Here is a 288,358-nt window from a genome sequence, read left to right as displayed (position 1 = left end):
TGTTAAAAGCCCATTACAGGATGAATCGGACATGGAGTGCACAGATGCACAGCCACAGCTTGATTATTATGCTGTTCCATTGACTCAGATCACTACTTTGCCCTCACAGTGTACTGAGCCCGAATCTGACCCTGATGAGACTATGGTGCCCAGTCCCAAATGCTATATCACCTTACACGGTGACACAGAGGACGGAGCACATGACATTGAAGAGGAGGTGATAGATGACCCAGTTGTTGACCCAGATTGGCAGCCATTGGGGGAAGAGAGTGCCGCTGCCTGTAGCTCAGAAGCGGAGGAGGATGATCAGCAGCAGCCATCTACATCGCAAAAGCTGTCATCTGGCAGGCCCGCATCAGGCCCAAAACGTGTGTCAAAAAGCACAACAGGTGTAGGACAGCGTTGCAATCCAGTGACAGTAGCACGACGGGCAAAGCCTGAAAAGGTATTCCATAGTAGGACGAGTGCAGTGTGGCAATTTTTTAATCAAGATCCGAATGATCAGTCCAAAGTTATATGTAAGAAATGCTCCAAGACCTTTAGCAGAGGGAAGAATCTACAAAGTTTAAATTCAACATGCATGCGTAGACATCTAACCAGCAGGCACTTGGAAGCATGGACTTACTACCAAACTTCCCGTACCGTTGATGCTCCTGGTCATATTGAAGTTAGTCAGCAACACAACATTGCTTCCCTCACTGGAAGCCCTCCGGTTATGACACCACCAGTAACAAATGTGGAGGTATTGTCGCAGGTCATTCCCCTTTGATTACTGGGCATCTGAACTAGACACCTGGCCTAAATTGGCAGAATATGCATTACAGGAGCTCGCTTGCCCAGCTGCTAGTGTGCTTTCAGAAAGAGTCTTCAGTGCTGCTGGTTCAATACTGACCGAAAAAAGGACACGTCTGGCTCCACGAAATGTTGATGATCTAACCTTCATTAAAATGAACCAATCATGGATTTCAAATTATTTTGCCTCACCTTCCCCTGCTGAGACGTAGCTTGCCTGAAAAATGTCTTGCTTTTGCCGTCCTCTTACTGACTTCTCCAATTCCTCCATTTGCAGCTGTTGAATGTCTATCATAGGCCATTTTTATGCCTCCCTAAATGGGCTGACTCCCCCCACAGGGCCGTGGTCACCATCTGGTGCAAGCACCCGTGCGAGTGTCGTTTGGCTGGACAGGTGGGTGTGCCCACTCTTGGCCGACGGCACTGGCACAGGGTGCCACATAGTACAATGAAGTGTCTCTGACGGTGGTGGTGCACAATCAACGTCAGACACACCGTCGTAATATGAGGGGCCCTGTGCCAGTACCGCCGCCCACGAGAGAGTGTTCCCCCCCAGCTCAAACTGTGCTCTACCACTTGCAAAACTTACCTCTCCCTGCCCCACCACTGTGTAGTCTGTGCTGTTAAATCCTTAAATGGCACTGCCATTACAAATTTGTTGCAATGAGAGATGATCGTAAAAATATAGGGGCCCTGGCCTCCATTTACACCCCTTAATACTTTGCGCCAACTACCCCTGTCTGCAACTCTGCAGAGGAGCCCACCCCTGTACCTTGCTATGCCACCAGTTTATTTATGACCAATTCCTTGGCTAATATTTAGCCCACTTTAGTATTTTGGCCTACTAACTGTGTCAGCCACTTCTAACAATTGTCCTCCGCTGAACAAAGCTATGCCACCTGTGTACTCCTCTTACAAATTTTGAACTGCAATTAGCCACCTTTTTTTATGTTAGGCCCCTGTCTGTCTGTCTGTGCTACACATTACAACTGCCCCCCTCCCCCCAAAACAAGATAGGTCGCCTGGTTAGTCCTGCTAGCAGTTTTCAACTGCAATTAGCCACGTTTTTTTAGGTTAGGCCTCTGTCTGTCTGTCTGTCTGTGCCACACATTACAACTGTCCCCCCCTGAAACAAGCGAGGCCGCCTGGTTAGTCCTGATAGCAGTTTTGAACTGCATTTAGCCACTTTTTTTAGGTTACGCCTCTGTCTGTCTGTCTGCCTGTCAGCCTGTCTGAGCCACTTATTACAGTAGTCCTCCGCTGAACCAAGCTATGCCGCCTGTGTACTCCCCTTAGCAATCTAGAAAAGCATTTAGCCAACTTAGTTATTTTGGCCTAGTAACTGTGTCAGACTCTCACAAGAGTTGTCCCCCACCGCTAAACCCAGCAAGGCCGCCTGTGTACTCCTCTTACCAAGTGTGAACTGAATATAGCCTTCTTTTTTATTTTAGGCCTACCCAGTGTGTCAGAGCCCCTAATTACACTTGTCCTCCTCCGCTGAACCACGCTATGCCGCCCGTGTACTCCTCTTACAAATTTTGAACGGCAATTAGACACCCTTTTTAATTGTAGGCCTACTCTGTCTGTCTGAGCCACATATTACAGTTGACCTCCGCTGAACACAGCTATGCCGCCTGTGTACTCCACTAACCAATTTTAAACTGCATTTTGCCTACTTTCTTATTTATGCCTACTAACTGTGTCTGCCTCCCATTACGGTTGTCCTTCACTGAACAAAGCTGAGCCTCAGTTTTCATCCGATGTCAGATATTAGACTGCATTTGGGCTACTTGTTTGGTTGGGCCTACTAACGGTGTCTGGCGCTGCTTGGTGTTCTCCTCCACTTTACAAATCTGAGCTTCAATCTTCAGGCTTTCGGCCAATATCAGATATTAAACTGCATTTGGGCTACTTGTTTTGTTGGACCTACTAACGGTGTCTTCAGCTGCTTGCTTTTCTCAACTGAACAAAGCTGAGCTTCAATCTTCAGGCTTTCGGCCTATATCAGATATTAAACTGCATTTCGGCTACTGGTTTGGTTGGGCGTACTAACGGTGTCTGCCGCTGCTTGTTGTTTGCCTTCACTGAGCAAAGACAAGCTTCAATCTTCAGGCTTTCGGGCTATATCAGATATTAAACTGCATTTGGGCTACTGGTTTGGTTGGGCGCACTAACGGTGTCTGCCGCTGCTTGGTGTTCTCCTCCACAGAAAAAATCTGAGCTTCAATCTTCAGGCTTTTGGGCTATATTAGATATTAAACTGCATTTGGGCTACTTGTTTGGTTGGGCCTACTAACGGTGTCTGCCGCTGCTTGGTATTCTCCTCCACTTTACAAATTTGAGCTTCAATCTTCAGGCTTTCGGCCTATATCAGATATTAAACTGCATTTGGGCTATTAGTTTGGTTGGGCGTACTAACGGTGTCTGCCGCTGCTTGATGTTATCCTCCACTTTACAAATCTGACCTTCAATCTTCAGGCTTTCGGCCTATATCAGATATTAAACTGCATTTTGGCTACTGGTTTGGTTGGGCGTACTAACGGTGTCTGCCACTGATTGTTGCTTGCTTTCACTGAGCAAAGACGAGCTTCAATCTTCAGGCTTTCGACCTATACCAGAGATTAAACTGCATTTGGCCTACTGGTTTGGTTGGGCCTACTAACGGGTGTCTGCCGCAGCTTAGTGTTCTCCTCCACACAACAAATCTGAACTTCAATCCTCAGGCTTTCGGGCTATATCAGATATTAAACTGCATTTGGGCTACTGGTTTGGTTGGGCATACTAACGGTATCTTCAGCTGCTTGCTTTTCTCAACTGAACAAAGCTGAGCTTCAATCTTCAGGCTTTCGGCCTATATCAGATATTAAACTGCATTTCGGCCACTGGTTTGGTTGGGGATACTAACAGTGTCTGCCGCTGCTTGGTGTTCTCCTCCACTTTAATATCTGATATAGGCCGAAAGCCTGAAGATTGAAGCTCAGATTTGTAAACTGCATTTGGGCTACTGGATTGGTTGGGCGTACTAACGGTCGGTGTCTGCCGCTGCTTGGTGTTCTCCTCCACTTTACAAATCTGAGCTTCAATCTTCAGGCTTTTGGCCTATATCAGATATTAAACTGCATTTCGGCTACTGGTTTGGTTGGGCGTACTAACGGTGTCTGCCGCTGCTTGGTGTTCTCCTCCACAGAACAAATCTGAGCTTCAATCTTCAGGCTTTCGGCCTATATCAGATATTAAACTGCATTTCGGTTACTGGTTTGGTTGGGCGTACTAACGGTGTCTGCCGCTGCTTGGTGTTCTCCACTTTACAAATCTGAGCTTCAATCTTCAGGCTTTTGGCCTATATCAGATATTAAACTGCATTTCGGCTACTGGTTTGGTTGGGCGTACTAACGGTGTCTGCCACTGCTTGGTGTTCTCCTCCACAGAACAAATCTGAGCTTCAATCTTCAGGCTTTCGGGCTTTATCAGATATTAAACTGCATTTTGGCTACTGGTTTGGTTGGGCGTACTAACAGTGTCTGCCGCTGCTTGGTGTTCTCCTCCACTTTACAAATCTGAGCTTCAATCTTCAGGCTTTCAGCCTATATCAGATATTAAACTGCATTTGGGTTACTTGTTTGGTTGGGCCTACTAACGGTGTCTGCCGCTGCTTGGTGTTCTCCACTTTACAAATCTGAGCTTCAATCTTCAGGCTTTTGGCCTATATCAGATATTAAACTGCATTTCGGCTACTGGTTTGGTTGGACGTACTAACGGTGTCTGCTGCTGCTTGGTGTTCTCTTCCATTTTACAAATCTGAGCTTCAATCTTCAGGCTTTCGGCCAATATCAGATATTAAACTGCATTTGGGCTACTATTTTGGTTGGGCCTACTAACGGTGCCTGCCGCTGCTTGGTGTTCTCCACTTTACAAATCTGAGCTTCAATCTTCTGGCTTTCGGCTTATATCAGATATTAAACTGCATTTCGGCTACTGGTTTGGTTGGGCGTACTAACGGTGTCTGCCGCTGCTTGGTGTTTGCCTTCACTGAGCAAAGATGAGCTTCAATCTTCAGGCTTTCGGGCTATATCAGCTATTAAACTGCATTTGGGCTACTGGTTTGGTTGGGTCTACTAAGGGTGTCTGCCGCTGCTTGGTGATCTCCTCCAGTGCCAGTGAACAAAGCAGTGCCGCATGTTTACTCCTGTTACCAATTTTGAACTTCATTTGGCCCACTTCATTACTTGGGCCTGCTAACTGTGTCTGCCACTCATTACAGTTTTCCTCCACTGAACAAAGCTATGCCACCTATTTAGTCCTGTTACCAATTTTGAACTGCATTTAGCCTACTTTATTCTTTCAAACAACGCGGTTATAGTGGCCGGTCCATAAAAAAGGGGTACATAAGGGCAAAAAAGTCACATAGGAGTGATCTTTTGGCAGAGAGGGGTCGAACTAAATCTAAAACTTGGGATAATCAACCAAGATTTATTTCGACATATAACCACAGGTGGGAGGAAATGAGACGGGTGCTTAAGAAACACTGGCCTGTCCTGGCCACTGACCCTCTGTTGAAGCGATGCCTATCGGACCAACCTCTTATGACAGCGAGAAGGTGTAGTAACATCAAAGACATATTAGTCCACAGTCACTACGTGGCAAAGATACCAGACCCCTTCAAGGTAGGGGGTCCCAAAAATGGGTTCTTTCCATGTGGTGACTGTATGGCCTGCAGGAATCTTGTCAGGGCTACTACTTTCACATCATCTGATGGAAAACGTGAATTTGCGATCAAAGACCACATCACATGCAGCTCTACCCACGTTGTATATTATGCCATCTGTACATGTCATCTAGTGTACATTGGCCTTACGTCGAGGGAGTTGCGTGTTCGCGTTCGCGAACATATACGTGACATTAGAGCTGCATGTGATGTGGCTGATGAAGGAAATTTAAAACCAATCCCTAAACATTTTCGCAAATATCATAAATGCAATCCTAAAGATTTAAAAATTTGGGGAATTGACAGGATTAGGGTGGGCATAAGGGGCGGTGATGCTAAACAAAAACTGGCTCAAAGAGAATGCCGCTGGATTACAGTTTTAAACACACTTGCGCCAGCGGGTCTCAATGAGCAGCTGAGTTTCAGTTCCTTTTTATAATTTATTCTTCCGGATCTATTTTATTCTTTTGGTTGTTGCTGTGTTTTTATTTGATTGGTTATGTGTTTTTATTCATTTTTGTTTTTCTTGTCTATTTAGTTCTAATATCGGTACCTTCTGTATGAGTAATTTTTCATCTTTCATGGCTTGGTCCCCCTCTTGGATGAAACGTGTGTGGGTGGCTCGTATATCTTCGTGGAACCGGCGCAATGTGTGTCCATCGGATTTCCTCACCTTCACATTCATCATTTAACATCACCTGTGGACATTAATAGAATCAAATGAACATATGATTCACCGTTTCTATATATATTTTGTTTATATTTATTCATATTGAATATATGTATATTATATTTTTGGTTGTGATGGTCTCATAATCTTTTTTGTAAAATTGATGCGGACATGCATGTCCTCATGACACATGAGTATATTATTTTCATCACGGTTGGTTCATCACCTTTTTGCCCCATTGTTTCTTTTTCCTTCCCTCGTCCGTCTCTCCCCTTTCTTTCCCCCTTTTCCTCTTCCCCTTTCCAGGTTTTCTTTATTTATCATTATTATTTTTGTTACAGTAGTCACAAGTTACTGCTTCATTATCCGGCAGTGGTGCCGGCACACTAAGGGTTCGTATAGGACACACACACTTGTTTTCCGGATTGTAACCCCACTGTGCGCATGTCTGTCGGCCGCGCAGCGTCTGGGGCATTGTGGGCGGCGCCGGGTGATGACGCGTGCGGTTCAGTGACGTCAATGCGACGGAACTGGCCGCGGCGCCGTCTTTGGTCGCCGCTCATGATGCAATTCCCGGCTGTGTGTGCGGGAACATGCGCCGCATCATGTGGCGCTCGTTTACAATCACTGGGGGGATCTTTAAATAGCAGCCGTAGTCATCTAGCAGCACCAGCCCCCTGACGAAGCAAACGCGAAACGCGCGTTGGGGCTACAGCGCGGTGTCTTCCTGGTGGCCATCTCTGCGGGGTAAGAAATGGAGGTTTATTTGTGACTCTTTTTTCATATTACGTAGTGGGGTGAGTCAGTGTACAGGGCTCAGTTACTGGTCTACATGGACATAACTAATGAAACATTTAAATGAAATACATTTAGCCTCCTCTCTTCTCCTTGGTATTTTTATAGCACTGTGCACTTTAAGGGAATAATTTTTTGGCACCAGTTTACCCCGCGCTGTCTTTTTCTGTGCTACCATCGCCATCCATCTGCTTACTATACTTTGTTTTTGTACTGATATTTATTGTGTTATTTATACGATGAATTATTGTTTAGTTTTTCAATAAAGTTGATTTTTTATGGACTTATACTCCAGTTTTTCTTGTCGGATATAATGCAGCTTTGGGAGTGTCCTATCATCTTATTATAGTGGTTTTTTTCTGGACTGTGCTCCCCTATTCAGGGTTGTGAGCATGGTGCAGAAGTTCCATATGATTTCTTTTTTTTGTTTGGGCTTATTATATACTTTATTCTTTGGGCCTATATCTGTGTTTCCTCATCATCCTGCCCATTGCCCAGCCACTGCTACATGAGTCTGCTGGTACATTGACCCAGACCACTACATTCCCCTTTCACTCTACACAGCCAGAATCTGACCCTGCTGAAAGTCAGGTTCCCCTTCCCGCATACTATACCACCTAACACGGGGACAAAGAGGAATGTGCAGATGAAAGTGCAGGTTCCTTTATCAGGTGGGGGGCATACTCGTTGGCGATGTCACTGGCACAGGGCCCCACATACTACGCAAAAGTGTCTCTGTCGGTGGGAGGCGCCCCGCCGTCAAACACACCGCCCTACTTTGAGGGGCCCTGTGCCAGTGCCAATGCGAACGAGTGGGCCCCCCCTGCTTGCTCGGGATCACAGCACTTGCAAAGTTTTAATACTTACCTCTCCCTGCTCCACCGCCTTGACGTAGTCTGCGTTTCCTGGGCCCACGAAAAACTTGAACCAGCCATACCCCCTCCACAACTTTAGCCAAATGACCCCCAATTTTCAATGCCTAACCATTATTACAAGGTAAATTAAGATTGACAAGCTTAAGTGACAAGAATTGATGTTTTTGACATTAAAATGGGCACTGTAGGTGTTTTCCTGTCCTCCACTCACTGCCGACTTTGATTCCCCATTGACTTGCATTGGGTTTTTTGTGTTTCGGTCGATCCCCGACTTTTCGCAATAATCGGCCGATTTCACCCGACCCGACATTTGACAGTCGGGTTTCGCGAAACCCGACTCGATCCTAAAAAAGTTAAAATCGTTCAACCCTAGTTCTCACCACACATTTAGATAAGTTCCTTATGGGGTCTAGTTTCCAAAATTGGGTCACTTGTTGGGGGGTATCTACTGTTTAGGTACATCAGGGGCTCTGCAAACGCAACATAACGCCTCCAGACAATTCTATCAAAGTCTGCATTCCAAAACGGCGCTCCTTCCCTTCCGAGCTCTGCCGTGCGCCCAAACAGTAGTTAACCCCCACATATGGGGTACCAGCATACTCAGGACAAATTGGACAACAACTTTTGGAGTCCAATTTCTCTTGTTACCCTTGTGAAAATAAAAACTTGGGGGCTAAAAAATCTTTTTTGCGGAAAAAAAAATATTTTTTATTTTCACGACTCTGCATTATAAACTTCTGTGAAGCACTTGGGCATTCAAAGTTCTCACCACACATCTAGATAAGTTCCATGGGGGGTCTAGTTTCCAAAATGGGGTCACTTGTGGGGGGTTTCTAGTGTTTAAGCACAAGAGGGGCTCTCCAAACGCGACACGGCGTTCGATCTCAATTCCAGTCAATTTTGCATTGAAAAGTCAAATGGCGCTCCTTCGCTTCCGAGCTCAGCCATGCGCCCAAACAGTGGTTTACCCCCACATATCGGGTATCAGCGTACTCAGGACAAATTGTACAACAACTTTTGGTGTCCATTTTCTCCTGTTACCCTTGGTAAAATAAAAATTTTGGGGCAAAAAGATAATTTTTGTAGAAAAAATGCGATTTTTTTTATTTTCACGGCTCTACGTTATACACTTCTGTGAAGCACTTGGGGGTTTAAAGTGCTCCGATCTCAATTCCAGCCAATTCTACATTGAAAACGTAAAACGACACTCCTTCTCTTCCAAGCTCTGCGGTGCGCCCAAACAGTGGTTTACCCCCACAAATGGGGTATTGACGTACTCAGGAGAAATTGCACAACAACCTTTGTGGTCTAATTTCTCCTGTTACTCCTGTGAAAATAAAAATTTGGGGGCAAAAATCATTTTGTAGAAAAAATGCGATTTTTTTATTTTCACGGCTCTACGTTATAAACTTCTGTGAAGCACTTGGGGGTTCAAAGTGCTCACCACACATCTAGATAAGTTCCTTAAGGGGTCTAGTTTCCAAAATGGTGTCACTTTTGGGGGGTTTCCACTGTTTAGGCACATCAGGGGCTCTCCAAACGCGACATGACGTCCGATCTCAATTCCAGCCAATTCTACATTGAAAAAGTAAAACGGCACTCCTTCTCTTCCAAGCTCTGCGGTGCACCCAAACAGTGGTTTACCCCCACATATGGGGTATCGGCGTATTCCGGAGAAATTGCCCAACAAAATTTATGGTTAAATTTCTGTTTTTACCCTTGTGAAACTAAAAAAATGGTTCTGAAGTAAATGTTTGCAAAAAAAAGTTAAATGTTCATTTTTTCCTTGGAAGAGAAGGAGTGTCGTTTTACTTTTTCAATGTAGAATTGGCTGGAATTGAGATCGGACGTCATGTCGCGTTTGGAGAGCCCCTGATGTACAGTGGAAACCCCCCACAAGTGACACTATTTTGGAAACTAGACCCCTTAAGGAACTTATCTAGATGTATGGTGAGCACTTTAAACCCCCAGGTGCTTCACAGAAGTGTATAACGTAGAGCCGTGAAAATAAAAAAAAAATCGCATTTTTTCTACAAAAATGATCTTTTTGCCCCCAAATTTTTATTTTACTATGGGTAACAGGAGAAAATGGACAACAAAAATTGTTGTACAATTTGTCCTGAGTACACCGATACCCGATATGTGGGGGTAAACCACTGTTTGGGCGCATGGCTGAGCTCGGAAGCGAAGGAGCGCCATTTGACTTTTCAATGCAAAATTGACTGGAATTGAGATCGAACGCCATGTCGCGTTTGGAGTGCCCCTGATGTGCCTAAACAGTAGAAACCCCCCACATGTGACCCCATTTTGGAAACTAGACCCCCATGGAACTTATCTAGATGTGTGGTGAGAACTTTGAATGCCCAAGTGCTTCACAGAAGTTTATAATGCAGAGTCGTGAAAATAAAAAATATTTTTTTTCCACAAAAAAGATTTTTTAGCCTCCAAGTTTTTATTTTCACAAGGGTAACAAGAGAAATTGGACCCCAAAAGTTGTTGTTCAATTTGCCCTGAGTATGCTAGTACCCCATATGTGGGGGTAAACCACTGTTTGGGCCCACAGCAGAGCTCGGAAGGGAAGGAGCGCCGTTTTGGAATGCAGACTTTGATAGAATGGTCTGCGGGTGTTATGTTGCGTTTGCAGACCCATGATGTACCTAAACAGTAGAAACCCCCCACAAGTGACCCCATTTTGGAAAATAGACCCCCCAAGGAACTTATCTAGATATGTGGTGAGAACTTTGAATGCCCAAGTGCTTCACAGAAGTTTATAATGCAGAGTAGTGAAAATAAAAAATAAAAATTTTTCCACAAAAAAGATTTTTTAGCCCCCAAGTTTTTATTTTCACAAGGGTAACAAAATAAATTGGACCCCAAAAGTTGTTGTTCAATTTGTGCTGAGTATGCTGGTACCCCATATGTGGGGGTAAACCACTGTTCGGGCCCACAGCAGAGCTCGGAAGGGAAGGAGCGCCGTTTTGGAATGCAGACTTTGATAGAATGGTCTTCAGGCATTATGTTGCGTTTGCAGAGCCCCTGATGTACCTAAACAGTAGAAACCCCCCACAAGTGACCCCATTTTGAAAACTAGACCCTGATGCTGGACAAGAGGGCCTGACTCACATTCTCCTTTCTTGTCCCACTTAAAGGTATTGTATAGGGTTGAGGTCAGGACTTTTTGCAGCCAATCAAGATGTTACACAACGAACTCATCCATCAGATGCCAGATAGTGTTCTGTCACGCCAGAAAACACTTTTCCACTGCTCTGAAGTCCAATGATGATTTACTTGACTCCATCCAATACTTGTCATTGTGCTTGGTGATGTAAGGCTTGCTTGAAGTTACACGGACAGATTAGATGAAGCTTCCAATGAGGGGAACAGTATCTGTGTTGATATTAAAGACAGAGTCGATCTGGACTCTGCAGTTATGGAGTCACAGAGCATTGGTGACTGTTATGTCCTCTGCTCTTCATCACTCGGTGACCCCACAATTTTCTGTAGTCCACACATTGTTGCTGTGGTTTCTAAATGTTTCCACTTTGCAATAATTCCACCAGTACTTGAATATAGAATATTTAGTTCATGAAATTTCTTCCCTCTTGATTTGTTACATTGGTGACGTCCTATTACAGGACCATGCTGTAAGCTCTTTACTAACATTTGTGAAAGATTGGCCGGTGGTAATGGCCGGCAGCATAGCGAGGAGCTGGAATTTATAGACAGGGGCAACAGTATTGAGCGAAAAAACCCAAATTTAATTATTAATGGGTGTGTTCAGAAACTTTGTCCATGCAGTGCGCGTGTAGTGCGATAGAAGCCTACAAGTGCACAGGCTCAGCAAAATGCTATAATATTTTTGCTTTGGAATCATGGTATTGTTCACATTTGAACATTAAATAGTTTCACAATTCTGAGAGGTGGCATTTTTAGTAAAACTGTCTTTTTTACTTTTGACATAGAGCTTTCTCCGCCAGTGCTAGAAAACAAGTCTGCTGCAGATTCCAACATTCCAAATGACGCTGTCTCCATCTAGTGGTCATTTAGGAGTATGCAACTACCACTGTATATACTCAACATTTTAATGGAATTTTCAAAGTAAATTAGAGAAATTTTTAAAACAGCAATTTCCTAAAATTAAACAATTAGCAAACAAGTATAGGAATGTAGTGAAGAAGCTGATTACTGAGATAAATGTGATAAATTTTCTCTGCAATCCGAGCGTGGCAGCTGCATAGAAATATATAAAGGTGTCATACACGGGTTGGGAGATCCGCAGACAGTTCGAGCGCTGCTGTCCAACCTCGATCCTATACAGCCACCTGACTGCGCTCTAACATTGGGTTTTCAGCTTCTTCCTTGATGTTTTCTTACCACATGCTTTATTATAAACCCACTTATGTCAATCATTTGTCTTCTTCCCAGCCTCTTTGAACCCTATTTTATTATTTATGTTTCACTGAAATAGTTGATGGAAAACACCTTTTTTTGCTCCATTTTGCCATTACTTTCTCTTACTGATATTCTGGGATTGTCTATATTATTATGACTTTTTTTTCTGTGTTTTAAGTTCTTCACCACACTTGACCTAAGATGTCATATCACTCCTATTTCTATCAGTGTATATATAAATATATATATAGGAATCCAAAAACAGGAGCAGTGAGAAAGAAAGAGCTGTTTTATTCTGCCCACGACAGCGACGTTTCAGTACAAACAAAGAAGCTTGAAAAAGGTTCACTTCTTTAGACCGAAACGTCGCTGTCATGGGCAGAATAAAACAGCTCTTTCTTTCTCAAGCAACGGTGCACTGCTCCTGTTTATGGATTCCTATATATATATTTTGTGAGAGGCACCTGTATATATGTATATATATATATATATATATATATATATATATATACACGCAGGTGCTTCTCACAAAATTAGAATATCACCAAAGAGTTAATTTATTTCAGTTTTTCAATATACAAGGTGAAAGACATATCTTATACTCCTATATATATATATATATATATATATATATATATATATACTCAGATATATAAAACCCGAAAGTCATTATCTCAGTAAATTAGAATACTTTATAACACCAGCTTTAAAAGTGATTTTAAAATCTGAAATGTTGGCCTACTGAAATGTATGTTCAGTAAATGCACTCAATACTTGGTCGAGGCTCCATTTGCATCAATTACTGCATCAATGCAGCGTGGCATGGAGGCGATCAGTCTGTGGTCCTGCTGAGGTGTTATGGAAGCCCAGGTTGCTTTGATAGCAGCCTTCAGCTCGTCTGTATTGTTGTGTCTGGTGTCTCTCATCTTCCTCTTGACAATACTCCATAGATTGTCTATGGCAGGAGTGGAGAATCTTTTTTCTGCCAAGGACCATTTGGATATTTATATCATCCTTCGGGGGCCGTACAAACTCCATCCACAAAGTACATTCTGACTCTGGAGAAATACCTGCATTTCTGCAGATGGACATCAGCATATCTGGATAAATTAGCTGTTAGACTGTTAATTCCTGATATTATGGGTCTGCCAGGAGGGTTGATTGTATTTTTATGTCGTTTGGGTATGTGATAAAAAATTGCTACACTAGGGTTTCTGTTCATAATGTAGCCAAATTCCTTTTTATTAATAATCCCTCCGGTTTTACCCTTTCCCTTAGGAAACTCAACCAAAGCAATTATAAATATGCAATGCACAATTTAACTCCACAAGAAAGAAAAGCAATTAAAGACCTACAATCTAATAATAACATTATTGTGCGACCTGCTGATAAAGGCGGGGGGATTGTGGTATTGAATCACACTATGTATCATCAGGAGTCCATGAGACTCTTGGGAGATCATATTACATACCAAAAATTAACTTATGACCTTACCAATCGTTTCATTGGGAAACTGAATATTCTGGCTCAAAAGGGTAAAACCGGAGTGATTATTAATAAAAAGGAATTTGGCTACATTATGAACAGAAACCCTAGTGTAGCGATTCCGGCCGGGACGTCTCTGGCGCTGCACGCAGCTCCACCTGTCCCCGCTCAGCGCCTGCCACTACGGGATTGGGACAAGTACGCTTACCCCCCACGAGTACAGGTAACACCGCTACCTGTGAGTATTCCATCACCGTGCACCTCCACCCATCGGGCAGGTAAGCACATTCATCACTAGCAGGCACTACTTAATGTCGCGATGTCTCAGCAGTCATTTGATTAGTAAATGTATATTGCAGGGAGGACAGAGTCTTGTTTTATTCTTCACATTGCTTATGGGGATAGCAGGCAGGAATTTTGCCTAATCTCTAGTATATAAGGAAGCTGTATTCCGGTCTTATTCATATACACTACTACGGTTTGGTTTTTAGGTTCCACTTCGGCCACTTGTAGCGCGGTATTTCTCCATTGTTTAATTGTTCTATTTCATTGACAGATTAGGTACAGTATCTGTCTGATATAACGGCAGCACTTGTGTAGCTTTCATTTATTCATTTGTGTTTGATATAGCGCCAGTGTATTTTATCATACATTCTGACTCTGGCACTGGCTTCAGGATGTAATCTTTCATTGCATGCCCTTCAGTGTTCAGTAGTGAACACTGCATGTGTGCTAACAGAGCAAGAAGAAATTAATGAGCTGGTTGTAATCAAAATACACCTCCCTGCCCAAGAATGCGGTCTCTGTGAATCTTCTCAGGGGCCTGATAAAAGGTCATCAAGGGCCGTAAATGGCCCTGGGGCCTAAGGTTCCCCACCCTTGTTCTATGGGGTTGAGGTCAGACGAGTTTGCTGCCAATCAAGCACAGTGATACTGTTGTTTATAAACCAGGTATTGGTACTTTTGGCAGTGTGGACAGGTCCTGCTGGAGAATGAAATTTCCATCTCCATAGAGCTTGTCAGCAGAGGGAAGCATGAAGTGCGCTAAAATCTCCTGGTAGACGGCTGCGTTGACTTTGGTCTTGATAAAACACAGTGGACCTACACCAGCAGATGACATGACTCCCCAAACCATCACTGATTGGGGAAACTTCACACTAGACCTCCAGCAGCTTGGATTGTGGCCTCTCCACTCTTCCTCCAGACTCTGGGACCTTGATTTCCAAATGAAAGGCAAAATTTACTTTAATCTGAAAACACCTTGGACCACTGAGCAACAGTCCAGTTTTTTTTCTCCTTGGCCCCAGGTAAGACGCTTCTGGCGTTGTCTATTGGTCATGAGTGGCTTCACACAAGGAATGTGACACTTGTAACCCATGTCCTGGATACATCTGTGTGTGGTGGCTCATGAAGCAATGAGTCCAGCAGCAGTCAGCTCCTTTGGAATCTCCCCCAAATTTTTGAATGGCCTTTTCTTAACAATCCTTTCAAGTCTGTGGTTATCCTGTTGCTTGTGCACCTTTTTCTACCACACTTTTTCTTTTCACTCAGCTTTCCTTGGATACAGCACTCTGTGTACAGCCAGCTTCTTTAGCAATGACCTTTTGTGGCTTACCCTCCTTGTGGAGTGTGTCAATGACTGCATCCTGGACATCTGTCAAGAAAACAGACTTCCCCATGATTGTGGAGCCTACTGAAACAGACTAACGCTTAGGAAGCCTTTGCAGGTGTGTTTTGTTAATTATTCTAATTTACTGAGATAATGACTTTTGGGTTTTCGTTGGCTGTAAGCCATAATCATCAACGTTAACAGAAATAAGCACTTGAAATAGATCACTCTGTATGTAATGACTCTATATAATATATGAATTTCACTTTTTGTATTGAAGAACTGAAATAAGTGATCTTTTTGGTGATATATATTCTATTTTCGTGAGAAGCACCTGTATATAGTATATGTATCTGTACCTCAGTATTCACAAGGCCTGATGGAAGCAGCTGTTCTATGCTGAAACATATAGCCTCAATAAAATGCCCGTACCTCTACATATGAGCCGTCATCTTTTCCAGCAGAGCCCAGTGGCTCCTTGTTTCTCCTCTATGCCCTACAGCCCATACTGCAGTTGCCGTCGTGCCATAACCGGCACCTGGAGGAGCAGCAGCTTTTCTTCTCTTTTCAAGTGTTAGGACAGCATTGTGCCAGTCAGCGCATCTCACTATGGTGAGCAATTCCGCTCATAAAGCTGTTACACTCAGATAGGGACATCCGATGGCCTGTCTGTGCAATGTGTTCTGATCTCGGTCGAATCGATATAGTCGTTGGACAGCACCCTTACGCTTAATCACCTTTTTTATCCAAAACCTCTACACTATGGAGCACCAAATTTTTCCTTTATACCCACTGAATTCTATGGTTCCTTGGAGCTCATTACCAGTTCTTCTTAATTCTCAGATACTTTGGGGGTCCCAGCTACCATTCTTCATTATGATTCAAATTAGCACTTAAAGGGGTATTCCAGGATATTCAAAAGGCTCCCAAGCAGCAGGATTTGATCAAAACTAAAATAACCATTAGTGTCCTGTTCAGTTATTAACTCCCAGTGCCACAACCAAGTGGCTTCGTCCTTAAGGGGTTCATTGAAACCAAACGGCCCCCATTATAGTTAAGCTGTTAGTTTCCAAGACCAATCTATATATGACATTTAAAATATAACAATATAACATCTCAATGATGAATGTCGCAATTTGTCCCTTGCATTGTGTATATGGTCCACAAGTAATGAATGATTCTATAGATAACATAAAAATTGCACTCCCTGTTAAGCCTCACCCTAAAGTACTGTAACAACTCTGCTGGCATCACAGCATGGCCTCACATCTCTCACACAATCTTACCCACTGCTCCAGGCCATGATGTGGTTTCTGTTTCATGCCAGCTCCATGTTCTGTGTCTCTGCTCTCTGCATGCCTCATGGCTGTGTGTATAGGGGGCCGGCGCCTGAACTCTCTGGTTCTTATAGGAATCAGGTGCATCTGTCTAATCAGTTCCTGACCAATTATCAAGAGGCCTCCTGTATATAGTGCAGCTGCACCCTGTGGTCTGGGCCTGTGCAATGTGTTAGCTCAGTTAGTGTTTAGCTGCTGAGTTTGCCTGGCCTTGCTCTGAGTTTCTCCCTCTCTGGAGGCTTTTCTCTGTGCTATTGCCTTGATCTTGTAGTCCGCCCTCCAGGAGGCAGAATATCCTGGTCCCTGTGTCTTTGTCCCTGTGTCTTGTTCCATTGCCTTGTCTGTACTTTGTCTTTTCTCGGTCTCCTTTTCTGTGGCTTCCTTCCCTGCTTTGTCTTTCCTTGTGTTCTCAGTCTGCTTACACTCCGCACTCTTGCGGCTCTGCACTCAGACCTTGCTTCGCACTCTCTGACTTTGCTCTGTGGCTCCGTTCTTTGCGGTTCTATCTGGCTCCGCTCTTTGCGGTTCTATCTGACTCCGCCTCCTGTGTTTCTACACTTGGCTCCGTCTCTGCTCTTGGCTCCGCCTCCAGCGTCTCCGCTCTTGGCGTTACCTCCAGCGTCTCCGCTTTTGGTTCCGCCTCCAGCGTCTCCGCTCTTAGCTCCGCCTCCAGCATCTCTGCTCTTGGCTCTGCCTCCAGGGTCTCCGCTCTTGGCTCTGCCTCCAGCGTCTCTGCTCTTGGCTCCGCCTCCAGCGTCTCCGCTCTTGGCTCCGCCTCCAGCGTCTCCGCTCTTGGCTCCGCCTCCAGCATCTCCGCTCTTGGCTCCGCCTCTAGCGTCTCCGCTCTTGGCTCCACCTCTAGCGTCTCCGCTCTTGGCTCCGCCTCTAGCGTCTCTGCTCTTGGCTCCGCCTCCAGCGGCTCCGCCTCCAGCGTCTCCGCCCTTGGCTCCGCCTCTTGCGGCTCCGCCCTTGGCTCTGCCTTCTCCTTCTCTTCTCTTAGTTCCACCTTCTACTTGTTACTTAGTCCTCCTGTCTGAACAGGTTCCAACCTGTTTCACATACCTGTCTGCAGACCGGTCCCTACCGGTTCTTCCTATGTTCCAGCCGTACCCGCCTGCCTACCAGAGAGCCAGCCGTGTCCGCCTGCCCGCCAGTGTCTCTGTTGTACCCGTCTGCCTGCCTGTGTCCCAGCCGTGCCCGCCTGTCAGCCAGAGTGCCAGCCGTGCCCGCTCCGTTCCTTAGTGGGATCAGCAGCCACAGCCAGACATCACCCTGGAGTGGCACCTGGTAGCTTCCTATTGCAGAAGTCTGACCTCACCATCAGAGGCTCCAGCGAACACCTAGGAAGCTACTTAATTATGCCCCTTCCAGGGAAGTTTGGTCTGTGGTCCAGTGGGGCCACACCCCCGTATGCCCGCGCCAACCAGTCTGGGCCCGTGCGTGACAGTTTGCACAGGCCATGGCCTCCGCTGTATCCCATGTACTACCGCTCTCAGAGCATGATGAACTTTCTCTCTACCAGTATGAGCAAACTGAAGAATTTGTTCCACCCTGTGTCGTTCCAATTAAGGAGACCTCGGGCCCAATCATAATTTCAAACGCTCTCTACAATCAACTTCGGGCCTATGAGGAAGAGCACAACCCAGCAGACCCGCCTAGGTTCTATGGGAATCCAGAAGAATGCCAAAGCTTCCTGGAACAGTGCTTGCGCTACATCCTGCAGAATGCAGCTTGTTTTCCCTCTGACCTGATTAAGGTGGGCTACATCATGTCCTACCTAGCAGGAGATGCTTTATTATGGATTTGTCCCCTCTGGGAAGCAGGGGATCCTATCGTCATGAGTCTTGGGGCCTTCCTGGTGGCCTTCCGTAAAGTCTTTGACAAGCCTCGTCCTGCTGCTCCTGTGAAGTCTTCCCCATCTAGATCTGAGAGGCGGTCCAGACGGGCGAAACCCGTGAAGAAATCGTCACGTCTGACCAAGTCCGTCCAAGACCCACCTGTTCCTCTACCTGTCCCAGCATCTACCCAAGCAAAACCCCAGAAGGCTGATAAAAGTGGGCTGGCAAAGCAGCAGCCCAAATCCAGCCGCAAGAAGGGAACGTGGTATCGCTGCGGTTGCAAGGAACATCCTGACGGTCTCTGCCCTGTAGATCTAAAACTCCAAAACCCTGGGCCAGCAGGAGAGGCTGCCCTAGGTGAGAGTTCTTCCTCTCCATTAAAATCAAAGACTGTGTCTCTGTTTTCCGGGAGCTTTGGTGTGGTAAAGTCACCAACCATTCGGAGTCGGTGTGTGGTCTCTGTCATACAGCTCCAGAACCCGGTAAGGGCGCTGTCTGAAGTTGGTCAAGCCCTACTCAAGAGCAGTCTAGTCCTGCAAGGACAACTACAGCTCCAAGTTGGAGCCTTATACACAAAGAAGTTTGTCTACCGTATGCTGTCTGTTATGCCCATGGGTCATTCTGAGCCAAGGACTCTACCACCCGCTCTGGTCAAGAGTTCCAGTAAAGTGCTTCGTTTGAACTTTCCCAGTCTTGAGAAGTGTCTGGTTCCCATGCGTCAAAGACACTCAGCAGTGTCATCTTCTTCAGCTGGTCTGCTAGTCATCGAGTCAAGGTGTGCTGATGTCACCGAAGATGGGGAAACGGTGACGATGTCTCCACACATCTCCAGCGACTATACCAGAAAACAGTTAGTCGTCGAGTCAAGGTGTGCTGATGTCACTGAAGATGGGGAAGCGGTGACTATCTCTCCACACATCTCCCACGATTATTCCTGTAATCCGTTCCTAGGAACATCCCCACCATTTGGACGATTTCTTCTGGATAACGGGCAGAAGATGGTTCCTATGTGGATACCTTCAGCGTCCTTGTGGCCGACTGGTGAAGATTTCAAAACAGAAGTTTGTTCACCTCAATTTTTCTCTGACCCGGTGGAGCTGTTGTTCTCCACTCTCATCTCTAATGACTTTTCTTGTGTTCCGTACCTAAGAACATCTCTGCTACCTGTCAGGCAAAAGTTGAATCCTAAGAGAAGGCTTCCAGTTTCCATGTGTCCGGCTGGTGAAGATGTTAAGACAGCAGCATTCAATTCCCTGTTACCTGTCTACCTGAAGGAGGTGGTCCAGCTCATTGTGGAAGCTGACCCTGTTGAGCACCAAGAGACTTTGTTTTATGAGATTCCTGGTGACCCGCCTGCCTTATTCTACCCTGAAGATGTCATGTTGGCCTGGACTATGTGTGCTCCTATCCTTCTTCTACAAGTTATTCTGGCGGGCATGAAGAAGAGGGGCCGTAAAGGGGGGGGGGGTACTGTAACAACTCTGCTGGCATCACAGCATGGCCTCACATCTCTCACACAATCTTACCCACTGCTCCAGGCCATGATGTGGTTTCTGTTTCATGCCAGTTCCATGTTCTGTGTCTCTGCTCTCTGCATGCCTCATGGCTGTGTGTATAGGGGGCCGGCGCCTGAACTCTCTGGTTCTTATAGGAATCAGGTGCATCTGTCTAATCAGTTCCTGACCAATTATCAAGAGGCCTCCTGTATAAAGTGCAGCTCCACCATGTGGTCTGGGCCTGTGCAATGTGTTAGCTCAGTTAGTGTTTAGCTGCTGAGTTTGCCTGGCCTTGCTCTGAGTTACTCCCTCTCTGGAGGCTTTTCTCTGTGCTATTGCCTTGATCTTGTAGTCCGCCCTCCAGGAGGCAGAATATCCTGGTCCCTGTGTCTTTGTCCCTGTGTCTTGTTCCATTGCCTTGTCTGTACTTTGTCTTTTCTCGGTCTCCTTGTCTGTGGCTTCCTTCCCTGCTTTGTCTTTCCTTGTGTTCTCAGTCTGCTTACACTCCACACTCTTGCGGCTCTGCACTCAGACCTTGCTTCGCACTCTCTGGCTTTGCTCTGTGGCTCCGCTCTTTGCGGTTCTATCTGGCTCCGCTCTTTGCGGTTCTATCTGGCTCCGCCTCCTGTGTTTCTACACTTGGCTCCGTCTCCGCTCTTGGCTCCGCCTCCAGCGTCTCCGCTCTTGGCGTTACCTCCAGCGTCTCCGCTTTTGGTTCCGCCTCCAGCGTCTCCGCTCTTGGCTCCGCCTCCAGCATCTCTGCTCTTGGCTCCGCCTCCAGCATCTCTGCTCTTGGCTCCGCCTCCAGCGTCTCTGCTCTTGGCTCCGCCTCCAGCGTCTCCGCTCTTGGCTCCGCCTCTAGCGTCTCAGCTCTTGGCTCCGCCTCCAGGGTCTCCGCTCATGGCTCCGCCTCCAGCGTCTCCGCTCTTGGCTCCGCCTCCAGCGTCTCCGCTCTTGGCTCCGCCTCCAGCGTCTCCGCCCTTGGCTCCGCCTCTTGCGGCTCCGCCCTTGGCTCTGCCTTCTCCTTCTCTTCTCTTAGTTCCACCTTCTACTTGTTACTTAGTCCTCCTGTCTGAACAGGTTCCAACCTGTTTCACATACCTGCCTGCAGACCGGTCCCTACCGGTTCTTCCTATGTTCCAGCCGTACCCGCCTGCCTACCAGAGAGCCAGCCGTGTCCGCCTGCCCACCAGTGTCTCTGTTGTACCCGTCTGCCTGCCTGTGTCCCAGCCGTGCCCGCCTGTCAGCCAGACTGCCAGCCGTGCCCGCTCCGTTCCTTAGTGGGAGCAGCAGCCACAGCCAGACATCACCCTGGAGTGGCACCTGGTAGCTCCTATTGCACAAGTCTGACCTCACCATCAGAGGCTCCAGCGAACACCTAGGAAGCTACATAGTTACGCCCCTTCCAGGGAAGTTTGGTCTGTGGTCCAGTGGGGCCACACCCCCCTTTGCCCGCGCCAACCAGTCTGGGCACGTGCGTGACAGGTACACCAAAATGTTTCACTTTTTCTGGTATTTTTGATGAGAAAGGTAACAAATGTAGTGGAAATGGTCATCAAAGCTTGTTACCTGACCGATCAGAGTGTTAGGTGCTGCGATAGGGGGTCCTGTTACCATAGTTTCTAACCGATTCCTTTGCTTTGGGGGGTGTACCTTTGCCTTCTCTGCCTAAGACACAAAAATAACTTGTCCCAGCCCTGATCATGATATTAATAAAAAAATACCAAAATGCAGGTCTGTATATGAGAAGAATCTAACCAAAAGCAACATAGATGTTTATATATTTATTTCTGCATAAAAGTTGTTAATATTATGCAGATATAAAAAAGAAAGTTTGTAGATACAGTGACTTTCTGTAGAAAGGAGCAGATGATGATGATTCCGCTCCTCGGGCCTTGGTTTGCACTTGTGCCGATTTTGGACATCCAGGTCTGGATCACACATGACACAGAGGAGAAGAGCAGGAATGTGTGACATGTGATCTGTGTAGTTGGAGTTTTCCTGGATTCCTACAGCATCGATCAACCATATGGCCTTCTGTCTGACCATGGGCAGGAAGGTGAAGGAGCAGCCGCTTCCTTCTGTCTGTCCATGGCCGGGTAGGTGAAGGAGCAGCCGCTTCCTTCTGTATGTACATGGCCACGTAGGAGAAGGAGCAGCCGCTTCCTTCTGTATGTACATGGCCAAGTAGGAGAAGGAGCATCCGCTTCCTTCTGTCTGTCCATATCTGGTAGGTGAAGGAGCAGCCGCTGCCTTCTGTCTGTCTTTGGCCATGTAGGAGAAGGAACAGCCGCTTCCTTCTGTATGTACATGGCAAAGTTGGAGAAGGAGCATCCGCTTTCTTCTTTGTGTCCATATCCGGTAGGTGAAGGAGCAGCCACTGCCTTCTTTGTGTCCATATCGGGTAGGTGAAGGAGCATCCGCTTCCTTCTGTCTGTCTATATCAGGTAGGTGAAGGAGCAGCCGCTGCCTTCTGTCTGTCCATGGCCACGTAGGAGAAGGAGCAGCCGCTTCCTTCTGTATGTACATGGCCAAGTAGGAGAAGGAGCATCCGCTTCCTTCTGTATGTACATGGCCATGTTGGAGAAGGAGCATCCGCTGCCTTCTTTGTGTCCATATCCGGTAGGTGAAGGAGCAGCCGCTGCCTTCTTTGTGTCCATATCGGGTAGGTGAAGGAGCATCCGCTTCCTTCTGTCTGTCCATATCGGGTAGGTGAAGGAGCATCCGCTTCCTTCTGTCTGTCCATATCAGGTAGGTGAAGGAGCAGCCGCTGCCTTCTTTATTTCCATATCGGGTAGGTGAAGGAGCATCCGCTTCCTTCTGTCTGTCCATGGCCACGTAGGATAAGGAGCAGCCGCTTCCTTCTGTATGTACATGGCCAAGTAGGAAAAGGAGCATCCGCTTCCTTCTGTATGTACATGGCCAAGTTGGAGAAGGAGCATCCGCTGCCATCTTTGTGTCCATATCCGGGAGGTGAAGGAGCAGCCAATGCCTTCTTTGTGTCCATGTCGGGTAGGTGAAGGAGCATCCGCTTCCTTCTGTCTGTCCATATCGGGTAGGTGAAGGAGCAGCCGCTTCCTTCTGTCTGTCCATGTTAGGTAGGTGAAGGAGCAGCCGCTGCCTTCTGTCTGTCCATGGCCACGTAGGAGAAGGAGCAGCCGCTTCCTTCTGTATGTACATGGCCAAGTAGGAGAAGGAGCATCCACTTCCTTCTGTATGTACATGGCCAAGTTGGAGAAGGAGCATCCGCTGCCTTCTTTGTGTCCATATCTGGTAGGTGAAGGAGCAGCAGCTGCCTTCTTTGTGTCCATATCCGGTAGGTGAAGGAGCAGCCGCTGCCTTCTTTGTGTTCATATCTGGTTGGTGAAGGAGCAGCCGCTGCCTTCTGTCTGTCCATATCTAGTAGTCTTCTCTTTACCACCACATTGTTGATGAGTCGTCCAGATGGTGACATAGCAAGTTTGGCTGGAAGAAGTCCTTCAATTTCAGCCTTTAATTACTTGCTATATTGATCCAGAGGAAGGCGAAAAATAACCCTGAGGACTCATTGTTGGATTATCCTCATATCAAGGGAAAAAAATTCCTTCCTGACCCCAAATATGGCGATCGGAATAAATCCCTGGATGTTTGGTGCTCAAATCTACGTGGATGTTATGTGGTGGAAGGTCGGTAGGTTTGTCACAGTCCGGTAAATGAGAAAGTCCAGTTTGTTGTCTTATCCGATTAATGTAAATCTTCGTTCCTTGATGTTACTGGAATGGGGCTGATTGTTATCAGCCTAATACTCCTGCTGTAAGAAGAGAAATATACACGTCTGAGAATCAGCTCCTCACATTCAGCATATACAGTGTACTGGGGGATATAACAATAAAGGGTATAGTGGGTAAGTGTGCTACTGGGTAGTGACAACATTATGGATGTCTGTATGTGTTGTACTTACATAGTAATATGGGAATGGTGGCTCGGATCTGCCGCACTCCACATCATTCCAGTCTATGGAGTGGAAGAACGGGTGGGATCTGATAGATGATTTTATGGCCAATCGGGCAGATGGAGTTTTGCAGAGAAGCTAAAAAATGAAAGAGACCATTAGTCATTATATCATATATTATTACTGATTAAGTCATTACACAATGTCTATAGACTGTCCACCTCTTATCTTCTATGTATTCTTGTAATCCCTCATCATCCTTATCCATCTGATCTTACTCACCCCTTTTATGATGGCCATGGTATTAATGCACATCCCTGGTGGAAAATAAGGTATGTCTTCATACAGAGACTGGTGGTATTCGTCCAGTGTGCCTCTGCTGTAAAATGGATAGTCCCCTACACTCATCATATATAGGATGACGCCAAAGGAAAAGGAGTCTGCCCGATGGTTGTATCCTTTATCGTCCATTATCTGTGGGGACATGAGATTGGAGAGAAGCTGAATATACCGGGAAGGGGAATTACACACAGAGACTATGAGGACCGGTCTGTGATTAGATGTGAGCAGGATAAATTGGGTTCAGATTATCCCTCAGTCCTACTATCGGCACCAATCACACAGGGATGTTCCTTACCTCAGGAGCTATGTAACCCATGGTGCCAACAAAGTACTCCAGTATTATGTCACGCTCAGACACATTAATGGCTGATAGGCCAAAGTCTGAGATTTTGATGTGTCCGGTGTCTTGGATGAGGATGTTCTCTGGCTTCAGGTCACTGCAGGGAGAAGGAGCAGACACTGATTGTGAGGATAATTCATGACAAGAACTTTCTACAATAGATATGTAAGGAGACAACAGAGAGTCACAGGTGACAGATTTATGGAGGTGAAATGATTACCTATGTATGACGCCGTGTTCATGCAGATATTGGAGTCCGCACACCATCTCTGCCGCAAAGAGTCTGTGGAGTAGAAAGTAAAGGGTGGATCAGTGGTTACATACACAATCATACAGAGAACATGAGGAGATCACACACGTGTCCTTTTCACGTCATTATTTGCTCTTGTTGTCACTGTCCATTGCTCTAGGACTACAATATGCGGACAGCGGATTATTAAGATTCAGTATAAGACATTTACCTTATTGTCTTTGAGTTAAACAGCATTGAATCTTTCATGTGGTGAAGCAGGTCTTCTCCGGCCATATAGTCCATGGCTATTGCATACTCCGTCGGTGTCTCCATAAACGCCCGCATGGACATTAGGTAGGGGCTCCCGTCAGCCATTCTCAGGACTTCTAGCTCTGTGGAGATGATGTCCTCACAAGAACTCTTGTCCATGAACTTCACGGCCAGCAGTCCTTCATTGACCGGATCTGATGCCAAGCTGACCTGGAGAAAAATCACAGCAGATCAGACCAAACTCCCATCTATTACTGTGTAATAGGTCACTAGTTTATCCCACGTATCATTACATATGAACATCCTGTAATGAATAAGTACATCCCTCCTGTGTATCTGTGCAGGATACATTGAGGAACATGGACAAATATAAATTGACACTTACTTTTCCATAGCTTCCTTTTCCAAGATCTTCCCAGAACTCAAGACTGTAAAGGTCCACAGGTGGGTCTGTGTAGACCAGTTCTCTTTGTGGAGAAAACTGTACACTGGCATCACCAAGGCCTTGTGCCGGCATGTCTGATGTGTCGTGGGGTGTCTTATCCATTCCATCTGCAGAGATAATACAAAATTTATTAACCCTTAGTGAACACATAATGGAAATGTTTATCATGTTGTGCAGCAAATGCATGGAGCGGGCTCAGGAGCTGAGCATGCACCATGCCAGGTATATGCCTGCTGTATTACATAGCGGCAGTCTGCCTATAACTGCAGCCACCAGAGCGTTCTCTGATTACTGCTGCTTAACCATTTCAATGCTGACAATGGTATTTAAATGAAGAGATTGCTGATTTGTGTGACCCAGCATGCAATTGGCCCCCAGGACATGACTGAAAGTAGACATTTGATTGAAATGACTACCTGGGCCTTCTGAAAGCCTCTGCCTTTTCCTCCTGTTAAGACCAGCCTGGCTTAACGTCATATTAATTTAGCTATATACAGTTCTATCACGATATATAGTGCAAGTGACTTTTTGACAAGTTTGATATATAAAAATATAACATTAATTAACCCAAGTAGTAAACGCTGAAATAAGAAAAAAAATTGAAACACCGGAATTGTGATTTTTTTTTTTTAAAGGCGCTGTACCCACCTAAAAAATTACAATGAAAAGATATCACAATGTCCTGTCTACGCAAGAGAGGTATCTACAAAAGCTACAACTCGACCCACAAAAAAAAGCCCTCAACAGCTCCATCCAGCTATCAAAATCAAAAAGATACAATATCTCACAATATGGGGACACAAACCATTTTTTTGCCAATTTTATAAAATTCCTAATTTTCCTTCACCACTTAAGTAAAAAGATACCCTCTGCATGTTCAGCATTACCGCAGTCGTAACAGACGTGGAGAAACATTTGTGAGGTCGTTTTTACCACTCAATGATCACAGTAAAAAAACAATGGAAGAATCACTTTATTTCCCACAATTTTACCACGCTTTGAATCTTTTCCCCCATTTTCCAGAACATTTAATGATAAAATAAATAGTGTTCAAACCTACAGCTCGGTTCACTAAAAATCAAGTCCACATACAGATACATTGGCAGAAAAACTAAACAATAGCTAGTTATGGGCTTTATAAGGAGTAAGGAAAAAAGGGACAGTTACCAGGTCAAAAAGGGTTAACAAATATAGCTCCAGAGCATATAATACAGGTTTAGGCAGAACTATGTAAATTAGCAGGAAATGTCTAATATTTGAACTCTCATTTATCAAAACTGTTCTATAGCAAAACTTCTCTGTTGCCCATAGCAACGAATCACAGCACAGATTCCATTTCTTCACATTCTATGGAACAATGAAAGCCGCATAGTGATTGGTTGCTAAGGACGACAAGGACAGTTTTTCTGCACTTTTGATAATTGTGGCAGTACATAATATTCTGAGTATAATCCCCCTCACCCCAGTCTTATTATACAGAGCAGTTTCCATCTTACCTGGTTCCTCTTTATCCAGTGGTGTATTTGGTGGAGAATCACTCAGCTGTTTGTTCTCTGGGATGGAGATGTTCTCAGCTGATGTCCTGGACCTCTGTAATGCATCATTCCCATTTATAATAGGTTTGGCATAGATGGGACGTGTGCTATGTTGGACAACCCAGTCTCTGCTGTTCCTGATCCTCTTCTGGGATGCCGCTCTTTGTAGGTTTGGTGTCTCCAGACGTTCAGATCTGGAGGATGTGACATGTCTCGGTGTTTCCTGGAGAACCTCGTCCAGCTCTAACTCTGAGCTGATGTTTCTCCGCTTATTGAGGACGGCATCTTTGTTCCTCCTCCGTATTTCAGGGACCAGATCTCCAATTTTTTTCAAGGAGATAAGAATGGCCCTCTGAAGCTCAGCGGAGGCTGCAGAGTGAGACTCCATGAGGTTCTCCATATTCCTTTTCTTTGTAAGGATCTCATGTCTTTTGGTTTTTCTCATTTTTTCCAGATTTTGATATTTGGACGCCATTTCTGAGGCGTCAGTGTCCATGTCCGGTAGAATAAAGTCTTTTCGCCCTAAAGCGAACAATAGTACCTGCTCTTCATTGATTCCTCTCCTCTCTCTCAGAACCCGATCTCTTTGTGCTCTTCTTCTCTCTTTATCCATTTTAAAATAAAAATGTTTGCTTCGCTTGTCACGAAAAACAAAAGGGGCTACCTCACCCTTGGGAGTCTGTAAGGCAGTGATTCCCTTAGTCTGTAACACTGGAATATAGAATGTGATGATGTCATCACATCAATTGCGATGTCTTATTATGATGTCACCGTGAGAGAGATGATAGAGATAGATAGATAGATAGATAGATAGATAGATAGATAATAGATAGATAGATAGATAGATAGATAATAGATAGATAGATATAAATGATAGCAAATTTGAAGGATGCAGGACCAAACTTTTGCGGATGTATACATGTACATATATACACTGTGTGCACAAGTTGTATTTTTAATGATTAATTTTATTATTGAACATCTACAGTGCTGCTGGTTAGTTCTGAAGTTTATTAAACCTGAACCCTGAACAATTGCAAAAATAAAAGTGATGTTGTGTCTTCCTTAGGCCTTGTTCACATGTTCAGTATTTGGTCAGTAATTTACATCAGTATTTGTTATCAGAAAAATGTATGGAGAATATCTCTGTGTGTATAATTATTTAGCAACCATTAGGCTTGAGCGAAACGGGTCGTTCATTTTCAAAAGTCGCCGACTTTTGGCAAAGTCGGGTTTCATGAAACCCGATCCGACCCCTGTGCGGGGTCGGCCATGCGGTACGCGACTTTCGCGCCAAAGTCGCGTTTCAATGACGCGAAAAGCGCCATTTCTCAGCCAATGAAGGTGAACGCAGAGTGTGGGCAGCGTGATGACATAGGTCCTGGTCCCCACCATCTTAGAGAAGGGCATTGCAGTGATTGGCTTGCTGTCTGCGGCGTCACAGGGGCTATAAAGGGGAGTTCCCGCCGACCGCCATGTTACTGCTGCTGATCTGAGCTTAGGGAGAGGTTGCTGCCGCTTCGTCAGAAGCAGGGATAGCGTTAGGCAGGGTCCATTAACCACAAAACCGCTTGTGCTGCAGCGATTTGCACTACCCAACACCACCTTCGGTGTGCAGGGACAGTGGAAGCTACATTTTTTTTTTTCCCTCAGCGCTGTAGCTCATTGGGCTGCCCTAGAAGGCTCCCTGATAGCTGCATTGCTGTGTGTACACCGCTGTGCAAACCAACTGCTTTTTTCAAAGCACAAATCCTCTTGTTCCTTCCTTTCTGCACAGCTATCTTGTTTGTCCACACTTTTTATTTAATTTGTGCATCAGTCCACTCCTTATTGCTGCCTGCCATACCTGGCTGAGATTACTGCAGGGAGATAGTAATTGAAGGACAGTTCCTTTTTTTTTTTTTTTTTTTGTGGGAGATTAAGATTGGCATTTCTGCTAGAGTGCCATCCCTGTCTGTGCCATCTCTCACTCAGTGGGCCATAGAAAGCCTATTTATTTTTTTGCTTGATTTGGGTTCCAAAATCTATCTGAAAAAATCACTACATCAATCAGTGGGAGAAAAATATTGGCCTCAGGGCTTGTGTGCCACTCCTGACTCCTGTGTGCATCATCACTCACTCAGTGGGCCATAGAAAGCCTATTTTTTTTTTTGCTTTATTTGGGTTCTAAATTCTACCTGAAAAAATCAATAAATCAATCAGTGGGAGATTAAAGGGAACCTGTCACCCCGTTTTTTGAGATTGAGATATAAATACTGTTAAATAGGGCCTGTGCTGTGCGTTACTATGGTGTATGTAGTGTACCCTGATTCCCCATGTATGCCGAGAAATACATTACCAAAGTCGGCGTTTTCGCCTGTCAATCAGGCTGGTCTGGTCAGGTGGGCGTGTTCACAGCGTTCTTTTCTTCCCCAGGTTTCCGTTGGTGGCGTAGTGGTGTGCGCATGTCCAAGGTCCGGATTCCCTGTGCCCACGTGAAGACACAGCGCGCGATCTGCGCTGTCATTCCTTTCATCGGTGCGGGCGGCCATCTTCCTGGGGCCGCGCGTGCGCAGATGTAGTGCTCTGCTGCACGGGGCTTCAGGAAAATGGCCGCGGGCAGCCGCGCGTGCGCATTAGAGATCGCGGCGGCCATTTTCCCAAAGCCGAGTTTGCATCTCGGCTTTGGGAAAATGGCCGCCGCGATCTCTTTTGCGCACGCGCGGCATCCCGCGGCCATTTTCCTGAAGCCCGATGCAGCAGAGCACTACATCTGCGCACGCGCGGCCCCAGGAAGATGGCCGCCCGCACCGATGAAAGGAATGACAGCGCAGATCGCGCGCTGTGTCTTCACGTGGGCACAGGGAATCCGGACCTTGGACATGCGCACACCACTACGCCACCAACGGAAACCTGGGGAAGAAAAGAACGCTGTGAACACGCCCACCTGACCAGACCAGCCTGATTGACAGGCGAAAACGCCGACTTTGGTAATGTATTTCTCGGCATACATGGGGAATCAGGGTACACTACATACACTATAGTAACGCACAGCGCAGGCCCTATTTAACAGTATTTATATCTCAATCTCAAAAAACGGGGTGACAGGTTCCCTTTAATATTGGCCTTTGGGCTTGTGTGCCAGTCCTAAGCGTGCCATCTCTCTCACAAATAGTGGGCCATAGAAAGCCTATTTATTTTTATTTTTTTGGTTTTATAAATTCTCCCTGAAAAAAAAAAGGGAGATTAATATTGGCCTTTGGGCTTGTGTGCCAGTCCTAAGCGTGCCATCTCTCTCTCTCAGATAGTGGGCCATAGAAAGCCTATTTATTATTTTTTTTATTGGGTTTATAAATTTTCCCTGAAAAAAAAAAAAAAAAAGTGGGAGATTAATATTGGCCTCTGGGCTTGTGTGCCAGTCCTGAGCATCTCTCTCACAAATAGTGGGCCATAGAAAGCCTATTTATTTATTTTTTTTTGGTTTTATAAATTCTCCCTGAAAAAAAAAAAGGAAGATTAATATTGGCCTTTGGGCTTGTGTGCCAGTCCTAAGCGTGCCATCTCTTTCTCTCAGATAGTGGGCCATAGAAAGCCTATTTATTATTTTTTTTATTGGGTTTATAAATTTTCCCTGAAAAAAAAAAAGTGGGAGATTAATATTGGCCTCTGGGCTTGTGTGCCAGTCCTGAGCGTGCCATCTCTCTCACAAATAGTGGGCCATAGAAAGCCTATTTATTTATTTTTTTTTGGTTTTATAAATTCTCCCTGAAAAAAAAAAAGGGAGATTAATATTGGCCTTTGGGCTTGTGTGCCAGTCCTAAGTGTGCCATCTCTTTCTCTCAGATAGTGGGCCATAGAAAGCCTATTTATTATTTTTTTTATTGGGTTTATAAATTTTCCCTGAAAAAAAAAAAAAGTGGGAGATTAATATTGGCCTCTGGGCTTGTGTGCCAGTCCTGAGCGTGCCATCTCTCTCACAAATAGTGGGCCATAGAAAGCCTATTTATTTATTTTTTTTTGTTTTATAAATTCTCCCTGAAAAAAAAAAGGGAGATTAATATTGGCCTTTGGGCTTGTGTGCCAGTCCTAAGCGTGCCATCTCTTTCTCTCAGATAGTGGGCCATAGAAAGCCTATTTATTATTTTTTTTATTGGGTTTATAAATTTTCCCTGAAAAAAAAAAAAAAGTGGGAGATTAATATTGGCCTCTGGGCTTGTGTGCCAGTCCTGAGTGTGCCATCTCTCTCACAAATAGTGGGCCATAGAAAGCCTATTTATTTTTTTATTTTTTGGTTTTATAAATTCTCCCTGAAAAAAAAAAGGGAGATTAATATTGGCCTTTGGGCTTGTGTGCCAGTCCTAAGCGTGCCATCTCTCTCTCTCAGATAGTGGGCCATAGAAAGCCTATTTATTATTTTTTTTATTGGGTTTATAAATTTTCCCTGAAAAAAAAAAAAAAAGTGGGAGATTAATATTGGCCTCTGGGCTTGTGTGCCAGTCCTGAGCGTGCCATCTCTCTCACAAATAGTGGGCCATAGAAAGCCTATTTATTTTTTTGGTTGATTTGGGTTCTAAATTCTACCTGAAAAAATCAATAAATCAATCAGTGGGAGATAAATATTGGCCTCTGGGCTTGTGTGCCACTCCTGACTCCTGTGTGCGTCATCTCTCACTCAGTGGGCCATAGAGAGCCTATTTTTTGTTTTATTTGTTTTCTAAATTCTCCCTGAAAAAATCATTTTATTTTATTTGGTTTCTAAATTCTTCCTGAAAAAATCATTTTTTTTAATTATTTTTTTTTTCTAAAGTCTCCCTGAAAAAAAGAAAATCAAATCAGTGGGAGATTAATATTGCCCTTTCTGCTTGTGTGCCAGTCTTGACTTCTGGGTGTGCCATCTCTCTCTCTCTCTCCAATTGTGGGCCATAGAAAGCCTATTATTTTTTTAGCTTGATTTGGGTTCCAAAATCTACCTGAAAAAATCACTACATCAATCATTGGGAGAACAATATTGGCCTCTGGGCTTGTGTGCCACTCCTGACTCCTGTGTGCATCATCTCTCACTCAGTGGGCCATAGAAAGCCTATTTTTTGTTTTATTTGTTTTCTAAATTCTCCCTGAAGAAATCATTTTATTTTATTTGGTTTCTAAATTCTTCCTGAAAAAATCATTTTATTCTATTATTTTTTTTTTTCTAAAGTCTCCCTGAAAAAAAAAAAAAAATCAGTGGGAGATTAATATTGCCCTTTCTGCTTGTGTGCCAGTCTTGACTCCTGGGTGTGCCATCTCTCCCTCTCTCTCCAATTGTGGGCGATAGAAAGCCTATTATTTTTTTTGCTTGATTTGGGTTCCAAAATCTACCTGAAAAAATCACTACATCAATCATTGGGAGAAAAATATTGGCCTCTGGGCTTGTGTGCCACTCCTGACTCCTGTGTGTGGCATCTCTCACTCAGTGGGGCATAGAAAGCCTTTTTTTTTTTTTTTTTTTTTGGTTTCTAAATTGTCATTGGAAAAATAATTTTATGTTATTTGGTTTCTAAATTCTTCCTGAAAAAATAATTTTATTTTATTTTGTTTTCTAAAGTCTCCCTGAAAAAAAAAAAAATAAATAAAAAAAAACAGTGGGAGATTAATATTTACATTTGTGCTTCAGTGACAGTCCTGCATGTGTGGCATCTCTCTCATTTGGTGCCACCAAAAACAGAGTGTGTAACATTGTGCCTGATTTTCGTTGTGGTCTCACCCACCTGTAAAGGGGTAGCTAAATCATACTGAAGTTATAGCTTACCGTGTAAGTTGTGTGACAGCAACAAATACCGTTAGTTTGGTTACGTTTTTAAAACAATGAGGAAGTCTGGTGGAAGAGGTCGTGGCCGGGGGCGTTCATTGTCAGCTGGTAATGAGGGTAGTGGTAGTGGTGGAGCATCAGGTGGTCGTGGGAAAAAAAAATATTGCACCTAAGTCTGGAGCTGTGGAGCCAGGATCGTCGTCTGGTTACACAAGGCCTCGAACGCTCCCTTTTCTGGGAGTAGGAAAACCGCTTTTAAAGCCGGAGCAGCAAGAGCAAGTTTTGGCTTATCTTGCTGACTCAGCCTCTAGCTCTTTTGCCTCCTCTCGTGAAACTGGTAAATGTCAAAGCAGCGCGTCGTTAGTGGATGTTCACGGTCAGGGACAAGTCGCTTCCTTGTCCTCTTCAGCAAAAACAACAACAGAGAAGAATGCAGCAGGCGACACAACGGGTTACTCCATGGAGCTCTTCACACATACCGTCCCTGGCTTAGAAAGTGAAGCAGTTAACAGTCCATGCCCATTACAAGTTGAATCTGACATGGAGTGCACTGATGCACAGCCACAGCCAGACTACTATGCTGGTCCTTTGACTCAGACCACAACATTGCCCTCGCAGGGTAATGATCAAGAATCAGACCCTGATGAGACTATGTTGCCCCATCACGAACGCTATACCACCGACCGACACGGTGACACAGACGAAGTTGCACACGAGCGAAGAAGAGGTAATAGATGACCCAGTTCTTGACCCCGATTGGCAGCCATTGGGGGAACAGGGTGCAGGCGGCAGCAGTTCTGAAGCGGAGGAGGAGGGGCCGCAGCAGGCATCAACATCGCAACAGGTTCCATCTGCCGGGCCCGTATCTTGCCCAAAACGCGTGGCAAAGCCAAAACCTGTTGGAGGACAGCGTGGCCATCCGGTTAAAGCTCAGTCTGCAATGCCTGAAAAGGTATCCGATGCTAGAAAGAGTGCAGTCTGGCATTTTTTTAAACAACATCCAATTGATCAGCGCAAAGTCATCTGTCAAAAATGTTCAACTACCTTAAGCAGAGGGCAGAATCTGAAAAGTCTCAATACAAGTTGCATGCATAGACATTTAACCACCATGCATTTGCAAGCTTGGACTAACTACCAAACGTCCCTTAAGGTTGTAGCACCCTCGGCCAATGAAGCTAGTCATCAACGCAACATCCCTTCCGGCAGTGTAGGGCCACCATTTTCCGCACCACCTGCAGTATCTGTGCAGGTTTCTTTGCCAGGCCAAAGCAGTCAGGGTCAGGGAATCACCAGTTTCGTAGTAGGAAACACTGCATCTAGGGCACCGGCGGCAACAATACCATCTCCCACCGTCTCTCAGTCTGCCATGTCCACCGGCACCCCCGCTAGTTCCACGATCTCCAGCTCTCCAGTCCAGCTCACCCTACATGAGACTATGGTTAGAAAAAGGAAGTACTTAGCCTCGCATCCGCGTACACAGGGTTTGAACGCCCACATAGCTAGACTAATCTCGTTAGAGATGATGCCCTACCGGTTAGTTGAAAGCGAAGCTTTCAAAGCCCTGATGGACTACGCTGTACCACGCTACGAGCTACCCAGTCGACACTTTTTTTTCCAGAAAAGCCATCCCAGCCCTCCACCAGCATGTTAAAGAGCGCATCGTCCATGCACTTAGGCAATCTGTGAGCACAAAGGTGCACCTGACAACAGATGCATGGACCAGTAGGCATGGCCAGGGACGTTACGTGTCCATCACGGCACACTGGGTGAATGTTGTGGATGCAGTGTCCACAGGGGACAGCAAGTTTGGGACAGTTCTGCCTAGCCCACGGTCTAGGAAACAGTTGGCTGTAGCCGTTCGCACCCCCTCCTCCTCCTCCTCATCCTCCTGCAGAAGCGAGAGCTCGTCCACAGACCACAGTCGCACAACCACTCCATCCGCAGCTGCCACTGTTGCACACCAGGTCTCCCATTATGGGGCAGCTACTGGCAAACGTCAGCAGGCTGTATTGGCTATGAAGTGTTTGGGCGACAACACACACACCGCGGAAGTTCTGTCCGAGTTCTTGCAGAAAGAAACGCAGTCGTGGCTGGGCACTGTAGATCTTGAGGCAGGCAAGGTAGTGAGTGATAACGGAAGGAATTTCATGGCTGCCAACTCCCTTTCCCAACTGAAACACATTCCTTGCCTGGCTCACACCGTAAACCTGGTGGTGCAGTGCTTCCTGAAAAGTTATCCGGGGTTATCCGACCTGCTCCTCAAAGTGCGTGGACTTTGCTCACATATCCGCCGTTCGACCGTACACTCCAGCCGTATGCAGACCTATCAGCGTTCTTTGAACCTTCCCCAGCATCGCCTAATCATAGACGTTGCAACAAGGTGGAACTCAACACTGCACATGCTTCAGAGACTGTGCGAACAGAGGCGGGCTGTTATATTTTTGTGGGAGGATACACATACACGGGCAGGCAGTAGGATGGCAGACATGGAGTTGTCAGGTGTGCAGTGGTCGAAGATTCAAGACATGTGTCAAGTCCTTCAGTGTTTTGAGGAATGCACACGGCTGGTTAGTGCAGACAACGCCATAATAAGCATGAGCATCCCCCTAATGCGTCTGCTGATGCAAAGTTTGACGCACATAAAGGATCAGGCGTCTGCAGCTGAGGAAGAGGAAAGCCTTGATGACAGTCAGCCATTGTCTGGCCAGGGCAGTGTACAGGACGAGGTAGCGGGCGAAGAGGAGGAGGAGGACGAGGAGGATGATGGGGATGGTTATATTTTTAATGAGGAAGCTTTTCCGGGGCCACTGGAAATTGTTGGCGCGGCAAGGCCGGGTTCTGGTTTTTGGAGGGACACAAGTGACGTGGATTTGCCTGAAACTGCCCCTCAACCAAGCACAACCGCAGATTTGAGAACTGGAACTTTGGCCCACATGGCGGATTATGCCTTACGTATCCTCAAAAGGGACACACGCATTACTAAAATGATGAACGATGACGATTACTGGTTGGCCTGCCTCCTTGATCCTCGCTATAAAGGCAAATTGCAAAATATAATGCCACATGACAACTTGGAAATAATATTAGCAACCAAACAATCAACTCTTGTTGACCGTTTGCTTCTGGCATTCCCTGCACACAGCGCCCGTGATCGTTCTCACACGAGCTGCAGGGGCCAGCAGACCAGAGGTGTTAGAGGGGCAGAAATCAGAAGTGGCGTTGGCCAGAGGGGTTTTCTGACCAGGTTGTGGAGTGATTTTGCTATGACCGCAGACAGGACAGGTACTGCAGCATCAATTCAAAGTGACAGGAGACAACATTTGTCCAGTATGGTTACAAACTATTTTTCATCCCTTATCAACGTTCTCCCTCAACCGTCATTCCCATTTGATTACTGGGCATCCAAATTAGACACCTGGCCAGAATTGGCAGAATATGCATTGCAGGAGCTTGCTTGCCCGGCAGCTAGTGTCCTATCAGAAAGAGTATTCAGTGCTGCAGGTTCAATACTAACAGAAAAAAGGACTCGTCTGGCTACCCAAAATGTAGATGATCTAACCTTCATTAAAATGAACCACAACTGGATTTCGAAATCTTTTGCCCCACCTTGCCCGGCTGACACCTAGCTTTCCTATGAAAAGGTCTTGCCTGTGGACTATTCTGAATGACTTTTCCAATCTCGTAATTTTCTGCACCTGATTGTCCAGCATACGACATGTTTACACCTCACTAAATGGCCAGACTCCCCACACGGGGCCGTGGTATCGCCACTTGGCGCCAGCACCCGTGAGAGTGCTGTTTGTGTGAAGAGGTGGGTGTGCCCACTTTTGGTCGACGGCACTGCCACTGGGTCCCTCATAGTACAATAAAGTGTCTCTGTTGGTGGTGGTGCGCACCCAACGTCAGACACACCGTTGTAATATGAGGGGCCCTGGGCCTGTACCGCCGGCCACAAGACAGTTCCCCCCCCCCAGTTCAAACAGTGCTCTACCACTTGCAAAATTATCTCTCACAGCTCCACCAATGTTTAGTCTATGCGCTGACATCCTTCAATGCCTGGCACTGACAATACCATTGTATTGACATTTTTGTTATGTTAGGCCTTCGAAGCCTGTCTGCGGTCCCTCCTTCCACTAGGCCTCCACTGACCATTGTACTGCTGCCCTTGTACCACTGGAACCAATTTTAAATTGCCAACAGCCCTATTTTTTTATGTTAGGCCTTCGAAGCCTGTCTGCGGTCCCTCCTTCCAAAAGGCCTCCACTGACCATTGTACTGCTGCCCGTGTACCCCTGGAACCAATTTTAAATTGCCAACAGCCCTATTTTGTTATGTTAGGCCTTCGAAGCCTGTCTGCGGTCCCTCCTTCCACTAGGCCTCCACTGACCACACCACTGCTGCCCGTGTACCCCTGGAACCAATTTAAAATTGCCTACAGCCATCTGTTATTATGTTAGGCCTTCGATGCCTGTCTGCGGTCACTCCTTCCACTAGGCCTCCACTGACCACACCACTGCTGCCCGTGTACCCCTGGAACCAATTTAAAATTGCCTACAGCCAGCCCAATTTTTTTATGTTAGGCCTTCGAAGCCTGTCTGCGGTCCGTTCTTTCTACTACTACTACACTGACCAGGCCACTGCTGCCCGTGTTCCCCTGGAACCAATTTAAAATTGCCTACAGCCATCTGTTATTATGTTAGGCCTTCGATACCTGTCTGCGGTCACTCCTTCCACTAGGCCTCCACTAACCACACCACTGCTGCCCGTGTACCCCTGGAACCAATTTAAAATTGCCTACAGCCATCTGTTATTATGTTAGGCCTTCGAAGCCTGTCTGCGGTCCTTCCTTCCAATAGTTCTCCACTGACCAGACCAATGCTGGCCGTGTACCCCTGGAACCCAGCTGAAAGTGCATGTAGCCTCCTTTTTTTCTTTGTTTTATATTTAGAAAGCCCAGATGAACTACGCTGTGCAACGGTTCAAGCTACCCAGTCGACATTTCTTTTGCGAGAAAAGCCATCCCAGCCCTCCAGCGGCATGAAAAAGTCTGCATTGTCATAGCACTCAGGCAATCAAACAGTAGAAAGGTGCACCTGACAAGAGACGCATGGACCAGTAGGCATGTCCACAAAAAGTTACGTGTCCATTACGGCGCACTGGGTTAATGTGTTGGATGCATGGTCCACAGGGGACAGCCTACAAAGTCTGTCTGCAGTCCCTAATTCCAATTTTCCTCCGCTGACCACACCACTGCTGCCCGTGTACCCCTGGAACCAATTTTACAGTGTCTGCAGCCTAATTTTGTTATGTTAGGCCTACTACGCCTGTCTGCGGTCCCTCCTTCCAATACTCGTCCACTGACCACACCACTGCTGCCCGTGGACCCATGGAACCTATTTTTAATTGCATAGAGCATCCTTTTTTTAATAGTAGGCGTACAAAGTCTGTCTGCGGTCCACTATTGAAATTGTCCTCCACTGCCCAGAGCACTGCTGCTTGTGTACCCCTGTAACTTTTTTAAGCTGCAGTGAGCCACATTTTTGGTTTAAGTCCTACTACCTGTGTCTGTCTGCGCCACTCAATTCAGCTGTGTTCCTTTGAAAAAAGCTGAGCGTCAATAGTCTTGTTTTCAGCCTCTAGGAATTTTAAAACTGCATTGGGGTACAATGTTGTGAGTTCTGTTTTTGGGCTCCCTCTGGTGGTTACTGATGGTACTGGGTGACTTGTGTTCTCTGCGGTCTCTGGTGTCCACCTGTTCCATCAGGTTATGGGAGTTTCCTATTTAACCTGGCTTTTTTGTCATTTCCTCGCCGGCTATCAATGTAATCAGCGTGTCTTTTTACCTCTGCTCCCTGCGTCTGTTATCTTCAGGACAAGCTAAGTTTTGATTTTCCTGTTCCAAGTTTTGCTTAATTTTTGTCTTAGTCCAGCTTGCAGAGATGTGATTCCTTGCTGCTGGTTGCTCTAGTGGGCTGAAATTACTCCTCATGTTCCATGAGTTGGCACATGAGTTCAAGTAATTTCAGGATGGTTTTTTGAAGGGTTTTTCGCTGACCGCGCAGTTCACTTTTGTATCCTCTGCTATCTAGCTTTAGCGGGCCTCATTTTTTCTGATTCTATTTTCATAACTACGTATGTGCTTTCCTCTCATTTCACCGTTATTACATGTGGGGGGCTGCTATTTCTGTGGGGTGTTTCTCTGGAGGCAAGTGAGGTCTGTGTTTCTTCTTATAGGGGAAGTTAATCCTTCGGCTGGCGCGAGACGTCTAGGAATCATCGTAGGCACGTTCCCCGGCTACTGCTAGTTGTGTGTTTAGGTTCAGGATCGCGGTCAGCTCAGGTTCCATCACCCTAGAGCTTGTTTTGTTTTTGTGCTTGTCCTTTTGTGATCCCCTGCCATTGGGATCATGACAGTATAGCCGGCCAAAAAAAATTGGTCATCGTTTTGGCTGAAGTAGGAGGAAAAGTAGTCTGAGGAAGTTTTTTTTTTTTTTTTTCCCCTCCTCAGTGTTTGCTGCCTAGCCTTAATTGCAGCTTGACTGCTTCTTTCCTCCTCTTAATCCTTGAATGGCTCTGACCTCAGCTGTTTATCATGGACGTCCAGAGTTTGGCTTCCAGCCTGAATAATCTTGCTGCTAAGGTTCAAAATATACAAGATTTTGTTGTACATACGCCTATGTCTGAACCTAGAATTCCTGTCCCAGAGTTTTTTTCTGGAGATAGATCTAGTTTTCTGAATTTTAGGAACAATTGCAAGTTGTTTCTTTCCTTGAAATCTCGCTCCTCTGGAGACCCTGCTCAGCAGGTCAAGATTGTTATATCTTTCCTGCGGGGTGACCCTCAGAATTGGGCATTTGCATTGGCACCAGGGGATCCTGCGTTGCTCAATGTGGATGCGTTTTTTCTGGCATTGGGTTTGCTCTATGAGGAACCTAACCTAGAGATTCAGGCTGAAAAAGCTTTATTGGCTCTCTCTCAGGGGCAAGATGAAGCAGAAATATATTGTCAGAAATTTCGGAAATGGTCGGTGCTTACTCAGTGGAATGAGTGCGCTCTGGCTGCAAAATTCAGAGATGGCCTTTCTGAGGCCATTAAAGATGTTATGGTGGGGTTCCCGGCGCCTACAGGTCTGAATGAGTCCATGACTATGGCTATTAAGATTGATCGGCGTTTACGGGAGCGCAAACCTGTGCACCATTTGGCGGTGTCTTCTGAACAGGCACCTGAGATAATGCAATGTGATAGAATTCAGTCCAGAAGTGAACGGCAAAATTATAGGCGGAAAAATGGATTGTGTTTTTATTGTGGTGATTCAGCTCATGTTATATCAGCATGCTCTAAACGCACAAAAAAGTTGATAAGTCTGTTGCCATTGGTACTTTACAGTCTAAGTTCATTCTGTCTGTGACGCTGATTTGTTCATTATCATCCATTTCCGTCGATGCCTATGTGGATTCAGGCGCTGCCCTGAGTCTTATGGATTGGTCATTTGCCAATCGCTGTGGGTTTAGTCTGGAACCTCTGAAAGTTCCTATTCCTTTGAAAGGAATTGACTCTACACCTTTGGCTATGAATAAACCTCAGTACTGGACACAAGTGACCATGCGTATGACTCCCGTTCATCAGGAGGTGATTCGCTTCCTGGTACTGTATAATTTACATGATGTCTTAGTGCTTGGTCTGCCATGGTTACAAACTCATAACCCAGTCCTGGACTGGAAAACAATGTCTGTGTTAAGCTGGGGATGTCAGGGGGTTCATGATGATGCATCTCCGATTTCTATCGCTTCTTCTACTCCTTCTGAGGTTCCGGTATTTTTGTCTGATTATCGGGAGGTTTTTGAGGAGCCTAAGCTCAGTTCGCTTCCTCCTCACAGGGATTGCGATTGTGCTATAGATTTGATTCCTGGCAGTAAATTCCCTAAAGGTCGTTTGTTCAATCTGTCAGTGCCAGAGCATACTGCTATGCGGAATTATGTTAAGGAGTCCTTGGAAAAGGGACATATCCGTCCATCTTCGTCCCCTTTGGGAGCAGGTTTTTTTTTTGTGGCCAAAAAAGATGGTTCCTTGAGGCCTTGCATAGATTATCGTCTTTTGAATAAGATTACAGTCAAATATCAGTATCCTTTGCCATTGTTGACTGATTTGTTCGCTCGCATTAAGGGGGCTAAATGGTTCACTAAGATTGATCTTCGGGGTGCGTATAATCTTGTGCGGATAAGGCAGGGTGATGAGTGGAAAACCGCATTTAATACGCCTGAGGGCCATTTCGAGTATTTGGTGATGCCTTTTGGACTTTCTAATGCTCCTTCTGTCTTCCAGTCTTTTATGCACGATATTTTCCGTGAATATCTGGATAAATTTATTATCGTGTATTTGGATGATGTTTTGGTTTTTTCTGATGACTGGGAGTCTCATGTTCAGCAGGTCAGGAAGGTGTTTCAGGTCCTGTGGGCCAATTCTTTGTTTGTAAAGGGTTCTAAATGTCTCTTTGGAGTCCAGAAGATTTCTTTTTTGGGGTATATTTTTTCCCCTTCTACTATTGAGATGGATCCCGTCAAGGTTCAGGCTATTTGTGACTGGACGCAGCCTACATCTCTTAAGAGTCTACAGAAGTTCTTGGGCTTTGCTAATTTTTATCGTCGCTTCATAACTAATTTTTCTAGTGTTGTTAAGCCTTTGACGGATTTGACTAAAAAGGGTGCTGATGTTACTGATTGGTCTCCTGCGGCTGTGGAGGCCTTTCAGGAACTTAAGCGCCGGTTTTCTTCTGCTCCTGTGTTGCGTCAGCCAGATACGTCGCTTCCTTTTCAGGTTGAGGTCGATGCTTCCGAGATCGGAGCGGGGGCGGTTTTGTCACAGAGAAGCTCCGATGGCTCAGTGATGAAGCCATGTGCGTTCTTTTCTAGAAAATTTTCGCCCGCTGAACGGAATTATGATGTTGGTAATCGGGAGCTTTTGGCCATGAAGTGGGCATTTGAGGAGTGGCGTCATTGGCTTGAGGGTGCTAGACATCGTGTGGTGGTCTTGACTGATCACAAAAATCTGATGTACCTTGAGTCTGCCAAGCGTCTGAATCCTAGACAGGCTCGTTGGTCACTGTTTTTCTCCCGTTTCAATTTTGTGGTTTCATACCTGCCAGGTTCAAATAATGTGAAGGCGGATGCTCTTTCTAGGAGTTTTGTGCCTGACTCCCCTGGAAATTCTGAGCCCACTGGTATCCTTAGGGATGGGGTGATTTTGTCGGCTGTCTCCCCAGACTTGCGACGTGCTTTGCAGGAGTTTCAGGCGGATAAACCTGATCGTTGTCCGCCGGAAAGACTGTTTGTTCCGGATAATTGGACCAGTAGAGTCATCTCCGAGGTCCATTCTTCTGTGTTGGCAGGTCATCCTGGAATATTTGGTACTAGAGACTTGGTGGCCAGGTCTTTTTGGTGGCCTTCCTTGTCGAGGGATGTGCGTTCTTTTGTGCAGTCTTGTGGAGTTTGCGCTCAGGCTAAGCCTTGCTGTTCTCGGGCCAGTGGATTGTTGTTACCTTTGCCTATCCCAAAGAGGCCTTGGACGCACATTTCCATGGACTTTATTTCGGATCTCCCTGTCTCTCAAAAAATGTCCGTCATATGGGTTGTGTGTGACCGCTTTTCTAAGATGGTTCATCTGGTACCCTTGCCTAAGTTACCTTCCTCCTCTGAGTTGGTCCCTCTGTTTTTTCAAAACGTGGTCCGTTTGCATGGCATTCCGGAGAACATCGTTTCTGACAGGGGATCCCAGTTTGTGTCTAGATTTTGGCGGACGTTCTGTGCTAAGATGGGCATTGATTTTTCCTTTTCGTCTGCATTCCATCCCCAGACGAATGGCCAGACGGAACGAACTAATCAGACTTTAGAAACTTATTTAAGGTGTTTTGTTTCTGCTGATCAAGATGACTGGGTTTCCTTTTTGCCGCTTGCCGAGTTTGCCCTTAATAATCGGGCTAGGTCTGCTACCTTGGTTTCTCCTTTCTTTTGTAATTCGGGGTTTCATCCTCGTTTTTCCTCTGGTCAGGTGGAGCCTTCTGATTGTCCTGGAGTGGACATGGTGGTGGATAGGTTGCATCGGATTTGGAGTCATGTGGTGGACAATTTGAAGTTGTCCCAGGAGAGGGCTCAGCAGTTTGCTAATCGCCGTCGCCGCGTGGGTCCTCGACTTCTTGTTGGGGACTTGGTGTGGTTGTCTTCTCGTTTTGTTCCTATGAAGGTCTCTTCTCCTAAGTTCAAGCCTCGGTTCATCGGTCCCTATAGGATCTTGGAAATTCTTAACCCTGTGTCGTTTCGTTTGGATCTCCCGGCATCGTTTGCTATTCATAATGTGTTCCATCAGTCGTTGTTGCGGAAGTATGAGGTACCTGTCGTTCCTTCGCTTGAGCCTCCTGCTCCGGTGCTGGTGGAGGGTGAATTGGAGTATGTTGTGGAGAAGATCTTGGATTCTCGTGTTTCCAGACGGAAACTCCAGTATTTGGTCAAGTGGAAGGGTTATGGTCAGGAGGATAATTCTTGGGTGATTGCCTCTGATGTTCATGCTGCCGATTTGGTCCGTACTTTTCATAGGGCTCATCCTGGTCACCCTGGTGGTTCTCGTGAGGGTTCGGTGACCCCTCCTCAAGGGGGGGGTACTGTTGTGAGTTCTGTTTTTGGGCTCCCTCTGGTGGTTACTGATGGTACTGGGTGACTTGTGTTCTCTGCGGTCTCTGGTGTCCACCTGTTCCATCAGGTTATGGGAGTTTCCTATTTAACCTGGCTTTTTTGTCATTTCCTCGCCGGCTATCAATGTAATCAGCGTGTCTTTTTACCTCTGCTCCCTGCGTCTGTTATCTTCAGGACAAGCTAAGTTTTGATTTTCCTGTTCCACGTTTTGCTTAATTTTTGTCTTAGTCCAGCTTGCAGAGATGTGATTCCTTGCTGCTGGTTGCTCTAGTGGGCTGAAATTACTCCTCATGTTCCATGAGTTGGCACATGAGTTCAAGTAATTTCAGGATGGTTTTTTGAAGGGTTTTTCGCTGACCGCGCAGTTCACTTTTGTATCCTCTGCTATCTAGCTTTAGCGGGCCTCATTTTTGCTGATTCTATTTTCATAACTACGTATGTGCTTTCCTCTCATTTCACCGTTATTACATGTGGGGGGCTGCTATTTCTGTGGGGTGTTTCTCTGGAGGCAAGTGAGGTCTGTGTTTCTTCTTATAGGGGAAGTTAATCCTTCGGCTGGCGCGAGACGTCTAGGAATCATCGTAGGCAAGTTCCCCGGCTACTGCTAGTTGTGTGTTTAGGTTCAGGATCGCGGTCAGCTCAGGTTCCATCACCCTAGAGCTTGTTTTGTTTTTGTGCTTGTCCTTTTGTGATCCCCTGCCATTGGGATCATGACAGTACAACTTTGGTAGGGCCTACTAACGGTGTCTGCCTCCCCAAGGTGTGCTCCAGGCTTCCTCGCCATTGCTTCGATCTTAATGCTCTCGTTTAGTAGTTGTTGGAAACTACACTGCATTAGGCCTACAAATTGGGTATGGGGTGTAGAGAGATGGTGTGTTCCACTCCAAGGTGTTCCCCAGGTTTCCTCTCCATTGCTTCGATCTTCATGCTCTCGTTTAGTAGTTGTTGGAAACTACACTGCATTAGGCCTACAAATTGGGTATGGGGTGTAGAGAGATGGTGTGTTCCACTCCAAGGTGTTCCCCAGGTTTCCTCGCCAATGCTTCGATCTTCATGCTCTCGTTTAGTAGTTGTTGGAAACTACGCTGCATTAGGCCTACAAATTGGGTATGGGGTGTAGAGAGATGGTGTGTTCCACTCCAAGGTGTTCCCCAGGTTTCCTCTCCATTGCTTCGATCTTCATGCTCTCGTTTAGTAGTTGTTGGAAACTACGCTGCATTAGGCCTACAAATTAGGTATGGGGTGTAGAGAGATGGTGTGTTCCACTCCAAGGTGTTCCCCAGGTTTCCTCGCCATTGCTTCGATCTTCATTCTCTCGTTTAGTAGTTGTTGGAAACTACACTGCATTAGGCCTACAAATTGGGTATGGGGTGTAGAGAGATGGTGTGTTCCACTCCAAGGTGTTCTCCAGGTTGCCTTTCCTGAGCTTCGATCTTCTGGCTCTCGTTTAGTAGTTGTTGGAAACTACACTGCATTAGGCCTACAAATTGGGTATGGGGTGTAGAGAGATGGTGTGTTTCACTCCAAGGTGTTCCCCAGGTTTCGTCCACATTGCTTCGGTCTTCCGACTCTCGTTTAGTGTGTTCCACTCCAAGGTGTTCTCCAGGTTGCCATTCCTGAGCTTCGATCTTCTGGCTCTCGTTTAGTAGTTGTTGGAAACTACACTGCATTAGGCCTACAAATTGGGTATGGGGTGTAGAGAGATGGTGTGTTCCACTCCAAGGTGTTCCCCAAATTTCCTCTCCATTGCTTCGATCTTCATGCTCTCGTTTAGTAGTTGTTGGAAACTACGCTGCATTAGGCCTACAAATTGGGTATGGGGTGTAGAGAGATGGTGTGTTCCACTCCAAGGTGTTCTCCAGGTTGCCTTTCCTGAGCTTCGATCTTCTGGCTCTCGTTTAGTAGTTGTTGGAAACTACGCTGCATTAGGCCTACAAATTGGGTATGGGGTGTAGAGAGATGGTGTGTTCCACTCCAAGGTGTTCCCCAGGTTTCCTCTCCATTGCTTCGATCTTCATGCTCTCGTTTAGTAGTTGTTGGAAACTACACTGCATTAGGCCTACAAATTGGGTATGGGGTGTAGAGAGATGGTGTGTTCCACTCCAAGGTGTTCCCCAGGTTTCGTCCACATTGCTTCGGTCTTCCGACTCTTGTTTAGTAGTTGTAGAAAACTACACTGCATTAGGCCTACAAATTGGGTATGGGGTGTAGAGAGATGGTGTGTTCCACTCCAAGGTGTTCCCTAGGTTTCCTCTCCATTGCTTCGATCTTCATGCTCTCGTTTAGTAGTTGTTGGAAACTACGCTGCATTAGGCCTACAAATTGGGTATGGGGTGTAGAGAGATGGTGTGTTCCACTCCAAGGTGTTCCCCAGGTTTCCTCTCCATTGCTTCGATCTTCATGCTCTCGTTTAGTAGTTGTTGGAAACTACACTGCATTAGGCCTACAAATTGGGTATGGGGTGTAGAGAGATGGTGTGTTCCACTCCAAGGTGTTCCCCAGGTTTCCTCTCCATTGCTTCGATCTTCATGCTCTCGTTTAGTAGATGTTGGAAACTACGCTGCATTAGGCCTACAAATTGGGTATGGGGTGTAGAGAGATGGTGTGTTCCACTCCAAGGTGTTCCCCAGGTTTCCTCTCCATTGCTTCGATCTTCATGCTCTCGTTTAGTAGTTGTTGGAAACTACACTGCATTAGGCCTACAAATTGGGTATGGGGTGTAGAGAGATGGTGTGTTCCACTCCAAGGTGTTCTCCAGGTTGCCTTTCCTGAGCTTCGATCTTCTGGCTCTCGTTTAGTAGTTGTTGGAAACTACACTGCATTAGGCCTACAAATTGGGTATGGGGTGTAGAGAGATGGTGTGTTTTACTCCAAGGTGTTCCCCAGGTTTCGTCCACATTGCTTCGGTCTTCCGACTCTAGTGTGTTCCACTCCAAGGTGTTCTCCAGGTTGCCTTTCCTGAGCTTCGATCTTCTGGCTCTCGTTTAGTAGTTGTTGGAAACTACACTGCATTAGGTCTACAAATTGGGTATGGGGTGTAGAGAGATGGTGTGTTCCACTCCAAGGTGTTCCCCAGGTTTCCTCTCCATTGCTTCGATCTTCATGCTCTCGTTTAGTAGTTGTTGGAAACTACGCTGCATTAGGCCTACAAATTGGGTATGGGGTGTAGAGAGATGGTGTGTTCCACTCCAAGGTGTTCTCCAGGTTGCCTTTCCTGAGCTTCGATCTTCTGGCTCTCGTTTAGTAGTTGTTGGAAACTACGCTGCATTAGGCCTACAAATTGGGTATGGGGTGTAGAGAGATGGTGTGTTCCACTCCAAGGTGTTCCCCAGGTTTCGTCCACATTGCTTCGGTCTTCCGACTCTTGTTTAGTAGTTGTAGAAAACTACACTGCATTAGGCCTACAAATTGGGTATGGGGTGTAGAGAGATGGTGTGTTCCACTCCAAGGTGTTCCCCAGGTTTCCTCTCCATTGCTTCGATCTTCATGCTCTCGTTTAGTAGTTGTTGGAAACTACACTGCATTAGGCCTACAAATTGGGTATGGGGTGTAGAGAGATGGTGTGTTCCACTCCAAGGTGTTCCCCAGGTTTCCTCTCCATTGCTTCGATCTTCATGCTCTCGTTTAGTAGTTGTTGGAAACTACACTGCGTTAGGCCTACAAATTGGGTATGGGGTGTAGAGAGATGGTGTGTTCCACTCCAAGGTGTTCTCCAGGTTGCCTTTCCTGAGCTTCGATCTTCTGGCTCTCGTTTAGTAGTTGTTGGAAACTACGCTGCATTAGGCCTACAAATTGGGTATGGGGTGTAGAGAGATGGTGTGTTCCACTCCAAGGTGTTCCCCAGGTTTCGTCCACATTGCTTCGGTCTTCCGACTCTTGTTTAGTAGTTGTAGAAAACTACACTGCATTAGGCCTACAAATTGGGTATGGGGTGTAGAGAGATGGTGTGTTCCACTCCAAGGTGTTCCCCAGGTTTCCTCTCCATTGCTTCGATCTTCATGCTCTCGTTTAGTAGTTGTTGGAAACTACGCTGCATTAGGCCTACAAATTGGGTATGGGGTGTAGAGAGATGGTGTGTTCCACTCCAAGGTGTTCCCCAGGTTTCCTCTCCATTGCTTCGATCTTCATGCTCTCGTTTAGTAGTTGTTGGAAACTACACTGCATTAGGCCTACAAATTGGGTATGGGGTGTAGAGAGATGGTGTGTTCCACTCCAAGGTGTTCCCCAGGTTTCCTCTCCATTGCTTCGATCTTCATGCTCTCGTTTAGTAGTTGTTGGAAACTACGCTGCATTAGGCCTACAAATTGGGTATGGGGTGTAGAGAGATGGTGTGTTCCACTCCAAGGTGTTCCCCAGGTTTCCTCTCCATTGCTTCGATCTTCATGCTCTCGTTTAGTAGTTGTTGGAAACTACACTGCATTAGGCCTACAAATTGGGTATGGGGTGTAGAGAGATGGTGTGTTCCACTCCAAGGTGTTCTCCAGATTGCCTTTCCTGAGCTTCGATCTTCATGCTCTCGTTTAGTAGTTTGTTGGAAACTACACTGCATTAGGCCTACAAATTGGGTATGGGGTGTAGAGAGATGGTGGGTTCCACTCCAAGGTGTTCCCCAGGTTTCGTCCACATTGCTTCGGTCTTCCGACTCTCGTTTAGTAGTTGTAGAAAACTACACTGCATTAGGCCTACAAATTGGGTATGGGGTGTAGAGAGATGGTGTGTTCCACTCCAAGGTGTTCCCCAGGTTTCCTCTCCATTGCTTCGATCTTCATGCTCTCGTTTAGTAGTTGTTGGAAACTACGCTGCATTAGGCCTACAAATTGGGTATGGGGTGTAGAGAGATGGTGTGTTCCACTCCAAGGTGTTCCCCAGGTTTCCTCGCCAATGCTTCGATCTTCATGCTCTCGTTTAGTAGTTGTTGGAAATTACGCTGCATTAGGCCTACAAATTGGGTATGGGGTGTAGAGAGATGGTGTGTTCCACTCCAAGGTGTTCCCCAGGTTTCCTCTCCATTGCTTCGATCTTCATGCTCTCGTTTAGTAGTTGTTGGAAACTACGCTGCATTAGGCCTACAAATTGGGTATGGGGTGTAGAGAGATGGTGTGTTCCACTCCAAGGTGTTCCCCAGGTTTCCTCTCCATTGCTTCGATCTTCATGCTCTCGTTTAGTAGTTGTTGGAAACTACACTGCATTAGGCCTACAAATTGGGTATGGGGTGTAGAGAGATGGTGTGTTCCACTCCAAGGTGTTCTCCAGGTTGCCTTTCCTGAGCTTCGATCTTCTGGCTCTCGTTTAGTAGTTGTTGGAAACTACACTGCATTAGGCTTACAAATTGGGTATGGGGTGTAGAGAGATGGTGTGTTCCACTCCAAGGTGTTCCCCAGGTTTCGTCCACATTGCTTCGGTCTTCCGACTCTCGTTTAGTAGTTGTAGAAAACTACACTGCATTAGGCCTACAAATTGGGTATGGGGTGTAGAGAGATGGTGTGTTCCACTCCAAGGTGTTCCCCAGGTTTCCTCTCCATTGCTTCGATCTTCATGCTCTCGTTTAGTAGTTGTTGGAAACTACGCTGCATTAGGCCTACAAATTGGGTATGGGGTGTAGAGAGATGGTTTGTTCCACTCCAAGGTGTTCTCCAGGTTGCCTTTCCTGAGCTTCGATCTTCTGGCTCTCGTTTAGTAGTTGTTGGAAACTACGCTGCATTAGGCCTACAAATTGGGTATGGGGTGTAGAGAGATGGTGTGTTCCACTCCAAGGTGTTCCCCAGGTTTCCTCTCCATTGCTTCGATCTTCATGCTCTCGTTTAGTAGTTGTTAAACTACACTGCATTAGGCCTACAAATTGGGTATGGGGTGTAGAGAGATGGTGTGTTCCACTCCAAGGTGTTCCCCAGGTTTCGTCCACATTGCTTCGGTCTTCCGACTCTTGTTTAGTAGTTGTAGAAAACTACACTGCATTAGGCCTACAAATTGGGTATGGGGTGTAGAGAGATGGTGTGTTCCACTCCAAGGTGTTCCCCAGGTTTCCTCTCCATTGCTTCGATCTTCATGCTCTCGTTTAGTAGTTGTTGGAAACTACGCTGCATTAGGCCTACAAATTGGGTATGGGGTGTAGAGAGATGGTGTGTTCCACTCCAAGGTGTTCCCCAGGTTTCCTCTCCATTGCTTCGATCTTCATGCTCTCGTTTAGTAGTTGTTGGAAACTACACTGCATTAGGCCTACAAATTGGGTATGGGGTGTAGAGAGATGGTGTGTTCCACTCCAAGGTGTTCCCCAGGTTTCCTCTCCATTGCTTCGATCTTCATGCTCTCGTTTAGTAGTTGTTGGAAACTACGCTGCATTAGGCCTACAAATTGGGTATGGGGTGTAGAGAGATGGTGTGTTCCACTCCAAGGTGTTCCCCAGGTTTCCTCTCCATTGCTTCGATCTTCATGCTCTCATTTAGTAGTTGTTGGAAGCTACACTGCATTAGGCCTACAAATTGGGTATGGGGTGTAGAGAGATGGTGTGTTCCACTCCAAGGTGTTCTCCAGGTTGCCTTTCCTGAGCTTCGATCTTCTGGCTCTCGTTTAGTAGTTGTTGGAAACTACACTGCATTAGGCCTACAAATTGGGTATGGGGTGTAGTGAGATGGTGTGTTCCACTCCAAGGTGTTCCCCAGGTTTCGTCCACATTGCTTCGGTCTTCCGACTCTCGTTTAGTAGTTGTAGAAAACTACACTGCATTAGGTCTACAAATTGGGTATGGGGTGTAGAGAGATGGTGTGTTCCACTCCAAGGTGTTCCCCAGGTTTCCTCGCCATTGCTTCGATCTTCATTCTCTCGTTTAGTAGTTGTTGGAAACTACACTGCATTAGGCCTACAAATTGGGTATGGGGTGTAGAGAGATGGTGTGTTCCACTCCAAGGTGTTCTCCAGGTTGCCTTTCCTGAGCTTCGATCTTCTGGCTCTCGTTTAGTAGTTGTTGGAAACTACACTGCATTAGGCCTACAAATTGGGTATGGGGTGTAGAGAGATGGTGTGTTTTACTCCAAGGTGTTCCCCAGGTTTCGTCCACATTGCTTCGGTCTTCCGACTCTCGTTTAGTGTGTTCCACTCCAAGGTGTTCTCCAGGTTGCCATTCCTGAGCTTCGATCTTCTGGCTCTCGTTTAGTAGTTGTTGGAAACTACACTGCATTAGGCCTACAAATTGGGTATGGGGTGTAGAGAGATGGTGTGTTCCACTCCAAGGTGTTCCCCAAATTTCCTCTCCATTGCTTCGATCTTCATGCTCTCGTTTAGTAGTTGTTGGAAACTACGCTGCATTAGGCCTACAAATTGGGTATGGGGTGTAGAGAGATGGTGTGTTCCACTCCAAGGTGTTCTCCAGGTTGCCTTTCCTGGGCTTCGATCTTCTGGCTCTCGTTTAGTAGTTGTTGGAAACTACGCTGCATTAGGCCTACAAATTGGGTATGGGGTGTAGAGAGATGGTGTGTTCCACTCCAAGGTGTTCCCCAGGTTTCCTCTCCATTGCTTCGATCTTCATGCTCTCGTTTAGTAGTTGTTGGAAACTACACTGCATTAGGCCTACAAATTGGGTATGGGGTGTAGAGAGATGGTGTGTTCCACTCCAAGGTGTTCCCCAGGTTTCGTCCACATTGCTTCGGTCTTCCGACTCTTGTTTAGTAGTTGTAGAAAACTACACTGCATTAGGCCTACAAATTGGGTATGGGGTGTAGAGAGATGGTGTGTTCCACTCCAAGGTGTTCCCTAGGTTTCCTCTCCATTGCTTCGATCTTCATGCTCTCGTTTAGTAGTTGTTGGAAACTACGCTGCATTAGGCCTACAAATTGGGTATGGGGTGTAGAGAGATGGTGTGTTCCACTCCAAGGTGTTCCCCAGGTTTCCTCTCCATTGCTTCGATCTTCATGCTCTCGTTTAGTAGTTGTTGGAAACTACACTGCATTAGGCCTACAAATTGGGTATGGGGTGTAGAGAGATGGTGTGTTCCACTCCAAGGTGTTCCCCAGGTTTCCTCTCCATTGCTTCGATCTTCATGCTCTCGTTTAGTAGATGTTGGAAACTACGCTGCATTAGGCCTACAAATTGGGTATGGGGTGTAGAGAGATGGTGTGTTCCACTCCAAGGTGTTCCCCAGGTTTCCTCTCCATTGCTTCGATCTTCATGCTCTCGTTTAGTAGTTGTTGGAAACTACACTGCATTAGGCCTACAAATTGGGTATGGGGTGTAGAGAGATGGTGTGTTCCACTCCAAGGTGTTCTCCAGGTTGCCTTTCCTGAGCTTCGATCTTCTGGCTCTCGTTTAGTAGTTGTTGGAAACTACACTGCATTAGGCCTACAAATTGGGTATGGGGTGTAGAGAGATGGTGTGTTTTACTCCAAGGTGTTCCCCAGGTTTCGTCCACATTGCTTCGGTCTTCCGACTCTAGTGTGTTCCACTCCAAGGTGTTCTCCAGGTTGCCTTTCCTGAGCTTCGATCTTCTGGCTCTCGTTTAGTAGTTGTTGGAAACTACACTGCATTAGGTCTACAAATTGGGTATGGGGTGTAGAGAGATGGTGTGTTCCACTCCAAGGTGTTCCCCAGGTTTCCTCTCCATTGCTTCGATCTTCATGCTCTCGTTTAGTAGTTGTTGGAAACTACGCTGCATTAGGCCTACAAATTGGGTATGGGGTGTAGAGAGATGGTGTGTTCCACTCCAAGGTGTTCTCCAGGTTGCCTTTCCTGAGCTTCGATCTTCTGGCTCTCGTTTAGTAGTTGTTGGAAACTACGCTGCATTAGGCCTACAAATTGGGTATGGGGTGTAGAGAGATGGTGTGTTCCACTCCAAGGTGTTCCCCAGGTTTCGTCCACATTGCTTCGGTCTTCCGACTCTTGTTTAGTAGTTGTAGAAAACTACACTGCATTAGGCCTACAAATTGGGTATGGGGTGTAGAGAGATGGTGTGTTCCACTCCAAGGTGTTCCCCAGGTTTCCTCTCCATTGCTTCGATCTTCATGCTCTCGTTTAGTAGTTGTTGGAAACTACACTGCATTAGGCCTACAAATTGGGTATGGGGTGTAGAGAGATGGTGTGTTCCACTCCAAGGTGTTCCCCAGGTTTCCTCTCCATTGCTTCGATCTTCATGCTCTCGTTTAGTAGTTGTTGGAAACTACACTGCGTTAGGCCTACAAATTGGGTATGGGGTGTAGAGAGATGGTGTGTTCCACTCCAAGGTGTTCTCCAGGTTGCCTTTCCTGAGCTTCGATCTTCTGGCTCTCGTTTAGTAGTTGTTGGAAACTACGCTGCATTAGGCCTACAAATTGGGTATGGGGTGTAGAGAGATGGTGTGTTCCACTCCAAGGTGTTCCCCAGGTTTCGTCCACATTGCTTCGGTCTTCCGACTCTTGTTTAGTAGTTGTAGAAAACTACACTGCATTAGGCCTACAAATTGGGTATGGGGTGTAGAGAGATGGTGTGTTCCACTCCAAGGTGTTCCCCAGGTTTCCTCTCCATTGCTTCGATCTTCATGCTCTCGTTTAGTAGTTGTTGGAAACTACGCTGCATTAGGCCTACAAATTGGGTATGGGGTGTAGAGAGATGGTGTGTTCCACTCCAAGGTGTTCCCCAGGTTTCCTCTCCATTGCTTCGATCTTCATGCTCTCGTTTAGTAGTTGTTGGAAACTACACTGCATTAGGCCTACAAATTGGGTATGGGGTGTAGAGAGATGGTGTGTTCCACTCCAAGGTGTTCCCCAGGTTTCCTCTCCATTGCTTCGATCTTCATGCTCTCGTTTAGTAGTTGTTGGAAACTACGCTGCATTAGGCCTACAAATTGGGTATGGGGTGTAGAGAGATGGTGTGTTCCACTCCAAGGTGTTCCCCAGGTTTCCTCTCCATTGCTTCGATCTTCATGCTCTCGTTTAGTAGTTGTTGGAAACTACACTGCATTAGGCCTACAAATTGGGTATGGGGTGTAGAGAGATGGTGTGTTCCACTCCAAGGTGTTCTCCAGATTGCCTTTCCTGAGCTTCGATCTTCTGGCTCTCGTTTAGTAGTTTGTTGGAAACTACACTGCATTAGGCCTACAAATTGGGTATGGGGTGTAGAGAGATGGTGGGTTCCACTCCAAGGTGTTCCCCAGGTTTCGTCCACATTGCTTCGGTCTTCCGACTCTCGTTTAGTAGTTGTAGAAAACTACACTGCATTAGGCCTACAAATTGGGTATGGGGTGTAGAGAGATGGTGTGTTCCACTCCAAGGTGTTCCCCAGGTTTCCTCTCCATTGCTTCGATCTTCATGCTCTCGTTTAGTAGTTGTTGGAAACTACGCTGCATTAGGCCTACAAATTGGGTATGGGGTGTAGAGAGATGGTGTGTTCCACTCCAAGGTGTTCCCCAGGTTTCCTCGCCAATGCTTCGATCTTCATGCTCTCGTTTAGTAGTTGTTGGAAATTACGCTGCATTAGGCCTACAAATTGGGTATGGGGTGTAGAGAGATGGTGTGTTCCACTCCAAGGTGTTCCCCAGGTTTCCTCTCCATTGCTTCGATCTTCATGCTCTCGTTTAGTAGTTGTTGGAAACTACGCTGCATTAGGCCTACAAATTGGGTATGGGGTGTAGAGAGATGGTGTGTTCCACTCCAAGGTGTTCCCCAGGTTTCCTCTCCATTGCTTCGATCTTCATGCTCTCGTTTAGTAGTTGTTGGAAACTACACTGCATTAGGCCTACAAATTGGGTATGGGGTGTAGAGAGATGGTGTGTTCCACTCCAAGGTGTTCTCCAGGTTGCCTTTCCTGAGCTTCGATCTTCTGGCTCTCGTTTAGTAGTTGTTGGAAACTACACTGCATTAGGCTTACAAATTGGGTATGGGGTGTAGAGAGATGGTGTGTTCCACTCCAAGGTGTTCCCCAGGTTTCGTCCACATTGCTTCGGTCTTCCGACTCTCGTTTAGTAGTTGTAGAAAACTACACTGCATTAGGCCTACAAATTGGGTATGGGGTGTAGAGAGATGGTGTGTTCCACTCCAAGGTGTTCCCCAGGTTTCCTCTCCATTGCTTCGATCTTCATGCTCTCGTTTAGTAGTTGTTGGAAACTACGCTGCATTAGGCCTACAAATTGGGTATGGGGTGTAGAGAGATGGTTTGTTCCACTCCAAGGTGTTCTCCAGGTTGCCTTTCCTGAGCTTCGATCTTCTGGCTCTCGTTTAGTAGTTGTTGGAAACTACGCTGCATTAGGCCTACAAATTGGGTATGGGGTGTAGAGAGATGGTGTGTTCCACTCCAAGGTGTTCCCCAGGTTTCCTCTCCATTGCTTCGATCTTCATGCTCTCGTTTAGTAGTTGTTAAACTACACTGCATTAGGCCTACAAATTGGGTATGGGGTGTAGAGAGATGGTGTGTTCCACTCCAAGGTGTTCCCCAGGTTTCGTCCACATTGCTTCGGTCTTCCGACTCTTGTTTAGTAGTTGTAGAAAACTACACTGCATTAGGCCTACAAATTGGGTATGGGGTGTAGAGAGATGGTGTGTTCCACTCCAAGGTGTTCCCCAGGTTTCCTCTCCATTGCTTCGATCTTCATGCTCTCGTTTAGTAGTTGTTGGAAACTACGCTGCATTAGGCCTACAAATTGGGTATGGGGTGTAGAGAGATGGTGTGTTCCACTCCAAGGTGTTCCCCAGGTTTCCTCTCCATTGCTTCGATCTTCATGCTCTCGTTTAGTAGTTGTTGGAAACTACACTGCATTAGGCCTACAAATTGGGTATGGGGTGTAGAGAGATGGTGTGTTCCACTCCAAGGTGTTCCCCAGGTTTCCTCTCCATTGCTTCGATCTTCATGCTCTCGTTTAGTAGTTGTTGGAAACTACGCTGCATTAGGCCTACAAATTGGGTATGGGGTGTAGAGAGATGGTGTGTTCCACTCCAAGGTGTTCCCCAGGTTTCCTCTCCATTGCTTCGATCTTCATGCTCTCATTTAGTAGTTGTTGGAAGCTACACTGCATTAGGCCTACAAATTGGGTATGGGGTGTAGAGAGATGGTGTGTTCCACTCCAAGGTGTTCTCCAGGTTGCCTTTCCTGAGCTTCGATCTTCTGGCTCTCGTTTAGTAGTTGTTGGAAACTACACTGCATTAGGCCTACAAATTGGGTATGGGGTGTAGTGAGATGGTGTGTTCCACTCCAAGGTGTTCCCCAGGTTTCGTCCACATTGCTTCGGTCTTCCGACTCTCGTTTAGTAGTTGTAGAAAACTACACTGCATTAGGTCTACAAATTGGGTATGGGGTGTAGAGAGATGGTGTGTTCCACTCCAAGGTGTTCCCCAGGTTTCCTCTCCATTGCTTCGATCTTCATGCTCTCGTTTAGTAGTTGTTGGAAACTACGCTGCATTAGGCCTACAAATTGGGTATGGGGTGTAGAGAGATGGTGTGTTCCACTCCAAGGTGTTCCCCAGGTTTCCTCTCCATTGCTTCGATCTTCATGCTCTCGTTTAGTAGTTGTTGGAAACTACACTGCATTAGGCCTACAAATTGGGTATGGGGTGTAGAGAGATGGTGTGTTCCACTCCAAGGTGTTCCCCAGGTTTCCTCTCCATTGCTTCGATCTTCATGCTCTCGTTTAGTAGTTGTTGGAAACTACGCTGCATTAGGCCTACAAATTGGGTATGGGGTGTAGAGAGATGGTGTGTTCCACTCCAAGGTGTTCCCCAGGTTTCCTCTCCATTGCTTCGATCTTCATGCTCTCGTTTAGTAGTTGTTGGAAACTACACTGCATTAGGCCTACAAATTGGGTATGGGGTGTAGAGAGATGGTGTGTTCCACTCCAAGGTGTTACCCAGGTTTCCTCTCCATTGCTTCGATCTTCATGCTCTCGTTTAGTAGTTGTTGGAAACTACACTGCATTAGGCCTACAAATTGGGTATGGGGTGTAGAGAGATGGTGTGTTCCACTCCAAGGTGTTCCCCAGGTTTCCTCTCCATTGCTTCGATCTTCATGCTCTTGTTTAGTAGTTGTTGGAAACTACACTGCATTAGGCCTACAAATTGGGTATGGGGTGTAGAGAGATGGTGTGTTCCACTCCAAGGTGTTCTCCAGGTTGCCTTTCCTGAGCTTCGATCTTCTGGCTCTCGTTTAGTAGTTGTTGGAAACTACACTGCATTAGGCCTACAAATTGGGTATGGGGTGTAGAGAGATGGTGTGTTCCACTCCAAGGTGTTCCCCAGGTTTCGTCCACATTGCTTCGGTCTTCCGACTCTCGTTTAGTAGTTGTAGAAAACTACACTGCATTAGGCCTACAAATTGGGTATGGGGTGTAGAGAGATGGTGTGTTCCACTCCAAGGTGTTCCCCAGGTTTCCTCTCCATTGCTTCGATCTTAATGCTCTCGTTTAGTAGTTGTTGGAAACTACGCTGCATTTAGGCCTACAAATTGGGTATGGGGTGTAGAGAGATGGTGTGTTTCACTCCAAGGTGTTCTCCAGGTTGCCTTTCCTGAGCTTCGATCTTCTGGCTCTCGTTTAGTAGTTGTTGGAAACTACGCTGCATTAGGCCTACAAATTGGGTATGGGGTGTAGAGAGATGGTGTGTTCCACTTCAAGGTGTTCCCCAGGTTTCCTCTCCATTGCTTCGATCTTCATGCTCTCGTTTAGTAGTTGTTGGAAACTACACTGCATTAGGCCTACAAATTGGGTATGGGGTGTAGAGAGATGGTGTGTTCCACTCCAAGGTGTTCCCCAGGTTTCCTCTCCATTGCTTCGATCTTCATGCTCTCGTTTAGTAGTTGTTGGAAACTACGCTGCATTAGGCCTACAAATTGGGTATGGGGTGTAGAGAGATGGTGTGTTCCACTCCAAGGTGTTCCCCAGGTTTCCTCTCCATTGCTTCGATCTTTATGCTCTCGTTTAGTAGTTGTTGGAAACTACACTGCATTAGGCCTACAAATTGGGTATGGGGTGTAGAGAGATGGTGTGTTCCACTCCAAGGTGTTCCCCAGGTTTCCTCGCCAATGCTTCGATCTTCATGCTCTCGTTTAGTAGTTGTTGGAAACTACACTGCATTAGGCCTACAAATTGGGTATGGGGTGTAGAGAGATGGTGTGTTCCACTCCAAGGTGTTCCCCAGGTTTCCTCGCCAATGCTTCGATCTTCATGCTCTCGTTTAGTAGTTGTTGGAAACTACACTGCATTAGGCCTACAAATTGGGTATGGGGTGTAGAGAGATGGTGTGTTCCACTCCAAGGTGTTCTCCAGGTTGCCTTTCCTGAGCTTCTATCTTCAGGCTCTCATTAAATTGTGGTTAAATGGAACAACTGCATTTGGCGTACTAGTTGGTTTGGGGCCTACTATCGGTGTCTGCCACTCCTTGCTGTTCTCCTCCACTGAACAAAGCTGTGCCGCCTGTTTACTACGGTTGCCAATTTTGAACTGCATTTCGACTACTTACTGATTTGGGCCTACTCTCTGTGTCAGCCTCTCATTCCAGTTGTCCTCCACTGCAATGCCCCCTGGTTAGTCCTGTGTTACCAATTTTGAACTGCATTTAGCCAACTTTATTCTTTGGGCCTATATCTGTGTTTCCTCCTCATCCTGCCCATTGCCCAGCCAGTGATAGATGAGTCTGCTGGTACATTGACCCATAACGCAAAATTCCCCGTGCACGCTACACAGCAAGATTGTGACCCTGCTGAAAGTCAGGTTCCTCTTCCCGCATACCATACCACCTTACACGGGGACAAAGAGGAAGGTGCAGATGAAAGTGCAGGTTCCTTCATCAGGTGAGGGGAGGAATACTAGTTGGCGACATCACTGGCACAGGGCCTCTCATAGTACGCAAAAGTGTTGCTGCCGGTGGGAGGCGCCCCCGCCGTGCAAACACAGCGCTGTACTTTGAGGGGCCCCCCCTGCTTGCTCAGGATCACAGCACTTGCAAAGTTGAAATACTTACCTTTCCCTGCTCCACTGCAGTGACGTGGTCCAGATTTACTGGGCCCACTAATTACTTGAACCAGCCCTACCCCCCACAACTTTAGCCAAATGACCCCCAATTTCAAATGCCTTCCAATTATTATAAGCTAAATTACGATTGACAAGCTTCTGTAACAAGAATGGATGTTTTTGCCATTAAAATGGGCAGTGTAGGTGTTTTCCTGGCCTCCACTCACTGCCGACTATGCTCCCCCATTGACTTGCATTGGGTTTTGTGTTTCGGGCGATACCCGACTTTTCGCGATAATCGGCCGATTCCACTCGACTCGACTTCTAAGATAGTCGGGTTTCGCAAAACACGGCTCGACTCTAAAAAGGTCAAGGTCGCTCAACCCTAGCAACCATTATTGTGCTAAATTATTATGTAACGTAAATTTACCCAGCTCAGTTTATTTTCCTTTGTTACAGGGAGAATAATAGTCAAGCAGCTGAAATGCTCAGATATTTTAGAAAATATAAGTGCCCAATATAGCAGCCCTTCTGTTCACTAACAGTCATAAGCAGCCCAATTTTTTGGGTAACACCAACCACAGCCCCCCCAGACCCCAGCATTGGATGCATTGATACATAATGTTTTAGAGGTTCACAATTGTATTCAGGTCTGGGCAGGAGCGGACACAGACCACCTGCTTTGGACGTGGTAGTGCCCCCCTTACCTCTTGGAACCATGTGTGGCTGCACAAGATGCACCAGTTCTGCATCTGGGTGTGGGGATCATGGACTCATCAATGCCGTCATCATCCAGTAACTGCCTACCAAGTCTGGTCACATGAGGTCGAGTATTGTCCTGCACTAGGAGGAACCCTGGGTCCGCTGCACCATGGTACAATCTGACAGTGGCCCTAAGGATTTTATTCTGGTAAGTAAAAGCCAGAGGTGTATCTAGAGCAGGCATGTCAAACATGCGTCCCGAGGGCCGCATGCGGCCCTTCACAGGCATATCTGCGGCCCTCACAAAAGTCTCAAACTTTGTCTCTAAACACAAAGTTTGAGACTTTTGTGCGGGCCACAGATGCTCAAAACTTCACGATCAGCACTTCCGGCTCTTCATTCATTGGCCCATATCCCTGCATATGACCTAGTACTAGGTCAACTCCGTCCGCCTCTACTCACCCTTCAGCCTACATCTGGCTGACATTAACATGCTAGTAATAACATGCTAGTAACCCGATGTTTACCCTGGTTACCCGGGGACTTCGGCATCGTTGGTCGCTGGAGAGAGCTGTCTGTGTGACAGCTCCCCAGCGACCACACAACGACTTACCAACGATCATGGCCAGGTCGTATCGCTGGTCGTGATCGTTGGTAAATCGTTTAGTGTAACGGTACCCTTACATATTACTACTTCATATCTTGTTTTCATGACTGCTGTTAAAATACGTGTGTGACATTAGCTGCTGTGTGCGGCCCTCGCAACAACCTCTTGTTACTCATGTGGCCCTTGGGGTAACCTGAGTTTGACATGCCTGATCTAGAGGATGACAAGTGGGGAATCTGCCCCAGGCGGTGCTGGCAGGGGAGCGCAGTCGGGCAGCCTAATGTGCTGGTCCGATGTGTCTCTCTTGGTGGCTGCATTTTTCCGTCCCCCGGACTGGGAGTTGACCATTGTCTGAGAATGTGCAGCCTGCCGGCTCCCTGTGGTGAATTGTTCTCGCGTCAGAAAGATGCAAGTACAATTGAAGCTCTGAAAGACGGATCAGAACGACATCAGCAGCATGAGCAGGTCATGTGATTGCTGCTCACGTCACTTGCCAGCACGCAGAAGCGTGTGAAGAGCACTCGTGGGAAGTGCTCCTGTGGAGCTGAACACATATATTAGGTTGAGGTTATGTGCACACTTTCAGGTTTTGCGGTAAAAACACTATAAAAACTCATTAAAAATGCATACATTATGCATCTTATCATTTAGAATGCATTCTGCGTGTTTTGTGCACATGATGCGTTTTTTTCCGTGAAAAAATACGCATCCCGGTAAAAAAGCAGCATGTTCATTAATTTTGAAGATTTTCTGCATTTTTTCTGTGCATTTGGGAAAAATGCACAAAAAATGCACAAAAAACGCACAAAAAACGCGTCAAAAACACGTCACAAACACATGAAAAAACATGAAAAAATTGCATGTGGATTTCTGACAGAAATGTCCGTTTTTTGTCAGGAAAATTTCTGCAAGAAATCCTGATGTGTGCACATACCCTTAATGGGTAGATTTAGTGTGGGGATAGGAGTATTTAACATTTAGGGGTATTTCATGTACATGGAGATTTAGGCTGGGGGTATTTATTGTGGGGAGATTTAGGCTGGGGGTATCTAGCTGTGGAGAGATTTAGAATTTAGTGTAGTGAGATTTGGGATGGGGTTATTTAGTGTGTGGGAGAAAGTTAGGTAAGGGTATTTAGTGTGTGGGAGAGATTTAGGATGTACAGTACAGAGCAAAAGTTTGGACACACCTTCTCATTTAAAGATTTTTCTGTATTTTCATGACTATGAAAATTGTACATTCACACTGAAGGCATCAAAACTATGAATTAACACATGTGGAATTATATACTTAACAAAAAAGTGTGAAACAACTGAAAATATGTCATATTCTAGGTTCTTCAAAGTATCCACCTTTTGCTTTGATGACTGCTTTGCACACTCTTAGCATTCTCTTGATGAGCTTCAAGAGGTAGTCACAGGAAATGGTTTTCACTTCACAGGTGTGCCGTGTCAGGTTTAATAAGTGGGATTTCTTGTCTTATAAATGGGGTAGGGATCATCAGTTGTGTTGAGCAGAAGTCTGGTGGATACACAGCTGATAGTCCTACTGAATAGACTGTTAGAATTTGTATTATGGCAAGAAAAAAGGAGATAAGTAAAGAAAAACTAGTGGCCATCATTACTTTAAGAAATGAAGGTCAGTCTGTCCAAAAAATTGGGAAAACTTTGAAAGTGTCCCCAAGTGCAGTTGCAAAAACCATCAAGCGCTACAAAGAAACTGGCTCACATGAGGACCGCCCAAGGAAAGGAAAACCAAGAGTCACCTCTGCTTCTGAGGATAAGTTTATCCGAGTCACCAGCCTCAGAAATCGCAGGTTAACAGCAGCTCAGATTAGAGACTAGGTCAATGCCACACAGAGTTCTAGCAGCAGACAAATCTCTACAACAACTGTTAAGAGGAGACTTTGTGCAGCAGGCCTTCATGGTAAAATAGCTGCTAGGAAACCACTGCTAAGGACAGGCAACAAGCAGAAGAGACTTGCTTGGGCTAAAGAACACAAGGAATGGACATTAGACCAGTGGAAATTTGTGCTTTGGTCTGATGAGTCCAAATTTGAGATCTTTGGTTCCAACCACCGTGTCTTTGTGCGATGCAGAAAAGGTGAACAGATGGTTCCCACCGTGAAGTATGGAGGAGGTGTGATGGTGTGGGGGTGCTTTGCTGGTGACACTGTTGGGGATTTATTCAAAATTGAAGGCATACTGAACCAGCATGGCTACCACAGCATCTTGCAGCGGCATGCTATTCCATCCGGTTTGCGTTTAGTTGGACCATCATTTATTTTTCAACAGGACAATGACCCCAAACACACCTCCAGGCTGTGTAAGGGCTATTTCACCAAGAAGGAGAGTGATGGGGTACTACGCTAGATGACCTGGCCTCCACAGTCACCAGACTTGAACCCAATCAAGATGGTTTGGGGTGAGCTGGACCGCAGAATGAAGGCAAAAGGGCCAACAAGTGCTAAGCATCTCTGGGAACTCCTTCAAGATTGTTGGAAGACCATTCCTGGTGACTACCTCTTGAAGCTCATCAAGAGAATGCCAAGAGTGTGCAAAGCAGTCATCAAAGCAAAAGGTGGCTACTTTGAAGAACCTAGAATATAAGACATATTTTCAGTTGTTTCACACTTTTTTGTTAAGTATTAGTGATGAGCGAACGTGCTCGCCACTACTCGTTACTCGCCCAAGTATCACTATGCTCAGTGTACTCGGCGAGGAGCGAGCATTTCCGGGATTATTCGGCGGTAACTGGTGTCTCCACCCAGCGTTTTTGGCGGACTTTAGAGACCCAATAACGGTGCAGGGATTGTCTGCCAGGCCATGAAACGCCGCAGCCATCTTTGTTGTGGTCGTGCAGTGATTGGCTTGGCTGTACAGCATCATGCCGAGTATAAGAGACCTGCTCGCCGTTTTTTGTTCCTGTTTCAGTGAGAGTAGGGAGAGCTGGTGCCGAAATAGGGTCAGAATCGTGGTTTTTAGAGGTAGTGTAGGTTTGCTACTCTTAAATCCACAGCTCCTGAGAAACCAACAGTTCTTTTTAGGGCTAATTCGTGGGTCCCGATATTGCAGCGCTAGGAAGGCAGGGCACAGCATATCCACATCAGTGCAAGGCCTGCAGGCACTGTATGTGCGTCCATTGCTCCCACTGCATCCCTCCCAAAACTGCATAACTGTCTGCTACTGCTGCAGCTTCTTTACTATATACCTAGTTGGATTTTTTTCGTCCAAAAATTCACAACCCCCCCTCCCAAAAAACAAAACAAGAGACAAACCTTCTGTCAGACTGACGCCCGTTGAAAAATCATAGTTTGTCAGGCATATGTAGCATCGTTGAGTGTGCTGGCCTTGTGCCACATTTTTTTATTTTTGTATTTTAAATTCAACGAAAAAGGCCTCATATATCTGCGTGCTCCAACTTTGGTCATTGTAGGCCGGAGGACCCCTTTTTTGCTGCCTGCTACTGAAATTATATGCAGCACTATTTAGTATAAAAAAAATTAAAAGGCCACATATTTGCAAGTGTGGTATTTCCGTGAGAGCCCTCATATATCTCTGTCCTCTAAGTTTGGTCATTGTAGGCCGGAGGACCACTTTTTTTGCTGTCTGTTATTGAAATCCTATACAGCACTATTTAGTATAAAAAAAGGCCACATATTTGCCAATGTGGTATTTCCTTGAGAGCCCTCATTAGTGTTGAACGATACCTTCCGATATCAAGAAGTATCGGATTGAATCGGCCGATATCCAAAAAATATCGGATATCACCGATACCCGATACCAATGCAAGTCAATGGGACACAAATATCGGAATGTAAATAAGCCCTTTCTGTCCTTCAACATCCTGTTCCGGAGGGGGGAAGAGTGTGGGCGGTGCGTGCGCGGACACTGTGCGTGTCTGTGTGCGGTGTCTGTGTGGGCCTGCCGGGGATCTGTATGGGCATCTCAGGGGTCTGTGCGGGCTGCCGGGGCTCTGTGCGTGCCTGCCGGGGCTCTGTGCAGCATGCCGGGGTTCCGTGTGGGCTGCCGGGGGTCTGTGCAGGCATCGTCCCATCGGACGATGCCTGTGACAGTGATTGACACATTTACCAATGATGGGACAAGGGACAGTAGTAGTCCCATCATCCGGCTAATGTGTTGAATGTAAAAAAACAAACAAACAAAAAAAAACATACATACAACATACATACTACATACATTACATTCATACATTACATACAATACATACATACAGTGCATATGCTCTGTGTTAATAGAGTACATACTCACATTACTTGTCATTTTGATCCCCGAAGCCAGTGTCACCTGTAAAAAATATTAAAATAACAAACAACCATACTCCCTGTCCGCAGAAATCCACGAGTGTCCCACGACGATCTCCCGTGGAAAACGGCAGCATCAGCTGATGCGACCGCTCTCTAGGGGCTCCAGGAACACAATGACGGGAGGAAGGTATCCTTCCGCACTGTATTCCTCCACCGCTGTAAAGAAATAGTCCCTAGTCTCACTTTTGGCATTGCTGTATAAGAAATTTTCCCACACAGCAATTGCCATAAAGTGAGACTTTGTCCTAAGGTAACCTCTCAGTGATGCACTGCAGGAGCCATTGTCTCCTGTCAGTGTGTCACTGAGGGTCCTATAGAGCAGTGACATCACCCAATGTCACTGTTCTATAGGGGATATCATCGTGGGACACTCATTATTAATTGGACTATGGCGGACAGGTAGTATATGGTTTATTATTTTACGTTTTTTGCAGGCGCTGTAGTATGGTAATTATGGTTAAATGAAGAATATTAAAATACTTTTTTCCTAATGTGTGCGTGTTTTATTAACCCTTTCCTACTATTGGATTAATAATGGATAGGCGTCTTATTGACGCCTCTCCGTTATTAACCCGGCTTAAGGTCACCTTACAATAGCAAGGTGACATTAACCCCTTATTACCCCATATCCCACCGCTACACGGGAGTGGGAAGAAAGGGGCTAAGTCCCGGAATTGGCGCATCTTACAGATGCGCCATTTCTGGGGCGGCTGCGGACTGGTATTTGTAGCCGGGGGGGCCAATATCCATGGCCCCTCTCTAAGCTATGAATATCAGCCCGCAGCTGTCTGCATAGCCTTTCTGGTTATAAAATATAGGGGGACCCCACGACATTTTTTTGGGGGGTCCCCCTATTTTAATAGCCAGTAAAGGCTACGCAGACAGCTGCGGGCTGATATTCATAGCAGGCTACAAATATTGGCCCCCGGCCGTCGGCTTCCCCCTCTGGCGCAGAAAATTGCGCAGGAGCCCACATCGTTTTTTTCCGCTTTTTTTTTTTAAAAATTAAACACTCATTAAGGAATCTTCCACACTTGCGTCGGTATGGGTCCGTCGCTATGCGTCGGGCCGACGTACCGACGCACATTGTGAAATTTGTGCACGACGTGGGCAGCAGATGCAGTTTTTCAACGCATCCGCTGCTCATTCTGAAGTCCAGGGAGGAGGGGGCGGAGTTTCGGCCGCACATGCGTTGTAGAAAATGGTGGATGCGACGGGCAAAAAAACGTTCACTTGAACTTTTTTCGTGCCGACGGTCCGCTAAAACACGACAGATCCATTGCACGATGGACGCGACGTGTGGCCATCTGCCGCGATCCATCGCTAATACAAGCCTATGGGTAAAAAATGCATCCTGCGAGCACATTTGCAGGATCCGTTTTTTTTCCCAAAACGACAGATTGCTAAAAACGCAAGTGTGAAAGTATCCTTAGAAGCATCAGCCTTTCTATTATATACTGTATCTATGGATACAGTTAGGGCCAGAAATATTTGGACAGTGACACAAGTTTTGTTATTTTAGCTGTTTACAAAAACATGTTCAGAAATACAATTATATATATAATATGGGCTGAAAGTGCACACTCCCAGCTGCAATATGATAGTTTCCACATCCAAATCGGAGAAAGGGTTTAGGAATCATAGCTCTGTAATGCATAGCGTCCTCTTTTTCAAGGGACCAAAAGTAATTGGACAATGGACTCTAAGGGCTGCAATTAACTCTGAAGGCGTCTCCCTAGTTAACCTGTAATCAATGAAGTAGTTAAAAGGTCAGGGGTGGATTCCAGGTGTGTGGTTTTGCATTTGGAAGCTGTTGCTGTGAGCAGACAACATGCGGTCAAAGGAACTCTCAATTGAGGTGAAGCAGAACATCCTGAGGCTGAAAAAAAAGAAAATATCCATCAGAGAGATAGCAGACATGCTTGGAGTAGCAAAATCAACAGTTGGGTACATTCTGAGAAAAAAGGAATTGACTGGTGAGCTTGGGAACTCAAAAAGGCCTGGGCGTCCACGGATGACAACAGTGGTGGATGATCGCCGCATACTTAATTTGGTGAAGAAGAACCCGTTCACAATATCAACTGAAGTCCAGAACACTCTCAGTGAAGTAGGTGTATCTGTCTCTAAGTCAACAGTAAAGAGAAAACTCCATGACAGTAAATACAAAGTGTTCACATCTAGATGCAAACCATTCATCAATAACAAAAATAGACAGGCCAGAGTTAAATTTGCAGAAAAACACCTCAAGAAGCCAGCTCAGTTCTGGAAAAGTATTCTATGGACAGATGAGACAAAGATCAACCTGTACCAGAATGATGGGAAGAAAAAAGTTTGGAGAAGAAAGGGAACGGCACATGATCCAAGGCACACCACATCCTCTGTAAAACATGGTGGAGGCAACGTGATGGCATGGGCATGCATGGCTTTCAATGGCACTGGTTCACTTGTGTTTATTGATGACATAAGAGCAGACAAGAGTAGCCGGATGAATTCTGAAGTGTACCGGGATATACTTTCAGCCCAGATTCAGCCAAATGCTGCAAAGTTGATTGGACGGCGCTTCATAGTACAGATGGACAATGACCCCAAGCATACAGCCAAAGCTACCCAGGAGTTCATGAGTGCCAAAAAGTGGAACATTCTGCAATGGCCAAGTCAATCTCCAGATCTAAACCCAATTAGGCATGCATTTCACTTGCTCAAATCCAGACTTAAGACGGAAAGACCCACAAACAAGCAAGACCTGAAGGCTGCGGCTGTAAAGGCCTGGCAAAGCATTAAGAAGGAGGAAACCCAGCGTTTGGTGATGTCCATGGGTTCCAGACTTAAGGCAGTGATTGCCTCCAAAGGATTTGCAACAAAATATTGAAAATAAAAATATTTTGTTTGGGTTATGTTTATTTGTCCAATTACTTTTGACCTCCTAAAATGTGGAGTGTTTGTAAAGAAATGTGTACAATTCCTACATTTTCTATCAGATATTTTTGTTCAACCCTTCAAATTAAACGTTACAATCTGCACTTGAATTCTGTTGTAGAGGTTTCATTTCAAATCCAATGTGGTGGCATGCAGAGCCCAACTCGCGAAAATTGTGTCACTGTCCAAATATTTCTGGCCCTAACTGTATATCTATCTATAGATATATTTATAGATATATCTACAGATACATAGATGTATCTATCCATATGTCTGGCTGCTTCCACACATCAGGTTTTTTACATCAGGCACAATCCGATAAGTTTTGAAAAAAACGGATCCTGCGGGAAAAAACGGATCCTGCGAGAAAAAAACAGATCCTGCGAAAAAAAACAGATCCGGCGGAAAAAACGGATCCGGCGGAAGAAAACGGATCCATTTTTTTTCAAAACTCGTCGTATTGTGCCTGACGGCAAAAACCTGATGTGTGAAAGCAGCCAGATATATGGATAGATAGATATATCTATAGATACATAGATGTATCTGTAAATATATCTATAGATAGATATATCCATAGATATGTGTCACGCCGTTAACGGAGATAAAGGGGCAGGACGGCGTACTGGGACTCGCACCTGTCCCTGCCACTATAATGGGGCCCTGGCTTTCCCTTATCTCAGGGGTATCTATGATGGTTAGGAGGCCTGAGACGCCAGCGTATCCCTGTCTCCTGTGCAAACCCTATCAGTGGCCTCCTCTCCCCCCCAAGGGAGGTGGACTGCTCCAGTGTATAAATACAACAATTAACAGGGTATACAGACAAGGTAACTAAAAATCTCAAACTCACCAAATGCTCACACAACCACAGAGGTAACACAGAGAAGGGAAGAGAAGGAAAAAACTAGGAAGGAAAACAGGTTTAACATGCAACCAAAACAGAAGACACCAATCTCTGTTAATAAACCTCCAAACTCCTAATATCACACTCCTTCATTCTCCAAGCCAGGCAGCAGAACTGATTACTGATAATAGCTGTAGTCAAGGCTAGGTCTATATGGAGGAGATTACAAAATCCACTTCAGCTGAGAGACCCAGCTCACAGCAACTCAGCAACAAGGTTAACTTCTGCACTGCTGGCACAAAGCAGCCAGGTCAGAATACAGGAGAAGAGCTTCTGTTCACTGTGTGTGAATGATGCCCAGAGCGCTGGGGTTCTCTGGAACCTCTCTGTCGCGGTAGCCCCATGACAGTGGTAGTGTGGAGCACAACACGACCTTACACCCGGGCCACCCTCAGGGGTATCGTCGCGAGAAGAAGAGTCTGCCGAAAAACAGATGGACACTGACATAGACACCCCAGTGGTCACTTCGCAGTGTACAGAGATCTGCAAAGAACTTGTAGCAGGAAGATCCTGCTCGAAGATCTGTCTTGTCAGAGTATTCCCAGCGAGCCAACGGGATAAGGCAATCAAGGTATATGCAATCTTGGACGATCAGAGCAACAGGTCTCTAGCCAAGTCCTTTTTCTTCGACACCTTCAACATTGCTGGTCCCGGCTCTCTGTACTCCTTAAAGACATGTGCAGGTACTGTCGAGATGGTGGGGAGGAAAGCGACCGGATTCAAGGTAGAGTCTACGGACGGTCAAACCTGCTTATCCTTGCCATCAATACTGGAGTGCAACCAGATTCCCGACAACAGGTCTGAGATACCTACACCAGAGGTAGCAGCTCATCATACCCACTTGAAACGTATAGCTCACCTGATACCGGAACTGGAGCAAGGAGCTCCAATCGTCTTACTCCTCGGAAGAGACATACTACGGGTCCACAAGGCTAGAGGACAGATTAACGGCCCACAAAATGCCCCATATGCTCAGAGACTTGACCTAGGATGGGTCATCGTGGGAGACGTCTCTTTGGGTGGAGCACACAGGCCGACATCAGTCAACAATATGCTCACCAGTACTCTTGAAAATGGACGTCCGTCTCTCTTCCAGCCATGCGAGAGCAGTTTCCTGATTAAAGAATTGACACACAACGCCCCTCCACCTTGTCCGTTAGCTGATCTTTCCTGTGAAGACCATGCATGCGACGGTGAAGAAGATCATATAGGGTGCACAGTTTTCCACAGGTCAAGACAACCAGGTAGCAACGTCCATAGAGGACAGACTGTTCTTGGACATCATGGAGCGAGAGATAGTAAGAGATGAATCAAAGAGTTGGGTCGCACCTTTACCATTCAAACCACAGAGGCAACGCTTATCCAACAACAGAGAACTTGTTTACAGTCGATTTGTCTCCCTTACACGCAAACTGCAAAAGACACCAGAGACAAAGGAACACTTCTTTACCTTCATGGAGAGAATATTCCAGAGTGGCCACGCGGAAATTGCACCTGTACTTCAAGATTCTGAGGAATGTTGGTACTTAACTATTTTCGGCATGTATCATCCGAAGAAACCATATCAGATAAGAGTAGTATTCGACTCAAGTGCCAGATACGAAGGGGTTTCAATAAACGACGTCTTTCTGTCCTGTCCAGACCTCAATAACAAACTTCTGGGAGTACTTCTTCGCTTCCGCAAGGATGCAGTAGCATTTATGGCCGACATCCAACAGATGTTTCACTGCTTCCTCGTTAAAGAAGAACACAGAAACTACTTGAGGTTCTTCTGATACCGCGATAATGACCCCTATAAGGACATCGTGGAATATCATATGAAGGTACATATCTTCGGGAACAGGCCCTCCCCTGCTGTCGCTATCTATGGCCTTAGACATTCAGCCAGAGAGGGTGAAGCAAAGTATGGATCGGATGTAAGATCATTTGTAGAAAAGGATTTCTACGTAGATGACTGCCTGAAATCCACACCCACAGATGAGTTGGCAGTCAGTCTCCTAAAAAGGGAACAAGAAATGCTCGCTTTGTCCAATTTGAGGTTGCACAAAATTCCTTCCAACAGCCAAAAACTAATGGCAGCCTTTCCCTCTCAAGATTACTCAACCGATTTAAAAGACTTTGATTTAAGCATGGACTCCCTTCCTATGCAGTGGAGCCTTGGTTTACTCTGGGATTTGAAAAAGGATGCATTCACCTTCCAGATCAGCGAAGAAGAGAAACCCTTCACGCGCAGAGGCGTCCTGTCCATAGTAAACAGCTTGTACGATCCTCTGGGATTTGTAACTCCTGTAACTATCCAAGGTAAAATGATGTTGAGAGACTTTACCCAAGAGACTTCCGATTGGGATGATCCGCTTCCCAGCGAGAAAAGAGACTTATGGGTGTTAGGAGTCGAGTTTCCTCTGCTGCACAGGGGGAATCTCGATCCGTCTCCGCTGCGGTCTCCCATTCTCCTCCGGCCGCAGTGGAGTCTGCTCAGCGGGGACGTCGATCCCAGCGTCTCGCTCAGTCTGACACTGTGCGAAGAGTTGCTGCTGCTTTTGCTGCTTCTGCCATTGAAGCCAGTGCTGGGCAGCGGCGAGTGGACGTTTCTGGATCTAGGTCCTTGTTTGCACACACTGAGCATGCCCAGGGCAAGATCTCCTATTGGAGATCGAGGGTCACATGCTCAGGTGCTGCAGCACATCCCATTGGTCCTTTTGGCAGGTCCTGAAAGGGCAAAGCTTCTGTAGCTGTTTCCTGTGCTGCAGCTATATAAACTGCGCATGACCGCACGGCCATGCGCTAGTATTGTCTTGTAAATATGTGTGTGTGTTGTGAGTGAAAGTCGCTCTTTAAATAACCCTCCCTATTGAATGTCTGTTCGCGGAAGGTGTATGTTTGCTATCTAGTGCCCGACTTATCCAACAGCACGTAACACACATTACAGCTACCAGTTGCTGTGTCCGCCTGTACAGCGCCGTGCGCTTGCTCTGCGCTTTCCTGACCCAAGCCTGGGTGGTTAGTGGCGTTCGTCTGTGCGGCACCGCACGCACTCTTGTGCCTTAATATTATTATTTAGTTTCCTTACACACCCAGTTGTGGTGTTGTGCCAGCAAGTGTCTAATCGGACTTCAATCCTAGTTGGGCTTGAGTTCGCTGACTCCTTGCTCGCGCTCTATGTGCGGTACCGCGGTCCTGTGACGCAACAGGATCGCTTCCTTCACGCAGGGTGTAGTTAACCCGTGCGTGTATACTTGTAGTACAGCCATATAGTCCGTCTTACTAGCAGCAGGGTTTTTCCTGGGTGGACCTCGGACTGCGAATGCACCTAGTTCCATTTCATCTTGTACTTGGTGCGTTCCGCCAGTCCTTAACATAATACTAGCGCCAAGGTCAGGCTAGTAAATGATGGACGATCAGCGTTCACAGCGGTACATCCAGCAGCTGGAGGGAAGGTTGGCGGCTCTTGAGCGTTCAACCTCAGCTGTGGATGTCACTGCTGTCGCTGTTCAGGCTGCTAGTGTTGCTGCAGCCACCTTGTCCACTGCCGCTCCTGTCCCGACTCTAACTCGCCTCCCGCTTCCAGAGAAATTCTCTGGTGACAGTAAGTCTTGTAGGGGTTTCGTGAGTCAGTGCTCTATCCATCTCGAGCTTCTGGCCTCTCGTTTCCCTACAGAGCGGGCTAAGGTGGGATTTATAGTGTCTCTTCTTTCGGACAGGGCGTTGCAGTGGGCTACGCCGCTATGGGAGCGTAGCGATCATGTGGTGCAGAGTGCTCCGTTGTTTCTGAGCACTCTGAGACAGGTCTTTCTAGGACCTCGTGTCACCCATGATACGGCGCTCCAATTGTTGGCATTGACTCAGGGCTCGTCCTTGGTCAGTCATTTTGCCGTCCACTTCCGCACCTTAGCATCTGAGCTGGAGTGGTCGGATAAAGCCCTCATTCCAATATTTTGGATGGGGCTGGCTGACCACGTTAAGGACGCCCTGGCCACTAGGGAGATTCCCGCCACACTGGAGGAATTAATAACTCTATCCACTCGTATTGATCTCCGTTTCCACGAGCGGAGGTTAGAGCGAGCCCAGTGTAGGCAGAGGTTTCGGCTGGCTCCCACCTTCGCCAAACCTTTGGAATCTCCAGACCTGGCTCCTGAGCCCCATGAGCCTGTGGTAGAGTCACGAGCGGGATCTAAGTCCCGGACCGCTCGTGCACTCCAGATTTGTCATCTTTGCCAACAGTCTGGACATCTTGCCTCCAGATGTCTCCAGCGGTCGAGGAAACGTCAGCGTCTAGTGGTAGTTGGTGGAGGTGCACTAGACACGGCGACGTTTGCCTCCAAATTGTCCTTTAAGGGGACAATAACATTGGGCTCATCCTCTCACTCGGTAGAACTCTGCGTGGATTCTGGGGCGGAGGGCAATTTTATGTCTTCAGCCTTCGCCCAGCGTCACGCAATTCCTCTGGTCATGCTATCTCAACCAGTAACGGTACGAGTGGTGAATGGGTCGACACTGCCCGCACAGATTACACATCAAACTATCCCTTTTACTCTGTCCATGTCACCATCTCATCAGGAGATTATATCTCTACTCGTCATTCCTGAGGGAATTGATGAGGTTCTCTTGGGGATACCTTGGTTACGGTACCACTCTCCTCACATCGAGTGGTCCTCAGGCAGAATTCTGGGATGGGGTGAATCTTGTGGGAACAGGTGTCATCGAGAGTGCATTCAGGTTGCTACTACAGAGGTACCCGCAGATTTTTCCTCTCTCCCCAAGCAATATTGGTCTTATGCAGACGTGTTCTCCAAAAAGGCAGCGGAGACCCTTCCGCCCCATCGCCCCTATGACTGTCCTATTGATCTCTTGCCTGGTGCTGAGCCTCCCCGGGGTCGAGTCTATCCATTATCTCTCCCGGAAATGGAGGCAATGTCTCAGTACATTCAAGAGAATCTGGCAAGAGGGTTCATCAGGAAGTCAGTGTCACCTGCTGGGGCAGGGTTCTTTTTCGTGCAGAAGAAGAATGGAGAACTACGTCCATGCATAGACTACAGGGGTCTTAATGCTATCACAGTTAAGAACAAGTACCCTTTGCCTTTGATATCTGAGCTTTTCGATAGGCTTCGGTGAGCTAGAGTGTTTACTAAGCTAGATCTGCGGGGTGCTTATAACCTGATTCGCATCCGTGAGGGGGACAAGTGGAAAACGGCACTTAACACCAGAGATGGGCACTATGAGTATCTGGTGATGCCCTTCGGGCTCTGTAACGCACCTGCCGTTTTCCAAGACTTTGTCAACAACATCTTCCGGGATATGCTTTCCACCTCGGTTGTAGTCTATCTGGATGATATTCTCATCTTTTCTCCAGATATTGACTCCCACCGGAGAGATGTTGGCAAAGTCTTTGACCTCCTACGGGCAAACTCTCTTTATGCGAAGTTGGAGAAGTGTGTGTTTGAGCAGGAGTCCTTACCTTTCCTGGGCTATATCATCTCCGCCCAGGGATTGGCTATGGATCCTGCCAAACTACAGGCTGTGATGGACTGGCAAGAGCCCCATTCTCTGAAAGCGGTGCAGCGCTTTATGGGGTTCATAAACTATTACCGCCAGTTCATTCCCCACTTCTCAACTCTGGTAGCTCCCTTGGTAGCCCTCACCAAGAAGGGAGCAAATCCCAAAGTGTGGTCTGAAGAGGTCTCCAGGGCCTTTTCTTCTACTAAGTCTCATTTTGCTAGCGCTCCCATCCTACATCGTCCCGATGTCGATAAGCCGTTTATAATGGAGGTGGATGCCTCTTCCGTTGGTGCTGGAGCAGTCCTCTTCCAAAAGGATGCTCAAGGTCGGTAGCATCCGTGCTTCTTCTTCTCCAAGACCTTCACACCAGCGGAAAGGAATTATTCCATCGGGGACAGGGAGTTGCTAGCGATGAAATTGGCTTTCTCAGAGTGGAGACATCTCTTGGAGGGGGCTCGTTTTCCCTTTCAAGTTTTTACAGACCACAAAAATTTGCTATATTTGCAAACAGCCCAGCGGCTAAATTCTCGCCAGGCCAGATGGTCCTTATTCTTCTCCCGATTCCACTTCACCCTCCATTATCTCGCTGGGGAGAAGAACATTCGAGCTGATGCTCTTTCTCGCTCTGTTGTGTCATCTGAGGAGGAGGAAGGAGAGCCTCGGCTTATTGGTCCTTCTGAGAGCTTGAGAACCGTGGCTCCGGTGTCGCTTGAGTCTGTGCCTCCGGGCAAGACTTTTGTGCCCATAAATTTGCGACCGGAGGTTCTCTCTTGGGCTCATTCCTCCAGGGTGGGTGGACACTTTGGGACAAAAAGGACATCTGAGCTGCTAGCGAGGACGTACTGGTGGCCGCATATGCTCCGAGATGTCAGAGATTACGTTCTGGCGTGTGTCTCATGCGCCAAAAATAAGTCTCCTCGACAACGGCCGTCTGGGTTACTCTATCCCTTGCCGGTCGCAGACAGGCCCTGGGAGATGGTCGGGATGGACTTTGTGGTGGGTTTGCCCAAGTCTCGCGGCTGTACCGTCATTTGGGTTGTTACCGATCATTTCTCGAAAATGGTGCATTTGGTGCCGCTCCCACGGTTACCTTCTGCACGGGCCTTGGCAGCGTTGTTCATAAGACACGTCTTCCGCCTACACGGCATGCCAGACAAAATTGTCAGTGATCGGGGTCCCCAGTTTGCGTCTCGGTTCTGGAGAGAGCTTTGTCGTCTTCTCAGCATTGAGTTAAATCTCTCTTCCGCATATCATCCCGAGACGAATGGGTTGGTGGAGAGGGCCAATCAGACTGTGGTCACATATCTGCGACATTTTGTTTCTGCCAGGCAGGATGACTGGGCATCTTTATTACCATGGGCAGAGTTCGCCCTTAATAACGCTGTAGCTGACTCCACCGGTCAGACTCCTTTCCTCCTTAATTACGGCCAGCATCCGCGGGTTCCTGTGCCTATGCCCGTGTCCTCTGCTGACTCCAGGGTGGCAGACTGGGCAGTGGAGGCACGGAACATTTGGGACCGCACTCAGGATGCCATTCGGGCCTCGAAGGAGAGAATGAGGTCCTCCGCCGATGCACATCGGCGCCCTGCCCCGACCTTTGCTCCTGGCAATTTAGTGTGGCTCTCCGCCCGTAACATCAGGCTGCGTGTAGAGTCCACTAAGTTTGCACCTCGCTACTTGGGCCCCTTCAAGGTCCTCGAACAGGTTAATCCTGTGGTCTATCGTTTGGCCCTTCCGCCACGCCTGGGTATCACCGACACCTTTCATGTGTCCCTCTTGAAACCCGTGTATATGTCCCGGTTCTCCGAGTCATCTGCTGGGATATCGGGTTCGTCTACGGACGATTATGAGGTGAACGCTATTTTGGGGTGCAAGGTGGTACGTGGCAAAAAATTTTATTTGGTAGACTGGAAGGGTTATGGCCCCGAGGACAGGTCCTGGGAGCCTGTTGAGCACATTCGGGCCCCGCAGCTCATTGCTGCCTTCGAACATAGCGAGGCCCAAGGAGGGGGGGCCCTAGGAGGGGGGGTAATGTTAGGAGTCGAGTTTCCTCTGCTGCACAGGGGGAATCTCGATCCGTCTCCGCTGCGGTCTCCCATTCTCCTCCGGCCGCAGTGGAGTCTGCTCAGCGGGGACGTCGATCCCAGCGTCTCGCTCAGTCTGACTCTGTGCGAAGAGTTGCTGCTGCTTTTCCTGCTTCTGCCATTGAAGCCAGTGCTGGGCAGCGGCGAGTGGACGTTTCTGGATCTAGGTCCTTGTTTGCACACACTGAGCATGCCCAGGGCAAGATCTCCTATTGGAGATCGAGGGTCACATGCTCAGGTGCTGCAGCACATCCCATTGGTCCTTTTGGCAGGTCCTGAAAGGGCAAAGCTTCTGTAGCTGTTTCCTGTGCTGCAGCTATATAAACTGCGCATGACCGCACGGCCATGCGCTAGTATTGTCTTGTAAATATGTGTGTGTGTTGTGAGTGAAAGTCGCTCTTTAAATAACCCTCCCTATTGAATGTCTGTTCGCGGAAGGTGTATGTTTGCTATCTAGCGCCCGACTTATCCAACAGCACGTAACACACATTACAGCTACCAGTTGCTGTGTCCGCCTGTACAGCGCCGTGCGCTTGCTCTGCGCTTTCCTGACCCAAGCCTGGGTGGTTAGTGGCATTCGTCTGTGCGGCACCGCACGCACTCTTGTGCCTTAATATTATTATTTAGTTTCCTTACACACCCAGTTGTGGTGTTGTGCCAGCAAGTGTCTAATCGGACTTCAATCCTAGTTGGGCTTGAGTTCGCTGACTCCTTGCTTGCGCTCTATGTGCGGTACCGCGGTCCTGTGACGCAACAGGATCGCTTCCTTCACGCAGGGTGTAGTTAACCCGTGCGTGTATACTTGTAGTACCGCCATATAGTCCGTCTTACTAGTAGCAGGATTTTTCCTGCACGGTGGACCACGGACTGCGAACGCACCTAGTTCCATTTCATCTTGTACTTGGTGCGTTCCGCCAGTCCTTAACAATGGGTAAGATGGAAGAACTCTTTAGAAGCCCTGTCAAGTCTCTATGTGGCACGACCATATGCTTCCGTGCCATCAACAGAAGTCAAGATGCAAAGGCTTTGTATCTTCTGCGATGCCTTAACCAAAGTAATTGCAGCAGTAGCGTATTTGAAAACTACCGACATCAACGAACAATGCCATGTAAGGCTTGTTATGAGCCGGACAAAAGTGGCCCCACTCCGTGAACACACAGTACCCAGACTGGAACTCTGTGCAGCTGTGCTAGCGGTAGAGTTAGCTGAACTTATCTTGACAGAAATGGACCTGGAAGTCAAAGAAGTCGAGTTCTACACTGACATCAAGGTAGTGCTGGGGTACATTTGCAATAAAACTCGTCGCTTTTATGTCTATGTCAGCAATCGGGTGCTAAGGATCAGGAGATCCACCGAACCTAAACAGTGGCACTATGTGTCCACACACCACAATCCTGCGGACCACGCAACCAGATCCGTTGAAGCAAGACATCTTAAGGACACAACCTGGCTTACTGGCCCTACATTCTTATGCCGTTCGACGCCATACATTGACGAGTCAAACACCTTTGAACTGGTAGATCCAGAGGTAGATGAGGAAATCCGTCCTCAGGTATCCGTTCTACGTACGGTGACTAAAGACAATCACCTCAAATCCCACCATTTCAACAAGTTTTCAACAGGGAACTCGCTTGTTCGTGCCCTCGTTTGTTTGCTTCACGTGGCTCGATCCTATAAGTCAACATCACCCGCCATTCAGAAACCTTGCAAAGGTTGGCACCACTGCAAGCTTGCGTTTACCGGTCCAAACATGGAAAATGCCAAGAATGTTATAGTTCGTACCATACAACGTGAATGTTACGCCAACGAAATAGATAACCTCAATAAAGCCTAACCTGTTCCTAGAGACAGTGTTTTGAAGAAGCTTGATCCAATCATCAATCAAGATGGGCTGTTAAGAATTGGAGGTCATCTTCAAGAAGCTGAAGTGGAGTTTGGGGAGAAACACCCAGTAATAATTCCAGGACATCATCATGTCACGACCCTGCTTGTGCAACATCACCACATTTTGGTGAAACATCAGGGCCGACTGTTCACTGAAGGAAATCTACGAACTGCTGGACTATGAATAGTTGGAGCAAAGAGATGCGTGAGTAAACTCATTTACAATTGCGTGATTTGTCGCAAACTCCGTGGAGGGACTCAAAAGCCGTAGATGGCCAATCTCCCATCGGACAGATTTAGTACAGAACCTCCCTTTACCAACGTCGATCTGGACGTATTCGGGCCATGGTCTGTGGTTGCACGGCACACCAGAAAAATCCAAGCCAACGCCAAATGCTGGGCGGTTATGTTCACCTGTATGTCCATCAGAGCAGTCCACATTGAGTCCATGGACACATCAGGGTTTATAAATGCACTCTGACGTTTCATCGCCATCAGAGGCCCCGTGAAGCACATACGCTCCGATAGAGGTACCAACTTTGTAGGAGCAGTGAAAGAACTTCAAATTCCTTCCAACCTAGACACCACCAGTGTGGAAAGATACTTGAATGAGCAGGGATGCACCTGGACTTTCAATCTGCCACACTCTTCTCACATGGGAGGTGCTTGGGAGAGGATGATAGGAATGGCACGCAGAATCCTTGACTCCATTTTCTTGCAAGCAGGTAGCGCAAGACTCGCACATGAAGGTTTGACCACATTCTTGGCAGAAGTTTCGGCCATCATTAATGCTAGACCATTGACTTCACTTTCTATTGACTCTGAGGATCCGACCATTCTCACTCCTGCCATGTTACTTACTCATAAAGCCAGCGTTCTCAGCGCTCCACCTGGAGAATTTAGCAACAAGGATCTCTACAGACGACAATGGAGACAAGTCCAAAGTCTCTCCAATACCTTTTGGGACAGATGGAGGAAGCAGTACCTCTCCACCTTACAACCAAGGAAGAAGTGGCAGACTGACAAACCAAACATCAAAACCGGCGATGTTGTTCTCATGAAATCACTGCGTTGAGAAACACGTGATGGTGTCTCCGCGGTGTTGGATGTTTTGGTCTCCCCGAGGCCAATCATCTGTGCCTTTATAGCCTTTTTACTAGGCACTGCTCCTAATAGCCAGATTCCTACTCCACACTGATGAGGGGCTAAAACCCCGAAACAGCTGTCTGTGGATGGATACCATGCTTGGCATAGGTGGCTTTCCTTCATAGGATGCTGCCCTTCCCGTGGTTGTTCCTTCCCGGGAAAAGGCCTGGCTATTCACTGCTTGCGTCGAGAAACACGTGATGGTGTCTCCGCAGCTTCTTTACATGCATCTGCATATTTCCCATAAGGGATGGGGGCAGTGTTCTGGAATCACTACGTTGAGAAACACGTGATGGTGTCTCCGCGGTGTTGGATGTTTTGGTCTCCCCGAGGCCAATCATCTGTGCCTTTATAGCCTTTTTACTAGGCACTGCTCCTAATAGCCAGATTCCTACTCCACACTGATGAGGGGCAAACACCCCGAAACAGCTGTCTGGAGTGAGGTTTTCTGGAGCAATCCAGACCCTTTTGCAGAGAATTCTGTTTTTTTCTGTGGTCGTTTGTACCGACAGCTTTGAAGATGAGTTATGTGAAGAACACCATCCGAGTGACGTTGGAGCCATCTATCCGGGCAAGGAACAGCGTGGTCTTTATTGTACGTGACCTTATTGAGGAAAAGGCTGGAGGAAAGCGGGAGAACATCTATAGCATCAATGAGTTCCCTAATCAAGGTAACTACGATGTTACTTTTACGTCGGAGCATTATTGCCTGAATGTCTATGAGTGGTTTCGGAATCATGCCGGAGATCCCTGTTTGAAGGGAGTCAAATGTGAACCACTGTTTGGTCTTCAGGAAAGGCAGGTGACTATCACTGTCTATAACCCCTTTACTGAACCTGCATTGTTGGAGAGCTTCCTCTCACAGTATTGTGACTTTGTTTCAAAGGGAGAGAAGCAAGTGAACTGTTTAGGAATCTTCAATTGTCGATACAAATATCGTGTAAGGTTCAGAAGAGATCCTGGCAGTGTGGGTGGGTTCAGACACCCTCCGGCGAACTTCTCTGTGGCAGGGCATAGGGGTTTCCTCACGTACCCTGGGCAGCCTCTGTTTTGCAGGAGATGTTTCTCTTTTGGACATGTCCAGGCAGACTGCCAGAAGGGGCAGTGTTGCCGAAACTGCAAGAAGGAGGGGCATATGGCTGGTGATTGCCCGATGGCTAAGACCTGTGACGTGTGTGGTAGTAGTGACCACATGTATAAGGATTGTCCGTGGAGGGCGCCTAGACGCTCAGAGAGTGAATGGAGAGAGGAGGAGGAGAGAAGGAGGAGGTTGGCGACTGTCAGGAAGGAAACTGAAAGAATGGAGAGAGAGGAAAGGAGGGAGAGGGAGAGGGAAAGACGCTCTGTGACTCCAGATGACATTGTGCTAGCACCCCGTGGTACTATGAGTGATGCACAGAAGGAAGATAAGGAGTTTTGGTTGGCGGCAAAAAAAGTAGAGAAGGGGTTTAATAAGGAAGATCAGGAAGAAGATGAGGAAGAAGATGATGACTCTACTGTGCCTGAAATGTTTTCTCTTGAGGAAGCAATGGATGCAACGGAGGAAGACGTGCGTATTTCTGAAGCTGAGAGCCCTGTGCACCCCTCAGATCCTCAGAATATTAGAGGGCTTTCTTCAGATCAGGACAGGGGTGCGAATAAGTGTCAGAGGGAGGAGGATGGGGAAAGTGATGAGGCATGCAGTAGTATGCCTAAGAGGAAAATTGGGCCAGCTAAAAAAAAATGGAGTGAGCACGAAGGGGTTAGTGGTTCAGAGACTTGCTGTTCAGTCCAAATGGCAGAGGAGGACAATGGTGATACTGGGTAAAATGAAAGCTCAGTGGATCTGTTTTTTTTTTCTCTCCTTTCTGTGAGTCTTGACCTTTGTCAAGGGCTTTTTGTGTAATGTGTGTAGTTTTGTGGTAATTTTTGCATTGTTTTTTTGTTTTTATAGTATGGGTTTTTCTATAGTTTCTCAAAATGTGAGAGTTTTTAAGAAAGCGAGGAGGAGAGCAGCAATTTTGGATTTTTTAGCTATGCAGAGTGCATCTATTTTTTGTTTGCAAGAATGTGGGATTGTGGATGGTGTGAAAGGGGATGAGTGGTCTTATGGTGCGTCTGTGTGGTCTGGTAGTGCAAATAATAGAAATGATGGTGTGGGTATTTTAGTTAAGGGGCAGGAGGTGGTTTTGAATAATTATTTGGTGGTGGAGGTGGGGAGGTGTATCTTAGCAAATTTTGAATATAAAAATGCTAAGTTTTGTGTTATCAATATTTATGCGCCAGTAGAAAAAAATGAGCGTAAGTTATTATTTGAAAAAGTGAAGCTTTTTGTTCCAGGAAGAGTGCCTGTGGTGATTGTGGGTGATATGAATTGTGATGTGGGGGGAGTGAATGTGGATGTGTCTGGAAAAGTTTTGCTGGAGTTAGTTACTGACTTTGATTTGAGTGATATGCAGCGTGTGTGTAAGGTTAACCCTTTGTTAGATACCTTTTTTTCTGATAGTGGAAGAGCACAGTCCAGGTTGGATTATTGTTTTATTTCTTAAAATATTATTCCTGTTGGATATAAGCAGGATAGGGTCGTTTTTTCGGACCATGTTTGTGTGTTGTGCGAGTTAGATATTAATGTTAGTGGTGTGTTTGGAAAGGGTTTGTGGAAATTAAATGTGAAATTGTTGGAAAATGAAGCTGTGAGGAAGGAGTATGTGAGAAAGTATGAACAGTGGTGTAAAAGTAAGGAAAGTTTTGGGAATGTTTGTGAGTGGTGGGATTGGGTTAAGAGGCAGACAAAAAAGTTTTTTAAAAGTGTGGGGTATGAATTTGCGGCAATTAAGAGGGAAAAGTTTGTTAAGTTGAATGCCCGTTTATGTTTATTGTATAAATTGAGGGAAGGAGGAATGGAGGTGGAGGAGGGGATAAAAAAGGTTAAAAAAGAAATTAAAGAGTTTTTGGAAGAGAAAGGGAAGAGTATTATTTTTAGGGCAAAAATTGATAGAATGGAGCAAGATGAAAGGTGTTCGAGGTTTTTCTTTAAAAAGGTTTTTGGGAAAAAGCAGAGTATGGGTGTTTTGAATGCAGAGGATGGAAGAGAGGTAAGTGGGGAGGATATGTGTGAACATGTGGCTAAGGCTGGTTTCACATTGGCGTTTTTTCGGGTGCGTTTTTGCGGTAAAAAACGCAAAAAAACGCATGGTGAAAAAACGCATGTAAACGCGTGTAAACGCTGCGTTTTTTTGACGCATGCGTTTTTGCATGTGGTGAAAAAAACGCGGCGTTTTACCGCGTTTACATGCGTTTTTTCATGCGTTTGGGTTTTTTAAACGCATGCAGAAAAATGTGTGACAACTGCCAATCATCAAAATAAAGTAAAAAACCCACTATAAACAGAAATAGTTAGGGTTAGGGTTAGGGTTAGGGGTAGGGTTAGGGGTAGGGATCCTACCCCTAACCCTACCCCTAACCCTAACCCTACCCCTAACCCTAACCCTAAGGGATCCTAACCCTAACCCTAACCCTACCCTTAACCCTACCCCTAACACTAACCCTAAAGGGATCCTACCCCTAACCCTACCCCTAACCCTACCCCTAACCCTAACCCTAAGGGATCCTAACCCTAACCCTACCCCTAACCCTACCCCTAACACTAACCCTAAAGGGATCCTACCCCTAACCCTACCCCTACCCCTAACCCTACCCCTAACCCTACCCCTAACCCTAACCCTAAGGGATCCTACCCCTAACCCTAACCCTACCCCTAACCCTAAGGGATCCTAACCCTACCCCTAACCCTACCCCTAACCCTAACCCTAACCCTAAGGGATCCTAACCCTAACCCTAACCCTACCCCTAACCCTAACCATAAAGGGATTAGGGTTAGGGTTAGGATCCCTTAGGGTTAGGGGTAGGGTTAGGGGTAGGGTTAGGTTCCCTTTATCACCTTTATGCTGGGTGGTGGCATATCAGTATGTTTTCTGGTTTTTTAATAAAAAAACGCATGCGTTTTTTACCGCAAAAAACGCATGCACCAAAAAACGCATGCGTCCCCATTGACTCCAATGTATTTTTTGACCCAAAAAAAACGCATGAAAACGCATGCGTTTTTTTTTGGTCCAAAAAACGCTTCTAAAAATACTACAAGTAGCATTTCAGAAAATGAACGCATGCAGTAAAAAAACGCATGCGTCAAAAAACGCGACCAAACGCGTACACAAAAAAACGCATGCATTTTCAATGTTAAAGATAGGAAAAAAAAACGCATGCGTTTTTTTGAAAAAAAACGCTGCAGACAAAAACGCAAGTGTGAAACCACCCTAAGTTTTATGAGGAGCTGTATGCAGTGAAGTGGAGGGATGAGGCTTTGGAGGAGGATGTACTAAGTGTATTAGAAAATAAATTGAGTGAGATGGAGAGAGAGAGAGTGATGGGTGAGGTGACAGGTGATGAGGTATGGAAGGTAATGAATAGCATGGCGTTAAATAAGACTCCAGGAGAGGATGGACTTCCTATAGAGTTTTATAGGGTGATGTGGCATGTGATTGGTAAGGATTTTGTGGATATGTGTAAGTATATGTGGTCTAGTATGGAGGTGGCTGAGAGTATGCGTGCAGGGATGGTTGTGTTAATACCTAAAAAAGGAGATTTGAAGAGTTTAAAAAATTGGAGACCGATAACGTTGTTGAATTGCGATTATAAGATCTATGCGAAAGTAATGGCGAATAGGATGCGTGATGTGATAGAGAGTGTGATTGGGGATGAACAGTGTTGTGCGGTGCCTGGGAGACGTATACATGAGTGTGTGTGTATGTTGAGAGATTGTTTGTGGGACTGTATGAGTCGGAAGAAGAGTGTATTTGTTTTGAGTTTGGACTTTGAAAAGGCGTATGATCGGTTATCACATAGTTTTTTGTTCCGGGTATTATTGAGAATGGGGTTTCCGCCTGATTTTGTTTGGAGGGTGAGGAGCTTATATAAAGACATTTATAGTTGTGTTTTGATGAATGGTTCTGTGGGTAGAAGAGTGAATGTTTTTTCAGGTGTGCGACAAGGTTGTCCTTTGTCTCCTGTGGTTTTTATTTGTGCGATTGAACCGTTGCTTTGTATGTTGAGGAAAGATAAAGTGATTAGAGGAGTACAAGTGCCAGGAGGTGGAGGGAGGGAATGGAAGATTAGTGCTTATATGGATGACGTGTGTGTGTTGTGTGATTCAGAGTATTCTGTGAGGCTGGTGAAGTTATTAGCGTCTATTTTTTGTGGTGCGTCAGCATTTAAGGTGAATTGGGAGAAGAGTGAGTGTAAGGTTTTTGGGGGAGGGGTTTTAAGTAAGGATGTAGGAGTGAATGAGGTGACTGGGTCTATTAAGGTTTTGGGGGTGAAATTTTCAGAGAGTTTGGATGGGAAAGAAAGTTGGGATGATGCGAAAGGAAAGGTTGAGCGGAAGTTATGCTTTTGGAAGATGAGAAGTCTTTCGTTTTTTGGAAAAATCTTAGTTATTAAAAGTGTGATTTTGCCTATTTTCTTATATATTGCAGTGGTCTTTCCGCCGGGGTATATGTGTATGAGGGGGTTAAATAGGATTCTGTTTGTGTTTTTGTGGAATTCTAGAATGGAGAGGGCTAGGAGGGAGGTTTTGGTGAAACGTTTAGAAAAAGGTGGGTTGGGTTTTCCAAACCTTGAGGTGTTTTTTGGTGTAAATATTGTGGTTTTTGTGTTGAGGGTGATTAGGATGGATGGGAAGTTTTCTTGTCTGTGTAGGTTTTTGTTTGGGGCGTATTTATTTTGTTTGAAGTGGCGAGAGAGGGATCTGAGGTATCCGGTTGCTTTTGACGTGCCTAGATGGTATGTGTGGGTTTATAAATTTTTGGTGAAGTATGAGTTATGTGATGTGGATGTTAGGTTGTTGAGTAATAAGAAGGCTGTATATAGGATGATTGAATGTAGAGAGACAGAGTGTGGAATAAACATGGTAAGAGGGAATGATATAGAAAAAGTATGGAAGAAAGTGCGGTTAGACGGTATGACGAATAGGCAGAGTGAGATTGTGTGGCAGTCTTTGCATGGAGTGTTACCAGTTAGAGAATTTCAGAAGAATCGTGGGTTGGGGAGAAGTGATATGTGTCCGAGAGGTGGGTGTGGTGGAAGGGAAAGTGTAATACATGTGTTTTGGAATTGTCATTATGCTAGGGAGGTGATTGGAAGAATGGGACCGTTGTGTAAAGAATTGTGTGGTGTGAGCTTGTTATCATTCGAGTTGTTCATGTTTGGCTTGGGAATGTGTGATGGAGTGAAGGAGAGAGTGTTGTGGTTAATAGTTGCATGTATAAAGGAAGAATTATGGGATGTGAGGAATGTGTATGTTTTTAAGAGAAAGGAAATTGTAGTAAAGAATAGTCTAAAAGTGATTTTGGGGAAGATGTATGTGTGTTTTCTATGGGATAAAAGAAGAAGGGGGGAGGTGGATGCCGAAGGGATTTGGAAGGTGAAGAAGTAGAGATACCTTGTAAATATGTCTTGACTTGTTTTTTCTGATGTTGTAGTAAACTGAAATTTTCCGATGATGATGGGAACAGCTTTTGTGTTTTGGATTTGACGCAGCTGTTTGGGATTTTTCTTTGGTCTTGGATTTCTGGACCGTGGATTTTCCCATCTGAGGGAAGAAAAAAAAAAAAAAAAAAAAAAGAAACAGCTGTCTGGAGTGAGGTTTTCTGGAGCAATCCAGACCCTTTTGCAGAGAATTCTGTTTTTTTCTGTGGTCGTTTGTACCGACAGCTTTGAAGATGAGTTATGTGAAGAACACCATCCGAGTAACGTTGGAGCCATCTATCCGGGCAAGGAACAGCGTGGTCTTTATTGTACGTGACCTTATTGAGGAAAAGGCTGGAGGAAAGCGGGAGAACATCTATAGCATCAATGAGTTCCCTAATCAAGGTAACTACGATGTTACTTTTATGTCGGAGCATTATTGCCTGAATGTCTATGAGTGGTTTCGGAATCATGCCGGAGATCCCTGTTTGAAGGGAGTCAAATGTGAACCACTGTTTGGTCTTCAGGAAAGGCAGGTGAATATCACTGTCTATAACCCCTTTACTGAACCTGCATTGTTGGAGAGCTTCCTCTCACAGTATTGTGACTTTGTTTCAAAGGGAGAGAAGCAAGTGAACTGTTTAGGAATCTTCAATTGTCGATACAAATATCGTGTAAGGTTCAGAAGAGATCCTGGCAGTGTGGGTGGGTTCAGACACCCTCCGGCGAACTTCTCTGTGGCAGGGCATAGGGGTTTCCTCACGTACCCTGGGCAGCCTCTGTTTTGCAGGAGATGTTTCTCTTTTGGACATGTCTAGGCAGACTGCCAGAAGGGGCAGTGTTGCCGAAACTGCAAGAAGGAGGGGCATATGGCTGGTGATTGCCCGATGGCTAAGACCTGTGACGTGTGTGGTAGTAGTGACCACATGTATAAGGATTGTCCGTGGAGGGCACCTAGACGCTCAGAGAGTGAATGGAGAGAGGAGGAGGAGAGAAGGAGGAGGTTGGCGACTATCAGGAAGGAAACTGAAAGAATGGAGAGAGAGGAAAGGAGGGAGAGGGAGAGGGAAAGACGCTCTGTGACTCCAGATGACATTGTGCTAGCACCCCGTGGTACTATGAGTGATGCACAGAAGGAAGATAAGGAGTTTTGGTTGGCGGCAAAAAAAGTAGAGAAGGGGTTTAATAGGGAAGATCAGGAAGAAGATAAGGAAGAAGATGATGACTCTACTGTGCCTGAAATGTTTTCTCTTGAGGAAGCAATGGATGCAACGGAGGAAGACGTGCGTATTTCTGAAGCTGAGAGCCCTGTGCACCCCTCAGATCCTCAGAATATTAGAGGGCTTTCTTCAGATGAGGACAGGGGTGCGAATAAGTGTCAGAGGGAGGAGGATGGGGAAAGTGATGAGGCATGCAGTAGTATGCCTAAGAGGAAAATTGGGCCAGCTAAAAAAAAATGGAGTGAGCACGAAGGGGTTAGTGGTTCAGAGACTTGCTGTTCAGTCCAAATGGCAGAGGAGGACAATGGTGATACTGGGTAAAATGAAAGCTCAGTGGATCTGTTTTTTTTTTCTCTCCTTTCTGTGAGTCTTGACCTTTGTCAAGGGCTTTTTGTGTAATGTGTGTAGTTTTGTGGTAATTTTTGCATTGTTTTTTTGTTTTTATAGTATGGGTTTTTCTATAGTTTCTCAAAATGTGAGAGTTTTTAAGAAAGCGAGGAGGAGAGCAGCAATTTTGGATTTTTTAGCTATGCAGAGTGCATCTATTTTTTGTTTGCAAGAATGTGGGATTGTGGATGGTGTGAAAGGGGATGAGTGGTCTTATGGTGCGTCTGTGTGGTCTGGTAGTGCAAATAATAGAAATGATGGTGTGGGTATTTTAGTTAAGGGGCAGGAGGTGGTTTTGAATAATTATTTGGTGGTGGAGGTGGGGAGGTGTATCTTACCAAATTTTGAATATAAAAATGCTAAGTTTTGTGTTATCAATATTTATGCGCCAGTAGAAAAAAATGAGCGTAAGTTATTATTTGAAAAAGTGAAGCTTTTTGTTCCAGGAAGAGTGCCTGTGGTGATTGTGGGTGATATGAATTGTGATGTGGGGGGAGTGAATGTGGATGTGTCTGGAAAAGTTTTGCTGGAGTTAGTTACTGACTTTGATTTGAGTGATATGCAGCGTGTGTGTAAGGTTAACCCTTTGTTAGATACCTTTTTTTCTGATAGTGGAAGAGCACAGTCCAGGTTGGATTATTGTTTTATTTCTAAAAATATTATTCCTGTTGGATATAAGCAGGATAGGGTCGTTTTTTCGGACCATGTTTGTGTGTTGTGCGAGTTAGATATTAATGTTAGTGGTGTGTTTGGAAAGGGTTTGTGGAAATTAAATGTGAAATTGTTGGAAAATGAAGCTGTGAGGAAGGGGTATGTGAGAAAGTATGAACAGTGGTGTAAAAGTAAGGAAAGTTTTGGGAATGTTTGTGAGTGGTGGGATTGGGTTAAGAGGCAGACAAAAAAGTTTTTTAAAAGTGTGGGGTATGAATTTGCGGCAATTAAGAGGGAAAAGTTTGTTAAGTTGAATGCCCGTTTATGTTTATTGTATAAATTGAGGGAAGGAGGAATGGAGGTGGAGGAGGGGATAAAAAAGGTTAAAAAAGAAATTAAAGAGTTTTTGGAAGAGAAAGGGAAGAGTATTATTTTTAGGGCAAAAATTGATAGAATGGAGCAAGATGAAAGGTGTTCGAGGTTTTTCTTTAAAAAGGTTTTTGGGAAAAAGCAGAGTATGGGTGTTTTGAATGCAGAGGATGGAAGAGAGGTAAGTGGGGAGGATATGTGTGAACATGTGGCTAAGTTTTATGAGGAGCTGTATGCAGTGAAGTGGAGGGATGAGGCTTTGGAGGAGGATGTACTAAGTGTATTAGAAAATAAATTGAGTGAGATGGAGAGAGAGAGAGAGTGATGGGTGAGGTGACAGGTGATGAGGTATGGAAGGTAATGAATAGCATGGCGTTAAATAAGACTCCAGGAGAGGATGGACTTCCTATAGAGTTTTATAGGGTGATGTGGCATGTGATTGGTAAGGATTTTGTGGATATGTGTAAGTATATGTGGTCTAGTATGGAGGTGGCTGAGAGTATGCGTGCAGGGATGGTTGTGTTAATACCTAAAAAAGGAGATTTGAAGAGTTTAAAAAATTGGAGACCGATAACGTTGTTGAATTGCGATTATAAGATCTATGCGAAAGTAATGGCGAATAGGATGCGTGATGTGATAGAGAGTGTGATTGGGGATGAACAGTGTTGTGCGGTGCCTGGGAGACGTATACATGAGTGTGTGTGTATGTTGAGAGATTGTTTGTGGGACTGTATGAGTCGGAAGAAGAGTGTATTTGTTTTGAGTTTGGACTTTGAAAAGGCGTATGATCGGTTATCACATAGTTTTTTGTTCCGGGTATTATTGAGAATGGGGTTTCCGCCTGATTTTGTTTGGAGGGTGAGGAGCTTATATAAAGACATTTATAGTTGTGTTTTGATGAATGGTTCTGTGGGTAGAAGAGTGAATGTTTTTTCAGGTGTGCGACAAGGTTGTCCTTTGTCTCCTGTGGTTTTTATTTGTGCGATTGAACCGTTGCTTTGTATGTTGAGGAAAGATAAAGTGATTAGAGGAGTACAAGTGCCAGGAGGTGGAGGGAGGGAATGGAAGGTTAGTGCTTATATGGATGACGTGTGTGTGTTGTGTGATTCAGAGTATTCTGTGAGGCGGGTGAAGTTATTAGCGTCTATTTTTTGTGGTGCGTCAGCATTTAAGGTGAATTGGGAGAAGAGTGAGTGTAAGGTTTTTGGGGGAGGGGTTTTAAGTAAGGATGTAGGAGTGAATGAGGTGACTGGGTCTATTAAGGTTTTGGGGGTGAAATTTTCAGAGAGTTTGGATGGGAAAGAAAGTTGGGATGATGCGAAAGGAAAGGTTGAGCGGAAGTTATGTTTTTGGAAGATGAGAAGTCTTTCGTTTTTTGGAAAAATCTTAGTTATTAAAAGTGTGATTTTGCCTATTTTCTTATATATTGCAGTGGTCTTTCCGCCGGGGTATATGTGTATGAGGTGGTTAAATAGGATTCTGTTTGTGTTTTTGTGGAATTCTAGAATGGAGAGGGCTAGGAGGGAGGTTTTGGTGAAATGTTTAGAAAAAGGTGGGTTGGGTTTTCCAAACCTTGAGGTGTTTTTTGGTGTAAATATTGTGGTTTTTGTGTTGAGGGTGATTAGGATGGATGGCAAGTTTTCTTGTCTGTGTAGGTTTTTGTTTGGGGCGTATTTATTTTGTTTGAAGTGGCGAGAGAGGGATCTGAGGTATCCGGTTGCTTTTGACGTGCCTAGATGGTATGTGTGGGTTTATAAATTTTTGGTGAAGTATGAGTTATGTGATGTGGATGTTAGGTTGTTGAGTAATAAGAAGGCTGTATATAGGATGATTGAATGTAGAGAGACAGAGTGTGGAATAAACATGGTAAGAGGGAATGATATAGAAAAAGTATGGAAGAAAGTGCGGTTAGACGGTATGACGAATAGGCAGAGTGAGATTGTATGGCAGTCTTTGCATGGAGTGTTACCAGTTAGGGAATTTCAGAAGAATCGTGGGTTGGGGAGAAATGATATGTGTCCGAGAGGTGGGTGTGGTGGAAGGGAAAGTGTAATACATGTGTTTTGGAATTGTCATTATGCTAGGGAGGTGATTGGAAGAATGGGACCGTTGTGTAAAGAATTGTGTGGTGTGAGCTTGTTATCATTCGAGTTGTTCATGTTTGGCTTGGGAATGTGTGATGGAGTGAAGGAGAGAGTGTTGTGGTTAATAGTTGCATGTATAAAGGAAGTATTATGGGATGTGAGGAATGTGTATGTTTTTAAGAGAAAGGAAATTGTAGTAAAGAATAGTCTAAAAGTGATTTTGGGGAAGATGTATGTGTGTTTTCTATGGGATAAAAGAAGAAGGGGGGAGGTGGATGCCGAAGGGATTTGGAAGGTGAAGAAGTGGAGATACCTTGTAAATATGTCTTGACTTGTTTTTTCTGATGTTGTAGTAAACTGAAATTTTCCGATGATGATGGGAACAGCTTTTGTGTTTTGGATTTGACGCAGCTGTTTGGGATTTTTCTTTGGTCTTGGATTTCTGGACTGTGGATTTTCCCATCTGGGGGAGGAAAAAAAAAAAAAAAAAGAAACAGCTGTCTGTGGATGGATACCATGCTTGGCAAAGGTGGCTTTCCTTCATAGGATGCTGCCCTTCCCGTGGTTGTTCCTTCCCGGGGAAAGGCCTGGCTATTCACTGCTTGCGTCGAGAAACACATGATGGTGTCTCCGCAGCTTCTTTACATGCATCTGCATATTTCCCATAAGGGATGGGGGCAGTGTTCTGGAATCACTGCGTTGAGAAACACGTGATGGTGTCTCCGCGGTGTTGGATGTTTTGGTCTCCCCGAGGCCAATCATCTGTGCCTTTATAGCCTTTTTACTAGGCACTGCTCCTAATAGCCAGATTCCTACTCCACACTGATGAGGGGCAAAAACCCCGAAACAGCTGTCTGTGGATGGATACCATGCTTGGCATAGGTGGCTTTCCTTCATAGGATGCTGCCCTTCCCGTGGTTGTTCCTTCCCGGGAAAAGGCCTGGCTATTCACTGCTTGCGTCGAGAAACACGTGATGGTGTCTCCGCAGCTTCTTTACATGCATCTGCATATTTCCCATAAGGGATGGGGGCAGTGTTCTGGAATCACTGCGTTGAGAAACACGTGATGGTGTCTCCGCGGTGTTGGATGTTTTGGTCTCCCCGAGGCCAATCATCTGTGCCTTTATAGTTGTTCTCATGAAAGACAGCCAGTCTCACCGCAATGAGTGGCCACTAGGCCTCATCACTAAAATATTCCCAAGCAAAGATGGGAAGGTGCGTAAGGTCGTGGTCAAAGTAGGCAAGTCTGGGGAGAGTAGACTATTCCTCAGACCAGTTGCGGAACTTGTCTTACTGTTTTCACCAAAAGAACCTGTAGGTGGCATCGGTTGATGCCAAGCGGGGAGTGTTCTGTCCATTCTAATAGACAGTGTAGTTCGTCTCATGCATTAAAGTTTGGTACTATAGTGTTGGTTTGCTGTGTTATAGCACCACCCAGTGGTGGTTAAATTTATTATCTGTGTTTTTAGTAATAATTAGAGTGTTGCATTGTGGGATTGCACCAAGGCATTTTGGGATGAGGAACCTCATTTTTCTCCCTGTGTTCTTCCTGGACACACGTGTTCTTCTGCTGTGTTGGAACTACCTCACTTACTTGCCATCCTGGTTAAGTTTATCCAGTAAGATCATAATCCCTGTTCTTGCAATGTAGTGTTGTACAGAATGTGATTAATTGTATAGCAGTCGGTACACAGGAAATGTGATTACCAGGGACTTACTGTATGTAGTTATGTACATAGGTTGTATCATACTGTATAATTTCTTTGTCAGTTGTATAGTATCAGCTGTGTGATTGTTTAGCCAAATACTTATATATGTCATTTGTATTCCTTTAGTTTTACGGTATTTCAATACCTGTTATCAATAAACAAGTTAGACTACAGAGAACAGTCTGCTTATTTGGAAGACAGAAGTGGTTTATGCTGTATGTTGGATCACACACCGTATCAACATGTATGAAGACAGAACACGCCTCTCATTTTCTCCCTTACACCTCTCATTTTCCCCCTCACTCCTCTTATTTTCCCCCTCACTCCTCTCATTCCCCCCTAACAATTTTCCCCCTCACTCCTCTCATTCCCCCCTAACAATTGTCATTCCAACCTCACATCTGTCATTTTCCGATCACTCCACTATTTTCCCTCACTCCTCTCATTTTGCACTCACACCTTTTCATTTTCACCTCACACCTCTCATTTTCCCCTCAGTATATACATGTTTTTCATCTCCCTTATATATAGTATACACCTGTATGTCATCTCCTGTATATATTATATACCTGTATGTCATCTCCCCTGTAAATAGTATATACCTGCTGTATATCATCTCCTCCTGTATATTCCTATGTGTCATCTCCTCCTGTATATAGTATATATCTGTGTGTCATCTCCCCTGTATATAGTATATACCTGTGTGTCATCTCCTCCTGTATATAGTATATACCTGTGTCATCTCCTCCTGTATATAGTATATATCTGTGTGTCATCTCCTCCTGTACATAGTATGTACCTGTATGTCATCTCCTCCTGTATATAGTATATACCTGTGTGTCATCTCCTCCTATATATAGTATATACTTGTGTGTCATCTCTCCTGTATATAGTATATACAGGGCCGCCATCAGGGCATGACGGCCGTGACTGGCGTATGGGGCCCGGTGAGCAGAGGGGTCCCGCATCGGGCCCCGTCTTATCTGCTCACCGGGCCCCTACCGGCAGCCGCAGGCTGAACCGGGCCCTTAGCGCCGACGCTGCAGCTGTTTAAAGCTATTGATGTGCGGGCGCGGGCCCGCACGTCAATAGTTAACAGCCGCGGCGCCGCCAGCCAATCTGAGGCTGGCAGGCGCTGACGTCAGCCGCAGCGTGCGTGCATGTCGCCGGCGTCTGACATCATTGTCAGTCGCCGGCGAGTGCATGCACGCTGCAGCTGCGTGGAGACTTCGCCCGCCGCAGGAGCGCGGACAGGTAAGAAGAACTTCTTTTTTTTTTTTTTCTTGAGAGCGGTGATCCGGGGGCCCAGGGAAAAACGCTGGACACAGGGGCAAAACGCTGGACAGAGATGGGGCAGAGTGCTGGACAGAGATGGGGCAGACTCGCAGAGTGCTGGGAAGAGATGGGGCAGAGTGCTGGACAGAGATGGGGCAGAGTGCTGGACAGAGATGGGGCAGAGTGCTGGACAGAGATGGGGCAGAGTGCTGGACAGAGATGGGACAGAGTGCTGGACAGAGATGGGGCAGAGTGCTGGACAGAGATGGGGCAGAGTGCTGGACAGAGATGGGGCAGAGTGCTGGACAGAGATGAGGCAGAGTGCTGGACAGAGATGGGGCAGAGTGCTGGACAGAGATGGGGCAGAGTGCTGGACAGAGATGGGTCAGAGTGCTGGATAGAGATGGGGCAGAGTGCTGGACAGAGATGGGACAGATATGCTGGACACAGATGGGGCAGATATGCTGAACACAGATGGGGCAGTGTGCTGGACACAGATGTGGCAGTGTGCTGGACACAGATGGGGCAGGATTGGACACAGATAGGGCAGAGTGCTGGACATAGATGGGGCAGAGTGCTGGACACAGATGGGGCAGGATTGGAGACAGATGGGGCAGAGTGCTGGAAACAGATGGGGCAGAGTGCTGGACACAGATGGGGCAGGATTGGAAACAGATGGGGCAGAGTGCTGGACACAGATGGGGCAGGATTGGACACAGATGGGGCAGAGTGCTGGACACAGATGGGGCAGGATTGGAAACAGATGGGGCAGAGTGCTGGACACAGATGGGGCAGAGTGCTGGACACAGATGGGGCAGGATTGGACACAGATGGGGCAGAGTGCTGGACACAGATGGGGCAGAGTGCTGGACACAGATGGGGCAGGATTGGACACAGATGGGGCAGAGTGCTGGACACAGATGGGTCAGGATTGGACACAGATGGGGCAGAGTGCTGGACACAGATGGGGCAGGATTGGACACAGATGGGGCAGAGTGCTGGACACAGATGGGGCAGGATTGGACACAGATGGGGCAGAGTGCTGGACACAGATGGGGCAGGATTGGACACAGATGGGGCAGAATGGAGACAGATGGGGCAGGATTGGAGACAGATGGGGCAGGATGGATACGATGGAGACAGATGGGGCAGGATGGGGAGATCATATGGGGCAGAATGGATACTCATGAGGGCAGGATGGGAGAACATATGGCTGGAGCCTGCAATGAGACACACGGGGGCTAGGATGGCAAATATTACCATAGGGGCTAATTAAGGGATATTATTATTGCAGTGATGTATTTATTTTATTTTTTGAGTATACTGTTTTAAATGGGGAGAGGTCCTGTTACTGTGCAGAGTGATACTATGTCACCTTCTTTATGTGGTGTAATGTAGAGGCTGTGAAAATTAAGTAATGTGTTCTGCAAGTGGAACTCGAGATAACTGTGTTATTTCCTGCAGAGACGAGTCCTGGCTGGAAGAAATTATGGCGGTCTGTGCTGGATGAAAGATGAAGGACTTCACCTAGAGACGTCACTGGTGAGTCAGTGTTAACTATACACTGACACTATACACTGTATACTATATACAGAGCTCCTGTGTATAATGTCACCGGTGATCACTGTATTACCTGTACACAGACACTGCATACTAATTACAGATCTCCTGTGTATAATGGCACTGATGGTGATAGTATTGTGGTTTTTTTTTTATTACTGATCAGTATTGTAGTATTCAGTCATTGGTGGTAATATGTGGTCTGGTCATGATGTGGTGGTATTTGTTCCTTGTATTTTATATTATTCGATCACTGTGGTGGTAATATGCGGTCTGGTCATGGTGTTGTGGTATTTGTTCCTTGTATTTGATATTATTCGGTCACTGTGGTGGTAATATGTCATCTGGTCATAGTGCTGTGGTATTTGTTCCTTGTATGTAGTATAGGTCATTTTAAAAATTGAAAAATAAATAAAAATATACCTAAATTGTATTGCATATTTTAACAAATATTTAGTAGGTTACAGTACAGTAGGGCCCGGCCAAAAGTGTCAACCGTGTTATGGTGGTGGCTTAAAAAATCTTTTGGCCAAAACAAAAGCTGCCGGCTATATGTGTGATCTGGTGATGGGAACTGTCAATGTGTGATAGGTGAGAACTGGAGATTTTCCAAGAGATAGCGGTGGGACTGTGGACAGTTCGAGGGGTGGAGCCTGGAGGCGGGGCTGGGGTGGAGCCTGGGCGGAGTCTCAAGGGGGCCCCAAAAATGTTGCCAGTATGGGGCCCCGAAATTTCTAGTGGCAGCCCTGAGTATATATCTGTACGTCATCTCCTCCTGTATTAGACCGCGCTCACACGTTATTTGAAGGATAATACCAGACTTGTGTGTGTTTTAGGGCGAGTTTCATGTGTCAAGTTGTGTGTGTTGAGTTGCATGTGGCGACATGCATGTAGCGACTTTTGTGAGATGAGTTTTGTGTGGCGACATGCGTGTAGCAACTTTTTGTGTGTCGAGTTGCATGTGACAGGTTAGTGTAGCAAGTTGTGTGCAGCAAGTTTTGCACATGGCAAGTTTTGCGTGTGGCGAGTTTTATGCGTGGTGTGTTTTGAGTATGTGCAAGTTTTGTGTGAGGCAACTTTTGCATGTGTTGCAACTTTTGTGCATGTGGCAATTTTTCCGTGTGTGCAAGTTTTGTGTGTGGCGAGTTTTCCATTAGGCGAGTTTTCCATTAGGCGAGTTTTGCATGTGGCGAGTTTTGAGCGGCGACTTTTGTGTTTCGACTTTTATGTGCGAGGTTGGTGTATGTGTGGTGAAATGTGTGCTGAGGGTGGTATATGTGTTCAAGCACGTGGTAGTGTGTGGCACATTTTGTGTGTGTGTTCATATCCCCGTGTGTGGTGAGTATCCCATGTCGGGGCCCCACCTTAGCAACTGTACGGTATATACTCTTTGGCGCCATCGCTCTCACTCTTTAAGTCCCCCTTGTTCACATCTGGCAGCTGTCAATTTGCCTCCAACACTTTTCCTTTCACTTTTTCCCCATTATGTAGATAGGGGCAAAATTGTTTGGTAAATTGGAACGCGCGGGGTTAAAATTTTGCCTCACAACATAGCCTATGACGCTCTCGGGGTCCAGATGTGTGAGTGTGCAAAATCTTGTGTCTGTAGCTGCGACGGTGCAGATGCCAATCCCGGACATACACACATACACACACACATTCAGCTTTATATATTAGATTGATCTATTTCAAGTGTTTTTTCTGTTTATGTTGATGATTATGGCTTACAGCCAATGAAAACCCAAAAGTCATTATCTCCGTAAATTAGAATAATTAACAAAAACACCTGCAAAGGCTTCCTAAGCGTTTAAAAAGGTCCTTTAGTCTGTTTCAGTAGGCTCCACAATCATGGGGAAGACTGCTGACTTGACAGATGTCCAGGATGCAGTCATTGACACACTCCACAAGGAAGGTAAGCCACAAAAAGTCATTGCTAAAGAAGCTGTTCACAGAGTGCTGTATCCAAGCATATTAATAAAAAGTTGAGCAGAAGGAAAAATTGTGCTAGAATAACTTGTACAAGCAACCGGGGTAACCGCAGCCTTGAAAGGACTATTAAGAAAAGGTCATTCAAACATTTGGTGGAGATTCACAAGGAGTGTACTGCTGCTGGAATCATTGCTTCAAGAATCACAATACACCGACGTATCCAGGACATGGGCTACAAGTGTCGCATGCCTTGGGTCAAGTGTTGTGAATTCCGCTCTTGGGCTCCCTCCGGTGGTTGTAAGTGGCACTTTTGTGAGTTCTGCTCTTGGGCTCCCTCTTGTGGTTTCTAGTGGTATGGCTGCTCCTTGGAGTTAGCTGTCATCAGCTGCCTCCACTTATCGTCTCTTCTGCTCGGCTATTTAAGTCTGGCTCTATCTTCAGCCAGTGCCACTTGTAAATGGTTCCTGGTTGGATTCACATCTCTTTGGAGTTCCCTGTTATCCTGACCAGTTTTTGCTTGCCCTTTTCTGTCCATAGATTGTGGACTTATCCATTCTGTGCTTTCTATGTTTGTCCAGCTTATCAGTGTGAATTAATTCTGTCTTGCTGGAAGCTCTGGGAGGCAGATTTGCCCTCCACACCTTTAGTCAGGTGTGGAGATTTTTTGTAAACTCTGCGTGGATTTTTGTAGTGTTTTATACTGACCGCACAGTATTCCATCCTGTCCTATCTATTTAGTTAGACTGGCCTCCTGTGCTCATCCTGGTTTCATTCTGTGTATGTCTTTTCCCTCTCCACTCACAGTCATTATTTGTTGGGGGCTAATCTATCCTTTGGGGATTTTCTCTGAGGCAAGATAGCTTTCCTGCTTCTATCTTTAGGGGTAGTTAGCTATTAGGCTGTGACGAGATGCCTAGGGAGAGTTAGGAGCATTCCACGGCTACTTCTAGTGTTGTGTTGAGCTTAGGGACTGCGGTCAGTACAGTTACCACGTCCATCAGAGCTCGTTCCATGTTGCTCCTAGACCACCGAATCATAACAGTCAAGCCACTCATGACCAATAGACAATGTCAGAAGCGTCTTACCTGGGGCCAAGGAGAAAAAGAACTGAACTGTTGTCAGTGGTCCAAGGTGTTGTTTTCAGATGAAAGTAAATTTTGCATTTCATTTGGCAATCAAGGTCCCAGAGTCTGAAGGAAGAGTGGAGAGGCCACAATCCAAGCTGCTTGAGGTCTAGTGAGAAGTTTCCACAATCAGTGATGGTTTGGGGAGCCATGTAATCTGCTGGTGTAGGTCCTCTGTGTTTTATCAAGACCACACTTAGCGCAGCCGTCTACCAGGAAATGTTTAGAACACTTCGGCTATATTCACACTTTGCGTATTTTGCTGCGGATCCGCAGCGGATTTGACCGCTGTAGATCTGCAGCAGTTTCCCATGGGTTTACAGAACAATGTAAACCTATGGGAAACAAAAAACGCAGTGCACATGCTGCGGAAAAAAACGCGCGGAAACGCTGCGGATTACATTCCGCAGCATGTCACTTCTTTTCTGCGGATTTTCACCTGCTCCAATAGAAAACTGCAGATAAAAATCCGCAGAAGAAACCGCAGTAAAAACCGCGATAAATCCGCAGTAAAAACCGCGATGGGTTTTCACTGCGGATTTTGGAATTCTGCTGCGGAAAAATCCACTGCAAAGTGTGAACATAGCCTAAATGTTTCCCTCTGCCGACAAGCTTTTTGGAGATGGAAATTTCATTCTCCAGCAGGACTTGGCACCTGTTAATACTGACAAAAGTTGCAATACCTGGTTTAAAAACAGTATGACTGTGCTTGATTGGCATCATATTCGCCTGACCTTAACCACATAGGAATCTATAGAATATTATCAAGAGGAAGATGAGAGATACCATACCTAACAATGCAGACGAGCTAAAGTCTGCTATCAAAGCAACCTGGGCTTCCATAACACCTCAGCAGTGCCACAGACTGATCACCTCCTTGCCACGCTGTATGGATGCAGTAATTGATGCAAAAGGAGCCCTGAGCAAGTATTGAGTGCATTTACTGAACATACATTTCAGTAGGACAACATTTTGGATTTAAAAATCATTTTTCAAGCTGGTGTTATAAAGTATTCTAATTTACTGAGATAATGGCTTTTGGGGTTTCATTGGCTGTAAGCCATAATCATCAACATTAACAGAAATAAATCCTTGAAACAGATCACTCAGCTTGTAATGACTCTATATAATATATGAGTTTTACCTTTTGTATTGAAGAACTGAAATAAATTAACTTTTTGATGAGATTCTAGTTTTGTGAGAAGCGCCTGTAAATGTTTTGGAGCGGCCTTGTCAAAGCCCAGACCTTAATACAATTGAGAATTTGTGGTCAAATGTAAAGATAGATGATTTCCTCTGATGAACAGCAAACTTGAAGGAGCTGCAGTAGTTTTGCCTTGGGGAATGGGCAAAAATCACAGTGGCAAGATGTGGACAGCTCATAGAAAGTTATCCAAGGCGACTTACAGCTGTAATTCTTGCAAAATGAGGTTTACAAAAAACGACTTTATGGGTGTGAATAGTTTTGCACACTGAAGTTTTCAGTAATTTTCTCTTATTTATTGTCTGCTTCACGAAAAAAAAAAGAAAACCAATTGTTCACAGTTGTAGACATGATCTGTATATGAACGGATGCAAAGCCAAAAAATAAAAATAAACAGTGAAATTCCAGGTTGTGAGGTAGCAAAACATGAAAAACACCAAGGGAAGGTGGGAGGGGGAAAGTGGCGAATACTTTTGCAATCCGCTGTACATACACACACACACTCCGCTCTGCACACATACTATAAGCTCTGTTATAAGTGTATACTATACACATGCATACATATAGCTGAAAAGAACAGTGAAGAAGTGTGCAGGTGTGTAGATCTGTAAAGTTGGCACAAATTTGGGGCTGTCCTGCTGAATCGGGGACGGTTGGAAGGTTTGCTTGTATGATGCCGGTTTATGCCTATGAAAACTCCCTCCTTTATTCTCCCTTATTTTAAAAGGTTTTGTACAAGATTAGACAGACATGGCTACTTTCATCCAGACACAGACCCACTTCTGTCCACAGGTTGTCTGGTATTGATGCTCAGACCCATTGAAGGGCAGAACTACACAATATGTGGGCCAGTGTGGCGCTGGTTTTGGCAACGTGAAGTCAAGCTTCTTTGAACTGGTGATCCATGACCTGACAATTCATGACGTATCTGTAGGCTGGGTCATCAGTATGAGACTGGTGGAGGTTTGACAGCCGTGCCCCAAATGACCAAGTGAAAATTGCTCTCTGGCATTGGCCAGAACCAACGACGTACGGTGTGGAGCACAGCAGCCCCGTACAATGACAGGCACTGCAGACCAGCTCCTATTCACCTGGATGGGATCTCACTTCTCTAGAGCTGGACCGCTACAGAGGAGCACAGATGTTTGGCCGCATTTGTCCTCACTGTACCACGGGATGAGCATCGAGGAGCCTTTTCTCTTTCAGAAGATGGGAAATGGAGGATTCTTCAGCGGTCACCTTCTATCTCTGCACGATGCCGTTTGGTTAGGTAAAGCAGAGTAAGGAGACAATCTCCTGGGAATTCAGGGATTGCACCCAATCTTCTAAATACAACCTCATTTCAGCCACTGATTAATCTATCAAGCGATATTGTGTGAACGCTGCCTATAAGGCACTTAAAGGGGATGGTGCACAAAAACAAACACTCATTACCTGTCCATTGCTGCAAAGCCCACTGATCCGTAGAAGGTGGGATCCAAGCCCTGGTTCCAGAGAAGAGAGATCAACTACACTTAATGCATTGTCTATAGGACTGACAAACAAGGCTGCTGATGTTCTCGGCTGTCCCCATCAGGCCCATAGACAATGAATGGAGTGTGGTAGTACACATGCCTGACAATGGCTTCAATAATTTCCTCCATAAGAGGGGCTCGGGATCCCCACTCTAGTGATTGTTGGGGTCCCCAGTAACCATCATCACCAATCCTGCGGATCCTTTATATTGTCAATAGGTTTTTTTATGTTTTACATGGTCCAAAGGAGTGGAGATAGATGTGCTATAGTGAACATACAGTGGGGCAAAAAAGCATTTAGTCAGTCAGCAATAGTGCAAGTTCCACCACTTAAAAAGATGAGAGGCGTCTGTAATTTACATCATAGGTAGACCTCAACTATGGGAGACAAACTGAGAAAAAAAAATCCAGAAAATCACATTGTCTGTTTTTTTAACATTTTATTTGCATATTATGGTGGAAAATAAGTATTTGGTCAGAAACAAACAATCAAGATTTCTGGCTCTCACAGACCTGTAACTTCTTCTTTAAGAGTCTCCTCTTTCCTCCACTCATTACCTGTAGTAATGGCACCTGTTTAAACTTGTTATCAGTATAAAAAGACACCTGTGCACACCCTCAAACAGTCTGACTCCAAACTCCACTATGGTGAAGACCAAAGAGCTGTCAAAGGACACCAGAAACAAAATTGTAGCCCTGCACCAGGCTGGGAAGACTGAATCTGCAATAGCCAACCAGCTTGGAGTGAAGAAATCAACAGTGGGAGCAATAATTAGAAAATGGAAGACATACAAGACCACTGATAATCTCCCTCGATCTGGGGCTCCACGCAAAATCCCACCCCGTGGGGTCAGAATGATCACAAGAACGGTGAGCAAAAATCCCAGAACCACGCGGGGGGACCTAGTGAATGAACTGCAGAGAGCTGGGACCAATGTAACAAGGCCTACCATAAGTAACACACTACGCCACCATGGACTCAGATCCTGCAGTGCCAGACGTGTCCCACTGCTTAAGCCAGTACATGTCCGGGCCCGTCTGAAGTTTGCTAGAGAGCATTTGGATGATCCAGAGGAGTTTTGGGAGAATGTCCTATGGTCTGATAAAACCAAACTGGAACTGTTTGGTAGAAACACAACTTGTCGTGTTTGGAGGAAAAAGAATACTGAGTTGCATCCATCAAACACCATACCTACTGTAAAGCATGGTGGTGGAAACATCATGCTTTGGGGCTGTTTCTCTGCAAAGGGGCCAGGACGACTGATCCGGGTACATGAAAGAATGAATGGGGCCATGTATCGTGAGATTTTGAGTGCAAACCTCCTTCAATCAGCAAGGGCATTGAAGATGAAACATGGCTGGGTCTTTCAACATGACAATGATCCAAAGCACACCGCCAGGGCAACGAAGGATTGGCTTCGTAAGAAGCATTTCAAGGACCTGGAGTGGCCTAGCCAGTCTCCAGATCTCAACCCTATAGAAAACCTTTGGAGGGAGTTGAAAGTCCGTGTTGTCAAGCGAAAAGCCAAAAACATCACTGCTCTAGAGGAGATCTGCATGGAGGAATGGGCCAACATACCAACAACAGTGTGTGGCAACCTTGTGAAGACTTACAGAAAACGTTTGACCTCTGTCATTGCCAACAAAAGATATATTACAAAGTATTGAGATGAAATTTTGTTTCTGACCAAATACTTATTTTCCACCATAATATGCAAATAAAATGTTAAAAAACAGACAATGTGATTTTCTGGATTTTTTTTTCTCAGTTTGTCTCCCATAGTTGAGGTCTACCTATGATGTAAATTACAGACACCTCTCATCTTTTTAAGTGGTGGAACTTGCACTATTGCTGACTGACTAAATACTTTTTTGCCCCACTGTATACAAAGTCTAAATTATATAAAATATGGGAAACAATCAGATTGTGACTGGAGCTACACGTCTCCAAAACTTCCTTATAATGTACTAAAATTGGTGACCTACACTTTTCCTTAAAGGGGTTCTTCAGCCAGAGACACTTATGACATAGATACTTCTAAAACTGTTATCAACCATTTGTCAGTCCAAAAAGATACACAGTGACCAAGAAAGGAAGGAGAAAGTTTGGCCAGTTTTCATGGTCTGTCTCCAATAAGTGGATGTCCTCAGGTAAACATCATTACTGGCAGGTAAGCCCTTTTACCACTATGAAAATCTAACAGAGCAGCGATTCATCCCAAAACAATTTTATATTCTTCTGTCCATTTATATTCTACATAATAAATGGAGAAACTTTGTAAGTAGACAGTACTGGCCCAGACTTATACCTTATTCTCATCCACATGTACATTGAACATTCTGCACTCTCTGCTTGTTCAGTATCTGGACAGCAGTTTTGTTTATAATTTTATTTGTATTCTTGGCACCTGACAACATTTACTGTGACTGTACTTTTACTGTGTCGAGTCATAAATGGTGCAGACTCCCACTGAAGTGAACATGGTCTGCACATAACATAGCCTGCCATGGGAGGGAGCAAAAGAAGTATACAGACAGGACAGCACAGGATTGCAGATGCTTTCTGTGAGGTAAAACATTTCCCTACCCATTTAAAAACGGTAATTAATCTTACCGATAATTGTATTTCCAGGAATCCATCCTGACAGCACCATGGAGGACATCCTTCTTATCCGCAGTGGGACAGGAAACACGAGAGTTAAAAGGACCCTCCCCCTTCCACCCTTCAGTGATTTTCCAAAGTAACACATATGGATGGATGCAAACAGAAAATTTATTTTGAACATAACAAGATTAACACGAATGTTACTTCACATAAGTATAACACATATTTACATTAGGGAGGGAACTATCCGTGCTGTCAGGATGGATTCCTGGAAATACAATTATCGGTAAGATTAATTACCGTTTTCCAGGTCACCACCTGACAGCACCATGGAGAAGTACCAAAGGAGCCTTCCTGGTTCTAGGGTGGGGCTACCGCTTGAAGCACCTTCCTGCCAAATGCTAACTGAGAAGAGACTACGTCCAACTTGTAGTGTTTCGAAAAGGTGCTAATATTAGACCAAGATGCCGCTTTGCAAATCTGATCAACCGAGGCCCCCCCTTTTTCTGCCCAAGACGCGGCCATAGCCCTAGATGAGTGAGCTTTAAGGCTATCCGGAGGATCTTTTCCCTGCGCCTGATAGGCTATGGTAATAGTGGATCAAATCCATCTGGCAATAGTGGATTTTGATGCTTTCTTCCCCTTATTAGGACCCTCGTACAAGACAAAGAGATTATTATCCTGCCTCCAGGCCCTAGTAATGTCCAAGTATTTAAGTACCGTCTCCCTGACATCTAAGTTATGGAAGAAAGATTCTTTTTGATTTTTAGGGAACTGGCAAAAAGACGGAAGAACCACTTCTTGGTTAATATTTGAGACTGAAGCTACCTTGGGAAGAAACCCTGGGTCAAGCCTTAAAACCAACCTATCATCAAATATCTGTAGATAAGGGTTCTGGATGGATAGGGCCTGAAGTTCCCCCAATCTCTTGACTGATGTAATGGCCACTAAAAAAACTGCTTTTAGGGAAAGATTAGCAATATTTATCTCCTTCTCTATATCAAAGGGCTCTTTACACAATACATTAAGGACTAAATTAAGGTCCCAGGGAGGGACAGTCTTCCTGATTAGGGGTCTCAGCCTCGTGACCGCTCTAGAAAACCGAGCGATCCAAGGGTGGGCAGCAAGGGAAGAGTCATAAAAAACGCTGAGGGCTGCTATCTGAACCTTCAAAGTACTCGGTCTGAGCCCCTTCTTGAATCCCTGTTGTAGGAAATCAAGAATCCTGGGTATGTTAGGGTGATCAACATCGATTGTTGTGTCTCCACAAAAACTGCAGAATTTCTTCCAGATTTTGAGGTATATTGTTGAAGTCACCGGCTTCCTACTTGCTTGTAGAATGGAAATCACTCCTTCTGAAAGGCCTCTTGCCCTTAGGATCTGCCGCTCAGGATCCACGCTGCTAACCGCAGCTTCTCTGGGCTTTGATGAAGGATCGGACCCTGAGAAAGTAAGTCCCTCCTGATTGGAAGATGGTAAGGACTGTCCACTGCCAGCTTCTTTAGAAGGGGAAACCAGCTCCTTCCGGCCCAAAAAGGGACCACCAAGATCACTCGAGCTCTGTCCTCGCAAATCTTCCTGAGTACCCTTGGTACTAATGCCAGAGAGGGAAAAGCATATAGCAGACCTGAGCTCCAAGACAGAGAGCGCATCTACCCCTGCTGGATTCTCCTGAGGATTTAGCGAGAAAAAGGTTCTTATTTTTGCATTTCTTCTGGTTGTGAATAGATCCACAGTCGGGGTTCCTGTTGTGAATTTCCCTCTTGGGCTCCCTCCGGTGGTTGTAAGTGGCACTTTTGTGAGTTCTGCTCTTGGGCTCCCTCTTGTGGTTTCAAGTGGTATGGCTGCTCCTTGGAGTTAGTTGTCATAAGCTGCCTCCACTTATCGTCTCTTCTGCTCGGCTATTTAGGCCTGGCTGTTCCTTCAGCCAGTGCCACTTGTAAATGGTTCCTGGTTGGATTCACATCTCTTTGGATTTCCCGGTTATCCTGACCAGTTCAGCAAAGCTAAGTTTTTGCTTGCGCTTTTCTGTTCACAGATTGTGGACTTATCCATTCAGTGCTTTCTATGTTTGTCCAGCGTTATCAGTATGAATTAATTCTGTCTTGCTGGAAGCTCTGGGAAGCAGATTTTTTTTTGCAAACTCTGCATGGAATTTTGTAGTGTTTTATACTGACCGCACAGTATTCCATCCTGTCCTATCTATCAAGCTAGACTGGCCTCCTGTGCTCATCCTGGTTTCATTCTGTGTATGTCTTTTTCCTCTCCACTCACAGTCATTATTTGTGGGGGGCTTATCTATCCTTTGGGGATTTTCTCTGAGGCAAGATAGTTTTCCTGCTTCTGTCTTTAAGGGTAGTTAGCTCTTAGGCTGTGAAGAGATGCCTAGGGAGAGTTAGGAGCATTCCACGGCTACTTCTAGTGTTGTGTTGAGCTTAGGGACTGTGGTCAGTACAGTTACCACTTCCTTCAGAGCTCATTCCATGTTGCTCCTAGACCATCGCATCATAACAGTACAAGTGGCCAAAAATGAATTAAATGCATCTCAAAAGAAGGAAAAGAAAGTTCTGAACCATTTTTTTTTCTGTGCTCTGGTTTGTCTTTTTTTTTCCTCTTGGTATCTGGGTGGTTCAGGATATATGCTTTGGCATGGATGTTCAGGGTTTGTTTTCTCGTGTGGATCAACTTGCTGCAAGAGTACAGAGTATCCAGGACTATGTTGTCCAGACTCCGGCTTTAGAGCCTAGAATTCCTACTCCTGATTTGTTTTTTTGGGGACAGATCCAAGTTTTTGAACTTTAAAAATAACTGCAGTTTTTTTTGTGCTTTGAAACCCTGTTCTTCTGGTGATCCCATTCAGCAAGTAAAAATCATCATATCCTTGCTGCATGGTGACCCTCAAGACTGGGCTTTTTCTCTTGAAACAGGGGATTCGGCATTATTGAATGTTGATGCATTTCTTCAAGTGCTCGGATTACTGTATGACGAACCTAATTCTGTGGATCATGCAGAAAAAACCCTGTTGGCCTTGTGTCAAGGTCAGGAAGCGACAGAGTTATACTGCCAGAAATTTAGAAAATGGTCTGTGCTCACTAAATGGAATGAAGAGGCTCTGGCTGCTATTTTCAGAAAAGGTCTTTCTGAAGCCCTTAAAGATGTTATGGTGGGCTTTCCTACGCCTGCCGGTTTGAGCGAATCTATGTCTCTAGCCATTCAGATCGATCGGCGTCTGCGCGAGCGCAAAGCTGTGCACCATATGGCAGTATCCTCTGAGCAGAGTCCAGAACCTATGCAATGCGATAGGATTTTGACTAGAACAAAACAGCAGGAATTCAGACGTCAGAATAGGCTGTGTTTTTACTGTGGTGATTCTGCTCATGTTATCTCTGATTGCCCTAAGCGTACTAAGAGAGTCGCTAGGTCTGTTACCATTAGTACTATACAGCCTAAATTTCTCTTATCTGTGACCCTGATTTGCTCATTGTCGTCCTTTTCTGTCATGGCATTTGTGGATTCAGGCGCTGCCCTGAACTTAATGGACTTAGAATTCGCCAGGCGCTGTGGTTTTTCCTTGCAGCCTTTGCAGAGCCCTATTCCTTTGAGGGGTATTGATGCTACACCCTTGGCCAAGGATAAACCTCAGTACTGGACACAGATGACTATGTACATGGCTCCAGCACATCAGGAAGATTGCCGTTTTCTGGTGTTGCATAACCTGCATGATGTTGTTGTACTGGGTTTGCCATGGTTACAGGAACATAATCCGGTGCTGGATTGGAAAACTATGTCGGTGACTAGTTGGGGTTGTCAAGGGGTACATAGTGACATTCCTTTGATGTCAATTTCCTCTTCCCCCTCTTCTGAGGTCCCTGAGTTTTTGTCGGATTTCCAGGATGTATTTGATGAGCCCAAGTCCAGTTCCCTTCCTCCACACAGGGACTGTGATTGTGCTATTAACTTGATTCCTGGTTGCAAGTTCCCTAAGGTCCGACTTTTCAATCTGTCTGTGCCGGAGCATGCCGCCATGCGGAGTTATGTTAAGGAGTCTTTGGAGAAGGGGCATATTCGGCCCTCTTCGTCACCATTGGGAGCGGGTTTCTTTTTTGTTGCTAAGAAGGATGGCTCCTTGAGACCCTGTATTGATTATCGTCTTCTTAATAAGATCACGGTAAAATTCCAGTACCCCTTGCCTTTCCTTACTGATTTGTTTGCTCAGATTAAGGGGGCTAGTTGGTTTACTAAGATTGACCTCCGAGGGGCATATAATCTTGTTCGTATTAAACAGGGTGACGAATGGAAAACTGCATTTAATACGCCCGAAGGCCATTTTGAATATCTTGTGATGCCATTTGGGCTCTCTAATGCTCCATCTGTGTTCCAGTCTTTCATGCATATTTTCCGCAATTATCTTGATAAATTCATGGTCGTATATTTGGATGATATTTTGATTTTTTCCGATGATTGGGAGTCTCATGTGAAGCAGGTCAGGATGGTGTTCCAGATCCTTCGTGATAATGCTTTGTTTGTGAAGGGGTCTAAGTGCCTATTCGGAGTTCAGAAGGTCTTTTTTTGGGGTTTTATTTTTTCTCCCTCGTTATAGAAATGGATCCTGTTAAGGTCCAAGCTATTCATGACTGGATCCAACCCACATCTGTGAAGGGCCTTCAAAAATTTTTGGGCTTTGCTCATTTCTATCGCCGTTTCATTGCCAACTTTTCCAGTGTGGTTAAGCCCCTTACTGATTTGACGAAGAAAGGCGCTGATGTGACGAATTGGTCCTCTGAGGCTGTTGAGGCCTTTCAGGAGCTTAAACGCCGATTTACTTCTGCCCCTGTGTTGCGTCAGCCGGATGTTTCTCTTCCTTTTCAGGTTGAGGTCGACGGTTCTGAGATTGGGGCAGGGGCCGTTTTGTCTCAGAAGTAGTCTGATGGATCTTTGATGAAACCGTGTGCTTTTTTTTCCAGAAAGTTTTCGCCTGCGGAACGCAATTATGATGTCGGCAATCGGGAGTTGTTGGCTATGAAGTGGGCGTTTGAGGAGTGGCGACATTGGCTTGAGGGAGCTAAACACCGCGTTGTGGTCCTGACCGATCATAAGAATCTGATTTACCTCGAGTCGGCCAAGCGGCTGAATCCTAGACAGGCTCGATGGTCCCTGTTTTTCTCCCGTTTTGATTTTGTGGTCTCGTATCTTCCGGGATCTAAGAATGTTAAGGCTGATGCCCTCTCTAGGAGTTTTTCGCCTGATTCTCCTGGAGTCCTTGAGCCGGTTGGCATTCTTAAGGAGGGGGTGATTCTTTCTGCTATCTCCCCTGATTTGCGGCAGGTGCTTCAGGAATTTCAGGCTGATAGGCCTGACCGCTGTCCAGTGGGGAAGCTGTTTGTTCCTGATAGATGGACAAGTAAGGTTATTTCTGAGGTTCATTGTTCAGTGTTGGCTGGTCATCCTGGGATTTTTGGTACCATAGATTTGGTTGCTAGGTCCTTTTTGTGGCCCTCCTTGTCGCGCGATGTGCGTGCTTTTGTGCAGTCCTGTGGGACTTGCGCCCGGGCCAAGCCTTGCTGTACCCGCGCTAGTGGGTTGCTTTTGCCTTTGCCGGTCCATGAGAGGCCCTGGACGCATATTTCCATGGATTTTATTTCGGATCTTCCTGTTTCCCAGAAGATGTCTGTTATCTGGGTTGTTTGTGACCGGTTCTCTAAAATGGTCCATCTGGTGCCTTTGCCTAAGTTGCCTTCCTCCTCAGATCTGGTTCCATTATTTTTTCAGCATGTGGTTCGTTTGCATGGCATTCCGGAGAATATTGTCTCTGACAGAGGTTCTCAGTTTGTCTCTAGATTTTGGCGGGCCTTTTGTGCTAGGATGGGCATTGATTTGTCTTTTTCTTCGGCGTTTCATCCTCAGACTAATGGCCAAACTGAGCGAACTAATCAGACCTTGGAGACCTATTTGAGATGCTTTGTGTCTGCTGATCAGGATGATTGGGTGTCTTTCTTGCCGTTGGCCGAGTTTGCCCTTAATAATCGGGCTACTTCGGCTACTTTAGTTTCACCTTTCTATTGTAATTTTGGTTTTCATCGTTTTTCTTCTGGGCAGGTTGAGCCTTCGGATTGTCCTGGTGTTGATTCTGTGGTGGACAGGCTGCAGCAGATTTGGACTCATGTGGTGGACAATTTGACGTCTCAGGAAAGGGCTCAACGTTTTGCTAACCGCCGTCGGTGTGTTGGTCCCCGGCTTCGTGTGGGGGATTTGGTTTGGTTGTCTTCTCGTCATGTTCCTATGAAGGTTTCTTCCCCTAAGTTTAAGCCTCGGTTTATTGGTCCTTATAAAATTTCTGAAATTATTAATCCGGTGTCTTTTCGTTTGGCTCTTCCAGCCTCTTTTGCCATTCATAATGTTTTCCATAGATCTTTGTTGCGGAGATATGTGGTGCCCGTTGTTCCCTCGGTTGACCCTCCTGCCCCGGTGTTGGTTGAGGGAGAGTTGGAATATGAGGTTGAGAAGATTTTGGATTCTCATTTTTTGAGGCGGAGGCTTCAGTATCTTGTCAAGTGGAAGGGTTATGGCCAGGAGGATAATTCTTGGGTTGTTGCCTCCGATGTCCAAGCCAATTTTGTGCTTTTCATTTGGCTCGTCCTGATCGGCCTGGGGGCTCTGGTGAGGGTTCGGTGACCCCTCCTCAAGGGGGGTACTGTTGTGAATTCCGCTCTTGGGCTCCCTCCGGTGGTTGTAAGTGGAACTTTTGTGAGTTCTGCTCTTGGGCTCCCTCTTGTGGTTTCAAGTGGTATGGCTGCTCCTTGGAGTTAGCTGTCATCAGCTGCCTCCACTTATCGTCTCTTCTGCTCGGCTATTTAGGCCTGGCTGTTCCTTCAGCCAGTGCCACTGGTAAATGGTTCCTGGTTGGATTCACATCTCTTTGGATTTCCCTGTTATCCTGACCAGTTCAGCAAAGCTAAGTTTTTGCTTGCGCTTTTGTGTTCACAGATTGTGGACTTATCCGTTCAGTGCTTTCTATGTTTGTCCAGCATTATCAGTATGAATTAATTCTGTCTTGCTGGAAGCTCTGGGAAGCAGATTTACCCTCCACGCCTGACTAAAGATTTTTTTTTGTAAACTCTGCATGGATTTTTGTAGTGTTTTATACTGACCGCACAGTATTCCATCCTGTCCTATCTATCAAGCTAGACTGGCCTCCTGTGCTCATCCTGGTTTCATTCTGTGTTTGTCTTTTTCTTCTCCACTCACAGTCATTATTTGTGGGGGGCTTATCTATCCTTTGGAGATTTTCTCTGAGGCAAGCTAGTTTTCCTGCTTCTGTCTTTAGGGGTAGTTAGCTCTTAGGCTGTGACGAGATGCCTAGGGAGAGTTAGGAGCATTCCACGGCTACTTCTAGTGTTGTGTTGAGCTTAGGGACTGCAGTCAGTACAGTTACCACTTCCTTCAGAGCTCGTTCCATGTTGCTCCTAGACCACCGCATCATAACAGGTTCCCCAGCGCTGACACAGGGTATCGAAAATTTTGCTGTTTAGTTCCCACTCTATGGGTGATAGTTTTTCCCTGCTCAGAAAATCCACAACCTGGTTCCTTGAGCCTTCTAAGTGAACTGCTGAAATTGAAAGTACCGATCTTTCTGCCCATGCGAAAATCTGATCCGCCAGATGTTGTAGCTTCGGATGCCTCGGGCCCCCCTGATGGCGAAGGAAAGCTACCGCCATCATGTTGTCCGATAAGACCTTTAGATGTTTGTTCTTTAATAGGGTCCGGGCTGAACACAAAACCTTCCAAACCGCCTGTAGCTCTCTGTGGTTTGAGGAATTGTTGCTCTCTTCCGAATTTCATTGTCCCTGGTAGTATCTTCCGAGTACCTGGCCGCCCCTACCTTGTTGACTTGCGTCCGTGGTTACTGTGACTGCTGGGGTCTGGATCCATGGGACCCCTACCTGAAGGTTCTCCGACACCGTCCACCATCGCAGATTTCCTGACCCGATAGGATAGGATGAACTGTCTGTCCAACGAAGACTGTCTTCTGTCCCATGTTGTGAGAACCGCTCTCTGTAATTGACGGGAATGGAATTGGCTCCAGCTGACGCATGGGATACAGGCTGTCATTAGGCCTAGGATTTTCATTGCATCTCTTATTGTTACCCGAGTTCTTGCAAACTGTCGTACCCGGTTCATCAGGTCTGACCGCCTTCTGTCCGGAAGCAAAGATTTCCTGATCTTCGAGTCTAGTATTACACCTAGAAACTGTCTCTTTGATCTTGGGGTTAAGTGTGATTTTTCCCAGTTCAACACCCATCCTAGTTTCTGCAGTGTGGAGATCACCAACTGAGAATCGATCTTGAGTTGCCCCACCGATTCTGACACTAACAGGAAATCGTCCAGATAGGGTATTATAATGATATCTCACTCCCCTTAGATAAGATACGATCTCTATGATGAGTTTTGTAAAAACTCTTGGAGCCGACGCCAGTCCGAATGGAAGGCAACGAAATTGATAGTGGAAGATTGAACCCTCCTTCTCTATCGCAAATCTTAGGTACTTTTGATGGTGTGAAAAAATTGGAACGTGATAATATGTACTTTTTAGATCCAAAGTGCACATTACCACGTCTTTCCCTAACAGGGGAATTGTGGAGCGAATGGACTCCATCTTGAATCTCTTGTACGACAGCCATCTGTTTAGTGGCTTGAGATTTATAATGGTTCGGGATTCTCCTGACGGTTTTATTATAGAAAAGAGACCCGAGTAGTGACCTGTTACTATTTGGTGAGGAGGTACGGGAGATATTGCCTCCATACGGTAGAGATCCTGTATGTCTGACCACATTGGTGAGACTGAAGAGAGACGGGCGTTGGAAACGAAATATCTTTCTGGGGGAAGAGAGTCGAACTCTATCCTGTACCCCTGAGATATAACCTGAAGGACCCACGGATTTGAAGTAATTTTTCTCCACTCCCCCAGGTAACTCAACAACCGGCCCCCTATCCTGGTGGCGTCATTTCCTCCGGAACTCAGACCTAGGATTTGAGGGACCTGGATCTCTATTTCGGTTCCTATTTTCTCCCCCTTTCTGATAACTCCATCTCCCTTGCTTACCCTTACCCCTATAGTCTAATTTCTGACTGTAATAGGGTCTACGAAAGGGCTGGAATTTTTTCTTTTTCTCTTCTGGAAACCCCTTCTTTTCATCAGAAGCCTTCTCCAGAATGTCATCTAATACGGGCCTAAAAACTCGGCCCCCTGAAAAGGGAATGGAACATAATTTGTTTTTAGAAGGAACATCTCCCGACCAGTTTTTTAATATGGCCCTACGGGCTGCATTAGATAGTGATTGCCCCCTAGCTGTGAGCCTGACAGATTCAGCCGTAGCATCTGCAAGAAAACCCGTAGCTAGTTTAAGTAAAGGGATAGCATTGAGAATAGTCTCCCTAGAAGTCTTGGCTGACAACTGATCTTTTAAGTCATCGACCCATAGATGCATTGCTCTCGCCACAGATGTCGCCGCTATATTTGTGCGGATCACTGCGGCCGAACTTTCCCAAGCCTTCTTAAGGAGACCATCTGCCTTTCTGTCCATAGTTTCCTTTAAATTCGAGGAGTCCTTGAATGGTATGGCAGTTCTTTAAGACACCTTCGCTAGTGGGATGTCAATTTTCGGTATATCTTCCCAGTCTTTGACCTCCTCATGGTCAAAGGGAAGACGGAGTCTAAAGTCTCTCGGGATCGATATCCTCTTCTCTGCCTCCTCCCACTCTTCCAAAATCATTGAGCTGCGGGAAGAGGTGAAGAAGGGGTCAATGGCTGCAACCTATGAGCAAAGCCGAGACTGGACTCGGACTCACCGAATGTGGGCATTAACCGGAAAGACCTTTGAAGTCTGCGAACGCAGCCCCCCGAACATCTCGTCTTCGATGGACTTAGAGGTCGAAGGTTCTTCAACCTGCAGTTTGTCTGACCACACCCAGCAGCTCGTCGATATCGTTGGAAGAGAATAAATACTTTTTCCCCTTATGAGGAGGGTCTCTACACACTTCCTCCTCTTCCTCCATATCAGATTCGGATGGACTGTCTTCAGATGATGAATCTGACTCCCTCTGCCTTTTCCTAGACCTGGGAGGATCCTGGAACTCGGACTGGATCGACTGGGAGGCAGATAAGTTAGATATTGAAGCCTGCACTTCTTCTCTAACCATGGCTCTCATGCTTGTTATTAGGGAGGCCTGTTCCTCTCCTACAATACGAGCGGTGCAGGACTCGCAAAGAGGCTTCTGCCATGAGACATTAAGCTTTGCGGCACATATTAGACACCTTTTAGTCCTGCCCGTCTTCTTATCCCCAGATGAAGGACGGCCCTGGAATAGACAAAGGGACCACTAATAGTACCTTTAATAAGGCTATAGGGAGCGCACCATCTAGTGGGGACTCACATGTGTCAGGGAATCCTGCTTCCCCGGGACCTCCGCGCTGACAGCAGGTATTGCGCTTGGTTCCATCACTCAGCTGCTGCGGTGCCTAGTGCACGCTACCTAGCCCCCACATACCTTAAATCCTTTTGCTTGTGTCCCAGCACTCCCACAGGAGCGACGAGGATGACTGCCCCTTGCTGCCGACCATGACCCGGAAGTGACGCGGCAGTGGTGAACCGGAAGTCCATTGCGCCCATGCTTGCCGCCGAAGAACACCTGGTGTCCGGCGTTCTCTACAGCGTTCTGCCGTACCTGCCTCCTCCTGGCACCGAAAACGTCTGCGAAGGGATCACCCTTGCAGAGATCACCTGCAGGTACGCTGGGCTTGTCATCTGAGGTCGAGAGCCCCCCCCCAGGGGGAAGCGACCTCCTCACCAGAAGCAGCGCTGCACCGATTACTTGGGTGTCGGCGATACAGAGAAAATCCCGTGGGAAGGAAGAGGCCGAGCCCCCCCGATCCACACGCTCTGTAGGGACAGCGAATCTCTCGTTTCTATCCACAGTGGGACAGGAAAAAACACTGAAGGGTGGAAGGGGGAGGGTCCTTTTAACTCTCGTGTTTCCTGTCCCACTGCGGATAAGAAGGACGTCCTCCATGGTGCTGTCAGGTGGTGACCTGGAAAACTTGTTTTACCTCACACAAAGCTGCAGCTGCGATCTGATGCTGTCCTATCTGTATACTCTCTTGCTTCTTCCCCTGCCCAGCAGATGGGGTATGATCAGACAATGTCCCTGCACGGTCAGACACAACCATTACACAGCACACAGCAGGGGCACACTTATAAGATTATCTGAGCGCAGGAACATTACTTTTAGCATGCAATTGTGGACATTATTATTTTTCCAATATCTATTGATTTAAATGCACTTTGTTTGTGGGAAAACCCCTTTAAATAATTGAAAGAGGGTTACAATTGCTCCTTTGGAATTTGATGCAGGTAATCTTATGATGGCGTATTCACACATATGTGTGTCCTAGATGATGATGCACGAGCTTTTTTGCGAGTCTCCCGCCCTAAACTTGGACAGCCTTATATAAGTCTATTAGGCCACATTCACACGTTCAGTATTTTTCATCAGTATTTAAAAGTCAAAACCCGGAGGGGGGAGAAAAATGCAGAAGTGAGGCATGTGTTTCTATTATACTTTTCCTCCGATTGTCCTGGGCTTACAAATACTGAGGTAAAATACTGATAAAATACTGAACGTGGCCATAAACTGTGAAGTTTGAGTCAGTAGACCCGCAACTAGTCTTTGAATAACGTTGTATGCTCGGACAATGACACGTGTGAATGCAGCCTCAATGAGTAGAGTCACTTTCCAGTAAACGTTTTCATCTTACAACTAAATAAAAACTACATATAGTTTTAAAGGGGTATGCCACCACTGACTTATCGATTAGGCTAAGTCATCAATATCAGATTGACAGATGTCCAAATCCTGACACCATCAATCAGCTTTTACCAGCTCCGTCATTAGATCTAGGGGAGTGCCGAATGTCGGACCCTTACCAATCTAAACGTGGTGGCCCATCAATATCATAACAGTGAACAATCCTTTTAAGTTTTATTTGTAAATAACTGTTTATTTCATCCTGAAATGCAGCATGTTTTTGGATTGAATCACACGGTGCATTTTTTTTTTTGTTGCTCATACATACATCCGTGACTACAATTCATTCCTTACAATTAAAAGTGGTTGTTTCATCTTAAAGAGGACCCTTTCAAGTTTTTCATATTTTGCCATTTCATTTTTACTTTGCAGATATATTAGAATTGAAAGTTATTGGCATCTAATTAATTAAAATAAAAAAATTAAGTCCAGGTAGATGTTATCAGAATATTCACTTTGGGTGCGAATTTCGTCTCCCTGTATGATGCTGACCAATCATAAGTAGACAGCAATACTCAAAACACCCCCTACATAGCTCAGAGCAGGTTTCTCTGTGTGTCAGTTCTAATTATCTAGCTCTGATCTCCAAGGCTAACCTCCTGCATGATTAGAAAGCATAGATGACTAACACCTTTAATATATTGTCCCTGTGTGGGAAGGGGCAGAACAGGAGAGTTTAGTTGTGTTACATTACAAAACATTCTAACAGTTCTCCTTTTATAGTACTGTCACCTCTGATGTACTGTACCTTCCCCATACTGCCTGTCCAAAAATGAGAGCTCAGTGTCTGTATCACACTTTTGACCTCTGTGCTCAACTTGTACTCGTTCCACAGTAAGATTAGAGCTGACAGTCATTACATTTCACATAAAAGTAGCCCAGAAAACACTGCTCCTGTCTGAGATGTAATAACAGCCTTGATCTCACTGCAGAGCGAACACAAGTTGCTTGAGCACAGCACAGCTTATAGCATACTCCAAGTCTGACACTCCATAATCAGGAGAGCAGATAGAAAGGTTTGTTAGGGGACACAGTGTAACTCAGCTGTACTGCTCCTCCCCCTTAGGGACCTGATCTAAGAGGTGTTATTTTTTGTGCTTTCCAATCATGCAGGAGGTTAGACCAGGAGATCAGGGCTCTCTGGCATTATACAGCTTAGGCTAGGTTCCCATGATTAACTTTTAGGGCGTTTTTGAAGTTGTAGATTTTCTTCACCATTTAGAAGGGCTACTTGCATTTTTTTCTAAAATACACAAAGAAAAAACTCACCAAAAACTCATCATGAGAACATAGCCTTACACACTGAGAAACCTTTCCTGAGCTATGCTGGGGGAGTGTTCTTCTTTCCTTTCAGTGTTGCTGCCTGCTTACAATTGGTCAGCTTCATACAGGAGAAATCTGCAGCATGTTTAAGGATTTCTCACAAGCCTCATTAGGGTAAATGCAAAAAGTTGCTAAATTCTAAACAAAATTGCCAAAATTTCCCCCCCAAAAAATCTTTAGATATAGAGTTATGTCCATATATATTTGGACAGAGATAACATTGTTCTAATTTTGGTTATAGACATTACCACAATGAATTTTAAACAAAACAATTCAGATGCAGTTGAAGTTCAGACTTTTGGCTTTCATTTGAGGGTCTCCACATTAAAATTGGATGAAGGGTTTAGGAGTTTCAGCTCCTTAACATGTGCCACCCTGTTTTTAAAGGGACCAAAAGTAATTGAACAATTGACTCCAAGGCTATTTCATGGACAGGTGTGGGCAATCCCTTCGTTATGTCATTCTCAATTAAGCAGATAAAAGGCCTGGAGTTGATTTGAGGTGTGGTGCTTGCATTTGGAAGGTTTTGCTGTGAAATACACATGCGGTCAAAGGAGCTCTCCATGCAGGTGAAACAAGCCATCCTTAAGCTGCGAAAACAGAAAAAACCCATCCGAGAAATTGCTACAATATTAGGAGTGGCAAAATCTACAGTTTGGAACATCCTGAGAAAGAAAGAAAGCACTGGTGAACTCATCGATGCAAAAAGACCTGGGCGCCCATGGAAGAGAACAGTGGTGGATGATCGCAGAATAATCTCCATGGTGAAGAGAAGCCCCTACACAACAGCCAACCAAGTGACCAACACTCTCCAGGAGGTCGGCGTATCAATATCCAAATCTACCATAAAGAGAAGACTGCATGAAAGTAAATACAGAGGGATCACTGCACGGTGCAAGCCACTCATAAGCATCAAGAATAAAAAGGCTAAAAACCATCTAAAAAAGGCAGCACAGTTCTGGAAGAACATTCTTTGGACAGAAGAAACCAAGATCAACCTCTACCAGAATGATGGAAAGAGAAAAGTATGGCGAAGGCGTGGTACAGCTCATGATCCAAAGCATACCACATCATCTGTAAACTACGGCGGAGGCAGTGTGATGGCTTGGGCATGCATGGCTGCCAGTGGCACTAGGTCACTAGTGTTTATTGATGATGTGACACAGGACAGAAGCAGCCGAATGAATTCTGATGTATTCAGAGACATACTGTATGCTCAGATCCAGCCAAATGCAGCCAAACTGATTGGTCGTCGTTTCATACTACAGACGGACAATGACCCAAAACATAAAGCCAAAGCAACCAAGGAGTTTATTAAAGAATATTCTTGAATGGCCAAGTCAGTCACCTGATCTCAAATCAATTCAGCATGCATTTCACTTGTTAAAGACTAAACTTCAGACAAAAAGGCCCACAAACAAACAGCAACTGAAAACCACCGCAGTGAAGGCCTGGCACAGCATTAAAAAGGAGGAAACACAGCGTCTGGTGATGTCCATGAGTTCAAGACTTCAGGCAGTCATTGCCAACAAAGGGTTTTCAACCAAGTACTAAAAATGAACATTTTATTTAAAATTATTGTCCAATTACTTTTGGTCCCTTTAAAAACAGGGTAGCACATGTTAAGGAGCTGAAACTCCTAAACCCTTCATCCAATTTTAATGTGGATACCCTCAAATGAAAGCTGAAAGTCTGAACTTCAACTGCATCTGAATTGTCTTGTTTCAAATTCATTGTGGTAATGTCTATAACCAAATTTAGAAAAGTGTTGTCTCTGTCAATATGGTCCTAACTGTACCTACAGCGTATAACACCAAGACAATGACATTCTCTGTCTGTTTTTTTTTTTTTTTTTTACACTGTAGTCAGATTCTAGCAAATTGTGGTCCAGTGCATTACATGAGCTATAGTAAGGGAGTGCCTGTCAGCACAGAGTTAATATATCCATATTCCGGCAAACAGAAATTGTAAATTAAGAACTGGATAAGGATAGACTTCGATAGATAGTGGATAACTCAAGAATGGTACAACATAAGTAACCTAAAGGATTCACACCGGTGTTCCATGTTATGTGCGTATCATGAAAGTGAAATCTCTCCCAAAGACCACCTCTTTGTGATGACCCTCCCCCTTACCCAGGTGAAAGTTTTTTGTTTCACCATATATAATGCATATTGGATTTCTTTTTTTTTTTTAAGAAAACCACCAATTTTGGGTCATCTATACAAGAACAAATACTTTAAACCAAATGTGCAAATATCAACATTTTTGAGAAAATACAATACATTTGATCAGATTTCAAAAATTATTCCATGAAAAATAGAATTTGTGATCAGAAATCAAAGAAAAATTAACTCTACAATACCATTTTTACCAAAAATACATTGTAAAAAAAAAAAGTGTTATTTTCTACAATCCAACATTTATTTCTATTTTTGTCAAAAAGATTTTCTTATCAGCCCCCCCCCCCAAAAAAAAACTGAAAATCAATGTAAAAAGTCTATTTTAATACATAAAAAAATCAGGGTAATTGTTCCGTTGTATTGCCAGTTTTACAGCACGATCCGTAGCGATTTACGCACCCACAGGCCGATGGGCTACAATCTTCCTGAGAATAGATTCATCAATGTATCAGATGCTTTCTTGCATGTCTCCACAAGGAGCAATACATATGTTCCATGTCTCTTACTTCCTCTAGGAAACCTCCGATGAACCCTGGTAGGATCTACAGAAAATGGACAAGACGTCCTTTACAGTGATAACACAGTTACTCCATACTCAGTCTAATATCATCAATTTTACTTTCTGTTTAGAAATGCATTCATTAAAATAATGAATATCTGCACTGAGGACAGTAAAGTTTGCGTTTGTTCATCAAGATACATTATCTTGGTTTTGTCTTGGCACGGTTAACTGTTCGTAGGTAGGCAGACTACTGGAGAGATTGCTCCCATTGTTCAGAGAGTTGCTCCGCTGCGGGGTTCTGTTTGTAGACTGACCGCTTTGTTGGCTCGCTACCAGGTGGTGAATCATATCGGTTATGAGATTGAGTTTATGGTCCATCTGGGTTACCTACAAATAAAAAAAAAAAAAAAAAAGAATAGCAGAGCTCCAGATTGTATCAGTGAGCATTGTCGGATATTGTAGCTTATACCTAACCAAATCAATGGGGCAATGAGTAGCAATACTAGACCCGCCCCATAGACAAGAGGGGCACCGCTTTGGGGAGAAATAAAGTAGATAGATCCATTAAGGTAATATTGGTTAGCCATTTAGAAGTTGTTGTTTTAGGTAAAAACTAGGGTTGGTGCCATTTGTTTTGCCGCGCTCAGTCCATCTTCCATGTCAGTAATCTTTGGATTTTGGACAGGAGCGTCAAGACCTGCCTTCTACTTTCTGACATTCCCTGCTTCTCTTCTGATTAGCCAGCTTCTTTATCGTTACAGCAAAATTGGTTTAAGCTGGCTAATCAGTAGAACAGCAATGGATGTCAGGATGTAGGAGGTGGTTCTCAGGGCTCCGATAAAGTGGTCACAGATTACTGAAGGGCCGGTGGACCAAGTCCTGCTAATCGATTCGCACCATCTCTTTTGGAAACCTCTGTCAGATTGAACTACTTAATGAACTCAAAGAGCTTTCCAGTCTGAACCATGAAAGTAGTAGCCCACACTTAAAAGGGTTTTCCACTACTTGGACATCTTCTCAGTCTGTAGGTTTCCCCTCAGTAAAATGGTTTTATCTTATTTTCTTACCTTGTCCTCTACACGATTCAATCTTGACCCAATTGTATTAGTGCCACGATCTTTCACTTTATCTGGAAATAAATACAAGTTTAAAATAATACGTTTTGAAATTTACAAATGGAAATTAGAAATTTTTTGTTTCCACTAGCATTCAGCCAATTTGTGAAACTTCACGATTTATGGTTCAGAGAATATAACATGAGAAACGATTTACCTATTTTTTTCCATTAAGCTATGAAACACGGCACCTTTACTCTTTAGAAACAATTTTTAAAAAGAGTGTTCCCATTGTTTCAAATAATGGCATATTGCTTGGATTTGCCATAATATGGTGTGATAGTATTACCTTAGCTATTGTTAATTTCTCTAAAACATAGAATTTATTACATTTCAGAGTTGAAGAAAGCAGGATCTATGTTACATAGGGAAATCAGTTACCTGATCCAGAAAGAAACAGCGACGGCTTCCCCAATGACTGGTCCAGCCTGTAGAGAAAGGGAAAAGTCACTGGTATAATCAAAGAGTATTTTTATTGAACTGTCTCTTCTAGTGCCACCTATTGGAAGTAGCAATCCTAAAGATTAATATCAAGACTTTAACAAGTCTTGCCACATGACTTTGGATACAAGCCAAGCCAGAATCTCAATTTGCAGCCAGTGTTTTGGGGTGTTGCCCCTCATTAGTGGAAAGCATGAGATCTGATTTGGCTGCATGAGAGGTGTCAGATGGACACTGGACAGGTCGTTGAGGGGAGATGTGTATCATTGAGGTTGGTAGCTTCGATGATGTAAGCCCAGGAAAGCATGCTCCAGAACGTATAGTGCTGAGAGTGTTAATAGTATTTTACAGCAGCTTTATTATCATCACTGAAGAGGACAAGGTAACAAACATCTCTATATAACATCTAGATAAAGCCTCCACCATTCACAATAGGTGATGGTCACAGCTCACCACCTCTCCCTTCCTTTACAATGACCTTTGCCAAGATCAGAGCATGGCCAGATAATATTTCTACAAGTCAATAAGATCAGAGTCCGTCTGCTGCCGATTTGGCCAGTGTGGCCTATGTCCGAGTAGGAGTCTAATGTTAGGACTAATAGCCAGTGTGAGAATTGTAAGACTTCAGGATTGTTTTTTTCTTTAATTTTTGAAAGTGATGATAAAAAGTAAAAATATATTACAAAAAATACATTTAATCTAAGTTTAATGTAACCCCTTGTCACCTTGGACAATTTTAGTTTTTGCACTATTTCTATTTACTCCCCTTTTGTATGACATAGCTGCAGGGTCGGACTGGGGCACCGGGACACCGGACAATCCTCCGGTGGGCCCTGCCCCCAGCCCCTGCCTCCCTCATTTGTGCCTGCCCGGCCCCTGCATCATGCTCATAGTGTAAACCCAGCCGGCACCGCATTGTATAGCCGGCACCGCAGCGGCTGGCAGACTGCACAGGTGATGGAAAGTGCAGGAGCAGCTCATTCACATCACCTGCTGCCGCTGCCATTCCTCTGCCAGGAGAGCGGTGTGTGCAGAGTGCGGACCCTCAATACAGCCAGCACAGTCAGAGGAACAGCTGACTGTGAGGTGTCTGCTCCCAGCCTCACAACAGCTGACCCGCAGTCACCTGTTTCCTGTGCTCCACGGCTCTGCTCCTCTTCAAAAATGCCCTGGGCAGCAGTGTAAACGCTGATTGGCTGCAATTCAGCCAATCAGCGTTAGTTTTCTTTGTGTGAGCTCACAGCACAGCTAAGGCAAGGAGCTGTGCTGTGATTGGTCAGAAGTCCTACCCAAGCAGGCAGCATACAGCATGGCAGTAGAGCAGATGGAATCTGATGGCTGCAGTCAGTGTGACTGTAAGTACATAACTATATGATGGCTGCACCCTGAGTAGATCTCCACCCACAGAGGCAGTTAGGGGAGGGGGCCCATGCATCCTATAGGTGACACAGGGGAGGGGGCCCACAGTGATATTCTAATTTTCTTGTGGGCCCCCTCCCCTACCTCTATTTTAGGCTATGTGCACACGTATTCTGGGTCCACTGCGGATTTTTCTGCAGCGGATTTGATAAATCCGCAGTGGAAAACCGCTGTGGATTTACCGCGGTTTTTCTGCATTTTCCACTGCGGTTTTACAACTGCGGTTTTCCGTAAGGGCAGTTGTAAAACCGCTGCGGAAAACGCAGAAAGAAGTGACATGCTGCGGAATGTAAACCGCTGCGTTTCTACGCGTTTTTTTCCGCAGCATGTGTACAGCGTTTTCTGTTTCCCATAGGTTTACATGGTACTGTAAACGCATGGGAAACTCCTGCTGACCCGCAGCTGCGGAAACGCTACAGATCCGCAGCAAAATCCGCATCGTGTGCACATAGCCTTACTGTGGCTTCCCTTTCACTCTCTGAGCAGGCCCACAGGAAAATAGAGGTGAAACAGTGGGGGAGGAGGATATTGGGTGACAGTGGGGGAGGGGGCCCATAGGATACTGGGTGACACAGTGGTGAAGGGGGTCCTCAGGTGATTAACACCCTTACGACATCTGCCTTACATGTATGGCGCGTGTTAAATGCCAGTGTCAATCTCTGACTGCAGCATATAATACGTGCCAGCATGCGTGCGTATCATTCTCTCACCCATTGGTGCCCATGAGGTGATCGTGGGTCGCCGATGGGTTTTAATGACAGCCAGGGGGTCTTCTTCCTGTAGCCGAGCTTTAAAGGAGACCATAATTTCTTCTATATGCAGGGATGCTGTGGCATCACTGTATATAATAGCACATGCGATCGGATGATCGCATCTTCATGTCCTCGAAGGCTCTGTGCACACGTTGCGGATTAGGCTTAGGAATATATGGTACAGATTCAGCCTCTCCTGGCAGAAAACGCACCTGCGGATTTGTCGCATTTTTTTGTGCAATTCCGCAGTGTTTTTTGTGCGTTTTTGCTGCGGTTTTCTTGCGGATTTGCTGCGCTTTTTACCCCTGCGGTTTTCTATAATGGAATGGGTACAAAAACGCTGCAGTTTCACAAAAAAGAAGTGACATGCTACTTCTTTTAAACCGCAGCGTTTCCGCAGCGGATTTTCCACAAAGTGTGCACAGCATTTTTTTTTTCTCATTGATTTACATTGTACTGTAAATCAATTGCAGATCTGCAGCGTTTCTGCACCGCAAAAAACGCTGCGGATCCGCAGAGAATCCGCAACGTGTGCACATAGCCTAAGGGGGCTAACACTACCAGTGAAAGGTAAAAAGAAAATAAAAAAAACTCCTAAAAGTTCAAATCACCCTTTTTATCCCATTGAAAATAAATATATTTTAAAAATAAAAAACAACAAATATTTGGTATTGCTGGGTTCAGAAAAGTCCGAACGATAAAACTATAAAAACAATTAACTTGATCAGAAAACACCGTAAAAAGAAACAAATGCCAAATGTCCTTTTTTCTGTTCGCTACAATTCCACAAAAAAAGCTATAACAAATGATGAAAACATTACATCTATCCCAAAATCGTACTAATAAAAACAATGTCTCGCCCCCAACAGAAAACTTCCCTGTGTGTAATAAAATACGCAGCAGTCGCCGTCTTCTGCCGCTGTGTCATTGCTTGTGTCTTCATTGCAGTGGAATATGCCAACCGGTAAGTATTTTACTACACACACTGGACGTACATTACTGCTCTCCTGTGTGGTGTAGTATATAGAGGATCTGTCAGCTCTCCTGTTTGGTGTAGTATATAGAGTATCTGTCGGCTCTCCTGTGTGGTGTAGTATATAGAAGATCTGTCAGCTCTCCTGTGTGGTGTAGTATATAGAGGATCAGTCAGCTCTCCTGTGTGGTGTAGTATATAGAGGATCCGTCAGCTCTCCTGTGTGGTGTAGTATATAGAGGATCTGTCAGCTCTCCCGTGTGGTGTAGTATATAGAGGATCTGTCAGCTCTCCCGTGTGGTGTAGTATATAGAGGATCTGTCAGCTCTCCCGTGTGGTGTAGTATATAGAGGATCTGTCAGCTCTCCCGTGTGGTGTAGCATATAGAGGATCTGTCGGCTCTCCTGTGTGGTGTAGTATATAGAGGATCTGCCCCCTCTCCCGTGTGGTGTAGTATATAGAGGATCTGTCGGCTCTCCTGTGTGGTGTAGTATATAGAGGATCTGTCAGCTCTCCTGTGTGGTGTAGTATATAGAGGATCTGTCAGCTCTTGTGTGTGGTGTGGTATATAGCAGGGGTCCCCAACTCCAGTCCTCAAGGCCCACCAACAGGTCATGTTTTCAGGATTTCCTTTGCATTGCACAGGTGATGCAATTATTACCTGGGCAAGACTAAGGAAATCCTGAAAACATGACATGTTGGTGGGCCTTGAGGACTGGAGTTGGGGACCCCTGGTATATAGGATCTATGCTGTGTGGTATTTTTAAACTGCATGGTGGGCCCCAAGAATGACTTTTCTCTGGTGGGCCCAAGGTACTCCAGTCCGACGCTGCATAGCTGCATGAGGGCTGGGTTTGCTTTTTTTAAATTTAGGAGAGCTGTAGTTATGAATGTCAGCATTCATTTTACCATGCAATGTACTGGAAAATTGGAACAAAAATTCTAAGAAAAGAGAAACGGGATTGCATTTTTCATCATTTTTGCCGCCGTATTTGGGTTTCCTTTGGGAGGCTTTCATAGTGCAGTAAAACGACCTGTGAACAAGATTCTTCATGTCAGGCAAACTTGAAAAACCAGATATTAAACTTGTATAGTTTAATTTTGCTGGTGAAAATATTTTAGAGATTCGGTCAACAGAGCTTTGTGAGCGCTTGTTATTTGCATAGCTGAGGTTTTCATTAATAACTTTTTTTGGGATGTTTCAATTGTACTTTTTCATGTACCAAGATGGCAGCCATGGGGGCTATCAGCACGTTCGTGGTTGACACTGAATTCCATAAGCAGCACATTGTGCTAGTGGGGATAGCAAACATCCCATGGGCATCCAAAATGGGGCACCCCTGGGGCATCGCACCTTACATACTATTGTCAGGGATTTACTGCAGCATCTAAAGGTTTAACTGCAGGAACTGGAGCTGCTCTAATAGCTGCTTTTACCGGCTGTCTAACACAGCTGGAACCTGCCCGATATATTGCGGAGTGAGTTTCAGAGCCCACTCCTCACACCCACACTATATATGTACGTCACACAGGGGTTAAACCACAGATGACACTTCCTTTTAAGCACTTGGTGACTACCAGCTGCCTTGTTATAGCACAAGGTGATGACGCAGTAATGGAGGTCATACGGCTCTCTAATATAGGGTCTCGCACGCTGCCCCAGGTGCCAGGAATAAAGAGTTATAGGGGAAAATACCTCTATACGGAGAGTGGCATATTAACATATTAACACACTTTTTCTTCCATGTTTGAAACTTTGCAGCATCTACTTTTGCAGCATGCCTTGTACTGCATTAGATAATGCCTTATGTTAGAAGGGCCCCAATATAAAATGCATGTATACTAATGCCAGAAGCCTCGCCAACAAAATGGATGAATTAGAACTAATGTTGTTGGAGCATAATTATGACATGGTGGGGATATCTGAGACATGGCTGGATGAGAGCCATGACTGGGCTGTTAACTTGCAGGGTTATAGTCTGTTCAGAAATGACCGAATGGATAGGCGAGGAGGAGGGGTGTGTCTATATGTAAAATCGTCCTTAAAACCCATCCTGCGTGATAATATAGGCGAATCTAATGAAAATGTAGAGTCCCTGTGGGTGGAGATAAGGGGAGGGGAAAAAAATAATAATAATAATAATATTAAGTTTTTTGTAAGTCTCCAAAAATAATGGAAGCAATGGAGAATATCCTCGTAAAGCAAATAGATGAAGCTGCGACTCAAGGAGAAGTCATTATTATGGGGGACTTCAACTACCCTGAAATAGATTGGGGAACAGAAACCTGCAGTTCCACCAAAGGTAATCGGTTTTTGACAACTATGAGAGACAATTACCTTTCACAACTGGTTCAGGACCCAACAAGAAGGGGGGCACTGCTAGACCTAATATTAACCAACAGGCCAGACCGCATATCAAGTATAAGGGTTGGGGGTCACTTGGGTAATAGCGATCACAAAATAATAAGTTTTCATGTATCCTTTAATAAGATGTGTAGTAGAGGGGTTACACGGACACTAAACTTCAGGAGGGCAAATTTCCAACGGATGAGAGAGGATCTTGGTGCAATTAACTGGGACGATATCCTGAGACACAAAAATACACAAAGAAAATGGGAGACATTTATTAGCATCCTGGATAGGACCTGTGCACAGTACATATCGTATGGGAATAAACATACTAGGAATAGGAGGGAACCAATATGGCTAAATAGAGCTGTAAGGGGCGCAATAAGTAACAAAAAGAAAGCATTTAGGGAATTAAAGGAAGTAGGTAGTGATGAGGCATTAAATAAATACAGAAAATTAAATAAATTCTGTAAAAAGCAAATCAAGGCAGCAAAGATTGAGACAGAGAGACTCATTGCCAGAGAGAGTAAAAATAATCCCAAAATATTCTTTAACTACATAAATAGTTAGAAACTAAAAAATGATAGTGTTGGCCCCCTTAAAAATAGTCTGGGTGAAATGGTGGATGAGGATGAGGAAAATGCCAATATGCTAAATGACTTTTTTCATCACTATTTACACAAGAAAATCCCATGGCAGACAAAATGACTGGTGAAAAATTCCCCATTAAATGTCACCTGCTTAACCCAGCAGGAAGTGCGGCGGCGTCTAGAAATCACTAAAATTGACAAATCTCCGGGCCTGGATGGGATACACCCCCGAGTACTGCAGGAATTAAGTACAGTCATTGATAGACCATTATTTTTAATCTTTAAAGACTCCATAATAACAGGGTCTGTACCACATGACTGGTGTATAGCAAATGTGGTGCCAATAATAAAAAAGTGGACAAAAACTGAACTCGGAAATGTAAGCTTAACCTCTACTGTGGGTAAAATCCTGGAGGGCATTCTAAGGGATGCTATACTGGAGTATCTGAAGAGGAATAACCTCATATTTATTAATGATCTTTGTTGTGAATTCTGTGGCCAAGCTCCCTCCTGTGGTCGTGAGTGGTACTGCGGCTTCTGAGTTTCCTTCTTCAGGTGATGAGGTTAAGTCGTTAGGTGCTGCTCTATTTAACTCCACCTGGTGCTTTGATCCTGGCCTCCAGTCAATGTTCTAGTATTGGTTTTGCTTCCTCCTGGATCGTTCCTGTGGCCTCTCTATCCTGCATAAGCTAAGTTCTGCTTGTGTTATTTTTGTTTGCTATATTTTCTGTCCAGCTTGCTATATTGGTTTTTTTCTTGCTTGCTGGAAGCTCTGAGACGCAGAGGGAGCATCTCCGTACCGTTAGTCGGTGCGGAGGGTCTTTTTGCCCCTCTGCGTGGTTGTTTGTAGGTTTTTGTGTTGACCGCAAAGCTATCTTTCCTATCCTCGGTCTATTCAGTTAGTCGGGCCTCACTTTGCTAAATCTATTTCATCTCTGTGTTTGTATTTCATCTTTACTCACAGTCATTATATGTGGGGGGCTGCCTTTTCCTTTGGGGAATTTCTCTGAGGCAAGGTAGGCTTATTTTTCTATCTTCAGGGCTAGTTAGTTTCTCAGGCTGTGCCGAGTTGCAAAGGGAGCGTTAGGCGCAATCCACGGCTACCTCTAGTGTGGTGTGTTAGGATTAGGGATTGCGGTCAGCAGAGTTTCCACGTCTCAGAGCTTGTCCTATGTTTTTGGTAAATGTCAGGTCACCTTGTGTGCTCTGAACTTCAAGGTCCATTGTGGTTCTGAATTACCTGTTCATAACAGTACTGGAGGCCCAAAGTACTAATGCTTCTCAATAGAGGGAAAAGAAGTTCTGAAACCATTTTTTTTTCTTTGCACTGTGTTCTGTCTTTCTTTTCCCCTTTACATCAGGGTGGTTCAGAACACAGGTGTGGACATGGATATTCAGGGTCTGTCCTCTTTGATGGATAATCTCACTATAAGAGTACAGAACATTCAAGATTTAGTGGTTCAGAATCCTATGTTAGAACCTAAAATTCCTATTCCTGAGTTATTTTCTGGAGATAGAGCTAAATTTTTGAATTTTAAAAATAATTGTAAACTGTTTCTGGCTTTGAAACCCCGCTCCTCTGGTGACCCTGTTCAACAAGTTAAAATCATTATTTCTTTATTACGTGGCGACCCTCAAGACTGGGCATTTTCCCTTGCGCCAGGAGATCCTGCATTATGTAATATTGATGCGTTTTTTCTGGCGCTCGGATTGCTGTACGACGAACCTAATTCAGTGGATCAGGCAGAGAAAAATTTGCTGGCTCTGTGTCAGGGTCAGGATGAGATAGAGATTTATTGTCAGAAGTTTAGAAAGTGGTCCGTGCTCACTCAATGGAATGAATGTGCGCTGGCAGCTATTTTCAGAAAGGGTCTCTCTGAAGCCCTTAAGGATGTCATGGTGAGATTTCCTATGCCTGCTGGTCTGAATGAGTCTATGTCTTTGGCCATTCAGATCGGTCGACGCTTGCGCGAGCGTAAATCTGTGCACCATTTGGCGGTATTATCTGAGCATAAACCTGAGCCTATGCAGTGCGATAGGACTTTGACCAGAGCTGAAAGGCAAGAACACAGACGTCAGAATGGCCTGTGTTTCTACTGTGGTGATTCCACTCATGCTATCTCCGATTGTCCTAAGCGCACTAAGCGGTTCGCTAGGTCTGCCACCATTGGTACGGTACAGTCGAAATTTCTTTTGTCCGTTACTTTGATCTGCTCTTTGTCTTCCTATTCTGTCATGGCATTTGTGGATTCAGGCGCTGCCCTGAATTTGATGGACTTGGAGTATGCTAGGCGCTGTGGGTTTGTCTTGGAGCCCTTGCAGAGTCCTATTCCATTGAGAGGAATTGATGCTACGCCTTTGGCCAAGAATAAGCCTCAGTATTGGACCCAGCTGACCATGTGCATGGCTCCTGCGCACCAGGAGGATATTCGCTTTCTGGTGTTGCATAATCTGCATGATGTGGTCGTGTTGGGGTTGCCATGGCTACAAGTCCATAACCCAGTATTAGATTGGAAATCAATGTCTGTGTCCAGCTGGGGTTGTCAGGGGGTACATGGTGATGTTCCATTTCTGACTATTTCGTCATCCACCCCTTCTGAGGTCCCAGAGTTCTTGTCTGATTACCGGGATGTATTCGATGAGCCCAAGTCCAATGCCCTACCTCCGCATAGGGATTGTGATTGTGCTATCGATTTGATTCCTGGTAGTAAGTTTCCTAAGGGTCGACTGTTTAATTTATCTGTACCTGAGCACGCCGCTATGCGGAGTTACGTGAAGGAGTCTTTGGAGAAGGGTCATATTCGCCCGTCATCGTCGCCATTGGGAGCGGGTTTCTTTTTTGTGGCCAAGAAGGATGGTTCGCTGAGACCTTGTATTGATTACCGCCTTCTAAATAAAATTACGGTCAAATTTCAGTACCCCTTGCCGCTGCTGTCTGATTTGTTCGCTCGGATTAAGGGGGCTAGTTGGTTCACCAAGATAGATCTTCGTGGTGCGTATAATCTTGTGCGTATCAAACGGGGCGATGAATGGAAAACAGCACTTAATACGCCCGAAGGCCATTTTGAGTACCTGGTTATGCCATTCGGACTTTCTAATGCTCCATCAGTGTTTCAGTCCTTTATGCATGACATCTTCCGAGAGTACCTGGATAAATTCCTGATTGTATACTTGGATGATATTTTGGTCTTCTCGGAAGATTGGGAGTCTCATGTGAAGCAGGTCAGAATGGTGTTCCAGGTCCTGCGTGCTAATTCTTTGTTTGTGAAGGGGTCAAAGTGTCTCTTTGGTGTTCAGAAGGTTTCATTTTGGGGTTAATTTTTTCTCCTTCTACTATCGAGATGGACCCTGTTAAAGTTCAGGCCATTTATAATTGGACTCAGCCAACATCTCTGAAGAGTCTGCAGAAGTTCCTGGGCTTTGCTAATTTTTATTGTCGCTTCATCGCTAATTTTTCAAGCATTGCTAAACCGTTGACTGATTTGACCAAGAAGGGTGCTGATGTGGTCAATTGGTCTTCTGCTGCTGTGGAAGCTTTTCAGGAGTTGAAGCGTCGTTTTTCTTCTGCCCCTGTGTTGTGCCAACCAGATGTTTCGCTTCCGTTTCAGGTTGAGGTTGATGCTTCCGAAATTGGAGCAGGGGCTGTTTTGTCGCAGAGAAGTTCTGATTGCTCGGTGATGAAACCATGCGCCTACTTTTCCAGGAAATTTTCGCCTGCTGAGCGAAATTATGATGTTGGCAATCGAGAGTTGCTGGCCATGAAGTGGGCATTCGAGGAGTGGCGTCATTGGCTTGAAGGAGCTAAGCATGGTCTTGACTGATCATAAGAACTTGACTTATCTCGAGTCTGCCAAACGGTTGAATCCTAGACAGGCTCGTTGGTCGCTGTTTTTCTCCCGTTTTGACTTTGTGGTTTCGTACCTTCCGGGCTCTAAAAATGTGAAGGCGGATGCCCTGTCTAGGAGTTTTGTGCCCGATTCTCCGGGTTTGTCTGAGCCGGCGGGTATTCTCAAAGAGGGGGTAATTTTGTCTGCCATCTCCCCTGATTTGCGGCAGGTGCTGCAAAAATTTCAGGCTAATAGACCTGCCCAGCGGAGAAACTGTTTGTCCCTGATAGGTGGACGAATAAAGTTATCTCTGAGGTTCATTGTTTGGTGTTGGCTGGTCATCCTGGAATCTTTGGTACCAGAGATTTGGTGGCTAGATCCTTTTGGTGGCCGTCTCTGTCGCGGGATGTGCGTTCTTTTGTGCAGTCCTGTGGGATTTGTGCTCGGGCTAAGCCCTGCTGTTCTCGTGCCAGTGGGTTGCTTTTGCCCTTGCCGGTCCCGAAGAGGCCTTGGACACATATCTCTATGGATTTTTTTTCGGATCTCCCCGTCTCTCAAAGAATGTCGGTCATTTGGGTGGTTTGTGATCGCTTCTCTAAGATGGTCCATTTGGTGCCCTTGTCTAAATTGCCTTCCTCCTCTGATTTGGTGCCATTGTTTTTTCAGCATGTGGTTCGTTTACATGGCATTCCAGAGAACATCGTTTCTGACAGAGGTTCCCAGTTTGTTTCGAGGTTTTGGCGAGCCTTTTGTGCTAGGATGGGCATTGATTTGTCTTTTTCCTCGGCTTTCCATCCTCAGACAAATGGCCAGACTGAACGAACCAATCAGACCTTGGAAACATATCTGAGATGTTTTGTTTCTGCTGATCAGGATGATTGGGTGTCCTTTTTGCCTTTGGCGGAGTTCGCCCTTAATAATCGGGCCAGCTCGGCTACTTTGGTTTCGCCGTTTTTCTGCAATTCTGGGTTCCACCCTCGTTTCTCTTCAGGGCAGGTTGAGTCTTCGGACTGTCCTGGTGTGGATACTGTGGTGGATAGGTTGCAGCAGATTTGGACTCATGTAGTGGACAATTTGACATTGTCCCAGGAGAAGGCTCAACGTTTCGCTAACCGCAGGCGCTGTGTGGGTCCCCGACTTCGTGTTGGGGATTTGGTTTGGTTGTCATCTCGTTATATTCCTATGAAGGTTTTCTCTCCTAAATTTAAGCCTCGTTTCATTAGTCCATATAGGATTTCTGAGGTTCTTAATCCTGTGTCTTTTCGTTTGACTCTTCCGGCTTCTTTTTCCATCCATAACGTGTTCCATAGGTCATTGTTGCGGAGATACGTGGCACCTGTGGTTCCATCTATTGATCCTCCTGCTCCGGTTTTGGTTGAAGGGGAATTGGAGTATATTGTGGAGAAGATTTTGGATTCTCGTGTTTCGAGACGGAAACTCCAGTATCTGGTTAAGTGAAAAGGTTATGGTCAGGAAGATAATTCCTGGGTCTTTGCCTCTGATGTCCATGCTGCCGATCTGGTTCGTGCCTTTCATGTGGCTCATCCTGGTCGGCCTGGGGGCTCTGGTGAGGGTTCGGTGACCCCTCCTCAAGGGGGGGGGGTACTGTTGTGAATTCTGTGGCCAAGCTCCCTCCTGTGGTCGTGAGTGGTACTGCGGCTTCTAAGTTTCCTTCCTCAGGTGATGAGGTTAAGTCGTTATGGGCTGCTCTATTTAACTCCACCTGGTGCTTTGATCCTGGCCTCCAGTCAATGTTCTAGTATTGGTTTTGCTTCCTCCTTGGTCGTTCCTGTGGCCTCTCTATCCTGCATAAGCTAAGTTCTGCTTGTGTTATTTTTGTTTGCTATATTTTCTGTCCAGCTTGCTATATTGGTTTTTTCTTGCTTGCTGGAAGCTCTGAGACGCAGAGGGAGCACCTCCGTACCGTTAGTCGGTGCGGAGGGTCTTTTTGCCCCTCTGCGTGGTTGTTTGTAGGTTTTTGTGTTGACCGCAAAGCTATCTTTCCTATCCTCGGTCTATTCAGTAAGTCGGGCCTCACTTTGCTAAATCTATTTCATCTCTGTGTTTGTATTTCATCTTTACTCACAGTCATTATATGTGGGGGGCTGCCTTTTCCTTTGGGGAATTTCTCTGAGGCAAGGTAGGCTTATTTTTCTATCTTCAGGGCTAGTTAGTTTCTCAGGCTGTGCCGAGTTGCATAGGGAGCGTTAGGCGCAATCCACGGCTACCTCTAGTGTGGTGTGTTAGGATTAGGGATTGCGGTCAGCAGAGTTTCCACGTCTCAGAGCTTGTCCTATGTTTTTGGTAAATGTCAGGTCACCTTGTGTGCTCTGAACTTCAAGGTCCATTGTGGTTCTGAATTACCTGTTCATAACAGATCTTGTAGGGGGCATTCAGAGCAAAATTTCAATATTTGCAGATGACACTAAACTCTGCAGGGTAATCAATACAGAGGAGGACAATTTTATATTACAGGATGATTTATGTAAACTAGAAGCTTGGGCTGATAAATGGCAAATGAGCTTTAATGGGGATAAATCTAAGGTCATTCACTTGGATAGAAGTAATAAGATGTATAACTATGTGCTTAATTCTAAAACTCTGGGCAAAACCATCAATGAAAAAGACCTGGGTGTATGGGTGGATGACAAACTCATGTTCAGTGGCCAGTGTCAGGCAGCTGCTACAAAGGCAAATAAAATAATGGGATACATTAAAAGAGGCATAGATGCTCATGAGGAGAACATAATTTTACCTCTATACAAGTCACTAGTTCGACCACACTTAGAATACTGTGCACAGTTCTGGTCTCCGGTGTATAAGAAAGACATAGCTGAACTAGAGCGGGTGCAGAGAAGAGCGACCAAGGTTATTAGAGGACTGGGGGGTCTGCAATACCAAGATAGGTTATTACACTTGGGGCTATTTAGTTTGGAAAAACGAAGGCTAAGGGGTGATCTTATTTTAATGTGTAAATATATGATGGGATAGAACAAAGACCTTTCTGATGATCTTTTTAATCATAGACCTGAGACAGGGACAAGGGGGCATCCTCTACGTCTGGAGGAAAGAAGGGTTAGGCATAATAACAGACGCGGATTCTTTACTGTAAGAGCAATGAGACTATGGAACTCTCTGCCATATGATGTTGTAATGAGTGATTCATTACTTATATTTAGGAGGGGACTGGATACATTTCGTGAAAAGTATAAACAGGCTATATATACTAGATTCCTTGATAGGGTGTTGATCCAGGGAACTAGTCTGATTGCCGTATGTGGAGTCGGGAAGGAATTTTTTTCCCCAGTGTGGAGCTTACTGTTTGCCACATGTTTTTTTTTTGCCTTCCTCTGGATCAACATGTTAGGGCATGTTAGGTTAGGCTATGGGTTGAACTAGATGGATTTATAGTCTTCCTTCAACCTTAGTAACTCTGCTACTATGTAATATGCGGACTAAAAGATGACCTGTTCCTGGGACTCTCAGCAATAAGCTATTTGTTGAAAAACCTGGCAACAAGCGTTTCATCCTGCTGCACTGCCTCCAAAGGAAACATGAGGTATTGCAGTTTCCAGTGAAATCAATAAGCGGGCTATGTATTGCATGAAGTACTGGGACCTTCAAAGTGGGAATTAATCCAGGTCACTGCTCTCTGTTCTGCATAAAATGAGTTTGGGTTTACAACGGGGATCCCCACTATAAACCTGTATAAAACCTCAATCAATCTTAATAAACATTTGCTGATCACCTCCTCTGTAGTTCCTTGATTCTGACCATCAGATTCAGATGACCTTGTGAGTATTGTTCAATGACATCACGTACGTCGTAGGGCTTCCTTGCTTGCTGCAAATAAGAGGAAATAGAGAAAGATTAATGGCGTGCGGACCATGAGAGGAAGTTGTGAAATTATTGTAATGATCAGAGTTCGGATGAAATTAAAACCACATCCGATTCTTCCATGAAAGAGAAGGACAAGTAAGATTAAACCGCGGCAGAGGGTGACAACTGGCTGACGGGCTGCACGGCAGAAAATGTCTTTCAAATGCTAATTACAGGTACAACTCAAAAAGGACATATTCACATTCACCATAAAATTAGAATTCTGTAATGTCTTTCTGTTATGGTTTCATAAAATTAAATTGAGAACTGGACATTATCATTCCCCCAATCAATGTCGTGTTTTCCTACGCAGTATGAACATTATTGAGTTTTGGGTGCATTCTTTAAAGAACTTTTAGTGCTGAAATGTTGTGATTTTGCACTTAGAGGTTGCCGATCCTTAGACTACAGTCACTGTGACTGCAGACTTGTGAATCCTCACATTGCGTGCACTGCATACTGTGAGGATTCTCCATAGCCAGCAGTGGTCAGCACATGACTACAAGTGTGCGATTTGCATACAAGCGGCCATGTACTGATTAGATGGGCGCAGCCTCACTAAATGCCATTGTGCTGAGTGAGGCCCGGACACAGTCTAGTCGGAAAGTGGCTCGGATTATGCAAATCACATGATAGCAGTCACATCACCTTTGCTCCCGGCACCGGAGAATCCTCACAGTACACGATATGAGGATTCACGAGTCTGCATACATACAGTGATTACAGACTTGTCGCCTCGGCTAAGGCTGGACAACCCCTTTAAGTCCTAGATGACCACATATGATCATCTTAAATTGGATCAGTCACCAGATTTCACAATACATTCTGCAAACATAAATTTTCTCTCAGACATAACTAGTAGGTAGTCTGAAAATCTATATCCGAATGGCTGTAGAATTCTTTTTGAAGTTTGAACTTCATCTCCGCCCACCCAGCCTGATTGGTGTTTCCTCAGGGCTCCTCCTCCCTGCTGCTCACACTGCTCAGTACATGCTGCAGCTGTCAGTCAGGCTGGGTGGGTGAAGATTGAATACACAGACTCACGCAATCTCTCACTCTTTACCTTGGGACTTAAAATGCTCATTTTAATAAACATGCTCTTCTAACAAGGATTTTCAAAATAAGTATACCAACCTTATCAGGTCTAAGAGATCTACAGTATTATAATATATGCAGTCTGCATTTTGAAATCTGCAGACAGAAGCTCGACATTGGAAATAAGATTGGCTTCCAGGTTAAGAGGAACGCACCTGGAACCTTTTCTTTGCCACAAAATACTGCATTCTGCGAATAACTTTTATTGCCGCTCGGTGGTGTTCTCGTAGCCTGTGACAAGACAAGAATTGTGGACAGACCCATTAAGCCTGTGATTGGTAAACCGTTCACAATGACGTCTTCCGAACCAACGTACAAGATCTTACTCTGAAATGTGCGTTATGGGAGTCAGTAATGTATCTCCTTCCATTTCAAGATCATCGGTGAAACTGTTGGTTCTGATGAAAGGTCCTGTGCCAATATCCAGGAGCCCAAAGGTCTTTTTTGTTACTGCAGGGGTTAACACATTACAAAATTACTACATTTTATAATGCTGGCTACTCATGTCATGACCCCCCATGACACTGGATCATCTTTATGTTCCCAAATATACAGTATATACAATGTACCTCAATATTTTATGTAGATTTAGGGGCCGATTCATTAAGACTGACATGGCGCACCCCAGTGTTAATGAATCGCTTGTTGGGAGAACGATGTGCTGAATTCATTAAGAGGCATACACCACTTAATAAACTGAGCGCACCTTCTCAATGCCGCATGCCTCTCCAGAAATGCTACTCCAGCCATAGACAGAGTCAGAGACTGGAGTAGGATTTGTGGCATAATAAATGCTAGCACTTTTTATGAATTTGACAGGCAGGCCAAGACGCACCCCATCCCACCCCCGGCTTCACTCAATTTGGCAGAAATGCTTCCAGCTGGCGCGAAAATAACAAAAACACAAAATATCTGCAATTTCACATTGTGCTAAAACTTTCAAAGTTTCTCAAATGCCAATCTCTCTGGCAAAAACAATTTGATGAGTCGGCCCCGTTGTGTTATAAAATATGGGTAAATTAAATTATATTTAAAGGCCAACATGTGGTTTAAAGGTCTTCTAGCAACATACAGTTGTGTGAAAAAGTGTTTGCCCCCTTCCCGATTTCCAATTCTTTTGCATGTTTGTTACACTTAAATGCTTCAGATCACCAAACAAATGTTAATGATAGATGAAGATAACCCAAGTAATCACAAAATGCAGTTTTTAAATGGAAATCTCCATTATTAAGGGAAAAAGAAATCCAAATCACTTTTTCACACAGGGCCCTGTAGGTTTGGATTTCTTTTTCCCTTAATAATAAAGACCAATGATTAAAACTGCATTATGTGATTACTTGGGTTATCTTTGTCTAATAATAATAAGAATTTTTATTTATATAGCGCCAACATATTCCGCAGTACTTTACATTTTAGAGGGGACTTGTACAGACAATCAACATTACAGCATAATAATAAACACAATAATAAACACATAGATCAAAGCAGATACCAAGAGGAATGAGGGCCCTGCTGCAAGCTCACATGAGAGGTGGATGGTAACAACTGCTTTCGTTGTTTGGACCAACCATAGTGTAAGAATCGGGTGTTCATGTAAAGCTGCATGAACCGGTTAAAGCCTAAGTATGTAACAGTACAGACACAGAGGGCTATTAAATGCATAAAACGTATGAGAACATGATGGGAGGAACCCGATTATGGTTTAAGTTTTTTGAATGGGCCACACAAGGATAGTTTGATTAATAAGTTGAGGCGGTAGGCCAGTCTGAACAAATGCGTTTTCAGGGCACGCTTAAAACTGTGGGGATTGGGGATTAATCGTATTAACCTGGGTAGGGGATTTTAAAGAATTGGCACAGAAAAGTCTTGGAGACGGAGTGGGAAGCTCTGATTATTGAGGATGTTAAGCTCAGGTCATTAGCAGAACGGAGGGCATGGGTAGGGTGGTAGGCTGAGACCAGGGAGTTGATGTAGGGCGGTGGTGAGCCATGCAGTTCTTTGTGGATGAGGGTAATAAGTTTGTACTGGATTATGGAGTGGATGAGTAGCCAGTGTAATGACTGGCACAAGGTAGAGGCATCGGTGTAACGGTTGGTGAGGAATATGATCCTGGCTGCAGCATTCAGGACAGATTGGAGCCGGGAGAGCTTGGTAATGGGGAGGACGATTAGTAGAGAGTTACAATAGTCCAGACGAGAATGAATAAGAGAAACAGTAAGAGTTTTTGCAGAGTCGAAAGTAAGAAAAGGTCGAATTCTAGAAATGTTTTTGAGGTGCAGATAACAAGAGCGAGCCAGTGATCAGATGTGGGGGGTGAATGAAAGCTCTGAATCAAGTATGACCCCAAGGCAGCGGGCATGTTGCTTGGGAGTAATGGTGGAACCGCACACGGAGATGGCAATGTCGGGCAAAGTTAGGTTAGTAGAGGGTGAAAACACGAGGAGTTCGGTTTTTGACAGGTTCAGTTTCAGATAGAGGGAGGACATGATGTTAGAGACAGCGGTAAGACAATCACTGGTGTTTTCTAAAAAGGCAGGTGAGATATCAGGAGAAGTGTATAATTGGGTGTCGTCAGCATAGAGATGGTACTGGAAACCAAATCTACTGATTGTTTGTCCAATAGGGGCAGTATACAAAGAGAAGGGGAGGGGACCTAGGACTGATCCTTGAGGAACCCCAACAGTAAGGGGAAGGTGAGAGGAGGAGGAACCAGCTAAAGATACAGTGAAGGAGTGGTTAGAGAGATAGGAGTAGAACCAGGAGAGAACGGTGTCCTTGAGGCCGATGGAGCGGAGCATAGTGAGGAGGAACTGATGATCCACAGTGTTGAATGCTGCGGAGAGATCCAAGAGAATTAGCATGGAGTAGTGACCATTAGATTTAGCTGTTAGTAGATTATTAGAGACTTTAGTGAGGGCAGTTTCAGTAGAGTGTAAAGAGCGGAAACCAGATTGAAGAGGGTCGAGAAGAGAGTTAGTTGAGAGATAGCGGATAAGACGGGAGTGGACCAGGCGTTCGAGGAGTTTAGAGATGAAGTGAAGATTAGAGACAGGTCTATAGTTAGCAGCACGGTTTTGGTCGAGGGATGGTTTTTTTAAGTAATGGATGTATGATGGCATGCTTAAATGAGGTGGTAAAGATACCGGAAGAGAGAGAGAGGTTGAATATTTTTGTTAGGTGAGAGGTGACAGCAGGGGAAAGGGACTGGAGGAGATGTGAAGGAATGGGGTCACTGGTGCAAGTGGTTGGGCGAGAAGATGCAAGGAGTCGGATTACTACTTCTTCTGTGACTGGTTCAAAGTCAGAGAGTGAGCTAGATGGAGGGGGGAGGGAGGACAGTGCATGATATGAGGGGATTGGGAGAGAATTTCCTGTCGAATATGGTCAATTTTTTCTTTGAAATAATTGGCCAGATCGTTAGCATGGAGATCCGTGGTTGGCAACTGCACTCTTGGGTTGAATAGGGAATGAAAAGTGTCAAAGAGACGTTTAGGGTTTTTGGATAGTGAGGGGATGAGGGTGTTGAAATAGGTTTGTTTGGAGAGGTGAAGGGCAGTGTTGTATGTTTTAAGCATAAACTTATAAAGGATGAAATATTCGGGTAGATAAGATTTTCTCCACAGGCGTGCGGCGCACCTGGAGCACTGCTGCAGGAAACGAGTTTGCAGCGTGTGCCACGGTTGTCGCCGTCTGTGCCGAGTTGTTCTATGTGTAGGAGGTGCAATTTCATCCAGGGCACTTTGCAAGGTTTCATTGTAATGCTTCAGTGCAGAATCAGGACATGAGAGGGAGGAGATATGGGCCAACGATGACTGCAAGTTCTTCAAAAGTTTCTGTTTTTTAATGGCCTGTATGTTTCTATAAGTGTGGAAAGTGGGGGTGACCTGAGCGGGATGGTAGTTCTTGATAGAGAATGAAAGAAGGTTCATTCATCAGAGAGTGGGAGAGGGGAGTTTGTGAAATCATCCACTGAGCAAAGCCGGGAGAAGACCAAGTCAAGGGAGTTTCCGTCTTCATGAGTTGGAGAGTTAGTATGCTGCGAGAGGCCGAAAGATGCGGTTAGAGATAAAAGGTGAGAAGCAGATGGGGAGAGGGGAAAAGCAATGGGGATGTTGAAATAAGCCATGATGAAGGTGGGGATGTCACAGGAAAAAAAGTGAGGAAGCCAGGTGGCAAAGTGATCCAGGAACTGATGGGAGGGGCCCGGAGGACGATACACCACTGCCACTCGCATGGAGAATTGAGTCTGACCGTATGGACCTCAAAATAAGGGAAGACAAGTGAGGGTACTTGGGGGATAACCTGAAAGGTACATTTGGAGCAGACCAACGCAAAGGAGCAGACCAACGCCTCCATCTGCTCTGTTGTCCGATCTTGGGGTATGAGAAAAGTGTAGTCCACCATATGAAAGAGCAGCAGCAGCGGTGGTGTCAGACTACTGGATCCAGGTTTCAGTAAGAGCCAGGAGGTTAAGATAATTAGAAAGGGAAAAGTCATGGATGAAGGCGAGTTTATTACACACTGAGCGAGAATTCCAAAGGGAACAACTGAAAGAGGCAGAAGGCATGCAGGGAATATTAAGGTTAGAGGGGTTTTTGAGTGTCGCAGTTGAGAGGTTTGACTTGCTATAACATGGGGGGCTGGGGTTGGGAGAGAGGTCTCCTGCGACTAGGAGAAGGAGGATAGAAAGAGTGAGCAGATGGTTAAGTAATTTGTGAGAGCGTCTCGTGTTCGATGGTGGGACTGAGTGGATCTGCGCTATTTAGCAATGTGAACAGAGCGCGAGTGCTATACATAGGAGAGGAAAGGACAGAGGGGCCGATATGGATGGAGTGTAAAGAGTTAATGCAAGGGCAGTGAATGTGAGTGAATGCAGGAGCCAGGATATAGATCATACAAATGCATATGGTGAATATTTGTTGTGTTCCAAATGTACAGGGAATAGATTTATTTGTCTTACCCGTTTCCTGCCCTGTCTAACTGCCATGTTATAACTGCCAGTACTTTGATAAATGTACTTCGATTAAATGTGCACAAATGTCCCCCTGCACAAATGCCTCCCCAGGATATGTCTCAATATATAGGAGACTAGCTCTTAGATCTTACTTTTTTTTTCTCTCTCTCGTTAGCAATCAGACTAAGTTGAGACAGTAGGACACAATAAGTGTATTGAAAAGATAAGTGTCCAGGCCTACATGGTTCATAAAAAAAATTTGAAAAGTTACTTGGCCTCATAGCATAGGAGGACAAGCAGAGTAAGTTGTAATAATTAAATACCATTATATATGCAGCTAAGATGAATAACATTTACAGGATTCATGCAGGAGTTGTGTGCAGTAGCTGGAATTAAATACCATTATATATGCAGCTAAGATGAATAACATTTGAAGAATTCATATTTACATTTGTGTGTTGAACTGAAACATTTAAGTGTTGCAAACATGCAAAAGAATAGGAAACAGGAAGGGGGTAAACACTTTTTTACACAATTGTATAAAAGTGAACACAAGACCAGCATTGCTACAATATAGCCCTTATAAGGGGTTATCCAGGACTATTTACTGTATATATGCATGTATAAGCTGACCTGAGTATAAGTCGAGGCACCTAATTTTGCCACGGAAAACTGGGAAAACTTATTGAGTCGAGTATTAGCCAGGCATGCATTGCCCCTCATCCCCATCTTTGTCTGCATGGCTCCTCATCCCCATCCTTGTCTGCAAGGCTCCTTATCTCCATTTTTGTTTGCATGGGTCCTCATTAGTGATGAGTGAGTATACTCATTGCTCGAGTTTTCCCGAGCACGCTTGGGTGGTCTCCGAGTATTTGTTAGTGTTCGGAGATTTAGTTTTCATCGCCGCAGCTGAATGATTTACAGCTACTAACCAAGCCTGAGAACATGTGGGGGTTGTCTGGTCGCTAGGGAATCCCCACATGTGTTCAAGCTGTCTAGTAGCAGCAAATCATGCTGCTGAGGGGATGAAAACTTAATCTCCGAGCAGTTACAAATACTCGGAGACCACCTGAGCGTGCTCGGGAAAACCTGAGTAACAAGTATTCTCTCTCAACACTAATCCTCATCACTATCCTTATATGCATGGCCCCATGAAAAAAGCATTAAAAAGAAAAAAACATCCTACTTATATTCCCTGCGTGCCCTTGCTCCATCTTGTTCTGATGCCAGCAGCTGCAGCGGCTGGGCTATCACAAGCCACCGCTCATTAAGATAATGAATATTCACTTCTCTCCACACCTATAGGAGTGGAGAGAGGTGAAAATTCATTACCTTAATGAGTGGAGCCGGCTGCTGCGGCTGATAGAGTGTCCACTATTACAGAGAAATTAATATTCATTGCAAGTGCAGTGAATATTCACTTCTATAAGCATCGGGTACAGAACTTAGCCACAGCCGTCGGCTCCTGCCTCCTGTGACCCACTAATCCGCCGCTCCCCCTCCCTCCGCTGTCTTCTGGGACAATTACTCGAGTATAAGTCCAGGGAGGGGGCGTTTTCAGCACACATAAAATGTGCTGAAAAACTCAGCTTATACTCAAGTATATACGGTATTTTTTTTTACAATGTGCCTAAGAACTACGGCTAGGTTCACACTTGCGTTGTGCAGTCCATTCAACAAATCCGTTAAACGGACTGCAATAACGCAAGTGCCAACTTTGGCACTGCGCTAGCGCAGATGGAGCATCTGCTAGCTCCATCTGCGCTAGCAGTGCGCTACTAGTGACGGACCCGGAAACGCTGCAGCCCGCGTCTCGGGTCCGTCACTCAATGACGGCATATCGCTAGCGCATGCCCATTGTGGGCGTGCGCTAGCGATGCGTTCGCCATTGCCAGTAATGGCGGCGTTAACGGACTACGTTACACCGCATTATGCCGTGGTGTAACGTAGTCCGTTAAACTGGTTCACACAACGCAGTGTGAACCCAGCCTTACAGGCAGGTAGTTGGTAACTAGTGTAGTGCCCAGCTCAGATCTCTGCCAGCACAAAGCGGTCACAGACCACTCCTGCAGGCAATTCATCACCTTCCGCTGACATCACGTGGACAGAGTGGCGGCTTCTTTTCTGCTCTGTTCTGTTGATGGGGTGTGATTGTTGACATCATGCCGTTTGACAGCCTGCTCCTCACTACTTAACTGCGGGATGAAGGCTGTCAATCAACACAACATCAGCAGTCACACCCTGTCAACAAAGCAGCCTGGAAGGAGAAGAGCTGCACTGTTGACGTGGAGCAGCTGAATCACTGGCAAGAGTAGTCGGTGACCGTTGTGAGCCAGCACAGGGTACAAAAGGCAAGTAGTTGTCTCTGTTAGCATCTAACTGGCTGTTACATTTTTTTTTTTTTTTTTGGGGGGGTGCTATGGTCTTAAAAACTAAGCCCTCTATAACCTCTTTATATGTGACTGTGGGTACTGAAATATAGTAAGACTGATTGGACTATGTTCTTGGATATACACAGTTCTGAGAATGACAATATTACCTGTGTTCTCATAGGCTTCCACTGAATAGGTGTCATTTTTTCGATCATCTGCAACATGATCATACGTGATATGTGGAATGTTTAGCATTTTCTCAGTAGTGCCTTCCTCTTTCTCTGTTCGCATTTTCTTCCTCTTAACCTAGAAACAAATTTGTTATTACATATTTATACTGATTACAACAGACATAGCATCTGAATAAATGGAAAAAAAATGGTATACACAATTTATAATAAAGAAAACAGCAGGAAGATAATGATTCTTCAGGTGATGCTTCATGGGAACTACGGTATAATATATATCATACACATATATATCGTTCTCAAGAAAGTGGGAAGCAATTTATTACATGGCTACATGTACGGAAATCATGCTATAGTCAATGCACATGACCAGCTAAACAGACACGTATTTGCAAATTACCCCTTCAGGGCTCGCTCACACTGGCGTATAAGTCGGACGAGTGCAAAGAGAGAAGACATAACAATGCACTCTGACAGATTAGCAGTGAATCATTGTATAACATTGGTCAAAGGGTGCGAGAAAAAAAATTGCACGGCATACGGACCGTGCATGAGCCACTCCATTTTTTCACACACATCAAAAGGAAACCAGACATTTCATCAGACAAGTACAGTAAATACACAGCTGGAACTGTGAAGAGTAAAATAGATAGAAATGCCAGTGAGATATATATAATCAGTGCTCTACATGCGTAGTTTTCTATACTTGTATTTAGCTAATAACTAAATGAAAAACTGGCATAGGGTTCCCCTTATTTTTACTAACGAGCTGAGGGAAAGCAGACAGCTGTGAGTTGGTGTTATTATGCTAGGAAGGGGCCAATATCCATGGAGCTCCTAACTTTGTTCATTAGTATTGGGCATCGCACCTCTGCACGATCCCATCGTGGTCTTCTAAACCTGCCCATACAAAATGGATGGAGATTGAAAAATTATGGTTAGCCCTTACTCACCCCAACTCCCAGATCTGGAATGTGGCTTACAATCCCCCTTCAATAGACCTATTAGGTCCAATGATGCATACCAGAAATATATGGAGGGTATGCTCTAAAAAATTCAGTGTGACAACGAATTCTGCCCTTATTTCCTTTCTTTTCCATCCGAATTTCCCTGAACGTTTAACCCACTCATTTACAAGGGTATGGACTCAATCTGGCTTGTTTAACTTCGCTGGCAAACAACTATAAAACGCAAATTCTACATTCCTATGATTATTGAAATAATGTAAAAGTAGGCACTTTGCCTCATCATTATTCCACAGTCTACAGATCTCCATTCCTACCTCCTTCAAGAGACTGTGTAAGAATACTGTAGGTCAACAGTAAGAGGTTTAATATCTAGTATTTCCAATATTCTACAGGCTCCAGACACAGATTCCCAAACTAGTCACTCTTATATGCTCAAATAGGAGGAATATGTGGGCAAAACACTGACCATGGTAAAATGGCTGCTCTGGTCCAAACATTTCTCCAAGACTGCATCTTGTATTTCATACAAAGAAAATCGGTACAAAATCCTTCATCTCTGGTACCATACGACTGAATTTTTACATCAAATGGACTCATCTATTCCTTCCCTTTGCTGGCGTTGTGTACTTACTAAAGGTTCTATATTTGACATTTTTGGGGACCGTCCACTGATTAAACTGTTCTGGGTGATAGTCAACTCCTCCTAAAAGCAAGTCTTTGGAGTGGATCTCCCATTAAGTCCTCAGCAGAATCTATATCCAAGAGATCCATTAGATTGCTTTTACATACTGTATGTTAACAGTAGCATGCTGTTTGATTGCCTACATTGGAAGAAAACCTCTCCATCTTCCCAACTAGATCTATATCCTCGCATCAAGGATATCAGGAACTTTGAATACCAGGCAGCCCTTAATGACAATTCTGTAGAGAGATTTAACCTTGTTTGGTCTCCTTGGGATTCCTTTTGGGTCACGTTAAATATATGACCTCTATGAGATGGATATAACTAGGTAGTAACATTCCAAATCATTTCCCCCCTTTCCGTTTGTCTGAGTCTGTGTATTTGTTTGTAAAATTTTATTCTTTATCCACTTGAAAATGTTTAACTACTACTATAGTAGAAGATTGGTTGTAGACCTCTAAATGATGAAAAATCTAAAATGACCAATTTTTTCTTTTCCTGTAAAATTTGAAAAATTTAAAGTAAAAATTACAATTTAAAAAAAAATCTCATACAGTGATGAAGTTTTACCCACCACCTGCTCCTGAAAGTCTTGGAAACGGCAGCTATGCTACAATACCGGGCCCATTCATTCATCCACTTATCCATGGCTGGCAGAATTGCCTACTATATCTAATATATTTATTTCACAATTAAATTGTAAAAAAAACAGTTTTTATCAGTCAGTACAGTGATTGGGAAGACCATTCTTTACCATTGTAGTTTTCTTTGGTTTTGGGCTAGGAGACACAACTTGGTGACTACGTGGAGCCTTTCGGATGTACATTTTCCATGTTACCGAATCCGGATTTTCAGCTGCATAACACCTCCATGCTGTCTGGAAACAAAAGACTCCAATGTCATTAACATCTCAAGTTTGGGCGAAAAAAGTGCATCTTACAAATCGAAAAATACGGTATCCCCTAAATCTGCAGGTAGATAGCGTTTCTGTAAATGACAAGTTCCTAAGAAATGTTTTTGCATTTTGCCTGAAGAACACAGTGGATTATGTTTAGGATATCATCTCAAAACTTTATGCCCTAAAGCATATATAATTACTGGATGCAATATTGGCGCCTTATCTGCTGATCTCCTGCATTCACACTTGTCAACCCTCGTTAGATCGGCTACCTGGATGAGAGTTGCGGCTGCTGGAATTTGACGATTAAAATGCTTCTGTCTCTGCTTTTGTTGCACTTTTAAGGCAAAACCTGAGCCTAAAATACCCTGAAGAAAGAAACATAAAAGTGATCATTAATCCAGTTATTTCTTTATCGAGCAGCTGTACGGTTTCCATCGGGGGTTCCTATAGATATAGGTGACTCTGATGTCCCATGTGTGGGTCAGCAGCACACAGTGAGGGACCACGGCATCAGATGCTGCTATACCCAATACACCGCCAAGGCAAAGGAGTATATGTATACTGAAAGACGACAGAGTATGAGTTTACACAGGACTAGGGGGAAAGGGGCTCGGAGGGGAATGGCGAGTCTATATACACACAACCGAGGTAAAGTAGCTGTCAAAGTAAAATAAAGTTTGGGCCCCGCTAGTCTCTACAATGCTACAAAACCCACAGTACAGTTATTGTACGAAAGCATACAAAGAATTCAGCAAATTCCTAAATGACCTCAATCTTCTTTGTACTTTCTTGATATCTGCATGAAGAACAAGGATCTCATACCGCTGGCAATGCGAAGAACGAGATGGCGAACACCGAGAAGCAGGATGCTATGGTTTTCCCAATCCACGTCTGGGGAACTTTGTCTCCATAACCAATAGTTGTAACAGTAACCTAAAGAGAGGGTGGGTTATTAGAAGACGCCTATTGGTTCCACCAAACGGACAGTACAATGCAAGGTGACAGCGTACTGCAGAGCTATTCAGAAATCAATAGAACACGTGACAATAAGAAACTTTGTCTTCTATCTTTTCAATTAAATCTGATTCTTTCTCCGGGACTGATCTTTCATTCGTAATTCATAGGTAAAATCTGCATTCAGTGAAGACAAATTCTCCCATTACGGAGATCTGAGATGATCGTTGGTGCTTTTAAAAATGATATGAAGAGGAGGAAGGTGCTAGAGGCAGATAAACATTGTACTGCAAGGTTATGAGCACCAACGGTCCTCTCCTGTCTCATCAATGGGGAAATCTGTAGTCACTGAAGACACATTTTATATGTGAACTGCAAACTGTCTCTTCAGAAAGAAAGAAGACTTGAATCTAACCTGCCGCATTGCCTAGAAATCTCCTTACACTGGCATATCAGGCATATCACTCCCCACAAGGAAAGACTACCTCGTAGTCAATGGAGAATGTTGGGAAAGAAGATATCTCTAATAAGATATATTGCAAGGTTTATTAATTTATGGGAAAAAAAATAACAACAATTAAAGGGAATTTGTCAGTAGAACTGTCCCTCCAAGACGGTCTATATAGGCATTTAGGTAATAGGAAGTGGATTAAAATGACACCTCGATATCTGCGATTCAATGTCTTATTGCAGGGAAATCCACATTTTTCTTATATGTAAATGAGCTGCTCAATACTATGCGGGAACGGTGCCTGGAGATAATCTCTGGAGACAGGGTTATTTTACGTGATAGGAGGTTTTACCAGTGTGTTTTATAATGGACGATCTTTGCTCTCCTGATCTCACTGCAGATGTCAAGATGTATGGCTTCCCAGCAGAAGTTTACCCGAGACGTCATGTTGCTTTCTCTGGCTTGTCCTCTTTCTATAATGCATCATGGTGGCCTGGTAAGCAATGCCCACACACCCAACCAGATCACCTCCTGCCATTGATTCGTCATCTTGCAGTGATGCTCATTTGCCTATTGTGGGCATTGTTGCAAGTAGACAATGGTCAGCCTGGGCACACGGACTGGTCTGCGGCTAATCACTCCTATGTGCAGCAGACTGTGAGGCCGCGTGTCCTGACTCCAGGATGGCCTTCATTTCCTTACTGGACCATGTTCCTGTCATTGGTTGCTCTTCATTGAATCACATTTGGCCTGTACTAACCACTGGACACCAAGTATACCTAACTTTGCGATGCCCATTTCTCTTGTATTCACTGCAAAAATGTCAAGAACAAATTAATCATTTTCTGCCCGCCCTATCCCAACGCTTGAAAGAAACAATGTTATTCGGTCAGTGATTTTATTGTCAGTCGTTCGTATTCTATAGAAACTGCCCTAAGGCAATAAAACGCATCGATCACGTACTGTCATTTTAGACAGTTTAACACCTGTAATCTCATATTCTTAGATAATTTGGATCACAGGTGGAATAGCCCTCAGGTGACTGCAGGTCTCACCCATAGCGAGAGAGTTGTCAATCACCATGCTGAAGGCCGACTGGTCTGGTCTCTGCCTATGGTCCTCGGACAGATCTCCAAAGTGTATTTTCTTTGAAACTTTGAAGTGTTATACCTAGCTGCAGTTGAGCACCAGGCTCTGATTCACGCTCCTGTGGTTTGGGCAACACACATCCCTTGTTCCCTTTAACCCCTTAAGCCCTGGGCCATTTTAGGTTTTTGTTTTGTGCTCCCCTTCTTCACAGAACAATAAATAATTTTTATTTTTCGGTCATAATGACCATGTGAGGGCTCGTTTTTTCACGGGACAAGTTGTACTTTTGAACTACACCATTGGTTTTAACATATCGTTTACTGGAAAAACAGGAAAAAAATTCCAAGTGTGGTGAAATTGCAAAAAAAGTGCAATTCCACAGTGTTTTTGGGTTGTTGTATTTTTACCATGTTCACTAAATGCCAAAACTGACCTGCCATTATGATTCACCAGGTCATTACCAGGTCAATAAATTCACACTTTCCCCGGTCCAGGTAATCCACTGCCTCGGAGTAACCCTGGACTCTGCCCTGTCCTTTAAACCACACATCCAAGCTCTCACCACGTCCTGTCGCATCCAGCTCAAAAATATTTCCAGAATCCGTCCTTTCCTCAACCCTCACTCTACCAAAATGCTTACGCATGCCCTAATCATCTCCCACCTCGACTACTGCAACATCCTCCTTTGTGACCTCCCTGCTAACACTCTCGCACCCCTCCAGTCCTTCCTTAACTCTGCTGCCTGACTAATTAATCTCTCTCCTCGCTACACTACTGCTTCCCCTCTTTGCAAATCCCTTCACTGGCTCCCAATTTCCCAGTGTATCCAGTTTAAACTACTAACACTGACCTACAAAGCCATCCATAACCTTTCTCCTCCGTATATTTCCAAACTAATCTCTCAATATCTTCCCTCACGTAATCTCCGGTCCTCCCAAGACCTCCTTCTCTCCTCCACGCTTATTCGCTGCTCACCCAATCACCTCCAAGACTTCTCCCGAATATCCCCCATTCTCTGGAATTCTGTGCCCCACCACATTTGGATCCTTCAAAAGAAACCTGAAAACCCATCTCTTCAAGAAAGCTTACAGCCTGTAATGACCACACGGCCTCCTCAACACCATCGGAGCTCCTGCAACCCTCGACCTACTGTCTCCTTTCCCCACCATCCTGTAGAATGTAAGCCCGCAAGGGCAGGGTCCTCACCCCTCTGTATCAGTCTGTCATTGTTAGTTTGTTTACTGTAAGTGATATCTGTAATTTGTTTGTAACCCCTTCTCATGTACAGCACCATGGAATCAATGGTGCTATATAAATAAATAATAATAATTATGAGTTCATAGACACCAAACAGGTCTATGTTCTTTTTTATTTACTGTAATTGGTGAAAAAAAATCCAAACTCTGGTTAATTAATAAATACATGGCGCTATTTTCTGAGACCTGTAGCGTCTCCATTTTTCGTGATCTGGTGCTGGGTGAGGGCTTATTTTTTGCTCACCGAGCTGATGTTTTTATTGATACCAATTTGGTGTAGATACAATCTTTTAATTGCCCGTTATGGCATTTTATTGCAATGTAGCAGAGACCAAAAAAATGCAATTCTGGCGTTTTTAATTTGTTTCCCATTACGCCGTTCACGGATCAGATTAATTCTTTTTTTACATTGATAGATTAGGTGATCCTGAACGCGGCGATACCAAATACCGGTATGTGTATAATTGGCTTTTTTTATATTGTTTTATTTTGAATGGGGCAAAAGGGGGGTGTTTTGAACTAATATATATATATATATATATTTTTTTTTTTTTTTTTTTTTAAAAACACACGCACATAAAAACATTAACAACTGACTTTAAAGGAAATCAGTGACCAGGATTTTTGCTATGCAATCTGACAGCAGCAGGACACTGGGGATATACTCCAATTCCAGGAGGTGTGCCACTTGCTGGTCTGCATGCTGTCATTTAGATACAATCACTGTGTTCTCTATGGCAGATACAGCAGTGCTCAAAATGGTCAGCCCTCTATTACCCTGCCCATACCATGGATTGAAAGCTTTCTATGTGCACTGTGCATGGGCAGAAAGCTGCCAATCCATGGTGGAGGCAGGGTTACACAGAGGTGAGGACTAGGTGGCACCAGGTAGCTAGTCCTGCAGTGATATTTTCCTGATAAAATACGGTGCATTATATTTAAACAACAACACAGCCCAGTAAGTGGCACATCACTGGAATCAAGCTCTCAGCTCCTACATCATGCCGCTTTCAGATTACATAGCAGAAACTTGCTGACAGATTCCCACTAAGCCAACACATGGATGTGAAACATGTAAAAAAAACTGCAGCAAGTGAAACTTCCCTAAATAAGCAAATAATTATGAAACAATGGACACCATTTTAGACAGAGATTTAGTTGGTCTTAAATGCCACCAGGACTATTCCTTCTCAGACAACCATTTTGTAGTACATTGGTTCGAAGGCAATTTTTCACAGTCACTAAACATATACTGTCACTCAATTTACAAGGTATTCGATATGATCTTACTCACCACTCCCCACCACAGAGCGTCAGCGTAGCTGCCAAACTGGTAATCCCCAGACCCATCAACTGCATCTTTTTCAGCCAGGTACACAAAATACGAGGAGAAAATCAAGCCAAGGAATCCAATGTACAGAGTGGTTATCAGTTCCTTCAGGAAAGAACACAAATTAGTGGACAGACATCTAACAAAAATAGGATTTATCTTAAAGTCAAAATATACGTATCTAGTAAATATGCTGCCATTAATGCAGAATTTACTATGTCTCCAGATCTGATGCACCATACCTGTCTGTGTATGAAAACCACTGATCCAAGTAATCTCCACGTGCCTCCTTGTCGGTCTACATGTAACATTCGCAATATCTGCAGAAATCGGATTCCTCTGTAGGAAAAAGGAACACAATTGAGATCTACATAGGACAATGAATTAGGTCTTACATACATGTTAAAGGGGTGTTCTCCAATGTAAAAGGCATCTTCTATCCAAAGGATAGGGCATAACGTTCCGTCTGTTGGCGAGTCCTATCTTTGTGGCCCCCACCGATCTCAAGAAACTGTGAAGACTCCCAGCTGAATGGCGTGGAGGTCAATCATGCGCATTCCCTAGACATTGATTCTAATAGTAGCCCCCATGATCAGCCAAGCTCTGTGGTTGGCCATCTCCGGCACTCTGAGTAAGAGTACTGCGCATGATAGACCTCCACTGCATTCATCCGGGGATTTTCAGGATTGGTGGGGGCCACAGCAGTCAGACCCCCAGTGATCAGAAAGTTATCCCCTATCCCAAGGATTAAACTTGAGAACACCACTTTATCGTTCTGTACAAGCTCTGTGCGTCAAGGTTCATAACATGGCATCCATTGGTTTATGGCTTTATAATACATCTCTGTAAGCCTCTAATGTCAGATGGAATTCATATATTCGATTTATAGGAAACAGGATACGTTCTCCCATATTACATGGTTGTTCTTATTATGGAGATGGTACCTCAACGGCAGGGCCGGCATCAGCACCAGGCACACCCGGGCAAGTGCCGGGGCCCTGGCGAGATGGGGCGCCCATTCACGGTACGGTGCACTGACTGTTATGAAGGCAATCCAGTAACACAGTGTGCCAGTAATCAGAGCACATACAGTGATCTGACAACAACCCAAAAACAATAGAACGAGCTCGCCGACTCCCCCCGCCGCCACATTGGACTATACAGACGTCTGCTGGTACAGTTCAAAGCAATGATGGAGGAGAGAACGACAGCTGACGCTCTTTTCCCATCATTCCCCGCTCTGCCTCTGACACTGCGGGTGCGCGATGACATGATCGCGCACTCACTGTGTGCCAGGCAGTGCAGCCACTGAGACAGGAGCAGGGAAGAGCGCGGCGCGGGCACGAGGAGAGGTGAGGAGAGTGTGTGGTTTTTTTTTTGTTTTTTTTTACTATAACAGTGAGCACTGAACTATGGGGCCATTCTCGGGGGGGATGTGGGCTGTGCTATATACTACATGGCTGTGCTATATATACTATGTGAGCTGTGCTATATGCTACGTGGGCTGTTATATACTACGTGGCTGTGCTATATACTATGTGGGCTGTTCTATATTCTACGTGGGCTGTGTTATATGCTACGTGGCTGTGCTATATACTACATGGGCTGTGCTGTATACTACGTGGGCTGTGCTATATACTACCCATTTTGCACTTTTACAAATGTTCTACGTTAATACTTTCAAATGTTTAAGAAGTTTTCCATTTAAAAAATTTCATATTTAATGTAGGCAGTGGACTACGTGGCTGTGCTATATACTACATGGGCTGTGTTATATGCTACGTGGCTGTACTATATGCTACGGGAGCTGTGTTATATGCTACGTGGCTGTGCTATATACTACGTGGGCTGTGCTATATACTACGTGGGCTGTGTTACATGCTATGTGGCTCTGCTATACACTACATGGCTGTGTTCTATACTACGTGGGCTGTGTTATATACTACGTGGGCTGTGTTATATACTACATGGGCTGTGTTATATGCTATGTGGCTGTGCTATATACTACATGGGCTGTGTTATATATTACATGGCTGTGCTATATACTACGTGGGCTGTGCTATATACTACGTGGGCTGTGCTACATGCTATGTGGCTCTGCTATACACTACATGGCTGTGCTCTATACTACGTGGGCTGTGTTATATACTACGTGGGCTGTGTTATATGCTATGTGGCTGTGCTATATACTACATGGGCTGTGTTATATACTATGTGGCTGTGCTATATGCTACCCATTTTGCACTTTTACAAATGTTCTACTTTAATACTTTCAAATGTTTACTTTAAAAAGTTTTCCATTAAAACTTTTTCATAATCAATGTATGCAGTTTTATCTTTGCAGCAAGTTCAGCTAACAATAAAATGCCTACTAGTAACTGAGGAAGAGGGAGAAGGCCACAAAAATTTGGCATATAAGAGGTTGACTTATATAAAGCCTCTCTGCTGTATGGTACTGTAGAATTTACAATAGCTATTATGTAAGATGTGAAATCTGGCATTGTACTATACCTATATTTCTCTGCTGTACCTGTGCATCATGAATCGTTGTATGTGTTAAAGGGGGGGGGGGGGGGCCCACTGAGACTTTCTCCCAGGGCCCTCAAAAACCTGGAGCCGGCCCTGCTCAACGGTATGGAGGCAACACCTGGTAGCACATAGAGTGCCCAAAACTCAATCTCACAGGGATCCCCATGGTATCTGTGCGCATGGCTCTGCACTGTGCCTGAGCCCCAATACACAGGAATATACTGTTGTTCAGTATATTTTACCACTGATTTCAGTTTTGTTCATGAGTTGAGATAGGAAAAAAAAAAACCCGTAGTGGGTGTGATCACAGGCTTTAACGCCTAACTGATCTCAAGTTCAGCTCCTCCCACTTGACTGGAGGCCCCAAAATACAAAACAGCAATCGCCACAGGATTTAAATGGTTTGGATTTTTTATAGTGATATTCTGGGGCACACATTACAGTACCATGTTGGGGGATACAGGTTACATGGTTATATGGTAATGGGGACATTTTATAAGGGAAAAGCAACGTGACAAGGTCACTTTACATCCTTCTCATTTCCACCTTACAAGTCCAGAAGGCTGTCTTATGAGCAACTGGCAGCCATACTTTAATGTGCACACAGATATCATTCAATGATTAGAACCGCCCGCTGGACTCCTAAGACCACAATACTCAAATTTTAGCTGAAAAAGAAATTACAAACTACACTGAACATTTTCCCACCACACAATATATCAACCTAATGAGTTCTAGAGTTGAGCGAAGTTTTCAAAATTTGGTTCCGAATACGACCGGCGACTAATATTGGTTCTGCAATATTCGCCAGACATCGCTGGAGTCAATGGGAGTAGAAATGAACGAATATGTTCAGAACCGAACATCAAACATAAATTTGGCACAAATAGGGTACCAATATGGCAAATTCAGATTCGGCCTCCGATTCCGAACATACTTCGCTCAACTATTCAGTTCCTTCTCATGGGTAACATGCTCTACTAAGACTGTATGCTCTGGATACTTTTGAGAGTAATGGTGATAATAAATGTAACCACCCCATTAAAAAAAACTGCAGATAGAAATTCACTTTATTTTAAAGATAAGACACATACAAAATTTTACCTTATCGCTGATGTTGCAAAAACCTGCCCATTGGATCCTACACAAAGGACTATGACCGAAGCTACAACAACAATTAAATCTGCAACATAAAACAGGTTCTCATTATGTGATGATAGTTCAGTTAAGAAAAAGTTATGGACTCCATTAAACTATCAGGGTATGTTCACATGTGGCATAATAGCAGTGGTTTTTACAAAGCATATTTAGAAACAAAATACGCTAGGTTTTACAGTATGAGCAACATCAACGAGATTTCAGAAATTTCATGCTGCTGTTTTTCCCCCAAGCATGTGTATTTGTATTCGTATGACCTATGAAGTGAAATTTTCTCAATTAAATCTGAGAATTTGGATAGGTCAGGATTCTTCCAGTGGAATGCTATGGCATTCTTGACAACCAGGAGGATGTGAATAATAATGGACCTGAGAGTGGGGTTGAAGGCTTCCAGGTCTAGTGACGAGAGTGCCATCTGTGGGGAGAGGTTGACATTGTATTCGGTTAATTTGTTAATGAGGTGGAGGTTTGGGCCCATAGGGGTTGTAACTTAGGGCAATTCCAGAAAACATGAAGGAGGCTGCCGTACTGGCCGCAATTCCTCCAGCACATAGGGTTGAAGTCTGAGTTTATGTGGGATAGCCTGGCAGGGAGTATAGTACCATCTGGAAAATGAGTTTAAAGTAGGTTTCTTGGAGTGTCATTGAGAGGTTTGAGGCGTATGTATAGGATAGAGCGTTTTCCCACTTTTCTGGTTGGTAAAGTTTATTTATTGAGTTTTAAATCAGCTCATTATCTTCGTTGAACCAGCTGCATATGTATTTGTAGCTCCCGAAGATTTTGTGGTTAATGTTACTCAAAAGGTTTATAGTTGCTTCTGAAAAATTTGTTTTTTTTCTGGAGGAAATTATTCCATGCATGTAAGATTGTGGAGAAAATGGGATAAGAATTTGTATTAGGCCGGGATCACACATGTGAGAAATATGCGAGAAACACGTCCGTGTCTTGCATGTGAAAACCAAGCTGTGGCGCCGGCACTCCAGTGCGGAGCATGCGGCTGCATAGCAACACATGGAGCCGCACGCTCCACTCCCAAGTGCCGGCACCACAGCTTGGTTTTCACATGCGAGACACGGATGTGTTTTTCCCATGTGTGATCCCGGCCTTAGGGTATTTGTTTAGTATATGTTTGAATAAATCTCATAGGGGTTTGTTATTGTTTAATGCAGATTCAAAGTTCATCCATGACAGAGGTTCCTCTTGAGATAACCAGTATATGCTTTGTTTTATGATGTTTGCATAGTAATATGCTGAGATATTGGGAAAGCTCATACCCCCATATATTTTGTTTTTATTAAACATTCTCTTAAGCATCTTCATCAGGTCATCACCTGGAATTATTTAACAACAGTCATGAAGGAGTTCCTAGAGGAGCTGAGCACTTGGCTGCTTTGCCTTCACCATGTGGTCCAACTCATCCCAAACCATCTCAATTGGGTTGAGGTCGGGTGATTGTGGAGGACATGTCCTCCGATGCAGCACTCCATCTTGGTCACATAGCCCTTCATAGCTTGGACAGGTCATGGTCCTTTTGCAGCACAAAATGATGGTTCAAATAAGTGTAAATCAGATGGAATGGTATTTTGTTGCAAAATTAAGTGATAACCACGTTGGACAAGTCTGCATTGAATTTGGAATAATTTACAACAGTGTCACCAGTAAAGCACCCTCACACCTCACCATCCATGCTTCATGATGGGCACCACACATATAGAAACCATCCCCTCACCTTTTCTTCGACTCACAAAGACATTGCAGTTGGTAACAAAAAAAAATCTCCAATTTAACTCATTAGACCAAAGCACAGATTTCCATTTATCTAATGTCCAGTTCTTTTTTTACTTAGACCAAACACGTTTTGTCTTATTTTGTGGTTCTCAGCAATGGCATCTTTGCAGCAATTTGACCTGCTTCTTGCAGTCTCTTCTGGACAGTTCACGTTGAGATGTGTTTGCTGCTTGATGTCTATGTATCATTTATGAGGACTCTTATCGGGGGAGATGTCAATTCGCCATGTCTGAGGTCGATAACTCTGATGAACTTATTTTATGCAACAAAGGTAATTCTTGGTCTTTTTTACCTGCTGTTGTCCTCACCAGTTTCAACACAGCGATTCATGACTTTCGTGACTATACTTGAGGATACCTTCAAGAGTCTAGCAATATTACAGCTATAAGGACATTCAGGTGTTAAAGTAATAATGGGTTATTCTGGAACAGAATGTTCATCTTGAAGTGTCATCCCACCTCTCCTCCTGCTGCCCGCCTTTCAACTGGTTACAATCTGGCTTCCGACCACATCATTCAACAAAAACTGCCTTTACTAAAGTCACTAATTACCTACTAGCCGCCAAAGCAAAGCAACACTATTCTGTCCTCCTCCTCCTGGACCTGTGCTCTTCCTTCAACACAGTGTACCATTCCCTCTTACTGCAGATTTGCTCATCTCTTGTTGGCATCACAGACTTGGCCCTATCTTGGATCTCATCATACCTAACAGACCTGACGTTCAGCATCTCCCATTCACACACCACCTCCTCATCTCGCCCCCCATGTGTCAGTGTCCCCCAAGGGTCAATTCTAGGACCCCCGCTCTTCTTTATTTACACCTTTGGCCTGAGACAGCTCAGACTCCCACGGCTTTCAATATCATCTCTATGCTGATGAGACACAGATCTACCTCTCTAGACCGGATATCACCTCCTTACTATCCAGAATCCACGATGTCTGTCCTCTATTTCATCCTTTTTCTCTGCTCAGATTCTAAAACTCAACATGGAAAAAGCAGAATTCATCATCTTTCTCCCATCTCAGTCACCACCACCCCCAACAGACCTATCCATCAAAGTTAACGGCTGCTCACTCTACCTAGTCCCACAAGCTCGCTGCCTTGATTCGGCTCTCTCCTTCAAACCACATATCCAAGCCCTTTCCACCTTCTGCCGACTACAACTCAAAAATATTTTCCTGATCCATACATTCCTTAATCAAAAATCGGCCAAAACACTAGCGCATGCCCTCATTGTCTCTCGTCTTAACTACTGCAGCCTGCTACTCTGTGGCCTCTTTTCTAATGCTCTCACACCCCTGCAATCTATCCTAAACTTTCCTGAGGAAGGACGATACTTTCGTAACACGCAGAATCACTGGTTTCATTTTGTTCTTTGTAACTTCGGAAGTTTGGTGACGTCACGAATCACGCAGTGCTTTGCTCAGCTACTTTCAGTTTGGTAGGGCGATTCCGGCGAGAGCGTCGCTCAGATATTTGGAGTTACAGGATTAAATTTTAAGTTCCACAGACAGCTTTCCAAGCTATACTGAAAGTCTTCCAAATCGAGAATTGGATACGTTTTGTACCAATCGCCCTATCCATGCTGGACCTTTTGCACGGATACCAACTCACAGCAGGATTGTCAGTGAGTGTTGAGATACTCTGCAGCAGGGATTCATTCACTCACTTTTTAAACAATTTGAACTCCAGACGACCAAGCTAGTAAGTGGGACATTTAATAACCAGTATGCTCAGCTTTATTTTCCGAGTTATAGAGGTGGGACCACAGCGCACATTGCAATTTTTATTTATTGGGGAATCCCTTGCCGCTTGTTGCAGCAGTGGTGCATACACCTGGGTGGGAGCGCCAGGTTTTACTGCCCATTTTTCAGCTTTTGTTTAAAGAACAATTATAGTGTTTCTTTACTTGGTTGTGTTGATCTTGCCATATTCTTGCTTAAAACAAATGAGGAATATGGCTCAGCGCTGTATGGACCCATGTACCAACACTACCTTTGCAACACGCATTTGAGGAGCAGAAATACTTTCTGAAGACCGATGATGCCACCTAAATGCTCTTGATGAGGCAGACCTGTTCACTGGAAGCCATTCCAGGTTATACCAGATTACGGTAATTTGCCGGAGAGAATGTCAAAGAGGGTGTGAAGCTAATTGGGATGCCGACAGACAACTAGCTACAATGTACCGTAAGTTTATCAAGGACACTGAACTATGAAAAGATCATTTATCTCGGAATACACATACCTGTGTTATCCGTAAATGAAAACTCCACCACCCTTTTCTTTGCTGAATTGATTTCATCCCACCTTAAAGGGTGAAAGTAAATAAAGATGGGCAGCTACTCATGGGCCAGCGCTGTGTGCTTACCCCCAGACTAAGATATTCCTATCCAGTCCTTGTCTTGTATGGTGACGGTCAGGCATCATATTGTCCACAAGAATATGTTTGTAAAAAGATGTGATTGAAAAATAATAGGGTATCATAGTCTGTAAGAAATCAAATGGGGTAAAATAAATTTTAAAAAAATGCCTTACATACCTATAACCGAAATAGGTTTCCTGGCAAAGCGTAGCCTTCCCCATATTCCCACATATTTACTTCGACAACCGGCAGACCACAATCTAACAACATATTCTGCTCCAAAGAAAACTACTAGCACGATTTCCTGTAATTAAAACACAAACAGATTTTTTATTAGTGGGTTATTAACGAGACATTGTATTTGGTGACAAAATATTATTACATATGTAAGCAGCCTCCAACATTAATTTGACAGTATTACCAACAAAAGGACTTGCTAAAATAGAAAGATGAGGACTGGGATATAGTAAAGGGATGTGTCAGGATTTCACAACACAAACTAATTATATGCACATGTAACTCTTACACCAACAAGTCCAGCAATACCATTACATGGCCAGTCCGCTCCTCCGTCACTCCAGCTCTATTCCCTGTCCTTCATCGCCTCCTCCTGCTTGACTGACAGCCTCTATGCTGTGTGACGTCAGGCACAGGAGTGGTCGGTCAGGCAGACACCCTTATGAACCCCCAACTCCCAGGCACCCATAAAAACCAACAACCCTGGACTTCATTAGCTTCATTGATGGGGTAAACTGATTATTAAGCTGTAGAGTCACCTGACACAAGAAAGGACAATAAAAAAGATACCAACCTAACCACTCATTTGTTTGCCTCCATATTTAAGTACTAGGATGTTTAAATACTCAATCACACACTGGAATAAACATACAAGATAATAATATAATTAGGAAAGGGGCCCATAGGACATAATGTCAGTACTGAACGAACCATCCTGCTTTCTTATCAAAGTGGGAATGGGACTGCAACAGACATTTAACAGACATCCACACAAAAGGCTGAGATAGTAGAAAAGATGCCCATATTCTCCATAGGACCAAAGTACCAGGAGGCAAGTTAAGATGTTCACCCAGTGGAATAAGGTGCCTAATGTATTACATAAGATGTTCCTTATCATTGTTCGAGATGTGAAGTGCATGACTGTTCCACTGTACACAACTTTCGGTCTTGCTCAAAGCTCCAAAACGTTTGGTCAAAGGTGGTGGAGATCACAAGCCAAATGAAAGGTCTCTGCCTCTGCAGATCCTGCTGTCCTTCTCATCAGGCACACTCCATTGAGGGAAACTGAAGAAGTGGAGCACATATTTTAACCCACCGTTCTGAAGACAACCTGAAACCCCCAAGGTGGATTTGTGCTTTTCAATAAATAAATAAAAAAAGGACAACCCCAGGCCCTACTCTGCCCTTATCTACTTTATATCTGCTGGCACAGTGAGGTGAACAACAAGAGTAAGGTACCATACAGATTGGGTTACACTTTGTTGTCGTGAGATAATGTTTGATAAAAAAAAAAAAAACATAAAAACTAAGTGGATAGTTTTCATTTTTTTATATATCGAATCAATCAAAACAATGTTAACTAAGTACCCTATGTTATTTACGTGTACTACTACTTTTTATTAACTTACTACAGGATATTTGTTCATTTCGTTTTTATCTTAGGTTCTGCTTGCTAACGGCCACAGTGTGAATGCGCACCTATCCATTGGACTAATTCCAATATGTGCTCTGGTTCAATCTTTTTGGGGTTTGGTTTATTAACAACAATGTAGATAAATCTCAGAAGTTTCATTTAATCAATGTCACCTGGTCTCAGGATTAACGATCAACTCTGCTATGATAATCTAAATAGACATTTATATGAAAGACCACCTTCTTTTCCACTGCTCCCCATCCTGTTTATCAGGTGGTTTCCGGTTTGCTTTTTTATTGTTTGTATTTCTCCAAAATCTTCCTCTCTACTTGAAAATGGAGATCGTTAGGGAGTAATCGCTAACATGAGATAGTGCAAATAAATTTGTATGTTCCATTTCATCAGCCAAGAGCACGCGTACCTCCTCCTACCTGCAAAGAGGCACTGGAAACAAATGGGTTTCCACCTCTATCAGGAAAAAACCACGGTAATATCTGCCCTGATGAAGAGGTTTGAAACACGTTGACCAATAAACTCGCAGAAATTGATTCCTTTCTCTTCATCCTTTGATGGCAGGGCAGTTTAACCCACATTCCAGCGCCTCTTGATTTCTTCTCCGTGGGTCTGCAGTAGACTAAATCTCTTTCAGTGATTGTGTGCACAGAACCTGATCAGGAGAGCCCACCAGTGCACATTCTTGTCGAAAACTTTTACCTAGAGAAGACCCTACTGCACTTCTTGTCCCTGCCAGGGTTTTTCCTCTTACCTCTCGGTATCCACAACTCTTCTCTTGATTAGCCCCTTGGGTGCAACCTTACACCGCAACAATGACATTGTGCCTGGCCGGCTAATTAAAAGAAGAGCCAACAGGTACGAGGCAGTACTCCCGCTCCCGTGAGGTGGCCACAGACCGCTGTTGTGGATGAAGGAATGGCATGTGAAAATAGATTCGCAGCAACTATATTTAACATTTGTGTAACTATATTCTAAGGTACTCTTAATAGGGCTACATCTTTGCCTATAAATAAATTACTTTCTCCTTCTGGCTGATTTCATTTAAAAAAATAAAAAAAGGATTAAAAAAAAAAAAGAATTGAAAAGTTAAAATCCTGACAAATGCCACAAATAAGGTTTTCTACAGAATGTCATTTATTGTCCCAGATTCACTTAACATACAAAAAGTGATTAACCCTCATCAAAAGGTTTATTTTTTTATTCTTTTATTGAACAGGTTTTGGGTTTCTAATGAATTTTGTGACATGACAACTGGCGACATGTAAATGACACTTAATCACGTATACAAAGACTGACTGCCAAACTCTCAGTAACAACGCAACTTATCTGTCCCTAGTCACTTGCTGCTGACCTCTGCAGGCTGAAGGAAACATTGATGAAATGCTGGTGTGACCTGATAAGTCACAGATGAGTCCGGATCCACCGTCAAGCAAAAGTGAACTAAGCATCAACCGCAGTTCAGCAGGAACATTTACAATATTGACAGAGACTCCAACTGCAGCCAAAACCATGTCAAGCAATGATATAGGAATCATGATTGCAAGCAGGGTCTAGGAAGGCATCATCTTGGGCACGGACATGTTTCTAGAGAGCTTTCCGTGATACTGACATCTGGGAGTTCCTTCTGATGACAAGTAAATCTCTGCTCTTTTATCTTGAAAATTTTGATCCCTCCAGAATTTGTCTGCAATTGTGTTGGCAGTCACTTCTACGTCAAGGACATTTTTGTGTCTTCGGGTTTCTGCTGTATGTAAATGATCACCTCAGGACTATGATCAATGACAAGTCTTCTATTATGGTTGACAATTACAAATCCAAAATTTAAAAAAGCTTCTGTGGTCCGTCATGCAATTTGTACAAATTGTTTAAAAACCCCTGCAAATTTTGTGAAACAAATATACGAAACACTATGTATGTATGTTTTAGGGGGGTGAAAAAATAACTTAAAAATAGAAGTGTTAATGGTTTATTTTGATCAATTATCAAAATGTAAAGTGAGTGAACAAAAGTAAAATCTAAATCACATCAATTTTTGGTGTGACCACCCTTTGTCTTCAAAACTGCATCAATTCTTCTAGGAACACTTAGGGTACCGTCACACAGTGCCATTTTGATCGCTACGATGGTACGATTCGTGACGTTCCAGCGATACCGTTACGATATCGCTGTGTCTGACACGCAGCAGCGATCAGGGATCCTGCTGAGAATCGTACGTCGTAGCAGATCGTTTAGAACTTTCTTTCGTCGCTGGATCTCCCGCTGGCATCGCTAGATCGGTGTGTGTGACACCGATCTAGCGATGCGATCCAGCGATGCGTTCGCTTGTAACCAGGGTAAACATCGGGTAACTAAGCGCAGGACCGCGCTTAGTAACCCGATGTTTACCCTGGTTACAAGCGTAAAACTAAAAAAACAAAACAAACAGCACATACTTACATTCTGGTGTCCGTCAGGTCCCTTGCCGTCTGCTTCCCGCACTGTGACTGCCGGCCGTAAAGTGAAAGCAGAGCACAGCGGCTGTGCTTTCACTTTCACTTTACGGCCGGCAGTCAGTGAGTGCGGGAAGCAGATGGCAAGGGACCTGACGGACACCAGAATGTAAGTATGTGCTGTTTGTTTTTTTTAGTTTTACGCTTGTAACCAGGGTAAACATCGGGTTACTAAGCGCGGTCCTGCGCTTAGTTACCCGATGTTTACCCTGGTTACCCAGGGACCTCGGCATCGTTGGTCGCTGGAGAGCTGTCTGTGTGACAGCTCCCCAGCGACCACACTACGATTTACCTACGATCACGGCCAGGTCATATCGCTGGTCGTGATCGTAGGTAAATCGTATAGTGTGACGGTACCCTTACACAGTCAGTAATCAATTATGCCAAACAGGTGATAATGGTCATTTACATATGTAGGCTTAAATATGTAACTAACTGAAATAGAGACAGATTTATACAAGGTTTAACCCCTTAATGACAGCCAATACATCTTTTAACTGACCTGAGATATAAGAGAATAGCCTCCCCATACAGGTGACAATCCAGCAGCTGTCGGCTGTCCACTATAGGTGACAACTTGCTGTATCAGCCACGATCAGTGTTTGCACCATCCAAATCTGTTTAACCCCTTAGATGCTGCTGTCAATAGTGACTACATCATTATATATGGTTAACAGAGTGTGGGGGGCTTCCTCATTATCCTATTTGGTGCCCTCAGATCATGATTGTGTGGTCCTGATGTTTGCTATGGCAATTCATGACCAAATAGCGGCCTTAAGGTACTGTCACACTAGACGATATCGATAGCGATCCGTGAAAGGGGAAGAAAGTCCAGAACTTTATTTCGTCGCTGGACTCCCCGTAGACATCGCTGAATCGGCGTGTGTGACACCGATTCAGCGATGTCTTTGCTGTTAACCAGGGTAAACATCGGGTAACTAAGCGCAGGGCCGCGCTTAGTAACCCGATGTTTACCCTGGTTACCATCCTAAAAGTAAAAAAACAAACACTACATACTTACCTACAGCCGTCTGTCCTCCAGCGCTGTGCTCTGCTCTCCTCCTGTACTGGCTGTGAGCGTCGGTCAGCCGGAAAGAAGAGCGGTGACGTCACCGCTCTGCTTTCTGGCTGCCCGGCGCTCACAGCCAGACCAGAGAAGCAGAGCGCCGAGGACAGACAGCAGAAGGTAAGTATGTAGCATTTGTTTTTTTACTTTTTAGGATGGTAACCAGGGTAAACATCGGGTTACTAAGCGCGGCCCTGCGCTTAGTTACCCGATGTTTACCCTGGTTACCGGGGACCTCGGGATCGTTGGTCGCTGGAGAGCTGTCTGTGTGACAGCTCTCCAGCGACCAAACAGCGACGCTGCAGCGATCCGGATCGTTGTCGGTATCGCTGCAGCGTCGCTATGTGTGACGGTACCTTTAGAGTCTGACGGCTGTAGTAATCTGTTCAGAAGTTAGAGACATTTAGGTGGTAAAAATACACATTTTCATTTCTGTCATACCACTTTGCATTAATTCCTGTAAAGCACCTGAAGGGTTAATAAACTACCTGACTGCAGTTTTCAATATGTCAGGGGGTGCTGTTTTTAAAATGGTATCACGTTTGGGGGTTTCCCTTATATGGGACCCCTAAAGTCACTTCAAACATGGATAAGTTCCTAAAAAAATACATTTAGTAAATTTCCTTGAAAAATTGCTGCTACATTTTTAAACCTCCTAAAATGCTAACAAAATAAAATAACATTTTACAAATGGTCCTGATGTAAAGCCGACATGTGGGAAATGTTATTTATTAATGGTTTTCTGTGGTATGACCATCTGGATTATAGGGATAAACATTCAAATTTTTTAACATTTTTCTCAAATTTTTGATATTTTTTATCAATAAACACAAAACATATTGACCTAAATTTACCATTATCATAAAGTATAATGTGTCATGAAAAAAACAATCTAAAAATCACTGGTATTTGTTGAAGCGTTCCAGAGTTATTACCAGATAAAGTGACACTGGTCAGATTTCAAAAATTTGGCTCCGTCACTAAAAGAGGACCTTTCACCAAATTTTTCATGTTGAACTGGACATGCGATGCAATAGTGGCTGCAGAGTGGAATAAAATGTTTTGGGCTTTGTTTTGTTTTTAGTTTGCATCTCTGTTGCATACAGTACAGACCAAAAGTTTGGACACACCTCATTTAAAGATTTTTCTGTATTTTCATGACTATGAAAACTGTACATTCACACTGAAGGCATCAAAACTATGAATTACCACATGTGGAATTATATACCGTATTTTTCGCTTTGTAAGACACTCCGGATTATAAGACGCACCCCAAATTTTGAGGAGAAAAATAGGAAAAAACTTTTAAATAAATTGGTGGTGCTTCTTATAAATGCATGCATCTTATTGCTTACTGGGGGTTGTGGCTGCAGTGGATCAGGGTCCTTGGGTCACTAGAGATAGAGTGAAGCATTGCTGCAGACTGAGATGAGGGGGTGTGCAGATGCCCTGTGCTGCAGGGGGGCTCCGGTGCTGCAGGGGTGTCTCTGGTGCTGCAAGGGTGCCTCCGATGTTGCAAGGGTGTCTCCGGTGCTGTGGGGGTGTCTGCCGACATTTTGTTAAAGGCCAGAGCCCCCCAGCAGTTCGTCCTTGCTTTTCTTGTGCGGTGGACTTCGGGAAAATGGCCACCGGGAGGCGGCGCATGCGCAGATGGAGATCTTGGGACCAAGATCTCGAGAGATGAGATCTCAGCGCTGAAATCTCGTCTCCCGAGATTCCGGCGGCCATTTTCCCGAAGTCCGTCACACAGGAAAGCCTAGACCAACTGCCGGGGGGCTCTGGCCTTTCACAAAATGTCACCAGAGCCCCTTCCCAGAGCACCGGAGACTCCAGCATCATCCTGGGCGGCAGCGGACAACCGCGGCAGCAGCGGCAGACAACCGCGGCAGCAGCAGCGGCAGACATCCGTGGCAGCGGACATCCCCTCATCCCAGCCTCTAACCGTAAGCTGTATATCCGCTTTGTAAGACGCATCCCTGATTTCCCCCCCAAATTTGAGGGAAATAAAGTGCGTCTTACAAAGCGAAAAATACGGTACTTAAAAAAGTGTGAAACAATTGAAATTATGTCTTATATTCTAGGTTCTTCAAAGTAGCCACCTTTTGCTTTGAAGACTGCTTTGCACACTCTTGGCATTCTCTTGATGAGCTTCAAGAGGTAGTCACCAGAAATGGTCTTCCAACAATCTTGAAGGAGTTCCCAGAGATGTTTAGCACTTGTTGGCCCTTTTGCCTTCACCCTGCGGTCCAGCTCACCCCAAACCATCTCGATTGGGTTCAGGTCTGGTGAGTGTGGAGGCCAGGTCATCTGGCGTAGCACCCCATCACTCTCCTTCTTGGTCAAATAGCCCTTACACAGCCTGGAGGTGTGTTTGGGGTCATTGTCCTGTTGAAAAATAAATGATGGCCCAACTAAACGCAAGCCAGATGGAATAGCATGCCGCTGCAAGATGCTGTGGTAGCCATGCTGGTTCAGTATGCCTTCAATTTTGAATAAATCCCCAACAGTGTCACCAGCAAAGCACCCCCACACCATCACACCACCTCCTCCATGCTTCACGGTGGGAACCATCTGTTCACCTTTTCTGCATCGCACACAGACACTGTGGTTGGAACCAAAGATCTCAAATTTGAACTCATCAGACCAAAGCACAGATTTCCACTGGTCTAATGTCCATTCCTTGTGTTCTTTAGCCCAAGCAAGTATCTTCTGCTTGTTGCCTGTCCTTAGCAGTGGTTTCCTAGCAGCTATTTTACCATGAAGGCGCTGCACAAAGTCTCCTCTTAACAGTTGTTGTAGAGATGTGTCTGCTGCTAGATCTCTGTGTGGCATTGACCTGGTCTCTAATCTGAGCTGCTGTTAACCTGGGATTTCTGAGGCTGATGACTTGGATAAACTTATCCTCAAAAGCAGAGGTGACTCCTGGTCTTCCTTTCCTGGGTAAGTCCTCATATGAGCCAGTTTCTTTGCAGCGCTTGATGGTTTTTGCCATTGCACTTGGGGACACTTTCAAAGTTTGCCCAATTTTTTGAACTGACTGACCTTCATTTCTTAAAGTAATGATGGCCACTCATTTTTCTTTACTTAGCTGTTTTTTTTCTTGCCATAATACAAATTCTAACAGTCTATTCAGTAGGAGTATCAGCTGTGTATCAACCAGACTTCTGCACAACACAACTGATGGTCCCAACCCCATTTATAAGGCAAGAAATCCCATTTATTAAACCTGACAGGGCTCACCTGTGAAGTGAAAACCATTCCCGGTGACTACCTCTTGAAGCTCATCAAGAGAATGCCAAGAGCGTGCAAAGCAGTCATCAAAGCAAAAGGTGGCTACTTTGAATAACCTAGAATATAAGACATATTTTCAGTTGTTTCACACTTTTTTGTTAAGTCTATAATTCCACATGTGTTAATTCATAGTTCTGATGCCTTCAGTGTGAATGTACAATTTTCATAGTCATGAAAATACAGAAAAACCTTTAAATGAGAAGGTGTGCCCAAACTTTTGGTCTGTAATGTATATATCAGCGGTCGAAATATTTTTGACCAAATAAGTTAATTTTCATTAAGTCCAAGTGGTTGTTATCAGTTTTCCCTGGGAGGTGTGTACTTCATCTCCGTATGACTTTGCCGAATCATTAGCAGGCAGCAACACTCAGGGGAAAAAAGGACATGCCCCCACCATAGCTGAGAACAGACGAGACATGTAATGAGGACATCAGACCTGCGTGTAATTACTGACATGTTTAAGCTTTCATATCTAGACAGTATGGGTGAGGGGCAATACAGCAGCGTTTAAGTATGTCACATTTCAAACCATTCTATAAATTCTTGTCTTATAATGCTGTCAGTACAGCTATACTGACCTTCCCTTACCTCCAAACCCTCACAGACTGCCAGGAGATGAATGCTTCAAAAGGTGTCAGTAATGACAGTCAGCTCTGTTCACAACAACTTGTAGTTGCTCTGTATAAGGGCACAGTCAGACAGCCGTATAAGTCTGGGCTGAGATCAGAACCTAGTGCACGGACTGGCCGGCAGCTCTCCAGGCTCAAGTGTGACAGCTTCATGTATTTTTATACATGCTCAGATCGGAATAGCCATTAGCCAGTCCGAGCACAGAATTTTGATCTTGGTTCAATTTATACGGCCATCTAACTGTGGCCTAAAAGACCAGAATATGGTGTCACTAAACCTCAGACAAGAATAGTCTGCTTTAAGCTATTTTGGGGCATTTTCAGCTGTGTGTTGCTGCTTTTTTATGATTGGGCATTATATAGGGGGAAGAAGTACACAACCAGAGTCTAATAACACTCACATGGACTTAAAAACCAACTTAGATGCCAAATACTGTGATTGCTAATATCTCCAACAGGGAGGCGTAAAATAATAATTAAAAAAAAATATTCCATGCCCAGTTCAACATGAAAAAAAAAAAACCTGGTGACAGGTCCTCTTTAAAACTGGGTGGGGAACAGAATAATTATGCTATAAAAGGTGTGCCTGTGGAAGACTCATCAGGTCATGCATCATGGCAAGACTGAGCGCAGCAACGGAGGTCGTTATAATACATTAACGAGGTATCTTCTGTCATGATTCCAATGGCAGGGAATCACAAAAGGACAAGCACCAACGAGCTCTAGGGTGATGGAACCTGAGCTGACCGCGACCCTAAACCTGAACACACAAATAACAATAGCCGGGGAACGTGCCTACGTTGATCCTAGACGTCTCGCACCAGCCGAAGATCTAACTTCCCCTATTAGAAGAAACACAGACCTCTCTTGCCTCCAGAGAAATACCCCACAGAAATAGCAGCCCCCCACATATAATGACGGTGAAATGAGAGGAAGGCACATACACAGTATGAAAACAGATTCAGCAAAATGAGGCCCGCTAAAACTAGATAGCAGAGGATACAAAAGTAAACTGCGCGGTCAGCAAAAAACCCTTCAAAAAACCATCCTGAAATTACTTGAACTCATGTTCCAACTCATGGAACATGAGGAGCAATTACAGCCCACTAGAGCAACCAGCAGCAAAGAAACAATTATATGCAAGCTGGACAAGACAAAAATAAAGCAAAACGTGGAACAAGAAAATCAAAAAAACTTAGCTTGTCCTGAAGATTACTGAAGCCAGAAGCTGAGGTAACAAAACACTCTGATAACCTTGATAGCCGGCGGGGAAATGACAAGAAAGCCCGGTTAAATAGGAAACTCCCAAATCCTAATAGAACAGGTGGACACCAGAGACAGCAGAACACAAATCACCCAGTACCATCAGTAACCACCAGAGGGAGCCCAAAAACAGAACTCACAACAATCTTCCAGGCAAAAATTTCAAAGCAGATTGAGGTTTCAAATTGTACTGTATAAGCTCTTTTGAAAAAGCACTAAGACATGGGCACTATTGATGACCATAAATGTGAAGGTCGGCCAAGGAATCTTCGTGAAGGAGATGAAAAACGCATTCTTCTCACTTGCGTATCGATGTCCGGCAGTGCCATCAGCTCAGAACTAGCAGCAATAAATGTAACCCAGCTAGACCAGTCTACTGTTAGGAGAAGCCTGCTCATAAGTAGTCTTCATGGAAGAATTGCATCCAAAAATCCATACCTTCAACATGAGAACAAGGGCAAGTAACTTAACTAAGCATAAAAATATGGGAACTGGCAGCAGATTCTTTGGACTGTTGAAAACATTTTTTTGAAAAATTTGACTATATAAGAGCAATATGGATGCCAATGGCCTGGAGGCACGGCAGGAAATAGTGGAGCATGGTGGAGGTTCCTTGCGAGTTTGGGGCTGCATTGCAGTATATTGATTTAGGGATTTTGTCAGGATTAATGGTGTCCTCAATGCTGAGAACTACAGGCAGGTACTTATCCATCATGTAATACCATCCGGGAGGCGTCTGATTGGCTCTAGATTCATTCTGCAGCATGACAACAACCCCAAACATACGGCCAATGCCATTAAGCAGTATCCCTGGAAGTGATGATATGTTCCTCAAAGAGCTCTGATCTCAACTTCAAGTTCATCTGGGATTACATGAGAAGAGAGAAGTCCTTGCACAAGACTACACAGAACATCAGTGGTTAGTTCTCCAACATATTTGGAACAATCTTCCAGCAGAATTCTTTCAAAAACTGTGAGCAAACGTATCAAGAAGAATTTATGCTGTTTCAAAGGCAAAGGGCAGTTTCACCAAATCTTGATTTGATTTACATTTCTCATTTGTTCATTCACTTTATTTATCAATTAACAAAATACAAACTACCAACAGATCTAGTTAAAAAAATAAAACATTCTTACTTTGCAGCATTTTTCTACACCTGCCGAAAACTTTTGCATTGTATTGTGTATATATTATTCTATCTCTTCTTTTATATGTAGATCCAAAGCTGACTATCCGGCAGTGCTCTCAGCCTTGTCTGAAAACCAGTGGCCACAACAGTTACTTTCCGAACTACTGGGAACATCGTTCTGTACTATGATACGTACAGGATGTGACCACTGCGGCCAACATTCACTTACATACACAGACTAGAAACACTGCCAGTGCATCAGTGCTGGTTTGACAGGGGGAATATAAGAGATGAATAGTTTCTTTTTTTAAACTTTCACAATAAGCCATATGATCTTTCACAATGTGGCTGTGTGCCATCGTCTGAGTCTTCCATCGGGGTGCAGAACTTGAACATGGGAAGATTATGGAATACTAGTAATTGTTGTCGACCACACTGGGAATACCAGCCCTTTCCAAACGATTGTAACTTCTATGATAAGAATGATTTTATGGCCAAGGACACTGAAAGAATTAATACAGATACATTTTGGAGATTAACAACAATGAGAAAATAGAGCACACACTGCTGAAAGAAGATTTGCAAATCAACCCTCCGACCACACACAAATAAAGTTAATATCCTTTGGGGCACTACAAGACAAGAAGCCAGTACGGACTCAGTGGAGTTTTATTTACTGTTAGTGCTGAAGGATGCAAAATATTTTTCACAAAATATGATCATACAATTCAAGTGACATCACTTGCAAGACGGTACTGGTCTCTGCTCAATGGGTAATCTCACTATAATGTGCATTGACAGTGCGCTCTATTGCCAGCTCGTCACTTCTCATCAGAGCCTGCGAGGGAGTGCACTGTCACTGTGCACTGTGAAGGATATTGCACGGTGAAAAGATTCCTACTGAGCACAAATCAGAATTGACAACATACACATTGCTCAGTAGATTAGGGACTAGCCCAGCCCCTGAAATGAACGTCACTGATGTTGCTTCATTTCAGAGTGCGGACAGAGACTGCAGCCTCTGCCCCTGAGGATGACTCATTTGAGTATCCCAGGATGCACTGGATGGTTTCAAATTAAATGTTATCAAACAGGAAATAGGTAAAAAAAAAATTGCGTAGTGAGGGAACGAAAGTTTATTTAATTTAAGTATTATAAAAGAATAGATTATAATGTTAGACAGACATTTAGGATTAAAATAAATATTAATTTCAGGCCACCCTTTTAACTAGTGAGCTACAACTGCAATGTGCATGGTCGATGAAAATTGGATAATTGCCCTACCTCAAGGTACAGATTCTGATTCCAGAGATTTAGATGATGTACATCTTACAGGCTAGGCTTCCTGGGAAAAGGATGAACAAGACCTCTCCAGTCGCCTCTTCGAGGTAAACCAAAGTTGCATTCCAAAAAGTGCATGTTTGGTATATACTTATCCAATACTCAACCATCCATTTTGGTACCAAGATAGGCCAGCTTAAAAAGGTCTTTACTGTCACTACCAGCAAATGTTATGCACCACTTAGCAATTGATAGCACAAGACAGTTTTCCAGTCAAAGGAACATCTACACCAAGTGCAAAATGGCAGATGAAGCATCAGTTCCCACCATTGGCGGCACAGGATTACACACACCACAGATGCTACATCCAGCAATAATAATATTTTCTCATTATAGCAACTACGGCTTCTCACTGATTTGAGTGGGTTTCCAGCCTCAGAAACAACTTGCAACAGTCGGTGATGAGGCAACACTCAAACCCTACAGAAGGTTAAAGACCAGAAAAAAGTCAGTGCCGGATTGAAAGGGACAACGTCTTTTGACATGTTAGAACATAGCTAAATAAAAAATTAATTTGGGTATTAAACCCCTTTTCAGGCTCAAAATGTAAAGGCAATAATACGTTGTAGTGATATTCGATGGCAGGTAACGTCTTATGCCTTGGTGCCAAGAAATATTGTACACTAAAAGATCTATAATGGTAATATTCTGACCAGTAAACATTCAATAGTAAAAATGCAGCTTAACGATAAGTTTATAAGTCAGAAAAAATGGAAAACAATGGATTAAGCTTTTACATACCATCCAAAATAATGTTTCTGTGGCCAAGTTGGAATATTGCTGGATTGTAGAAAGCACACTGAATATAAGGCATATCAGCACAATGAGAAATCTGCGAAAAGAAGAAAATAATCATAAGTCATAAACAAGAAAATCTCTAAATTATGTTTCACTTGAGTCCAATATGACTACAACATAACTTTCAAAACCAACCAAAATCATTAAAAAAAAAAAAAAAACACTGATGAAGATTTTAGAATTTACATTTGTAGCAGATTTAATTTTCAACCTAAATACTGATATGACTATTGCCCTTAATGTAAAATAAATTCAGGATAAACAACATAAAACAACAGCCCACCGTGATAAAAGCAAATAACATATAAAAAATAAAATGAATAGCATTTTTCAGTGGAAATCTGCATTGAGCATTTTTTGACTAGGCTTTCAGATTGGATGCAGCTTAGGTTTGAAGTGATTTTTTTAAAAAACTTTTTAACACATACAGGTTTTTTGTTTTGTTTTTTTGAAGACTTTTGACTTGAGAGTTGAGGCTTGTGCAGACAGGTTTTTGTTTGGGTAGTTCTTGAAGCGGAGACAGAGCAGAAACTCTCCAAATCCTCCTTCACATTGAAAAACACCTCAAAAACTTTGAGGTTCGGCAAAGTTTCAGCCCGAACAAAAAAAACAAACAAAAAAATCAACAAAAAACACTCCATGTGTAAACTCCAAGGTTTTTCTGTAGCAAAACCTTGCTGCATAAACAGCAATTTGAATATGCCACCTTGTGGTTTTTCAATTGAAGTCAGAGTATTTGGAGTGGTTTTCATGTGGATTTTGGTGAGAAGCAACATCCACCTCCTTTTTCTTGGACTTTATTAGAAGTGTGACCAAGCTAAATAAGCACGTACATCAGGCAGTCAGGGGTTTGACTGATGTCCACTAAAAACGGTTCTTGAATGTTTATATCGAGGTCTCCATTTGTCTCATCAATTAATAATCTGTGTGCAACTACTCAGGGTGAGAACCAAAGCAAAATCTCAACTCTGAACGTTTCTGTGTTTTGCTCTTTAGACCATCTATGAGCAGCCTAAAAAAAAAAAACAAGCACAAGTAAAATAACAAAATTGCTTTTTTTTTTTTTTTTTAGGTGCAGAATTCTAGCAGTTCTGAACTAAAAGAAAATAAAAATGCAAATATAAAAAAAGGCTTGAGTAGTCAAATCTACAATAAAGGGAAAAAAGGAAAAATGCAGCAGAAACACAATAATTTGAGCAGATTGTTTTGGTGCTTTTTCACATATGGGACAATGAACTTCAATCCTGTTCCTCATGGCGAACAAAGATTTCACAGACACTCAGCCCGCATTATTGTTGCAGGGGTCAGTACTGTGCTTTGTTTTTTGTGTCAATCGACTGGTATCTGATACCCCTGTGTCTATCGAGAGATGAAAGAGTAGAGTTTAATGGTGGAGAGATCTGTGGAAAGTGTGCGGCCATGTCACTATAACCAGGGACTCTGGAAACCAGATGGGATATTAGGATGACTGCTGTCTCTGGACTGCTCCAAGACCATCATGAGGAAGTAACAGTGAGGAGCCAGTGGCAGCTATGGATGCAAAGCCAATTCCGAGGGTGTAGATAGTCGTCACAACCCAGATCACTTGGTCCCTGTAGACCTAGGGCTCCTCGTAGACTCGCAGTCCTTACATTAGGCCACTCGATATGTCCGGATGTGAGGCATATCTGGGATATTCAGATTTGCGCACTGCTGTACATGTCGCAGTGTATATTTGCTTTGAATGCCATGATGCATTGATGATGCACCGCAAGGACTGCACTCACTTCAGAATGGAGACAGTCATTTTACCTGTCTTACAGGCCATTGTGTCTTAAAAAAATATATGATCTGTTATACTTTATAGGACTTTGTAATGACTTCCAGGAATCAGCGGACAAGTTGTAGACTTGACTAAGTGAGAGCACGCAACTTGACTGATGAAAATTGAGCTGCGGTGCTAATGAAAAGGATCAGATGAATGAGTCTGCAGAGAATGTCTCAGGCCATTCACAAGCTGCCACTTACTAGATGAGTAAATACGCCTGCGATTGTCGTGGTCCTATCTTCCAAGATCAAAACCGAACTGACCATCTACAGGTTGGAAAAACCATCAGCTACTCCAGAAGCTCCGGTTTTACAGATATCTTCTAGTCAATTGTCATTCAATGGACTAGAGCAAAAGACAATAAAAATTGCACGAGTGACATCAGTCATTATTCTGGGGCTGTGCACATGTCCGATTTTTTCCTCAGACTGAGTCTATCCAAGGAAAACAAAAACAAACAAACAAAAAAAAAAACAGTGTTCATGAGCTGCATCCGATTATCGGATTGCACTCAGCCATTTATGTCTCTGGGTCTTTGGAGAAAAAAAAAAAACTGACCATGGTCGGATGACATCACAGTACAGTCCGATTCACACAAATCGAATGGAGAAGATGGAGAACATTTTTTTTTATTCTCCACATCCTAGAAGAATCAGATCACACTCTGATCAGAGTGTGATTAGTATAATCAGACTGATTTTCTCATTTTCTCAGAGATAAAAAAAAACGGATGTGTGATCCTAGCTCAACTTGAAAATTTGCCAACCTTATTCATTTACAAAAACACTTCAAAAATACCGTGTTTCTTATTTTCTAATCTCGTAATCTAAAAGACACGAGCTCGTCTACTGAAGTGAAGAAATGTCAAAACCTGCATTCTGTGGTGTTGAGAGAGATGTTTAGAGCCCTAGTGATCTTGTAAAGACTCCTCGTGCTTACATAACATTACACTTCTCTAAATGTCATGTTACACATTAAACTAAACACTTTAAAGTGGCCAAAAAAGTTATTTTCCACCAAGTGTCTGATTCTATTTTTACTCTTGGACACATGTGCCTTCCATGTCTGTTCTACAGAAATCCACTTGTACAGTTGATGCAATCAAACCTGTAACGCTGCCTAAAGGATATTTACTTTGGCAAGTTATCTGCTGGTATTTCAATATTTTGAGTTGGCGCTGGACACCATCTCTCTGCTCGTGTTTCCTTGTGAAGAGAGAAATAAAACACACAGTCATATTATACCAAAATTATTTCACAACCATCATCACTTATTTTCACATGGTCACTGGGGTCATCAGACGCCAAAGGCAAACATATCCATATTGTTTCAGGCGTCAGATGGAATTGGATGACGCACTGATCTGTCTTTGTATTGTCCATTCTTGCTCCAGTTACTACCAGCTTAGGCTGGTTTCACATTTGCGCTTTTTTCCGCTGCGTGTATGCGCAAAAAAAGCATGCGTTTTTTCCCTATGCTTAACATTAAAAACGCATGCTTTTTTTGCATGCGTTTTGCCGCATTTTGACAATGCATGCGTCTTTTCTATGCATGCGTTTGGTTACAGAAATGCAACATGTAGTAATTTCTAGCGGCTTTTTTTGCTGTCTATGTAAATGCATGCATTTTTAAGCACATGCATTTGCATGCGTTTTAATAGAAAAACACAAGAATACACACTGATAAGCCAACCCCCAACCCTAACACTAAGGGATCCTAACCATAGGGATCCTAACCCTAACGGTTAGGGTTAGGATCCCTAGGGTTTGTGTTAGGGTTAGGATCCCTTAGGGTTAGGGTTTGGGTTAGGATCCCTTAGGGTTAGGGTTTGGGTTAGGATCCCTTAGGGTTAGGGTTTGGGTTAGGAACCCTTAGGGTTAGGGTTTGGGTTAGGATCCCTTAGGGTTAGGGTTAGGATCCCTTAGGGTTAGGGTTTGGATCCCTTAGGGTTAGGGTTTGGATCCCTTAGGGTTAGGGTTTGGATCCCTTAGGGTTAGGGTTTGGATCCCTTAGGGTTAGGGTTTGGATCCCTTAGGGTTTGGGTTAGGGTTAGGATCCCTTAGGGTTTGGGTTAGGATCCTGTTATGGCTGGCAATCAGGCAACACAGTGTGCAGTAATCAGCGCACATACAGAGATCTGGCAATAACCAAAAACAATAGGACGAGCTCTGAGACGTGGAATCTCTGTAGACTGCAGTACCTGATCTATCCTCACACAACTATAAGCAGCAGTGGATTGCGCCTATCACTACCTATGCAACTCGGCACTGCCTGAGGAGCTGACTAGCCTGAAGATAGAAATACAAGCCTGACTTACCTCAGAGAAATACCCCAAAGGAATAGGCAGCCCCCCACATATAATGACTGTTAGCAAGATGAAAAGACAAACGTAGGAATGAAATAGATTCAGCAAAGTGAGGCCCGATATTCTAGACAGAGCGAGGATAGCAAAGAGAACTATGCAGTCTACAAAAAACCCTAAAACGAAAACCACGCAAAGGGGCAAAAAGACCCACCGTGCCGAACTAACAGCACGGCGGTGCACCCCTTTGCTTCTCAGAGCTTCCAGCAAAAGTTAATAGCAAGCTGGACAAAAAAAAACAGAAAACAAACTAGAAGCACTTATCTAGCAGAGCAGCAGGCCCAAGGAAAGATGCAGTAGCTCAGATCCAACACTGGAACATTGACAAGGAGCAAGGAAGACAGACTCAGGTGGAGCTAAATAGCAAGGCAGCCAACGAGCTCACCAAAACACCTGAGGGAGGAAGCCCAGAGACTGCAATACCACTTGTGACCACAGAAGTGAATTCAGCCACAGAATTCACAACAGTACCCCCCCCTTGAGGAGGGGTCACCGAACCCTCACCAGAACCCCCAGGCCGACCAGGATGAGCCACATGAAAGGCACGAACAAGATCTGGGGCATGGACATCAGAGGCAAAAACCCAGGAATTATCTTCCTGAGCATAACCCTTCCATTTGACCAGATACTGGAGTTTCCGTCTAGAGACACGAGAATCCAAAATCTTCTCCACAATATACTCCAATTCCCCCTCCACCAAAACAGGGGCAGGAGGCTCCACAGATGGAACCATAGGTGCCACGTATCTCCTCAACAACGACCTATGGAATACATTATGTATGGAAAAGGAGTCTGGGAGGATCAGACGAAAAGACACCGGATTGAGAATCTCAGAAATCCTATACGGACCAATAAAACGAGGTTTAAATTTAGGAGAGGAAACCTTCATAGGAATATGACGAGAAGATAACCAAACCAGATCCCCAACACGAAGTCGGGGTCCCACACGGCGTCTGCGATTAGCGAAAAGCTGAGCCTTCTCCTGGGACAAGGTCAAATTGTCCACTACCTGAGTCCAGATCTGCTGCAACCTGTCCACCACAGAATCCACACCAGGACAGTCCGAAGACTCAACCTGTCCTGAAGAGAAACGAGGATGGAACCCAGAATTGCAGAAAAATGGAGAGACCAAGGTAGCCGAGCTGGCCCGATTATTAAGGGCGAACTCAGCCAACGGCAAAAATGACACCCAATCATCCTGGTCAGCGGAAACAAAACATCTCAGATATGTTTCCAAGGTCTGATTGGTTCGTTCGGTCTGGCCATTAGTCTGAGGATGGAAGGCCGAGGAGAAAGATAGGTCAATGCCCATCCTACCACAAAAGGCTCGCCAGAACCTCGAGACAAACTGGGAACCTCTGTCAGAAACAATATTCTCAGGAATGCCATGTAAACGAACCACATGCTGGAAGAACAAAGGCACCAAATCAGAGGAGGAAGGCAATTTAACCAAGGGCACCAGATGGACCATTTTAGAAAAGCGATCACAGACCACCCAAATGACCGCCATTTTTTGAGAAACGGGAAGGTCAGAAATGAAATCCATCGAAATATGTGTCCAAGGCCTCTTCGGGACCGGCAAGGGCAAAAGCAACCCACTGGCACGTGAACAGCAGGGCTTAGCCCTAGCACAAATTCCACAGGACTGCACAAAAGCACGCACATCCCGCGACAGAGATGGCCACCAGAAGGATCTAGCAACCAACTCCCTGGTACCAAAGATTCCTGGATGACCGGCCAGCACCGAACAATGAAGTTCAGAGATAACTTTACTAGTCCACCTATCAGGGACGAACAGTTTCTCGGCCGGACAACGATCAGGTTTATTAGCCTGAAATTTCTGCAACACTCTCCGCAAATCAGGGGAGATGGCAGACACAATGACTCCTTCCTTGAGGATACTCGCCGGCTCAGATAACCCCGGAGAGTCGGGCACAAAACTCCTAGACAGAGCATCCGCCTTCACATTTTTAGAGCCCGGAAGGTATGAAATCACAAAATCAAAACGAGCAAAAAATAACGACCAACGGGCCTGTCTAGGATTCAAGCGCTTGGCAGACTCAAGATAAGTAAGGTTCTTATGATCAGTCAAAACCACCACGCGATGCTTAGCACCCTCAAGCCAATGACGCCACTCCTCGAATGCCCACTTCATGGCCAGCAACTCTCGGTTGCCCACATCATAATTACGCTCAGCAGCAGAAAATTTCCTGGAAAAGAAAGCACATGGTTTGAACACTGAGCAACCAGAACCTCTCTGTGACGAAACCGCCCCTGCACCAATCTCAGAAGCATCAACCTCGACCTGGAACGGAAGAGAAACATCAGGTTGACACAACACAGGGGCACAGCAAAAACGACGCTTCAACTCCTGAAAAGCTTCCAGGGCAGCAGAAGACCAATTAACCAAATCAGCACCCTTCTTGGTCAAATCGGTCAATGGTCTGGCAATGCTAGAAAAATTACAGATGAAGCGACGATAAAAATTAGCAAAGCCCAGGAATTTCTGCAGACTTTTTAGAGATGTCGGCTGAGTCCAATCCTGGATGGCTTGGACCTTAACCGGATCCATCTCGATAGTAGAAGGGGAAAAGATGAACCCCAAAAATGAAACTTTCTGCACACCGAAGAGACACTTTGATCCCTTCACGAACAAGGAATTAGCACGCAGTACCTGGAAAACCATTCTGACTTGCTTCACATGAGACTCCCAATCATCTGAGAAGATCAAAATGTCATCCAAGTAAACAATCAAGAATTTATCTAGATACTCACGGAAAATGTCATGCATAAAAGACTGAAAAACAGATGGAGCATTGGCAAGTCCGAACGGCATCACCAGATACTCAAAATGACCCTCGGGCGTATTAAATGCCGTTTTCCATTCATCTCCCTGCCTGATTCTCACCAGATTATACGCACCACGAAGATCAATCTTAGTAAACCAACTAGCCCCCTTAATCCGAGCAAACAAGTCAGAAATCAATGGCAAGGGATACTGAAACTTAACAGTGATCTTATTAAGAAGGCGGTAATCAATACACGGTCTTAGCGAACCATCCTTCTTGGCTACAAAAAAGAACCCTGCTCCCAATGGTGACGACGATGGGCAAATATGTCCCTTCTCCAGGGACTCCTTCACATAACTGCGCATAGCGGTGTGTTCAGGTACGGACAAATTAAATAAACGACCCTTAGGGAATTTACTACCAGGAATCAAATCGATAGCACAATCACAATTCCTATGCGGAGGTAGGGCATCAGACTTGGACTCTTCAAATACATCCTGAAAGTCCGACAAGAACTCTGGGATGTCAGAAGGAATGGATGACGAAATAGACAAAAATGGAACATCACCATGTACTCCCTGACAACCCCAGCTGGTTACCGACATAGAGTTCCAATCCAATACTGGATTATGGGTTTGTAGCCATGGCAACCCCAACACGACCACATCATGCAAATTATGCAGTACCAGAAAGCGAATAACTTCCTGATGTGCAGGAGCAATGCACATGGTCAGCTGGGCCCAGTACTGAGGCTTATTCTTGGCCAAAGGTGTAGCATCAATTCCTCTCAACGGAATAGGACACCGCAAAGGCTCCAAGAAAAATCCACAACGTTTAGCATAATCCAAATCCATCAGATTCAGGGCAGCGCCTGAATCCACAAACGCCATGACAGAATACGATGACAAAGAGCACATTAAGGTAATGGACAAAAGGAATTTGGACTGTACAGTACCAATAACGGCAGAGCTATCGAACCGCCTAGTGCGTTTAGGACAATTAGAAATAGCATGAGTAGAATCACCACAATAGAAACACAGTCTGTTCAGACGTCTGTGTTCTTGCCGTTCTACTTTAGTCATAGTCCTGTCGCACTGCATAGGCTCAGGTTTACTCTCAGACAATACCGCCAGATGGTGCACAGATTTACGCTCGCGCAAGCGACGACCGATCTGAATGGCCAAGGACATAGACTAATTCAAACCAGCAGGCATAGGAAATCCCACCATTACATCCTTAAGAGCTTCAGAGAGACCCTTTCTGAACAAAGCCGCTAGTGCAGATTCATTCCACAGAGTGAGTACTGACCACTTCCTAAATTTCTGACAATATACTTCTACATCATCCTGACCCTGGCATAAAGCCAGCAGATTTTTCTCAGCCTGATCCACTGAATTAGGCTCATCGTAAAGCAATCCCAGCGCCTGGAAAAATGCATCAACATTACTCAATGCAGAATCTCCTGGTGCAAGAGAAAACGCCCAGTCCTGTGGGTCGCCGCGCAAAAAAGAAATAATAATCAAAACCTGTTGAATAGGATTACCAGAAGAATGAGGTTTCAAGGCCAAAAATAGCTTACAATTATTTCTGAAGCTCAGGAACTTAGTTCTGTCACCAAAAAACAAATCAGGAATCGGAATTCTTGGTTCTAGCATCGATTTCTGATCAATAGTATCTTGAATCTTTTGTACATTTACAACGAGATTATCCATTGAGAAGCACAGAGCCTGAATATCCATGTCCACAGCTGTGTCCTGAAGCACTCTAATGTCTAGGGGAAAAAAAAGACTGAAGACAGAGCTAAGAAAAAAAAATGCTGTCAGGATTTCTTTTTTCCCTCTATTGGGAATCATTGGGTGGCTCCTTGTACTGTTATGGTTGGCAATCAGGCAACACAGCGTGCAGTAATCAGCGCACATACAGAGATCTGGCAATAACCAAAAACAATAGGACGAGCTCTGAGACGTGGAATCTCTGTAGACTGCAGTACCTGATCTATCCTCACACAACTATAAGCAGCAGTGGATTGCGCCTATCACTACCTATGCAACTCGGCACTGCCTGAGGAGCTGACTAGCCTGAAGATAGAAATACAAGCCTGACTTACCTCAGAGAAATACCCCAAAGGAATAGGCAGCCCCCCACATATAATGACTGTTAGCAAGATGAAAAGACAAACGTAGGAATGAAATAGATTCAGCAAAGTGAGGCCCGATATTCTAGACAGAGCGAGGATAGCAAAGAGAACTATGCAGTCTACAAAAAACCCTAAAACGAAAACCACGCAAAGGGGCAAAAAGACCCACCGTGCCGAACTAACAGCACGGCGGTGCACCCCTTTGCTTCTCAGAGCTTCCAGCAAAAGTTAATAGCAAGCTGGACAAAAAAAAACAGAAAACAAACTAGAAGCACTTATCTAGCAGAGCAGCAGGCCCAAGGAAAGATGCAGTAGCTCAGATCCAACACTGGAACATTGACAAGGAGCAAGGAAGACAGACTCAGGTGGAGCTAAATAGCAAGGCAGCCAACGAGCTCACCAAAACACCTGAGGGAGGAAGCCCAGAGACTGCAATACCACTTGTGACCACAGAAGTGAATTCAGCCACAGAATTCACAACAGGATCCCTAGGGTTACTAGGGATACTAACCCTAACCCTAGCTATTTCTGTTTATAGTGGGTTTTCTTGTTGATTTTGATGATTGGCAGCTGTCACACACTTCTCATCATTCGTTTCAAAAACGCAAACGCAGGAAAAAACGCATGTAAACGCTTCAAAACGCAGCGTTTGTATTAAAACATGCAAAAACGCATGCGTCTAAAAAAACGCAGCGTTTAAATGCGTTTAAACACGTTTTTTCACCAAATGCGTTTGCGTTTAAAACGCTGCGTTTTTAAACACAAATGTGAAACCAGCCTTACTCTTCATTCCCCATTGATTTTGCAAACTCAAAAAGGGGATCAGGAAGAAAAGTGGACAGCTGAATGAGCACTTGGCTAACAGTAGAGATGAGCGGATCTGGAAAATTTTGAATTTGCCTGCTCACTTGAATCTTCCTAGGAAATATTCTTCACAAATTTAATTTCCCTTATTATATTCTGGTGGTCACCTCATGCTATACTCCTCTCACCATCACCCATCCAGTCCTCGTGGGTTGTTCAGGTCCACATCCGCTTGTGATTATATCCCCGGGCTTGTCTAGGACTTCTGGCCAAGAAGGGTACTGCGCAAGACCATGGAAGGCCATAGCATTATGACATGTGGCATGACCTTGCATGTGCCTGCGCAGAACCGTCCCAGGATTCATCAGAGTCGGAAGTCCTGGCACACTGAGAGCTCAGGAGATGAGTAACAAAAGACTGGATATGTAACCGTAAGGAGTGGAGGGGACGGAGAGGTGAACAGAAAGCCCAGAATAAAGTCGTTTATTTTACCTTTTCATGCGCCTCTAAGGTTCAGAAAAATGAGAGCCATCGGCTGCTTTTTTTCTGATGCCAAGCGGGAGTGAATTATGACAAAATACGCATTTTGGCCAACGCAGAATTTAGTAACTTTTGAGTAGAATTCAATTCTACTCAGATTTATTCGCTCAACTCTAGCTAACAGCTATACAGGTCTATTGATAAACGCTAGATATAGATGGTTGATTCTGACCAGCAAAACGGTTATTTTTTTCTTTTACTATGTAGTCAAGTAGGATAACCATGCCATTTATTATCATGGCTAAATGTCTAGATGACCTCTTCCTTGAACCGTCAACTACCAAAAGTTACCCAAATTTACTTAATGGCATTTTTTTCAGAGAGAAATTCTAATATGTATAAAGCCCTTATGCCCGGGTTGGATTTTCATAGATTCTTGCAGTGTATGCACCTTACAATTATACTTTCTCTTTGGCTTATTTTTGGATTAGGGTAGTTAAATTCTCATGATGGGCATTTGGTGCATTTTGTTATGCCGTATATTTTTGTGAGCAAAAAAAAAAAAAATCACAGCCTAGTGTATCGGATATATATAAATCCCATCCCCGCTGTGTTTTTTTTTTATGTTGTTCAAATAGCCTTGTGGTAAGATTTCGAAATCTGCAACATGCCAATTTCTCCTGTGGTAAATGTACACTTTATTTGCAGATTTTCCCTACAGCCTTGAATGAGATAGGGAAAATATGCAGATAAATACACATATGTTTTGATTGCATTTCTGTAATGAAAATGCATGTGATCCACAGTTTTAATAAAACTTTAGTGATAAGATCAAGTAACAGGAAATTTCCAAACTAAAAGCAGTTTTATTTAAAACCTGATATACCAAAAAGAGACGAAGACCGCAGCTGAAAAAACAGGTAACCAAAAAACAAAATGCAATAAAATAATGCAAATAACCTAAATTCGCTAACTGGTGCAAAAATACCAAACTGCAGCATCAAAATGCACCAATTACTCATCATGGAAACTTAGCCTTACATAGCATTTTCTAAAATTGCAATATAGTAAAAATGAAATATTAAAAGTATTCACCTATGACAACTGGGAGGACATGTAATGGTTTATAAGAGGCTTATATAGCAATAAAATGAAAACAGGACCCATGCACACGGTTGCTGGAGAAAATTGGCGTCACTCACGCTTCATCTATTTATGTCTAGTAGTAAAGATTATACATAGGCAGCCGACTATCCAGACAACTTGGTTATAAATCAGTCTTGCACAGTGTAAGAGATCAAGTGTCCATCTCACATGTAGCTACAAGCACTGGTTTTATGGCTATGCTCGTTGAACGTCAACTGCTAAAAATACGGAGACCATAAACAGGCATAGTAAATAATAGCATTATAGAAGACATGCAGAGTCACAGCAGTGAGAAAACAATATTTTCCTGTAGAGAGTTTTAGGAAACCATATTTAGTAATACATCAATTCAAGTTTACCCTTGAAAATTTTTGCTAATCCCGAGGAACCCCAACTTCCATTTCTACCTCTAAAGGGTAAGAGCGCCAAGGTTGGCATGAGAGGTAGGCAGCGTAGGGTACTCCTAGGCAGGGTAAGTACCTGCCTAGGGCGCCATCTCCTGACCACCTTAGGGGGCGCAAAAAAAAACACTGACATTGCTGAATGCCTGTGGCCACCCGTCCCCTTTCGCCAGCCGCAAGCATTTATAACAGTGATGGCCGGGGCGCGGGCACACAAGGGATCAGTGTCAGTCACTGACACCGCTCACCCCCATCTCTACTAGTGTCGCTCCTTCCCTGCACTCAACAGTATTCACAGGAGCTCTGGCACATTCAGAGGACGTCACAATGTAGGGACTTCGTTGCACCATTCAGCACTCACTGCTGAACCAGATGGAAGAGTAGATGGAGCTGCCCTGGACCGAGACTGGATTAGGTGAGTAAAAGCTTTTTACATTTTTATTCTATTATTTTTCATTTAACAGAATGGGTGCTATTATACCTAGGGCCTGTGGGGACATTCCAAGAGAAGCTGGCTATAGGGACATTCGTAGAGAGGCTGGCTACGTGGACATTACAAGGCAAAGGGTCCTTAACCCTTTTCAGCATCGAATGAAAGTAAATCCACTCCAATTCAAGGTAATAGACAAACGGACACTAAAGAGGACCTACGATCGATTAAAGGTTGTGACCTTCTGATCCCATATCCCCCACACGTGACACACTATTCGGATGTGCCGCATGGAAGGAACGTATTAACCTACTGACATTGACTTTTGATGCATTTACCCACATCCTTTCCTCTGGACCATGACCCCTCAAGTGCACCAAGTATTGAGAGAGCGGCAAACAAAACGCAAATCAACATTTCCTGCCACCTGAAATTGTAAACCATCAATAATAATCGGAGGAGACGGTAAGGGTTACTGCTCCAGAAGCGCAACCCATTTCTTGAGCAATAACCTGTGAAAAACATTAGAGTTTAAGTGCTTGAGATAGGTCAAGACAAAAAGCCACAGGGCTAATTACAGTTACCACCTTATAAGGACCAATGAACCTAGGACCTAGTTTCCAAGAAGAAATCTTCAATTTAACATTTCTGGTGGACAGCCATACATAATCATTCACACTGAGGTCCGGACCTGACAAACATTTTTTTTTTATCATACATGCCTTTGTATCTGTACACCATAACCTTCACGTACATCTCTAAACTTTGATGAAAACATTCATTGACCATTCGTTTGAGGATGGAACACCAAGAAAAAGGATAGATGCATCCCCAGACGTGAACATAATGCCCTCCAAAATTTAGATATGAACTGGGTCCCCCGATCTGACACCACATCAGAGGGAACACCGTGAAGCTTCACAATCTCACTTAAGCTAAAGTCTTAAGGTACCTTCACACATAATGAGATCGTTAACGATATCGTTGCAACGTCATGCTTTTTGTGACGTAGCAACGATCCCGCTAACGATCTCGTTATGTGTGACAGCGACCAACGATCAGGCCCCTGCTGGGAGATCGTTGGTCGCTGGGGAATGATCAGGACTTTTTTTGGTCGCTGATCACCCGCTGTCATCGCTGGATCGGCATGTGTGACGCCGATCCAGCGATGTGTTCACTTGTAACCAGGGTAAATATCGGGTTACTAAGCGCAGGGCCGCGCTTAGTAACCCGATATTTACCCTGGTTACCATTGAAAATGTAAAAAAAAAAAAAAACAGTACATACTCACATTCCGATGTCTGTCACATCCCCCGCCGTCAGCTTCCCTGCACTGACTGTCAGCGCCGGCCGTAAAGCAGATCACAACGGTGACGTCACCGCTGTGCTCTGCTTTACGGCCGGCACTGACACAGTCAGTGCGGGAAGCTGACGGCGGGGGACGTGACAGACATCGGAATGTGAGTATGTAGAGTTTTTTTTTTTTTTTTACAATGGTAACCAGGATAAATATCGGGCTACTAAGCGCGGCCCTGCACTTAGTAACCCGATGTTTACCCTGGTTACCCGGGGACTTCGGCATCGTTGAAGACAGTTTCAACGATGCCGAAGTCGTTCCCCGGATCGTTGGTGGCTGGAGAGAGCTGTCTGTGTGACAGCTCCCTAGCGACCACACAACGACTTACCAACGATCACGGCCAGGTCGTATCGCTGGTCGTGATCGTTGGTAAGTCGTTTAGTGTAACGGTACCTTTACTGTTACGGAAAGCACGTAAGACAATGAAGTGTGCCATCGTACTAATCCTTACTGCTAACATTAGTTTTTCAGGTGGATGAGGGAGGGTCAGTAAGGTGGTTCTTTTAGTATATAACGGCTGGAGGGGGTGACAGTGGCCCTTTAAGATATAGGATATCAGGGATGAATATCACTTTTTCTCCCTGGAATCGTGCTACTGGTCTGCATGCAATGATTGATTCCATATCTAAACTATGAAAACACACTCCCTGTTATGCCTCACCTCTAAAGTACAGTTACTTCACTTGACTACGGGTTCTCTTCTATGGCAAAAAGGAAGAGTGCTGATTATCCAACGAGTTTCTTACGTATTTGTGATTCAATTACAGAAATTGACAATACCACCTGCTTCTATTTTACACAATGCAGTCTTCTGCATTGGCCAGAGAAGACTGACAATCTTGAGAGCAAGTCAGCAGGCTTCCCAATAGTGCATGGGAGCCATCACATCACATAGCATAGCACTGCCAAACATCGCCAGTATAGAAACCAAGGCAGGGAATGCAGCAGCCATTTTGGGGCAAATCCGTTTAGTGATAGAATGTCATACTGTGGTTCACAGCTTAGCTATAGAAATACAAAGGAAAAGGCCCTGAAAACGCTGAATTATTATCATTATTATTTATTTATATAGCACCATTAATTCCATAGTGCTGTACATGAGAAAAGGGGTTACATACAGGCTTATAGATATTGTTAACAGTAAACAAATTTACAATGACAGACTGGTATGGAGGGGAGAGGACCCGGTCCTTGAGGACTTACATTCTTCGGGATAATGGGGAAGAGACAGGAGGTCGAGGTGCTGCAGCACTGGTGGTGGTGATGCGGCAGCTCTAGTGGTGGTGAGGCGGCAGCTGAATATACTATACAGATATTGGGTGACAAAACAGTAATCGGTTTGGGTGCCATCATACTATATAAAAGGGGCTATGGGGGTCATCATGCTATATAGTAGTGTGAAAAAGTGATTGCCTCCTTACCGATTTCCTATTCTTTTGCATGTTTGTCACACGTAAATGCTTCAGATCACCAAATTTAAATATTAGACAAAGATAACACAAGTAAACACAAAATGCAGTTAATAAAAGAAGGTCTGTATTATTAAGGTTATTAAAAGAAAAAGAAATCCAAACTTACAGGGCCCTATGTGAAAAAAAATGATTGCCCTCCCCCCAAAAAAATATATATATAAAATGAAGTGTGGTTTATCACATCTTTGAGAAATGGGAGTTCAAATTCCCTAGCCACACCCAGGCCTAATTATTGCCACACCTGTTCTTAATCAAGAAATAACTTATATAGGACCTGCCTGACAAAGTAAAGTAGACCAAAAGGTCCTCAAATCTAGACATCATGCTGCGATCCAAAGAAATTTTGGAACAAATGAGAAACAAAGTAATTGAGACCTATCAGTTTGGAAAAGGTTATAAAACCATTTCTAAAGCTTTGGGGCTCCAGTGAACCACAGTGAGAGTCATTATCCACAAATGGTGAAAACATGGAACAGTGGTGAATCTTTCCAGGAGTGGCCATCCAACCGAAATTACCTCAATAGCGCAGTGATGACTCATCTAAGAGGTCACAAAAGACCCAACAACAATATCCAAAGAACTGCATGCCTCACTTGCCTTAGTTAACATCAGTTTTCAGGACTCCATCATAAGACTGGGCAAAAATGGCCTCCACGACAGAGTTCCAAGACAAAAAAAAACTGCTAAGTAACAATAACAAAGGCTCATCTCACTTTTGCCAGAAAACATCTTGATGATCCCCAATACGTTTGGGAGAATACTCAGTGGATTGACAAGACAAAAGATTTATTATTATTTATTTATTTATATAGCACCATTAGTTCCATGGTGCGGAACATGAGAAGTGGTTACATCAAAATACAAATATCACTTACAGTAAAAAAAAAACTAACAATGAGACTGGTACAGAGGGAAGAGGACCCTGACCTTGCGGGCTTACATTCTACAGGATTATGGGGAAGGAGACAGTAGGTCGAGGGTTGCAGTAGCTCCAATGGTGTTGAGTTGGCCGTGTGGTCTTAACAGGCTGTAAGCTTCTTTGAAAAGGTGGGTTTTCAGGTTTCTTTAGAAGGATCCAAAAGTAGTGGATAACCGTATGTGTTGGGGCACTGAATTCCAGAGGATGGGGATATTCGGGAGAAGTCTTGGAGGCGATTGGGTGAGGAGCGAATAAGCGTGGAGGAGAGCTTGGGAGGACCGGAGATTACGTGAGGGAAGATATTGAGAGATTAGTGTGTAAATATACGGAGGAGAAAGGTTATGGATGGCTTTATAGGTCAGTGTTAGTAGTTTAAACTGGATACGCTGGGAAATTGGGAGCCAGTGAAGGGATTTGCAAAGAGGGGAAGCAGGAGTGTAGCGAGGAGAGGGATTAATTAGTCAGGCAGCAGAGTTAAGAATGGACTGGAGGGGTGCAAGAGTGTTAGAAGGTAGGCCACAGAGGAGTATGTTGCAGTAGTCAAGGCGGGAGATGATTAGGGCATGCGCGAGCATTTTGGTAGAGTGTGGGTTGAGGAAAGGACAGATTCAGGAAATATTTTTGAGCTGGAGGTGACAGGAGGTGGCGAGAGCTTGGATGTGAGGTTTCAAGGACAGGGCAGAGTCAAGGGTTACTCCGAGGCAGCGGTTTTGGGGACAGGGGAAAGTGTGATTTCATTTATTTTGATAGATAGATGAGGTAGGGAAGATACATGATGGAGGAAAGATAATTGTCATGATTCCAATGGCAGGGAATCACAAAAGGACAAGCACCAACGAGCTCTAGGGTGATGGAACCTGAGCTGACCGCGACCCTAAACCTGAACACACAAATAACAATAGCCGGGGAACGTGCCTACGTTGATCCTAGACGTCTCGCACCAGCCGAAGATCTAACTTCCCCTATTAGAAGAAACACAGACCTCTCTTGCCTCCAGAGAAATACCCCACATAAATAGCAGCCCCCCACATATAATGACGGTGAAATGAGAGGAAGGCACATACACAGTATGAAATCAGATTCAGCAAAATGAGGCCCGCTAAAACTAGATAGCAGAGGATACAAAAGTAAACTGCGCGGTCAGCAAAAAACCCTTCAAAAAACCATCCTGTAATTACTTGAACTCATGTTCCAACTCATGGAACATGAGGAGCAATTACAGCCCGCTAGAGCAACCAGCAGCAAAGAAACAATTATATGCAAGCTGGACAAGACAAAAATAAATCAAAACGTGGAACAAGAAAATCAAAAACTTAGCTTGTCCTGAAGATTACTGAAGCCAGAAGCTGAGGTAACAAAACACTCTGCTAACCTTGATAGCCGGCGGGGAAATGACAAGAAAGCCCGGTTAAATAGGAAACTCCCAAATTCTAATAGAACAGGTGGACACCAGAGACAGCAGAACACAAATCACCCAGTACCATCAGTAACCACCAGAGGGAGCCCAAAAACAGAACTCACAACAGTACCCCCCCCTTGAGGAGGGGTCACCGAACCCTCACGAGAACCACCAGGGCGACCAGGATGAGCCCTATGAAAAGCGCGGACCAAATCATCAGCATGAACATCAGAGGCAACCACCCAAGAATTATCCTCCTGACCATAACCCTTCCACTTGACCAAATATTGGAGTTTCCGTCTGTAAACACGAGAATCCAAGATCTTCTCCACAACATACTCCAATTCTCCCTCCACCAGCACCGGAGCAGGAGGCTCAAGCGAAGGAACAACAGGTACCTCATACCTCCGCAACAACGACCGATGGAACACATTATGAATAGCAAACGATGCCGGGAGATCCAAACGAAACGACACAGGGTTAAGAATTTCCAAGATCCTATAAGGACCGATGAACCGAGGCTTGAACTTAGGAGAAGAGACCTTCATAGGAACAAAACGAGAAGACAACCACACCAAGTCCCCAACACGAAGTCGAGGACCCACGCGGCGACGGCGATTAGCAAACTGCTGAGCCTTCTCCTGGGACAACTTCAAATTGTCCACCACATGACTCCAAATCTGATGCAACCTATCCACCACCATGTCCACTCCAGGACAATCAGAAGGCTCCACCTGACCAGAGGAAAAACGAGGATGAAACCCCGAATTACAAAAGAAAGGAGAAACCAAGGTAGCAGAACTAGCCCGATTATTAAGGGCAAACTCGGCCAGCGGCAAAAAGGTAACCCAGTCATCCTGATCAGCAGAAACAAAACACCTCAAATAAGTTTCCAAGGTCTGATTAGTTCGCTCCGTCTGGCCATTCGTCTGAGGGTGGAATGCAGATGAAAAGGACAAATCAATGCCCATCTTAGCACAGAACGTCCGCCAAAATCTAGACACAAACTGGGATCCCCTGTCAGAAACGATGTTCTCCGGAATCCCATGCAAACGAACCACGTTCTGGAAAAACAGAGGGACCAACTCAGAGGAGGAAGGCAACTTAGGCAAGGGTACAAGATGAACCATTTTAGAAAAGCGGTCACACAACCCAGATGACGGACATTTTTTGAGAGACAGGGAGATCCGAAATAAAGTCCATGGAAATGTGCGTTCAAGGCCTCTTCGGGATAGGCAAAGGTGACAACAATCCACTGGCTCGAGAACAGCAAGGCTTAGCCCGAGCACAAACCTCACAAGACTGCACAAAAGAACGCACATCCCTAGACAAGGAAGGCCACCAAAAAGACCTGGCCACCAAGTCTCTAGTACCAAATATTCCAGGATGACCTGCCAACGCAGAAGAATGGACCTCAGAGATGACTCTACTGGTCCAGCTATCCGGAACAAACAGTCTCTCAGGCGGACAACAATCAGGTTTACCTGCCTGAAACTCCTGCAAAGCACGTCGCAAGTCTGGGAATACGGCCGACAAAATCACCCCATCCCTAAGGATACCAGTGGGCTCAGAATTTCCAGGGGAGTCAGGCACAAAACTCCTAGAAAGAGCATCCGCCTTCACATTCTTTGAACCTGGCAGGTATGAAACCACAAAATTGAAACGAGAGAAAAACAGTGACCAACGAGCCTGTCTAGGATTCAGACGCCTGGCAGACTCAAGGTAAATCAGATTTTTGTGATCAGTCAAGACCACCACACGATGTCTAGCACCCTCCAGCCAATGACGCCACTCCTCAAATGCCCACTTCATGGGCAAAAGTTCCCGATTACCCATATCATAATTCCGCTCAGCGGGCGAAAATGTTCTAGAAAAGAACGCACATGGCTTTATCACCGAGCAATCGGAGCTTCTCTGTGACAAAACCGCCCCCGCTCCAATCTCGGAAGCATCAACCTCAACTTGGAAAGGAAGCGAAACATCAGGCTGACAACACAGGAGCAGAAGAAAACCGGCGTTTAAGTTCCTGAAAGGCCTCCACAGCCGCAGGAGACCAATCAGCAACATCAGCACCCTTCTTAGTCAAATCCGTCAAAGGCTTAACAACACTAGAAAAATTAGTTATTAAACGACGATAGAAATTAGCAAAGCCCAAGAACTTCTGCAGACTCTTAAGAGATGCAGGCTGCGTCCAGTCACAAATAGCCCGAACCTTGACGGGATCCATCTCAATAGTAGAAGGGGAAAAAATATACCCCAAGAAAGAAATCTTCTGGACTCCAAAGAGACATTTAGAACCCTTTACAAACAAGGAATTAGCCCGCAGGACCTGAAACACCTTCCTGACCTGCTGAACATGAGACTCCCAGTCATCAGAAAAAACCAAAATATCATCCAAATACACAATCATAAATTTATCCAGATATTCACGGAAAATATCGTGCATAAAGGACTGGAAGACTGAAGGAGCATTAGAAAGTCCGAAAGGCATTACCAAATACTCAAAATGGCCCTCAGGCGTATTAAATGCGGTTTTCCACTCATCACCTTGCTTTATTCGTATAAGATTATACGCACCCCGAAGATCAATCTTAGTGAACCATTTAGCCCCCTTAATGCGAGCAAACAAATCAGTCAACAAAGGCAAAGGATACTGATATTTTACGGTAATCTTATTCAAAAGACGATAATCTATACAAGGTCTCAAGGACCCATCTTTCTTGGCCACGAAAAAAAAACCTGCTCCCAAAGGGGACGAAGATGGACGGATATGTCCCTTTTCCAAGGACTCCTTCACATAATCCCGCATAGCAGTATGCTCTGGCACTGACAGATTGAACAAACGACCTTTAGGAAATTTACTACCAGGAATAAAATCTATAGCACAATCGCAATCCCTGTGAGGAGGAAGCGAATTGAGCTTAGGCTCCTCAAAAACATCCCGATAATCAGACAAAAATACAGGAACCTCAGAAGAAGTAGATGAAGCGATAGAAATCGGAGGTGCATCATCATGAACCCCCTGACATCCCCAGCTTAACACAGACATTGTTTTCCAGTCAAGGACTGGATTATGAGTTTGTAACCATGGCAGACCAAGTACTAGAACATCATGTAAATTATACAACACCAGGAAGCGAATCCCCTCCTGATGAACGGGAGTCATACGCATGGTCACTTGTGTCCAGCACTGAGGTTTATTCATAGCTAAAGGTGTAGAGTCAATTCCCTTCAAAGGAATAGGGACTTCCAGAGGCTCAAGACTAAACCCACATCGCTTGGCAAATGACCAATCCATAAGACTCAGGGCAGCGCCTGAATCTACATAGGCATCGACGGAAATGGATGATAATGAGCAAATCAGAGTCACAGACAGAATGAACTTAGACTGTAACGTACTAATGGCAACAGACTTATCAACCTTTTTTGTGCGTTTAGAGCATGCTGATATAACATGAGCTGAATCACCACAATAAAAGCACAACCCATTTTTCCGCCTATAGTTTTGCCGTTCACTTCTAGACTGAACTCTATCACATTGCATTGTCTCAAGTGCCTGTTCAGAAGACACCGCCAAATGGTGCACAGGTTTGCGCTCCCGTAAACGCCGATCAATCTGAATAGCCATAGTCATAGACTCATTCAGACCCGTAGGCGCAGGGAACCCCACCATAACATCTTTAATGGCCTCAGAAAGGCCATCTCTGAACTTTGCAGCCAGGGCGCACTCATTCCACTGAGTAAGCACTGACCATTTCCGAAATTTTTGACAATATATTTCTGCTTCATCTTGCCCCTGAGAGAGAGCTAATAAAGCTTTTTCTGCCTGAATCTCTTGGTTAGGTTCCTCATAGAGCAAACCCAATGCCAGAAAAAACGCATCCACATTAAGCAACGCAGGATCCCCTGGTGCCAATGCAAATGCCCAATTTTGAGGGTCACCCCGCAGGAAAGATATAATAATCTTAACCTGCTGAGCAGGGTCTCCAGAAGAGCGAGATTTCAAAGAAAGGAACAGCTTGCAATTGTTCCTAAAATTCAGAAAACTAGATCTATCTCCAGCAAAGAACTCTGGAATAGGAATTCTAGGTTCAGACATAGGAGCATGTACAACAAAATCTTGTATATTTTGAACCTTAGCAGCAAGATTATTCAAGCTGGAAGCTAAACTCTGGACGTCCATGATAAACAGCTAAGGTCAGAGCCATTCAAGGATTAAGAGGAAAAAAAAAAAAAAAAAAAAAAAATCAGCCAGGCTGCAATTAGGGCTAGGCAGCAACCTCAGAGGAGAAAAAAAAAAAAAAAAACTTCCTCAGACTACTTTTCCTCCTACTTCAGCCCAAATATTTTGTGGCCGGCTATACTGTCATGATTCCAATGGCAGGGAATCACAAAAGGACAAGCACCAACGAGCTCTAGGGTGATGGAACCTGAGCTGACCGCGACCCTAAACCTGAACACACAAATAACAATAGCCGGGGAACGTGCCTACGTTGATCCTAGACGTCTCGCACCAGCCGAAGATCTAACTTCCCCTATTAGAAGAAACACAGACCTCTCTTGCCTCCAGAGAAATACCCCACATAAATAGCAGCCCCCCACATATAATGACGGTGAAATGAGAGGAAGGCACATACACAGTATGAAATCAGATTCAGCAAAATGAGGCCCGCTAAAACTAGATAGCAGAGGATACAAAAGTAAACTGCGCGGTCAGCAAAAAACCCTTCAAAAAACCATCCTGTAATTACTTGAACTCATGTTCCAACTCATGGAACATGAGGAGCAATTACAGCCCGCTAGAGCAACCAGCAGCAAAGAAACAATTATATGCAAGCTGGACAAGACAAAAATAAATCAAAACGTGGAACAAGAAAATCAAAAACTTAGCTTGTCCTGAAGATTACTGAAGCCAGAAGCTGAGGTAACAAAACACTCTGCTAACCTTGATAGCCGGCGGGGAAATGACAAGAAAGCCCGGTTAAATAGGAAACTCACAAATCCTAATAGAACAGGTGGACACCAGAGACAGCAGAACACAAATCACCCAGTACCATCAGTAACCACCAGAGGGAGCCCAAAAACAGAACTCACAACAGATAATGAGTTCAGATTTGTCCACATTGAGCTTGAGGAAGAGAGAGGAGAAGGAGGATATGACTGATAGACACTCTGGGATTCTGGAGAGCAGAGATGTGACATCTGGGCCAGAGAGGTAGATCTGAGTGTCATCAGCATATAGATGGTACTGGAAGCCATAGGACCTTATGAGTTGTCCCAGGCCGAGTGTATAGACTGAGAAGAGTAAGGGTCCTAGGACAGAGCCTTTGGGGACACCAACAGAGAGGGGGGGGAGAAGAAGAGGTAGTATGGGAGTAGGAAACGCTAAATGTGCGGTTGGTAAGGTATGAAGATATCCAAGATAGGGCAAGGTCTTTGACCCAAAGGAAGAGAGGATGTGTAGTAGGAGGCAGTGGTCAACTGTGTCGAAGGCAGAGGACAGGTCTAGGAGGAGGAGTATAGACAATTATCTGTTAGCTTTGGCTGTAAGTCGTTAGTAATTTTGGTCAGGGCAGTCTCAGTGGAATGGTGGGGACGGAAGCCAGATTGTAGGTTGTCGAAAAGAGAGTTAGATGCAAAGTGAGAGGAAAGTTCAGCATGGACATGCTGCTCAAGGAGTTTGGAAGCAAATGGGAGCAAAGATATGGGGCGATAGCTGGACATACCGCTTGGGTCAAGGGATGGCTTTTTGAGGATAGGTGCGATTGTGGCATGTTTGAAGGCAGAGGGGAAGGTACCAGAAGTTAGTGATAGGTTGAAGAGATGGGTTAGGGATGGGATTAGTGTGGTGGCGAGGTTGGGGAGGAGGTGGGATGGGGTCAAGTGCACAAGTGGTGAGGTGTGATTTGGAGAGAAGATGAGTAAGCTCCCCTTCAGAGATTTTGGAGAGGGAAGTTATGGGGTTTGGGCATTGGTCTCTCATACAAAGGGGTTGTGGTGGTTGGACAACAAAGACTTGCCTTGTTTGGTCTATCTTATTTTTGAAGTGCGTAGCAAACTCCTCGGCAACGATTAGGGAACTCTAAGGGGGCAGTGGTGGGCGGAGGAGGGAGTTAAAAGCGTTGAACAACTGTTTGGGGTTGTGGGATAAGGAAGATACGAGGGTTGTAAAGTAGGCCTGTTTAGCAGAGGTGAGAGCTGACTTGAATGCCAGTGTTGCTTGTTTGAGGGCAGTGAAATCATCTTGCGAATGCGTTTTCTTCCAACACCATTCTGCAATTCTGGATACTTGCCGAAGCTTTTTAGTGATGTTATTGTGCCAGGGTTGTCTATTGGTTTGTCGCACTCTGTATTTGCATGACAGGGGCGACTGTCAATAGCTGATGCAAGAGTGGTATTGTAGAAAGCAGTGGCAGTATCTGTGTCGTGGAGTGAGAATATAGAGGACAGTGGTAGGATAGAGTCAGAGAGTGGGTGAGTGTCTATGTGTGCGAGGTTCCTGCGTGGGTACGCACGGTGCTGGACATAGGTGACAGGTGAGGACAGGGATGAGAAAGTGAGTAGATGGTGGTCAGATAGAGGGAGAGGGGAGGTTGTGAAGTTAGATAGGGAGAATAAACGTGTGAAGACCAGGTCTAATGTGTGTCCGTCTGTGTGGGTGGCTGAGGAGGACCACTGAGTAAGTTCAAAGGATGAAGTAAGGGACAGGAGTTTGGAGGCTGCTGATTGGTGGGTGTCAATGGGGATGTTGAAGTCACCCATGATGATGGTGGGAATGTCAGCAGACAAAGTGAAGGAGCCAGGTGGAGATGAAAAGATGAACTTTTTGGACTGCGTATGTCCCATTACATCTGGAGTATTAGTAACAGTATTTCAGAATAGGGACATCATATCAACAGTAAAATATGGTGGTGGTAGTGTGATGGTCTGGGGCTATTTTGCTGTTTCAGGGCCTATGTGACACCAAGTTTAAGCACACTTAGGCTATGCAGCAGGACAATGATTCAAAACACACCAGCAAGTACACCTCTGATTGGCTTAAGAAAACAAAATTAAAAAACTTTGGAGTGGCCTAGTCAAACTTCTGACCTTAATCCGATTGAGATGATGTGGCATGACCTTAAAAAGGCGGTTCATGCTCGGAAACCCTCCATTGTGGCCAAATTACAATAATTCTGCAAAGATGAGGGGGCCAAAATTTGTCCAGAGAGTTGAAAAGACTCAATGCCAACTATCGCAAACACTTGATTGCAGTTGTTGCTGCTAAGGGTGGCCAACCAATTATTAGGTTTAGGGGGCATTCGCTTTTTCACACAAGGCCCTGTAGGTTTGGAATTTTTTTTTCCTTAGTATAGACCTTCATTTAAAAACTGCATTTTGTTTTTACTTGTTATTTTTGTGTAATATTTCAAATTGTTTCGTGATCTGAAACATTTAAGTGTGACAAACATGCAAAAGAATAGGAAATCAGTAAGGGGGCAAACACTTTCACACAACTGTATGTCGAAGTCACTTGGACATTACTAAGGCTGTGTTTGCGTTAAAGATTGAAAAAAAAAGTTCAAATCCTATGAGACCTTCGAATGTCATACTTTTTTCAGGGCAACTGGATACCCTGCGATTCAAGGCATATTTACCTGCTATGTCAAATTATGTCAAAATTCAAAACATTATCCTTGATAATCCTTACCTGATACTTATTTGTCTGATATGCTAATGAGGTTTCATTCTTGGTAGAAAATAAGTTGATGTAACATGTGGTTCAGTATTTTCTACGCCTTTTTGTTAATGCTGAACACTGAGCAAGTTTATACCACTCATTGAAAAATGGTGACCGCTCAAGCTGGACCCAACTACCATAGGTTCCATAGCAGCTATGGGATTGCGTATATGTTATGTACATCTTTGTCTATAGCCAGGCAGGACTGGCCATCGATCAATTCTGGCAAATGCAAAATGGGCCAGGCCGGCAGTGGGCTGCATTGTTCTTTAACACTTGCCAGTATGGGTGATCTCAGAGAGCTACCATCTGCATAGTTGTAGTCACGTGCCAATTAGTATTCAACGTTGAGAGACGCAGATGAGACTAGTCGGCATTTGACCAACAAGTGCGTGAATTGCATAATAATGATCACGTGACAACTGCTGGAACTAGCAAGCACAGCCAAATCCTAATGGTTTGTATATTACACACAATTCATCAAACTAACTACAAGATACCAAAACCTTTTTCAGGGGTGTAAAACACTGTGAATCATCAGTATGATGGTATTAGTCTGTCAATATGTGTTGATATCAGTCATGCAGTAGCAGTATTATTTGATCTTATATTGCAGTATTCTTGGTGTCTCTAGGCATGGTAATATTTGTAATAGAGACTCCCCATTTAGGGAAAGGGAGGGTAAAACACGGGCCTGTGTGCCAGTCTGACCCAGTGTAAAACTCATTCCCAGACTACAGGCTGCCAGTACCCAATATACATTCCTATGTTGGGCAACAACTGATCACAACATAATTATATAGTTGGTTCCAATCCATTAATCCTTACAAAGTAGTCACTTTTTAATTTGGCTTTAAGCAACAATATTCTTCAGCAGGTCACACAGTCGTGTGAATTTATCTCCTGCAGTGAAGGAAAATCCAACGCCAAAACATGGAGATAACCTGGTAGCAATTATAAAATGTTCACTTCTAGGTCAGTACAAATCCCTTGAGATTAAGAAGCCACTTGATCAAACAAATTTAGAAGGTGTCTGTAACATCCACTAAATGTCTCGTGGAAAGAATAGCTCTCGTTGTTGAGGGACCTTTAAAGAGAAATTGCATGTGTCCAGTAATTACGTGTTTGTAGAGCAGTACAACTATGACAGGTAGGTGCCAGGAAACTATTCTAATGGGGCAGGTCTATGGCATCATGCTTCCTCACAATTTGGTTTCTCAAGTCCTCAGACAGTTCTTTGGTCTTCTTTCTTTTCTCCATGCTCAATGTGGTGCACACAAGGACACAGGACAGAGGTTGAGTCAACTTTAATCCATGTGAACTGGCTGCAAGTGTGATTTAGTTATAGCCAACACCTGTTAGGTGCCACAGGTAAGTTGCAGGTGCTGTTAATTACACAAATTAGAGAAGCATCACATGATTTTTCGAACAGTGCCAATACTTTTGTCCACCCCCTTTTTTAGGTTTGGTGTGGAATTATATCCAATTTGGCTTTAGGACAATTCTTTTTGTGTTTTTTTCATTTAAGACAAATTAAATGAAGATAATATCAAACAATTTGTGTTTGCAATCATTTTCAGGAAGAAACTGAATATTATCTGACAGAATTGCAGGGGTGTCAATACTTTTGGCCATGACTGTATATTACAAACACTAAAATGCAGCCATATAATATATGGCTGGAAAAACCCTTACAACGGCCGCGAAGCCTGTGCGTTGGTGGATGGCGCTCCTTTGGTTCTGTATTACACATATGATGATGTATAGCACCCCTCTAAATGCACCCTGTTAGACTTTTGTTAATCTATATATATGTATGTATGTGCAATTTTCCATCTATTTATGGGGCATTTCCGCTGGCAGATAATCATCAAAATTGTTCACAATAATTGTGTAATGTGAATGTATGGGCCCCACTTTAGAGCGATTAGCATGGGCCACACATGAGAGTGCGGCACTCTGTACCCCATTCACTCTCTCCTAGGTATCTGAGGCTTTAGTAATGAGGGTAGTGTTTGTGTTTGATAGCTTTCACTTTAGTTTCTCCTCTCACCCCACTATAATTTACCTCAGGTCATTGTCATGGTATGTTCTGTTCACCTCTCCTCCCTCAAAGGGGTTTAATGGTACTCACTTTCTAGATTCTTCTTCTTCCAATCAGCTCATAGAGAAGCTTCTGGCAACAATCATTTAATTGGCAGAGGGATTTAAGTTGGAATCCCCCTGCCAATCAAATGAAGATTAGGAACCAGAAGAGGGATATAAGCCGGAGATTACAGTTATCGGTGTCAGTGCCAGCCGGTGAAGCCGATGGAAGCAGCTCCCCACAAAGTCTGAATGGAAGAGCCCTTAAACCTCATTGCTGCCAGAGCGAAGGAGTGGGGGTGAAGACTGGCTGAAGAGGATTCTACTCTCCGGCGGTGATGAAGATATCTCCAGTGTGGAAGAAGCCAGCGTGACAAAGGAGGCAAAAGAACAGGAAGAAGCGGGACCAGCGCTTGACAACAGCATGACAGGCCGGACCGAATCTCGCAGGAAGCGGAAACAGAAGAGACATTACTCACCACCGGGAGGTTGGAGGAATAAGAAGAAATGGTGGGGCAGGTCAGCTTCACTGACTGAGTCTCTGAGCCACGCGGGCAAAGCAGAGGAACGGAACACACAGTGGACCAGTCAGGAGCAGAGCAGTTGGGAGCAGGGCAGTCACCAGCAAAGTGACGTGCTAGAGCCAGCCCAGCCATGGAGGAGAGCCTTAATAATGGTTACGACATTAGAGATGGGTGAAAAGATGCCTGTAGATGTTAATTACACAGGCATGCTGTCATTAAAGGTTTCATTGAATTTGCTAATCGTTCGGTTGGCAAGGCTAACATGCCAAGTGTTAATCTGGATGGAAGTTCGGTCTGGGGCTAGAAGGGCTAACGGCCCACCTGCCAACGTAAATATGAATGTTTCACCTACTGGTTAATCCACCTGTGGAAAAGCGGGATTTTATTAATAACATGCCTGCTAATAGGGTAAATGTTACCCAGAATGTGAGACCTTGCTGTAGATGGGGATAGGAATTTGTGTGATGCTGCTGCTGTTTGGGTTAATACTCCCAAGAATGGGAGGAAAGCGAATAATATGGCTAGTAGTGGGTCAGCAGCTCAGTTTAGATACAATAACCTACCAGGAAATTTGTTTAAAATTGTTAACAAGATATGTCTCCATGTTTTCATTTAACCCTTAAAGTGATTTAAAAAAAAATTTGGAGCGGTGATTACATTGCTATATTTTCATTATTACCTTCAGTTAGAGAACTTAAAGCTGAAAAGAACTTTGATAAAGATAAGAAACGTACTGTATTTAAGTAACTTTCAAAACTGGGAACAGGCGTGGTGTTTATGCATCGATTTTTTGTGAAAAGTCTCCGGATAAATGTCCAGGACTCTTTCAGCATCTTGATATAGTGTTTGAGGCCTCTAGGAACTTTGGTGGGTCTGCATGGTATATGTACGATGACATGTTCCTTCAAAGAAATGGCGGTACATCCTATGAGGAGGTGGGGTTAGAAAGACGTTGGTTGATGGATCAGTCATACAATCCCCCAGAATGCAATGACTTTCAGAGAGATGATTGTTTAGAGTTCATTTCACAAAGGAGTCTGCTTCGCTTTCAATTAAGGAAAATGTATGTGGCTCAATAATTGCCATCCATTTCATATGCATCGTTTGACCAAGCTGTTGATTTAATTTGAGAGTTTGGTCAAGGTGCTTTAATGGCTAGAGCAGACATTAAATCTGCTTTTAGGCTACCGCAGGTCTCACTGTGATGGCTTCTTAATTTATTTGGCTTTCAATTTTTATTTTGACAAAGCATTAGCCATGGGCTTTACATTGTCTTGTTTTTATTTTGAATAATTTTCGTTTTTTAATTCGGCAGTTAGTTATGAATGTTTCCAGGGTGGGTTCCTTCATTATTTAGACGACTTTTTGTTTGTTGGTGGATCTAGTTCAGATGATCGCAAGGTATTGTTTTTAGTGCTATTGCCAGCGCCCTGCATGGTGTCCCCTTCTCCTTCCATGCAGGGACGCTGGCTTACTCAATGCCCTGGCCCTCAGCATGCTCCTGGATGCTGGCTTACTCACTGCCCTGGCCCTCAACGTGCTCATGGATGCTGGCTTACTCACTGCCCTGACCCTCAGCGTACTCCTGGATGCTGGCTTACTCACTGCCATGGACCTCAGCGTGCTCCTGGATGCTGGCTTACTCACTGCCATGGACCTCAGCGTGCTCCTGGATGCTGGCTTACTCACTGCCATGGCCCCCAGCGTGCTCCTGGATGCTGGCTTACTCACTGCCATGGCCCCCAGCGTGCTCCTGGATGCTGGCTTACTCACTGCCCTGGCCCTCAGCGTGCTCCTGGACGCTGGCTTACTCACTGCCATGGCACTCAGCGTGCTCCTGGATGCTGGCTTACTCACTGCCATGGCCCTCAGCGTGCTCCTGGATGCTGGCTTACTCACTGCCATGGCCCCCAGCGTGCGCCTGGATGCTGGCTTACTCACTGCCATGGCCCCCAGCGTGCTCCTGGATGCTGGCTTACTCACTGCCATGGCCCTCAGCGTGCTCCTGGATGCTGGCTTACTCACTGCCATGGGCTTCAGCATGCTCCTGGATGCTGGCTTACTCACTGCCATGGCCCTCAGCGTGCTCCTGGATGCTGGCTTACTCACTGCCATGGGCTTCAGCATGCTCCTGGATGCTGGCTTACTCACTGCCCTTACCCTCAGCGTGCTCCTGGATGCTGGCTTACTCACTGCCATGGCCCCCAGCGTGCTCCTGGATGCTGGCTTACTCACTGCCATGGACCTCAGCGTGCTCCTGGATGCTGGCTTACTCACTGCCATGGCCCCCAGCGTGCTCCTGGATGCTGGCTTTCTCACTGCCCTTGCCCTCAGCATGCTCCTGGATGCTGACTTACTGCCATGGACATCAGCGTGCTCCTGGATGCTGGCTTACTCACTGCCCTTGCCCTCAGCGTACTCCTGGATGCTGGCTTACTCACTGCCATGGACCTCAGCGTGCTCCTGGATGCTGACTTACTGCCATGGGCTTCAGCATGCTCCTGGATGCTGGCTTACTCACTGCCCTGACCCTCAGCGTACTCCTGGATGCTGGCTTACTCACTGCCATGGACCTCAGCGTGCTCCTGGATGCTGGCTTACTCACTGCCATGGCCCCCAGCGTGCTCCTGGATGCTGGCTTTCTCACTGCCCTTGCCCTCAGCATGCTCCTGGATGCTGGCTTACTCACTGCCCTTGCCCTCAGCATGCTCCTGGATGCTGACTTACTGCCATGGACCTCAGCGTGCTCCTGGATGCTGGCTTACTCACTGCCCTTGCCCTCAGCATGCTCCTGGATGCTGGCTTACTCACTGCCATGGACCTCAGCGTGCTCCTGGATGCTGGCTTACTCACTGCCCTGGCCCTCAGCGTGCTCCTGGATGCTGGCTTACTCACTGCCATGGCCCTCAGCGTGCTCCTGGATGCTGGCTTACTCACTGCCATGGCCCCCAGCGTGCTCCTGGATGCTGGCTTACTCACTGCCATGGACCTCAGCGTGCTCCTGGATGCTGGCTTACTCACTGCCCTGGCCCTCAGCGTGCTCCTGGATGCTGGCTTACTCACTGCCATGGCCCTCAGCGTGCTCCTGGATGCTGGCTTACTCACTGCCATGGCCCCCAGCGTGCTCCTGGATGCTGGCTTACTCACTGCCATGGACCTCAGCGTGCTCCTGGATGCTGGCTTACTCACTGCCCTGGCCCTCAGCGTGCTCCTGGATGCTGGCTTACTCTAGCCCACATTACATGTTCATGGACTGAATTCACAAATGTATTAAGGGTTTATCCAAGTTTTTGTTCGGTTTAGGCGGTGTCTCTTACAGACACACAGTTAGAAGGTTTCAATAGAGGCCTCTATACAGTAGAGCGGATTCGGTTCATATCATGTGGGGATTTAGGCTACGTTCACATTTGCGTTGTTGTGTGTTGCGTCGGCGACGCAACGCACAACGCATGCAAAAACGCATGGTTTTGTGACGCATGCGTCCATTTTGGCTTGCTTTTGGACGCAAAAAAAAAAAGCAACTTGCTGCGTCCTCTGCGCCCTAACGCTTGCGCCAAAAATGACGCATGCGTCACAAAATGCAAGACAACGCATGTCCATGCGCCCCCATGTTAAATATAGGGGCGCATGACGCATGCGTCGCCGAGGCTGCGCCCGACGCAACACTAATGTGAGCGTAGCCTTACATTTTTAATTTAGGTTTGTCAAGCTTAACTGAGGAGGCTGCGGTGGTTTTGGGGCCTTGTATGTTTGATGCGTTAATGGGCATGCGTGCTCAGTGGATATCATTTGAACTATAAGTTTGTGGACTTTCAATGAGTTATTTTTAACCCCTTCATGACCTTGGGATTTCATTTTTCCGTGTTCGTTTTTCACTCCCCTCCTTCCCAGAGCCATAACTTTTTTATTTTTCCGTCAATTTGGCCATGTGAGGGGGGAGGCTTATTTTTTGCGGGACGAGTTGTACTTTTGAACGACATCATTGGTTTTAGCATGTTGTGTACTAGAAAACGGGAAAAAAAATCCAAGTGCGGTGAAATTGCAAAAAAAGTGCAATCCCACACTTGTTTTTTGTTTGGCTTTTGTGCTAGGTTCACTAAATGCTAAAACTGACCTGCCATTATGATTCTCCAGGTCAGTACGAGTTCATAGACACCTAACATGACTAGGTTATTTTTTATCTAAGTGGTGAAAAAAAATTCCAAACTTTGCTAAAAAAAAAAAAATTGTGCCATTTTCCGATACCCGTAGCGTCTCCATTTTTCGTGATCTGGGGTCGGTTGAGGGCTTATTTTTTGCGTGCCGAGATGACGTTTTTAATGATAGCATTTCGGTGCAGATACATTCTTTTGATCGCCCGTTATTGCATTTTAATGCAATGTTGCGGCGACCAAAAAAACGTAATTCTGGCGTTTTGAATTTTTTTCTCGCTACGCCATTTAGCGATCAGGTTAATGCTTTTTTTTAGTTGATAGATCGGGCGATTCTGAGCGCGGTGATACCAAATATGTGTAGATTTTAGATTTTTTTTATCGATTTATTTTGATTGGGGCGAAAGGGGGGTGATTTAAACTTTTATATTTTTTTTTTTTTTTTTTTTACTTTTGCCATGCTTCAATAGCCTCCATGGGAGACTAGAAGCAGGCACAATTCGATCGCCTCTGCTACATAGCAGCGATCTGCTGATCGCTGCTATGTAGCAGAAATGCAGGTGTGCTGTGAGCGCCGAATAAAAGGCCCACATCTCTAGAGCAGTATGGCAAATTTATTTAAGACAGGTCTTCTTTAAGTGGAACAATATTCTTAGTTAAAGTGACAACGTGATTTTTGGTTATAATTCAACGTGGACAGAAACTTATACATAAGCAGAAGAAATCGTGGCAGAGCAGCACGTTATACATGGCAATCTCTGTACCAGGGATTGGAGGACAGTTTGCCACACAATCATTTCTTAAGAGGGGCAGGTTGGATTCATCCCAAAACTACTGTCCTAGTGTAGGGCTGTGTGAGAATACCCACTACCACAGCATATTCCGCCTAAGCATGCAGCTGGTAATTGTCTGAATTGTCCCTCAAGGTCACACCAAATGTTCATATGTCAAATTCGAGACTTCGAGGGATAGAACGAGCCAATACATTTTGGTCACTGATTTATGGCTCGATAATATTGGTCTGAAATATTATTTTAAATTGAAGAAAAACAAATGAAGTTTGTTACGGACACACACGTCTCATGAAACTTCACTTCTTACTTGTTTTACAGGTTTGATCACAGTTTCACGCAAATACTACGTAATTCAACAGGATCCTTCCCCAGGCAATAGGTTTTCTGTTTTTCCTACAATGAGCTTTAATTCTCATCACAGTTATATAAAACCAGAACAATGCAACTAAAACTAGACTATAGTGACTGCCCCTCTCCGGTCACACATTGTGTATTATTAGCTGCAGGCTCCAGATTTTACGGAATATCGTGGACACAGACTGCGACATCTTTACAAATGCAGTATAGTAACCTCAGCTGTTCGGTATTCAGAGCAGGTAAAGATATGCAAGTCATGCTTAATGTCTCTACTGAACCAAACAGAAGAGTGATAATTAAAGGGGCTGTCCAGTAAAAACACACTATTGACTAGTTCCGTACACCTGTTGCTTAATGAATGTATTCATTGATGTAATTGTGTCATGTGACTTGTTCCAACTGTTTTTCATTGGCACTTTTTTAGTATTTTAGTAAATCCTTTTGATAGTGTAGCCAAGCTGTGAGCGTTCGAAAAGCGTCTCGCTCCCTTGCCCTGTATATGCAACCTTTCTAATTTTTGTAAATTTTTAATGGACTGAAAATAAAGAAATAATTTTACCAGACGCTGGAACAACAACTTTTTTTTCCCTTCACAGATAAAGGCTGCATGAGCTGGTCACCAGCCAGTATTTGTGGTGCTGTTGGGTGCAGTGGAGTTTGATGGAGGGTTACTCTCATATAGTGAATGGGCTCCACACATAAAATGACTGATTAGGGAACGTCATAGGCCACTCTGAACAGATGTGTTTTGAGGGAGGGCATAAAACTGTGCAAGTTGTGGATAGTCCAAATTTCTTCATGGGCAGCACGGTGGCGCAGTGGTTAGCACAGCAGCCTTGCAGCGCTGGAGTCCTGGGTTCAAGCCCCACTAAGGACAACATCTGCAAAGAGTTTGTATGTTCTCTCCGTGTTTGCGTGGGTTTCCTCCGGGCACTCCGGTTTCCTCCCACATTCCAAAGACATACTGACAGAAAAATTTAGATTGTGAGCCCCAATGGGGACAGAAATGATAATGTGTGTAAAGCGCTGCGGAATATGTTAGCGCTATATAAAAATAAAGATTATTATTATTTCTTGGGGTAGAGCATTCCAGAGGAGTGGCGCAACGCAGGAGAAGTCTTGGAGCCAGGAGTAGGAGGTACAGATTACAGTAGAGGTTAGTCGAAAGATGTTTGCAGAGCGCAACGAGAGGGTAGGCCGATACAGAAATGAGGAAGGAGATATAGGGGAGTGCCGTACTGTGGAGAGCTTTGTGGGTGAGAAAAAGCAGTTTGAATTGGATCCTATAATGAATGGGCAGCCAGTGTAACGACTGGCGAAGAGCGGACGCGTCCAAGTACCGATTAGCCAAATGGATGACCCTGGCTGCTGCATTGAAGATGGACGGGAGAGGGGAAAGTCGAGCGAGGGGGAGGCCAACTGATCGAGCATTGCAGTAGTCCAGGCGGAAGTGGATCAGGGCAACAGTAAGGGTTTTTTTGTTGTTTCCATGGTGAGAAAGGGGCAGATTCTAGAGATGTTCTTTAGGTGTAAGCGGCAAGAGATTGTATATGAGAGGTGAAGGAGAGAGATTGGTGTCAAACATAACATGTTGCATTTCTGTTTTTCGCTACCCTTCTTCCCAGAGCCATAACTTTTATTTTTCCGTCAATATGGCTATTTGAGGGCTTGTTTTTTTGCAGGACAAGTTGTACTTTTGAACGACACCATTGGTTTTACCATACAGTGTACTTAAAAAGGGGGAAAAAATTCAAAGTGTGGTGAAATTGCAAAAAAAAAAAAAAGTTCAAATTCTACAACGTTTTTTGTTTTCTTTTTATCATGTTCAACAAATGCTAAAACTGACCTACCATTATGATTCTCCAGGTCATTACGAGTTCACAGACACCAAACATGTCTAGGTTCTTTTTTATCTAAGTGATGAAAAAAAATTCCAAAGTTTGTTAATAAAAAACAAATTAAAAAATTGCATCATTTTCCGAGACCCGTAGCGTCTCCATTTTTCGTGATCTCAGGCTGGCTGAGGGCTTAATGTTTTGCGTGCCAACCTGATGTTTTTAATGATACCATTTTTGCACATATACGATCTTTTAATCGACCGTTATGCATTTTAATGCAATGTTGGGGCGACCCAAAAAAAATTTAATTCCGGCACTTTTACTTTTTTCTCGTTACGCCGTTTAACCATCAGTTTATTTTTTTTATTGATAGATCGGGCGATTCTAAAGGTGGCGATACCAAATATCTGCAAATATCTGAGGTTTTTTATGGTTTTATTTTGAATGGGGTGAAAGGGGGGTGATTTGAACTTTTACATTTTTATTGTTTTTAACACTTTAAAAACATTTTTTTTATTTGGCATGCTTCAATAGTCTTCATGGGAGACTAGAAGCTGCCATGACCAGATCGCCTTTGCTAAATACAGGCGATATTCAGATCACCTGTATGTAGCAGAATACCTCACTTCGTATGAGCGCCGACCACTGGGCGTCGCTCATTGCAATCTGGCATTGACAACCATGGAGGTCTGCAGGAGACCTCTGGTTGTCATGCCAACCCATCGGTGACCCGCGATCACGTGACGGGGGTCACCAATGGGTGGATTTCCGAAAGCGAATGTCAGCAGCATCTAAAGGGTAAACGGTTAATAGCCACGGGTGGATCGCGATTCCACCCGCGGCTGTTCCAGGGACATGTCAGCTCTTCAAAACAGCTGACTTATGCCAGGAAAGATGTGGGCTCACCGCTGGAGCTCACATCAAAGGGGGGGTGCTTGTCGTGAAGTGGTTAAAAATGTTGAAAACGTCCTAATACCCAAGGACATTATGGTACATCCTCCTGGGATAGTGGGCCTTTAAGAGGAATCTGTCAGCAGGATTTTGCATTGTAAGCTGAAAACGGCATGCTGTAGAGGTTAAAGAACAGATTTCAGCAATGCCTCTCATCAATCTCTGGGGTTTTGTTTGCTTTCAATGATTGTTCTAGCACCAGGAGGTTATCATTGCTCTGACACAGCAGTGGGTGTATACTGGTCTGACACGCCCCCTCCTGTGATAAGCACCTCACTGTCTATGGACACTTTATATATAGAGCCTGGTGTGGGCTGGGGCAGCTTTCTCAGCTCTGCTGTATTGGCAAGTCTAAAAGCTCCGATTGCACCCAATCATCTAAGTGATACCTTGTTGGATTCAGCTTCTCTGTGCCTATATCAGGCTGCTCTCAGATGAGGTAGCAAAAACCTGCTGACAGATTCCCTTTAAGCAAGCTGCTGTACAATTCCAGTAGTTGCAAAGTAGAGCCTGAGAAGCTAAGTACGTACTTAAAATGGTGGGTGTCAGCTGTAACAAATTTTTACTACTTTTTTTTTATTCAATACATTCAAAACATATCACCTTAAATGTACTTTTAGTATAATATACAAAGTGTAACGAAAAAGTCTCAATCACTGGGACACATAAAAGGCATTACACAATAAATGATATGTCAAAAATGATGCTGTACCCAAACAGACCCTCAATTAAAGGGTTTAAAATCCTAGATAACCCCCTCTCTTTGGAACACAAAATGAAACTTTCTTGGACACATGATGCTTTAATAACAACATTAACAACATGCTATTGTTACTTGGTAATATCTAGAACATTTTTGTTTGAAAATTTTAATCTGGAGCAAGCTGCATGGAGGAATCTGAAACACATTTTTTCTCTATCTTAAAAACAAGATTAAGCACCCGGCCAACCAACGTATCAGCTTTTCATAGCAGGTTAATGAATGAAACTAACATTTTCAAGATAACACATGAAATGCAGACTGTAAAAAAACACTTATTACTACATTGTAAATGGAGAATTTTTTCCATAACTCACTTAACCTTCATGTGGTTCCAACTACTGTTCAAGACCAGATGACCATAATATGGGGTGGATACCACCGTAGTACAGTGGCGTTTATTGACACTGAAAAATTAATAACCCGGAAAGTCTGATAATCAAGCACTAGGTTTCAACGGAAGACTACAATAGTATTTGTTTTCAAAAGAACAGGATCAGGAAACTGAGTAGACCAAAGCAATTAAACTTATATATTCTCATGTTTATTCCCGTGGGGGAGAGAGGATTCCAGCTAAAATAGATGCAGACCACCAATTGTCTTACACCAATATGCCCTGGAAAGGGAGAAGACGGGGTTAGCAATACTCAGTACCCACTACAACTAAAAACGGAGGGTGGACAAATGAGGGGATACACTTAGGCTGCTGTCACACTAGCAGTATTTGGTCAGTATTTTACATCAGTATTTCTAAGCCAAAACCAGGAGTGGAACAAATAGAGGAAAAGTATAATAGAAACATATGCACCACTTCTGTATTTATCACCCACTCCAGGTTTTGGCTTACAAATACTGATGTAAAATACTGACCAAATACTGATCGTGTGTGACGGCAGCCTTAGAGTGAGAAGACCACTGAGATATCACACCAACAATTCTCCAAAAGCACTCCCAGAAGACACTAGCTGACTGCCAGTACTTCCAACCAGACAGAGGGAAATTGAGCTAACACCAGCTCCTTGCAGAAGGTGGAGGTAACGGTTGGGTCCAAGAGGGAGAAGGATATCACTCCATAACAAATGCAAAAATCAAGAAGGTGCTTGTAGAGTTAATTGCAGTGACCTTCTACAGCCAGATCCAGGATGACTGTCAATCACACCCGACACCTTTGCATAGTGACACATTTGAGCCCCACTCAATTTACAATTCTCATTACAAAACACATGTAGCTAGGAATTATAGGATAATTGAAATCCATATTTTAGCAAATGGAGGGGTCCCAGTGGTCCCACATTTATCAGTTATCTTGTGTATTTTATGGGGAAAAAATAGTCTTGTTAACATCCTGTGAGGAAGATTTAAGCTGACCGCTATGGAGTGATGGGACACAGACATCGGGGTCACAATCACACCTGAAAGAAGGTTTCAGTATTGTGCCCAAATGTAGAGACCAAGTCTCATTAACTGAAAAATCCCTCCAACTTTCACACTGATTCTATCTTTTGCCATCTAAAATGACATACGGTAAATTGCATCCTACCAATATATAAGACTTGCTACAGAGGCTCGGACTTACCAGATGATACCTGGCACATCTGGTGGCTTTGACCTGTGATAAAAGCTTTATGGTGAAATGTAAAATACTGGACAAAAGTTTTTGACACATTTGTTCATTCAGTGGCTTTACTTATTCTTATTGGAATGTGCACATTGTAGATTCATTACAAAGCAGAAAAAAAAAACAATGTCACTTGTACGGAAACAAAGTTAAAAAAAAAAAAAAAAAACGTGAAACAAATCAGAATGTGTAAAATCTTTATACCCTAGATATTCTCTCAATTAGCTTTATCAGATCACCACCTGGAATGGAAGAGTACTTGCTGAAGGCTGCTTTGCCTTCATTGTGCAATCCAACTCATCCCAAACCATCTCACTTGGGATGAGGTTAGGTGATTGTGGAGGCAACCAGGCAACCCCCAAATGTACTAAGGCTGGCTATCAGCCGTAAATCATGCAGCTGCATCAACAAAAACTAAATCCCCGAACACTAACAAATACTCAGAGGTCACCCGAGCATGCTCGGGAAAACCCGAGTAACGAGTATACTCGCTCATCACTAGTTCTAACAAATCCACTGTGAGGCACCAAGCATAACGTTCGCTAACAGCAGTACATGACAATCCTCATTTCAGCTGTTGAGAGGAATAACATGACAAACATGCATAAATCCAACAAAGCTTCCGACACTTCTACATTGATGTGTCAGGCCACAGATGGCTTTGCATTTGGAAATTACAGGTCTTTTGTTGCTGGCATCTGGTATCCATGAAGTTTCCATAATGGACATCCATAGCACCCGTCATCCATGTAACTGCCCTAAACAAAGAGCAGATGAAAAGCCGTATCTGGGGGCATTACTTTCTGTATTCTGTCACCAGCTAACATGGAGATTACACATTCCACAGTAGGGGCCATGAGATACATTGCATCTGCTTTATAGTTAGAAAGGTTGTCCACTGTGTGGACAACATCTGAAGCTCTCGAAACTTAAGGTAAAATAAGAAAAGCCTTTGCTCCCCTCCCGCGTTCCAGCAATGTGAGTGTCGGGTCGCCCACCGTTCGCATGACTTTGCTATGTCATGTGAATGCAGCAACCAATATCACGGGAGTATCGGGAGAAATCGGCACAGACATCACTGGAATGGCACAAGTGCAGAAGGGGAGTATAAGTTTTTCTTAATTTTACTTAGGGGACATGGGTATTTAAGGGGTTGTCCAACTAGCAGATGTTTAAAAGGCATTTGAAAGGAATTTTCCATACTAATTAACCCTCTTATGAAAACATAGTAAGCTGTGGGACCGGACACATGAAGCACACAGCATGTAGTTCATTAATTTCAGTGGAAATTATTTAATACTTAATTTGCCTTGAGGTGGAGCTGAAGAAAAATTGAGCAGATTAATATATTAGATTCTCTGTTCCAGAAATCTGCACCACAATTTTGGTGGATGGTGGCACATTAGATCAAGCCATCTGTCTGCTAAGCAAAATCCACCTTGTCAGACATGACAGTGTCAAAAAAACAAAACAAAAACACATATGGTGTCAAGCATGAAAAAATGCAAGGATTTTTTTTTTTATGTACCTCGTGCCAGAATTGCAGCACATTTAGCTTAATTTCTCCCAGTATTTTAAACATTTTCTTTTGTAAAGTGATAATGGAGCTGTAAATCTAATGGTAATTACTTGTGCCCATTAAGAAAAAAAAAAGTGTATATTTAAAAAAAAAAAAATAGAAAAAAAAGGCAAACAAAAAAAAAAAATTTGGTTCAGGCTTTGGTTACGAAACTTTTAGGTCCTTCATGTGAATTGAAAATTTTACTAAATATTTTGAACTCAAGACATCCACACTGACTATAAATGAGGCAAAAACTGTAATTTCTGCCTACGATGTTCTAATAGCTTAATATTCATCAGGAATGTCAACCTGTTTCAAGCAGTGTCAGGGGGAATCCACAGGTTGTTTTTTTTTAAAAATAGGAAAAAATGGATTGATATTGATTCGTGTTTTTAAAGGTGCATTCTCGACTGAACATTATATCCTATCCAAAGGATAAGGGAAAGCTTTAACATCACTGGGGGTCTGACAGCCGTGACCTCTATGGATCCTGAGACTTGGGACTCGGCAAAACTCATGCTGTGGAGGGGAGGTTGATAACGTGCATTCATCCTAATACATCCGCCAAACATCAGCCAAGTGCGGCACTCTGCAATCTTCGGCACTCCCACCAAGAATGGATGAATGAATGGAGCAGTAGTGTCCATGAGCGACCTCCGCTCCACTCAGCCGGGGCTCATCCCGGGAGCAGTGGGGTCCATGGCAGTCAGACTCCCAGCAAACAAAAGTTATCCCCAACCCCATGCATCCAAGGAGACCAGGAGAAGAGGAAGAAACTGTTAATGAAATGCCATTACATGGAATGCTACATATGTAACTATATTATATATAAGTACCAGTAATTCAATTATTATTATTATTATTTATTATTATAGCGCCATTTATTCCATGGCGCTTTACATGTTTAAAGAAAAACTAAAGAATGAATAAAAGCGTCCCAGCACAGATACATTTTAGGTTTGCATTTTATATTAGAAACCAAAATATTAAAAATGAGAAAGGACTTGTCCTATTATCAATAATTCAGGCTGTTACATAATGTTGCGCCTACGCCATGACTATCCGCTGATGTCAGAGTTAAGGCATTTCATGAGGTGTACCCCTGCTAAACTCCCTCTTCGGGGAACAATCACCCCATGACATTCCAGCGTCCCACCCTTGGCTTACATGTTCTTCAACAAGTTATCATCGTCTGTTTGCAATGTACAGACAGACAACCTCTGTAACCTGCTTGGCAGAGAGCAGCGTAATTATGAAGTGGCAGGAAGCTATTCTGGGCCGCACAGCGAACTTCAGTCAGGTTCTTAAATGTCGCACGTGTCCAGCTGCAGAATGACTAATTCCCTCTGGTGGAAAGTGATGAAACGCTGTACTGTTAATGAAATGAAGAATAAAACAGCACTTCTTCACGTCCAGCAGGTCATCACTGTTCCCACCACAGCTCGGAAGGACGTCGGGATCTTAGAAGGCAGGTTATGTCTGTAGCACAACAATGGGCAACAGCCATTACCATACATTACTCCACTTTCAAGACTAGACGCTCCTCCAACTCACACTCAAAGAAAACATCATTACTAGAATTAGAAAAATGACTCCATTATTCCCAATCGTCGGCTGTGTTTAGAGATGAGAGAATACATTCTCAGGACCCTGGTCCGGTGGCCATGACATGACCGCTGGATTGTATCGTTGGGAAGCACATCCTACCAGAGACCTTGCCCATCTCATGCTTAAATTAGCCGGCATGGCGCAACGTCGTGTGTGACACACCCCAACGATCACATAATACAAAGAATGCTAATGATAAGAGGAGCTGGGGATGATGGCAGATCGCAGGCGGTTTGCATGGTTCCCATTTAGTGGCCAAGGAATACTTATCTGTTGGCCGGACCAGGGTCAAGTTTTGAGAGTCGATTCGCTAATCTACTGGTATTCACTCTACCATTGGAGCATCCGTCACACGATCTGTCAGGGAAAACTGGGGCACCATGCATCAGCTCTCTCCTTCCACTTTTATGTGGAACTAGACACAGGTCTCCCAGCTCCAACTCAACAGCCTTAGGCTAGGTTCAGATTGCGTCAGGGCAATCCGTTTAGCGCTAAGCGCTAGCAAATTGCGCTAATGCAATGTCTTTTTTAGGGGTCGCGTTAAACGTCCCCACTAGCGCAGATCCCCGATCTGCGAGAGCGGGGAACGGACCTCTGGCGCGCCACGGACGCTGCAAGCAGCGTCCGAAGTGCGCCACAAAAGAACGGCACATCGCTAGCGCGTGCCGAAAATGGCACGCGTTAGCAATGCGCTTTAACATTGCTGGCAATGGGAGCGCTAACGGACGCGTTGCACGGCGTTAATTTCGCCGTGCAACGCTGTCCGTTAGCGCTCACACTAAAACGAAATGAGAACCTAGCCTTATAAATGCCTATGAAGCTTTAGCCAAGCAAGTGGACTCAGCAGTCTTCCGGACTCACACAGAAGTGAATGACACTAGCCAAGGACATAAGGGCCATCTGTCCATTCATTCTTCTCTACACCTAGCATAAATCTCAAAGATTGGAATACCCCTATAACACGTGGACTACCGGACTGGTCACCCCCCCTAGAACTACCGAATTGAGTCATTTTGACACCTGGCTGGTTTTCATTTATTTTTAGAGTTTCTTGCTCCTGGTATTGTTGTGACTTTAATTTATAGAATGTATAGAATGCAAAATAGCAAGAATATTGTCAGGCTATAGGGCAAAAACGGCAGGCCGTATTCTACAGAAATTATGTAGTTCACTGACGGATGTCCTGAATATGTCAAGGATATTAGCAAAAATGCTAATTATTCCAAGTCAAAGCCAACATTTATTCTTAACATACAAGTAAATGAAAACTAAAAGAAACAATAACATTCAGCGACAAAGTTTTGCATAATATAGTAGGGAGTCAAAATAACTCCCTTTGGTAATTAATGGTAAATTTTGAAAAAAAAGGTACTTTTTTTTTTCTCCAAAATTATTTATTTATGGTCACAAAATCTTTTTTCGCAACCTAAATGAGTAAAAGTCACCGAGTCTCAAGCCGGAATTCGGAAAAATGTAGTCACAGGAGAAATAAGAATTGCGAGGAGTCGAAATGACTCCATCGGTAGTTCTGGTGTTAAAGGGCCTCTGTCAGCACAGAGTGACTGTTCAGACCACGTCCAGGCGCTTGGTGCATCTGTGCTGACAGAGTCCCTAAGGATTCTGTGAGTTTGTTATTTTTTGCTATTATACATAAAATGAAAAGGTCACAATTCAGCCTCTCCCATCCAAATTTACATAATTACATTTGGCTTCAGTTAAAGATTCTTTCAGTGTCCCAATCATCCAGTGACGTCTGGACAATTAGGAGATTACGAAAACCCTATTATTTTGCATGTCATATACAAACCACATCCAAGACAATACACAAAACAGCCAGACAACCAAACAACAACGCCTGCCTCCACTACAGCATACACCGGAGGACCCCATACATTTCTTGTAATCTACCTAGCTGCTGCAGACTTCTCAGTATAACACCGTCCTCCTGTACGGAAAACTACAAGGAGAAAACCGCACTATGAGCAGCTCAGACAAGAGCGCTATGATACTCCCAGCTTGGCAACATATCACACTCAGGGTCCTGCATCACTTCTCTATCCCCACTTACATGAACTTGTCTCCATAACATGACAAAATGACGCTGACACATGGTTACGGTATGTTGTAATTGCTTCTCAAAGTCATTTATTACTTCTGCTAAAATTAGAGGTAAGGAGCCCCAGGACCACGGTGACATTAAAAGCCCCAGGACCACACAGGTATTGCTGGTGTAATGTAAATGATCAGCAAAGGACCAAGGAACCGCAGGAGTGATTATTTAATGGTAGTGCTCAGAAAATTATTTAGCCCATGGAGCAGTAAAAAGTAATATTACTGGTTAAATAATCCACTTTTATAGGACTCTTGCAGCCCCTCTCAAGCTCCGGGCACAAACCTCATCCGTCAGACCCATATGAGCCATCTAATTATAATCAAATTATACTGAAACACTATGCCGCATGATGGGAGAGTCATAGTACAGCCCTCACCCACTAAGGTTTGGAGCCCTATGTCCATAGCATATTGCCCATGTCCTGTATAAGAACTCCATGTACACCATAGGCGTTTTCTAATAACAGAGAAACACTACAGCCTTTCAAGTCTTTGCTGCCATCCTGCCCAATTTGCTCAAGTAACACATCTTGTCTCTTACAGGTGTCTGTAAGCCCAAAGTTTTGGGTATTAGGACTTTCATATGTCTACTGGGCGAGCAAAAGTGCTGAACTTCAGCGGGCGGAAAAGATCTAGGCTTCCCGCGACTAAAAGTCAACTGAAGATGTCTCCAATGGCAACAGGTGTTCCCGGAAATAGTGAACATCACTAAGAGGGCCAAAGGGCCGGTGATATTAGTGTTACATGCCGGAGGCTATGATCTGGGCAAGTGAAAAAGTGCTGAGCTCTGCACAGTGATGTCAACAGACAGAGCGTTTTACCTGTCTTTTACCAGATAAGGTATTGGTATTGGTGTGGTTGGAGAGAGCGCCACGAGCCGTCTAGCACAGTGCAAGAAACTCAAAAGCCCTAGAGAAATATAAAAAAAAAAGAAAAAAAAAAAAGAAGATCAATACACGCATGGCGAAACTTGTAAAGGGAAGATATGGCACCGTGGTTTGCCACCACCAGCTGGAGGGAGATAACTCGTCACTATTGAGACCGGATGGAATTCACCTCACGAACATTGGGCTTGACATATTTTTGTCAAGCTTGCAGGAAGGAGTTGAAAAGGCCTTAATGCTGTTGGGTAGGGGGGTAGGAGTCCTGTGTAGGTCATACACAAGATCCTCCGTGGCGAAAGTGTAGAGAGTGGCAAAGGTTCGTAACCCTCATTGGCTGCAAGCCTGTCAGTCGTAGACAGGGCCTTCGGCAATAAGCCAGATATGACATGTAATTGCCCTTCTCTGCGTATGTAATTAATAAGCTGTGACCGACCTGTTCAACCCATGTCATTGTTTTCATTACAGGGGAAGGGGGAAGGCACTGTTTACGACACACAGGTCTCAGTAGTCAGAGAAATACTACAGCCTTCCAAGTCTTTGGTGCCATCCTGCCCAGCGACCTGCCTACATGGTTACGTGGCTGCAAGGTTTCATCCTGCACTGAATGGTACTGTCGTGCTGAAAAATCACCTCAGTCCTCCACGTGTCGTGCAGGATCTGTCACGATCTGTCCTCCATGTGTAGTGCGTGGTCCGTCACTATCTACCTGTCCTCCATGTGTAGTGGGTGGTCCGTCACTACCTGTCCTCCATGTGTAATGCAGGGTCCGTCACTACCTGTCCTCCATGCATAGTGTGAGGGTCTGTCACTCTCTACCTGTCCTCCATGTGTAGTGTAGGATCTGTCACTCTCTACCTGTCCTCCATGTGTAGTGTAGGATCTGTCACTCTCTACCTGTCCTCCATGTGTAATACAGGGTCTGTCACTCTCTACCTGTCCTCCATGTGTAGTGCAGGGTCTGTCACTCTCTACCTGTCCTCCATGTGTAGTGTAGGATCTGTCACTCTCTACCTGTCCTCCATGTGTAGTGTGAGGGTCTGTCACTCTCCACCTGTCCTCCATGTGTAACATAGTAACATAGTTAGTAAGGCCGAAAAAAGACATTTGTCCATCCAGTTCAGCCTATATTCCATCATAATAAATCCCCAGATCTACGTCCTTCTACAGAACCTAATAATTGTATGATACAATATTGTTCTGCTCCAGGAAGACATCCAGGCCTCTCTTGAACCCCTCGACTGAGTTCGCCATCACCACCTCCTCAGGCAAGCAATTCCAGATTCTCACTGCCCTAACAGTAAAGAATCCTCTTCTATGTTGGTGGAAAAACCTTCTCTCCTCCAGACGCAAAGAATGCCCCCTTGTGCCCGTCACCTTCCTTGGTATAAACAGATCCTCAGCGAGATATTTGTATTGTCCCCTTATATACTTATACATGGTTATTAGATCGCCCCTCAGTCGTCTTTTTTCTAGACTAAATAATCCTAATTTCGCTAATCTATCTGGGTATTGTAGTTCTCCCATCCCCTTTATTAATTTTGTTGCCCTCCTTTGTACTCTCTCTAGTTCCATTATATCCTTCCTGAGCACCGGTGCCCAAAACTGGACACAGTACTCCATGTGCGGTCTAACTAGGGATTTGTACAGAGGCAGTATAATGCTCTCATCATGTGTATCCAGACCTCTTTTAATGCACCCCATGATCCTGTTTGCCTTGGCAGCTGCTGCCTGGCACTGGCTGCTCCAGGTAAGTTTATCATTAACTAGGATCCCCAAGTCCTTCTCCCTGTCAGATTTACCCAGTGGTTTCCCATTCAGTGTGTAATGGTGATATTGATTCCTTCTTCCCATGTGTATAACCTTACATTTATCATTGTTAAACCTCATCTGCCACCTTTCAGCCCAAGTTTCCAACTTATCCAGATCCATCTGTAGCAGAATACTATCTTCTCTTGTATTAACTGCTTTACATAGTTTTGTATCATCTGCAAATATCGATATTTTACTGTGTAAACCTTCTACCAGATCATTAATGAATATGTTGAAGAGAACAGGTCCCAATACTGACCCCTGCGGTACCCCACTGGTCACAGCGACCCAGTTAGAGACTATACCATTTATAACCACCCTCTGCTTTCTATCACTAAGCCAGTTACTAACCCATTTACACACATTTTCCCCCAGACCAAGCATTCTCATTTTGTGTACCAACCTCTTGTGCGGCACGGTATCAAACGCTTTGGAAAAATCGAGATATACCACGTCCAATGACCCTGTAATACAGGGTCTGTCACTCTCTACCTGTCCTCCATGTGTAGTGCAGGGTCTGTCACTCTCTACCTGTCCTCCATGTGTAATACAGGGTCTGTCACTCTCTACCTGTCCTCCATGTGTAATGCAGGGTCTGTCACTCTCCACCTGTCCTCCATGTGTAGTGTGAGGGTCTGTCACTCTCTACCTGTCCTCCATGTGTAGTGCAGAGTCTGTCACTCTCTACCTGTCCTCCATGTGTAATACAGGGTCTGTCACGCTCTACCTGTCCTCCATGTGTAGTGCAGGGTCTGTCACGCTCTACCTGTCCTCCATGTGTAATACAGGGTCTGTCACTCTCTACCTGTCCTCCATGTGTAGTGTGAGGGTCTGTCACTCTCTACCTGTCCTCCATGTGTAATGCAGGGTCTGTCACTCTCTACCTGTCCTCCATGTGTAGTGTGGGGTCTGTCACTCTCTACCTGTCCTCCATGTGTAGTGTGAGGGTCTGTCACTCTCTACCTGTCCTCCATGTGTAGTGTGAGGGTCTGTCACTCTCTACCTGTCCTCCATGTGTAGTGTGGGGTCTGTCACTCTCTACCTGTCCTCCATGTGTAGTGTGAGGGTCTGTTACTTTCTACCTGCCCTCCATGTGTAGTGTGGGGTCTGTCACTCTCTACCTGTCCTCCATGTGTAGTGTGAGGGTCTGTCACTCTCTACCTGTCCTCCATGTGTAGTGTGAGGGTCTGTCACTCTCTACCTGTCCTCCATGTGTAGTGTGAGGGTCTGTTACTTTCTACCTGCCCTCCATGTGTAGTGTGAGGGTCTGTCACTCTCTACCTGTCCTCCATGTGTAGTGTGAGGGTCTGTCACTCTCTACCTGTCCTCCATGTGTAGTGTGAGGGTCTGTCACTCTCTACCTGTCCTCCATGTGTAGTGTGAGGGTCTGTTACTTTCTACCTGCCCTCCATGTGTAGTGTGAGGGTCTGTCACTCTCTACCTGCCCTCCATGTGTAGTGTGAGGGTCTGTCACTCTCTACCTGTCCTCCATGTGTAATACAGGGTCTGTCACTCTCTACCTGTCCTCCATGTGTAGTGTGAGGGTCTGTCACTCTCTACCTGTCCTCCATGTGTAGTGTGAGGGTCTGTTACTTTCTACCTGCCCTCCATGTGTAGTGTGAGGGTCTGTCACTCTTTACCTGCCCTCCATGTGTAGTGTGAGGGTCTGTCACTCTCTACCTGTCCTCCATGTGTAATACAGGGTCTGTCACTCTCTACCTGTCCTCCATGTGTAGTGTGAGGGTCTGTCACTCTCTACCTGTCCTCCATGTGTAGTGTGAGGGTCTGTCACTCTCTACCTGTCCTCCATGTGTAATACAGGGTCTGTCACTCTCTACCTGCCCTCCATGTGTAGTGTGGGGTCTGTCACTCTCTACCTGTCCTCCATGTGTAGTGTAGGATCTGTCACTCTCTACCTGTCCTCCATGTGTAGTGTGAGGGTCTGTCACTCTCTACCTGTCCTCCATGTGTAATGCAGGGTCTGTCACTCTCTACCTGTCCTCCATGTGTAGTGTGGGGTCTGTCACTCTCTACCTGTCCTCCATGTGTAGTGTGAGGGTCTGTCACTCTCTACCTGTCCTCCATGTGTTGTGTGAGGGTTTGTCACTCTCTACCTGTCCTCCATGTGTAGTGTGGGGTCTGTCACTCTCTACCTGTCCTCCATGTGTAGTGTGAGGGTCTGTTACTTTCTACCTGCCCTCCATGTGTAGTGTGGGGTCTGTCACTCTCTACCTGTCCTCCATGTGTAGTGTGAGGGTCTGTCACTCTCTACCTGTCCTCCATGTGTAGTGTGAGGGTCTGTCACTCTCTACCTGTCCTCCATGTGTAGTGTGAGGGTCTGTTACTTTCTACCTGCCCTCCATGTGTAGTGTGAGGGTCTGTCACTCTCTACCTGTCCTCCATGTGTAGTGTGAGGGTCTGTCACTCTCTACCTGTCCTCCATGTGTAGTGTGAGGGTCTGTCACTCTCTACCTGTCCTCCATGTGTAGTGTGAGGGTCTGTTACTTTCTACCTGCCCTCCATGTGTAGTGTGAGGGTCTGTCACTCTCTACCTGTCCTCCATGTGTAATACAGGGTCTGTCACTCTCTACCTGTCCTCCATGTGTAGTGTGAGGGTCTGTCACTCTCTACCTGTCCTCCATGTGTAGTGTGAGGGTCTGTTACTTTCTACCTGCCCTCCATGTGTAGTGTGAGGGTCTGTCACTCTCTACCTGCCCTCCATGTGTAGTGTGAGGGTCTGTCACTCTCTACCTGTCCTCCATGTGTAATACAGGGTCTGTCACTCTCTACCTGTCCTCCATGTGTAGTGTGAGGGTCTGTCACTCTCTACCTGTCCTCCATGTGTAGTGTAGGATCTGTCACTCTCTACCTGTCCTCCATGTGTAGTGTGAGGGTCTGTCACTCTCTACCTGTCCTCCATGTGTAATGCAGGGTCTGTCACTCTCTACCTGTCCTCCATGTGTAGTGTGGGGTCTGTCACTCTCTACCTGTCCTCCATGTGTAGTGTGAGGGTCTGTCACTCTCTACCTGTCCTCCATGTGTAGTGTGAGGGTCTGTCACTCTCTACCTGTCCTCCATGTGTAGTGTGGGGTCTGTCACTCTCTACCTGTCCTCCATGTGTAGTGTGAGGGTCTGTTACTTTCTACCTGCCCTCCATGTGTAGTGTGGGGTCTGTCACTCTCTACCTGTCCTCCATGTGTAGTGTGAGGGTCTGTCACTCTCTACCTGTCCTCCATGTGTAGTGTGAGGGTCTGTCACTCTCTACCTGTCCTCCATGTGTAGTGTGAGGGTCTGTTACTTTCTACCTGCCCTCCATGTGTAGTGTGGGATCTGTCCAGGTCGGACCAGGGGTCTATCTACAGCATTATAGAATGCTGTAAATAATCCCTGAAAGGCAGTGGCTGCATCTTATAGGGGCCAAACCTGCTGAAAGGTTCCTTTTAAGTGAAGAGACATGACAGTGCATCATTAATTTAACCTATGAAGTTCAGTCAATCCAGAAAATTACTAGACCTTGATGGTATCCTCAAGTGCGGTCATGAAAATTATCACTCTTCTGTAATTGGCTCTCATGACAACTTGCCCCAGCAAAGGAAGACTAAGATTTACCTCTGCTGCAGAAGAAAAGTTTATCAGCAACAGAAAACTGAAATTGACAATATCTGTCCAGAGTAGACTAGGAGACCTTTATGTTTGACTTGCTGCAAAAAACCACCTACTAAGGACTTCAAACAAGAAGAGACTTGTTTGGGCCCAGAAACACATGAACTGGACATCAGCCAAAGTCTCTACTGTGGTCTCATGGGTCAAAAATGTAAATTTTTGGTACCAACCGGCGGCATGTCTCTGCGAGTCGCAGAAAAAGTGAGCGGATGGTTTCTACATATGTGGTGGCCAGCATGCAGAATGGAGGAGTTATAATGGTGTGAAGGTGCTTTGCTGGTGACATTGTTGGCGATTTATCCCAAATACAAGCATCCCAGCGACCACAGCATTCTGTACCTACATGACATCCCATCTGGTTTGAACTTAGTAGGATCATGTATGAGCGATGTGACCGAGAAGGAGAAGGATGGAGATTGCGTCAGATCACCCGACCTCAACCCAGTTGAGATGGTTTGGGATGAGTGGACCTCAGAGTGAAGCCAAAGCAGGCAACAAGCACCCAGCACCTCCGGGAACTATTTCAAGACTGTTGGAAGCCATTTCAGGTGACTACCTGCTGAGGTTTTAGAGAATGCTAGGGGGATGTAAAGCGGTCATCAGAGTAAAAGAGGGGGGACTTAAAGGAATCTACGGTTTAACTCAAATTCTGATTTGGATCACAAGTATATCTTTACTCTTGGTTTAATGTTCCCCTTTGTGGTTTTGAATCTACAATGTGCACTTTCCATCAGAAACTAAAAACTATTGCATGAACAGGTGTGTCCAAACTTTTGACCGGTGATGTATAGCTCACATGTTGGTGGGGTGGGGAGAAGCTGAAAACAGGATTATTCCTTGAAAACTAGGTAATTTGATAAGTCTGCATACCACAAGCTTTACACCTCCCCGGCTGTGTGAGGTCATGTTATTCTGCAGTGAGGCAGCGTCTTCATACCTCTTCTCACCTCTATAAGCTGTAATGTTTCTTAGTATTCCATTTCTCTTTGTTACTGGCTCTCCTTAAATCAGTGCAACTTAATGCTTTATATCTGAGAGGAGACGCAGAGCCACCATGATTCACTAGGGAGAAAGGTTTTAAAGGGAATCTATCAGCAGGTTTTTGTTATGTAATCTAGGAGCACACCATAATGTAGGGATGAAGACCCCGATTCCAGCGATGTGCCACTTGCTAGGTTGTTTGCTGTCATTTTGATACAATCACTTATCTGCTGCACATCTAGCATTTCTCTGTATGCTGGGATGTGCATAACCCCGCCCACACCACTGATTGGCAATCAGTGGTGGAGGCGGGGATACCCAAACAAGTTGACTAGGAGGCACGAAACCCCTAGTCCTGTAGTGATAATCTCCTGCTGATAAAACACTGATATTATTTAACCAGCAACACATCACTGGAATGAGGGTCTATGGCCCTTAATTATGCTGCTCTCAGATTACATAGCAAAATCTGCTAACATATTCCCTATGACGCTGGGAGCCTCATGGGAGTTTCTACTTACAGAACCTGACTGAAAAGAAAATGTAGTCAGGATTAGAGATGGGCAGACACCTTGATATTTGGATCCAACGGGTTTGGCCGAAAAATTACAAAAAAAAAAAAAAGTTTGGAGTACCAGAACAGTACCAGACATCATTCACTTGAATGGAATACTAAAATATCCAATGGCTACCACGCTGTCATGTGCATGACAGCGCAGCAAACACTGCCTTTAAAATCATTACCGCCGGTCAGACAGCAGCGCTAGCACAATGAGCTCAGCGCTGCACCAGGAATCTCTCTCAGAGAGATCATTGGGAGAAGTAGAAATTTACCCTGTGAACTCACCTCTGCACTGTGAGGCTTTTTCTCACTGTGCTAGTGGTGATCTAACCAAGGTCCGAGCAGCTCAGGGGCCCAGCTGGAAACGCAGCCTCAGTGACCGGTAGTCACTGACGCTGCACTCGCAGCAGCTCATTCATCAGTGGTTCTCAGCCTGGACGGTCGCATCTTGGCACCATCCTGGTTGAAAACTATTTATCCCCAGACATGGATTACAGTGTGGGACAGAACGTCGGACAGGTGAGGGATATTGTTGCTTTAAATTTTTGTTTTTTTTAACAGGACACCATGGCTTCAGAACTGGGTGTTAGGTGAGTATAACTTATTTTTAAATAAAAAAGTAAAAAAAGGTGTTTTTTTATTTCAAATAAAAAAAAACTTTATACTTGCTCTGTGTTTATTTGCAACATAACTATAAACACCTCTCCATTACTAAGCCTGGGCTTGATGTCACCTAACAATACAGTGACATCAACCCACAAATATGAACCCCACTTGCCACCGCCAAAGGGCAAGTGGGAACAGACAGGCAAAGCACCAGAATTACACAGCTAATGGATGTGCCTTTTCTGGGAGGCATCGGGCTGCTATATTAGGCTGGGGGAGGGGGGAAACAATATCTATGGCCCCTTACCAGCCTGAGAATACCAGCTCCCAGCTGTGAGCTTTAGAAAGACTGGCTATCAAAAAATGGTGGGGACCCCATGCCTTTTTTTAAAATTATTTATTTAAAATAATTTAAAAATACAGTGTGGGGACCCCTCTACTCTTGATAGCCAACATTGCTTAAGCTAACAGATGGGGGTTGCAGCCAGCAGCTGTCAGTTTTGCCTGGCAAAACCCACAAAGGTTTTTTTTTTTTTTTTATTATTTAGAGAGCAGGCACCGGCTGATGAATACTCCCATCAGCCACAGTCTGCTCTAGCTATTATTAGCAGCAGCAGGCATAGGCTGATGGGAGTAGTAGTCCCATAAGCCACCACCAGTGACCGTAGGCAAAGTTTTTACTTCCGATCACAGCCGCGTGTTCATGCTGTCATTTGACAGCGTGGCAGCCGTGGTGGTCTGACTGGCAGTAATGATTTTACTGCTGATCAGAGGCATTGTTTTCCGCACTGTCATGCACACCCGATGAAGTCAGTGTCTGGGGTCTGTGCCTGAACCACTAGGTATATAGTAGGTGAGTAGTAAACAGCAGTACACCCAGGAATATACATACATATACATGTGTGTGTATAAATATATATATAGATAGATAGATAGATAGATAGATAGATAGATAGATAGATAGATAGATAGATAGATAGATAGATAGATAGATATATTTTTTTTTTTATTATTATTTTTTTACTCAGTTTGGTTAATCTTTATTGAACCCATTGTAATTTTTAACCAGAGATCTGTTGCTGTTTCATGAATATCAATCGCTCAAGGTACTGTTAAGAATTATACACCACAGTAGACAGATGCAAGCACGTATAGAGACGTGTATTGGCCCATGGACTTCCTATAATGCACTTCTGACTTTTAAAGTGAGCGATTCGGAACAGTATTTTGAGCAATCAGTGGAAGTCTCCATAGTCAGACCAGCACTGCTCTGCAAAAGGACACTATAAGGAGGACATGTACATTATTAAAGAGATTTCATAGATCTGATGAGGCAGGTGTACTTATGAAATTCCAAGTCTAGCAGGACAAGAAGGCTTTTTTTTTTTTTTTTTTAAATGGGAACTCGGCACCCGATTCATGCTGCATGTACTACCAGCAGCATGAATCAGATCCTGGCTACATGATTCACAGGAAATACATACCGTACTTTAAACATTTGTCCAAGTACCATAGCTGGTAACCAGACTAGTCTTTTCAGCGCCGCTGCAGATTATCGACAGGTCTCTTCCTATATATACACGTGGGAACGATCTCTCAGTCATCTGCATCAGTGCTGGGAAGAGCCATCTGAGATCGGAGCTGGAATACTTTGGTGTCTGTCTGGCTATGGTCCACAGTCGGATCTTTAAACACCAGAGCTTTTCAGAGTAACAGAGCCCCGCTACAGAATTGTAGTCAGGCATATATTTTAATATATTTTAAGCTGTTCACGGTTTGGGCAACATGAATCAGGAGACAGGTTTTCTTTAATACCAGATAGGAATCATTTTATAGACGGCCATTCTGACATGCATTTTCAAAGTACACCAACCTCATCAAGTACAAGAGAGCTATTCAGTGTCAGACTGGGGTGCCAAGGACCCACCAGTAACCAATTCCAAGTACCCACTTTTCAGCCACATGGAAATATGACTATCTTAATTCACAAATTTCTACAGCAATAAACTGAGTAGAATAAAAAAGAATCGACCATTGTCTGTAAATAGTGATTCAAGTGTATTGTGCCAAGTGCTGCTCATACATGAGGTTGGTGGCCCACCCTTGCACAGCAGCCCACCAAAGGATTCTACAGTCCTCCTGTGGGCCAGTCCGAGCCTGGATCTATTTATTAATATACAATTTGTACAGTAAACTCTGGTTACAGACCCTCTTTAAATGTATCTCTGGGGCTTGACGCACCTAAAGGATACCAGATCCTGCTTAATATGGAGAATGAATTGTGCCAACATGACATCTATGGACATTTAACATTGATTTACACCTCATGAGTAATTCGGATGGAACATACCATAAACTTGCACTACTACAGGCTTCCAGCTAGAAGTCAGACCTCAGATAGAAGAGCTGGACATGAAAGGCGGCTCGCGTCACCGGGAAAACTTGCCAGCTGCAGCCAATCGCTAAGCCTTTTAATGATGTTGTTTTTAACGAGCTCGGCCTGATAAATGCCTCTGTACTCCCGTTTGCCATTTGTCCAAGTAGAGCACAGCTGACAGGAAAATCATTTCGAAAAAGACACCCAATGGAAACCACAAGGACAATGAGCTAGAGACATACCAACACTTCTAATGGCAGCGCAGCTTGGAGCTCCAACGTGGCCATATTCTCCACCATTCATTTGTATACTCTACAGACTGACAGCTGAGTGGGACAAGTTGTGTATATAATGTGTCCCGCAGAGAGCAAAATATTAGGAGGATGTGAGCTTTGATGTTAGACGGAGGTACTGAAAGGAGCAGTGACCACATGGCGCATCATTGGAGCTACCAAGATTGGAAGGGAGTCTCTGGGAATGAGACACTAATTATATTTTCAGCTAACACCCTGTTTGTTGGTAGGGCCAGCCAGGCAATAAAATAGTGATGGGGTAGAGATTGCCTCTATATTTGGTTGAGGCATTCCATACACAATGGATAACCATCAATAATCCAATGGCCTTGCCAATCATAGCTCTCCCCCGACTCCTCTATATACAAGGGCACTTGCTCAGTCTAGCACTCCCGTTTTCTCTTTCAGAGAGCCACCGCCATATCATCTTCTAACCAAGAACAAAAGCATCTGCAGTAGTGATGAGCAAGCGTGCTCGAATAAGGCGTTACCCAAGCATGCTCGTGCTTTATCGAGCATTTCGACGTGCTCGAAAAATATGCTCGAGTCTCCACAGCCATTTGAGGGCCACTACACATGCAGAGATTGCCTAACAAACAGCCAACCATGCATGTAGTGGTTGTCGAACAGCTGCGTCAACTCCAAGCAAATTTTTCGAGCATGCCGAAATGCTTGATTAGCACTCGAGCATGCTCCAATAACACCTTATCCGAGCACGCTTGCTCGTCACTAGTCTGCAGTCCAAAATTGGGCACACTGGATCCTTATCTTCCCCAACATTATCTGTTGCAAGAGTCAGTAGGCCGCCCCACAATACACATCAGGATATAGTCAGGCTAGTCTGTCGCTGGTCTAACGTGTATGGGGGCCTGAAAGAGTTTTTTTATTGGAGTTTAATCCCACCTGTTCTTTTGCATTTGTAGGCCTTTACCCAAGAGAGCGATACGTATTGAAGGGAACCAGTCATGTAAAATAAACCTGCAGGTATAAAATGCACCACAATCAAACATGCGACACACCTATTCCTGTTTTTAATGTAGTCCTAATTAAATTGAATTTTTAATGGTTCCGGTGCCGCATTTCATCATTCCTTCCCCCTATCCATTTCCTGCTTGTGGATAATGGTTCTGAAGATGCATGCCTCAGTCAATATCTTGGGCATTTTACTATTGTTGGCGAGCTGATGTCCTAGAGAGAAGTACAGTAGCACTAAAGCTGGCTGGATCAGAAGGCAGCGGTTCCCTCCACCTATCCGTATGGCCTGAGAGCAGCACTCACAAGCTCTATTGGAAAGAGCTTGTAAGCACTGCACATGCGGTCTAAGATCGGTGACTGGTACATTAGCCGGTAAAAAACAAAATTAAAAATCACTATTGCTGAGAAAAGGAGGATATTTTGAAATAACATTTAAGTTGCAAAGTTTCACGATTTTACAAGCAGTTGCAACTTTACCCATTAAAGAACATGATGGTAATCCCCTTTAAATTAATAATCATGCACATTTCACCAGACAATACAGTATCATTTTTCGCTATGCATTGTGCTCAGTACTTCAGTACCGGATGCCATATATCATACTGTGTTCTCCACTTCATAGTGAAGTCACCATGCGAGACCCTCTTTCTATGAGCTAGGATTGAGTGCCTTCCATTTTGGTGGGGTTCACATAACCATGCAATACTTGGCTGTCCAGTCACTGGTGGTCATGTCGAGCGAGCAGGTGTCCTGGGGACAGGAAGAGTAGCGGTGCGGCTTGAAGTGTGCGGCCAGCGTCACTCACCAAATTGCCCTTGATACGGAGCTCAGAAGACTGTATGTATCATGTAAAAACATGGAAGTCTGAATTCGCATTTTTTTTTTGGTAAATCAGCAGCTAGCTTGCTTGTGGAAAACCCTATGATATTCCTGAAAAAAAGTTTTGCCTCGTTTCTGATCACATCAGCTTTTTGGATTCGTTTTTTTAAAGGGCGCTTGCAAATGACTAAAAAAAAAAGAAATCAGACTAGTGTTATACATCATTTTAACATATAGCACTGATCCCCATGTTATTCAATGAGGCTGTGCACATGTGATTTTTTTCTTCGGACCAGACTTAAGTGGTCAAGTTTGTTCCATGTATAAAATTATATATATACCGTATATATCTCTGAGCTGAGATTTTCTCGGGTGACAATAAAATGGTCGTGTGAACCTAACCTTACAGAAGCCCCGGCACAGTGTCAGATGTGATATATGGCATGCACAATGGTGCCTAATGGACCCCACTGACTTATAGGGGACATTTGGTTGTGACGTGGTTTTCAGAGTTTCAGCAGGAAAAATAGTGTTGAATTACGGTAGTTCTCCCACCAAATGGGACGAAAGCTGCAACACAGGTGAGCAACAATCTAAGCTTTATTTTCATTATACGTTCGCTGTCCAAATTATTATTCTAGTTACTACCATTCCTACAGTGCCTTGTCCTCGGCTTGGCACTGACCAACTCCTCCGACTGGGAAAATCTGTGGTTCTCAAAAGTCAAACTGCATTATTCTCCTTTATTCTTGATAATTTTGCCCTTTAACATTTCTTATCACTACTTCCCACTACAACCTTGGTCTGCAATCTAAAATTGTCACCCTATCAAATAGTCTTCAGGGAACCCTGTAACCTTCAAGGAAATGGGATTCTCAATATTTCTTGGAGGTTTATCAGGTTTTGCAGCAACTTGTATCAGTGCATTTATCCCATGTTTTTTAGCTACAGCAAAAAGCAACAAGAGCATTTAAAAAAAAAAAAGCAATAGATTTTTCTACATTTTTTCTGATGTGCCCCAGATTTATAAAATGGCAGAAAAGCAAAAGCTGAAATCTACAAAACAATTGGAGCAACTTAGATTAGAGGAGTTATCCAGGACTTTGCTTATTTTTTCGTGTGGGGCTAAGATCTTACCGGCAGGTAGTTTACTGGTCAGTTCTGCCATGCAACAATCTCTCCTCGCTTAGGCAGTAATTCACCAGCTTCTTTTGACCTCCTGTCAACATAGTAGTTCCTTCTCGTCCAGGCTGTTCTGTCAATGGGTCCTCATCTCTGACATCAAGCTGATTGACTGCCTGCTCCCTGCAGCTAGGCAGTGGAGAGCCGGCTGTAAAATCAGCATGACATCAGTGATGCTCTATCGAAAGAGCAGAAAAGAAGAAGCCCCCCTGTCAACATGACATCACCGGAAGCAGCATAAATCGGGCATAACAAGCGGGTAGTTAGCAACTAGGTGCTGGTAAGTTATTAGACTCATACAAAAAAATATAAGTAAAATCCTGTATAACCCCTTTAAGTGTAGGACATATGGTTTTTGCCAAAGTAAAGCATCTAGTTACAGCCAACTACTAAATCAAGAGAAATCAAGAGCAAAGTTTAAACTGGACATTCTGGTTCATACTTTTCTCATATGCATGGTCTGCTGTAGTTATATGACATGTTCATTACACGGATGATCGACTCCTAATGCCAAGCAGAGGAAGGGAGGTAGCCGGTGAAATATTGCAGTACCGTTGCCATTTAGGTTATTACTATGTGGTAAAATTGGTGTCTTCAACTTCCACTGGCAATATTAGATGTCATACTGCCCTACCAGACAAAATGCTTACTGAATTTTATTTGCCCAACCTATGATACCATTAGGGACAGTCAGGGCTATATTGTCCCATCAGGTCCCAAGCGAAGCCATGTTGCACCTCCCCAGCTTGCAAATATTTTGGCAAGGGTATGACAGTATTCCCAAAGACGCCACCCCGTAATTATAGGCATGGAATGGGCTTAAAGGTGCTGTAAAATCTTGTATCAATAAAGCTCAATTAGCACAACATTTAATTGACTTTATCTTTGCGGCATACAGAACATTATGGCAGCCATTTAGCTAGTGTAAGCCTAAAATATGAACCCTAGACAAAATAAAAAAAGAGAATGTGCATACCTCTTTATGTAGACTAATCCATTTTCCAGGAAGGGTCCTTCTTGGCAAGCACTGGGTTAACTTAAATCTCCTTGACAAGCCTTCTAGGTTACATTCAAGCAGAGTTAATTACGGAATTTATTTTCATGAGAGATAACCTTGATAAAAGTGCATATGACTGGCCTCCATTCAAGGCGTCTCGTACACTAATAGTTCTCATTCTGAAGACTCATTGTGCCTCATTATGAAGTGACTTCTTATAAAACAATAAATTCACCTGAATTCATCACCACTTGGCAAAGAACTTACAAGATCTGCTCCAGGTAGCCAACTTTATGTTCTTCTACAACCAACTAACAGGAACCATCAGGTTCAGACTTGCTTAGGACAACCAACTAGTTCTCTAAGTAGGCCAATGCCCAAAATCTGGTACAATTATCACTTAGTATTTTATTCATTAAAGTACTTTTGTTTCTACAGTCAGTAATGTCAACTGAATATAGGATTTCTTACAGGTGTCACATTCTATAGATGTACCCTGCCCCAGAAACAACGATAGAACTCAATGAACGCATATAATGATAGGATAAGGCAAGTGTGAACAAGTTTAATAATGACAAACCAAAGCCTGTTTTCCATCAGAGGTTACAAGTTCATGACAATTTGCAACTCACTTCTAAAATGGTTCAAGCATATTAGAGACATATCTGCTGAATCAGCCATTTGTGAGCTAGCCAACCATTGGGAGCTTCCGGACTCTCTCTCAACAACATAAGTCAGGGGACATTTATATTTCAGGGCCTCGATAGTTTTGTTCTTGGGAAGATGAGCTTCAAGAGGGGTCCAGTAGCTACTTACGCACCCTCCTACTGAGAACACATGTACCAGGCACACAAGTGTATGTGTTGGGTAAGAAGTTGGCTTAATGCTGGAATGGTAGGCTATCAATTGTGTATGGCCAGTCCTACTGACAAAAATACTGAAACTTCCAATAAAAGATCCCCTTAGTTAGAGAGATTAATAGGAATTGTTGTAACCCATCAGAAAATCATTCCTTTGTAGCAGTCTACCAGATATGAAAACAAAAAAAAAAAAAACATGACTATTGTTGGGATCCATCTGAAAATTGATCCCTCATACAATGAAATAAATTGAAGCTTGTGGGCTCCAATGCGACGTCTCTAACAGGACCCCAACTAACACTGATCTTTAATAGTCATAGCCTTTTCATAAGGGGCTAAGGGAGCTTTTGGGCCCTGTCTAGTCAACATGGACCACAGTGCGAATGCAACCTCTGCACCCATTATACATGCACCCCTGCATGAACGGAAGCCATGAAACTACTGTAAAAAGAGCCAAAAGAAAGGCAAAGCATAGGACCAGGTAAGATGAACTATTTGACAACTTGTGCTCCAATCCTAATCACTAATGGTTGCCAACTGGGAGGGGAGCTCTACTCATGGACTCCGTCACCTCATGAAATCATGATTGCTCAACTGGTTTACTAGACTGTCACTGCAGTCTCTTAAAACTGGGCTTTAAATTCTGGCCTTAAGGTACCTTCACACTCAGCAACTTTACAATGAGAACGACAATGATCCGTGACGTTGCAGCGTTCTGGATAGCGATCTCGTTGTGTTTGACGCGCAGTAGCGATCTGGATCCCGCTGTGACATCGCTGGTCGGAGCTAGAAGTCCAGAACTTTATTTGGTCGTCAGGTCAGCGTGTATCGGCTTGTTTGACAGCAAAAGCAACAATGCCAGCAATGTTTTAACATGGAGCTAACAACCAGCGAGAACGATAAGCGAGTCGCCGTTACGTCACTGGATCGCTCCTGCCTCGTTCTGGTGTTGCCGTGTTTGACGTCTCTACAGCGACCTAAACAGCGACGCTGCTGCGATCGGCTTGTTGTCTATATCGCTGCAGCGTCGCTGAGTGTGACGGCACCTTTAGTCGTACACTAGCTTTAAAGGCATTGTCTGGAACTTTTACATTGATGGCCTATAATTAGGATAGGTCATCAATATCTAATCATGGAGGTACGACACCTGGCACCCCCGCCGATCAGCGCGGACCTGGTGGTGTCCAGAAGTGCTCAGTTGCAGAGCTGCACAGCGCCATCTACTGTATAGTGGTTGCGGTGGGGTACTGCACATCCGCGCCTTAGTCGAATCAATGTGCAGAATCTGGATGCGGACACCATGCAATTGACAGAACTGTGAAGTTACACAATTGAGCATTTCTGGTCGCCGCCGGCACAGGGAGCAGCTTATTGAGGAGGTGTCAGTGTCACATTCCCACCGCTCAGATATGGATGACCTATCCCGAGTATAGGCCCATCAATGTAAAACTCTTGGATCATCCTTTAAAACATGAATATATTTTTTAAACCAAGTCAAGATTGGAGTGTGAATAGTTATGAATTTACAGTTTTACACTTATTTTTATTTATTTTTTAATAGGCAGCACAGCTGCTTGCAGACCGCAGAGTATTACACTACCCCACTGTAAGGAACACTGGTTGCATACACAAGAGGCAAACAATTATACTCTGTTTAAAGGAGCTCATAAATAGACATCATAACTCCAGCCAAGACCAACAGAACTCCTGAACACAAAGTGCTGCATCACTTCTATATGCTCTGCTTAAAAGAGTGTTGTCCATCCCACCCTCACACAATAAAAAGGCACTACTACGTTCTGTCTAGTCGTGAGATGTTGTAATTACCGGAATTAAATGCATTGAAGTGGTTCTCTCAAGGACGTTACTATTGAAGACTTCTCATTAGTGGTCACTGAGGTCAGATGTCCACCCAACCCTGAGGAGATGTCATCATTATCAATGCACTAGAGAACCCCTTTAATATTGTTATAAGAATTCAAGAGCTTCGGTCTGAGCAAGTGGAAACCAAGAAAAGTGTACAATGGAAAAATTACCGAAAGTCAACAGTTATGTTATGTGGGCAAGATGCCACAGTTGCCTCTACCACTGTCAGATCCTCACCAGCACCATCTCATGGAAAGCCACAGCAAAAGCAAGAAGTCCCTCTTCTACCTCATCATTCTTGAGGATGACTGGCAGAGGGTTGGAGGGTGTAATCCTGTCCAATACTCTTCAAGTGAAGGATGGTGTAAAGATAAATCACTATGAGACCAAGTTCAACCGACCATATACACAGTCCGAGCACGGTTCATGAAAAAACAGACATCACATGGACCGATGTTACTAAATTGGGCTGTTTTGATGTGCGTTTTTTTTTTTGTTTGTTTGTTTGTTTTTAACATGGACCCAAATCTGCACTTGAAAGAAAAAATTAACTAGTGCATGCTAGGAGTTTTTTTTAAGGTGTGTCGGAAGAGACTGCCCTATTCTAGTCCAAGATGTTCACAAAAAGTGTATTGAGGGAGGCCATATCCACTAGACGGGTTCTGCCCAGGAGTAGGCACATCGCATACTTGACCGCAGTTCCCGGCACAGACAGTGTCAAATCCTCCTCTCAACACATAGTTTGTGATCTGGGAGGATTCACAAGTCTTCGGTTACACAGACTGACTGCAGACTATCTAGACCACACAATCGCTTTAAAAGGTGAAAACAACAACCAGTGTTCAATTTATTCCTAATTCCCCAGGAGGAATAAGAGAGGAATGGCACAATGCACGGTTCCAAGAAAAGATGCCCAGATGTATTATTTTACTAGGAATGTAAGTAATTGCTAAAACAGACATGGCAGGAAAATGGGGGCTCTTTTCAGCGCTCTTGGATTGTAAACCTGCCTAGTTATGGAGCAACGGCTGTAGAAGGAGCACTAGAACAAGGCACATTTGCCATTCAGGAAAGCTCAGCGATCACCCCTACGGGAGCTGTAATGGCAGCTATTTCCTAGCGGAATTTGTGGAAGAAAAAAAAAACCCAGAAGAGCAATAAAACATTCATTGCAAAAGCTAGAGATTGTATTTCACATTGCTTTCTCACTGTATGTGCGGGGCAGCACGGTGGCTCAGTGGTTAGCATTGCAGCGCCGGGGACAACATCTGCAAGGAGTTTGTCTCTTTTCCCCCGGTTTGCTTGGAGTACTCCATTTCCTCACGCATACTGATAGGAAAATTTCACATCCCGATGGGGACAGCGATGAAGTCTGTAAAGCGCTGTGCAATTAATGGAGCTACATAAAATGGAGTAAAATAAATATTTCAGTTCATGGCTTTAGATATTTAGTATTTGGTTTTCAGCTATAGGGGGTTCAGGTCCTACCGGAGACAAGTTTTATATAATGCACATAGAAGACAGGAGGCCTTGCTTCAGATCTCACTCTGGCGCCCAAGAGCTTTAACAGGGTTTCGCCACCCCATTACGTTTCAAACCAGCACAGAAGGTCATAAAGTAGAAGGCTTTGTCCATACTATTCCAGTTGGATTGACATTTTACCGCTGCAGCCAATCACTAACTGTAATTTTTTTGGTCACCGATTGGCTGCAGAGATCACATGCCTGATGAGAAAGAATGAATGGAAGACAACTGGGCACATCCACAGGGGATCAGCAGATTGTAGTATGTGGCCATGCTTTTAATTTTAATAATATGAGCCACTTTCAAAACGTAAAAAAAAAGTGATGGACGACCCATCTTATTTATGTCTTGATGCAAGTTGAAACTGAAATGTCAAAAGCCAATTTCAATACTATTTTTGTAGCCCTATCCCACGAGTTTGAATGCGAGTCTAAATTGACAGAGGTAAAGTATTTCACCGTCTACCAGACTTTCCCTTTACATTGATTTACAAGTTGCTCCGCGTGGACATATTTAGTCATGTTTCCAGTCTTCGTGCTGACATGCACAGGCAATTTTTGGTCTTAACTTAGGAGCACAACAAAATTCTTTTAGCATAGAGAAGGCAAAAGCTGCACAACCACAAGACCAGCGTAAGCACAGATGAAACCAATTAGTGTAATGGGCGACATCAAAGGGCGACGCAAAGGCAGCGTAAATATCACTGTATAAGGTAAAGGATAGCTGAAAAGTATACAAGCACAACAAACAATTCTGTCTCTGCTGCTTGATTGGCAAAGGATATCCTGCAATTATAGTGGAGGTGTTGATGATCACAGAGCCGGAAAGCCTTTCCAGAAACGCCACCTTTCATGTCCTGAAGAATCTCAATTGAGAGTGTTGTGTAGTCATAGCTGACTCCTCGTTGGCCACTCAGTTTAGCCTTGGTATCCTATTGTTTTGGGGATTTTTTAAATGAAAACATACACCAGGAAAAAAAATAGATAGACATTGATGTGCCTGATAAATGGTAAAGATAAGAAATTAGCCACCTTATTTTTGGATTCCAAAATGATTCCGTCAGATGTAGACTTTCTGCCAATTGTCATCTTTTTTTTTAAGCCAAGTTAAAAAGAACTACGGTACTTTGTGTAGGCACCATGCTCACAGCAGAGCAGCACAAAGTAATGTTGTGACGCCATACAATGCCTAAAATAAGGCTACTGGGATGATTTTGATAGAAAATATCACAGAAAATGGAGGAATAGAGTGTTACAGTATGGCAAACCAGGCTAAAGGTTATACACAACTTGTAGCTTGTACAAAGCTCAGACAGCTTACTAATATGTCCCACAGTTTGTATATATTTTTTAAATTTGTTGTGGAATGCCCTTAAAAAAAATCAAGTCATTTTAAGCAGGCCCTAGCGGTTACCAAACCTTGTCTAGGATTATACGTCATATGGCCAGGAATATTACTTACTAGAGTTTATTAAATTGAATTGACCCAAAACGAATTACATGACGTCCATTCCACACATTCGACAATTTCCAACAATGTGCAACTCAATTTGCACAAATTATGGTACTTGTAAAAGGTGGCTGCTGCTGAACTCTCTCCCCAGTCTCGTGATCCCTACTGCTGAAATCTCTCCCCAGTCTCGTGTTCCCTGCTGCTGAACTCTCCCCAGTCTCGTGATCCATGCCGCTGAACTCTCCCCAGTCTCGTGATCCATGCCGCTGAACTCTCCCCAGTGTCGTGTTCCCTGCTGCTGAACTCTCTCCCCAGTGTCCTGTTCCCTGCTGCTGAACTCTCTCCCCAGTCTCGTGTTCCCTGCTGCTGAACTCTCTCCCCAGTCTCGTGATCCCTGCTGCTGAACTCTCTCCCCAGTCTCGTGATCCCTGCTGCTGAACTCTATCCCCAGTCTCGTGATCCCTGCTGCTGAACTCTCTCCCCAGTCTCGTGTTCCCTGCTGCTGAACTCTCTCCCCAGTCTCGTGATCCCTACTGCTGAAATCTCTCCCCAGTCTCGTGTTCCCTGCTGCTGAAATCTCTCCCCAGTCTCGTGTTCCCTGCTGCTGAACTCTCCCCAGTCTCGTGATCCATGCCGCTGAACTCTCCCCAGTGTCGTGTTCCCTGCTGCTGAACTCTCTCCCCAGTGTCCTGTTCCCTGCTGCTGAACTCTCTCCCCAGTCTCGTGATCCCTGCTGCTGAACTCTCTCCCCAGTCTCGTGATCCCTGCTGCTGAACTCTCTCCCCTGTCTCGTGTTCCCTGCTGCTGAACTCTCTCCCCAGTCTCATGATCCCTGCTGCTGAACTCTCTCCCCAGTCTCGTGTTCCCTGCTGCTGAACTCTCTCCCCAGTGTCGTGTTCCCTGCTGCTGAACTCTCTCCCCAGTCTCGTGATCCCTGCTGCTGAACTCTCTCCCCAGTCTCGTGATCCCTGCTGCTGAACTCTCTCCCCAGTCTCGTGATCCCTGCTGCTGAACTCTCTCCCGTCTCGTGATCCATGCCGCTGAACTCTCCCCCCAGTGTCGTGATCCCTGCTGCTGAACTCTCTCCTCAGTCTCGTGATCCCTACTGCTGAACTCTCTCCTCAGTCTCGTGATCCCTGCTGCTGAACTCTCTCCTCAGTCTCGTGATCCCTGCTGCTGAACTCTCTCCTCAGTCTCGTGTTCCCTGCTGCTGAACTCTCTCCCCAGTCTCGTGATCCCTGCTGCTGAACTCTCTCCCCAGTCTCGTGATCCCTGCTGCTGAACTCTCTCCTCAGTCTCGTGATCCCTACTGCTGAACTCTCCCCCCAGTTTTGAGACTCCTGCTGCTGAACTCTTTCTCTCTGGTCTCGCAATTGCATTTCAGAACACCTAGTAAAGGCCAATTCTATGTAATGATCGCAGTGAACAGACAAAAGTCACATGCCATCATGGAGCTACATTATCCTCAACCAAACGTGTGCGTCTCCATCACATCTCATTTTAGTGATGCTTAATGCAGAGGTTTGCAATTTACATGCAATGTGCTGCAGAAACTAAAATCAAAGACCAGGAAGGTAACTAATAGCGGGTGATGGTGCCATGATACAAGTGGAATAGGCGCTGCCAATAAATGAGAGTAAGGACAAACTTTGCTATAGGAAAGAATTACGGTACATCTGAATCTTTGCCCTGGGTTTAAATAAAAATGCCTAGCTATGTTTCCGATGCTGGCACCATTTTCATTTGCAATAGATCGCAATCTATGAAAGGGATTAGATTATTTCCTGACTTGTTACGTAGGCACATCAGTAAAACAGCACTGCTGGAAATCCACAAGCTGGAACCATTAAAGAAAGTGGTTCTGAACCGAGGACTTCAATTTCCAAATCAGCTTTTCTTGTGTATTTCCCATGATAATTTTTGCTAAATTGAAATGAGATGTAAAAACTAAATAAACAGAACAGACAACGGAACCCCCTTTTAATGAAAGTTGACAACTTGCCATTATTAACCCTGCTGTTCTGTTGGTCAAAAATGACCGACTTTGAACTTCAATATTCTTTAAAATATTCAAGATGCGGCTCTGAAACCCGTGGCCGACCGACCCATCCTCATTTAAGTCAATCAACCACAAGTTTCAGAACCGCATCTTGAACACCCCAAAAAATACCAAAGTTCAAAATAGGTCTCCCCAGACCGAACAGAACAGCAGGGTTAATAGTACGGTGAACACTAGGGTCTGCCACAGGCTTGAATGGCTGGCGAACTGCCCTGAAGTTAAGGGATTTATTAGGATCAAGTCCATATCTGACAACTTCGCACGTTCACTTATTCCCTGGAGTTTACATCGGAATCTGATTTTTTTTCACAACTAAAAAAAAAACGAACAAAATAAATGTAAGAGACTGGTCAAGGGGGAGAATCCATGAGGGAACAATAAAATGCCAACTGCAGCCGGATGCAATGCGCCAAAGATTTATACACTTTTAAGAAAATAATGATCGTTCCATCCATATTAAACAGCTATGCCATCAATGGCAGCATAACGCTAGGCAAGCAGCCATGTATGATCTATAAAAGGACTGCCCAACACACATGCTCCATAGTATTGATGTCCACATTAATGGCTGAAGGACCGTTTGGGCTCACAAGGACCTCAGTGTCGGAATCATTCACAACATGAGTACCCCTTATGGCTGCACCTCAATTTAATGCTAAATTGGGACATTAATATGCTTGGATATTAGGAATACCAATTACAATAGCAACATCCATTTACTCTACATGCAATGTTTGACCATGTCACAGATTGTAAAACCTGAGGAATCGGGGTCGGCATTTCATGACAATATTGACTACAGCAGGGGGTTATTGTGTAAGGCTGGAGCAATCAATCAGTTTTGTGTGACAGCATTGTGGTTTCCTTGCAGAAAATGGGCACTTAATTTTTTCTTTTTTTTAAAGCAACACTTATGCCTAAAGATTTGGTCAATATACAGCAGATTCAAACTTTTGAAAGAGTACACTTTTTTTTACAATTTTTTTTAAAAGGGGTGTTTTTAAGATTGAAAGTGATCTATCCTAAAGATGAGGGATAATTTCCCAATTGCTTGGGGTCCAACTGCTGTGGCCCTCGCCGATTCTTCTGGAGAACCAATGCCTAATGGAGCAGAGGATGATCATGCACACTACTGCTCCATTCACTCTTAGCGGGAGAAGCAGAGTTCTAAATCTCAAGATTGTAGGGGGGGGGGAGGGACTACAGCGGTCAGACCCCCAGCAATCCGAAAGTTATCCTCTATCCTTCTGGATATTAGATCACTTTCAAACTTGAGAACTCCGCTTTAACATCTATACCAGGAAGAAACATTGCAGGAGACTTGACCAATGACATCATATAAATGTGGAGACATGTATTGTGTCATGGGACGGAAGTGACTCAGTGTGGCACCACAAATGGTGCTTCGGGTTGGCCATAACCACCACATTTCATGAAAACTTACCCAAATATTGCTAATTACGTAAATTTTATTACTACCTTGAACCAAAAGAAAGGCATAGTTTACATTTTAAAGACCTTTTTTAGGATCTTGAAATTGAGACTTTTCAACGTTGTCTAAAAGTTGGTAACGCAGCATTTTTTGCCACAGTTCTAGGACATTTTGGTTAGTAAATCTCACTCAATATCTGCAACATGAAGTATAAAAAAAAAGAAAAAAAGCCCTTAAGCCCCATAACTCTTTTCTATAATCTTTGTTCCGACACTATTCTGAAGTATTCGCACACGGGTTATTACTTGACCTCTAATAGAACAATGTCCATACCAGAGGGTGCATTTCCTAGTAAACTTTTGCTTACACTTAATTAAGAGAGAGGAAGCGGAATATTCTTCTCAAAGGCGTAAGAGGATGACCCGAAGGGAAGCAAAGCTATGCACTGAAGTAGGAAAGAGGATGACTATACCGTGTACACCTTGGAAGCAGAGAGAGTAGGACTTGTGATAGACCTTTAAAACATCAAGGAACCGTAGTCGTAAAAGGATGGAAGGATTTTCCGGATAAAAGTTCCAAAACAAGATGTGTGACGTTCTAAATTGTCGGGGGTTTAGACTAAGAGGAAGTGTGATAAAAGTCTATCTCCCTTGGAATTGGAGCAGATGCCTCTCTTGGCCGTGAAAGCGAATATATAGAAGCAGCAGAGAAAAATATGCGTTCCCTGACTATATTTAGCCAGTAGGAAATCTTGACCAAGATAAAAAGGGACTCGGTGCTGTAGCATGTGTGCTGCAAGTACCTGACCTTAACTTTTACAATTGGCCTTAGGACACTTAAGCTGGGGAAAACACATCCTGTATAAATCCTGTTGCGTGGGTTAAAAAGAAGCAACACGAATAGAAAAAAAAAAACACCCTGACAATGCGTTGAATTTCCACAATAATGAAGTTACTGGACGATTTAATTTAGAAGGGGAAATTTAGCAAAAATGATCTGCTGATTAGTTGTAAAAATGTTAGAATATAAGGATTGCAAGAGGGTGCATGGTTTCAGGCAGAGAAAACTGGTGGCTAGATTCCGTGGTCAAATCTTTAGCCAGCAAGTCAAAAAAAGAGCATTCTGGTTTTAGCTAATGAATTGTACAGAAGGATATACAGATGCTTCTCACAAAATTAAAATCTCATAAAAAAAAATTAATTTCAGCTCTTCAATACAATAAGTGAAACTCATTATATAGAGTCACTACAAACAAAGTGATCTATTTCAAGTATTTAATTCTGTTAATGTTGATGATTATGGCTTACAGCCAATGAAAACCCAAAAGTCATTATTTCAGTAAGTTAGAATATTTTATAACACAAGCTTGAAAATTATTTTAAAATCCGAAATGTTGGCTTACTGAAATGTACGTTCACTAAATGCACTCAATACTTGGTCGGGGCTGCTTTTTCTTCAATTACTGCATCAATGCAGCGTGGCATGGGGGCGATCAGCCTGTGGCACTACTGAGGTGTTATAGAAGCCCAGGTTGCTTTGTGGAAACTTCACACTAGACCTCAAACAGCTTGGATTGTGGCCAAATGAAATGCAAAATTTACATTCCTTGTGGAGTGTGTCAATGACTGCCTTCTGGACATCTGTCAAGTCAGAAGTCTTCTCAGACCAAGGGACCTTTTAAAATGCACTGTCCACTCCAAAAACACATGAGATATTGGACTACAAAAGGACCCATATATTGTTCTTACACAGGAGCCCTCCACTGGCAGGACCTTGAGCGTATAGGGATAGAAAAGGTTTTTTTTGTGTTTGTTTTTTTTATCCACTAGAAATAAAGAACGAATAACAGCTAGCAGAAATGTTGAAAACAGTGAGACCCCAATATAGAGTTTGTGGCAAAATTGTACAAAACTTTGCATTTTGCAAAGAATTGCTTAGAATAATTGAATGAATAAATAAATAAAATAAACAAACAAAAGGATAGGGGGACAATAAGTGCAATAGGGTCTTATCCTATGGAGGAAAATATAGGTGAGGGTTAAGGAACTGCTCACTTTATGGGACTGTTTAACCCACGACTGAGGGATCAAGGTATATCAAGTGCTGCAGCATCCTCAAGCCGGGAGATCACGTCGTGTAGATCAAGAGGTGTGTGATTAGGGGTGGTAGTCTGCGATGTCGATGTTGGATTCAAGAAAACAAAGGACAGAAGACAATAAAAGAATTTGACCATGCAGTTATGTTCTACACATTTCAAAGTTAGACCAGAATTTAAAGAGACCAGGATGGATGACCACAGAACTTGATTACTTGTTAAAAAGGAAAAAAAAAAAAAAGTGTACGTCAAATGGAAAGCGGGGTACATAGCTACATAAAACTATAATGCTATTTGCAGGGAATGCAGAACAAACGTTAGAAGAGATAAAGCTGGTAATGAAACCAAGAAATGGAGAAAGGAAATGACAGGCCAGTGAGCCTTACTTCTATACCAGGAAAGATATTTGAACATTTATTAAATTGCATGTATGTATGTACTTGGATAAGAATACAGTAATTAAGCAGAGCCAGCATGGGTTTGTAGCAAATAAGTCATGCCAGACTAATCGAATTTCCTTCTGTGATGCAATCACTACATGGGTGGATCAGGGAGATGCGGTAGATATAGTATATTGCAACTTCAGCAGAGCATTTGATAAAGTATCTCATACTATCCTTATTGAAAAAATGACCAAGCGTGGGATTAACAAGGCTACTGTTAGGTGGAATAATAACTGGCTCAGCGATCGTACTCAAAGAGTGCTAATAAATGGTGGCACATCCAATTTGAAGTGTGTTTCCAGTGGGGTACCACAAGGTTCTGTACTAGCCCCAGTGTTGGTCAACACTTATAAATGACCTAGATAAGGGAACTGAATGTAAACTAATCAAATATACAGATGGTGCAAAGCTAGTATGGATAGCCAACACTAGAGAAGACAGGGAAAGGATACAGAAGGATGCAGATAATCTTGAACAATGGGCAGCGACTAATAGAATACTATTTAACAAGGAGAAATTTGGGCAAGAAAAATGTAAATGACATCTATAGAATGGGAGGAATAGAACTAAGCAACAGCAAGTGTGAAAACGACTTAGGTATACTAATAGATCACAGACTGTACACGAGTCAACAATGTGATGCAGTTGCAAAGAAAAGTGAACATAGTTCTAGGATGTATTAAGAGAAGCATAGAGTCTAGATCACGTGAAGTAATTATCCCCTCTACTTCTCCTTGGACAGGACGCATCTGGAATACGGTGTCTGGTTTTAGGCACTAAATTTAAAGGGGAAAAAAAGACATTGAAAAACTGGAGCAAGTTCAGAGAAGAGCTACCAGGATGGGGAGTATACTGCAAGGTATGTCTCAAGAGGAACGATTATAATATCTCGGAAGGTTTAGCTTGCAAAAATGAAGGCTAAGAGGAGACTTAAAAGAGGTCTACAAATATCTGAAGGGATGTCACAGTGTAGAGGGATCATCCTTATGCTCATTTGCAAATGGAAACATAAGAAGCAATGGAATGAAACTGAAAGGGAGAAGATACACAGATTTTAGAAAAAAACTTTTTGACAGTGAGGGTGATCAATGAATGGAACAGGCTGCCACAAGAGGTGGCAAGTTCTCCTTCAATGGAAGTCTTCAAACAGATCCTGGACAGACATCTTAAGATGGTTTAGTGAATGCTGCATTGAGCAGGGAGTTGGACACGATGACCTTCGAGGTCCCTTCCAACTAACATTCTAGGATTCTTCATCAGGTGAAGGATGATTGTGGTTTCTCCTGATGAAGTTAATCCAACATCAAAACGTGTAGAGAATAAACAGCATTGTCAAATTCCAATATTGTCTTTTGGTTTCTTGAATCCAACATCGGCAGAGCAGACTACCACACCCTGAGAATATTCCCTATGGCAGCAACGGACCAGCATTTTGATCTCAAATATAGTCCATCCACCATCTCCCTCTACATCTACCGTCAGGTTGACGGATACACAGGTTTGGTCAATCATTACAAAGAAAAGAGGGAGATGATATTAATGAAGAGAAGAAAATATATACCAGCTCATCAGTCAACGCATTAGCTGAACTTCAGGAGCACGGACCCGCTGTGCAAAGCGTGTAGAATCCAAAGGAAGAAAGATGTCCAGCTCCACCGAATCCGTGACGATAAAATTTCTTTATTCACAAATCATGATTAAGGGAGCTTAGTCTCCAGAAACGCGTTGAGACACACCCATTTGGTTTTGTGCTGAAGTTTGTATCCTCTATGTTACAAGTTTTGTGAATAAAGAAATTTTATCTTCACGGATTCGGTGGAACTGGACATCTTTATTCCTTTAGATGATATTAACGCCTTCATGCAAAATGATACGAGGTGTATCCATTGAATGTCTGTCTTTTACAGGAAGGAAGCTGCTTCTAAAGCCAGTAAAACCAAGTAAAAATAAAACCTGTGCAGCCTTTTATATTCCTTTGCATTTATTCCGTGCCAGCAGAAAAATGCACGCAGAGGCATTCGAGAACGTGATAATAGGTATGACATCGGACCATTCCTCACAGTCTCGTGTTGTCGCCAGTGGTTTAGATTTCTCGCCTACGAGTTTACTAAACAGAGCTCAAACCAATGTGAATAACTGTAAATCCGGAGTGATCGTGTTATCCAATCTGTTATTGTTATATGGGAATTAGCGAGATTCTAGACTCAAATGACGACTGTGTATGCCAGAGAAGAATATTAAAAAAAAAAAAAAAAAAACGGTCCAATATAAAGAGAATTTTCTCATAATAACTACCAGGAAATATAAAACTTTGACTTGGGTGTTTTATTTTATGAAGTCTTAAAGAAGTTGTCCACCTTGGGGGACTTTTTTTTTTTACATATAATTTACGTGCATGTATTTGGGGCTAAATATTTTTTGCTATTCGGTTTTATTAAAAATGGAGAATCATTTATCTCAAAATTACGTTTAATTAGGGGGAAAAAAAAGTCCTATAAAAGGTGGACAAGTAATATTCTGCTCAGCGGTTTCTCAGACACGAGTGAAAGATGCTAGATGAGAACCAAATGTGGCAGTCATTATAGGGCCAATAGGGGTTGGCACATTTTGCAAGATATTCTCAGACATGGCTTTTACACCCAATTATTGTGATCACCAGTAGGAACCGGCGCACATGATCCATCTTGGCCCATGAGTGCACACACAGAGGTCTTATAACAGATTTGGCATAAATCAAACTGTTCCATTCAATACTATATCATGAAGATATTTTCCTAAGAAATATTAACTTAGTGTAAAATAAATCCCTGAAAATGAGATCTACTCCAACAATGAGATGATGCAGATTTCTGATATATCATGCAAGAAAACATAGAACGATAAAGTTCAACGATTTTAGCTAGTTTAACCAAATGATCAAGCTTATCAAATTTGTATGCTTTTTCCTTTCGAGGGTTAAAAATTTCCAAAATGTCAACAATGCTAAAATTATTTTTGGGACAAACGAAAAACCAACTAAAAATCTAATACTATAGAATACAGTGTATATGTCTATAGCTTGAAAAAACAAAACTCTAAAAATTAAATAGGACTGTCTCACAAAGCAAAGACATTCATGACCACTACATGGGGATGCGATTATTGTAGCCCCCAGCTGACATTTGCTAGAATGGAGTGGAAATGGTGCCTCTTCAGCTATGCTTAGCTATTTGTGCACAGGCTTCGCAGCTTGGCTATTTTGGACAGTAGTTAACCATGTCGCCACAGAAAAAGCAAGCGGCAGCAACAGAATCTCAAGGCGCCAACATGAGTATGATGGGATGTAGCACGTTGGGAGCCATAGGTTTCCAACAGCTAGAGGCCCATACCATGGTACCAAGTCTATCCATAAGGACCATGTCTATTCATGGCTAGGCCCGTACCATACCGAATCATAGTAGCATGCCCAGGTACCATATGTATTCATACTACCATATTATACCTAGGTACTTTGTCTATCCAAAAGGTCCAGGTCTATCCACGCCTAGGCCCATACCACGATACCATACCCAGATACCATGCCTATCCATAGTACCATAACCAAGTGCCATGACACTCCATAGTACCACACCCAGGTACTATATCTACTGTGATGCAGTGACCCCTGTTACAGGTAGGGGTCGTTGCATGGTCTCTTCAGAATATGCAAAATGGCCAGTATGTGTCGCAGAGGAAGTCTGCACGGTAAACCTGCAGTATTGTTGTTCTGGGACCTGTGGGCCCAAAGGATTTTTAAAGTTTATAGAGGGAGGCTTACTGGGCTAGTTTGAAGAGCTGGGCGGGTCGAACTAGCCACACACACCTCCCGACTGTGGGGGTGGTTGCAGCTTCATAATGTGACCAGGGTGTGGGTCATTTGGTTCAGAGTGTTTGGACCTGAATGTCTGTACTGTAGGTCCGGGAAGCGGTCAGATTCTGTGTTGGAAGCTCCTGTGAATAGAGACTTCCTGGAAGCACCTGGAGAGACCGTGGACCTGGACGGTCTATGTTGGAAGCTCCTGTGAGTGGAGACTTCCTGGAAGCACCTGATCAGACCATGTACCTGCAGAGCCTGGGACTGCTTCTGTGTTGTCAAAGAAGGACTGACAAGGAGTCAGCGTGTGGAGTGGAGAAGAGCTCCTGGAAGGTAACACCGGACAAGGGGATTGTAATACATGGCAGAGGTTTATCTGCTGCATGAACAGACTGGTGGTCGTGATATGTTCATGGATGTAATGAAGTGGACTTTATGTGGTTTATGCTGTATAAATAAACCAAGTAGATTGTTTTTGTGAGAAAACCGTGACTGACTACATTAATCCGCTGCCAAGTGAGTGTCCCCCAACACAAACAGTAGGCGCAACGCCACACTACCCATAGTGCCACAATCAGGTACCATGTCTAGCCATAGTACCACACCCAGGTACCATGTCTACCCATAGTACCATACCCAAGCACCATGACTATCCATAGTATCACACCCAGGTACCATGTCTACCCATAATATACTCAGGTACCATGTCTATCTATCGAAGGTCTATGGTGCATTTCAGATCCTATTTATAGGATTTCCCCCTAAAAAAATAAATAAATAACCGTATGATCATCTATGAACAACGTATAAATATTTTTCTATGAGAGTATATCTCCAATACAATAAAATTGGATCCAATTAAGGGAACCTCAAATATTTTGGTTGCATTACAAAGATCCTATCTGTTGCCATGCTTCTCTCGAATGTACAAGTCACCTTCTTCCATCACCACTGTATTAACTGTAGAGAATAGCTGTACTTTTTCACACGGTGGTAAAACACGGCAGGAAGCAGTACAAAAGGGTGAACGTGTCATCGCTGTGTTTCCGCAGTGGCATCGCCCTTTGGTCTCATTTGGAGTCTTAGGAATAAAATGCGAAAGAAAAGTTTATATGAGGATTAGATTAAAACCCTGTAAACAGGAGAAAGACGGGTTCATTTACAGAGAGACTTAGCAACAGCCACTACAAAGATCTCCCCGAGCCAACATCAACAACAGATCACCAACTTGGAACTGGAGAATTAGAGCAGGATATATACAGCGCAATACCACCCAAAACTAGCAAGGGGCCAGGTATACGGCTTTACACTGGCCCACAACAACGGAAAGCAATGGATCATTGTTTATAGGATTATTTCCACCTAACACATAATTCTGAATAGCAGGAACATGAACGGCCAAATAAGATAAAAACAGAGACGGGCCCCCAAAAATGTGCCCTATGATGAGCTATTGGACTGTAATGGACCCATATATTGTTCATGCAGAGGTGCCCTGCTCATTTTTAATTTGTATGGCCGGCGTCACACTTGCGAATTCAATGAAACTCCCGCGAATCTCTTGCATCAAGTCACAGCACTGCCGCCGGCACTCAGGACCGGAGTTTGTGGCTGCATGTATTTCTATGCAGCCGCACGCTTCGGTCCCAAGTGTCGGTGGCAGTGTCGGGACTTGATGCGAGAGATTCGCGGGAGTTTCTCACATTGAACTTGCAAACGTGACCCCGGCCTATCTCTGTTGATGGTGTTCACCACTCAGGTTAGTTATTTTTATACTTTGATAAAACCCGACTTTTCTGGATGCGGCAATACGTATATATATTTTTTTAAAACATATTTTTGTAATCTTTAATTTTATTGGGGGCGAGCTGAACTTCTGTTTTCCATATCTTTTAAAACTTTTCCCCCCACTTATTACTGTATTTTTAGCCCCCTTAGGGGACTTATCAGATAGTTTGTTGTTATGATCCGGTGACCTTGGAGCCGCATGAAACTTTCTCTGGAGTAGGTGGAAACTGTACTGACCGCAAATCCTGAACTGACACCGCAACTAGAAGTAGCCGTGGGGTGTGCCTAACAAACCCTAGACACCTCGACACAGCCGGAGGACTAAATACCCCTATAGATGGAAATAGGAATTCTACCTTGCCTCAGAGCAGAACCCCAAAGGATAGGCAGCCCCCCACAAATAATGACTGTGAGTAGGAGAGGAAAGACACACGCAGGCAGAAAACAGGATTTAGCAAATGAGGCCACACTAGCTAAATAGGAAAGGATAAGACAGAATACTAAGCGATCAGTATTAAAACTTTTCCAAAAACATCCACAGCAGATAATACAAAAAATTCCACCATCTAACTAAAGACGTGGAGCGTATATCTGCAACTCCTGAGAATCCAACAAGACTGAGAAAATACTGACACAATCTAAGCTGGACAAGAAAAAAAACAAAAGAATAGCACTGAATTATAAAGCACACAGAATGTGTGCCACATCTTTGCTGATTTGGCAGCAAGGCAGGAGGAACCAGACTGAGGTCCAACACCTCCCAAGAACCATGGACAACTGGCAAGGGCTAATGAATCCTGCACACCTAAATACCCCAGTCAGAACTGCAATCAGCAGATACACCTGACCAGGACTGCAATCCAGGGACAACTGCATTACCACCTACAACCACCGGAGGGAGCCCAAAAGCAGAATTCACAACAGTTTGTACTATATAGAGCACTACCACGGTATTGCAGCATATAGTAGACATTCCAGTCTCTTATTCCACAGGGATAAGTTTCAAAAGAACTCCGTGACGACAAGCATGTGGGGGGGTCTTCCACAGATCACTGACCGACATTCCACCCATCAGTGCCCTGCGATCTCGCCACAGGAGCACTGATGGATGCAAAGAATGACGCGCCACCATGCAGGTGAGCTGTGAATGCCACCATCAGAGTTGGACAGGTTAATATTGTAGTAAATCCCCCTAGTATTTCTTCTAGATTTAATCATATTCTACTGTATTCTACTTTATGAGCAATTTTCTTCCCATCAGGGCAAAGTAAAGCTAATTAACACCTACATGAAATAATGTAGCGGCATTAGTAGTTAGAATCAGTCCGGGCCCACTTTGCCCATAACTTCTGGTCACATTGGCAAGCGTAGTAAAAGCAGATTTGTTTCAGAAGATTCTGTGAATAAAGGTCCATTTCGTATATCTGATTGGGATTTCTGGATCAACTCAATTCATTTCTGCAGACCCCATTGAGAATTTTAGGAAAGTCTCAGAAAGTCCACCACCTAGATATCTACCAATACTGAAGTAGAGTTATAGACAACCAACTGATGGTCAGAGGAGGAGCCGATGGGCCTTGCACGAGATAAGCCTCTGGCAGAGATGTCGGTCAGCAACTTTCTCATAGAGAACACAGGAGCGCTTGGCTGAGCGAGAGAGCGCTTCAGTATAAGGGAGAGACGACCGATGTGGCTGCCGAAAGAACCATCATTCTGCCAACAGCCACCTCAGAATTATGAGGGCCTTTAGGTTTGAAAAGGGGGATGACCCATGAAGACCTATTTATGAGATCTGGATCACCTCTCTATGAGCAGGTTCTACTCCAAACTCCATAAGATACCATAGTAAATTACCTGCTGTTGCGTAATACCACAATGTCTGGCCGTCTGGCCAGTAGAGACTACCCCCAGAAAATAAATGGTTTAGCGAGGGTGTACAGGAGCTAAATAGAGCGGTCAGAAGGAGTACGCTCTGAGGAGATGTCACATTTCATGTATTACTCATTTTATATGTAAAAGTTGTAGAAACATCTTCTATGAAAACGTGAACTAGTGAAAGGCGGAAACTCCGTTCCAGCTCATTTTCATGTTGTACAAAGTAGATCATCATCATCATACAGGAAACGCCAACAGGAAACGCAAACAGGAAACGCAAATTATGCAATTAAATTGTATTTTCAGCAAATAAAGGAACTTCATTACATAAAAGTCTTTCACTTGTTAATTCATAGTAAAGACACATCATTTATTTATTTTTTTCTTTTCTAATATTTTAATAGTGAAATTAGTTTGGATCAGATCCCAAAAATGTGCGCCATTCATTCTGTGTGGGACTGACGAACATAGCCGACTAAAGCTGCCCCGTAAGGAATGAATGGGCCACCACTCCTGACATTTCAACCTTACCTGGATTAGAGCATGGCAACTTTATACTTCTAAAAATTTCAATAGGGTCACAGCCTGTATATGTCCAGTATCACATTTTTTTTTTTTTTACAAAGCTTGTAATACGAAAAAATTATCATCAAAACAAATTTAACAAAAAAAAAAACACACGTTAATGTCATTTTCTTTAAGACAACAAGACCTTTCTGGAAGCAGTACAAAAAAGTGATGCTTTATTTGTTTTTATATTTGTTATTTTAAGGGCTCTTGAAAAAGTTCCATAATGTTCATTGTATAATGAACAACCTTTATTTACCGAACACTATAAAAGCCCATTAACTAGAGTTGAAAACACAAAAAGCACTTTGCCTGATAAAATACACAAATGTAATAAATGGAGGTTGAGGAATCGACATTTCTAGACACATAGTAAGTGCTTTAATAAAGAGTATCTTTTGCTGGATGTTGGCTGGCCACAACTATTATGAAAATATTTAAGGATGGGCAAAACTATCTTTTAGCAAATATTAGGTAAATAGACCGGTACGAAAGTTGTATGCCAGCCACTGAGTTCTAGTGGCCCAGTCCACCCGCAAAACGCCTCCTCACATCCTCTGCGTAACTGAAGAACACCAGTCTTAAATAATGATGGGGGAACCCCTGGAAGGTTTGGGTCCAGCAGGCCAAACCGTTAAAAAAGTTCAGTTAGGGTACCAGAACAGTACCGAACCAGGACCCCATTCAGATGAATGGGGAACCTGAACATCCACTGTTAGCCACGCTGTCACCCTCATGACACTGCGTCAAACACTGCCTCTGATCAACGGTAAGATCATTACCACTGGTCAGAGAGCTGTGGTTCCCAAACTGTCAGATAACAGCGAGCGTCTGGTCACAGGGGGCCTCCCCATTTTTAACAGCCAACCAAGCTAAACCAGATCGCTGGGAACTGGAATTCTCAGGGTGGTAACGGGACATAGATATTGGGAGGAGTACACGGTGGCCATAATACCGTATGGAGGACTATGTGGTGGCCATAATACCATATGGAGTAGTATGTGGTGCTATAATACCGTATGGAGGACTATGTGGTGGCCATAATACTGTACGGAGGACTACGTGGTGGCCATAATACTGTATGGAAGACTACACAGTGGCCATAATACCCTATGGAGGACTATGTGGTGGCCATAATACCGTACAGAGGACTATGTGGTGGCCATAATACCGTATGCAGGAGTATGTGGTGGCCATAATACCGTATGGAGGAGTATGTGGTGGCCATAATACCGTATGGAGGACTATTTGGTTGCCATAAGGCCATAATACCGTATGGAGGACTACATGGTGGCCATAATACCGTATCGAGGAGTATGTGGTGGCCATAATACCGTATGGAGGACTACATGGTGGCCATAATACCGTATGGAGGACTAGGTGGGGGCCATAATACTGTATGGAGGACTAGGTGGTGGACATAATACTGTATGGAGGACTATACTGTGCAGTCTAAAATAATAAGTCTGCAGTCTTACTCCTACAAATGCACAGTATAAATGTTAGACCTCTAGATGTCTATAGCAAGTCATCATTGAATGGGAATATCAAAGAACCAGGGCCGATTGGTCAACAGTTGTGAATTATATGTACAGTACTGTTTATCAGCCAGATTTGTGCCTAAAGTAGGTCTGGTTACCTGGCAGTATAATAGCAGGAGAAACATATGCCATTAAGTTGTATTACGTCACAATGCCACCTTCTATGCTGCACTTGAAGCCATCATAATGTACCCAACTAGTGGCAATACAAGAAGGTTGAGAATACAAGTATGCGCCATCTTGGCCATATAGTTCGGCACTGCATCTACCAAGTGCTAACTGGGTATTATATAAAAAAAAAAAAAAACACAACTAAAAATCTACAAGTTTCTGATTGAAAGAAAGATGGCTGACCATAAATATCTGCAGCAGGGCCCCACTTATTTTAATACTGGTGTAGTCTATGTGGTAGTTACATCTACTACCTCTTAAAATTGGAGTGTTAATCTATGCTTTCCCAGACTTTTGGTAGAACCGTGGCCATGTTTGATGCTACCCAGCTTTCCTTGAAGAAGCAATTAGACAGGAACTTCTAGCAGCTTCACAAGAGAACAGCTATGTTCACATTTTGCAGCATTATTTTTCTGCAGGGAAAACCTGCTCTCTTGGCAGTAAAGAAACTCTTTACGAAAAGCAGGTTTTGTTACGCTTTTGCTGCGGTTTTTGTTGTGTTTTTTTTTTTTGTACGGATTATATGTATCACTTCTGTACAAGTACATGTTTAACCCCTTCATGACCTTGGGATTGTCCGGTTTTCCGGGTACGTTTTTCGCTCCCCTCCTTCCCAGAGCCATAACTTTTTATTTTTCTGTCAATTTGGCCATGTGAGGGCTTATTTTTTGCGAAACAAGTTGTACTTTTGAACGACATCATTGGTTTTAGCATGTCATGTACTAGAAAACGGGAAAAAAAAATCCAAGTGCGGTGAAATTGCAAAAAAAAGTGCAATCCCACACTTGTTTTTTGTTTGGCTTTTTTACTAGGTTCACTAAATGCTAAAACCGACCTGCCATTATGATTCTCCAGGTCATTATGAGTTCATGGACACCTAACATGTCTAGGTTCTCTTTTATCAAAGTGGTGAAAAAAAATTCCAAACTTTGCTAAAAAAGAAAAAGAAAAAAAAAATGCGCCATTTTCCGATACCCGTAGCGTTTCCGTTTTTTATGATATGGGGTCGGTTGAAGGCATATTTTCTGCGCGCCGAGCTGCCATTTTTAATGATACCATTTTGGTGCAGATACGTTCTTTTGATCGCCCATTATTGCATTTTAATGCAATGTCGCGTCGACCAAAAAAACGTAATTCTGGCGTTTCAAATTTTTCTCGCTACGCAGTTTAGCGATCCGGTTAATCCTTTTTTTTTTTTTATTGATAGATCGGGCGATTCTGAACGCGGCGATACCAAATATGTGTAGGTTTGATTTTTTTTTTTATTGTTTTATTTTGAATGGGGCGAAAGGGGGGTGATTTAAACTTTTATATTATTTTATTTTTTTCACATTTTTTTTTAACTTTTGCCATGCTTCAATAGCCTTCATGGGAGGCTAGAAGCTGGCACAACTCGATGGGCTCTGCTACATAGCAGTGATCATCAGATCACTGCTATGTAGATTAATAACAGGCTTGCCATCAGCGCCGACAACAGGGGGATGCTCACAGCAGGCCAGGATCAGTAACCATAGAGGTCTCAAGGACCTTTATGGTTACCATTCTGATGCATCGCTGACCCCCGATCACGTGACGGGGTCGGCGATGTGCTCATTTCCGGCCGGATGCAGCGTTTGACAGCGGTATTTAACTAGTTAATAGCGGCGGGTGAATCGCGATTTCACCCGTCGCTATTGCGGGCACATGTCAGCTGTTCAAAACAGCTGACATGTCCCAGCTTTGATGTGGGCTCACCGCCGGAGCCCTGCATCAAAGAGGGGGATCTGACCTCGGACGTACTATCCCGTCCGAGGTCAGAAAGGGGTTAATAAAATTAGTTTATCAAAAAAGCAGCAAAAACAAATGGTTACGTTTTTTGCATTCTCATTGCCTTCTACGGTAAAGAAAAAAAAGCTACAAAAACGCTGAAAGAATTTAAATATCACAATTTAAAAAAACGCAGCAGTTTTACAATTCAATCAGAAAAAAAAAGCAATGATGTGCATGAGATTTCTGAAATCTCAGATTTTAATGGTACTGAAAAACACAACTTGCATTAAAAAAAAAATATGTTGCAAAAAACGCATCATGTGAACATAGCCTTACTGTACGTAGCCGGACTATAGATTTACTTGAGAATCTTCCTTTTAAAATGTTATGCTATCTTTCTGATGCCTCTGGAACTTTCAAAGTATTTTTTTAAGGTCCTAATTAAGTGCATTTTTTTGTAGGTCAGTAAAATTATGCATCTTTATGGCAACATCACTACAGTTTTGTTTTTTTTAGAAAACTAACTTTATAACCATAAAAAGTTTTCAGAACTTTTGATCTATGAAAGTTATTGTACATACAGGCAAGCATGCAAGAACATAATAGGATCCAACTGGTTCAACCAAATTATATTCCAGAAGGTCCAAGGTTGGGAAATACAACCTTAACCGAAAACTACTCGCATTTGAAAAACAGTAAAACTTTAAAAACGAAATCTACTCACACTGTAAAGTGATAAACAAAACACTTCCATCCTGTCGGCCGTTCCAAAAAGTTATAAACTTTGCCTTGTATGTTGGTTCTGGTGAGCAGAGGTCGTCTCGCGCTGTAGATCGAAACTCTGGGGTCCAGACTGATAGTCGCCCGTGGGGTCTCCGTGGTAATCAGCACATCGCGTTTCAGCTCAAAAGTGGTGGTAGCGCGTTCCTGACCTTGTTGTCCATTGCTGTTTAACCCCCGAGGTAGCGGGATGTGTTCGTAATGTGTGTTCAGATTTTCATTCATCTCCAGAGGACTCGGTTTTTGGTGGAGATCTCTTCTAGAGGTTATGATGCCAAAGTTCCAGTTTCTTTTCGGTGTTTTCGGAGGAGATGACGAGGACATTGGAGAAGTTGCAAGAGAATGGGAAAGCTTGGTTACGACTTGGAAAGTTTATTGAAGAACATTTTATGGAGAAAATTCCAAGTTCTTCCGATCCCCTGGTGGCTTTAATCTGGTTGGAAAGAAATAAGAAGCAAGATCTAGTTAGTAACACACGAGTTTTGATGTCCTGCCTACTCCAGTTCTCTCCTGATGACTCCTCATGTGAGGGAGTGGTTTGGACATAATTCCTTCCTAACACAGCTCTCCTAGATGTCTGCTAGGGTTGTTGGTTTTAGAGGTGTGATCCTAAATACTGCCCTCTCTCTGGAAACATTACCTCCTTTTTCTTACTTTCTTTAGGGAACTTTCCTCCGTCCTACTGAAGCTCTATCGTCCCTACTGTCCGCAGTCTCCTGGATGGGAAGGAATGCCTTTCATTCCACCGAGACTATGAACGCGAGGCTGATTATACACAGAGCTTGCTGAACTTTTTTTTTAGCTAAATACCACAAGTTGTCTCCTGTTGAGGGATTTAATGAAGAAAAAAAAAAAAAAAAAAACACACCAGGGTTGCCAATTAGACTCTTTTTTCCTGGACAACTTATCGATAAACTCACGGACAGACCATATATATTATTTTCCGTACCCCTTTGGAAAACCATAATAAATAATTTTATACATGATCCAGGTCTACAGCCTATAATTCTGATATGGAGAAATCAGCTGCGCTCACAGTAAGCTGTAAAATAATAATTACAGTCAAAATAATCTGTGCAAGTTTCTTCAACTCCGAAAAAGTCACGGATGCCTTACATTTTTTTTTTTTTTTTTTTTTTTTTAACGGAGGGGAAAAAAAAAAAAAAAAAAGTACTCCATTTTTACAGACTGTCCTGGAATTTCTGGATGGAGAGCAATTCTGCCACACACGCATGCGTCACATCACCATAAAAAACTATCAAATTAATTTTTAAGTCAATAAAAAAAACTAATTGTATATACTTATACTATACAGTATAGGAGCATGTTCACACTGGCAGTTAAACTAACAAAACCCAAGATTGAAACAAAATGAGTAGACACTGGTAAAAAATTGAAAAAGCCATCCCACTGCGACAAGGTGTACCCAAATTTGGACAGTCCTATACTAATATCTCAAATATTAAAATGGTTCCTAATCTGTAAAATAAACACTAATCATCTACTCTCTAGCCAGAGATCCGAAGCCGAACCTCCTGAAACACTCCAGGTCTTTAGGTACATGCAGATGGTACGTGGTCGCTGCAGCGCTTCAGTGGTCACTATGTAGAGGTCACTATGTAGCGGTCACCTTGGAGCAGTCATCTGCCATGTTATAAGCATCAAGGTGCCCATCGCTGAGCAGTAATGACAGCAGTATAGCAAAGAACCGATGCGGCCACTGCTGGGCTACAGTAATCATGTGCCGTCCACATGTAATCAAAGAGCAGGAGCGCTACAGGAGGCTCAGCGCTGGATTGGTATGAGTGATGAAAATCTGTGTACTGCGCTATGGGATACATTGGCGCTATATCAGTGAAACATTAATTGTATTACTTTCATGAGTTCATTAGAGGACGCCAAGCGCTTGCAGAATACGGAGTGTACGGTCCCTTATGGAGGTGACTATTTTCTCCTTCATGTGCAGGATTACCATAATCGCAAAGGAAAAAAAAAAATCAATGTTACTCTACAAAGAAAAAAAATACAACTCGAGCGCCCTTATGAAAACTGATTAGTACTTTTTGCACAATTTTCCCACAACTTACCAGCTGACCCCATGGGTCCCAGTTGGGTGGAAAGCCTCCAATTGTTCTTGTAGGCATTTGGAAAGGGAGGTTTAAAGAGCACAATCTCTCTAGTCATTTAAAAAGGCCATATTCCAATTTTTCCAAACTCGCCATTTTTTTTAAATCTTAGTCATTATATCCGAGCGAACATCTTCCAATAACTGTAACTAAGTGTTGGTTCTCAGTCTTGTGCGGATACGATTAGTGGATCGTCACACACTGTGGGTAATACAGACCTGTCACCGTCCACGAGCTACGGCTTTACATGGCCCCCTTGTGGTTGTAGGAATTATAGCTTTCAAATGTGGAAAATATAGAACTGGTATATAATATACTTAGCACACTCCAGTGAGTCTGATGCAAAAAGGGTCGGTCTGCAAGGACCTTCATCAGTGTGCTCTATAGCTAAGCGAGGGAGGGTGTATGATATAGACCCTTCAGAGAAAACAAGTTTTTTTGCATCAAATAACTGAGATGAACAGGAACTCCTGTTGAAATAAAGGGCTAAACTAGCCGATCAAGCCGGAGGAAGGCTGGAGAGTAGGAAGAAGACACGGTATACACCGCAGGTCAAATAATGTGACATTATTTGACCTGCGGTGGATACCGCGTCTTCATAATCCAAGGTTTGGGCACCTACTTCCAAGCACCTCCACACTTGGGCTGTGCTGAACATCTACTCCACCGCTAAAATATAGAACTGGCGCACTCCAGGGATTGGCCAGAAGATTGTAGCACAGGATTTAGATTGGTCAATTATTAATCATAATAGAGCAAAACAAGGAAATCTTCATACGGAATGCCAGCAGGGCCGCCACGGTGGCCATAACACCTAGTGACATATTGTCACCTTTCCACAAAGTCCAGCGCTTGCGCATTGCGGTGTAAAATGATCATGGACCCAAGAATGCTGAATATCTACAATTTCACAGTAATCCAGATAGATACATCATCTTTCTTCTATAAATGCTCAGGTTTTATAAAATCTGAAATTAAAAGGCAGACACCCACCCTAAAGTGCATGGATGAGACTCACGGCCACTACCCATCCACAACCGGCAGTTGTGAGCCCGGCATGCTGCACCTGTAACGGACGACCGCCCGCCTGCAGCCAATCATCAGGCTCTTTGTATAACAGCCAATCCCAATCAGTCTAAGGCCTCTTTTCGACTTGCGAGATACACGTCCGTGTCTCGCATGTGGAAACGAAGCTCTGGCGCCGGCAATCCAGAGCAGAGCGTGTGGCTCCATGTGTTGCTATGCGGCCGCACGCTCCCCTCTGGATTGCCGGCGCCAGAGCTTCATTTCCACATGCGAGACACGGACGTGTATTTCGCAAGTGGAAAAGAGGCCTAACAAACAGGCAATCCCTGCATGTGTTGCAGCTGTCAATCAGCCGAGGGAACTCAAATGTCCTATCCTGTGCTCATTATTCCGTGGCTCCCTCCACTTCATCAGCTCGCTGGTCAGCCCCTGCTCGTCCTTATAAGTGCGCTGGTGGAGGCTGCGGTGCTGGAGACGAGCTTAGTCAATGGAGCTCAGTTATTTTGTGTGGGTCCCCAACCCCTCTGGGCTCGGTTGCACCTTTTGTAACTGCAATCATTAAACCCCTGCACATCTCATGTAGGATGTGGGTGCATGGAGAACACCTACAAATGCTGCCGACTGTGCTAGGCTAGTTTCACACTAGCGTTTTGCTGAGCTGCGGAGGGCTGCGGACTTCCTCTGTGAAGCCCCTCCCACAGCCGCACCTCTGCCGCTCAGCTCCGCCTACGTCCGCATGCGGCCTGCGTACCTACTTTAACATTAGGTGTTCAGGTCGTGCGGATGTATGCGGATGCCTCCACATGTGTCGTTTTGACGATGCAGAGAAAAAAAATTCCAAACAGCTGCATTCGACAAAACGACGCATGCGGAGGCATCCGCATACATCCGCACGACCTGCGTACCTAATGTTAAAGATAGATACGCAGGCCGCTTGCGGACGTAGGCGGAGCTGAGCGGCAGAGGTGCGGCCGTGGGAGGGGCTTCACAGAGGAAGTCCGCAGCCCTCCGCAGCTCAGCAAAACGCTAGTGTGAAACAAGCCTAACACAGCTAGCTGCTAATGCTGTGTAACCCTTTAGATGCAGCCGTCAATAGCTGGCAGCGGCATTTAAAGGGAACTATTCATAATATTGAATATTATGACCAGCACGGTACAGAGAAAGTGAAGCAGAGCAGAACGATATATAGATTGGGCGGAAGGAAACAGTAGAAGGGCTCATTCAGATGTCCGTTTCTCTCCTATAAGTGCCATCTGTTTGTGGGTAGTTCATCTGTCTGATTCTTTCCCTTCGCACCCAGTGGTCTGCACAAAAGCAGGAGGATCTGTCAGACACTGATTTGAGTATCAGATCAAACTCCCAAATGCAAGTCTATGTATCCATGTAAAACAACGAGTTCGGACAGTACTCCGATGCCTTCCTGTCCGGTTATCACGGACTGTTCGATAAATAGAAGCTTGAGAAACCAACAGCAATTATTTTGTAATTCAAGGAAAACTAATGACACGCTGACCAAACTCTGATGATACTCTGATCAAAAACACTGATGAAACTTCAACCATTTGTTTGCATACTAGAAAAATCCCTAATGTCTGAAGGAGCCCTAGCTTGTATTTTACTCTCCGAAATCCCTGGCTCTCGTACGCTTACGAGTCCAGTGGGCGGTCCTACTGACAGCTTTCTCTGCATGCAGGAGGGACCGCCCACTGGACTTTTGCACAGAAATACCAGGGATTTCAGTGAATGAAAAAAAAAAATAAAATACATAAATGGGCCCATTAATTTTAATACTCAAAAAGTCAGATGTGTGGAATGTGTATAGTTTACTCTTTGTCACAAGTGTGCGATTATTTTCTGGGATCACATCTGAATACAATGCATCATCACCTCACATACTGTAATCCTCTCTAACTTACAGCTGGCCCAGAAGTCCCATGGAGTGTGGTCGCAGGGATTTATAAGACGGTGCAATTACTATCCACTCCTTATAAAAACAATTGTTGTTCTTCAACACTTTGTTTAAACCCCTTCACGAACTTAGACATATCCATACGTCCTGGTTGGGAAGGAGTTCCCGACCTAGGAAAATGGATACATCCTGGCGATATTGTGGGCATAGGCTCTGTGCACTGGCGGTCGTCGCCAGGTGTTCAGCGAACATGACAGCTGACACCCAGCTCTCACTGCCAGGAGTGGTGCCCGCACCACTCCTGGGTGTTTAACCCCCTAAATTTTGCAATCGGTATCAATCACAACATTTAAAAGGATCTCCCGCAACGTCAACATGAGAGCCCGATCATTGCCACAGTGACCCAAGGTTGTCATGACGACATCCGGGTCACCAGGCTACGGTAAGCTGGGTAGACCATGCTCAGAGCATGGTCTTAGAAGATTGCATGTCAGTGTTGTGTGTCGTGAATTGTAATGCATTAGAATAGCGATCAAAGTGAAAGTCCCATAGAGGCACTAAGTAAAACAAAATAAAAAAAAAATAAAAAAAAAAATCACAAAAATATATTAGGATATATCCCATAATTAAGTATTCTGTTAAAGTGATGAGCGAGTATACTCGTTGCTCGGGTTTTCCCCAGCACACTCGGGTGACCTCCAAGTATTTGTTACTGCTCGGAGATTTAGTTTTTGCTGATGCAGCTGCATGATTTACGGCTGCAGGGCCAGCCTGAGTACATGTGGGGGTTGCCTGGTTGTTAGGAAATCCCCACATGTAATCAAGCTGTCTAGTTGCCACAAATCATGCAGCTGCGGCAAGGAAAACTAAATCTCCGAGCACTCACAAATACTCGGAGACCACCGGAGCGTGCTGGGGAAAACCCGAGCAACGAGTATACTCGCTCATCACTAGTCCCAACATTTTATCATAGTGTCTAACAAAAAGTGGATCAAAAGGACAAATATAAATGGTATCACTGAAAACGTCATCTTGTCCCGCAATAAACAAGCCACCATACATCCATGCTCCATCAGCGGAAAAATACAAAAAAGTTATAGTTCCCATCATAGAGCGATGCAAAAACAATTTTTTCTTCTATAAAATCTTTTTTTTGTGTAAAAGCAGCAAAACAAAAAACGATATAACTCTGGTATCGCTGTAATCGTACCGACCCAAAGAATAAAGCTGACTTATTAATTTTACCACACGCGGAACAGTATAAAAAAAATAATCCTGCATTGCTGGTTTTTGTTCATTTTGCTTCCCAAAAATCAGAATAGAAAGTGATCAAAAAACGTCAGGAGCCTGAAAATGGTAGCAATAAAAAAAAGTCAACTCATCCCCCAAAAAACAAGCCATCACATGACTGCAGAAATATGGAAAAATTATAGCGCTCAAAATATGGGGATGCAAAAGCATCTTTTAGTGTGTGACAGCAGGCAAACAGAAAAAAAACTATATACCTTATTTTTTGCTTTAGAAGACACTTTCACAAAAAAAAGTGGGGAGAGAAACAGTGCATGTTATAAATGTCTGTATGCAGGAAGCTCACGGACCCCGACGCCGTGTGATGTAACATGGCAGAACAGCGCGGCACCCAGCAAGAAACAGGTTAGTCTGTATTACAAGGGCTGGACAGAGGGGAGTATGAGGTCTGCAATAACAAAAAAGGGGGATGTGTGGCATTAACTGAAGTCTGCCATTACATGAGAGGGGTGGAAGGGGGTATGTGGACTGAGGTCTGCAATTACCAGGGGGGAGAGAGATGGTGGGCTTGAACTGAAGTCTGCCATTATAAGGGGGAGGATATGTGGTTGGAGTTCTGCTATTAAAAGGGTGGGGGAGGTAGGGTCAGACCCCCTCCCTTGTAATTGGAGAAATCAGATCAGAGGTCTGCAATTACAAGGAGGGGTTGGGCGGGAATCTGATATGAGATCTGCATTCAACTACACGGGTCCTCCATAACAGTGCATCATCCAGAGATTCTCTCCCCTGACCCCCATTAAAATAATATTTTTATTAAATGTTTTAGCACCTTATTTGGCTAAAAAAAAAAAAAAAAAAAAAGTTGCTCTTATTTTTCTCCTCTAAAAACCTAGGTGCGTCGTATAAAGTAAAAGATACAGTAAGCCTGGGATCGCTATAATCCAACCGACCCAAAGAATAAAAGTCATCTAATCACTTACACTGCACGAGGAATTGTGTAAAAAAATTAAAACAATTTTGCACCTGCTGTTGATTTTTTCATTCTGCCTCCCAAAGATCGGAGTAAGCTCACATTTATCCTGCGCTGAGAGCTTACACCATATTTTTCGTGTAAATCTTTGAAATACGTGATTCAGACGGAACTCACGGTGAAAGATTCTCTCTAATTTGGCAGATGGAGGCACTGTGGATGCAGTCTGGGCTATGATCCAGCGGTTCGTGCTTTTTGGCCGTGCATAAAAGCCACAGTTGTGTGCACCTCTGAAAAGAAGTACAAATGCTGAACAGAGGCCAGTAGTAGTCAGAGTAACTCTACTGCCTCATTATAGTGAATGGATCCCTCAGGAGTTTCACCGGGATCACGTCACTTGAGATTTAGATGGAAACCCCAATGTAAATGCTCAGCGTAGAGCGCCGGATATATGTGATCCAAAATGTTATGCAAAATGTTCTCAATAATAGCTTCAAATCAATTCACAATAAAAAGAAAAGCCAAGTCCCCACTCAGGGCTGTCATCTGTTAACAGAAATATAGGGGGCTTCCACGTTACTGGTAGCACAAAGGTTCTGGAAAAGCGCTATGGCTCCTCACCCTCGGAAAGAAATCCAACAAATTCTGCGCTCCTAAATCTAAATGCCCCCCTCCCTTCCTCCCTTCTGAGCCCCAGTGTGCCTACACCACATATAGCATTCACATGTTTGGCATTTCAGTAGTGATGAGAGCCCACCTAACTTACGGTGCATGTCTCGAGAAGCACGAGCCGGGCACATTGTACTCGGCACTACAATGTATGGGCACTACAATAGCAGATTTGAAATTTTCAATCTGCAACATCCACTGCTGCTTGTTTCCGGAAAAAGTCAAATAATCACTTTACCAGTAGGTTACCAATTGGTTTTGAAAGTCAAAAGCGTAAGAGTTGACTTACCTGCCTTCCTCCATTCCAGTTTTGTTGGAACAAGTACAAGATGTCCTCATACAGAACCTCTGTGAGGACACTACGGTCTAGAGCAGCCCGCATCGCTGCTTCTTGGACCACCACCACTTGTTGGCTCTCTTCTATGTGGATTACTTTGGTAGACCAGGATATAGAATATTAAAGTGTTCCCTGGCTTTACAAAAATGTTCATATCCTGGACAATCCCTCAAGGCTATTATTTAGCTATAATAATATTTTCTTTCTCTGCTTGTAAAATAATACTATGACTTGACTTCAACTAGCTCCTAGTAACTACAGGATTTTCTTACCCCTGTATACAACTCAACGCCACCTTCTCTACAACCCTAGAATGTATTAGCCAAAAGAAGTCATGGAGAACAAATTGCCCAGGGAAATGACTAATGTTTGCCCTACAGGGAGAAGGTGACAATTTTAGGAGATACATTTCCTTGTTAGGCGCATGGAAATCTATAAGAAGTATATGAAAGGTGAAACGTGTGGACAGTTTGGCTTTCTTCCTTAGTTTTAGGCATGGGACCAGTTTCTGGTCCATGCTCACTGAATATGCGATTGGTCTTACGACAGGACATGCCAGCTCCACCAGAAGAAACCTTTAGGGAGCAATGCTTTCCAATGAGCTTTCACGAAGCTTGGGCGGCACCTAGGAAATGTTCCAACTGTTCCACTGTTGACCTCAGATTGATGGACAGCAGGATTAGACCAACACTGCCCCATAGCCAGCTGTCAATCAACATGATGTTACCAGCGACGCCCCATCAACATAGTGGAGGAGAAGGAACTACTCTGTCAAGGTGACATCACAGAACAATCGCTGGTACGAGCAGTTCAAGAGTCAGAAGAGATTGTCCACAACAGGACAGCCAGATAGTTGACATCTACCTGACAATATGTGGTTAGGCCCATAAAAGGACAAAAAAAAAAATTCTCTTTCCCTCCCTTTTACCTTTAGAGTACCAAGGAACGCATTTGTCCCACAGTGTTAAACCAATTAAGGCTACTTTCACACTAGCGTTAACTGCAATCCGTCACAATGCGTCGTTTTGCAGAAAAAACGCATCCTGCAAAAGTGCTTGCAGGATGCGTTTTTCCCCATAGACTTGTATTGACGACGAATTGCGACGGATTGCCACACGTCGCATCAGTCGTGCTTTGGCGGACCGTCGGCACAAAAAAACGCTACATGTAACGTTTTTTGCTGCCGACGGACCACTTTTTCCGACCGCGCATACGCGGCCGGAACTCCTCCCCCACCTCCCCGCACCTCACCATGGGACAGTGGATGCGATGAAAATCTGCATCCGCTGCACCCGTTGTGCGGCGCTTACAACGCTAGCGTCGGTAACCTTGGCCCGACGCACTGCGACGGGCCGAGCCCGACGCTAGTGTGAAAGAAACCTTAATTGAATAATCCCACGGTCCTGAAAAAGGTTAAACCACAACTTCCCCATGCCGTAATAACTAATATACAGGTATTAAAATCATATTGGGGCAAGTGACGTAAAATAGGAATCTGAACCTGAAGTGTGTCAAATCTATCCAACAGCTCGGCAGATTTGGCCCATCATCGGACTGAGTCTTCTAGGTTTATGCTTGGCTAAATATTAGCCACCAATAGTAAATCTGGCCCAGCGTATAAATGAGCTTTCTGCTCCTTATTTCAGGTCATAGCTTTCAGTTAACATTTACTAGATAAGAAGCTGGGTAGTATCAGGTTATGGAAGGACACCGCAAATCAAACACAAAAGGAAAAAAAGCAATTCATTTGGATAAGGCATACAAGAAACAATAGGTAATCCATCAGATCCGTCACAAAAGGAAATACACTTAAAAAGTCATTTTCGTTATTTATCTTCTTCAAACAAGTGCGTTACGTTCCCCTGGGCGCCACATTTTACTAGCCTAAGAATAAAAAAAGTAAATGCTTATAGGATAAAAATTCAGTTTGAAAGGAACTGGAGATATATAAAAAAAATTGTAATTAAGAATACATAAAAGGCATCAATTAAAAACAAGACAATGCTAAGGACTCATGCACACATCGATGATTTTCTTATAGCAGAAAGTCATCGTTTCCTCAGTGTTTGGAGAAGAGTGCCAGCAGTTTTTCTTTGACTGGGCGCAGGAGCCATCAGCGGACGTTGGCGTGCGTGCCATGTCACATGACGTCAGTGCCGTGCGCCCCAGTCAGCTCTCCGATTGGCCGGCGGCATGTATGGCAGTGCAGGGAGCGGTCGGGTCCCCTGTGCCATAATACATTTCATTTCAGCTGGACATGCATCCGAGGACGCACATCCAGCTGAAATAGTCTCTGGTGCCGGCAGCCCACTTCCAACTCCAGGCCCCAAAGCAGCTGCACCAGGGATATGTCTGCCGCTGTAAGCAACCACCTCCAACATGAATGATAAGTTTATTAGTGCTTGTTCATCAATATTTTGAACCTGCGATATCACAACCTTTTATGGTGGGTCCTGTCTGCGGTAAACTTGTAAGGTGGCCAAATATTGGTTAGTAGAGCCGTTCTTCAGTAATTTTTTTTTAATTAAAATTGCTTTTAATTTTATATTATGTAGCAGTGACAAACAGTGATCTTTGGACAAACGATACGCCCCGTGTTACTGCTCATGCCATGTGTAACCCCAGCCTTAAGGCCACCATATACATTAGACTAATGTTGGCTAAAGGTATTGATATTGATGGGTTCGGCGGAGTCTAATGTGTATGGCTCCTACAGACTTTACCCGAAAAAAACATCAAGGGACAGAAGGATTCGATAAGTCTGTTCCTGTCAGTGACTCGTTCACAGAGAGGCAGAGTAGGAGGATCGCCATGCGATCGACAGCTATCTAAAGTGTATGGAAGCTTTACCTTTGCTTCCTCAGCTGATCTATAGACCAGATCCATACACTTGGTGTTACACAGCACAAGGTGTGTCTAGCATTCCATATTATACCCTGTACGCCATCCTTCTGCTGGCATAACAGGCCTACGCAAATCTCTGTATTTGGTATAACTACTATTTTTTACAGGGAATAGATCTACAGAATAATGTGCTTTGGAGAATGTCACAAATTGTAACTCTTCCTATGGAAGCAATGATATAATGAAATAGAGAAGGGTCAAACAGCGCAAAATTAAAAAAAAAAAAAAAGGGTCTTTGTCTTTATCATACAATCCCCTTTTATTATGAAAACTGATACTGAGGACAAGAAGCATACCATTTTATATTATTACATGCCCATTTCAGACTTGGAAACAGAAAGAGTAGGCATTCAGATTGCCCCGGGACACCGCACAGAGAGAAATGTAGCTCACCTTTAGGGTCACCTGGAGAGACAATGGGAGGATTATCTCAGTGCCACAGAAAAAGAAGTGACCTCCTTAGGTAACAGGGGGACTTAAAATACCACAAACGCCACGTAAAATACCACAAACAGCGTGTAAAATACCACAAACAGCGTGTAAAATACCACAAACAGCGTGTAAAATACCACAAACAGCGTGTAAAATACCACAAACAGCGTGTAAAATACCACAAAACGCCGTGTAAAATACCACAAACGCCGTGTAAAATACCACAAAACGCCGTGTAAAATACCACAAACGCCGTGTAAAATACCACAAACGCCACGTAAAATACCACAAACGCCACGTAAAATACCACAAACGCCACGTAAAATACCACAAACGCCACGTAAAATACCACAAACACCACGAAAAATACCACAAACGCCACGTAAAATACCACAAACGCCACGTAAAATACCACAACCACCTATGTTAAGTGCACATTCTACAAGTCAAGTAGAAAATTCCACAACCTCCACCATCACACTGTACAATGTTACTGCTGGAAACTGCAGGATGATCCCTAATTAAACACCCTTTTCCCTGCATTGTGTAGTAAGTCAAGTAGTGAGGGTCATGAGTGAAAATTGGTGGGTCTCACTTTGTAGGGAGATTCTACCAGAAAAATTAGAACTTTCAGCCTCCATAATACGACGTATCTCTATTTTTCTGAAGCGTCCAGTGGTTCCTTGTATTTGCTCTGCACCCATTCAAGCATGACCACGCTCACACATCCGATATTTACGGTCAGAGTATGGAAGAGCTGGGGGTCTCCTAACCCAAACTCAACACAGCCATAGGCATGTGTCAGGAGGGGCAGCTCCGGTCACCACAGTCTGTACTTGGAATCTGAACTTCGGACCATGGTTGCCAACCATCCAGAAATTTCAGAACAGTCCAATCTGTCCCAAAACTTTTTTTAAGGCATCCATGATTTTTCTGAAGCTGAAGAAACTTATACAGATTATTTTTCTTCTCATTTTACAGTAAATAGTGAGTGCAGATAATGTCTTATCAGAATCAGGGGTTGCAGACACGCATCACTTATAATTGTAAGGATTTACTATTGTTCTCCAATGTGTCCATATAAAATATTGTCTGTCAGTAAATTTTTGCTAAGTCGTCCAGAAAAAAAATCAAGTTGGCAACACTGCTTTAGACGTGTGAACTGGGCCTTAAACTTACAAATTCTGCCCTGACCGGCAAGTTTTCTTGATTGTGTAATGTTATCTAAGTAACGGAAGTGTTATTCGAGCGCCTGCAGAATGTATAACACAAGGGCACTTACATACACTCTGCGCAAATAAAATAATGTATCCAAGTCAATATCACACAATACCAAACATCCATTTAAGGAGGCACAAAGAGCCTCTGTATACCGCTGGGACCGGGTTATAAGGGGTAACGTTATACACCTATTTGTTGGATGTGATAACGACGTGTGACATGTCTCAAACTGGTCCTATGCACATTATGCAAGAGATACTCAATCCTTAAAGAGGTTCCGCCAGCTCCCATCATCTATAGTAAGAAAAGCTTGTTCAGAGCATCTTTTCTCACATACATATTTGATACACTGCCGATTTTATAACTTTTCCCACCTACAAAGAAAGCAGACGTCTATTTTTTATAGTAGGCACACTTCAACTATGAGAAACAAAATCTAAAATTAACCCCTTTCTGACCTCAGACGGGATAGGCAAAACAGCCACGACCAATAAAATGGCCGCTCCTTACTCCCCGCAGTCACTGCCCAGCACCCGCATACTCCCCTCCAGTCACCGCTCACACAGGGTTAATGCCGGCGGTAACGGACCGCATTATGCCGCAGGTAACGCACTCCGTAACTGCTGCTATTAACCCTACGTGTCCCCAACTTTTTACTATTCATGCTGCCTATGTGGCATCAATAGTAAAAAAAATGTAATGTTAAAAATAATAATAAAAAAAAAAAAAAAAACCTGCTATTCTCACCCTCTGTAGTCCGCCGAGCCGCTCGCCATCTTCCGTTCCCGGCGATGCACTGCGAAATTACCCAGAAGACTTCGCTGTCTCGCAAGACCGCCAAGTCATCTGGGTAATTTTGCAATGCATCCTGGGAACGGAAGATGGCAGCAGCCGCGCGCGTATCGCCGGAGCTTCGGTGGATCCCAGGGGGTGAGTATATAACTTTTTTATTTTAATTATTTTTTTTAACAGGGATATGGTGCCCACACTGTTGTATACTACGTGGGCTGTGTTAAGATACCACGTGGCTGCTATATACTACATAGGCAGTGTTATATACTGCGTGAACTGTGTTATATATTACGTGGCCACTGTTATATACTGCGTGGACAGTGTTATATACTACGTGGCTGCTATATACTGCGTGGGCTGTGTTATATACTACGTGGCTGCTATATACTGCATGGGCTGTGTTATATACTACGTGGCTGTGTTATATACTGTGTGGCCACTGATATATTGCGTGGCCTGTATTAACGCATCGGATATTCTACAATATGTATGTATATAGCAGCCACATAGTATATAGCACAGGCCACGTAGTATTTGTCTGCTATATACTACATGGCTCCTAGATACTACGTGGCCTGTGCTATATACTATGTGGCTCCTACATACATACATACATACATAAATACATATTCTAGAATACCCGATGTGTTAGAATCGGGCCACTATATAATATATATATATATATATATATATATATATATATATATATATATATATATATATATATATATATATATATATATATATATATATATTTTTTTTTTTTTCTCAACAGTAAATACTCCACGCAGGGAGTAAGGGGGTGTAAACATACAGGCCCACAATGTGTATATAGCAATAAAGTAACTACAACGGGTGGAATAACGGGTTAACTTATCAGTCTCTGGTTCCTGGACGATGGTGGTTGGAAAATCCCACGATGGTGCCGTTGGTGGCGTGTGAGTCTCTGAGCCAGTCCTGAAGTAAAGTGTAGCACTGTCTCTGTGCGGCGACGAACCGTCCTGTTCTTCTTTCCTGTGGTCTTGTGATCCTGGAACGAGGTGCTGAATGGGGAGAGGTCTGCTGCACGGCTAAAGATGTACAAAGTCTGGGACTGGAGGTCGCAGTCTCACCACTACGAACCGTGTGGAACATCGGACCAGCGCTACCAAGAGGGACAGATGTCAGATGTACCGACCATTAGTGCTGTTAAGGTCGGAGAGTAACGGGGAATTGGTCTCGAGGAATGCACAGTCTATATGCGCAGGGGATGGAGCGCTGCAAAGCGGTCTTGTCAATTGGCATCGGTCAGCGGAAAGGGAGTCAACCTTCTGTAGCGCACGCTGGGTACCCTCAAAATACCCGTTACAGTGAGCGCAGTCTCTTTTATATCACACCTGCCCCCAGCAGCCAGGTGCAAAGGTCTACTCCAGTCAGAAAGTGCTTACCCCAGCAACAATGGTGACAGTCCCGACATGCAAGAGAGACCACTATTCTCGTCCATATTCCTACAGCTGTGTACACATCGAACAGTAGAACCACATGCAGACTTATTTTGTGTGGTAAAACGCCAGCCTCCATAATGGAAGCTCAATGGCTCCCATTATGATCAGTGGGATTGGTTGGATGCCATTGGTATCCAGCAGGTTAGGCATCGAATATTGGTTAAACAGGGGGCAATTCCTCCACTTCTTATATATGAATCATGGGTGCTATGTGAACCAGAAAGCCTCCATGTAGAAGAGGCTGCAGGCATTGGGGCCAAGGCCAAAATCCTCATGGCTTCTCATTGACTACATACCAACATGGCACCGTCTATATAGATGAAGCTTTTCAATAACCCGAGTGTAAACTGAAGAAAACTAAGACAACAGAAGAATAATCCTCTCCAGCACCCTGGCACCTACAGGGTCTGACCTCAGCACCCAGGGATTACCCATCAATATATTTGCCACATGAATGTCATTTTATAGTGATGCCATAGAGCCCTGTGCACACACTGTCTGCACTCATTGACGCCAGCTAGCTCTCCTGATTTACTTTGGGGCTGAGAAGAAAAGAGAAAAAATCCACATGAATGCAGCCGCCACGTAATGGAAGAACGTCCACAAGTACAGACATGTGCTCACTGCATCACCGTACATCAGAGGTGAGAAGAAGGAATTCTCCAGCATTACCACAGATATTACAGGCGCCCTCACAGCTTAGACCATTTTTGGATGAATGTGTATTTGGCTGACCGCCATCTCCTCCAGCTCCCTAGCATACATGCCCATGTGATTTCTGTATGCACACGCACAGCAAAGACCAGTACAAATCAAGGCGTTCGATCACATGAACGATTTTACACACAATGACTGATAGCATGTGCTTCACACATCATACTTGCACTACTTTGATCTGTATTTCATGCCAGACTCGACACTTGTAAGTGAATGGATACGCAAAAATCAACAGGGGACCGTTTATTATCACCTTCTGACCGCAGGGTTCTCAACCAAATAAGTAATGGCAACACAGAATCCAGAGAGTTAAAAAGTGGCGCTCACGATTCAATAAAAACATGGATGCAGGAGGATACAGGCAGCATGGTGGATGACAGCCGTTTCGCGTCAGACTACGCTTCAACTGTGAATTTTTCATCATGGAAACTGCATGAAAAAACACCACAAAAACATGCCATAGAATGAACTTAGTGCACGGCAATGTCAGAACAACATTGCTGTGTGCATGGTCCATCTTATGTTACTTTCATTTTAAGCCGTTAAATGTACCAGTAAAGGCTATGAGATTTCAGAAATATTGTTCACACGCATTGGTTTTTTTCTGACTGATTTGGAAAACCGTTGCATTTTTGCGAACTGCAGCATGTCACTTCTTTCAGCGTTTTTTTCACCCATAGAAAGTAATGAGTAAGTGCAAAAACACAGCAGAAAACGCAGGTATCAGGTTTTGCTGCATTTTGGGGGCAAAAACCTAAGGAAGTTTGAGGCTATGTGCCCACGTTGCGGATTTCTGTGCAGATTTTTCCGCTCAGTTTTTGAAAAATCCGCAGGTAAAACACACTGCGGATTACCTGTGGTTTTACCTGCGGATTCCTATTGAGGAGCAGGTGTAAAACGCTGCGGAATCCGCACAAAATTGACATGCTGCGGAAAATAAACCATGGTATTTTCCACAGCATGAGCACTGCAAATTTGGTTTTCCATGGTACGGTAAATCAGATGGAACACTGCTGCGGGTCCGCCGCGTCCAATCCGCTGGGGATCCGCAGGCAAATCTGCAAGGTGTGCACATAGACTCATCATGTTTTTTCTTGGGCCATTAAACTTTATCAACATGTACAAGACAACAAAAACATGGCAAAAAAAAAAAAAAACACAGGAATATGTTGCAAAACATGTTTTTTGTAAGCAGCTTCTTTACTGCCAAGAGAGCAGGTTTTGCCTGCAGAAAAAAAACGCAATGTGTGGACCTAGCCTAAGGGTATGTGCAGGAGACATCTTGACTCCGATGCACCCGCCAAGTTTTTCCTAGGAGAAGCGGGCAGTCATCACTGGTGGTCCTGCAGCGGCTCTATGGCAAGCCTTTCCTAGAGGACGCAGCGTGGGTGTACTACTTTTTGAAACATTTCAGGGTTTGGAAAAGTGAACAGGTCACAAGAAGTAGCGTTTCCATTCTTTGGGCAGCTTCTGCTAGGAACTTCTTGCAGTTATAGCTTAAATTAATAGAGAAGAAAGGAACAAACATACAGAACATGTGCACAGCAGAGACGGTTTTACATTGCAGTGCACTATGTTCATTTTTATTACTCGGTTTTGCGGGGTTTATTCGGGTGGAATCTGCCTGAAAAAGATGTTGTATGCTCAGACCCCTGGGCTGGAGTCACACGTCCTTGTGTGGTGGTCTAAGAACGGGGAGGTCTCCTCGGCCTCATTCATACGTCCGTGTCGGTTTTTTTTCTCGGATAGACCATGTACCCATTATAATCTATGGTGTTGTTCACTTGTCCGTGATTTTTCAAGGACCGTGTGTCTGTGCAAAACACATGGAGACGTCCATTTTTTTTTTTCCCCAGCAGCACGGAAGACCAAGGTCAATACTAGTCTAGGGGTCCGTGAAAAACAAGAACAGCACAAGGATGGTGTCAGCGTACCCTCCTGTATTTACATTGCAAAGTATAGGAGAAGCTTTGTCATTAATTTATCCAATTGTGGAAAACACTGATGACACCGAGGCCAAACGGCGGATGGCGCACCGGGGCCAAACGGCAGACGGGGCACCTAAGGCCAAACGGGGCACCTAAGGGCAAACAGCAGACGGGGCACCTAAGGCCAAACGGGGCACCTAAGGCCAAATGGCGGACGGGGCACCAATGGCCAAACGGGGCACCTAAGGCCAAATGGCGGACGGGGCACCTAAGGCCAAACGGGGCACCTAAGGCCAAACGGCGGACGGGGCACCGAGGCCAAACGGCAGACAGGGCACATAAGGCCAAACGGCAGACGGGGCACATAAGGCCAAACGGCAGACGGCACACTGAGGTCAAACGGCAGACGGCACACTGAGGCCAAACGGCAGACGGCACACTGAGGCCAAACGGCAGACGGGGCACCGAGGCCAAACGGCAGACGGCACACTGAGGCCAAACGGCAGACGGCACACTGAGGCCAAACGGCAGACGGCGCACTGAGGCCAAAAGACGGACGGCGCACAGAGGCCAATGGCGGACACACAGATCACACAATGGTCCAAAACAATGATAACACGGTACCATTTTTTCCACATACATGTGTGAACAGCGCCTTGCGCGAACAGGGCCTTGTGCAGCAGCTGAGTTTGGCCAGGGGACCTGTAGCCTAAAGATGGTTCCTACAAGTGATGAAAAAAAAAAAAAATCTGCTACTTATCTGCAAAAAATCTGCACACTTGGAAGATTTTCTATGGATTTTGCCCCATCTATTTCAAAGTGAAAATTGGTAGAAAGAATCAACATTTTTGAAATCTCATTCACTTTGCGGTGTCGGTAATCCGCTGCGGACCACCCTTTAAAAAAATCCAGACATAACATCCTTAGCAAGATCTAATACTTTAATTTGTAAAGCGCTGCGGAATATGTTGGCGCTATATAAATAAAATAATTATTATTATTATTATTATTATTATCCAACACTGCTACATCAGTGAACAAAGCAGCAATGCTGAATTATAAAGTCACTCTGCTACATCAGCTCTACTACCATACACTGTGCTGAATTATATAGTCACTCTGCTACATCAGCTCTACTACCATACACTGTGCTGAATTATATAGTCACTCTGCTACATCAGCTCTACTACCGCAGTCAATATTGCGAACAGTTCAGCAAACCGCCCTCGGATAGACGCAGTGCAGACATAATGCTCCGTGCACACCATCTGTGAGGGGCCACAAATACAGAGACCACCATCTCCTGCCTTTACACTGGGACTTTCCATAGAAACCTCCATGATCAGACCGGTCACATGTTGTAGGGCTTTACCTCTTCCCCCAGCAGATGTTGCTTGAAGATCCCAGGGAAGAGGAAGAGCTGGAGGAAGTGCTCAGGTTTCCTCTGGATCTCACGGCTGCAGCCTGGACACTTTCTGACACAAGTTCCTCAGAGCTTCACTTCCTTGTTGGTTCAGTGCAACAAAAAAAGAAAACCATCTTCCTCCTCCACACAGAACATCAGGCTGAGCTTTCACACGGTGGGCTCCCAACACTGAGCAATGATACAGGAGCCATTACACAAGGAGGGCTCCCTGCTGGCACCATGGAGGTTCTTGTAACCTGAGACCTCCACCTCCCTAACTACTCCTCGTCTTCACTCCAGGGTTAACCCTTTAACCTCTGCCCAGGAGGCTGCAGGGCTCAGCTTTTGCTCCACTTCTCATGACTTGTCCACACCTTTTTTTTTTTTTACCAGTAAATATTTTTATGTTTAGACTTTTTATTGTGTTTTTTTTTTTTTGTTCTTACCTAATACAGCTGAATATTTACTATTATAAGGCTATGTTTACACTGAGCGTTTTTGCATCCTTTTTTTTCTGGCATTTTTCTGCTAATTTTCAGCTGCATTTCACAGTACCAGCAAAGCCTATGAGATTTCAGAAATGTCACACACACAAAACTTGTTTTTTTTTTATCATCAGGATTTTGTGCTTTGCTCCATTTTTTTGGACATTTCTTTTTTTTGGTGCGTTTTTAGGTCACTTTTTTTCACCCATTGAATTGAATGTAAAATAAACGCATGAAAAAAATGCACCAAAATCTGTTTGTTTTTTTTTGCCGCAGCTTCTTTCTTGCCTAGCACTCAGGTTTTGCTGCAGAAAAAATACGCAGCAAGAGAACGCCCAGTGTGAACTTCGCCTAAGGTCTCATCCAGATGTCAGCTTTTTCCACGTACGACAAAAACTGACCCGTTCTTCTGATCAGGCTTTGACCAGAGAGTCGTACCAGCGGCATCAGCTTTTCCCGTAAGTGGAGAGAAAAAAAAAACAAGTTTCTCCACCTTCCTCATTCTGACAGTCCATCAAAATCTCGGATCACACTCGGATGTCATCTGAGTGCAGTCCCGTTTTTGTCACGGACCCATTGCCAATATTCATCTGACCCTTGCACCAAAATTGGATATGTCTTTGGTATTTTCCGCGAAACACTTGGTCCAAATAAAAAAATTGAACAAGTGCATGAGACCATCATAGGTACGAGTGCTCTCTGTGAAAATCAGACGTGTTGCTCATATACTCTTCTTCAGGTGTGACATACCTAAAGCCTCGTTCAGATGCCGATTTTTCGCGTATGAGCGCTATTTATGTTTTTTCACAGAAAGCACTCCTACCGTGATAGTCTATGGGGCCACTCACATGTCCAAATCTACAGAAACACAATGATTTTAATCCAAGGATACGATCAAAATCAGCATTCCAAGTCTAAGCGTTCTTGCAAAAATCGGACTGCACTCTGATGACATCCGAGTGCAGTTTGATTTTTGCAGGCTTTCAGAAAAGAGAAGGTGCAGAACATTTTTAGAGACAGTCCGTGTGACTGCTACATGGCCTTTAGGGTATGTTCATATGTGCACCCACAGAATGTAATGGGCGAATCTCATCTGACACGTGGTAGAAACCAGCGCACGGCGCATTTTTTTTTTTTGCTTTTTTTTTTCTTACACGGACAATCAGTGCATGAAGGAAATGATGATCTGGAGGACAGCCCTATGGAATAACATTGGTGCAGGAATATTTTTTTCCAGGGGACGACCTCACACCCAAAATCCGGTTGTGTTACTGTAATGGAAAGCAGATCATACCTGTCTTTCCCCATAAAGCATTTTTGGATAATACTCACCTATACATATAACTGGCATATGCCATCCATATTTAACAGATCCATGGATCAATGGATGCAGTACAGATGTGAGAATTACTGTACATACGGGGGAGAATACGGATAAAATACTTTTTTTTTTTCGGTATGAGTAAAGGGATGATTTTTCATAAAGGGGTATTCCCATCTCCAAGATCCTGTCCCAATATGTAGTAGGTGTAATAATATATATTATCAAATACCAAAGATTAGAAATGTGGTATAGTTCTTCTGATTCGCTATGTCTCTTTCTTCATGTTCAGGCATTGCAAAGAACCTTTGACATTTCTTCATCCATCCTTGAAAAACACTGACGACACACTTCTTTATTAGGGGATGGGAGTCAATTTGCACAAGTATTTTGAATCATTTTGAAAAGTTGCAAATTATGAATTAGGAGAAAACTTCCGGATAAGGAAAATCAGACCTACATTGTAAAGAAATGAAAAAAAAAAGATGCAAATATAAGTTACCACAAAAAAAAAAAAAAATTTCTAAAAAAAAAAGAAAAAAAAAAAAAGTAAAAACAATGAAGTATATATAATGCCCACCATTTAGTGTGATCCAGCGCCTACATTACAGCACCAATAGATTCTCACTACGAGAAATAATAATTATCTTGCATATTTCTTACATGTTAATGAATTACAAGCATAAAATAACTGAGGTTATAAAGCGAGATTTCCAGATTATTTAGGTCTCTTCATCAGATTAACCCCTTAAAGACCAGGGGCTTTTCAGTTGTTGTGTTTTCGTTTTAAGCCCCCCTTCTTTCCAGAGCAATAACTTTTCTTTATGAGGGCTTGTTTTTTGCGGGACAAGTTGTACTTTGCAATGACACCATTGGTTTAAACATATCATGTACTTGAAAGCGGGAAAAAAATTCCAAAGGGGGTGAAATTGCAAAAAAAAGTGTTTTTTTTTGGGTTTTTTTTTTACCATGTTCACTAAATGCTAAAACTGACCTGCCATTATGACTCTCCAGGTGATTACGAGTTCATAGACACCAAACATGTCTAGGATCTTTTTTTATCTAAGTGGTGAAAAAAAATTCCAAAGTTTGTTAAATTAAAAAAAAAAAAAATGGTGCAATTTTCCGATACCCGTAGCGTCTCCATTTTTTGTGATCTGGGGTTGGGTGAGGACTTATTTTTTGCGTGCTGAGCTGACGTTTTCAATGATACCATTTTGGTGCAGATATGATATTTTCATCACCCATTATTGCATTTTAATGCAATGTTGCGGCGACCAAAAAAATGTTATTCTGGCATTTTGACTTTTTTTTTCTCGCTACGCCGTTTAGTGATCAGATTAATTCTTTTTTTATTGATAGATCGGGCGATTCTGAACGCAGCAATACTGAATATGCGTATATTTGATTTGATTTTATTGTTTTAATTTGGATGGGGCAAAAGGGGAGCGATTAGCACTTTTATATGTTTTTAAAAACATTTTGCTTTTACTTTTTGCATGCTTAAATAGTCTCCGTGGGAGACTAAAAGCTGCAATACTTTGATCTGCTACATACAAGAGATTTTCAGATCGCCTGTGTGTAGAAGAAATGCTCACTTGCTATGAGCACCGACCACCGGGTTGCGCTCAGAGCAACCTGGCTATGACAACCACAGAGGTCTGTTGGAGATCATGTGTCATGTGATGAGGTCACCGATGTGCGGGATAAAGGACGCGCTTCAAGTAAGCACGAGTTAAATGATGCTGTCAGAGATTGACAGCGGCATTTAACTAGTTAACAGCCGCGGATGGATCACTATTCCACCCGTGGCTGTTGCGGGCACATGTCAGCTGTATAGATCAGCTGACATGTGCCCGGAAAGGTGCGGGATCAGCGCCGGAGCCCGCAGCCAAACAGGGGGAGGCCGGCGTGGGCGTACTGTTACACTCAACGTCGGAAAGGGGTTAAGTAGTCTGGAAATCCTGAATTATAACATGTTGGTCTGAGTGAGATCTGACAAAACATTGGGTCACACTCAGACCAGTGTTATTCTATGGGGTGTGCAAATATCAGATTTTTCCTCGGACTCGTCCTGTCCTAGAGAAAATTCGCTGCATCCCCTCGCTGTGCATAGGTGTGATGCTGCCCTCTACTGGCAAGAGAAGGTATGGCTAGTAGTATCCCACGGACATACCTAAATATTAAAGGGAACCTGTCACCTGAATTTGGCGGGACCAGTTTTGGGTCATATGGGCGGAGTTTTCAGGTGTTTGATTCACCCTTTCCTTACCCGCTGGCTGCATGCTGGCCGAAATATTGGATTGAAGTTCATTCTCTGTCCTCCGTAGTACATGCCTGCGAAAGGTAATCTTCCATTGCGCAGGCGTGTACTACGGAGGACAGAGAATGAACTTCAATCCAATATTGCGGCCAGCATGCAGCCAGCAGGTAAGGAAAGGGTGAATCAAACACCTGAAAACTCCGCCCATATGACCCAAAACTGGTCCCGCCAAATTCAGGTGACAGGTTCCCTTTAAGACTTCAACGCCTCCTCTAAATGATGGGCTCTGGGCCAGTAATAGACTGGAGCAGGAATCTTAAGGCCACATTCACACTAGCAGTATTTGGTCAGTATTTTACCTCAGTATTTGTAAGCCAAAACCAGGAGTGGGTGATAAATGCAGAAGTGGTGCATATGTTTCTATTATACTTTTCCTCTAATTGTTCCACTCCTGGTTTTGGCTTACAAATACTGAGGTAAAATACTGACCAAATACTGATAGTGTGACGGCAGCCTTAGCTAATTCAATGCGGAGCATGACCACGACCAGTCCCAAGTCCAGCACTGTCCATTTCAGTGGACCCAATCCAAAGTGGTGTGAAAGCACCAAAAGATAAAACATTTTGGGCGAAACCTTTCAAAACTGTGAGTTTTCAAAGTTTTTCTGCATCTTCTCTAGTGTAAAAGCGTTGATGAATTGGCCTCACTGTATTTAGAAGTGCGCATGCAAGAATCGGAGCTGGACTACGAAGCAATGAGATAACGAGGCGGACTCACATCTCACACTTTCCTCAATATCATGTGGACCAGCCCGTCGTGTACATTGCCGACCTGGGGACCACATAGGCCAGGATGCACTACGTGTAGGAGACCAGCAATGTCAGGCTCCCGACAATATCCAGCTTGGAGTCTTTGAGTCCTGGCTATCATGCGGATGTTACCTGGAACATGCTCCTACCTCAATATCATACAGGCCAAGTGCACCCCATTATGGCTGCTTCTCAATCCATATGTTTGCCTCTAGTAAAATAACACTTACTGTGCTTACACGATGGTATATACTGTCTGCGAGAGAATCGGAACAATTGTGCTAAGGACACTCCGCTCAAACTCTGATCAGAGTGTCAGTTTACTGTGATACGATTCCCTGGCATGAAAGAATAACAGCACAGGTGCAGTGACGGCTGAGAACATGTCTCCATCTTCTCTATTGTCTGTGTCCGTATAAAACAAACTGCACTCAGATGTCATCCAAGTGCATTCTAACGTTCACTTGCACCCAAAGACTTGAATGAGTGTGTGTGGTTCAATTTGCTGAGCCACTCGCGGCATGCTGTGATTTATTTTCTAGCAGACCTGCGCTGCCCCCTAGTATAACATCAGACAGCACCCACCAGAGTTATACGCTCATGTGAGCAAGACCTTATACTCACCTGCGGTGCCAGCACCACGTCAGCCGTGTCGGCACTGACTCCCCCGGGACTCGAGTGACATCGACACATACATCCAGAGGAAGTGAGCATTGCTGATCTCTCTCTTCCAGATATTTGTGATAGAGCCGAAGGCGGATAAAGTGTTTGGCTGCAGGGCTCACCTGATGTAACAATGTCCCACGAGCCCAGGGAGAGTACTGACATGACTGGAGCGGCATGTATAAGGCCTATGTATAAGGCCACATTCACACACTCAGCATTTGGTCAGTATCTTACCTCAGTATTTGTAAGCCAAAACCAGGAGAGGAACAATCAGAGGAAAAGTATAAGGCCGGCGTCACACTAGGCGTATGAAAATACGGTCCGTTTTTTATGGCCGTAATACACAGAAATGTTCCCAAAACAGTGATCCGCATGTCATCCGTAGGCAGGGTGTGTCAGCATATTTTGCGCATGTAAACCTCCGTATGTAAACCGTATGGCATCCGTACTGCGAGATTTGAGACACATATATATATATATATACACAGTTATATCAAAAGGTTTGGGCACCCCTATTAATCTTAAGCTTAATGTTTTATAGAAATTATTTTTTTTGTAGCAGCAGCTATTTCAGTTTCATATATCTAATAACTGTTGGACACAGTAATGTTTCTGCCTTGAAATGAGGTTTATTGTACTAACAGAAAATGTGCAATCTGCATTCAAACAAAATTTGACAGGTGCATAAGTATGGGCACCCCACCAGAAAAGTGACAAATATTTAGTAGATCCTCCTTTTGCAAAAATAACAGCCTCTAGTCGCTTCCTGTAGCTTTTAATGAGTTCCTGAATCCTGGATGAAGGTATTTTTGACCATTCCTCCTTACAAAACAATTCCAGTTCAGTTAAGTTTGATGGTCGCCGAGCATGGACAGCCCTCTGTTCAATGATATTCAGGTCTGGGGACTGGGATGGCCATTCCAGAACAGTGTGATTGTTCCTCAGCATGAATGCCTGAGTAAATTTGGAGCGGTGTTTTGGATCATTGTCTTGCTGAAAGATCCATCCCCTGCGTAACTTCAACTTTGTCACTGATTCATGAACATTATTGTCAAGAATCTGCTGATACTGAGAGAAATCCATGCGTCCCTCAACTTTAACAAGATTCCTGGTGCCGGCATTGGCCACACAGCCCCAAAGCATGATGGAACCTCCACCAAATTTTACTGTGGGTAGCAAGTGTTTTTCTTGGAATGCTGTGTTTTTGGCTGCCATGCATAACACCTTTTTGTATGACCAAACAACTCAATCTTGGTTTCATCAGTCCACAGAACCTTCTTCCAAAAAGAAATTGGCTTCTCCAAATGTGCTTTTGCATACCGCAGCAGACTCTGTTTGTGGCGTGCTTGCAGAAACGGCTTCTTTCGCATCACTCTCCCATACAGCTTCTCCTTGTGCAAAGTGTGTTGTATAGTTGACCGATGTACAGTGACACCATCTGCAGCAAGTTGATGCTGCAGCTCTCTGGAGGTGGTCTGAGGATTGTCCTTGACTGATCTCACCATTCTTCTTCTCTGCCTTTCTGATGTTTTTCTTGGCCTGCCACTTCTGGCCTTAACAAGAACTGTACCTGTGTTCTTCCATTTCCTTACTATGTTCCTCACAGTGGAAATTGACAGGTTAAATCTTTGAGACAGCTTTTTGTATCCTTCCCCTGAACAACTGCTTCTTTCGCATCAGTCGGCTGAGGTATGCAAAAGCACATTTGGAGAAGCCAATTTCTTTCTGGAAGAAGGTCCTGAATACCATTGAACATCTGTGGGATCATTTCAAGAGGGCTGTCCATGCTCGGCGACCATCACACTTAAAGGGACACTGTCACCTGAATTTGGAGGGAACAATCTTCAGCCATGGAGGCGGGGTTTTTGGGTGTTTGATTCACCCTTTCCTTACCCGCTGGCTGCAATATTGGATTGAAGTGCATTCGCTGTCCTCCGTAGTACATGCCTGCACAAGGCAATCGAAAACTGAGCTCAGGCATCCCAAGCCATGTAGTATATAGCATACAAATGGTACGTGGCCTGTGCTATATAGTATGTAGCTGCTATATACATACATACTGTAGAATACCCAATGTGTTGTATACAACACAGCCCACGCAGTATCTAACACAGGTCACGTAGTATACAGCAGCCATGTAGTATATAACACCGCCAGAATAGGCGCATCTGGACATGCGCCCCTTCACATTCTTTACGATGACTTTTGTGTTTTATTATTAGGATATTGATCGCTTATTTGTTTCTCTTGTGCTTTGCAAACACCGATGTAAAATACTGATGTAAAATACTGACTATGTCCTAACGGTGTTTAACATACACACTGCTAGGATTTGGCTCCTATGGTCGTCTGTGTGGACCAGACAAGAGGAGCTGCATCCTAGCAGGGTGTGTACATTACTCACTGTCAGGATTCGGTAAGCTGCAGGGCTTGCTGATGATTTCTCAGAGGTGGATGACCCACTTTAAAGCGGAACTGAACTTTCTCAAAACTTTTGAACTGCCAATTCATGCCAGAATTATTGATCTTTGGGGACCACAATAAAAAAAGTCAAAAGGGCTGTGCCGAGCTCTGATCTCCTCCAAGATTGACGGCAGGCTTGTAGACTTTTTTTTCGCTTTTGTTGTAACACTATACTGTATGTATAGAAGACTTCACATGTTCACAACCACATAAAGTTCCATGAAATGAACGTTACGATAAATGTCAACAATGGATTTTGTTCTTCAGTGTACTCAAACTGAGCTCAGGTATCCCAAGATCAGAGTGTCAGGAAGGTGCCTGATGGGCGATTATGCTAACGAGAAACCCTAGAAGAGACTGTTAGGTAATAATAGATGTGGTATGAATTCTGGAGAAGCGTCTGTATATTCATTGCCGGCGTGTTGTTGTACCTCTTAAAATATTAAAAACACATGTCCTGCTTTTCATCGCTCACAAATTACACTGGCTAATGTTTCCTGCTAGTATGGTCTATGAGCCAAAAGTAGCTGCCCGAGCCCATCTATCCGTCAATATATCTAGATGCAAATGTATCACTGCACAACATTAAAGGGATTGAAAACCTAAAAATAATATATATAAAATATTAAAAGGGTTGACTTTTATATTTTACTAGATGGTGGCCCGATTCGAACGCATCGGGTACTCTAGAATATGTATGTATGTATATAGCAGCCACATAGTATATAGCACAGGCCACGAAGGAGCCATGTAGTGTATAGCAGACAAATACTACGTGGCCTGTGCTATATACAACGTGGCTGCTATATACATACATATTGTAGAATACCCGATGCGCTAAAACAGGCCACGCAATATATAACACAGCCCACACAGTATATAGCAGCCACGCAGTATATAACACAGGCCACGCAGTATATAACACAGCCCACGCAGTATATAACAGTGGCCACGTAATATATAACACTGCCTATGTAGTATATAGCACAGAGCCACGCGGTATCTAACACAGCCCACGTAGTATACAGCAGTGTGGGCACCAGATCCCTGTTAAAAAAAATAATTAAAATAAAAAATAGTTATATACTCACCCCCTGGGATCCACCGAAGCTCCGGTGATACGCGCGCGGCTGCGGCCATCTTCCGTTCCCAGGATGCATTGCGAAATTACCCAGATGACTTAGCGGCCTCGCGAGACCGCTAAGTCTTCTGGGTAATTTCGCAATGCATCGCCGGGAACGGAAGATGGCGGCAGGCGCAAGCGGATTGTCGGACAACGGAGGGTGAGAATAGCAGGTTTGTTTTTTTTTTTTTATTATTTTTAACATTAGATCTTTTACGATTGATACCGCATAGGCAGCATCAATAGTAAAAAGTTGGGGACACACAGGGTTAATAGCAGCGGTTACGGAGTGTGTTACACCGCGGTCCATTACCGCCGGCTTTAACCCTGTTAGCGGTGACCGGAGGGGAGTATGCAGGCGCCGGGCACTGACTGCGGGGAGTAAAAAGCGGCCATTTTCATCTGGACTGTGCCTGTTGCTGTTTAGTCATGGCTGTTTTGCCGCGACCAATCAGGGACTTGGATTTCCATGACAGAGGCCGCAACCAAAGAATATCTGTGACAGACAGAAAGACGGAAGTGACCCTTAGACAATTATATAGATTAGTGTACCCCTGCAGCTCCTCATGCTGCTACCGATGTACCCTGCTAGTTACATAGCTTCCTTTTTCAAACAAATCAGTCCATTGCTGCCCTGTCGAAAAAGTCAGAAAACTAACAGGAAGCAGTTTCTTTCTATATTAGGCTCACCAAATCTTTGGCATGATCCTCAAACAGTGAGCAGAAATACTGCAGAAAATACAGGGGTTAAACTTCTGAGGATCTGTTCCATTTTTGGCTAAAGACCAGTCAAAGGAGCAATGCCTAACAATTGTTTTGTGCAGTGGGGAGAGGCTCATGCTGCAGGCAGTTGTTTTAGAGCGCAGTCACACTGCCATAGTTCTCATGGGTGGATCCCATCACAATCCTCGGACTGGTCATCAGCTTTCCTGACCGGAGAGGGACAGCATGGATTTCTATGCAGCCATCACGCTGAGGTCAGGAGCGCCAACGGCCAGTCCGAGGATTGCGATGCGGTCATCACACGACTAATTCAACAGTCGGACTGCACCCTTACAGTCACACATCTTATACAGGATTATACCTTTATTGATTTTCATAATTTCAATGATGAAAGATAACAGGTCCATCAAGTTCAAATTGAAGCCTGAGATGTTGATCAAGAGGAAGAAAAAAAAAACAACCCGTGACCCAGATGCTAATTGCCGGATGTTAGGGGCAAAATGATTTACCAATTCCACGTACAGCACCCAGACAAGTTCCCTGGATCAATGACCTATCGCAGAATCTAGCGCCCACACCAATGATGAGCGCAAGTGCTCGTTCTTAGAGTTTGACTAGGGTGTTTGAGTGAAAAGTTTGAGTTCCTGCGGCCGCATATTTTACAGCTGTTAGGTACAGTAATCCCCGCATGTTTTGTGTCCATCTTGACAGCCACAAAATATGTTGTTGCGGGGATTCAAACATGTCACTCCCGCACCCGTGATCCTTGGTGCACACCCGAGCACCCTAGGCAATCTTGAGTAACGAGCGCTCATCACTACCCACAACCTGTCATGATACATTTACAGAGGGGCGTCCAGGCCCTCCTTGAACCTGTTTATTAAATAGTTTTCTATTTTCAGCACTTCTCACCCAACTCCATTACAGATCATTTTATAAAACACAGAGGCGTTTGCTCGTCGCAACTAAACAAATCTAAGTATTTTTCAAGAGTCAATATTCAAGATGAGAAAACCAGCACATAACTTTGGTGCAATGGTGAGGCGCACTTTATGGCTGCCGTACATAAATGGCATACACTTTTCATGCACCCTAGATGTTGGGTGCATGCCAAGCCCGCTAATATCTTTAGTTCCGTCTGTGATTGAATCCTGGTGCCTTTCCCTTTGCAAATCTTCAGTTACTAACTGACTGACCACAAACTTGTGATCTTCAGAAAGAAACAAAGATTTCTAGATGCAGACCAAAAACAAACAAAAAAAAATATATATATAATTCAGACTGTAACCTAATGGAATTGCCAGACCCTTTTATCGAGACTTTGCTTGGGGGCTTTTTGTAGAAGAGGCTCAATCTTTGTATCAGTGACTATCCTTTACCGGCCCGGGGTCAACTAGATTGTAAAGCGAATGCCAAATTGGCCACAAACAAGGTCCAGACACGACATTATCACCACCATGTGTCTTTACTGAAACGTAGTGCTTCTTCTCCGATAGAAAACATTGATCACCAGACGGCACAAATCTTGTACAAAACATACAATCGCAAACTGGATTATACTCCAAATATTCTGACAATTTTTCTTCCTGAAGCCAGCAGCTCTGTTTTGTGCCGATTTTAAACCTTTTTGACAGCAGGCAGATCTCCATCGAATACTGTAACCTACTGCCAAAAGTTATGGAGAGATGGAAGTCACCTCCAAGGACTAGAACATGGCGACTTTTCAGATGATGGACATTGAAGAGCCTGGACAAGAAATCGCAGCCCCAATTCATCAGCCCTGTTTCTCGAGTAATTTGCTCCCTTTAAGTGACTTTAATATTTGCACCTTATTCTTTGTACTTTTTACACTACTTTTAGTGCTAGAAATGTCAAACTTTTAACCAAGCACTCTTGATTTTGCACCAAGTTCATATACAGCGTGTGCCATTTAGAAGAATTTGGAGCAAAAAACATCAAATACTTCAAGACGAAAAAAGAAAAGTGACTTCAAGAAATGGCAAATGATGAATCGTCCCATTGTGCCGGGCTATGGATTCCGTATAGATCAATGACTGTTCTGTACGGGATAATATTACATTTTTATCTGCTTATCGAGCACTTTGAATCAGAAAAGCAATAGCATTAGATGTAGTTCAATTTGTGCAGATTTTGCTGAAAAAAAAAACAAAAAAAATTCTAAAATATTGAGCATGATACCTACACAATTCTTTCCATGGTACTCGCATTACGTCCCTCTGGTTGCACGGGCGGCCTCCAGCAATAAAAGCATGTAATATCCTATTTCCTTCTAGAATTATTTCGCAAGTATCCCCTCCAATGCCGTGTGCAGCAGTGTCCACAATGGTAAATCCAAACCAATAAGTCTGCAGTCACTGTGTGTCACTAACTGCAGAATCCCCCCACGCCAGATAAAATCGGTACCATGGACATCTCTAGATGTGTCCTAGAAATGCATATGCACCCTCATACTGAGTCACGTCATAATGTGTTGGTCCGACCTCTGGGGAACCCACCTGTGTCCTTACTTAGTTCTGTGCCCTTTTTACGGTTTTTCCTAGCACGGCAAAAACCCAATACAATCAGTTCTGTTGTCCTAATTCTCCAGATTGCTGGGGGTCCTAATATGTCAGACCCCTCAGTTTGTAAAGTCCCACTACTTTACTGGATGGAAAGATAAAGACTAAGCAATGGTAACAAGGGGCGAGCAGACCCGTGGAAGTTTGTGCTTCCTCTTGGTACTCAGAGCAATTAAAGCTTCAGTACTATAGCCAAAAAGTGAAGAGCGGGCCTGGAGGGACAGTAGGTATACGCTCTGCCAGCCGCCATCGAGCCTGGTTACACCAGAGAGGATGATTATGCAGGAAAGACAATGGGGAGCGTTGCATGGCTGGCACAAGGAAACCTCGCAACTAGAGAGATAGAGGCTGGCAAATACACATTAAAGGGAGCTGGCGGTGGATTCATGCTTCCCGAACTACAGGCAGCGTGACTTAGAGCCTGGCTGTACACTGCAGCCAGATACGTTCCTCTCCGCTTTCTCTGAAATGCTGCATTGTTTCATAAGATCCAGCTGTGGAGAATAGGAATGGAGGAGACGAGACCAATACTAGCCCTGGATGGCGGCTCCTCAGCTCGTTCAGGTTGATTGACAGGTGTCTCGCAAGTGCAGACAAAGAGAAAGACTGGTCAGTCAAGCAGCAGGCCAGGGGAGGCTCCGGACTAGTCTGTTCTATGCCAACGGTCAAGGATTGGAGCCTTAAAAATTAGGTTTTCTCTGAAACTACTGAGTATTTCAGAGAAAAAGTATATCTGGCTGCCCTTAGATTGGGCTGCATGAATACAGGGACAAGTTCTCTTTAAAGGGACCGTCAGCACAGAATGACTGGTCAAACCAAGTACAGGTGCTCGGTGCATCATGGACCAATCATTTATACACCCCTTTTCCCCTCCATCTCCACCACCCCCTCTTCTTTGATTGACAGCTGACTTCATAGAGCCAGAGAAGGGAGGTGATGGATGGAAACCAAGCCGGTGGGAAGATGTACATAAATTATTAGCTGCGCCATGATGCATAGAGCGCCTGTGCTTGCTTTGTACAGTCATTTGACAGAGTCCCGTTAAAATATTTTACTGTTCAGATCACGCTCCTAGCACCTCCATATACAAGCACCCTTCCGTAAGGAAAAAGGGAGCAACCCATTGTAGTACTCCTGGGCAATAAGATCTGGCAATTTCTGCCATCAGGGCAGATTTAGAAGGTACCCATACACCAGGGGTGTCAAACTGCATTCCTCGAGGGCTGCAAGCAGGTCATGTTTTCAGGATTTCCTTGTACTGCACAGGTGATAATTTAATCACCTACACGAATAATGAGTTGGTGATTAAATTATCATCTGTGCAGTACAAGGAAATCCTGAAAACATGACCTGTTTGCAGCCCTCGAGGAATGCAGTTTGACACCCCTGCCATACACAATGGATGTTTATCTGCTCCCCCTAAACCAGCAGAGTGGGGTACAGCATTAGGGGAACCTGTCAAGTCCCTCAAGTTAACCCCATTACTACTTGGAGCTCTAATCTTGCATCCCATCATGTCCTTGGCAGCGCACAGAGGAAATACAGTCTGAGCTAACACCATTTATATAAATGTAGAGGGCGTAAAGGGACAATTGCGACAGTTAAATATGCTAGAAGGTTATGGTAGCCTGGTCCGGTGGCGTTCATACAACATTATGACATAAGACCCAGCAGCTGCAGGTCCACGGGCCCTCGGAGAGAAGAAACCACAGGACGAGAGAACTGTGCACGATCCGCGCTGCTGGTAAACAAATGTGAAATCCGGACCACACAAGTTTGAGATTTATTCTCAACGCTTTTTGAAGTTTACACACTTCATCAGGACAAAAACAAACAACCAACAAATGAATGGCTTTTGTCCTGATGAAGTGTGTAAAACTTCGAAACGCGTCGACAACATAAGAGAATGCAGACATACTTGTGAGGACCTGGATTTACCATTCCAATTACCGGCAGTGCGGATCATCCACTATTCTCCCTTCCTGTGTACACAACTTTTATTGCTGTCCTCAGCATATGTACAGGACTTGGGACCAGTCCGGCTTGGCGTTGTATTACCCAGAGCAGACCGACCTCAGATGCTGGTATCATGCCCCCGCCGGGCCTGAGTGGCACCTACATCACTGGCCACACCATCTTTATAGCACAGCAGTGGGGACATCAGTCAGTCCCAGGGGTGGCGGGATTATTGCACGTGGGTCGGACTTCTCTGTGTGAACCGGCGCCAAGTCGGACTGGTCCAGGTAATTCGCAGATACTTGGAACTGCAAGAGAAGAGATTGTTTAGCATATGGGAAAGGGAGGCAGGGTTAGGGCACTAGACGGGTTCCCTTTAAATTAAACTGTGCATCATAGCTTGTTACATAGCAAACAGCATGGTTCCATCTCCAGATGCGC

At 44.3% G+C, this 288,358-nt stretch overlaps 1 protein-coding gene across 3 annotated transcripts; it reads right to left on the bottom strand.

Moving 5' to 3' along the window:
- Positions 1-117,993: 117,993 nt before the first annotated feature.
- KCNQ1 (potassium voltage-gated channel subfamily Q member 1) lies at positions 117,994-273,848 on the bottom strand. 3 transcript variants are annotated; one of them, XM_069740281.1, is made up of 17 exons: positions 273,497-273,848; positions 254,306-254,794; positions 171,541-171,631; positions 158,102-158,228; positions 153,719-153,797; positions 150,328-150,424; positions 150,050-150,190; positions 145,828-145,938; positions 145,275-145,370; positions 144,859-144,981; positions 142,434-142,572; positions 135,267-135,390; positions 135,096-135,171; positions 133,715-133,809; positions 119,996-120,042; positions 119,567-119,628; positions 117,994-118,886 (listed from the first exon to the last, which is right to left on the bottom strand). In XM_069740281.1, exons 2-17 carry the CDS (start codon positions 254,683-254,685, stop codon positions 118,689-118,691), a joined length of 1,986 nt encoding a protein of 661 aa, XP_069596382.1. In that variant the 5' UTR covers positions 254,686-254,794; positions 273,497-273,848; the 3' UTR covers positions 117,994-118,688. The 3 variants fall into 3 exon arrangements, with proteins under 3 accessions (XP_069596382.1, XP_069596384.1, XP_069596383.1); XM_069740283.1 differs by lacking the exon at positions 273,497-273,848 and adding an exon at positions 256,449-256,470; XM_069740282.1 differs by lacking the exon at positions 273,497-273,848 and adding an exon at positions 255,002-255,064.
- Between the last annotated feature and the right edge of the window lie 14,510 nt (positions 273,849-288,358).

Source organism: Ranitomeya imitator, chromosome 9 (genome assembly GCF_032444005.1).
Source record: "Ranitomeya imitator isolate aRanImi1 chromosome 9, aRanImi1.pri, whole genome shotgun sequence".
In the NCBI taxonomy this organism is placed as follows: Eukaryota; Metazoa; Chordata; class Amphibia; order Anura; family Dendrobatidae; genus Ranitomeya; species Ranitomeya imitator.
The sequence above is the reverse complement of the archived record's forward strand: the minus strand, read 5'-3'. Positions and strand labels throughout refer to the sequence as shown.

Coding starts and splice junctions, on each gene's coding strand:
- KCNQ1 (XM_069740281.1), bottom strand. CDS start 254,685: ATGTCCTCGTCATCTCCTCCGAAAACACCGAAAAGAAACTGGAACTTT. Junction 142,573..144,858: donor AACCAAAGAAAACTACAATG/GTAAAGAATGGT, acceptor ATTTGTTTCTAG/GTTAAGAGGAAGAAAATGCG. Junction 135,172..135,266: donor CCCATAACGCACATTTCAGA/GTAAGATCTTGT, acceptor GTCTTGTCACAG/GCTACGAGAACACCACCGAG.